Genomic DNA, 288,358 nt, shown 5'->3' with positions numbered 1-288,358 from the left:
GGTTAAGAGCAGTTGGATATCAGTTAAAAGGGGGTGAGTCAGAGGAGGAAAGAGGAATTGACCCACTCCAGCCCTTAAGAGCTCCCTGCAGGAGATTGGGGGGGTGTCCGTTTGAATAACACCATTGGCATTTATTTATTTATTTATTTATTTATTTATTTATTTATTTATTTGCTTGCTTGCTTGCTTGCTTGCTTGCTTGCTTGCTTGCTTGCTTGCTAGCTACCTTTCTACCTTGCAGGAATTCAGGGCAGCTTTTAATATAAATTTTAAAAAATCAGAAAATGAGTAAAATAAAGTTTAAAAACAGTTTAATTTCAGTAAACATAAAAAGAAGGTTAATTAAAACTAGTCCTAAAAGAAAGTCTTCAGCTGCTTCTTGAAAATTGGCAGTGAGGGGGCCAGACATTCCTCCCTGGTGATGCTGTTTCATAATCCTGTACCCACCAGATAAACTTCTTTAGCTGATGAGACAGTCAGGAGGGCCTCTCCCTGTGATCTTAATTCCTGGGCAGGAACATATGGGAGAAATTGGTCCTTCAGATACCCTGGTCCCAAGCCACGAAGGGCTTTAAAGGCTAAAATCAACACTCTGAATTATGCTTGGGAGCAGATCGGTAACCAGTGTGATTGCTATAATATCAGGGTCACATGGTTCCAATAGCTGGCCTCAACTAGCAGTCTAGCAGCAGCATTCTGGACTAGAGATGGGCATGAACTGGGGGAAAAACCGAACCATGCGGTTTGTGGTTCATCAAATTTCACGAACCACGAACTTTCACAAACCTGCCCCTGGTTCGTGAACTGGTTTGTTAGGTTCGTGAAAACGTCACATCCAGGCCAGAAAATCATCACTTCCAGGTCAGCAGAAGGTCTCTTCCGGGTCAGCAGAAGTTCACTTCTGGGTCAGCAGAAGGTCTGCAGGAAGTCCATCCCCTGTTGCCTAGGAAACGGATTGATTGGCACCAGGCTGTCTGCAGTGATGAACCAAAAAACGAACCAAATGAACCAGCCTAAACGTTCGTGGTGGTTCATCAGAAATGGGATCTAACAACCCATGGTTCACGAACCACGAACAGGCCTGGTTTGTGCTTAATTTTGGTTCGTATTTCGGTTTGTGCCCATCTCTATTCTGGACTAGCTGCAGCTTCAGAAAGCTCTTCCAGCATTTCTCCACATATCATCTTTCTTTTCTTTTGGAGGAGGTAGTTTGTATCATTAGCAAGCTTGTCCCTGAGGGATCATGTAAAAATGAATGAGAAACTTGTTTAATACATGGTGCTGGAGCAGATGGTCTATAGGTGCCTTACTTCCCTCCATATTCTGGTACCTAGGAAGAAACTGCTACTGAAAAGAGAGCATTTCTTATTTCCCTTCCACTCATTGAAAAGAAAATAGGTGGCTTATTGCAGGATTCAACTTGAGATTATGATTTTTAATAACTTTTCATAATCATACAGAAATGGAAAGGCTTGGTTTCTATCTGGATTCCCTGTTCCCTTTCCCATCTTTCAGTATTTCTAAAACTTGTAAGACTTGCTGTATATTCAGGTATCGACCTATTTTAGTGCAGAGAGAATTGGAGGCAATCTTAGCAATATACATTAGTGCTAAGTTAATGTACCTTTCTCCAACCTGAGACAAAAAAAACAAAAAATAAAGCCAACAACCTGGCTTGTTAAACTTTAATACCAAACTGCGCAATTAAACTCTAAGCATCCACCATCTGCTCTGCTATGTGAGAATGAAACAAGAGCAGCCCACCTTTGATAGTCCCTTTTTTAATGGAACTGCTTTTCACATTATTTCTTTGTTTTGTTGCCAACAAGAGAAGTGCAGCAAGGCAGGTCCCTGAAAGGCCGGGCATCTTGTCAGAGCTGGCAAAACATTGTACCTGGTACACTGACCTGAGGCTTCAGAGAATAGCCATTATACTTCAGTCACGTGAGGAAGCCATGCTGTTTAGCTAGGTTTTTCTTCCACATCCTGTTCTTTCCCTAAGGCTACTGAGGAGAGACCAGGCCTGAAAAATAGAAAAGGAGGGGCCATGAAACCAAAAGAAGTGGACACTTTCTCACACACAGCCTCTCAGGCCCGGTGGGCAGGGGAGGCAGCGATGAGCCGCCTCCCTTCAGGGAGGGAGGGGACATTCACACACACACACACACACACACACATAGAGTAGAAGGGGGGAGTTTTTAACCCGGCAATGAGCCGCCTCCCCTCAGGGAGGGAACATTCCCAGGGCCGGATCTACGGTTGCCAGCGCCCAGGGCAACCGTAGTCAGGCTTTTGCACGCGCACGCTCCTGGGTCGCCCCCCCCCATGTAGCAAGCTGGCTGTCCCGGTGCACTGCAGAGCTGGTGGCAGCGCGAGTGGCTCGGTGGCTGCCCGCACCGTTCATCTGCCCCGCAAGACAAGGGGCGGCCAGCTTGCCCGCGTGCCCCTTGTCCTGGGGAAAGACGAACAGCACAGGCGGCCTCCCAGCCTCCCGCGCTGCCTTTTGCCTTTCCCCAGGACAAGGGGCGGCTGGCTTGCCCGCGCACCCCTTGTCCTGGGGAAAGACGAACGGCGCGGGCGACCTCCCAGCCTCCCGCGCTGCCTTTTGCCTTTCCTTTGTGCCCATGGCTTCAGAACACCCCCTTCCCCCTCCCTCCCCTGGGTTGCTGCTCCGTGGTTGGAAGGAAGCCTGCTAATCAAGGAAAGCTGGGCTTCCATTCGTGTTTCGAGGGTGACAGAAGGAGGGCAAACACATCTCATTCCCCTGGCTCCGTTGCTCTGGGAATAAATTACTGGCACCAGAGTGTCTGCAATTCCGAACAGAAACCGATATATCCGATCAAGTCCCGAACAAGCAAACCCCCGACTGCTGGATTGGTTGCCGTGGACGGAACCGATTAGCTGAGTCACGATGGCGCAAACACCAAAATGGGGGGGGGGGGGTTTGAAATCGTAATTCAGATCATGCCCATGTCTACTAGTGACCATGTCTTTCACTATCCAACAACTGATTACCACAGGGATGGCTTACTGCATTTGTGCAGTACCAGGGAAATAGTGATCTAACAACGCAGCACCTCCCTTCCCCTGCTGACTGTTAGCATGTTTGAAAGGCGGGAGTCTAAGTGGCAGGGAGATCAACTGCCAGCATTTAAAATAGAAAAGGGGTTATTGAAAAAGAAAAGTCCACACACGTATTCGACACAGCAACAGACTGAGCAAGGAATACAAATAAAAAGAGCAAGCACTCTGTCCCTCAGCTTTACACATATACTAGCTGTTTTTGTTCTAAGGGAAGCTCTTTAAACTTAAAAATGACTACATTCTAAAAGATTCCCATTACCTTTAGCTGGGCTGATGACCCATCATTTGCTGTATGTGGCAATAACAGCCATCAAGATGGAGCCCAGGTGTGAGAGAGCCTTCTACTCAATGAAATCAGCCAAAATGGACCTTGCAAAATGGATCTCATTCCCTCCATGCCATTGGAATTTATCTCTGTCTGCCATCACCCTGAGGGCCAGACCTTCTCAGGAGGTGTCACATCACCCTGACCTGGATAGCCTAGGTGAACCTGATCTCATCAGATCTCAGAAGCTAAACAGAGTCGTTATTGGTTGGTAATTGGATGGGGGACCTCCAACAAAGACCAGGGCTGCAGAGGCAGGCAATGCCAACACATCTCTGTTAGCCTCTTGCCATGAAAACTCCACCAGGTCGCCATAAGTCAGCTATGACTTGAGGGCACTCTCTACAACCACAGGTGTTACATTCCTGCCGAGGAGTGAGATGGCCCTTTGATTGATCTCCGTTGGCTAAAAGCAGTTGCATAACACTGGAGAGCAACTGGAGAGTGATGGACTAGGATCTGGGCAACTCAGGTTCAATTCCCCATCCTGCCATGGAAGCTCACTGGGTGACCTTGGGCCAGACACATTCTTTCAGCTTAACCTACTCCACAGGGTTTGTTGTGAGGGGGAAAATGGAGGAGAGGAGAAAGATGTAAGCCATTTTGGGTCCCCATTGTAGATAAAAGTGGGATATAAATAAAGTAAAATAAAAATAAACCAAGCCCAAAGTAGTGGGTGCTTGTGAGAGCCATCAACAGAATGGGGGTGCTTGAGAACAATTAACTCCTGTTTCCTGTCTTTGTTCCAACAGAGGAACTTCTTAAAATGAAAATGAGGGTGTTGTAGTCCCAAAATTCTTAATAATGTGATATAGCTCAAAGTGGAGAGCATTTCTCCGCACTAATAGAGCAGCTGAGCTTAGCTTCTTCGTGAGATTTTATTAGTTTACTGAGGAGATCTGTATTGTACAAGACATTCCTGATGAGGAAAGTATGAATGCTTATTGTCTTGCACTGTCCTGATCATTTTGGGGGTGATCCCCTGGAATCATTTTGATTCCCCTAGATGATTCTCCTGGATGATTCCCCTGGAATTGGGGTGGTCCCCTGGAATCATAAAATATGCCATTGATCAAGGGGTACAGCCATTTCTCAAGTAGATCTGACTGTTTCATCATGAAATGGCATTTTATAGACTTTGATTCAAACCATGATTCTCAGGTGTCCTTCAAGATGAGGTCTCCTTGTACCTCTCGCTGTATTGTCTGTAGTCATGGGGTCTGGAGGGTGTCAACTTTGTGGTTTGGGGGAGGGCAATTGAGGTAACACTGGTTGAGGGGGGGATATAACGCTACATATTAACATGATTCTGTATGGAAAAGGGTATTCAAAAGTCCAGAGGCCACCTTTCCCTTGTGGCCACCCTTTGAGTTTAAGTAAGGTACAAAGTCATAATGCAAAAGCCGTTCATATTTAATGCATTGTAATTGTAAGAGTGCTTCCATTGTGCTATTTACAAGCACAGCAAATCAGGGAAAAAAACATAAATCTTGCCATAATGTGTAGCAATATAAAATACATTTGCTGTTAACATACAAATGGTGGTTTTATCATGTTTATATTTTTCATCACAAAATGGGGATTTTTTAAAAAAACAAGGAATTGGGAAAGCAACCCTCATTTACCTTGTTTAGATTTTCAGGTGTTAACAAATATGTACCATGGCTTGTAGCAATTGCAAGCTGCTCTTGCTGCGCTATTCCTACTTTCTCAGTCTCTCGACTTCAGCAATGGCTGACAGGCAAACAGCATATGTTTCATTGAATGTATTCTGTAGGTTTCCAATTGTATTTTAAAGAACTCCAATGGTTCCTCAGAAAGCTATTAGTGGTTCTTCAATGAGAAGATTCTGAACTGGACTTACAAGGTAGCTTACTTTCAATTTCCCCTATAATATACAACCATAGGGGTATGTCTAAAGTTCCAGTGCCTACACCGGAAGAGCAGCAACCCAACTTGTTTGCCATCTCAAGCAGGTTCTCTAGAGCAGCAACATAGAAATTTTCTAAACAAATAAATTTGTGAGGAGTGAGAGCAGAATGTGCACAAACCCAAGGGATCACCAACCTCATTATCCTAGTGATAAACTATTATGAGGTTGAGAGGCCTCAGGATTAGAATTTGGAGCCTATGTGCCCTCCAGAGCCTCACTCATCTGCCTTCAGAATGAGAAAAATGGAAAGAGTTACAACACCCTTGCTCCTCCCCTCCCTCTCAACCTAAGATTGCCAGGTCCCTGGAGTCCCCTGGCGAGAGACTGGGAGCCTGCAGAGGCTTCAGCATCTTTCTTCCCGGTGTGCACAATGACATCACTTCTGGGAAGTGACATCATCACGCAGGTCAAAAAGCGGCCCAGGAGTGCTCCCACGCTCACCAAAGGGCTGGATCACCCACCTGCAGGCCCAAATCGGCCCAAAATGGGCCCATTGCAGGGCATGGGAGCACAGCGGGGCGCGGGGTGTGCCATGCCACCCGGGGTGTGCTGCGCACCGGAGGGAGCCCCAGGGCATGTCCAGATAAGTGGGGGTGGGGGAGGAGGTGGGAGCAGGGGATCCCCCGCCCCGGGCAGTGGAATGGCAAGCCTATCTCAGCCTGTCTCCTCTCCTCAGAAGCCCAGACCACTCTCCTTACTAGCTTGTCACTGGGCCTTTTATAAGGAAGGCCCCAAGGCATGCCTGCCCAGCTGAGCTTCCCATCCTCTTCCTGGGGAAAGCCAACCACTGCAAGGGGCTCAAAATGGATGAGACAGCTTTGCTAGCCCACTCCCACCCATTCCCTGTTTTGGCTAGAGGCCTCCATCAGTCACCTGGTATAAGTGCTGGCCACATCTCTTCCAAGGGCCCCAGACAGCCCACCAGATGGGTCTCTGTTCCCAACCCCTAGGATTGTCAGTAAGTGCAATGGAACTGGCTGCAACCTCAGACAACAATGCTTTGCCATTATATCTGAACCAGGTCACAGTAAGATGTAAAAGATGTGGCTGGTGCTCTGTGAGAATGGATTTTGAGTTTACCCACAATCCACTGTGATGCACAAAGTTTCCATAGCTGAACCTTAGGTATTCTGCAGTCAACCAATCAGTGAGAAGAGTGTTTGTTGAATGTAGAAAATATGAAAATAATTTATTTAGAGCATTGTTTTTCAAGATGATACTTTTATTGGTCTGATTCCTGTTCATGATAGCAAGATAGGGTGAAAGTGGGGCTCTTTACTTCCTTAGAAGAAAAGCGGTTATGCTATCTAATTCGTATGGATGAATGAGTTCGTTGTCTTCTGTTAGAGAGACAAGGCAAAGCAGCAATTCACATCAGGGACTATTAATTATGTCTCTACACGGCGTAGCACAATAGGAACCCTGCATGATTTCCATTTATTCATAACACAGTGAAGTAACTGTTAAATAATGTTATTATAACAATCATGGAAACTATCCCATTAGGATTATGTCTCCGGTGATATCTTAAATAGCTGTATTCCCCGAACATCATTGCCAGATTTCACCAATATCTTGAAAATGTCAGGTGTCAAAGGATACCGTGCTTAGAAGTTGCACAAGAAGGTTCCGGGTTTATTTTTATACTCAGTGGCTGGTCTCCAGAGCATCTTGCATAAACTTGAGCTCTGTTTGCACAGTGGAGCTTCTGATGCTCTTTTCCAATCCCTGTTGTATCACCTAAAAGACAGGGTATCTTTGTACATGGCCTTCTTTGACACATCTGATTCCCAGCACAGCCACAGCAAATGCCAGGAGATTTGGAGGGGGGGGGCTGAGGACAGAATTTAGATAGGCTGTGATATCATTTCTGAGTGATGCATGTCTGGATGATGCTTGAGACTGCCTCCCAATCTCTATGGTCTTACCACAGAGACTAGGGGAAATTCCTAGAGCATCACTATGTGGAAGCATTTTTTTCTCCTGTTCCTCTGGGGCAGGAAATTGGGTATAGGGGTGGAAATTCCACAAGATGAGGCCTAATGACATAGCAAAAGGAGATCAATCAAGATGGGTAGGCATGCTAGTCTGTCTGTAGCAGTAGAAAAGAACAAGATTCCAGTAGCACCTATAAGACTAACAGAATTTGTGTTAGGGTACACACTTTCGTGAAGAAGTTCCAAAGAAGTGAGCTGTGGCTCATGAAAGCTCATAGCAAAAGGAGCTATGCCTGGAACAGAAAATCAGCGAAAACAATTTTATATGAAGAGAATGGCGTGCGTTTATCCATGGGATCTTTGAATCTACGGGACATCTTCCAGATATCTCAGAAATCAAAATGCCAGTATGTGATTTTTAAATAATGTCCAAGTCTACCTGGACAGAAGGTTTGCAGAAGCAGCATGTGAATAGAGACAGCCATTTTTCAAAATGGAGAAGGGGACAATGTTGTAAGCCATATGAGTCCTCATTGGGTAAATAAAGTAAATGAATAATGACAACTGACCACCATGTACACTGCATCATAATCTATTAAGCAGTTATTCCTGAAACTTCTCCCCAAAAATCTTTTCCAATTTATTTGCACATAGCCATTCCATTAACTTAAAAATTATTTGGAGTCATAAATCTTATATCCGTAATTAAAAAGTAGGTATGCTTTTCTAATATGGGCACCTCAGCAAAAAGTATACCATCCGGTGACATCTTAGTCACTGAACAACTAAAAACAGTTCACTCACTTCATATTTAAATACACAGACAAATGAATATTATTGTACAAGATTTCCCCCACCCCCCACCCACACACTATTTAATTAAACTAATTTAGTGCATGAGGTGAGATTGTGCTTTTTCCTTCAGAAAATAATGAACACATCTTTCTTTGGTGACAGCTCCTCTGTAGGGAATGTATCACAGCATACTGCTAGGGTTATTCATTAATACATGATGCCCTGTTCGGGAAATCTCTGTCTACAAAATACACAATTGAAAGACTTCCTCAGCAATCAGAAGTGACACCGAAAGGGGATTTTTAAAATGATGACCTGTGAATGTTGTGGTCTTGTGCTTGTTCTGGGTGCCAAAGTTGTAGCAAGCAGGACTGTATAAACATGTTCAAAGAATGGAAGAAAGGTGAGGATATTTTAATGCTCATTTCTCAACATGCACCTGATTCATAAGAATCACTGGAAGTCAACATACTTGTTACATTGTGTTGGACGCTACTAGTTTTTTCTGCTGGTAAAAGAGGGAGGGGGAGCCCTTTTTACCACTGAGAGCCAAACCAGACGAGATGCCTGACGCGTGGAGGACACGAGTTGGTTTCTCGCAAGGTTCCGCCACCAGCTCCCCTTGCTCCTCTAAAAGCACTCAGCAGCAAGAGGAAGCTGAATGTGCTGGTGGCAGTAAGAGGGACAAGGAGCTGGTCGCTGCTACCAGCTCCCTCTCACCGTCTCCCTCTCACCGCCGCCAGCTCCCCTTGCTCCCCTAAAAGCACTCCACTGCCAGAGGGAACTGAGTGTGCTGGTGGTGGCAAGAGGGACAAGGAGACGGTCACCGCTGCCAGCTCCCTCTCACCACCTCCCTCTCACCACCATCAGCGAGCTCAGCTCCCTCTGGCTGCTGAGTGCTTTTAGGGGAGCAAGGGGAGCTGGCAGTGGCAAGAGGGAGGCAGAGGTTCTTTCTCACTATTTCTCACTACGCTTCCCGTGGACTCTTGTGGGAAACTAACTCGTGTTCTCCACATGTCAGGCGTCTCGTCTGTTTTGGCTCTGAGTGGTTTAGGATGCCCGTGATTCTCAGCACAAACGGAACAAAATCCATGAGATGGAGGCTACAGTGAGAAGGGGAATTTAGCAAGATCAAGTGGAAAAGCTGGCAGGCTCCAAATAATTAGTGACAGGAGAAGGGTTTGTACTGGTTTTATGTTCTAGCTTGTTTTTAATGGCTTTACTTTCTAATTAATAGTTGTGTTCTAATGGTTTGGTTTTTAAAATTTATTTACTCCATTTATACTTGACCTGAAACAGCTTACATCATTCTCCTCTAAGGTTGCAATTTACTCACTGGGGATTGGGGAGCTCCCATTCCTGACCACCACTGCCCACCCTCATCCGGTGGGCAGCAAGGAGACTATGCGGGGGCTGGAGCAATGTGGCATCACGTCTTTATTTCTGGCTGTATAACTGGAAATGAGATCACTGTGTCATGGACTGCTCTAGGATTCCCTGAAACATTATGGTTGCCATAGTGTTTCAGGGAAAACATAGAGCATCCCCTGGCATGGTAACATCACTTTCACTTATGCAGCCAGAAATGACATTATGATGTTGCTGGATGCCGTTCCAGTAAGTCTCTACTTTCCATTTTTCTCTCCTCCTAGGGTTACCAGGTCCTTTTACTCTCCCAGCAGAAAGGGAGGGACCAAGTGCTCACCTTCTCTTTACTCCTTGTGTGCTCCTCACACTTCGGGGAAGTGAAATCCTTGCACAGGCCAAAATTGGCTCACTGCAAAGCATGGGAGCGCTCTCGGGGCGGCACAATGACATCACTCCCAGGAATGATGACATCACACCACCACAGGAGAGCGCCCAGGAGGCCCACTCCCCTACCTTCCCCCCCTTCTGGCCAGGTGAGTGATGGGGGGGGCAGAGGGTGGGAGCAGGGGATCCCCTGTCCCCACTGGGGAACCAGTGATCCCTATTGCCTCCATTTTATCCTCACAACAACCCTGTGAGGTAGATTAGACTGAGATCATGTATCCCAAAGACAGCAGCAAGCTTTCATGGCAGAGTGGGGCTTCAAACCTGTGTCTCCCAGATGCTAGTCCAGCACTTTAACTACCACACCACACTTATTCAGCTGCTCCTGAAGTATATCGGAACCATGGTTTTCATGGTGTAACAGTAACATATGAATTCAGGGATGAACTGGGAAGTGAAAAATGGCACCAGATCAAACCTAGCGGAGTGGTTCCTGCACTGCTACAAACCAGCAGTGCAGCACCAGCTAGGTTTGCCAATCACCAAGTGGGGCTTTGAGTTCTCCTTGAATTTCAATCGACCTCCAGAATTCAGAGAGCAGTTCATCAGGCGGAAATGGCAGCTCCAGAGAGCAAACTGTATGGCATCACGTCCCTGCAGAGCTCCTTCCCCTCAACAAATTTTCAGTCACCCCCCTACCCCCAAATCCCTGGAATTTCCCAATCCAGTGCTGACCGCCCTAGCACCAGCAAAGAGCACTGGCTCACTCCTTGCTTCCTCCTTAAAATTAGGGACAGTCCAGGATGAGGCGGTTGGTAAATTAACACTGATTCAGCAATGTTGCAGGGCCTGAGCTGAGTGGCCCCTGGGGTTGTTGGCCACTATCTCTAACTGCTCCTCTCCACCAGTTGCCCACCAGGAAATTCCCTGTAAGTAGAAAGTCCAGCCCCCCCTGCCCTCGTATAAACTGGGGCCCTAAAGAAACAGATACTACAATGGTACCCATTTTATTGTACCTCTCCTTGGTAAATCACCACCCCCGTTTTCTTTCCTTTGTGTTGCCTTTAAAAAACTTTGTGACGCTTGACTTCAGTGTGACACCAGCTGAGGCCAAAGCACTGCCCTGGGGGTGTCCTTCTAGTTCAAACTGAGCTGTTACCAGCTCAAAGCAGCTGTGTCATCTAGAAGCATCCTCCCTGATGGGATGTACTCTTGATTGGCGTGCACATGTATGTAAAAGCACCCATTTGAAGATCAAGACACTCTCTAAAGCACAGCTTGCTGTTTCATATGCTGCAGCAGCAGGTCAACCTCATCATGAGCTGCTGATTATGTATTATTGTCCAATTACATTTTCCCAGCATATCTATCACAAAAAATAAACACCCTCTTGGATTTTAAATCAGAGAAGGACATGTTATTCCAGAAAGCAAATTAATGCAGCATAAATGAGCAGCCATTATGGGATGGGACCTCTGGAAGTGAGCTTCATGAAGAGTCTTTTTGATTTCAAGTCAAATGCAGGGTATGTCTTGCACATATTTAATAAGGGTGTGCATTCAAAAGTCAGCTAATCAGCATCTGGACCAATTCCCTTCTTCTCTTATATAACTAATCCACTTGCTAAAAATAATGACATGCAGTCATCTCCAGTGGGGAAGCCATGTTAGTCTGTTGCAGCAGAAACAGAAAGGAGACTTGGGGCATCTTAACCTGTTTGCTAACATTCTGAGGTTGAAAAGTTGCACTTTTATGGCATTTCCCTTTTAGGACAATGTCATCTGCACATTAGTAAATAATGTCCCCAAAGTAAAGCCACTTATTGCTTGCAGAGGCTTTCTCCTCTTAAAAAGACACCTGTGATATAAAACATTCCAAGAAAAATCAGCTGGTTTGGGAAGGGTGGATTGGAGTAGTTTTTTACCCCACGGTATTCAATTAGGATATGGTTTGGGCCATTTTTACCCCAGACAAAGTAATGTATTGGGGATACTGAGGTTAAAAAAATACCCTCGAGTTTTTCTAGAAAATACTGATTCAGTGAAGCTCTGTTTACTGTTGTAGAAAAATACAGCCCCTTCTTTGTTTCACAGGAAGATAAGCTGATAATAGTCCAGAGAACTGGACTAAAATGCAAACAAGATGTTGGGAGGATCTAATCCCCCCCCCCAATAAAATTTACCTCGGTGGTTGTTGGGGGTTTTCCGGGCTGTATTGCCGTGGTCTTGGCATTGTAGTTCCTGACGTTTCGCCAGCAGCTGTGGCTGGCATCTTCAGAGGTGTAGCACCAAAAGACAGAGATCTCTCAGTGTCACTGAGAGATCTCTGTCTTTTGGTGCTACACCTCTGAAGATGCCAGCCACAGCTGCTGGCGAAACGTCAGGAACTACAATGCCAAGACCACGGCAATACAGCCCGGAAAACCCCCAACAACCATCGTTCTCCGGCCGTAAAAGCCTTCGACAAAATTTACCTCATCTGGAAAGCTTTGGGAGTTTTTAACAAGATGTGGGAATTGTAAAACACACTGCTATAGGTCACCTAAACTGTATTATTTTGGTGAAACACTTTTTCCCCTCAAGATATACCGGACTATAGTTCAGAGTACTGAGCACAACCTGAATGCAAGTTGTGTAAGGTTTTTTACACTACTACCACAAGAGAGGAAAGGGGTTAACAGAAAATAGGTTAGGAAAAAACACCTGAGTGCTTTTTCTGCAGTTAATGCAGTCCTCTTGAGCTAAGAGAAATTTAAAACGAGCCCTCCAAGTGATTTGAGTTGTGCACACCTGACCAAACCGCGAGCTGAGGGGAAAAATCCCGCTCTATGATCATAGCTTACATTTTCTATGCTAATGCTAACTGTCCTCAAGAATATAAGAGATAAAGCTAGCTCCATTCCAAGCAAAGGGCAGGAAAAGAAGCAGAACATATTGCTGAATAGAATTATTTCTGGTTTTGAAAGCCTGTAAAATAAATCCCACCTAGCTGCCCTCGCTGAAAAGAAAGACAGACACTAGGGGTTCTAAAGAAAGTCTTATTTTGCATAACATTTAGTGGGGAGGGGAATAGAACTTCTTTCAAATCCTGAAGCTCTTGGCACCTTCTAGCAAACACTGCTAAAAGACCTTTTAAAAAAGCCATTTAACCAGAGATTAGCACTGCAATCCCCCATAGCCTGATGGTCACTGTGGCCTCTTGGTGAACTCAAACTGCTTCTTTACAGAAGCTCTGGAGAAATGTGCAGTGAAGAAAACAAAAAATGCTGAAAAGGGATTTTTTGTTTTCATAAGAAAGGGAGAATTTAGAAGATGGTTTAGCGCTGATCAATAGATGCTACGAACTTCAAAGAAAGGAAGAAGACCATTGTAGGAACTTTAAGGCTGATATAAATGAACAAATGCCAATGGCTGTAAGGGAATAGCTATAGGAATCCCCCCCCCCAGTTTTATTTTCTTATTTGTAGATTCTTTCAGAGAAGCAAAGTGTGGAAGCTTTGTTATCATTCTAGTACATTTTTATCTTTCCCTTCTACCAAAGCAGCATACATGGCCCCAGGGCTTTTTTTCAGCTGGAACGCAGTGGAACGGAGTTCCGGAACCTCTTGAAAATGGTCACATGGCTGGTGGCCCCGCCCCCTGATCTCCAGACCGAGGGGAGTTGAGATTGCCCTCCGTGCCGCTCCAGCGGCTCACCATGGACCAGTCACTCTATCGCAGCTTAACCTGCCTCACAGGGTTAAGAACATAAGAAGAGCCCTGCTGGATCAGACCAGTGGTCCATTTAGCTCAATGTCAGTTTCACACAGCAGCCAACCAGTTGCCCTGCAGGGCCACCAAGCAGGTTGTAGAGGCCGAGATCTTATCCTGATGTTGATTCCTAGCATTGGTATTCAGAGACTTGCTGCTGTTGTGAGAATAAAAATGGAGAAGGGGGAAACACACACATGCTGCCTTGAGATCCTTGCAGAAACGGTAAGAGAAAGATAAAATAAATAATGCAGGAAAGCAAGGGGAATAAAATTCTTGTCAGTCCTTAATAGAACTGAATACAATTGACAAAGGTACATATGTATAAGGTACAAAGAGTACATATGTATAAGATGGTAAAGTAAGATTTAGAGTGCGGAATGTAAACAGAAAAATGTCTATGTTCACTCCCTGATTCTGTAATTAGGACTCGTATTTACTGGAATTAATGCTAATGTGTTTATTACCAAAGGGTTTTTAAAAAAGCTATAAGCAGGAAGAGATTGCAGTTCAGAGGTTAAAACATTTGTATATGGGAGTCTTTCCACAATAGTATGATTAAAAGTATACAAATGGACGATCAGTTAATAAAAAGTTAATGTTTGGAGGGGAAGCCATTTGACTCCTGGTGGAGTCTGGGAGAAGAAACCAGTAGATGTTATAAGACAGCTGCTGGAGTGAGAGCTCTAGGCCTAAGTTGTATAACATGCAAATAAACATGTCAAGTTATGTCATAAGAGGCTGGCTTCAATTCTTTGGGGGACCTGGATTATGATGACACAAAATTGTCCTCTGTCATCCTTCACACCCAAGTCTGGAGTCTGCACAGCCCACTGACTTCCACCCCCTGCCCTGCCACCAACACCACAATCGCTAGAACAGAACACTTTGACATCCCTTTTAATGCTGAAAGGCAGGATTTTATTTTTTTGCACATTGCAGAAAACAGTGATTATTTCTAATTATCACATTGCTTGAATGAATAATAATCAGTTTGCATTAGTGCTAAGAACAGACATCATTTTAAAACATTTGGCACATTTAAAATTATTAAAAGGTAAATGTAGACAAGACTTGTAATTGTTAACAAGTAAGCTTGGGTTCATAAAGAGCCATATTTGGAGGTGTGGCCAGTGATAGGGGATTTAAGAACTTGCATGACTAGATGAAGGGTTCTAAGCTTTTGGCTGCATGGCAGATAGGAAAAGGTGAGTGAGAAGAAGCAGGAAGCAAGTCCGAGAATTTTATTATCTTTATATATACTTATATATACTCTGGCATTGTGTTGTGAAAATTGAACATCATTTTTAAATCTCAGGTGGAGAGAAGACGTCAAGTGTTTCTCCTTCTGAAAAGTAAACAACATCCAAGGCCCTGAGCACCATCTAAGATTGCCAGGCCTGCTCCCGCAACCCCCAGGAGAGTTTTGGGGCATGGTTGCATCCAGTACTGGAAGAGATGTCATTTCTAATCAATGCTCTAGGCACATACACACACCACAATCTCTATGGTAAAAAATAGACATTTAGAGGGATTCCTAGGTTGGTGTTCAAACACAATGCCATTTCCAGGGTCCAATGGCATTCTTTGCCCACTTTTCTCCCACCATGATCATCAGTGGTAGCAGGCAGTCAAGCATGGTGGTGGGCAAATACCTGCTGGGGGTAGGCAGTTGGCAAGCCTACCACCATCATCGGCCTCAACAATGCTTCCACCAAGCGCCTGAGAAACAGGGCCATGCTCACAGAGACAGAGGCGAACAAGGGACCAGCAAGTCCGGAAATGTGATTGGAATGTGCTGCTTGCTCAGGAGGCTTCAGTGACGAAGAGGCAGGTGTCCCATTGCTCTGGGGAAACTGGAGGCATTGTCCAGTATCAAGTCAGTTGCCGGGGAAATAAGCCAGCAGGAAACCAATTTTTCATTAAGCAGTTTAGCTATTTATGAGCAGCTCAAACCTGTCTGGTAGGTTAATTACCATCTACTCAAGTGGTTCAGTACAGTGTGCATGCACTCTGACACAACACAATGTTCCCCCAATCCCAAGATCGGTTGTCATTGCACACTCCTCCACAGCCAATCATTTAAATAAAGAGGAAGCAAACTAGTTGGTAAATCAGTGTTTATAAGTAAACACACTGAAATTTTTTTTAAGTCTTACTATTTGGTGTTCATCTAAGCCCATACCTCAACATTATTTTATGCATGCACATTTTCATACTGCCTTATGAGAATCACATGCCCCCCTCTTATCATTTAATTACCATCAATTTCATATACTCTGCATCTGGAAAAGCAGCCTCGAGTCAAAAGGAAATGACATTCCACAACCACTGCACATCTGCAAAGCTGTTGAACAGCAGCATGAGTTGGATGGTGGTGAGGCAAAGCGTTCCGAGGCTCAGCTCACAACTGACAGCAGCTGTCAAAAACATTACGTTTGCCTGCCAAAACCATGTTTGCTCCAAAGTTCAAAGCACTTCTAGATATAGGAAAGCAGGACACCTATGATATCGCCCCAGCAAAGTCTGGGGGCTAATTTAGACTGTCGTTGTTGGACATTGCTCTATCTTTTCACCACTGTAGCAATCATCAACAACTGAGTTGGCTTGTCTGCACAGGAAAATCCAGCTACAAATGATTACTATATATAACGCAACAACAGTGTGATAGCTAATGATGTGTAGATGTAGTCTGAAAGGCTTTGAAAGTGTGTTCAAGCCTCTCTTGAAGAAACTGCTGGAAATTAAAGGTGCTGCATTTTATTATAGAGATGAATGGTCTTAGTAACATTTTGAGACTCAGTGAGGCAGTTGAGGAAAGACAGCTCTGAAGCAGCATTGTGCTGGGGAGCTTCAGGGAGTGTCATGAAAGCTGCATTACGGACTGGTTTCAGGACTCAGACCAGAGGATATGGGGGACACCATTCTTATGGTGGCATGATGTCACTTCCAAGGAAAAACCGTAAGTGACATGCCACTCTAGGATCATAAGGTGCTCTATGGTACCATCAAATTTCCTGTAGTTCCTTGAGTGGCATGATGGCACTTCTAGGTTTTCCCCAGGAGTTGTGTCATGCCATTGTGCTGATGGAGTTTTTGCAGTGGGAAGTAGAGGTTGCCGCTGGCAAGAGATCTGCCATAGCAAGAGATCTGGCAACCCTACCTCCTCTTCAGAGTCTTTGGATTCTCCTCCAGCAAGGAGGACTGGTCTGTGACATATTCAGACACTAAGTATAATTTTTAATCTTGTCTTATTTGGGCAATGTTGTGGGATTTCTGAGTCAACAAATAGAATATAATTTCTTTTCTCTTATCAATCTTCCTTTGCCTTGAGTTATGCCATTGAAGAAGAGGACATTCTTATTACACAGATACAGAATTATGGCCAATGAGAGGGAAATAGTTATAATGCAGTGGGCAAGGGGGTTATGGCAGATATGTGCCAGGTGGTACCATTATCTATATGTTAAGAAATCACTGTATTTACATACAAAAGGTGCCTCATGGCCAGACACTCCACTGAAAGCCTCTGATTTGATTGACATCTTGTTTCTAAAATATGACCAACAAAACACCAGCCTCATCACCACCAGAATTTGCCTGGTGCGTCTTTGATTTCTTTAAGCAATGAGGACAGATCAAAAGGGGTTAATTTTTCTATAAAATTCACAGCAGAAATTAACATGACATTCCCCCTCCCTTCAAGCGACACACATAAACAGAAATGGGGGCGATGAAGAACAAAGAGAGTGAAAGAGGCCTTCAGTTCAGTCTGACAATATCGGCCAGAAATTCAACCTTGTTTTGAGCTAATTTGGATTTTAAATGATACAGTTCAGAGGAGCAAGCATGCTTCTGGAGGAGCCCGGGTCATTCCCCCTCATCTCAAAAGTCAGATACATATTTATATATCCAGTCCTACCGATGAAAAAGCCTCTGATGGTTTTCCCATGGGAGGGGACAGAACGGCTGTGATTCCCAGCTCAGAGTCCCAAGGGTGAGTTTACAAAACACTTTCTGACAGGAAAAAGGCTCCAAACTCTGACTTTTCCTCTGCCAGTCTCCCCTCCACACGGTCAAATTTATATTTAGCCATGATTTGAAGTACTTTAAGATAGACAGGGCAGAGGTGATGAAAGAGCGGAGTGGCTTGATAAAGGAGATGCAAGGATGAGGTAAGGCCTGGCTTCTTACAGTGACATCCTAAGCAGAGTTATGTCCTTTTAAGTTCATTGAAGTCATTGAGCAAGTTAGAAGGGTGTCACTGTGTTTGGATGGGCACTAATAGTCTGCCATAACTGCAAACAACAGAGGAGTATTAATTTCGGGTCTTCCCACTAGGGAAGAATGAAAAATGTGTCCTGGCTCCAACAATTGTCTTGCAACTTGGAGGGATGGGCACGAAACAACACCCATTTGTGCTTGGAATGTGAAAAAAGGGTCAGGTTCAGGATGTTTTATTACTACCTCATTTAAATGTGTATTCTGAGTTTCAAATTATTCCACTTGATTTGAAGACACGGTTAAAGGGCAAAAGTTTTGCTTCTGCCCCCCAAAAGAGACAGGCAGCCCTACGAAAAGAGAGCAGAGCTTTCTTTTGGGATCACTAAACTAGGCAATGTATCATTAAAGACAACACAGATATGTTGCTGATTGTACCCAGTACATTGGAAGACGGACAGAAAAGCTTTGGTATATTATCTGCGCTTTGTTCACTGTCCAACAGAGGGGGAGGTTTTTCCAGAACAAACACTGGAAACTAGACATGGGCACGAACAGCATTACGAACAGAAAAAAACCACGAACAGCCCAATCTGCTGTTCGCGAACAAGCTGTTCATGAGGCCCCATCCTAAACGAACAGGTGGTCGTTGCAAGCCTCGTTCGTTGCCTTCGTCACCCGTTCATCTAGCCAGACAGTCTGGCACTTGCAATCAATCCCCTTGGCAACTGGAGGCAGGGACTGAACTCCTTCTGGCTTTCCTTCTGGCTTTAACCCTTCAACATACTTCCACCAGAGAGTCCCGTTTTTGCCACTGTGAAGAGAAAATGACAGCCAACAGGGAGACCCGTGGATCATGCCTTTCCTGGGGAGCAATCTCTCTGAAACTTGGGGAGTCTTCAGAGGACAGTGATGACTATGTCCCCTGCAAATTTGGTGGGTATTGGACATTGGGAAGGTCCGTTTGTAACCCTTCAAACTAGCTGCCAGCAGACACTGCTGTTTTTGCCAAGATAGGGCCCTTTAAACTATCAGCTGGCAGGCGGCAGAGAGGAATCCCCCCGCTGCCAGCTGATAGTTTAAAGGGATCTTTAAAGGGCCAGGTAAGTGGGTTTGAGGGGAGTGGGGCGGGGTTTGGGGTGGGGTGGTTCTGGCCCCCACAAACAACGAACATGTCCAGGAACAGTTCATGTTCGTCCATGTTCGTTGTTCATTGTTCGTGGATGGCAACGAACGATGAACAAGGTGTTCAGGGGTTTTTCCCCGTTTGTGCCCATGTCTAGTTGAAACTATACAGCAAGGCACAAGAACAGACAGTCAAACCAGAAGATTTCTGACCACTGTCTGAATGTCAGAAATAATTCCTTTTGGATTTGGGGCATGCGCTGTATTTACAAATGTGCATTGTTTGGGTCAAATGTTCCTAAGTAAATTTCTGGTTATGTACCTCTAATGTTCATGCATAGTTTTCAATGGTGCTTAAGCTGCAAGCCCATGTGGCAATATTTGAACTAGCTCTCAGAATACCTTGCAGTTTACATTAAGCTTTTCCATCTCCCCCTGCCACATACACAGCATAGGAATGCTCGGATTTATCCAGTTTGGGGCCTTTATAGTCTGGAAGTGCTCCCTGCTCTGCCCTCCAGTCTTCCTTAATTTCCAATAGTAATTTTGAAATTGGAGTATGTGCACTTAGCTACAGCAGTTCCTTCAGTCTAGCTGCATGTTTCTCTTCTTCATGAGACTAATATGTCATGCACTGATAAATCACTGGCAAAAAAAAATCAGTCTAGTTTCGATCATCAGTATGGTTGCATCAAAAAAAAATTTTTTGCACGTTGCTTTATACATACGCCCATCTATATTAGTAAAATATCACACCCAAAGAACTTTTTAAAATTATACAATTCCATAAAGTTGATCTCTATTACTACATTTTATCCATGCACACATACACATCAGTAGTGGAGAAGGCAGAATGGAAGGAACTGACAGCTGTGGAAAACTGCGCATACCTACTATTCTGTACAAAATTTGGCAACAGACAATCCCATGTGCAATTCCAAATTAATAGATTCCACTTCAAAAACAAGACAAATTCATGTGTAATGCAAAACCACAGAGAAAGTTTAATAAGGAAGATTTTGGAAGTGTCCATACTGAGAAAGTAGAATACAGCACAAGGTTTTTTTTGTTTTTTTGTTTGAAAAAGGCCTAATAGGTGAAGAAACAAGCTGCAGGGCTCTACATTTCTGCAATCAGTCACTGGCTGGTTTGGAATTTGGCTGCAAAGTGGTCAGGAAGGGAAGAGTTCCCATGTGTTCCCCACATAAATGTCCAGTTGCACCAAATACAAATTATTCAGCTGCAAGTCTGACAGAACAGCCTCTGAAGCCCAATTCTCAATCTCCTGCTGCTTGGGGGGGAAATAACTCCATATGCCAGTGTGAAATTGTTTCATGCTACAGCCACGAGGCACAACAGTGTTGTTTGCCAAATAACATCAGGCCCTGGAGCAATTAGGAGAGTGCCCAAATTGAAGGGGCCAAGAGGAAAGGAAAGGAATGCTGCAGAGGTCTTAATTATTGCCATGCATCACATTGTTGTAGGTGTGCCCCTACCCATGTTGCTTTACAGGGGCTACTTTCTGAGGAACACTGACCTTTCCGCATGCCTCCTCCTGCTATTGCTGACAAACTAAATACTCAAGAACAATTCTAATGCAGAAGTCCTTGAATTTGCTTCAGTAATTCAACTCAGAACTGTTTTCAGGTATGCAGAGTATAGAGCAGCCCAAGCGACGGTGGTCGTTTCAGCTCAATATTAATGTCAGTAAACTGGGGGCAAGCATCTAGAAATGTGCCTCCTATGGCCCAGCAAGTTTGCATGCTCCCTCACTTGGACATGCTCTGTGTTGGGAGCAGGCTGCTTTGTTTCGGATGACTGTTCAGGGTAGGATCAAGCCCTTATCAAAGGAGAGGTGAATAGGAGAAGAATGACAATGAGAGTCAAAATGAGCAAGTGACCCTCAATGAGTAGCAAAAGCAGACCCAGGCAATGGTTTTTCCTTTGGAGAATCTTTTTATACACTTTTATTCTGCTCCCCTCAGTTAAAGTTGTGAGCAGCTTCTCTTAGCTGTATTTTCATCACATTGGTCTTCAAGCCCTATTTGGTTCTTAGGCCCACTTTTCTTTGACTAGTGATGTGGGAAGAAAGGCAGCAGATATAGTCTGATCTCATCTGATTTCAGAAACTAAGCGGCTTCAGTGCTTGGGGGGGGGAGGCAAGGAAGGCTTTGCAGAGGAAGGCAAAGGCAAACCACCTTTGCTTCTCACTTGCCTTAAAAGCCCCTGTATGCTAGTTGCTACTTAGGGCCAAGCTAGAAGTGATGAGTTACATTTGAATGGCAAGTGAACAGACTCACATGTATTCCTCCCTCTTCACTTGCACTCACATAGTGGATCGAATGGAGTGCAAGTGGAGCGCAACTGAACGGGGAGGAATATATGTGAGTCTGTTCACTTGCCTTTCAAGTGTAATTCGTCACTTCTAGCTTGGCCCTTAGAAACATAAAGCTGGAAGGGTCTCAAGGGTCATTGAGTTCAACCCACTACACAATGACAGCATATACATACATACATACATACATACATACATACATACATACATACATACATACATACATACATACATACATACATACATACATACATACATACATACATACATACATACATACATGCCACAAATTTTGTGGCAAATATTGCTACAGTCAAACTTGCCATATTTGTCTGTGATGATCAGACAGGAGCTGATCACAGGGTCTGTTCAGTTCAGCAGCAAATGACTCAAATATTTGCCAGTTTCACTTTGAGTTTTTGCAAAACTGTGTCTGTGCAAAAATGGTGCCAATTCAGACAGAGTGGCAGTCATTAACATTGCTGGGAGTTGCTTAAAAACATTGGTTGTAAAAAAAAGTTGGTTTTTGACTGATTTATATGATTTACCAATCTATTTAAACAACTGCATACCAAGCAGAGCACAGCAAAGACAGGAGGAAGCAGAACTCTATTGGGCTGTATGAAATCCTAGTACTATCCCATTAGGAAGGAATACATTGAAGCAACCTGCTGAATAGGCATAAACAGGCAGGTAAACCAACAACCCATTGAAAAATTGGCTGCCTGATTGCAGCTGGCAAAGGTGATATGAGCTGGACTATAGTGGGTGGTCAAACAGCCCTGGTCCCAGGTCACCCTGTGACTTGATTAGCCCATCAACCAAGTGCCATGGCAAACTTCTCGAACTGCAGTCACATAAAGCCTGCTGCATCTGGCAAGCCATTTGTATGAAGTGGCTTCTTGAGCATTTGAGGAACTTTTACAGCCCTTTAAACAAAAAATAGCATGATAAAAACACAAGATGCTGCTTTTGGGAAATGGCCCCATGCTTGCACTTCTGGGGGCTTATCTCATTTTATGGCTGGATGTGAATTGGTACCGTTTGAATATGTTCCTCCTCGGTGTCCGAGTAAATTAACACATCATCAAGGTACACCACCACCCCTTTGTACAGAAATTCGTGTAGAACTTCGTTTATCATGGACATGAATACAGACGGGGCTCCCGTCAAACCAAAAGGCATAACTAAGTATTCATATTGTCCGAGGGGCGTATTGAAAGCGGTTTTCCACTCATCCCCTGCCTTGATACGAACGTGGAAGTAAGCATCTTTTAGATCTAATTTCGTAAAGATCTTACCTTGGGCCACGACGTTGAGAAGGTCTCGGATGAGCGGTATAGGATAGGCGTTGTTGGTGGACACTGCATTCAAGCCTCGGAAATCTGTGCACAGTCGAAGTCCCCCATCCTTCTTTTTCACGAAGAGGACTGGAGCGGCGTGGGGGCTAGCGGCTGGGCGGATGAACCCTCGCTGGAGGTTGGTGTCAATGAATTTCCGGAGCTCTTCGCGTTCATGGAGACTCATGGGATAAAGTCGTCCTTTGGGCAGTGAGGCTCTGGGTAAAATTTCTACCGCACAGTCCGTTCGTCGGTGCGGGGGTAGAGTATCTGCTTCCTCTTCAGAGAAAGCATTTAGAAAAGGCCAGTACGGTTCGGGTATTTGGTTGACTTCTTCTTGGGTGAGAAGGGCCTTTTCTGTATGAGTTGGATCTTCGCCCCAGTTTTGATTCCAACGGTGATGTTTGCAGTTGGTATGACTGAAGGTAATACATCCTTGTTCCCAGTCTATGTAGGGATTGTGATCACATAGCCATTTGCTGCCTAGAATTAACGGGTACTTGGCAGTAGAGCTGATGACAAAGGACCTCTTTTCCCAATGTTGTCCCATGCCTGTGATCACTGGGATGGTTTCAGTTGTTACAGGATTCATGTTGGTACCATCCATTTGCTCAAAGATTACTGGATTTTGTAGATCCCGAGTTGGTAGGACTAGTCCATTGACTAGAGCAGGGGCGATGATGTCTCTTGAGCAGCCCGAGTCAATAAGAGCTTGCACCCGAATGTGCATCTTCCTCTCTGGATTGATTGGAGTCACTGGCATGAATAAGATGGACCCAGGCGGCCGGTTCCGTGCAGGGACGGGCTTAGGGCGGATCTGTCGTTTGGGTCCTTTCACGACAGATCCATTTCGTTTCCCGACTGGGGACTTTCTGGATTGGCTTCTGCGGTTGGGGAAGCGGGATCGTATTCCATGACTTCTTCCGCTTCCAGCCCTCTCTCCGAGGCTGGCCTTTGGGAAGCGCCGCGGCCTCTATTTGCTCGTGGTGCTGGAGTCGGGCGTTGGAGCGTTGGAAACGGAGCAAGGGTTGGACGCCGTAATTGGAGCGGAGGTCTTTGCACAGGCCGGTAAGGGCATTGTGCTGCAAAGTGACCAGCCTGTCCGCATTGCAAACACAGCCCTTGTTGCCATCTAGCATCTCTCGCTCCACGGGTGGCGTAGCTAGCTCCCCGTGTTCCCCTCTGTAAGGTCAATGGTCTTCTTTGTCCCGTTTGTTGTTGTTGTTCAACCAAACGGACTTCCAAAATGCGATTCTCTACTTCGCAAACAAGTTGGATCCACCCTAACAACGTGGGGGGATTGTCTTGCATGAGGGCTCTGTCCAAAAGTCTCGGGTTAAGGCCTTGTTTGAACAGAATAATCTTGGTGGACTCCTCACACCTAGGGCACTTGGCTGCTAATTGCCGGAATTTTGTGACATAGTCTCTGGCTGACATGCTGCCTTGTTTGATGGCTTGCAATTCTGTTCGGGCCCTGGTTTCTTCTAAGGGGTCTTCATATTGCGCTCGGATAGCATCCACTAACCCCTGGAGAGTATCGAGTTCTGGGGCCCCGACATTGTATAGTCCTACATACCAATCTGCTGCTTTGCCCTGTAAACGAGATCCAAGATGTTCGATTTGACTGGCCTCACTGCCGAAAAGGTGCCCCCATCGGTTGAAAAACTGTACCACTTGTACTAAGAAAAATCCCAATTTGGAGGGATCCCCATCGAAGGTGGCTTCCAGCTTCACCCAGCCCATCGGGAGTTCTTGTCTCGGAGCAGGCGCTGGGTAAAAGTCCATCGGCAGTCTTAGTTGCGCCTGAGGCACAGGAGGAGGTAACTGGAGTCTCGGTCGGGGCAACGGTGCCGGCTGTACTGGCGGCGGTTGAACCGGCGGTGCCGGCTGGGGTTGGGCTGGCTGTGCGGGCGGAGGTTGGACCGGCGGTGCTGGCGGAGGTTGCCGTGGTTGCGCTGTCGGGGTTGGTCTTGGTTGGGCCGGAGGCTGCAGTGGCGGGCGAGTAGTAGGCGGCAGTCTCGGTCTGGCTGGTAACACGGGAGGCGTTGGCGGTAGCTGTCGAGGTGGAGGAGGTTGGTGTGGTTGATTGGAGATCGGCCGCTGAGGAGGGGGTTGGAGGTGTCGTAGTGGTGCAGGCCGTCCCGGTTGGTTCGGGGGTGGTAAAACGGGCTGGTCCTGGGGCTGCTGCAACGGTATGAGCTGCGGTCGAGGTGAGAGGGGCCGCAGCGGCGAGGGTTGAACAGGTGGAAGGCCGCGCGGGCTTGCCCCTCCGGGCGTTGTTAATCTGGGAAGCAGCGGCTGGCCTCTTGGCGCTGTTAGACCGTCCCCCGTAGGTTGCCCGACGGGGACAGTGTCTCGCGGTTGGCGAGGGGCTCCCTCCTCGGATGGAGCCGCGTGTGCTCCCGCTTGGTCCGGCCGGACCGTTATAGGAGAAGTAAGAGGGGGTATCACCGGTGTATCACTTGGCTTTTCTTCCCCTTCCGTAGGCCTCTCAACGGGAGTCTCGTCTGGCGGCGCATCCCCTCCCTGGTTAGGAGGTTCGGTGGGGGTCTCCCCGGGTGGCTCAACCGGGTTATCCCTTCTCGGTGGAATTTCCTGCTGTGCGGGAAGTTCCTTGGGTTGCTCTCCCGATTCGCCAGGATAGGTGCCCCCTTCGCCGGTAGGTGACGGCCGCTGCTGGACATCCTCCACCGGATAGGAGATGACACTTTGGAGGGTAGCTATCTGTATCGCCATCTCTTCAGGGGACAGTCTTTCCCCTGCTCCCATTGCCGAAATTAAATGGATGGCATGAGCCAAACTTTCTTCCATATCCATCAGTTTAGCTTCTAACTGTTGCATTCGACTTGGCCCCGGTTGCTCGCTTATGGAACCTTCATTCGTTGCACTCACCGGGGAAAAGGGGCCCCAAGGAGGAGGGTCCCCTTGGACGACTCTCGATCTCGCGGCTAGAATTCCCTTGGCCATACCCGTCACGGCCGAGATGCTGGTATCCACCGCATAGGTGCGACCTTGTATCTGCTCCCAACTTTGTTCAGGGACCTCCGTTGGCTCTTTCCACGGAGCAAGTTCGGAGTAATCCCAACTCAGGGCGCCGCGGCGAGACGTGTCCCCCTCCGTCTGCTCGAACGTCCTGTTCCAATATCGCCATGGTTGGCTGCTGTCTAGCTCCGGGACGGTTCCTAGGCTTCGGCGCCCTTCCATCGAAACTCGTGGATGGAGTCCACCTGCCCGACGCTCTCTGGTTTCTCGGGGTCTAGCTCCCCACTCCGACGGGGTGGGTACCGAAATCAAGGGGAGAGCGGTCGCTTTCGGCCTTGCCCCGAGGTCGGCTTCGGTCTCGTCCCGAGTACTGAGTTCGATGAGAGGCGGGGTGGAAGTGGAGGCTCCGGTTCCGTTCCCGGCTGCTCCCAGCTCCTAGGAGTCTTGGGCTTGCACGGGTTGCACAGGTTGATTGTCGGGAGACGCATACGGATCAAACAAAGGATCCCTGTCCGGGACAACCTTGGATTCCGCTGGGCCCGACTCAGACAAGATTGGTAACAAAATGTCAGACTGTGGCTAAATAAGGCACTCACTACAGGGTTCCCTTTAGAAGCAAACACAAGTCCATTGTTTGGAAAAGGAAACTTTACTGCAGAAAAGGTCCATTATAGTCCACTGTCCTGAATAGGAGAATCAGGATGGTACATGATCATTGTTACCAATGAAGAGCAAGCATAAGATACAGAGTAACAATACCCATCTGGATCAGCCTCCCCCCACAGTTCTCAAAACAACATCTCTCAGTCCTGGGAAGCTGCTCTCCTTCAAGGCCAATGCTTGGTGGAACGGTGTTAGACAAAACAGTCTCCTCCGGTGGGAATGCTGCCTGGGAACTGGTGCACCTGGGAAGAAAACACTCAAACACTAGAAGCATTAGAAAATGGAGTCAGTACAGTTTAGATATACACTGGACCTGACAAATGGGATTGCAAGATGAGGTGGATCGAGGAGGGGTTACTGCTCCTACCACATACCATTGCTCAAAATCAAGCCCAAGCCCAGTGGGCCCAGGAGCACCTTTGCCTTCTCCCTTCTAGGGCAGCTGCTGCTCCTACTAGTAGCCAATCATCAATGAACATATGAATGACTAGAAGCAGCAACCTGCCACTTTCTGGAGGGGGAAAGAGAGCAGCATGCTCTTCTGTTGGGCGAAGGCATCAGCTGGTGCTGTGCCCATTGAGGAATGTTCATTCCTCCAGAAGCACCAGTCCTGCTTTGACTGCTACATAGTGAAAGAACGCCGGCAGAAGCAACAGCTGCGGAGCCATGGTGGGTGACGGGGTAGCAGTGGGCCGTCCCATAGTTCCTGGGACCCAAGAGCTGCTGGATGATGCTGAGCCCTGATTGGAAAATTACAGGCTGAAGAAGTCATAAGCAAGTCTATGTACAAGCAGCTGCAGCTCCCAAGCAACACTCCCTGAAACGGCAGCTCAGACCTTGCCCCACCCCCTGGCTGTCTCAGATCCATTTCAAACAGCCAAAAACCATTCTTTCAGCCTTTGCCATGAAGGCAGTTGTAGCTTCAGGTAATTCCCACAGCTGAACTTAGAGAAAGGCGTGTGTAATGGGGTAATAATGGTCGCTAAGGAACGTTTATTATTCATCAAATTTGCAAAACTCCAGAGAGATCTTTTCGCATAACAGAACAGAAAGTCTGCAGCCATACAATACTACATCAAAACATAGTAGGCAGTCAGCAAATTGTTGCTTTCACTGTAGAAAAATCTTACAAAGCATTAGGATCTTGAAGATTAGTATATTCTACCAAAATCTCCAATTCTGTTGGGAGTTTCATTCTTATTCTTATAGAAACAATTCATCCAGCTTTACCTTTAGCTCAATCAAGACATTAGGCTTGCAGGCAATGAAAAGGCTTTGCATGTCTTTTTATAACTCAGCCTACCCGCCCCTTCAATCAGATATCTCTTTATTTCCACTTTGATTCACTATGATAAGAATTAATCTACAGCTGCAGTGATGGAAAAATAAGTTAACTAAGTTCTGCAAAAAGATCATGCTTAAGATGCGAGTGTTGTGCCTTTCAGGTATAAAGCATGAGACTGTTAAGTACTGACCCTGAGGTGACTTTCTGTATTAACACTATCCTCTTTAAGGAAAATCTATGTTTTACTTCACAACTTGCCCGATTGTGTGTGAATGCACTTTTCTGGGGCTGAATCCACACTTACTGGCATAGCGCTAAACAGTCGGAATGACAGCATCTTCCTGGGGCATTTTATGACATCATCGTGCCATGAGAGTGGCATCATATCGTGATGATGCCATAAAAAGCACCAGGAAGATGCTATCATTCTGACTGTTTAGTGCTATGCCGGTAAGTGTGGATTCAGCCCAGGTCACTCTGATCTGGTCCAGAGTTTAAAAGACATCTGTAAATATACAGCATTAACATTATAATTACAGGCAGACTGATCTGGTTTCACACACCCCCAAAAAAGATGGATTTATACTTTACATTCTTAAGTCTGCCAAATCTTCTGTTGTTCCTAATTCTAGATCCCTGAGATTCATTGATAAACATTCAAAAATCTGTCATGTTCTATTAAGTTCCAGCATTACCTGAGGCTTTCCTGATGTTCTGGGCCATGCTGGGCATTTGCAGAAGCCCCTTGTGTCAGTTTGGTGGTGGTATATCAATGTGTCATAGCTGTACAAGGGATTTCTCTTTATCTCTAGCATAATTAGAAGCCTCTGGATCTTCAAGGAAACCCACCAGAATCTAGTAAGTCTGAAGGGATGCAGTAATGCATACTGCCAAACATCCATGAATGGGTTGACAAAGAGTCGAATCAATCATTGAAAAATCAACCCTCTGTTCACAACTAGCAAACAGAACATGAGCCTAAACAGCAAAGGTTCAGGCATCAGTACTGAGTGGTCTCTGTGTTTTTCTTAATTAGAATTTTATATCATCACATTTTACCCTATATGCCCTGCATTTCATGGCTCCTTGACCCTGCTTTTTATTGCATAGTGAGGATTTACTCATTCACCTGAAGAGGTGGGCTCCAGCCCACAAAACCTTATACTAAAATGAAAAATTGTTCATTTTAAGGTGCCACAAGACTCCTGGTTATTTTTTTTCTGCAAAAGACTAACACACTTGACCCTCTGGAATTATTTTCATGAAAGGCATTGGCTGGGCTAAATTTTCCAGATATATGTACACTGGACATTAAAGACACTAAAGACACACACTCCTCTTTGATGGCCATATATTCGTGCCTGTACTTAAGACTAACATGGTAGATACATTCCGGAACTTTCAATACCCAGATCAAATAGGTAACATCTTTCCAGGCACTCTAGTTCATAAGCATATTGTTGTTAGACAGAGAAGTCAAGCAACGTGACTCTTTCTGGGAGCAACTTCTCACCTCTGAATACAAGCCTACATATCATTGTTTCCAAGAGATCCAAAGACTGATGCAAAGAAGCCTATGCTGAGCTATTGTCCATCTATTAACCCCTTTCTCTAAATGTAACAAAGCTGCAAGTGAACTAACCATTTAATAAAATAAATGAAAACCATGTAAAATTCAAAATCTGTTAAAAGCACATTCAGCCAAACAAGATTTATTTGTCACAAGGAGAACACAGACATATGTTGAACATTATTTCAAAGCCATCTGATCTGGGAAGAGTGGATATAAACAGGAAAAAAATGTTGAGAGGACCACTTGAACACTAATACTTTGTAATTTTTTCACCCTATTTTTAAAGTTAACCATTTGTATTGGACAGAGAATGTAGTATTTGGGACTGAAAAGTTAAGAAGTAGATGTGACGGACTTTCATAAGGATGAAACTGAAGATGATCTTGGGAGATGACCACCTTAGCTAATGTTCACATCAATAGTGAGAGCAGAGACCAATGCAGCTGCAACCCTCTGTGTCATATCAGGTGATTCTATTCTTCTCCAGTTTGTAAGCTTGCCCACTCAGGTTTGCTCTCTTCCAACAGGAAAGCTGAACACCAGCACAGGCAACTATCCCTGTACTGCAGGCTAAAAAGACAGGGGGGGGGTCTATTCATAAATGCCTTTGTTGAACTAGGTAACAGAGGAGAGCAGAACACTTTCCACAAGGTTTCCCTCTTGTCTCCGCATCTCTATGATCTCTAAAGAGGCACCGCCTAAATTCAATCATGAGTCTCTTGCTAGCTTCATAAAGCTACAGTGATGAAGGAAGCCAAGATGGATGGCCTGCCTGGAGTGGGAGGTGGGAAAGAAATGATGAGTAGGAGCAATGATTTTCTGGGTGATTGATTTAGCTAATTAGCATGAGTGCTTAAGTGGACTACAGAACAAAAGGAGGAATAGGAGTATTTTTTTAGTTGAAATATATGCAGGGCTACAGAAGAAGTTTAATGCCATTTCACATTGTACATGAAGCAATGAAGATCCTTGGCTAAGTATAATGCATATTACCCCAAGTCTAATACTGTTAAATTGGCTGCTGATTTGTTTCTGCATTCAATTTAAAGTAATTACCTTAACTTAAAGGCTAGTATTAGCCTTTCAAGTTATGCATCTTACATATCTGAGGGACCGTTTTTGCCTATAGGGCAGCCCGAATCATCATCCCATTATCCCACCACCTAGGATAGCCTGGCCGTGGGCATTTCTGAAACTGCCTTTCCAAAGAAGTGAGAAAAGCACCCATTCACCCAAAGGTCAAGGACAGTCTATAAATCTGAGTTATTTATACTGCAATCCTAAACAGTGTTACACCAGTCTACGCCCATTGATTTCAATGGGCGTAGACTGGAGTAACTCTTCTTAGGATTACCCCATTAATTGTGTTTTCAATTGTCTTTGATTGAGAGTCAGGCCGAATCCACACTTCCTTTTTGTTTCCACACCTTTTTCGCAACCGCAGCGCTGTTCAAGCAGATACTCACACGCTTTCCCATTCCGCGTGTTCCCCGCCATCACCGCGCCACAATTGCGCCTCCTTTCTGTACCACGTGATAATGGCAGAAATCTGTTTTTGCCCAGCCCTTTTTTTAAAAAAATGGGCTTTCATAGCACATTTGCACAATAAAGAATGGTCGGTATACCAGAAAACCTACTTTGTGAGCAACAGGGTTTCCGGAGAATGTTTTAATGTGACAAATTATTTTCAAATTTGCCTGCCATAACAACCAACCAATTATTAGAAAGAGGTCTCTGAGGAGCAAAAAATGGGCCAATCAAAGTTGAGGGGGAGGGGACCTTGCCATTTCTTAAAAGTCGGAATATCGGTATAGCGCAAAATCAACTTTTTTAAAAAACAAAAAAAGGGAAGTGACGTGCGCCGTCAATGCTGATGACAGAAGAGGGAACCACCCACTATAACTCTTTACTCAGTGGCATGTGGAGAACTGATTGTGCCACGAAGACGCACTGGGAGGGTGAATGTGATGATGCACAGCATGGTAGCAGAATGAACCCAACTACCATGACTGCGCAAGATAAGCGGATGGTGAGTGCGTGTGGATTTGGCCTCAGTTAATGGGTAAGGCTGCTTTTCATATCTCTTGTATTTGTTGTTTTAATCTAAGTGGTTTTAATTACATAAGCCACTTTGAACCCCACAGTGCAGGAGAGAAACAAGATATAAATATTTTAAATAAATATAATAAACGTTGCCATTTGGACATTAAAGATCCAGAGGTGGTCATCAGGAGTGATTATTCAATTTATTTTTTTGAAAGAACACTCATGATGACAAAGCGGAACTTCTGAAGATGGGGTTCCTTTGAATCACCTTGCTCATTGTTTTTGTTATCTTCATTTGTTCTTGTCTTTGTATCTGGAAAAGTCCTTAATTATTTATTTTAAAGAGAAGAATCTACGTGGCATCATCTACCAGTGGAGACTTGGAATGGGGACGAACAGATGCTGAGTTTAAACTAGAGGGCTATCTACTTCCTGTGCCAATAATTCCCTCCTAGGCAAGGACTTTAAAATAGCTGTAAAATCCTTAGAGTCCTAGATTTTGCAATATATTGAAGCTGGTTCCCTTCAATATATAGGACAGGTTGCTTTTGCTTTACCACCAAATCAGTAACATTCTTCACTTTGATGGTGAATAAATAGGCACTTGACTTAATATGACAGCAGTTCTCCTGTGAATGTCTTACTAGCCTTCTCCACATCTGCTGGAAGCCTCCGGGGTCTGACGTTCTCACCGAAAAATACTCAGCTGGCTATTTTTCATCTTGGCATATTACTACTCCGAGTCCAGTCCACCAGTCTCTAGCTTGTAAAGCGATATGTGTTTGTAACTAGGCATTTGTGTAGGTCAACACTAGCTTTTTTAGGTTCTAGGAAAATGCTGCTCACACAATAAAACAGTTAATAAACATCTTGCCCTCTGTCTCTGGGTTTACCACCTATTTGGCTTTGATGGCACGGCTTCTGCAGGCACTGCTTTAAAGCCTGGCAGTAGCACATCTGCAATACTTTAAACACACACACACACACACACACACTGTGTACAAGTTAATTTCATAAAGAATGTCTGAACAAGGAACTTTCTAATCCACTGTGTAACAAAAAGGCAAAGGGGAGACCAACTGTTACTGAATCCGAAAAAACATTTTCCCAAAGCCCTGAAACCGTTGTGGTGCAGAGAGCCTTTTTTTTTTTTTTGCAAGTTGTCTTGTAAGACAGTTACTTTTGCCCCATTAATAATAATTCAACTTAGGTAGAATTTTGAATGACCTGCAGAAAGTATGAGGAGCTAACAACCCTGGAACTATCAGGCCAGCTGGATCACACAACTTGTGATAGCGCAGGGGCATCTGTTGACTTTCAGTATCGGCAGACCTTCCTCTTTGGTGCTACAACAGACCTTCTTTGTGGCAAGACTCTAATCTGGAGAACCGGGTTTGATTCCCCACTCCTCCACTTGCAGCCAGCTGGGTGACCTTGCGTCAGTCACAGCTCTTCCAGAGCTCTCTCAGCCCACCCACCTCACAGGGTGATTGTTGTTGTGGAGATAATAACACACTTTGTAAACCACTCTGAGTGGGTGTTAAGTTGTCCTGAAGGGTGGTGTCCCGATGCAGACTCACACTGGCAGCAGGCAAGGGATAACTCCCAAGTTGTCCGAGCAGGGCAGCACCCAGTTCCAAGGTTCAGGCACCAATTGGGCACACTCACGGCTTCAAGTCCAAAGGGGGCTTCCAAAAACACATCCACAGGAACAGGCCAAGGTCAGGGACAAGAGAATCAGTTCAAAACACAGCAGCAAGGTCAGTAGTAAGCGGACTCGTTGCTTCCATGCAGCCACTCCCCTCTTCGGCTGCTTTTAAGCCTCACAGTGCTCAGCTGCTTGTGCTATAGCATGCACCTGCCGGCTGTCTGTCCTGCTCCTATGAGCACTCATCATCACTAATGATGCTGGGCCGGTGCTGTGCTGCTAGCCTGGCACTGCGCTTTCTGGCTTGGAGGGCTCTTCTAGCCCTCCTCTGGCAGCGCTCCCAAGGCTCTGGTGAGGAAGGGGGAGAGCTGGCCTGCCCCTGGCTTTCTGTTGCCAGCCCAGGGCTGGGAAGCTGAGGAACCGATGTGCTGGGACCTGGCTGTGGATCAGTATCTGAGCCTTCAGGGCCTGCCTCCTCCTGCAGTGCCTCTGCTGCTGGCTGTGGATCTGGGTCAGGTTTGCCAGCTGCCTCTTCCTCAGAAGAGTCCTCTGAGTCTCTCTGCTCCACTGGGCCAGGTTGGTCCATGACAGGTGGTATATAAATTGAATGTTATTATTATTCATTATTTGTTCTTCTAGGTGGAAATGGCTGTGAACTAGCTACTATGGACTCCCAAAAGTTCCTATGATTAAGCAGGCTGTTCTTTTTGTTGTCTTTCACCATTATTCGAAAGAAGCAAGAATGAAGCCAGAATAGATGATCACATCCCTACATTCCCTTTATTTTAAAGGATTGTACATGCTGGCATGTGTCTCTTTCCCCTGTCATCTTTTCTCCATAGTGACTTTGCACACCAATGGCTTTATTGCCTCTTACGCAATTTTGGATGAAAAGCTAGATCCTTGTCCTTTTATTTGCAGAGAGTCACATATGTGGGGAAACAACCCATTGGCAATCTCATTATTTAAGGTACTGGTCTTCAACCCATGGGCCAGGACACCCAGGGAGGTCACAGAACTGATTTGTGACCCTTCTATAGCTACATTTTATTTCAATATAGAAGGACCTGTTGCCCCTGTCTCTTTGCAGGAAGTCTGAATAGGATGGCAATGAGGGAGGGAGAAGATTCAGAGACTTGGGCTGAATCCACACTTACCGGCACAGTGCTAAACAGGCGGAGTGAAGCTGCTCTCGTGGCATGATGACATCATAAAACATGCCAGAAAGATGCTCTCACACCACCTGTTTAGCGCTGTGCCAGTAGGTGTGGATTTGCCCTAGTTCCTCCTCTTCCTGTCACATGACCCTAATGGCATATGACTGTGAACTAACATGATTTCCTGTTATGTGCTTTCAATTCAGTGAGTCCCTTGAACAAAGGTAGGTCCCAGATCTGATACAAGGTGCCAGAAATAACTTTCATGCTCAGCTGTTTACATAGTGAAACTGTCTTAGAATTAGGGTTGCCAGGTCCTGGTTAGGAAATTCCTGGAAATTTGGGGAGTGAAGCCTGGAGAAGGCAGATTTTGGGAAGGGGCTGGACTTCACATGGCTATAATGCCATAGAGTCCAATTCCAAGGCAGCCATTTTCTCCATGGGAACTGATTTCTGTCACCTGGAGATCAGTTGTAATTCTGGGAGATCTCCAGCCACCACCTGGAGGCTGGCAACCCTACTTAGAATCAACATAGAAAAAATGCTAGGAGATTTGTGATCTGAATGAGGGCTAAGCATGACTGCAAACATTGGGTAGGCCCCATCACAGCTCTCTTTAGGTCATTGCGTAGCAACCCCTCCTTCTCCTCCCACCTCCCTGGTAAAAGAAAATATATTAACAGGTTTTTGTGATGATTTCTTGTCAAGTAAATTGAGTGAGTCTCAAGGCTTTAGTGTCCTGATTCCAGCTTTCCCATGCTGATGAACAGTTTTAAAAACTGTGTTAGCAATACAAATGGCAGACATTAGAGATAATTGCAGATACTGGATGGCTGGGAGACAAGATGCAAACCAGCAATCTGAAGAACACAGATAGTGAATTTGGAGAAGTGGCATTCATTTCTCATCCTGAAACCTTTTACAAATGATGCTTCCTTTTGTTTCTTCCCATTATATATGATGGTTGTAAAACTCTGCAGGCTGTATTGACTCTCCAGCCTTATGGCACGCATGCTACCCCAGCTGAGGATCACTTGTCACAGATCAAAATCATGGAGAAAATGACAATGTTTGTTTGTCTGCTCGTTTAAACCATTTTTATATTGCCTTTCCACCCAAACATTGTCCCCAAAGTGGCAAAGATGACAACATTAAAACAGCATTTAAAATACTATATAAAACAATTCAATAACATATATATAAATGTACTCAAATCCAGAAAAGCAGGGAAAGAAAGAGTGGAGGGATGCCTTTACCAGCTGCACCCTCTTGGGTTTTTTCTCCTTTCATGTTTGGGAACCTCTAAAGCTTGGCCATGGCCAGAGGTGTGATCCCTTGGGCGAGAATCAATGGGCTCTTTGCCCTTTGGCTCTTAGCCCATGAGCATCAGCCCAGGCTTTCCAAAGAGCCAGCATCCAAGTCCAGGACCACCCCAAGATGTAATCTGTTGTTATGCTGCCATTTATTGGCTTGAATATAATCTCGTTTTCTTTGGTTGTAAGTTACTTTGGGTCCTTTCTGGGAGAAAAGCAGGATAGAAATGTATAAAAGAGAAACAGAAGTCTTTCGACAGCAGCTTCCCATTGTGCCTGTTGAGAATTGTTGACCACAGATAGGAGCATAGGAAGGGTCCTGGGCAAAGGAAGGTATCTCTTCTCCTTGGACACCCCGCAGTGAGCATGGAAAACCATGCAAGCATCTTTATACATTGCTTGGATAAAAGAATAGAGGGGATTCTCGTTAAATTTGCAGATGATACTAAATTGGAAGGGGTTGCAAATAAGCAGAAGACAGTATCAAGATTCAAGGTGATCTTGGCAAGTTGGAAAACTAGGCTAAAACTAACATAATGAATCTTAACAGAGGTTATTGTAAATTCCTGCATTTAGATAGGAAAAATTAAAGGCATAATTATAGGATGGTGAAGACTTGTCCTGGCAGTAGTACATGGGGAAAGAATCTAGGAGTCTTAGTAGATCATACACTGAGCATGAGACAGCAGTGTGGTACGGTAGCTAAAACAGAGTAGGACCAGCATACCTAAGGGACCACCACTCCCCATATGTGCCCCAGAGAATGCTCTGATCAGCTGGAAAACATCTGCTGGTGGTCCCTGGCCCTAGGGAGGCGCGGTTGGCCTCAACCAGGGCCAGGGCCTTTTTGGTCCTGGCCCCAACCTGGTGGAACTCTGTCTGAGGACACCTGGGCCCGTCAGGATCTTCTATCATTTTGGCAGGCCTGTAAGACGGAGATGTTCCACCAGGTGTATGGGTGAGGCCAGCATGAGATCCTCTCCCTGAGCCTCCCACCAGCCTCCCACTAAGTGTGGGGTTATACAGTGTCCACCAGCCAGCTGCCCAACATATGGGTACAGCATGGGGCTACGTAGTGCCCATTTGTTTGCTGACTCATGTATGGGTTGCAGTACATTGTCTGCTTTCTTCCTCCTGTATGTTGATGGGCAGGAGTCTGGAATTGACCCCATCTTGGGACAGTTATTATCTGTTTGTTGATTTTATGATGAACTGTTGTTTTATGAATTGTTTTAATATTTGTATTATATTTTTATAACTCTTGTACCTCGCCCTGAGTCCGCTTGCGGGAAGGGCAGGTTAGAAATGTAATCAAGAAGAAGAAGAAGAAGAAGCCAAATGCAAGTTTAGGCTGTGTCAACAGAAGTATAGTGTCCAGGTCATGCAAAGTAATGGTATCACGATTCGGTTTCGTTTTCTCAGCCATGCCGGACGCTCCTCTCGGCTGGTCCGGGAGGAAACGACCGGGCACCCTGACCGGGCGGCTGACCTGCAAGGATTAGCCCCCAGGACTCCCAGGGAGGGAGCCAGGGTCCGGGACGCGGCAGGAAGAACTCCCCGAAATCAATGCGGGGGGGGGAATTGCCCGTTTGTCCCTATGGAGGCCGGCAGATGTGCGCGGCGCCCCGAGTGCCGCCGGGCAACAAGAAACGGCAAGTAAAAGAAACAGGCGGAAGCCTGTAAACAAGCGAATCCCTTCTGTTCTACAAGCATTTGTGAAGGAGAGGTTGATCTGAAGAAGACTCGCTCTTCCCCTTCGTTGAGTTCCAGAATTTTGTTGGCGCCCCCCCCCCCCAAATGGCAGCAAAGAAGCAAAGTCCCGCTCTCGGTAAGTCAATCTCAGCTACCTTGAAGGGGGAGTCGCTCGAAGAGTTGGTGCGCAGGGCGGTGGTGGAAGCCATAAAACCCTTTGTTGACAAGCTGAACGAAACTGATCAAAGGGTGGGCTTAATTGAAAGCGAGGTGAAAACCATTAAGGCAGCAGCGGGGGGGGCAGAAAAGTCTGCTCTGGAAAGTGCGTCACTTGTGAAGGCTACAAAAAAGGAGCTGAAGTTGGTGGAGAACCAGCTGATCGGGCTACAGGTGGAACGAACGCAGACAATTTTGCGTCTCCAAAACGTGAAAGAGGAGGAAAATGAGGATCTGTGGGATTTGGTCTCGGAACTACTGGCGACATCCGCGAGGACGACTAAAGAAGAGGTTAAAAGCGCCATTTTGGAGGTCCGTCGGGCTTCTTCAAAATATGCAACGAAGCGACAGTTGCCTCGTGAGATCATTATTGACTTTTCATCTAAAAAGATTCGGGACACCATCCTATATAACTCATACAATGCGGATTTGGACTTTATGGGTTTGAAAGTCAAGACTTTGAAGGACGTTCCATTTCTAGTCCGGAAACGGCGTTTTAAATATAAAAAGTTTGCAGCTCTTCTGAGGGACCATGGAATAAAGTACAAATGGTTATTCCCGGAAGGAATATGGTTCAGATATAAAGATCAGGCCTATAAGATATTATCAGAAAATCAACTAAAGGATTTTGAGAATAAAAACCCAGAACTCTGCTGCACCAAGAACGAAGAAAAGGAGGAGCCGGAGGGGGGGGAGGAGGAGGAGAGCATCGCAACAGCAGTTGCGCAGAGAGAATTGCGTCCGGGACCTAGAAGGGGGAGGAAAGTTTAATCAGATTTTGAAATGTTTATTCTCTGTATGATTAACCACTCCATCATTATTCTATGGAGCTATTTTTGTATTATGACAGTATGAAGGGAAACATTGAAGTGTAGTGTTTAGTGTTTGTAGTTCATTCCCCCCCCTTTTCTTTTTCCACCCCCCTTTGTCCCTTTCCTCTCCCCTTTCCTTGTGATAGTCTGTAGTGTTTTGTAGTTATGAAAAAAAAATAAAAAAAACCCAAAGTAATGGTATCACTTTGCTCTGCTCCAATTAAACCGCACTTAGAGTACTGTCTTCATTTTGGGCACCACAATTTAAGAAGGATGTTGACAAGCTGGAACATGACCAAAGGAGGGCAACAAAGATAGTGAGGGGTCTGGAGACCAAGTCCTACGAGGAATGGTTGAAGGAGCTAGGTATGTTCAGCCTGAATAGGAGACGACTGAGAGGTGCTATGATAGCCATCTTTGAGTATTTGAAGGGCTGTTACATAGAGGATGGAGTGGAGTTGCTTTCTGTTGCCTTAGAGGGTCAGACCTGAAGCAACTGGTTAAAATTAAAGCAAAAGAGTTTTCAGCTAAACATTAGGAAGAACTTCCAGGTGGTTAGAACAGTTCCTCAGTGGAACAGGCTTCCTCGGGAGGTGGTAAGCTCTCCTTCCTTGCAGGTATTTAAGAAGAGGCTAGATGGCCTCCTGATAGCTATGATGATTCTATGACTCAATGTACACAAATCGGGAGAGGGAGGACATGAATGCATGAGGTGGTGCAAGGCTCTTACATGCCCAGGGTAATGCCAATCGCCACTTTGTGATCAAGAAGCAATTTTCCTCCAGGCCATATTGGCTGAAGATCCTGGAGCTTTTTTGCCTTCCTCTGGCCATAGAGCAGGGGTTACTGGTGGTGGTGGTGGGGATAGCTGTGAATTTTCTGTATTGTGCAGGGGGTTGGACTAGATGACCCTTGTGGCACATTCCAGCTTTATGTTTTTATGTTTCTAAGCAGAATTGCATAGCCAATGATGGTCAGTGCGAGCCATGAGAATTCCTTCTCCCCATGGGGATCCAAATCTGCATACATCATTCTCCTCTCCTACATTTTGTCTTCACAATAACTCTGTTAGGTAGGCTAGGCTGAGAGTGTGTGACTGGTCGTAGCTCATCCAGAAAGTATGTAATTTGCTGCATGTAATTAGATCATCCCACATGATAATCTAGATGTGTGCTTTGCGCATTTTGGGGTAAGAAAACCGAAATATGAAACAGCTCTCGAACAAAATGTAATGATACTCCAGGGAGAGAGAAAGAAGTCTATTTTATGGAGGACAAATGGTCTGAAATAAGGTACTTTCCTTAACAATTGTGCACTTCTTAGCAAGCATGGGACTTGAGATGTGTGCTTGGAGACCAACTCACACTTCACTTTTTGAACTGTATAAATGATGAAAGGCAACACAGTACCATGTGCACTGATGTGGCCAGTTTCTCCTGCAATAAACAAAGAAGTCTCGGCCCAGCCCTATCTTGATAACTGCTGCTGTGTTAACTGAGGGGAAACATAAACATTTAAATGCATCTGTGCCATTCACTATCGATTCTGCGGCACATGATGCTCCTTCTGCCAAGACAGATAGATGAGCGCCAAGACAGATAGATGAGCGCATCATAAAAGGCAGAGTTTGGAAGTCAATTCCAGTATTGGTTACCTTTAGTTCAATGCATGCCAGAGTTTTACAGAGAGAGAGAACAGAAATGGTGGTATTAAACAGGTGGACTTGGAGGGTATTAACAAAAGCTTTGATCTTTGCCAATCACTTTGGGCACCATTTGGAAAATATGTTGTTAGATAATGAAAAAACTATCTAAGAAAAATATAAAACCTAGAGATGTCGTGCTGGATCAGACCAGCGTTCCATCCAATCCAGCATCCAGTTTCACACAATGGACAACCCTGGAGAGCCAACAAACGACATACAGGTCAAGGTCTTCCTCTGACATTTTCTCCTAGCACTGGTATTCAGAGACTTACTGCCGTTATGGACAAAAGCCACCCAAAATAGCATCCCCATGTCAAGTTCTTTCTCTGTTCGACAGAACACTTACTTGAGACCAGGGCAACATCTCACATTTGTGCGTTTTGTTGCCATTTTCATATTGTGAACACTTCATAAATCTAGTGTTCATACCCTAGGTATTTCAGTGTGTACTGAACATGGCAGATGGATACATCAGTCCATTGCCGATGTTATAAACACTTTCAAAGACCTTGCTTGTTGCAATTTTGATTGCGTTTAAGAAACGTATCTGTCAATTCATACGAGAGCCCCACTTATCAGAGGAGACCTTCCATGAGTGAATGAACACTTTGGATCCGACCCAGTGAGAGTACTGTCCCCAAACATACATCATCTCATCGTTCCTTTGTGATGGGTCACTGACAGAATGCAGCTATTAAGCAAAGGATCATTTATTCATAGGGTTTTTAAAAAAAAAATGAATTCATGTTCAAGCATTCCTGCTTTTACTAACCTCCAGTGATATGAAACAGAGAGGTCAAATGTATTTGATGACATCACTCAGCATGATAAATCTTCTTAACCATTACAGGGTAGCATCAAGGGGGGAGTCACCTCACAGGTGCAATTTTTCAGTGTCCTCTCCATGTTGTCCACAAGGCAGAGTCCTGCCTGTGTGGAAGAAGCCTGGTTGATCAAGAGGTCAGTTGCAACTGACCATCCTGTGTTGCTTAACCAAAACTGGTGTCAAGGGAGGAAAATACTACAGCCATGAAGCCCCATGACTTGGTTTAAAGACCTACATGGAGAGTTTGTATTAATTAATATACATTGTAAAGCCTGATATATCTTCATGAACTTCCTGTACAACTATTATCCAAGATGGAAATGATGATGGTGAGCCTGAAAGGCTGCATCCAGAATTTTCACATAAAGCTGTTCTGCACAACTCCTAAATTAAAAGGATGGCCTGTCTGTGGAAGCTTTATTAAAAGGACCTTCCTCTTTCTTTGCCACCAGTTGTCATTTGGGTATATTCCAAAGTTCTCCAGAAGAACACAGACCTGAGTGGAATGGACAGAGCTTGCAGCTTCCCCCATTTTTCTTGCAATTGTAAACCTGTCTTGTAAAAGCAAAATTAAAGGCCCAAGCGCCAGCTATGAAACTCTTCCTCGGTCGTGTTTTCAGCTGTGTGCAACTCACAATGTAGCCATTGGGGAAAGGGGGGTGGGGGAGGGAACTGCCAGCACTAAATTTCTTTATATAAATCTGTTGATGGTATTTTATCATTTCCTGACAGTCCTCTATAAAAACCACTCAACTACATTTACAAATTATAAAATTAGTTTTATGGGAGGGATCCAGCTAATGGCATAACTAAATCTGTAAGCAGAAAGATTAGATACTCCTTCCTTTCCACTGCTAGAAATTTATTAGGTAACCAGTTAGTGGAGCTGGGTGAGGAGTTAAGGAAACAAAGACGTCATTCCTGTTTAGAGCCTTTTGTTTGTGGAACAGAACTTCCCAAGGCTCAGTGATGCACCAGCCAGCAACTAGAGACTTCTTTGCAGTGATGAAGCATGATCAGATAGCTTAGGGATGTACTTACAGTTTATAGATTGTGAATATACTGCCTATCGGGGCTTTTTTTCTGGGAAAAGAGGTGGTGGAACTCAGTGGTGGAACTCAAGACCACACAATGACGTCACTTTGGGTCAGCTGGAATAAGGGGGGGGGAGTTTTTTAAAGTTTAAATTGCCCTCAGCGAAAATGGTCACATGGCGGGGGGGGCCACCCCCTGATCTCCAAACAGAGGGGAGTTTAGCGGCACGGAGAGCAATCTAAACTCCCCTCTGTTTGGAGATCAGGGGGTGGGGCCCCCCCGCCATGTGACCATTTTCAAGAGGTGCCAGAACTCCATTCCACCTCATTCCTGCTGAAAAAAAGCCCTGCTGCCTATAAATAAGTGGATATAGAACTAAAGAAGAGACTTAAATACAGAGAAAGTGAACTAAATATCTTAGGGAGAGAGAGGAGGTGGGAAAGCACATTCCTCAAAAGCACAGAGGCACCCCACAGGGGAGTGCTCACTATTCATTTATTTTATTAATTTATTTATTTCAGATTTCTATTCCGTCCTCCCTGCGAGCAGATTCCCCTCGAGCGGGCCCCTGAACAAGCTTTCCCCAGCCACTCTGCATTGTTTCCTATGGAGAAAACATTTCCAACTCTTTTAAACTCCACCCCCCTCCCATTGCTTAGGATTCTCTGGTTCAACATAACTCCCTTGCCAGCTTATTGTCAAACCAGAGGATCGCAATGTTGAATCAGAGATTCCCAATGTTGAACCAGAGAATCTCTCCCAAGAATCGTTTTAGTGAAGCGAGGGGGGAAGCTTATGGTGTCACTGAGTTTAAAAGGCAGCCACCACCAGCAGCTTGAAAAGGGGAGGGACAGAATGGATGGGAATCCACTCTGCTGCTACCTCCTCCCCAGCCCTGCCAGCGTTATGCTGTTCTCCTGCAGCAGCATGGAATGTGGCTCCATGCCCACTGCTAATCTCTTGCAATTACTGTTTTCTTGCCACTACTGTTGTGGCTGCCTGCAGCAGCTGTCTACATCTGGATAATCCCATCCCATCAGTCCAAGTGCCCCAATCCAATCTGGCATTCACACGTGATCTATTTTAACCAGATTAAGCCAGATTGGCATAAATCCAGTTTTTAAGATGGTTACTGAACCCGGATCAAACACCCCTAGCCAGGAATTGAACCTGGGACCTTCTCTATGCAAAGCAGATGCTCTACCACTTACTCATGGCTCCTTCCAATTTAAAAAAACCTGATATAAAAAGTATCAGTGAGGTGAGATCTGCCACTCAGAAATAGAAATCTGCTGTGATCTTTACTCCATGCAGGCATCAACTTTCTTGGGGTCAGAAATGGGAGGGAGAGGAAAGTGAGAAAGTTCATCATTTTTTTAAAAAAAAGATCATTGCTTTTTTTCCAGCAAAGAAACCTTATACAAAGTTAACTAAGCTGTTCAGCTGTGATTGCAAGGAACCTTCTCGGCAGCCAGAAGCCATTCCAGCGCTCATTATCGCTCTGCAGATCACACAACAGCCTGTCCTGCCTCTTCGGCCTCTTCCGACCCTAATAGTGCCATCCTAAGCAGAGTTACACCCTTCTGAGCCCACTGAAGCCAGTGGGCTAAGAAGCATGCGACTCTGTGTAGGACAGCACTTTAAGAGTCAAAGCAGCATCCTCCATCTTCAGGCTGAACCACAAAAGAGTTTGTGCAAAAAATGTCTTGGTTTCAGAGATGCCATCCTCACAGCCAAAGCAAAGCAACCTGGGCAAAGGAATCTAGAAAAAAAACTACAGCAACAGCAGCAACAACATTCACATCAACACTGTTCTCAGGATATTTCAACCTGAAGCGGAAAATATTTCTGCAAAAATAAAATGTGTATATTTATTTCTCGATTCGTAAATATTTAGTCTTTTCCATTGCTGATCTTTAAAGATTATGCTAGGATTAGGGGGGGTGGGAAAAGCCCTGTGTCATGAATCAAGGCCTTAAGAGGCAGATAAGCAGCAGGCAGCTGGGCGGAGTGTGCATCTCCTGGTTTAATTAAAGTCTTAAAAGATACTCCAAAAAACAAAATCCATTCAAGCCATCAATGTGATAAAAAGACTTCAAGTTCCCATCTACTCACCTGCCTGCCTCATGAATCTCCTTGCTGGGGGGTAGGAGGAGGAAAGCAAAGATGTGGTCTTCTTTCATTTAATTCTTCAAACCAGCAATTTTCTTGCAAGCACTACAGTTTTACTGCTCCCTGGAAACACTAATGGGAGCTACGGCTGAGCAGCGTGAGCAGGAAATGCTTCAAAGCAATGCCAAGGCCAAGGTGCATCAAAGCCCAGAGAGGTAATTGAAGACATGCTGTTCATTGGAGGACAAGGCATGTGTTCTGATCTAAAGCTTCAGAGATGGTGGAGATTACTGGAGGCGATGGGCGGTCTGCCAGGTTCACTCCACGTTAACCAAGAACAGATACATACTTTATACGTCTAGCACAACTTTAAGCATAAGCTGGTGCTTCTACTACAGTAAATCCCTTCCTAAACATGTACTGGCTTGGATGTCTGGTAAGCATCAGCAAACCTATAGCTCTAAAAAAATAATAATGGTGGTTCTTTGAAATCATACTCAGAATGGTTTTTTTTCCAAATTATGGCATAATGCATGCAAAAAAAGATATAGATCCTTTGTTTCTTGCAATCCCAGCAGAAAACAAATATAATAAAGTGGGTTAAGGCTGCAATCCTAGACATACATACTTACCTAGACAGACAGAAACTTCAAGTCAACAACTAGGGGTGTGCACACAACAAAAATATATGGGAAATCCAGATCCAGGTTTTAGAGAGCTTTAAAAAATCTAGGATTCCTGAAATCTGGGAAAGATTCTCAGATCTGTTTAAGACAGATCAGTGAATCCTGGATTTATTTGGCCATCATTCCCTATGGGAAAAACAACTGGGGGGGGGGCATTTTTCAAGAAAACTCCACCAAATTTGCCAGAAATCTACCCCTGACTGCCCTCTAAAGATCCCCCTCCCAAGGTCCAATTCTATGGGCCCTTGAACAAGGTACCCCTAGCCACTCTCAGTTGTTTCCTATGGAAGAAACATTTCCAAGCAGGCTCTCAGGCAGAAACACACAGGGGCAAGACTGCCGGTGGCCAAAAGCACACTACAAAATGCAACCTCAGCCAAGAGAAAGCCCAACAGAACTAAACTGAAGTCCTCCCCCAAACCCAAGTGCCTCTTGGACAAGCTGCACAGCCACTCTCTATTGTTTCCTATGGGGGGACATTTCCAAGGCAGAAATACACAAGGACAAGACTGCCAGTGGCCAAAGGCTCACTCCCAAGTGCAAGAGGAAGTCCAATAGAACCAAACTGAAGCAAGGGAATGGATGGACCCCCCCCCCAGTCCACTCCAGAACCAAAGTGAATCAAAGGGACCAATATCAAACCAGAGATTCATGTCAGAACAAAGAATTCCACACAAACCAAACTGAAGCAAAGGACACTGCAAATTAGCCCAACTGAAGCAGTGTCACTCACAGAAGCCAGGCAGACAAGGAGCGCTTCTGCACAGATTGGCCACTCACTCACCCCACCTCCCTCCCCCTCCCTCCTGCCTCTTCCTCACTCCCCCGTCCCCCTTCCTCTCTTGGAAAAAAAGCAAGAGAAGCCCAGGAAGGAACCAGCCAGAGGCTGGAGCCTTATTTTGCCAGATGAACCCAGATAAATCCAGGGGGTTGGATTCAGGTTCCCAGATCAAATCCCAGATTCTTTTATTTGATTCGGGAAAGCTGGATCTTTCCCCCCAAAACTCAGATCTTGATTGCACACCTCTACCTAACTGGTCCAGAATGCAGCAGCCTGACTGTAGTCAAGGGCTAGCCATTGGGAACTTATGTTGCCTGTTTGGAAACAACTATGTTGGTTGCCAGTCTGTTCCCAAGGGGCTGGTTATGACCTTCAAAGCCCTTCATGGCTTGAGAGCCACATAGCTGAAGGACTGTCTCATTCTGTAAATCCCTGCATGCCAGCTGAGGTCATCAGACAGCCGTCTGCTATTGATCCCATCCCTTAGGTTGGGGTGTTTGGCATCAACCAGCGCTCCGGCCTTTTCCATTATGGCTTTGATCTGTGGAATGGGCTCCCAGAAGAGGGGAGGGGAGCTCCCACCTTGAGATCTTTAGGAGACACTGCAAGCTGCGTCTCTTTGTCAGGGCTTTGAGGGGAGTTAAATGGCAAGCGTCTCTTAATGAGGGAGGGGAAGGGATTTGTAAATGTTTTTAATCTATTGTTGTAAGCTGCCTTGAACTACAAGGAAATGGGAAGGAAGGAAGGAAGGAAGGAAGGAAGGAAGGAAGGAAGGAAGGAAGGAAGGAAGGAAGGAAGGAAGGAAGGAAGGAAGGAAGGAAGGAAAAGAAAGAAAGAAAGAAAGAAAGAAAGAAAGAAAGAAAGAAAGAAAGAAAGAAAGAAAGAAAGAAAGAAAGAAAGAAAGAAAGAAAGAAAGAAAGAAAGAGAAAGTTACTTCTTTCTTGGCTAGCCTATACCATATAGTGCACATACAAAAGTAAATCAATCTTATTGGCTAATCCAGAATCTTTATAAGCTTCCCCAGTGGACAGATGGCAAGATAATGATATAAAGGCATATCCTGGGTTCTTTCTCTTTGTCACACTCTACTTTGACCAAGTAATGCAATCTACAGTGAATCCATTCAGGACAGATTAAGTGGGCCAGGCAGTTGGATGCTGGTTTGGTTCTCACTTATTGAGTTCTATCAGACAAAGTAACAGACTCTAACCTGAGAGCAGACCAAGGGGCATTGAGAGATGCCTACCCTTTCCCCAGTACTAACGGTCATTTCACTAGCTATATATAGAGCTTTCTTTTTTTTTCCCTAAGTAAGCTTATCTGAATCATTATTACTTCATTTGGATTAATGTGGTTCTAAAGTTCCCCGTGGACCACAGGCCAATCCTGTAAGTAACTGCTTGGCAGCTTATGTAAAGGAATTCATATGACCTATTTTTTAAATGTGTTCAGTGATTATTTTGATGTAAAATTCAGTTGAAAAAATCACAAAATACCTGTGACAAATTAATTCATAAATCACTGAGTAAATTATTCAGCATGAATCGTTTACTCACTTTTAATTCCATTTGTTTATTTTCGTTAAGCTTTGAGGAGACAGGCCTTACTCCTGTTGTTCATTGCTGTACAGCCCAATCGTATACATGGACTTGCTCAAAAGTAAGTCTCAGTGTCCTTAATGCATCCTTAAATGTCCTTTTCACAACCAAGGTAACACCGTGATTTCATTCATAACCACTTCCTCCAGCTGCACAAACATAAAAGTACTAATTTAGGCCAAGAGGAGTGTTATCAAGCATGTTTTGAAAGTAAATTTTTCTCTTTCAAATGCTCAACTGGGCCCTTAACATCTGCTGTGGGGAGAGAAGGGCTTGTCTAGATCAGGACCACAGAACTGGGAAAGGAGAAGCAAACTTTTTCTCTCCTCTATGCCATTTCCCTAAACAGAAATCCCTTCCCCACTGGCTGCTTTAAGCTCCTGCAGGGGAAAAATTTCAAGTTTCTTCTCTGTCAGGGTTCTTCTAAGAGCATTTTTGATTAGAGAACTGGTAGGGTGGAGGAATATGCCCTCACACGTACCTTTCTCAGCATTGTGAGTCTTCTCCAGATTGCTCTCAGGTAGACTTGCCAGCCTCCAGGGGGGCCTAGAGGTCTCATGGGAACAGATCTCCAGATTACCGACATCAGTGGCCCTGGAGGTAACGGCAGCTTCAGAAGGCAGATTCTATGGAATCACACACCCACTGAACTCTGTCCCTCTCCCAAACTCTGCCCTCCCTGGGCGATACCCTCAAATCTCCAGAAACTTCCCAAGCAGGAGCTGGCAACCCTCAGCCCATGGCTTTTTAAGGGCCACATTACACCTTTGAAGTTCCAGTCACAAAATTCCAGTGCAGCTTGGCCCCGTATCAAGCCACCTATTTTTAACCAAGTAAACATTCCAATCACATTTGGGCAGGTAGGGTCTCCCCACCACCACCACCAACACACAGAGATGATCTCCCAATAGGAAAGGACAAAGCATACACAATCTTATAAAAACAATCAGGAATATTATAATTTATATAATATAATTGTCAGTTTACCACAGGATTTTTGTGTGTCTCACTTTTGTGTAGAAAAATGAATCAAACTCCCTAGGAAGTCATTATGATATAGAGAGTTCTGATAGTTTGTGGCAAGATGTCAAAACCCATTGCTAGCTCCCAGCAGCACGCTGAGCAGCGAAAAGGGTTCTATTCACTCTATGCAGACCGGTCGCAATGTTTGAAGAGACTATACTTCAGTACATACATAGTTAATACATCCATCACCACCACCGGCTTTTTTCATCATCAGTTTTGTAAACTGATAGCAGGTATCTCTTGCACTATGTGAATATGGCAGGCACTGAAGACAAGGTCCGGGTTGGTTTGATACTTGCTGCCACCTAGAGTCAAATTTTGGAATGGAAAGTAGAAACAGTCTGGCTTTAATCAGCTAAGCAAATCAGAGAATGTTATCAGGATAAGAACTTGGTAGCAACTAAATCACTCAAGCTCTGTTTAGGTGTTCATTCAGGTAGAAATGAAATCCTGGAGAAAGGATCAGGATCTGACCAATTGCCTCCTCTATACTGCCATGTGTTCAACTATCACTTTTGCACAGAATCAAGGAGTTCTACAGCCAAACCTCTGTAGGTTTCTACATGCCCTATCAGTACCATGGATTTCTGCAGGGTACAGGTCATCCACGTGGGAGCAGAGGCACTTTTGAGACTTCGTGAAAATGAAACCCTTGGATAAATGAAAGTTGGGGACAGGGCCAGAGGCACAACCCTGATCTTCCTCCATGTATTCATTTCCAGACAAATGGATGCCTGATGAAAGGGTTATTAGTTGGGTCCATATTTACAGTCCCCACAATTATTACCAGGATAGTTGAAGCTAGCAGACATGGATTTTCCCTGCATTCCTGTTCCCCTGGTACTCCCTTTTGACCCCCAGAAAGGTATCTGGAGTCACAAAACCTGTGTGGACAGGAATCCGTGCCACATCTGTTTCAATACCTGAAATGGCCTTTGAAAGCTGCTGTTTGCTCCATCAGAAACTTATATGTAGCCATCAGTACATATAAGGTTCTTCAACAGAGCACATAGTGGTTCCTCAGGGCTGTTTCACATCTGAGAAATGCCACTGGGAGGGGTAAAGGCGTGAGTCCATTCTCCCCACAGACCATAATCCCAGTCTGAATTGGGCTTCCATGCACTTGAGAACCAAACTTGCCCAGAACAGGTTCAGGGGAGGATCCCTAGTGATTTTGCCCCATCCAGGGATGAAACTCAGAGACCTGGGCTGTTTCCAGACGGCTTACCTGCACCTGGGACATCGCACCACATTTCAGATCATGCCGGGGAAAACGCAAAATATTGCGTTTTCTCGCACGAGTTTTGTGCGACGTTGCACAAAACTCGCGCGAGAAAACGCGATATTTCACGTTTTCCCCGGCATGATCCGAAACGTGGCACGATGTCCCGGGTGCAGGTAAGCCGTCTGGAAATGGCCCTGGATAGAATCTGAGGAGTTAATTGCAAAATTTGCCCACTTACCTTGAAAGTATAGTTTCTAAAACTCCAGCTGAAAGGGGGGGATATCCTTATTCCGTTTTTCTCCCGACAGCTAGCCCCAAAGTAAAAACAAAACATTTTTCTCCCTTCTTGATTGGTAACCCAACAGGTATTTTGCCTTTCAAGTTTTTTCCCTAAATATTAAAACTTTAATAAAATATCCATGGGAGAGGGGGAGGGAGCTGCAAAACAAATATGCCCGTTTCTCCATCAACTTTTGGAGGGATTTGGGCAAGACTGTCTGCAGCATTCCCGTTCTGACATTGCTTTTCAAAATGCCGTCTTGTTTTGTTAAGCTTGCTTTAAACAGAGCTCTGCATGTAATCCTCGTGTGGTGAGGTGCATCGAACATTACAATGGCTTAGAGAGCAGCAACATGTGGACCGCTGAGAAAAATGCCACCATTAATCCCTGTCTTCTCTATGTAAATCTCCCCCTTCACCTTTCTGGCTAGGGTGCACTATTCCATGTACATGCATACAAACAAAGGATTAGGGTGTTCTTTCCCAAAGGGTAAGATTATGGCAAAAGGAGTACTTCATGCCTTCAGTTCTGCATGGAGAACATGCCACATTAGAGATCATGTAAATTGGCATCTCTCTGGGCCAAAGCACTTGCTTTCAAATGTAAACTGTAGTGTAAAGCACTTACCATGCCGCTAGTCCTCGACTTACTTTGCATTCTAGAGACTTCTTTTAAGCGGAGGTTTCATTGCTTGTTAGATCCCATTGAATACGGGGGAGGGAGGGAATCCCACAAAAAATAATTCAATGAAATGTCATTATTTGTCAAAGAACATGCTGGATGAATAGGGTTTGATCAGGTTTGCACGCAGCTTGAATGCTGCAAACATCTTTTTCCTCTCCTCAGATAAATTATATGATAAATCTGAGCATCACTCGTCCAATAATGTATTCACTGAATACTCTTTGACCTGCTCTGTTCTGCATCGGAATGAGACAGCAAGGCTTCCAAAACTCCCTAAGAATAATTCAGTGAACCAGCTCAGGCATTTCCCTCTTGACCCAGTTTTTTAAACCAATTATACATTGTGAAGCAGCAGCGGAACTCCTGCAGCTAGGCAGGCAGGCAGGCTACAGTGACTACAGCGCTCGAGCTGCATTAATACGGATGAGTCCACCCCCTCCCCCCCATGCCCCATGGATCAGATGGCAAAGAGCAAAGGGAAGAACGCATCACATTTTCCTTTCTTGTCCACACACACACACCACTGGATCTGCTTTTGTAACTTCTACTATCTTGACACTTGGAACTGAGCGACATGTTTGACAAAGTCAGTTCCTGGACTGAACTGGTCACTTTGGACGGCATGTGTCTGACTGCCCTCCAGCATAAACTCCCTGCATGTAGAAATTAGTAAATGAAAGATAAAGATTGTATTCTTCTCCTTTCCCTGATTTCCTGGCTTCCTACATGCAAGGATGTTTTCAAAGCCTGGGTTAAGATGCAGTTGCTCTCTCCCCTTGCAGTTGAAAGTGGTCAAGTCCCAGAAGGTCTCTCTGCTTAATGCTGTTGCTGAAAGTGTACGTCCTCCTTAAGTTCTATTGGACTAGTTGTCTCTGAAAGGTCTTGAAAGTGTTTGGGGGGTGGGTGGGAAACGCACTTCTAGTATACACAAACAGGAAAAGGCAGTCCCACTTCATCTAAAACCGTTGGTATTGCAGAAAATAATTAGGGAAGGCCGTGGAGCCTTTTTATCATACTTTTAAAAATATTGTTCCAAAGGTGTAGTTGTGTTAGTCTGCACCTTAAAGGCTAACAGAATTCATTTCAGCATAAGCATTCATGACTGAGAGCTCATTTCATCAAACACATGAAGTATATATCCTGTATATACTTAAAGTTCCAAGCAACAGAAAGGCAGAAATGGGAAGATACTGCAAACAGGCCAGCTTGGAAGAATGACAAATCACAGAGAAATGATTCCATACGCAGAGATTCAGCTATACATACCCATGCCGCAACCACTGCATGCAAACTTTTTCACGGTTGATTTAGAGACAAACTACTTGTTACATTTTTTGACAACTTGGATTCCTGGACCCAACTCACTGTCACCACAGCCACACAGCCACTGTGAGGAAATGCATTTTTTTTAAGTCCCCAGGAGGCGGACTGGGCTCAGTCAGGATGACGACGCACCCCGGTGTGTCTTTCCCCTATGTGACTGTGCTGGTTCAAGGTTCCCTGGACCAAACTTGTCAAAACACATAATATGTATTTTAGCCCTAATGGCCACACTGCCTCAACTCCTATCCACTAATTTTTCACCTGTACTTGAGATTTACTGGTGACATTTATATCATCAGGACACATGGAAAGAAAACTCTGAAAAGATTCCTGTGCAGCTTTAACAACGGACACCCTATCATCAAGCTGAGCATGGACCAATCCATAATATGGGCAAGCAGACCATGAGCTGACCTGGTGGATCCTCAGGCATCCCTACTAGTCAGAGTTAGCCTGAACTACAGGACAAACCAGGTACAATCCATGCCATAGAATCCCATGGCTTTGATGTCAAAATGGAAGCTGCAAAACCAGCAAGCCAAAGATTGCTGGGCCGCCAGGATTCAGACATCACACTGAAACTCAGTTTAATCGAGCCATGGTTTATGGTGACACCTGAATGCTGAAAACCATAGTTTTTAACAAGGCGACAAATGGACTGCATTTCAAACAGTCGTCGCAGTCAGGAAGGGTCGAGAAGAGACTTAACAAAGCAGCAGTACAGATTAATAAGGATTTAGAGAAATGTCACCATGTGGGGGAGAGAAAGTACTTTAAGGTCTCACATATCTCCACCCCCAAAGCTTGGCTATGGTTTATTAAGATTCAATGAGCCAGAGGTTTATTAAGCAACATGTTCAATCTCTGAATCTACAAGCATCATCAAATTTCATTGGAACAAAATATCACCAACGGATGCCAAGGGCACATTATTGTACCTAGCAACATCTTTAGGTTCCAAATTAACCTTTTCACAGCTGCCAGGCACTCTGCAGTGCCTGGTTTTAGCAAATTACATTCCCGGTTTTATCTCCTGTGAGTCACAGCATGCAAGGAGCCTGGAAGACAGTTGTTTTTTTCCACAACTGCTTCTACACAACAATTGTTCACAAGTTTCTGGCTGCTGAGAGACCGTTTTGAACTGCTGCAGGCTACAGGCAAGGACAGAGTGAAATGGGATGGGCAATCAACTCATTCTCATAGATTGTTGCCTTTTGACTGACAAGCTGACATATCCAGCTGACAGCATCCTCACTGTCTGTTGGGCACCACCAGTGGCCTCCAGGTAGGCAAACTTCAGTGAAGCCACCCTACCTGCCAGACTCCTTCCACGGCATCTTAAGCTTATATGATGAGTTCAGGGAAGATACTTTTGGATTTACAAAATTTTAACCTTCCTTCTCAGTGGCTATTTTTTGAAATTACATTAAGGAAGGTGGAAATCCTTTTAACTAATTTAACAAACTGCCTTTCATTGGTGAACTAACAAAACGTATTTGCAGATGGTCAGAATCTCAATATACTTTTTTTGAGTTACCGGAAACATAAAATGATGTACACTTTAATAAACAAAAGCTCATTGTTAAAAGAAAAGGTCACCATTTTTCTCTCTACCAATTAATCCATTCAGCAGTTCTAAGAGGGAAGCATTTAAGAGCTGAGCAGAAAATCATACGCACCTAGAGAACCAATGTGGCATAGAGGCTAAAGGAATGAGCCACCACTCAAGAAATCCTTGGTTCAAATCTTTCCTCTGCCATAAACTCCCTTGATGGCTTCAGGCAAGATGCTGTCTCTGTCTAAGCTTCAGCCCCCTATCTGCAGTATGGAGATAGCATACCATCTCTGGCCATTTCCACACACGTTGAATAATGCACTTTCAATGCACTTTAGCAATCCTTTGGAAGTGGATTTTTTGTTCCACACATGGGAAAGGAGTTCCAAATGTTCACTAAAGAGTATTGAAAGTGGATTATCCAACGTATGTGGAAGCAGCCTCTGTTTACTGAAACGTGCTATTATATTTACTCAAAGGGCAGGCGACCCTGAATGTAAGACAATTCCTTTAAAAATATTATTGGACAAAACTGTAACTTGTATGCAAATATAAGACAACCACCTCTTTTTTTATGGCATACCTGGGGTCGGGGGGAACTAGTCTTACATTTAAGTAAATACTATACCTTCTCATGTTGTTGAAAGGGGTGTTATCTCATTCATTCATGTGATCCTGTGCACATTTACCCAGAAATACATCCCATTGTTTTCAAATGTGTCTTGCTCCCAAGTAAGCATGCACAAACTTGCAGGCATACTTGATTAATTGTATGTGCTTTATTTGTTTGGTATATTTTTAACTATTCTCTTCTAAAGAGCTCAAGGCAGCGTACATCATTCTCCCTTCCTCCATTTGATCCTCACAACAGTCCTGTGAGGTTGGTTATGCTGTGAGAGAGATTAGTGACTGGCCCATGGTCACCAGGAGAACTTTATGGCACTGTGGGAATATGAAGTTCTAACCACTACACCACTCTGGAATTCACTAAATTAATCAATTAAATCTGCATATAAGCATATTTGGGGGCGTTGTTGATATGCTCATAGCTCCTAGTAAGCACCGCCTTGAAAGAGGCATTGCCTCTTGTCTGTGAGAGAAGGGGAAAGGCCTCTTTTGAGCCACTCACCTTTTTTTCCTCATTTGCATTTAAACTAATTCAAACATAGGAAGAGAAATTTGCTGGCCATTGAACCTGGGGCACTTTTTAACTGATCAAAAGGATTTTTTAAATCAACATTTAGTGGACTGGCTAAACATTGCAATCCTAGTAGCTGCTGCAGAAAATTTCAGAGCATTGCAGAAGGTTTTATGGCACTTCAGAGGCAGGGAAGTAAATTAAAGCTAGCTTGCCAAAGGGAAGCTGTATTCTACTGAAATATCAATAGATGTGTTCCAAAGCTTACACAGTCCCTTGTATAAACTGGACCATCCAAAGCATACCAACCTCCTAAGCCTTCCTCAACGCAATCACTCCTCATTATTTAATTGCATTTTCCCCCTATTAGGCAACTAATAATACATTCCCTTCCCCTCCTCCAAACTGTGTTCTGAGTTTCCCTTTTCTTCCCTCTCTTCCATAGATAGTGTCCTATTGTTGTTGTAGTTCGTTTAATTTCTTTTTATATCCTAATTGTAATGACTTTTGACCCTGTACAATCAGTACTACTATGACTATGACAGTTTCCCCTCTGTCAGCCACCTGGTGTACATATCGTGAAACATGAACATTTTTCACTCTTGCAGGAGCTGCAAAGCCATGTTTTTGGCACTTTTTAAAAATCAGTCTTCTGATAAAGAGCCTGTCCTTGAAACGCACTGGAGTCATTGTCCTATGAGTATGTTAAATGTTGCACCTATGATTTCCTCTCCTTTCTGAGGAGTGGTTCACGCAACCATTTTATCTTTGGGGTGATTTAACACCATAGTTTGCTTTTCTTCAGCCCTGGGCAGTGAGACCATTTCAGCACTTGAGGAATTCCTGACTCATCAACTTACTTTGTGATTCAGCCTTCAGACCCTCTGATAGTGAAGCCCAGCCCAAACAGTGATCTTGACCTAGGCCTAGGCTACTTCAGAGCCCAGAATTCCTCAGACAGAGGATGAGAGGGAAAGTCCCCCCAAGACTGCTCTAAAGTGGACAAGAATTTACTAGACTGCAAATCTGGGAAGCAGCAACTTAGCTTTTTTTAGGTAGAAGTTTGGATCGGCCAACCTCTCAAGAGTCTCCTGGAACCTCCACTTGAAAAGGCACAGGGTGTTCACTGATGCCATAGTGTTAGGGTTACCGGGTCCCCTTACGCCCTGGGCAGGAGGTTGGAGGCCCAGCATTTACCTTATGGCTTCCCATGCCGTGCATGCACACTTCTGTCCTGCACGATGACATCACTTCCAGGAAGCAACATCATCACACAGGTCATGTGCCACCCTGGGACTGCTCCCACACTCCCCAGGGGGTCGAATCAGGCCCAAATTGGTCTAAATCTGGCCGCTGCAGAGCACAGGAGTGCTCCCAAATCTGGCCGCTGTGGCACACAGGAGTGCACCACGCCACCCAGGAGAGTGCTGTGCCACCTGAGAGCACGTCCAGGAGATGCGTTTCCCCTGCTGGCCAGGTAAGTGTAGGCGGGGAGTGGAGGCTGGGAGCAGGGGATTCATCACCCTTGGCGGGGGACTGTGATCCCTACATAGTGTGTGCTAAAAGAGCACAACACCACTCCCTAACATCCCCCCCCCCCCCATTTTATTTCTTTACCTATTTTAGTTTAAATATGTATAAGGCTCAACCACTTTCTTTGAATGAGAAGTCCAAAACAACCACCGGGTTCTGGATCTTGTCACATCAGGATCTCTCACCCAGGTAGTCCTGCCAAGCCTGACCCCATTACCTAGAACAGGAGGTAACATGATTTATTTTTATTTCAAAATCTACTGGCCCAGGGATAGAAAGGCAGTGATCTTCGTCATTTCATACTCATAGTCTCCAAGTCACAGAACTCCAATATTCAAATGCAAAACCCATATGTTCCCCTAAGGCAAACATGTAACAATTTATTCTAGAAACACAGAACTCTCCTTTGAGATTCTTCAATGTAAATCAATCTGAATTTCAGTGACCTGAAGCCAAACACAGGTTAACTGTGACTGTATCAACAATAGGTCACCTTCACTCAGGCAAATCAAATACAGCAAGCTGATATTCAAGGCAGATCCATAATCAATAGTCACCGTTTTCTCACCTTATAGTAATGAGTTCAGACTTTCCTTTCCTCTCAAGCCTTTTAAGTGTTTGGCTCCTGTTCCTTTGATCTTCCTTTTTTTCAAAGAATAAATTGTACAGCTCTTTGCTTTTGGCTCTTTTTTAAGTACTGGTTTTTATTAATGCATTTGTGTTATTGTTATTGATTCTACGATTGCTTTATGATTTTTAATCTTCTGTGCCACCTTGGGCATGTTTGTGGAAAGGAGGTTAATAAATCTTAAAATGAGTATAATAACAAAAGAATTCTAAACTGTGTAGTGGGGGTGGCTGGCTCTCTGGGCCGAATTGGAACAATCATCATTTGAAGCTCGAGCTTGGCTGAAGGCTTTTTTCCCTTAAAGTCAAAATGTTACACTCTGACATCCAAGAGGGATACCTTGGTTTGATCAGAGAGGACTCTTATGTTTCCCATTGAGAGCCCAATCTCAGAACAGCACTGCTCTCCCAGTTTGGTGTAGTGGTTAAGAGCATGGGACTCTAATCTGGAGAACCGGGTTTGATTTCCCACTCCTCCACTTGAAGCCAGCTGGGTGACCTTGGGCTAGTCACAGCTTCTAGGAGCTCTCTCAGCCCCACCCACCTCACAGTGTGTTTTGTTGTGGAGATAATAATAACATACTTTCTAAACTGCTCTGAATGGGTGTTAAGTCATCCTGAAGGGCGGTATATAAATCAAATATTATTATTATTATAAACTTATAGAGCAAGGACTTCAGTTTCTTAACCTTCCTTAGGACTCCCCTCAGTCAGTCACCAGACAGGAAGCTATGAGCATGATTAAGAAACATTTATTTAAATATGATTACAACAGCACGATTTGTAAAGCACGATGTGATTGCTCTTCTCAGTTGGTATTTTTCCATTCAGCCAGCTTCCTATTGCTCATATTTGACTGTTCCTCGATACAGGCATGTCTTTATGTTAGTGTGCCTAAATGCCATACCATCTAGAATTTTGCGAGGTACTGTAGGGTGCCATGCTCTGATAGAATATGTGATTGTGGTGTAGGTAGTATGGTAGTATGAATACAGTCTTTTAATTCTTCCACTGCTCCAAAAAATAGATCATATGGAGGCATTACCTCTTTTCTTAGCAGATAATAGTAGACTCATCACTCTTTCAGTTGTGAAAGAGTTTTTTGTGATTGATTTTCGCAGCCAGTTAAATGTGGTCTAGCTTTTTAAATTTTAGTAGCCTGCTTAAAATGGATAAGTTAAGCAACAGTATGTGGTAGAGAGAGAGAGAACAAAAGTTACTTGTAAATAGAAGCCTGCCATGGATCATACTGTTTAAACAAAGTATTTATATGTTATCCTTTTTCCAAGACCAACGACATGGTGTTAAGAGACCTACAGAAAGGTAAGGGCATGCCAGTTATGATGTCCCTGTATGCTCAGCATAGCAGCACACAAGCCCTGAACATCAGATAGATAGACAAATGGGCAGGCAGGCAGATGTTTTTCAGAGAACAACCTTCGTTCTTCTGCCAAAGGAGTTTCCAAAATTTTCTTTTATCCTGTATAAACATGACATTTGAGGACCACATTGCAATGTGTGTCAAACCTCCCTCATCATCCCTTAATAATGGATAGCCCTAGGGCTTTTTTTCTGGGAAAAGAGGTGGTGGAACTCGGTGAGTTGCCCTCGGAGAAAATAGTCACATGGCTTGTGGCCCCGCCCCCTGATCTCCAGACAGAGGGGAGCTGAGATTGCCCTCCGCGCATGGTGCAGAGGGCAATTTCAACTCCCCTCTGTCTGGAGATCAGGGGGCGGGGCCACCAGCCATGTGACCATTTTCAAGAGGTTCCGGAACTCCGTTCCCCCGCGTTCCTGCTGAAAAAAAAGCCCTGGATAGCCCACTGACAGGCACCCTAAGGATACCATCTGTACAAAACTTCATTGCACCTCTGTAGACCAAGCATCACTAAAATACGCAGGCCATCATTCCATATACACACCCATAATAATATCGTGTTGCTAGCAATAATATAAACAGACCCCCAACACAGTGGGCTCTACAGTTCAGGTGAGGTGACTTCACACATCCTGCGCACATTTCCCTTCCACTGTTCTCTGGAATCAGTGAAGAATTTTAATCTGTGAGGGCCGTCATGCTCTGGCACAGCTCCCACAGTGTCTTCCTCCTTTTCCGACAAACAAATCATTCTGTGACTGAAATCAACACTTGAACATGCTTTCGAGAACAAATTGCCTCGCAGACAGTAATCAATTCTATGTCTCCATGTTATTACAGCTATAACTGAACCCTAAAAATTAACCTGTCTTTTGGGAATGCCCTTCAGACAGAAGTAAGCAAATCTTGTATGAGGAAATGATTCACCCTTGTTGTCTTCAAAGCAGGGATGCAAACAGGGCTTCCAGGTCCTCCACTATGGCAGGAGATCCTCTGCCCCCCCAGCCCCCCAGCCACTCACCCCTCCCACTGCTTACCTGGTGAGTGGAGGGGGGACAGGGTAAAACAGTGGAGGCAGCTCTTAGGCACATACATGAAGCACCTGCCCACCTCCATTGCCAGATAATGACGTCACTTCTGGTATGATGTGGAAGCAACAGGCCATGCTGAGGGCCAATTCTAAAAAAAAAAGGCCCCAAACACTATGTTTCTCTAAAAATGGCCCCCATCAATTTCACATCACACTGGAAATAATGTCATTCAGTGGCATGCGAGCGCGCAGGGTGAGTGCCCATTGCCCTACCATCTCCCAGGACCCGACAAACTAGATGCAGATATCTTGGGCCTTCCAAAAAGGCTTTCTGCCTTGTAAATGGTTCAATATGCACCTAATCATGGAAATCAGTATCTGGGGGTAAACAGTTCCAGTTTGGGAATATAATTGTTCCAAAGTTCAGTGACAAAACACAAGCTTATGCATTGAAGCCTCTAGGCTCAATCTCTGGCATTTCCAATTGAAAAGATCTAGGGAAGTGCAGTTGGAAAGTAATTCAAGCCAAACACATCATGTACATTAACTTTCAAAGAGCGACTAACCTGAATTAAATTTCCTTCTACTTTCGGATAAATGCGAGGTCTGGTCGTTGTTCCAGTAGCACCACCCCAATGTCTGCAGCTACACTCTGCTTTCAGTTTCCCTTTCTCCATGCTGTCTTCGAGTATCTTTTCCCCCAGGACAGCAACGGGAGAAAGAGTGACTGAGAGGCACCCCATCCAACTACAAGACTCAGCCAGTGTTTGTACTACACAGCATCATCTCTGTCTGGAATCTGTGTGCATCACTTTACTTAAGCGTATAGATCCAGAGGAGTTAGCCGTGTTAGCCTGTAGTAGCAAAAATAGAAAAGAGTCCAGTAGCAATTTTAAGACTAACCAACTTTACTGTAGCATAAGCTTTCGAGAATCACAGTTCTCTTCTTCAGATGCATAAGCAGACATGCTCCTTGCCTGAGATATACCACCCAGAGGAATTAGCCTGATGATAGGAATGAGCAAATGCCTTCCTTGCATCTGAGAACACTCTTGCAGAAGCCAGGATGAGGACAGAGGCAGAGATATTTGGGTATAAGTCTAATCCTCTCCTCCTCCAAAGAAGACCAGCAGATGCCTCCTGACACCTTCAATGAAAACGAGACAAGGTTTCTCTTGTATCCTTTGTAAGGTTGAAGGGCTGCAGCGATGCTTCGAAGGACAGCCAAGGACCCAGAAGCTTATCTTGCCATTTTTCATTCTCACAGGAGCACACACACACAGTGAAGAATCCACCTACTTTTTACAAAATGAATGCTGAAACTTCCACTGTCCCAAAATTAAATACCAACACATCGGCCAAGATGACAGAAGGATCGGGTCTCTCTGTGAGGATAACTCTACTGGTCTTTCTTTACCACCAAAAACCAGCCCTTTGAGGGACCTGATTATACAGGAGTCCACCTGTTCATGTGTAAATGAGGATAAGAACGGGTGTTTTCTTTTCATAGAAACAAAAGATGTAGGAGAAGGTGTGTAAAGCCAACACCCTCCCATAACTTATGGTGCAGTGATCCACTGTTTGAAGTGTTGAATTTTCTCCACGTAAACCCACCACCAGCTTTTCCTTCAATGGATACTTGGAAGTAATTTAAGTTAAGCATAGGCTAGAAGATGAATAGGTAGAGGGACCGCAGCTCAGTGGTACATGCAGGATGACCCAGATTCAGTCCCCAGAATCTTCAGTTTAAAAGATAAGATAGTTTGTCATGAGAAAAATCTCTACCTAAGACCCTGGAGAGCAGCTACCAGGCAGAGTAGACAATACTGACACTGATAGACCAATGATCTGTTTCAGTATAAGACAGCTTCATGTGTTCACATGAGTAGCGCACAAACAGCTCCCTCCATAGTTGCCTGAGATTGGTGTAAGCAGCCTTCTCGGTCTGAAAAAAAAAATGCAACATCTACCTGTGAAGATGTTGGTGTGCCAACAAACAGAAGAGATTAGAGTTGTCACTCTCTCCCATCAAACACATGAAGCTGCCTCAGACCATTGGTCTATCAAGGACAGTATTATCTATTCTGATTGACAGCTCTTCAGAGCCTCAGGCAGAAGTGGGTCACTTCACACACTCCCCAAACCTCTTGACAGGAAATGCCAGGGATTGGACCTGGTACCTTCTGTATGAAAAGTACCTGCTCTACCGCTCAGCCATGGTTCCTCCCCACTTTTGTTCTGTGGAAATAGAAATTTAAGATGAGGGGATGGAAACTGTAAGCAGAGTGAACCCCTAAATGTTATGGCACTACCAGAAAAGGCCAGATCTGTGCTAAACTGTTTGGACTTGAGAACAAGAGGAAATTTCATTTGGATGGTTTCAGGTGGGTAGCTATGTTGACTTCTATTAGAAGGCAAGATTCGGGTCCAGTAGTTCTCAGAAGAAATGATCCTTGTATACATTGGTAGAGATCCTACTAGTATACATTGGTGAAGATCCTGCTAGTTATCCACTCTCGCTATTTCTTATTGTATGTTAATTCCCCCAACTCTCAAGGAGACCCCCCCATTTAGGGTAACAGCAGCTATTTCATTTTTTAGCAAGGCTTATGGTTTCCTGGACCCATGTGATTCTTTAGTCGCACAATGAGCCATTGAGGGCTGGAGACAGGTTACTCCACCCCTAGCAGACCCCCACAGGCCTATCACCCATCCTCTCCCAGCTCATAGGGCAACTTCCAGCACCTGCTGATTGAGTCACTACTGCTCAAGGCCACCTTCACCCTGGCCTTCTTCAGGGCCTTCAGGGTGGGGGAGCTAGTGGCCGGCTTTTCAGGCATGCTCAGGGACATTTCACTCCAGAACACCAAGGCGCACATTTTCCCCTGCCATTTCAAGAGTGACCAGGGAAGCGGGGGGCTTGTATCTCCCTGAGGGCAGCTGGGTCCTCTCCATAGCCTGTCCCCACATTGTCGGCATACCTGGTGGCCCACCCACAGGGCAAGGGACCCTTCTTGGTGCATGAGGATGGTTCTCCCCTCACACACTTTCAATTTGTCAATACACTGTGGCTGCCCCTGGGAGCCGTAGGCTTGCCTGCTGGAGAATTCAGGGCCCATTCCTTCTGGATCGGGGGCCCCACAGTGGCTCTGAGTTTGGCCTGCTTCCTGCATGCATCCAGTCTGTGGGCAGGTGGTGGTCCAGCACATACAAGGCCTACATTCAGCTCAGGCTTGCTTTTAACCCCCTCTCTTTTTAGTTCCTCCAGGATGGATTACTGGACACAACATTGTTCACTGGGCAGCACCCTTTGCAGAGGGTTCCGGGTGGGACCTGGACCTAGGACTTCAAGACATGGTCTTCATGAAGTGGATCAGCACAAGGGGGATGCTGTGGGATCCCATACGAGTGGGGACCTCCAGATGCCTTAGTGATGCAGCTTGGGGAGAACAACTTGTGCAAGTGATCTTGACTGGACCTGTCACAGGTGTTTCAGGTAGACCTGGGGACTCTGTGGGGAGATTGTTCCACCCCTCATGGCACAGGGCCTTTTCACACAAGAAGATTAACTTGGCAAGACGGAAGGTAGCTAAGATTGTGGGATGCTTTGTGGAAGCAGCAGAGGGCCTGGTTATTCACCATCCCCACATCTCCTTTCAGCTGGAGTATGGGGTATACCTCTCCATCTGGGAACAGGATATCTGGCTTAGAGATGGGCACGAATCAAATTATGACCCCAAAAAACGCACAAACCAGGCCGGTTCATGGTTCACGAACCAGTGGTTCATAGAAGCTCGTTTCCATGAACTTCCACGAACTGGTCTACTGGTTTGTTTGGGTCGTATTAAAGGGGCAGTTTAAATAGCCATTTCCCCAGGGACATGGCCATATAAACTTTTCCTGCCGCTTGCAAGCAGCAGGTCCCTTTAAACTATCAGCTGGCAGGTGGCAGGGGGGAATCCCCCCTTGCCACCTGCCAGCTGATACATTAAAGGGACCTGCAACTTGCAAGAGGCAGGGCCCTTTAAACTGCCCAAACCCCAGTCCCCAGCCCCCAGCCCCACCCCCACACTTACCTTGCCCCGCAGGCCCACAGCGTCCGCCGCCTCCTCCCGTGAGGGGCAGGAAGACTGTTTTTGGCTTCTCCACCACTATACAGGCCCGCAGGGCAGTGGAGGAGGCCAAAAACAGCCTTTCTGCCCCTCAAACGGCTGCTGCAGCCATTCGAGGGGCAGGGAGGCCGTTTCCGGCCTCTTCCTCTGCCCTGTGGGCCCATACAGTGGCGGAGAAAGTCAAAAATGGCCTTCCTGCCCCTTGCGGGAGGAGGGGTGGACACCACGGGCCCACAGGGGAAGGTAAGTGTGGGGCTGGGGCTGGGGGTTGGGGTGGGGGCTTGGGGTTGGGCAGTTTAAAGGGCACTGCTGCTTGCAAGTGGCAGGTCCCTTTAAACTATCAGCTGGCAAGCGGTGAGGGGGGGGATCCTTGGGGAAATGGCCATTTAAACTGCCCCTTTAATATGACCCAAACGAACCAGTAGACCAGTTCCCCTTAAACTATCAGCTGGTAGGCTGCGAGGGGGGGATCCCCCTCTGCTGCCTGCCAGCTGATATTTTAAAGGGACCTGCCATGTGCAGGGCAGGAAATGGCCCTTTAAACTGTCAAATGCCCATTTCCCTGCCACTGCTAAGCGGCCAGAAAGGTTCATTTAAACCCCATGAACCATGAACTGGTTCATAAACTTGCCCCAGTTCATGCTAGTTTGTAGTTCGTGGTTCGTGGAAACCCATGAACCACGAACCTCATGGTTCATTTTTTTTGTGGTTCGTGCCCATCTCTAATCTGGCTACAGGGTGTCTGGGATGGGCTGAGGGGTTCGTTGCAGCTATAGGAGCTTTGGCAGAAACCATTTTGGGACTCTTGTGGAGGTTTTGGCATTGGGTGCAGATCCGTTGGGGCTAAACAGGGTCTGTGTGCACTGTTTCCCCATAGCTGGGCATCCTCATAAGGAATCTTGGGGCAAGGCATGGCAGGGACAAGCCTAGCACAAGGGCTGTCAGGGCATGCCTGCTCCTAGGTGATCAGGGAACCACACAGAGGCTTACACTCACGTACAATCAAATTTACTGTCATCCCACAGTTTCCCCCTTCAGCAGGTGGGCTGAAGGGGCGAGGGGGGGAGTCATTGGATGGCAGGCAGATCAGCTGATGCTGTGATCCGTGCCCTATGTTGTGCCAATGTTCCTAACACTGTAACTAATACAGTTGTGGCCTTTTGACTCCAGCTGATGCCTCTGTCTGTTTGTCACCTTGCCCCCCACCCTTGAGCTGGCTCCACAATCACCAGCCATATAAGGTGATTTAAGCCTCCAGTTGTTAAGCAGCACAAACGTCTAAAGAGAAACTTGTTTTGCATATCCCAAGAGCATGCTTGAGACATCTTGTACAATTGTTACACGTACAGCAAGGAGAAGGAGGATTACCAAACATCATAATGTGGTCTTCAGGGAAATTCTTGCAGATACACTTTGTAGCTAAGTTAAAACTTTAAGTCTGGGAGATGGAAGAAATTACAACACAGAGTCTCAACATTTGTTTGAAGAACTTTAGGTCTTAAGCCAAATGTAGTTGTCCCACCTACAGCATGATTAAGATATTTTCCTACTGTTGACATGCACGTGTGAAAAATAAAAAAGCAAAAAACCCAGAAGAGCACTTCAAACTGGGTTTGTGAAGCAATTGATATCCATGCAGGATCCTCCTGTACTTTATAATGCGTATGTAAATTTGGTGTTAGTTAATGAGCTTTTGGTAATAGATACAAAAAGCAAAACAAAGATCATCCATCCTTATCCTAGGAATGCATTCATCTTCATATTGGGTTATATACTGTAGAAACACACGATGGTACCTCAAAATCTCATGTCCATGTCTACATAGGACTTCAACGTTTCCTGCTGGCTGTGCATCCATAAATACAACAGCATTTCCACTCAATCCAGTTTTTGCACAACAAATGTGTATTTGCTTTCCATTTGAGGCATCACTTCCCTCAAGATAATACTTTTATTTGGAGGCTATTGCATTTTCTGACTTTTCAAATGTTCAATAGTATGTCCTTGAGGAAAAGGTGATACTCCCCCTTGAGAGCAATTGCTATTGTGGTTGCTGTATGGAATGGGATTATGTGTCAGGAGAAGCTATGCCTTTTTAAATTGTTAATTTAATATCTGTTCTGTGCTCCACTGTTGAATGGGTCAGTGTGAGACCAAAGAGTTAGTTGAATTTTTTTTTAAGTAGCTAACAAAGACTTCTCTCTCCTCCCCACACTCCATAGTTCTTCTTAATCCATTCACAAAGTTTATTTCAAATCAAAATCAGTTCCAGAAAGTCAACAGTAGTAGTAAAGATAAAAGGAATAAGAAAATAACGGTAAAATAAAATAAGGGAGGCACATGCAGTGCGAGAAGCACAGAACAGCGAGCACAAATTGTAGAGGGATGGAGAGATGATGTCTTCCTCCGATAGGAGGATAAAATGATTGGGATTCAGTCAGCTGCTTGCGTATCTCACATGCCCAAAGGCAAAATTTAGCAACTTTAATAGTTATCTCCCAGGAAGAATCTGAAAGGAGGGAGACATGAAGTTGTTCAGATCTTCCTGGTATGGTTGACAAGATTGGAGCTGTATACTGGAAACGAACGTCGTTATGGAATAAGCAGTGCAGCAGAATATGGTCAATAGACTCTACTTTCCTTGTATGGCATGGGCAGAGCCATTGAGGGAGTGGGGATAGTTCTTAATTTGTATATGGAATATCCTAATTTTATGTTTTCCACTTTTTAAATGTCACTTGTAATGTCAAAAGACAATTGTGAGGCACTTGAGAACCGGCATCACAAAGTTGCTAAGAGCAAGTGCTGTGGTCTACGAAGTCCCCAGTTCAAATGTGACCTCTGTCATGAGTTCAGTGCCATGAATCATAAGTAGACATGGGCACGAACAGAAAAAAAACCTGAACATGGTGTTCGTGCCATCCATGAACAACGAACACTGACTAACATGATCCTGTCATAAACATGTTCGTTGTTTGTTGTTCGTGGGGGTCAGCAGGCTGTCCTCCAGCCATCAAGATCCCTACTACACCACTCCCAGAAACCCTACCTGAGCAGGCAGCAGGAAATGTACCAATAATAAATAATAGCTTGGCCCCAGAGCCTGGCAGCAGCCCTGGAACCTGAAGGGGTAGATCCCTATCCCACCACACACAAAGAAAATTCAAGCTCCAATGCACTCACCCTTTCTCTCTAACAGCAGCTGTCTCTCCCTGAAAGCCAGAGCTGGGAGCCCCCCTCCCCCCTGGTCTTTTCCTCTTGTAACAAATTTGGAGCTCCAGTCCACACTTGGAAGGAAGACCTGCCTATCAAGCTAAATTGGGCTTAGATTGGGGTTTCCAGGGAAACAGCTTGAGTTCAGACAGAGTTCAGACAATCCCTGCCTGAGTTGCCATGGGAATTGATTGCAGGTGCCAGACTGTCTGGCTTGATGAACAGCAACGAACGAGGCTTGCAACGACCACCTGTTGGTTTAGAATGGGGCCTCACAAACAGCTTGTTCGCGAACAGCAGATTGGGCTGTTCGTGGGTTTTTTTAGTTTGTATTGCTGTTTGTGCCCATCTCTAATCGTAAGTGACATATTTCCTCAGCCTAACTACCTACAGGGTTATATGAATACACTTCTCTTTGTTCCTTGGAGTAGGAGTGAGATAAAAATGTTCTGAATAGATTATTCTGAAATAATCCATCCTCCATTGACTTAAAGGTCAAGATGATGTTTTATTATTAGGATTGCCGACTTTGGGATGGGAAATTGTGGATATTTGGATGTGGACCCTGGGGAGGGTGGGGTTTGGGGAGAGAATGGACTTCAGCAAGGTTTAATGCCATAAAGTCCACCCTGCAAAGCAATAATTTTCTCCAGGGGAACTGATCTCTGCAGTCTGGAGGTCAGTTATAATTCCAGAAGATCACCAGGCCCCACATAAAATTTTGCAACCCTAGTTTAAGTATCCTGGAAAACATAAATATTCTAAAATATGTCCTCAATCTCAGCAGGTATACTGTGTGAAAAGGAATGGCTGTGTATGGCATAATGAATTTTTTACATACGCACTAAAGACTATATCCATTTCTTATTCAATGCTTTAACTTCCAGAGACTTTGAGAAGGTAGCTCAACATCTCCCCCTCCCCCCAAATATGGACCAAAATTGGGATTGTTTTTGGTAAGCAAGGATCAAGTATATGCTACAGTAAAAACTTTTGTTAGTTTGATGAAGCTTTACCCATTTTCAAAAAGTCCTGGGAATCTTAATTTGATGAGAGTGCTGAGAATTCTCTATTAGAGATCCTAATTGCCCTCACAAAACTGCAGTTCCCTGATAACAGGAACTTTTCAAATCTATAATAATGGATATACTCTTAATCTCATTAATTTTATTTGAATTCTGTTTCCTGAATATATAAACTTTCATTGTTTTTGAACAAATGGGCTATTTTTTCTACAGGAGGTCTTTTTTTTTCTTTCTGCCTTACCACAAGTATTCCTTTCGGCATCCGGAAGATGTTTGCTTAAGGTAGATTTTCATTACATAAGCAGGTACAGCTTTGCTGGGAACTAATGAAGTTGATTTAAAGGGTCTACGGAATAATCAGTCCCCTATGTTATTTAAGATTATCGACACTTTGGAGGCCAGGCATAAAAAGCAGTTCATTTTCATTTCAGCTCGTAATTGAAAATCAGTTGCTTCACGCCATTCCTTTAGTAATTCTTCTCTTTCCCTCTCCATATCCCCCTGCCTCCCATTCACATTCAGCTGCTAAGTCTCTACTCATGCTCAACAATGCAAAGTACTCCATAGAGACATAGAGACTTATGGTTTATGGATTTAATGCCATTTTACAAATATTCTTAAAGTTTGGCAGAACTGATAAGAGACCAGAGGGAAAATCTAAAATAATCACATTACATTATCTCTGTTTCATATTAACTATGTACCACCTTGCTTTGGAAGTTCATCTTCATACTTACGTTTTTGCTCCCCTCCACATTTTTGGTATGTTTAAGTTTCTCCTTCTCTTTCACCTCTTCTTCTTTTTTGCAGTAGCAAGTAGAAATGGATGAAAGACCCAGGAAGGTGCTTGTTAAAAAAGCAATTGCTCCTCCTGGGAAAACACCACTCTTTAGATTTTATTCTTCTTTCAGCCTGGATTCTATTATGTGGTTCTTTTTCTCCCAAGTTTTAAAAGATGGTGGCTCCCACCCAGCAAGTGTTTGAAAGCAATAGCACACATGTCTCAAGGGCTATCAGAGTTTGTGTTTTTCCTCCACCAAAGAGGGAAGGCATTGATCGAGCAAGACATCTTTTTACACCTGAGAAAGTGTGGGACTGCTGAGAAAATGTGATGTCCTTGCAACAGTCAAATGCTACCTTCAGGAAGACAGTCTACCTTAGACCACAGAAAATAGGAGGGGAAAGCAGCATATTTGTTGTGCTATGAATGAGATATCTGAACAAGCATCAGCAGGCAAAGTAATAGTATTAACATTTATCCTCCAAAAGCCCTCTAAAGCCATCCAGCCTTATTCTCGTTTAGAAAAGATAGAAGTGAGGGAGTAGTCAACTTTTTTTAGCAGACTTTCATAACTTTGGAACTAAACAGTAAGAGTAACAGGAGTTCTCAAATTTGTTGAGTCTATGGACATGTTTGGATTTTAAAAACAGGCAATGGGCACCACCATAAAATGGCTGCCGTCTCTGGGGCACAGCTGGCTCCTCAATTAACCCAATCTGGGAAGAAATTCCCAGCCCCAATCTCCTTCCATCAAGAAATTGAGGAGTGGAAGGAAAAAAGGTCCTCCATAGTGATGCTCTATAAACTTTCCCTAGTTTCTAGGATCTTTACCAGAGAGACTGGGAGAATTGCTAGAGCATCACTCAGATGTGACATCACATCCTATCGAAACTCCATCCTTCCCAAGCACCCCCCCCCCATGCCACCATCTCCTGGCATTTGCCTAGGTACTGTTTGGAAGCATATGCACAGTTTACCACAAAGCAGCTGCCTTGGGACCAATCACAAAATGTTGAAAAGTTCCAGGCTGTGTCATCTTATGATAGAGTAGCTGATACTGAATGTGTGATCTCTGCAGACATAAAAGTAACTCGGAAGCCCCTTCTGTTCAAATGATATGAAAGGAAGACAAGATTGGCTGTTTGGCTTGGGGAACAGATGCTTTGGAAAGGAAAGAATTGGGCACCAGGAAATACACCGATGGGGATTATGGAATAGACTCAAAGGGTTGCTGTCAGAGATCAGCTATTTCCAGTTTGGGAGCTATCTTGTGGAGTTTCTCAGAGAGAAATCTTATCTCCCATGTTATTCAACTCTAGAGAAAGCCTTTTGAAGAACTCATTCACAGCTATGGAGTTGGATGTCACCAATATGCAGATGACACCCAACTCTATATCTCACTATCCAGGTCCCCACAATATGCAGTGGAAAACTTGGATCGCTGCCTGACAGCTGTGATGAAATGGCTGAAAACAAATTGAAACTGAACCCAGACAAGATGGAAGTGATGCTTGCTGGGAAGGCAGAGATCATGAAGGACATTGTACTCCCCACTTTCGATGGAGTTCATCTGACCCTTGCAGACTCAGTTAAAAGCCTAGGGGTTATACTGGATCCAGTGCGACTACTAGAAAAACAAGTTAAGGCAGCCACAAAAAATACCTTTTAATAACAACAACAACATTTGACTTATATACTGCCCTTCAGGACAACTTAATGCCCACTCAGAGTGGTTTAGAAAGTATGTTATTATTATCCCCACAACAAAACACCCTGTGAGGTAGGTGGGGCTGAGAGAGCTCCAGAGAGCCGTGACTAGCCCAAGGTCACCCAGCTGGCTTCAAGTGGAGGAGTGGGGAATCAAACCTGGCTCTCTAGATTAAAGTCCCGCACTCCTAACCACTACACCAAAGTGGCTCTCACTCTAGCCTGGAAGATGGCTTCTTAGCTCGACATGGCCAACCTGACCATCTGGATCCATGCTATGGCAAAGACAAGACTTGACTATTGTAGTGCACTATACATAGGTATCTCATCCAAATTAACTAAGAGACTCCAATTGGTGCAAAACGCTGCCGCACGACTGTTATCAGGCTCAAGAAGGAGCATGAACATCACCCCCATTCTGCAGTCACTCCATTGGCTAACTATCAGGTATTGTTTATCACATACAAAGCTCTTCATGGCCTTGGTCCGGCATACCTACAGGACCACCTCCCTCCCTATGTTCTTCCATGGCAGCTTCACTCATCTGTACAGGCGAAATCAACAGCAGCCCATACATGGGCTTTCTCTGTGATGGCCCCTACCCTGTGGAACAGCCTGCCTGAGGAGGTCAGGAGAGCCCCACTCTCCTAGCTTTCCACAAATGATGCAAAACTGAATTATTCAAAAAGGCTTTTGTATTGTAGGGAGGGGGTCTCAGATGCTTTGCAAATGAGTTAAGGACCATAGACTTCACCACTATTTTGTCTTACATACTATCTGTTGTTTTAAATATGTGCTCCTATGAGCTACTTGTGCTTCATGTTGTCTAATGTCACCTCTAGAATTGCTTATGTTCTGTCTTAGCATTTCTTCAACTCTGTATTGGATTCTATGTCTTTGTAAACTAATGCTATATCTCTGTTTATTTACCCTATGGCATTGTTTATAGAAACGTCCTTGAAATTGACAGTACTAATCTTACATTTTGTAATCCGCCTTGAGTCTCAGCGAGAAAGGCAGACTATAAATGGCATAAATGAATAAATAAGTAAAAATTATAGTGCCCACAGTCAAAACAATGGGGATCGCTGCCATGTGATGTGTGCAGGTAGTTCTGTAACATTCCCAGCTAGCACTGTCTGTTATCACCTGTGCTGATGATGATGACCCTAGAATTTCCCTGTTATAGTATGAACTTGCTGGGATCAACAGGGAGATCTGCATTCTCGGCCACTGTTTCTACAGTGAATTGCACAGACTGGATGGTAGTAAATCACCATAACTCAGTTCCATTAATGAACATATGAAGTTGGTTAATTCCACTTCTGATCATTGGTCTATTGAGGCCAGTATGGTCTCTGGAATCTCAGAACTCAACATCTTACTTTTTTTTTTTAACGTTTGGGAGGTCTTTGATTCATAAGAACTCAACATCTTACCTAACATCCTTAGCCACAGCAGAACATTACAATGAAAGAGTATTTTACTCAATTTATCAATCTGCATCTTCCATAGCTACTCCCTTCCCAACTAGCTATTAGCTCTCTGCAAAGGAAATGCTCTTCTGACTATAACTTGACAAACGTAATCATTCCTAAATTATTTTTACACACTGCAGGTTACCAATAAAAATGTTAATATAACATTATTTTTCACCTTAATGTAACTTCAAATTAAAAGGATGAAGAGGCCAACACATACTCTAATATGTCTTGAAGTCTTTCCAAATGTAATTCTTTCCCACACTAAATGCCAGCAGCATTTTAACAAGCCCGCTCCCCACCCCCTACCCTCCAGCTTCAATCCAATTTAATTTCTAGGAACAAAATAGTGTTTCCTTCAAATTCTAAAAAAAAAAAATCCCATTGAGGTTACACTGGGGAACAGCTCTGGAGAAGTGATAATGGACCCCTGCTATTTTGCAGGCACAACTTTAAAATTTGAAAATAATCAAGGTGACATTAATTTGCAAAGAATCTTTCTGGCTTCAAAATCAACCAGTGGGGGGAAATGCAAGCAATATAGTCCATTCTGTCCTAATAATTTTTTAAAAACCTTCCTCTTTTCATAGAATTTTGTTACACAAAATGATTTACAATAATCCTGCACACCTTAAGACTCACCAAATTGAATTCATCATTGTATGACAACTCTAATAAGTCTCCTTTCCAGCTTTTGTGGCCTCCTATCGGCAGAAAAAGTTAAAGTAGGTTTTTAAGGCTTTGGTGAGCCACCCTCCATGTCTGGGGTGAACTGTGATAAGCAGGGTTGATTTTCTGGGGAAAGAGGTGGTGGAAATCTCAAGAGGGAAATCAGGAAGAAACACACAGGATTCTTTGAAATAATATTATTTTCATGCACTATTGCTGAGTATTTTCAAGAGGTGCCGGAACTCTGTTCCACCGCGTTCCCACTGAAAAAAAGCCCTGGTGATAAGCGAGTCAGAACTTGTGCAGAACTACCTTAAGATATTGCTCATCTTGAACATCACACAGTTGACTTGGCTTTGCTGGTAAAAATGGGCTTCCCGGTGGTAGCAGCGATGGTGGAGAGGGAGAAAGGTGCCCGAGGCTTAATGGGTGACAGCCATCCAGGTTCAGGGGGTGGGGTGGAGGAAACTCACAGAACCTCGCATGAAAAAGCCATCTGTGCTCATTTTTTTAATATTTCAATTTATATATATTTTAATTTATATACCGCCCATCCTCAGGGGCTCTGGGCGGTGAACAAGTTAAAATCAATAAAAACAAAAAAACAACAATACTAAAATCAACATACAAAACAATAATGAAATAAATTAACCAAATGCAATGGTGGGGAGAACCCCCCCACCCCAAAGGTGGGAGGCCGACATGGCACTGCCCCCTTCAGCCACCGAACGCCTGGCGGAACAGCTCTGTCTTTCAGGCCCAGTGGAATGATAATATGTCCTGCTGGGCCCGGGTCTCCATTGACAGAGCGTTCCACCAGGCTGGGGACTGAAAAGGTCCTGGCCCTAGTTGAAGTGAGGCAGGCTTCCTTAGGGCTGGAGACCACTAGTAAACATTTATCCGCTGATCGAAGCAGTCTCCAGGGAACATACAGGGAGAGGCGGTCCTGAAGATATGCTGGTCCCAACCCACTCAGGGCTTTATAGGTAAGAACCAATACCTTGAACCATTAAGGGACCCTTGAAAATATCCATTCTGGTCAAATATTGGCCTTGTCTGGTGTGTATCTAAAGCACACCCCGACTCACATTTCCTTTGATTTATAATAGCATAGAGTTAAAAAGCCCAGTAGAACACCTTGTGTCAACCACAAGTATAACTTTCAACATAGCACTTCACCAACAGGTGTAAAATCCATCACTGTCAGCCATTCCTATGCATCAATTCCCCTCTTCAGACTGTTGAGATGATATTTGCCCATTTACAGCGACTTCTTTTTACAAGCACCATGTGATGTGTATTTTTATGTGGAAAATCTATTTAGGCCTGTGACGGATGAGGAAAGATAAACTCAGGTGATCTACATTTTCCTGCAGGATTTCCTACTTCATCATAAAAAGGAGGTTATAGTTTTCCAGAATATTAGTTATAAAACTGAGCCTTGTTAAAATTACAATCAGAGAATGTAATAACTGAATTATTTTAGGTCTATATTATAGTGCGTTACTCTTCTTGGGTTACTAGGAAGGGCTGCTGTATGGTAGACTATACCTTTGACTCCCTGGACCACTGCTGTGTTGGAAATCACATGGTTCCTTCCTTAAATAATGTATTCCCCTATAGTTTTAGCTCTAGACTTTTTCAAAGTCAGTTTCTTTAAAATTTAATCAGTAGCTTTATCATTGCCTGCAGGCAAAAGGTGCCAGAGCAAAAGTGCCTTCACAGCAAGGAAATCAGACATCTCATGGAACGGCACTTTCCCTTGTTTATACATTTTCATTTAATTCTCATACAAAAAATTAAGTTTTTCAAAAGAGAGAGAGAGAGAGAGAGAGAGAGAGAGAGATGGTGGATATCTGAAACTACATCCAGATTACCTCATTTTAGCTATGGCATAATACCTTGTGGGGTGGACTCCAATGGTTATTTGAAAGAACCCAGCTGATCTGCCTGCCATGCCAAGGCACACCTTATGCCCACGGAAGTCCTGAAAGCGTTCTACGTGGGATAAGGCAGCCTTAAAGACCAAGGCTTGTATAAAATTATAGTTGGTGCTCCTTCGTGTAAGAATTCATGTATTTTAAGCATGACCCTATTTCATCTATGAAATGAAATGTTGGAGGACATGATGTACACATAGGCTTCCAACTGGGTTTCATTCCCCTCTCCTGATCTGGCTTCATTATTTTTAGGGAGTCTATTTGGTTTATCTAGCAGGAGATTTCTGTATTTTAAACTACTATGACAGCCAAGAGAGAAGCAAATATTAGGTTATTTAGGTCCTATAAACCTAAATTGGTTTTCAACTGGTTTAACAGTAAGGAGGTATTGACTCCTTATCTAATTTTGTTCGGTTCACATAAAAATTATCTGTTGAAATGTGGTGGTGGGGGGTCTCTACAGTTCCCTTTTCTCATATATCCAGTACTCTATGCAGTGATATGGTATGTAGGTATAGTTTCATCTTAAACCAGGCACAAATTCCTCTTGTGAGACCTGAGCAATTGACTAGATATGCCAACATTACTCAATGAAGCTGTTTTCCAGTTACCTACTACTCTCCAACCTTCTCATGTTTTAATTTAGATTGTGAGTTGGCAAAGGAAACCTGTCTTACATGCAGTGCCTAATATATCTAAGCATTTTATACGATACTAAAAAGAAACGGGTAATGATAGAGAACTATGGGGGCACTAACATGGTGCCTATGACTAGAGCTCCTTCAGCAGCACAGAAAATTCAAAGGGCAATGGGAACAGGTGAGGGGATAGAGAAAGTGAGGGAGCAGCTTGGGGATATAATTGATGTGGCCCACCTCTGACCTGTTAAGGAAGCAGTTATTTAAATCATTGCCACATGGTTTCCAATGTTTATCACTCATCAAGAGCCTCTGAGCATGTATGGTATAGATCAGAAGTCTCCAATCCTTTTCAGCCTATGGACACCTTTAGAATTCTTGTATAAGGTGGTAGGTGCCGCCACAAAATGGCTGCTACATGAGGAGATGCCAACTACAAAATGCAAGGGACTGATGTTATATATAACTCTTATCATAACAATACAATGTTTCAGGCAGAAGCTTTGTTGAACAGAATGCCTTTTTAAAAGAACATACTGTTTTACAATATTTTCTTGCATACACACAGTTTACCCTCAGTCATGCAGTGAAGAGCCTTGTGCTGTGGCGGCAGCTGCTGCTGAAAGAAATGTTTAAAAAAAAATATTCTGCACAGCCAGTCAGAAGCCCTGCTGCACAAAATTCTCCTGGCCCTACCCACTTTCTAAAAACACTTGGTGGGCACTAGGAAAGCAGTTGGTGAGTTCCATGAGGCTCATGGACACCACATTGGGGATCCCTAGTATAAATCAAATATCCTGCATATTTATTAAGAAAGATATAACAACAACAACAATAACATTCGATTTATATACTGCCCTTCAGGACAACTTAATGCACGGAGAGTGGTTTACAAAGTGTGCTATTATTATCCTCGTGACAAACACCCTGTGAGGTGGGTGGGGCTGAGAGAGCTCCAAGAAGCTGTGACTGACCCAAGGTCACCCAGCTGGCTTCAAGCGGAGGAGTGGGGAATCAAACCCGGTTCTCCAGATTAGAGTCCTGGCACTCTTAACCACTACACCAAACTAGTAAAGGTATAAAATAAGCATATTGATAAATCAATATTCATGGGGGAAGCTCAACCAACATGTATGTGGACACCAGAGACTTAATGGTTCACCACTAGAGATGGGCACGAACCACATTACGAACCTCAAAAACCCACGAAAATGGCAATCGCGCGATTGTGACCTGGCGGATCGTGATCGGCCACAGCCAACGAACCAGCAGTCGGGAGAGGCCTGGTTCATTGCATTCGGGTGCAGTTCGGGAAGGCAGACAATCAGGTGCCAGCAATCTATTCTCCTAGCAACGGAGCCAGGGGAATGCCTTAGCTCTGTCTGCCCTCCTTCTGTCACCCTGGAAATCCAAATGGAAGCCCAGCTTTCCTTGATCAGCAGGGCTTCCTTCCAACCATGGAGCTGCAAAGCAGTTACCAGTTGGGAGAAGACACCCAGGGGAGGGAGGGGGAAGGGGGTGTTCTGTAGCCATGGGCACTCCAATCTCATCCCTGCAAACCCTGATAGGCAGCTCTGATGGCCAAACACAGACCTCCTGTGTTGCTGAATAGGACCCATGCTTATAAATAGCTGTAGTCTCCCAGGCTGGGTTTCACTTTCTGCGAGCAGTGGAGTAGGACAGAGCTCTTGCTTGCCACTTTGGCCTCCACGAACCACGATCCGGTTCGGTTCAGCAACGGGAGATGTTCGTTGCGTTTTGGGAATTCGGGATCGTGGTCTGCACCAAACCATGATCTGCTGGTTCATTAATTTTTTTTGGTTTGTGCCCATGTCTATTCACCACCACAGAAAGAAGTTTTTGTTTCCATTTTATTCTACCCTGCTGTTTGCTGGAAGGATCAATGTCATTCAAAAAGCTTCCCCTTCATTTCCCATTTCCCCAGTCCCAAAGGGTCCTTGCAAGCTGTGTGACCTTCCATGTCAGGAATTAGAAATGTGTCAGTCATTGCTCTTAGCCCAGAGAGGGAAAATAAACATACTATGCGCTAGTCTACTTCTCACCCATTCTGGTGGTGAGCACATCTGATTTCCTTGGTGGCCATAGGGGGTGCCCTGCTGTAGTGTGACACTCATCACAAAGGAGAATCTCTGTCTCCTTTACACTGTAGCCTCTTCCACTTCAGATATGCATTCAAATAGACCTCAAAACCTAGAGGCACAATGAAAACTAGGAAACATCACACACTTTTCAGAAATGTGACACAAATTGACTTGTGGGCAAAATTAACACAACTGGAAGTATTCACTCACTCTTGTCAGCGTAATGAAATGTGATATGTGTGGTTGAACACTACAGTATGGACAAGTTGGACCGTGATGCCGCAGCCATACCCTTTAGACAAGTGACTTCCTTTCAAAATTTAAAATAACCTTTGAATACAGAATGCCCCAGAAAATATAAGAGTATAACTATCTATGTAAGTGAATATATTTTCTATTTTTAATTTATCCACTGCCTTCCCATAAAACAAAACATGCTCAAGGCAGCTTGCAGTCTACAATTTAATAACATCTCAGTTTAAAACAAATTAAAGCAAAATTTATGACAGCGGAACAATCTTCATCAAATTGGGACCGTAATGAACGTTCTCGTGTTTTGATTATTATTTTTTTTAGGAGCAGGAAGGAAGGGGGGAAAGGGGTAAGTTATTGTTTGATAATAACAGTTTTTCAGTTCTATCTGCTACTGTTTTCCCTGCCTGCTACTCCATTGGTGCCATTTTTATCTTCCAGTTATGCCATCTTATCTTCCTTAATTAATATCATGGATGATCCCAGCCAATTGGAGATCAAATAATAAATATAGTGGACGTAATTGTGTTGTGTAGGCAAGCTGAGTAGATTTGGCAGTCTGTTGAAATCTTAGAGGGTAAATGACGCTGATTCTGCATGAGGGCAATGCCCCCTGGAACAGGCATACCAGTGTTCCCAACTAATCGGAGATTACATTTTACATGAGATAATATCAGGATGCTACACAGCAAATCAGGTTTTCTGACATGCTGACATCACTGAGACCGTGGCATCTGACAGCAATGCTGATTCTGTGAACCTAGGCCAATCATGAGAGGGAGGGCAGGAAGGGTTACATCAGTGCTTAGTTCTCATGGCACCTTCTTACATGCCCAGAGTAATGCCGCCAATCACTACTTTGGGCTCAGGAATCAACTTTCCCCAGGCCAGTTTGGCTAGGGATCCTGATGGCGTTTTTCCATCTTCTGGGCATGGAGCAGGGGTCACTGAGGGTGTGTCTAGGGGGATAGTTGTGAATTTCCTGCATTGTGCAGGGGGTTGGACTAGATGACCCTGGAGGTTCCTTCCAAACCTATGATTCTGTGATTTTTCTAGTAAAAAATAATGTTGTTTTGAGAGCTATGAATATGCAACAACCTCATAACAGAAGGACTGCCTTGTGGAAAGATCTCAGCATGCTTACATGGAACCTTTTACAGACAACTCTCTACTCTTATGACTGTGCTGCACATGCCACATCTAGAATTCTGTCTCAAGCCTGAAGAGGTACAAAGGGTGGCCTTGTGGAGTCTTTTCAGGTGTGAACTCTGTTGCATTATCCATTTTAGTTGGGTGGTCCAAAGAGCGATTTCTTCTTTGCTGAAGCTCTGTTCTTCTTGCTTACCTCCCTGTAACATATGAACACACACACCCTGACACACCCCCATACATTCCCTCACTCTCCCGACAGGTCCAAAGCTCTGCAAAGGGTGAGGAAGGGAGGCTCATGCATTGTCACTTCTCTGACTCCCTGTGCCTAGAAGCCAGAGGAACCCCTAATCTCTAGATAAACCCATGCAGAGCTGCCAGACACCCCTTCCCGGGTTCCAAGGTTGGAAAACTCACAAGTAATTAACTCTTTAAGAAAATAAATTATTTATAAGCATTTAACGAATAGTTCATTGAAAATCAATCCAGTACAGATCTCAGCAGTTCTGAAGCTTTAGAAAATAAGAAAGCTATCTTAGGTAGATGTTGCAGTGAATACCTGGAACTGAGCTGGAACTTTAGCTCCCACATACAGGTGGTTGAGTAGTAGCCGGGCCCTGAAACATGCAGTTGCGAAGCACTTCAGCCAAAGCACGTAAGTGTAACAGAAGGCAAGCCACCTAATCACCAAGGCACTGAAGCACACAGAAGCTAGGACCTTGGACCAGTTATAGGTTTCTGACCGGTGTTGACCAATAGGAAGGCTGGCTTCTGGTAACTTTCCAGATCTGTCTCCTTAGTGCTCATTCTTCCATCACTGAAATCAGTACGTGCCACTCTCCGGCTGAATGGCCTTGAATTGTTAATTGGAAGAGAACATCTCTGTCCAGGTACAATGAGCTATCAGCACTGAGTTCTTAATTTGTCTTGTTAATCCATGATGTAAAGCAGTTATTAACACTCATCTAGGTCTGATTCAGACATGACACCAAAGCATGGTTCAGACGTCAAGCATGGTTTGCCAAAACCCAGAAAGTACTTGGCTCCCCCAGGCACATTCACAGGCTCATTCATGTCTGAAGCAACACACACAGACCCCAAATCAGTGAGAATGATTATTTTATATCACAATGTGGAAATAACACAAGGGAGCATGAAAGGCTTTAACAATAAGATCACACATCTTTTAAAATAAGAAGGTTTGAAGATATCTGAGATCTACTGAAAGATTTGGACAATCTGTGTTCATGGAGGCTCGGGAAGCACAATTAAAGTAAAATGTTGATGCCTCAGTCAGTTCAGTTCAGTTTATTCAAGTTTAACAGCCCTTAGGCCATACATTGGCCGTTTTCACACTGCTTGCTGGCCACGGAACATCGCACCAAGCTTCTGGAACGACAGCATCTTCCTGGTGCAGTTCTTGCGCGAAATCATGCCAGGAAGACACTGTCATTCTGGGAGCTTGGCACGATGTTCCGTGGCCGGTACACAGCGTGAAAACAGCCATAACAAACAAAACTTAAGAATTAAAGATAACAGTAAAACAAAAGTTTGCCATGTCCACAATGCAGCTTTTGCAAAGGCTACTCAGAAGCAATCTTAATCTTAAAGAGTCAGACTCAGGAATGGTGGAGTACTTTAGTAGCCATGTTTAAAGAAATCTATCTCTGGCTATTGCATGTTTTGGACAGTGGAAAAAAGTACGAGACAAAGGGCAGTTACAGAAGCACTGGTCTGAAGGTGTCTTGAGTAGACATGGGCACGAATGGGGGAAACAAACATGGTGTTCGTTGTTCGTTGCCATCCACAATGAACAACGAACATTGACAAACATGACCTGTTCACGAACATGTTTGTTGTTTGTGGGGGCCAGCAGGCTCTCCTTCAGCCATCAAGATCCCTACCACACCACTCCCAGAAACCCTACCTGAGCAGGCAGCAGGAAATGTACCAATAATAAATAATAGCTTGGCCCCAGAGCCTGGCAGCAGCCCTGGAACCTGAAGGGGTAGGTCCCTAACACACCACTCCCAGAAACCTTACCTGAGCAGGCAGTAGGAAAGGTACCAATAATAAATAATAGCTTGGCCCAAAGCCTGGCAGCAGCCCTGGAACTTGAAGAGGTAGATCCCTATCCCACCACACACAAAGAAAATTCAAGCTCCAATGCACTCTCCCTGTCTCTCTCTCAAAATGCTAACAACAAATGTCTCTCCCTCTCCACTGTCTGCAAAACCACAGCTGGGAGCCCCTGTTCCCTCCTGCTGTTTGCTTTCTTGTAACAAATTTGGAGCTCCACACTTGAAAGGAAGACCTGCCTATCAAACTAAATTGGGCTGAGATTGGGGTTTCCAGGGCAACAGCAGGAGTTCAGACAGAGTTCAGGCAGTCCCTGCCTCCGGTTGCCAAAGGAATTGATTGCAGGTGCCAGATTGTCTGGCTTGATGAACAGCAACCAACAAGGCTTGCAACGACCACCTGTTAATTTAGAGTTCATTTAGAATGGGGCCTCATGAACAGCTTATTCACGAACAGCTGATTGGGCTGTTCATGGTTTTTTTTAGTTCCTATTGCTGTTCGTGCCCATCTTTGATGCAAGAAACAATGGAGAAAAATTACCATCATCTCTGCCTTTCTATGGGAGAATTCTGGCAGGTGTGATTTTCCTTCCAGTATAGAACTAAGATGGGAGATGATATCTAGTGTTATTCTTGCTTGAATTTGGCAAGCCCAGCCATGATGAAGACAGGAGAGGCTCCCTCTTGTTCCTAAGCTTATGGCAATTAATTTTTCATTCACCCACTCCCAAATGGTTGGGAGAGAAAAGTAAGGAAAGCAGGGGCAGGAGACAGTTGTAGGCGATGAGGAATGTGGGGGGTAGGGAAGCTGGAGAGATGAAATAATCCTACTATTTCCACCCATTGTTAATTAGTAGCAGTCCCTGTGCAGGATTCAGCCAGGTGAAAATGTAATGTTCTCAGTTAATAGAAGTGAAGAAAGAACATTCACAAGAATCTTAATTGCCTAATTAAAAGCAACCTGAGCTGGAGGTACAGAATGAACAAAACTGGTAAAATATCTTCATCCTAAATTTCTGGCTTTTTGCTTCTCAGACTGGTTATTAAGGTAACTGTGGGTAGCTGCCTAGAGAAAGAAGAGGCATTATGGCTATCATATAGGCATTCCGTTCCCAGTGCATGCTGTGCAGCGCCTGAACTGCAGGAAATACAGGCCATAGGCACAGATTTTTTAAAAGAGCTGAAAGAAAGTGGCAGGATACAGGCATTGTTGGGAGGGCCAATGTCAAGCATCGGTATGGAGGTCCTTTGCCGAGGTCCTCATCTTGGGAGAGGGCCCATCCCTGGCTAGAGATGCTTGGCATGTCTGCTCCTACCAGGAGCGAGAGATTGCCCCAGAGGCTCCTGGGAGAGGCAACTGGAGGGAGTAATGTGTCATCAAGTTGCAGCCAATTTATAGTGACCTCTGTTGGGATTTTCAAGGTAAAAGACTAACAGAGATAGTTTGCCATTGCCTGCCCCTACATAACAACCCTGATCTTCCTTGATGGTCTCCCATCCAAGAACTAACCAGCGCTGACCCTATGTAGCTTCCAAGATCTGATGAGATCAGGCTAGTCTGGGCTATCAAGGTCAGGGTCAAAACCTGTTTACCAGATACAATAGTAGGGGGACTCTGCATTGTGGACAGCAACACTTTTTTTGTACCATACTCACCATTCTGGAAAAAAACCGCTATGTTTCTTACTATCACGGATCCAGTGAACTGGCCATGGACTCCTGTGGCTGCATAAGAGACCAGGCAAGGGAATCTAGTGGGCCCAGGTGTGACAGATGGCAAGCATTAGTGGCCCATCAGGAGTTGGAGTAGGACTGGTTCACACAAGCAACTCACTGTGGGTCAGTTTCTAGAAAACCCAGCTCATGCCAACATCGGGCCATTTCCATTTGCAACAAGCCTGGTGGGTGCTGATGTCCAGATTCAGTACAGATTCAACTATTGGAATTCCGCAGCAAACCTGGCAGGCCAGACAGAAGCATTCTTTGCAATTTTTAATGGATATTCCTGAGAACCAAAAGGGGAAATTGAGTCAGGATCAACTGGAATGGAGGAGTCCATTGTTTTTAGAGGACTATTTTATGGGCATCATTTTAGGCTGCTAGAAGTTTTCTGCTGTTTTTAATGGCCATGTTTTTAATTGCTTCTTAATTTTAACCATTTTATGCCATTTTATTGTTTTTATGGTTTTTTACTTTTTGAGCCACTTTGAGTAGGTTCTCTGGAAAGGTAATATATAAAAGATATAAGTATGTAATTAATTTTTTCAAGGACTAAAGGACTTGACCTTTGTAGGAACTGCCTGCAGGGAGGGCCAATTATTCCCACTCCCCTGTCTAGGCTTGCCATTCCAGGCTCTGCATCATGCTGGCGTCTCCCTCTCCCCCAACACCTGGTTACCTCAGAGCCGAGCCACACAATACGAATTACACAAGACCGAGCGAGTGTCAGGAGTCCTGTCTTACACCAAATGCCAGTGTCCAGCATTCTCTCGACGAGCACGTTCTGGTCCAGGCACGGATTCTTAATGTCATGCTCCAGTGTGGCCACGACAGCGCGTGTTCACAATCACAAACAGTAAGTCAACAATGCAGAGTGTCCTTTTTTCCTGGATCTTCTGCTTCCTATCTGCAGCTCACTCCACCGTGCTCTCAGAACTGCGGGTAGATGGCACTCACGTCTATGAGCAGAGTGCAGATGCATGATGAGATATCCTTCCTGCATCTTGGAGGAACGCAGAGAAAACCCGTGCCACCGTGAACACGAGTTTGATGGAGGTCCTGCATTCGTGGTGCGTGTAGTTGAAAACAACTTTGGAACACGTGTAAGTGCATTTTCATGTCATTCACGTGTGGTTCGGCTCTCAGGGTACGCTTCTTACACTTGCACACCTAACAGTGCATTCCTAAGCAGAGTTACTCCAGTCTGAGCCTATTGATTTCAGTGGGCTTAGATTGAAGTAACTCTGCTTAGGATTGCATTGTTAGCTTGTTCAGCAATTTGCCAACATACCTCCTTAGATCTGTTTCAAAATAGTGTTTTCAAGCAGTGAAAATTTATGTGGTATAGAGAACAGCTACTAGCATTTAAGAATGAAAAAGCACTTTAAAAAAAAGAAAACTGTCCACACCTAGACTTTCAAGCACTGCACTAGCTTTAGCAAGAGATTCCAAAAGAAGTGTGTAAACATGCAGCTTCTCTGCCTCTTGCTGTAGACATGCCCTAGTCAGATCTCATTCTAAGGCAGCCTTTTTAACTTACAAGGTTACAAACTTACTGAGAAGTTCCCATATATTGCACTCCAGGTTCAGGCCTCCACCCCCCACATGGCTAATGTCCACCTCCTGAAAGGAGATCAGGTGTGTTCCTTCAGCCTCCAGAGGAAATCAATAAAAGAGAGTTTCTTTTCTGTGTAAGGATATTCTATCATCTTCCTTTGCCTGCCCACTGGGCAGGTCAGAGAGACTTTTCGCGAAGCAACAGGAAGAATCCTCTCTGGCATTTTAGACCTCCATATCTCTGCTCCTCCCCCTCCCCGCCTTCCTTTAAAAAGAGGAAGGAAACTCTTTTTAAATTTTTTGAAGATTTTGAAATAGTTCAAATTTCCAAAATAAAACTAATTTCTCCACAGTTAGTATTGCTGCTTTTACCCCTGAAGCTTCCTCCTATCCCACTGTAACAGTCTCCTAAGGACAATGTCCCTCAGTATGTTTATTGTTCCCGCATTTGATTCCACAACTGGGAATGCCAAATTGTTCTGCTTTCCATACTACCTACCTCAGTCCTCCTTTACCTGAACCACTTCACACTCATACTTGTGAGACATTCTTGGTTAGATAAAATATAACAGAAGCTGCATTGATTCTTCTTCACTCCTCCTCCACACATGCTTCTGAGTTCTTTCAGGGCTATAGAGTTTCCTTCCCTTTCTCTTTAGGATACTTCAGCTTTTTTTCCTACCCTGAGCACACCTTTGGTTAAATTCTTTCCCATATTATGAGAAGGGGTTTTTTTTTACACATTTCTGTTTAAAAGTTATTCTGGAATCTGCTCTAAAATCAAATGTATCTTGAATGCTTTATTCAGTGAAAGTTACAGAGTTATAGTTCAGTCTGTGAAAATACAGAGGATGACAGAAAACAGCGTTGTGGGACAAGAAAGAGAACTGGAGTTTGTTCTGGCAGGAACTTCTGCAGATCTTTCTCTGGCTCTAGACAGAGGTGAGAGTGAGAAAGAACCTATTTAGCTCTCATAAATTTCCCATTAAAAGAAAACTGATAATTGTAGCTGTGCAAAGAACAAGAGAGTCTCAGTCAGATAACTGTCAATACCTTCACGAAACATCAACATGGTGTTCGTCTGTCTGTAACAGCAGAAAAGAGCAAGAGTCCAGTAGCACCTATAAGACTAACAAAATTTGTGGTAGGGTATGAGCTTTCATGAGTCACACAGATCACTTCAGTTGAGCTGTGACTCACAAAAGATCATACATACCCTACCACAAATTTTGTTTGTCTTATAGGCGCTACTGGACTCTTTCACGAAAAATGGCCTTCGGCAGGTGACACCTTGCACATAGGCAAAATCAACAGCTGCATATACGCGCGCATTCTCTGTGGTGGCCCCCACTTTATGGAATGGCCTACCTAAAGAGGTTAGGAAAGCTCCCACTCTCCTGGCTTTCCCCAAATGATGCAAAACTGAATTATTCAAGAGAGCTTTTTACTCAGATAGGAGGGCTGTGCTGTAAGGAAGTGTTCTCAAAGAGATCCGTCAGTAAAAGGTTAGGGAGGGACTATAGACTTTACTAATATTGCTGAAATTATGATCATACTGGCTAGATCCTATGTTGTTTACTACGTCATTCTTAGAATTGATTATGCTCTGTTTCAGCATTTCTTCAACTCTGTATTGGATTTCTGTTGGTTTAAAATCTTTGCAAATTTGCAGATATATAACCTATTACATGTGTATTGTAATGTCTTTGAAATTGACTGTACTGACCCACACTGTGTAATATGCCTTGAGTCTCAGTGAGAAAGGCAGACTGTAAATAACATAAATAAATAAATTCTTTGGGAGAATCCATAATAATTAAAACAGCTGAACAGCCCAATGAATGCCCTGGGAGTACTCAAGGCCATAGAGTTGTTAAAGCTAAATCGGTTGATCAGTATCTGGATCAAAGCACAATGTAGGTAAATTTGACCATTTTAAGGATGAACTTATAAACGCATATAGGAAGGAAGAACTTATAAATATTTTTTTAAAGTTGAAAATGAAGTTTTCACAATTTACAAATTGATTTCTCATGTCTGTAATTATCTATATTGGTTAGAATATACATTCTGGCTCAAAATGGTTCTCTTTTGTTCTTTGTCTCACATTTAAAAAAAACATTCACACACACACATTCTAATACCACAAAGAGGCTCAGGTCCTTTTAATGTGTGTGTGTGTGAAAAGGCACCCTCTGTGATACAAAAGCAGCCAGAGTTTAGTTCAAGCCACAGTGTTGCAATGGTGAACCCGCTTGTGCATTTCAAGAAGGAGTTGTGTGAGAATGACACTCAGAACAAGAACCCAGCTCAGAAGAACCCAACGACACATGGACATTTTTACATGGTGTAATTTTTCTCTAAAATGTTGTCGGTGTGCACACGGACACTGTAGCATCTAGTTTGGCACTCAGAAGAGCAAAAAATCTGCAAGCAGAGATCAGCTCCACATTTCAGTTAAAAATGCCTCTATAAGCAATGAAGTCTTAATTTCAGGCACCTTTGCCTGCTACATTTAGGAAGGCATGTAAAACTATTCCAGGACACTAACAATGAAGGGTGAGCTGTTTTGGTAGATTTGTCTGTGTTTTTAACTGTGCATATTAAATTTTTATTTGTGCATTTTAATTGTGCATGTTTTAAAGTTGTTGATGGGACTCATAATGCTTTCGTGTCCTTGCAGCTTTTGCTGCTTTGTTAGCCTCCTTGAGTCTGAAGAGATAAGGATGGGTATTTGCTCAGTTTTTAAATGTTTAAACCTTTTGCCTTTCGACCTTTTTCCAGCTTCTCCTTACTTTACCTTTAACTTACACCTCAGGAGGGCCCAGATCAAAACCAACACTCCTCATATTACCACAAACAGAGAACTGAAGGTGTTCTCTACTTTACCCAGGCTTTTACCCCAATGACACCTTCCCGTGTGTGTGTGAGAGAGAGAGAGAGAGAGAGAAAGAGAGAGAGAGAGATCTCCATATATTGCTGCCTCTCTTGATTCCTCAAAAGGTTTTTGCCGCCACCAAAGGCTTTCACCTTACACCTCCAGTCCTCAGTTTAACTGCTAATATAGATAGTAGTTTGACAGAATGGTCAGCACATGAGGGTAGTTGTGAGGGGGGGGGGTAAAAGGATCTTTCGTGCTTAAATAAAAGTAGAATTTATTTTGTAAGTTTCGTCATAGGTTTTATTGTGGTCAAAGACCAGATTCAAGATTATTAGACAAATATTATCTAAAATATAGTGTACAAGTTAAAAGAAACTTCATTTAAAAATATACAAATATCAGGGTATCTAGTACAGATTACATCATAAGATTAAGTAGAGTATTAAGAGTATAAAATAGCATCCTAGATAGCCATTTAAAAGTTTGAATCTGGAAACCACCACATGTTTTATTCTTTTTTTTTTTTTTTAAATTTTTTATTGGGTTAGAACATTAATATTTTTACATTACATTACATTCAATTTTCCCCTAATTTTTCGTTTCTAACCCCCTCCCTTTCCCCCCCTTTTGTTGACTTCCAACAGCTTTCCCACCCTCTGTCCCTTTTCCCTTACTTCTATTAATTTCCTCTGTCTAAAACAAATATATATTCTCCATTATATTAAGCAGTACATCTTTAACTCTTTTACTTATTATACATCCAAACTATACTTCTTTAGATAAACAATTTATCCCATTTTCCAGTTTTGAATATTTCTATATATCATAAACCATAAAAGTTTCCCACATTTAAATCAAACAATTTGATTTGTTCTCTATATATTAATCATTTCTTCTTTTTATAGTATTTCTATATAACTCATCACATAGTCAGTCGTTTTAACTCTTCTATACATTCAGTTTGGTGCATATAAGTCTTATCAAGTAAAAAAAAAATATTGTTAATTACTCAATCCTCATGTTTAAACCGTTAATTATTCTCTATCAATATTCTATCAATTAACCTTTACATATCTATATATATATCTCAATCAATTAATTAATCTAACTGCTTATAAATTCACATTTCTCTTCCTCCCCCGGTAAAGTCACCCCTCTCTTTTATACTTTTATTATACTTCAGTAGTTCTCAAACTGCCACAGTTTTCCTCCCACCTCCCACTTCTTCTCCAGATATTGTTTCAGCTTCTCCCAGTCTGTGTTAAACTGCCCTGAGTCCAGATCTCTCAGTTTTCTTGTCATCTTGTCCATTTCAGCCATATACAGCAATTTGTAGATCCAATCTTCAATAGTTGGCACTTCTTGTACTTTCCATTTCTGCGCATACAAAAGTCTAGCTGCTGCAGTCATATAAAATATCAACGTCCTATGATGGGCTGGAATTCCCTCCATTCCCAAGTTTAGCAGCAGGAGTTCTGGGTTCTTATTTATTTGAAACTGTAAAATTTCACTCATTTCTCTTATTATTTCCCCCCAGAACTGCCTAGCTACCTCACACGACCACCACATATGATAGAGGGAGCCCTCATGCTTCCTACATTTCCAGCATTTATTAGAAGTGTTCAAATTCCCTAGCGCAATCTTCTTTGGTGTCATGTACCAACGATAGATCATTTTGAAAATATTCTCTTTAATATTAATACATGTCGTTGTCTTCATGGTAGTTTTCCACAAGTATTCCCATGCCTCCATTGTTATTTCTTTATTAAAATTTATAGCCCATTTCACCATCTGTGTTTTAACTATCTCATCCTCAGTGTACCATTTCAACAGTACTTGGTATACCTTGGATATTCTTTTCTTGTCTTCTTTAAGAAGGGTCTGCTCTAGTTCCGAGTTCTCTGTTCGTATGCCCCCTTTTGCAGAGTCCGAATTATATAAGTCTCTAATCTGTCTGTACTGGAACCAATCATAGTTAGGTGATAGTTCCTCTTGCGTCTTTATTCTAAGTTTAGATACTTCAGTTTTAGTTATTTCTTTGTATGTTAAACATTGTTGTTCATTATCAACAGCTCTCGGATCTATCACCTCGTATGGAACCACCCACAAGGGGGTTCCTTCTTGTAGGTAAATTCTGTACTTCTTCCAGATTGTATATAAACTTCTCCTTACAAAATGATGCAGGAACATCGAGTTGACCTTTACTTTGTCATGCCATAGGTATGCGTGCCATCCAAAAAAATTTTTATATCCCTCTAGGGCTAATAGTTTCTTATTCTTTAATGTCATCCACTCTTTTAGCCAAACTAGGCAGATTGCATCATGGTAAAGTCTCAGATTGGGCAGTTGCATTCCACCTCTTTCCTTTGCATCTTGTAGAACTTTTACTTTCACTCGAGGCTTCTTGCCTGCCCAAACAAAATCTGATATTTTCCTCTGCCATTTTTCAAATTGTTTAGAGTCTCTGATGATTGGTATTGTCTGTAGCAAAAACATTACTCTTGGTAACACATTCATCTTAACTGCTGCAATCCTGCCCAACCATGACAAATTCAGTCTATTCCATTTGATCAAGTCTCTCTCTATCTGAGTCCATAATTTTTCATAATTATTCTTGAACAAATCTATATTTTTTGCAGTCAGCTCAACTCCCAAATATTTCACCTTACTAGTTACTTCACAGTCCGTTGTTTCCATTAACAATTGTTGTTTCTGCTTAGTCATGTTTTTGCATAATATCTTTGACTTCTTTTTGTTAATGAAGAAACCTGCCAAGTCACCAAACTCCTTGATCTTATCTATCACTTTTGGCATGTTCTCCAATGGATCTTCTACAATTAACATTATGTCATCTGCAAATGCTCTAACCTTGTATGAATAGTCCTTTATTTTTATTCCTCGTATTTCCTCATCTTGTCGTATTTGTATCATCAGAATCTCCAATACTAAAATGAACAACAATGGAGATAACGGGCAACCTTGTCTTGTTCCTTTACTAATCATCAATTTCTTGGTCAGTTCATCATTCACTACAATTGCTGCAGTCTGGTCTCTATAAATTTCTTTAATTGCTCTGATGAATCTTTCTCCCAATTGTAGCTTTTCCATAGTGGCAAACAAAAAATCCCAGTTTAAATTGTCAAACGCTTTTTCAGCGTCTACAAAGAAGAAACCAACCTCTTTATCACAACGCTTGTCATAGTATTCAATAGCATTGATCACTGTCCTTAAATTGTCTCTTATTTGTCTGTCCGGCAAAAAGCCTGCTTGTTCTTCCTCTATGACTTCCGAGAGCCACCCCTTCAGTCTCTCCGCCAATATCTTCGCAAAAATTTTATAATCATTGTTAAGTAATGATATAGGCCTGTAATTTTTCACGTTAGTCAGATCTTGGCCCTCTTTTGGGATCAATGATATATTCGCTTCTCTCCAAGTGTCTGGAATTCTTTGATCCCTAAAAACTCCGTTCATCACCTCTTTTAGGAATGGTGCCAGTTCGTTGGCCATTGTCTTGTAAAATTTAGCCGTAAGTCCATCTGGCCCTGGCGCCTTTCCTAGATTTGCGGATTGTATTGCCTTACTTATTTCCTCATCAGTTACTTCACTGTTCAACTTATTTCTCCAAGCTTCCGAGATCTCTGGAAGTTTGGTTTTCTCCAAATATGATGCTATTGATTCTTTGGTTACTTCTTTTTTATTATACAGCTTAGCATAGAATTTATAAAAGGCTCTACTAATGGTAGTTTGCTCCAGATACGTTTTATTTTCTTCACAGATTTTATTTATTATTTTCTTTTCCCTTTTCTTCTTCAATTGCCATGCCAAATATTTCCCAGGTTTATTAGCACCCTCAAAAGCTTTTTGATTCAGTCTTTTAAGGTTCCACTCCAATTCTTTATTACTCATTGCTGTTAACTGTTCTTGAAGAATTTTGATTTCCTGATATATTTTCTTTTTCCCTGGTCTCTTTTTTAACTGTGCTTCTTTGGCCTTTATTTTCTCCTCAATCTCTTGTCTTTTCTCCTCTTTCTTTTTCCTTGCTCTGCCATTTAAGTCCATTAGTATGCCCCTTACAACCGCCTTGTACGCGTCCCAAACTTTACTGGTTGGTACTTCTTTATTCACGTTGTATTGTATAAAAAACTTTGTCTCTCTTCTCAATATTTCCATATTCTCACTTTCCTGTAACAAGTCCTCATTTATTCTCCAGGCTTTCCTTTTTCTCCTTTTTCCAAATTTCCACATAATTGGATTGTGATCTGAGCCTACCATCGGCATTATTTCTACCTCCTTAGTCCATAACGCTAAGTCCTTTGAGGCCCAGATCATATCAATTCTTGATAATGTAAGATGCCTTGCAGAATAAAAAGTAAACTGTTTGGTTTTAGGATATTCTCTCCTCCATACGTCTTCGAGAGTCTCTTGTTGAATCAACTCAAAAAAAAGCTTTGGCAATAATCCTCTTTTCTTTTGTGCTGTTGTAGTCTTTTTGTCTAGTTCCAAATCTGTCACTCCATTGAAATCTCCAGCAAGAATTATCTGGTCATATACAAGATCGTCTAAATGCTTCCTTAAATCCTCAAAGAAGCTTTCCTTTGCACCGTTAGGTGCATAAAGTCCGACTACCAACACTCTCTTTAAATTCCAATTACATTCCACTGCTACAAATCTAGCTTCCACATCTCTCATAACAAATTTTGGCTGCAGCTCCTCTTTTATGTACAACACCACTCCTCTTTTTTTCTTGTTAGAGGCCGCTACAAATTCTTTGCCCAATTTTCCAGATTTTAAATATTTTACATCCTGTTTTCTAATATGGGTCTCCTGCAAACAAACAATATCACATTTTTGTTTTAGTAGCCAATGAAAAATATTTTTCCTCTTATTCGGTGAGTTTAGTCCATTTACATTCCAAGATAATACTTTACACTCCATATTCATGGTTTTGTTGGTAAGTCTTTTTCATTGTCCTTGATAAATCTCTCCATCTCCCGCTCAGATCTGATGCGTTTTTTTGCCCCTCCAAACTCAAAGGACACTCCTTCCGGTAACTCCCATCTATATCTGATATTCATGTCCTTCAAAGTCTGAATTAGCACTCTATATTTTTTCCTGTCCAGTAACACTGATCTGGGCAGTTCCTTCATTATGATAATCGTCTTGCCATCAATCTCCAATGGATCTTGAAATTGTTTTGTCACAATCCTCTCTTTCATGTTTCTAGTTGTAAACTGCACAATCACATCCCTTGGTAGTTTCCTCTGGGTTGCAATTCTCGAGTTCACACGGTACGCCACATCTAGGATAGCCACAATTTCCTCCTCCACCTTCCCCAGGTAATCAGCCAACACCTCAGTCATCTGTTCTTGCGCTGACTTCCCTTCCATTTCTGGCAGACCACGAAAACGAAGCTGCTTCTCCATGTGTTTAGTTTCTGCAACTGACTTCCTCCCCTTCACCAGTCTCATCTCTGTTTGTTGCGTGTCTATTAAATTCTCCATCGCGTCTTCTACTGTTTTAACTCTCTGCTGCGTTCCTTGTAATTCACTACTAATCGTTTCCACGCCTTTTTTCACTTCTGACAGCTCCGACTTTACTGTCTGTGTAACTTCTTTGACCTCTTTAATAAGCTCCAATTTCGTGTCCTTAAGTTCTTTCATCATGTCTATAAGTTTTTTGTCCAAATTTTCTATTGCCGATTGCCACTCTTTTTTCGACATCGTGGGGCTTGCTTTAGCTCGCTCCCACGAATCTGCTCTCTTCCTTAGCTCCGTGGCGTATATTTAAACGTTTTTCTTTTTTTTCAAATGTCCCAATCTTTGCCAAAATTAATTTTTTTGTATCCAAAATGTCGGGCGTCTTTTCTCTATGGTTTCTCTATGTTATTGTAATCCAAGATGGCCTACTTCCTCTTCCGCTGAAGCCGCGACCCTTCCCCTTTCAAAAATGGCGATTCCCTACTTCCTGTCCGTCGGCAAGGGCCGCTTCCCTCCAGCCACTCTATTGTTGTTACGCACTTCCTGTCTCCCGTCTTCCCACAGCAGGTCTCGCGATGGTGTCTTTTTCCCACAGCTCCAAAACCACAGGTATTCAAAACAATAGTCCGATTTTTGCAATAACTTCTTTAAATTTAGTCTCTTTTAAAATACAACTCCTGCCGAGTCTTCACCTCCTTTTCACTAGTCTGTTGCAGTTTAAAAATCTACTTTCTTTCCTCTCTGTTTTTATCAATCTGTCCCGTTTCAAGAGATAGCGATCTTTACCTTCTCTTCAACTTTCTCGGGTTGTAATCGCTGTTTCGATCTTAAATTCTCCTCTCGACTTCCCTCCCCGATCGAAGCTTGGGTATGTAGGTCTTATGCCAGCCGAATTGGCCCCAAAACTGCCGCAGAGATTATAGCCGACCCGTCGCAAGGTGGGACCTCAAGGATCGGGGGGGAGACTCCTTGAGTAGAGCCCCCCCTCGTCCGAGATCTAGCTCACCCTAGGGTCTTGAGCGTTCTTTGCCTGCTCCCCGCCTGAGAGCAGTCGGCCGCGGGTTATTTTCACCCCTTCCACATGTTTTATTCTTGATGGTTGCTGCTGAGTTTTGATAAGCATATTGGTTTCAGAAACGTTCTTAAGCTTGGTGGTTTCAAAACTATTTCTCTTCTTACAGGTATATTCACAGACTCAAACACACAGTGTAATTTTCCACACAGATCTTCACTACCCGACTAAACTCTCTTCTCATCCATACAGACATCACTCAGGCCTTTCCACATAGCTTCCACCTGACTGATATAACTTCTCTTTCTCAGATATACCCAGGCTTCCATTCAGTTTGCCTGATTTAGCTAGAATCCTTTCTCTGAGATATCTGAAGACTGAGTTAACCAGAATCTCCCAGCTAGTTAACTTTTTTTCAGAAACAGAGACACAGACTCTCCCGGGTTCCACATAGTTTGCCTGTTTGGACCAGACTGAATACTTTCTCTCAGCATACTGACTAAAAACTGTGTTTTTTCTTCCCTCTCAGGTACAGCTACTGTCCAAACAGAGCAGACTCGATTCACCCATCTAGTCCCCCTCCTTCTTTCCTCAGTGGCCTGCATTTAAACCTACAGTAAAAACAATAACAACTAGAAACCCTACATTAATAAACAGAAATACAATCCAAACTTAATTACTTGCAAAATATTCAAGTATCAGTATTTTAAATAACAACAACAACAACATTCGATTTATATACCGCCCTTCAGGATGACTTAACACCCACTCAGAGTGGTTTAGAAAGTATGTTATTATTATCCCCACAACAACAATCACCCTGTGAGGTGGATGGGGCTGAGAGAGCTCCAGAGAGCTGTGACTGAGCCAAGGTCACCCAGCTGGCTTCAAGCAGAGGAGTGGGGAATCAAACCCAGCTCTCCAGATTAGATTCCTGGCACTCTTAACCACTACACAAAACTGTCTCTCAGCATTTAGCCAGATCCCACTTATCAGATGAACCAATGGCATAATCTTTACCCTCTTCTCTATGCAAAGCCCTCCATGAATGTAGCTCTATAAATACAGAACAGATTCCTATAAGCATCTGCCTGAAACGTCTCTTCTGGCCCTCAGCTAGGCTAGTTTGCCACTTTGCCAGGGGTCCTGCAAAATACCATTGTCAATAACACATGGTCCACCTGTACATCACCTCCAGTTTATCTAGGTTTGCCAACCTCCAATTGGTGCCTGGAGATCTCATGGAATTACAACTAATTTCCACATGACAGAAATCAGTTCCCCTGGAGAAAATGGTTGCTTTGAAGGGTGGATTTCATGACATTATACCCCACTGAGGTCTCTCTCCTCCCCAAACCCTACCGTCCCCCAGGCTCCACCCCCACATGTCCAGGAATTTCTCAACCTGGAGTTGGCAACCCTAACCAGCAGACCTGTGTCTCTCTCCAGGCCTCCAGTGTGCTACAGAGCCACAGCCAGAAATGTTATGATGAGGGGCCATGGGATACAGGCATTGTAAAACAATGTGAAATTGCAAAACTACAAACATGCAAAAAGCTATTCAATTTGTTAATTTTAATTAAATCAGGTTTTAAAGTTGAGGTGCCCAAGTAGGCCTAAATTCTAGGGTGACCACTCACAAATATGGCTTTCAAAATAAAGAAGAGAGATCTGGTCAATGTAATATTTCCTGTCTGAGCAACTTTTGGATTTCACAAACATAAAACCACAGCCTCACTATTGCCAGTATCTCTAAACAGTCGAAGGAATGACACAATAATTTAAAAAATGAAAATGAGTACTTCTGAAAAACCTGGACTCAGTTTTTTAATTATGTGGGGGACACCTATTTATTTAATACAAAGAACAGGAAAAATAAATGTATTTGAAAGGTCTGGTTCAAAAGTAGACAAGCAAACAAGGATTATAGTTCCTAAACTGCTTTCTACTGAATTATACACATTCACAGCTAAGGAAATATTTTATTTAAAGTATAGATTTTTACCTCAGGCATGTCTCTTTAAAAAGAATTTCACTTACACCATTGCAGAAAAATGTCTTCTGAAATCCCTTAGATTTACTATTTAATCAGAAAGAAATAACAGCAGGAGAGGTCTGTGGAAAATTAAACATATACAAACATTAAGAAAGACAGTAAGTGATGTATACTGCCCAATGAAACTTTATAGTTTGTGACCGATAGCTGTATCTGCATGTGTGATTTACAAGTTTGCATTAGGAGCCTGGATCTCTATCTAAACACTATAAATAACTTGTACTGGTAACTCTAAGGAACATTTTTCAGCTGGGTTCTTCTGAGACATTAGGCAAATATTTTGTATCAAAAACTACTGGGAGGAGTTCTCACAGAAAATAAAGATGGCTTCACAATATTCCAATCCATTCAGGAGGGCTCCTTTATAATGGAATAGAATTGTAATCTACTACAATGATTATTTTAGGTGTGGTTTTGCTTTTATTGCATTGTCCTCTGCCTTTGCAATTCCACTTGATACATTGCTTATGAGCAGGGCTTTTTTCTGGGGAAAGAGGTGGTGGAACTCAGTGGTGGAACTCAGGACTGCACAATGACTTCACTTTGGGTCAGCTGGAACAAGGGGGGAGTTTTTTAAAGTTTAAATCGCCCTTAGCAAAAATGGTTACATGGCCGGGGGGCCCGCCCCCTGATCTCCAGACAGAGGGGAGTTTAGATTGCCCTCCATACTGCAGCGCGGAGGGCAATCTAAACTCCCCTCTTTCTGGAGATCAGGGGGCGGGGCCACCAGCCATGTGACCATTTTCCAGAGGTGCCGGAACTCCATTCCACCACGTTCCCGCTGAAAAAAAGCCCTGCTTATGATAATACCTTGTCTTAAATAGATTGTTCCAATTATCTTTTAATTCTGTACTATCATAGCCTTTGCTTGGCATACAGAAGGTTCCAGGTTCAACCCCAGCATCTCCAGTTAAAAGAACTAGGTAATAGGTGATATGAAAGGCCCTGAAGTCTGAGTAGACAATACTAACCTTGACGGACCAATGGCTTGATTCAGCATGCCCATGTATGCTGTATGAATACATTGTTTTTATTCTGTAATTCTCCTTGAGTTTCAAAGGGAAAAACGTAAAATAAAATATTCTGCTGAATGTAAAAACATTTCTGTGTTCAGGAACAGAAAGGGCAGCCTTGGTTGAATTTTTTTTTCTTATGGTGGAGAACTAACCACCTCCCTAGGGAAGAAATACTAGCTATGTCAATTTCTTGGCTTGTAACAAGGAGCATATTTTTATTTAGCTATTTATGTTATTTATAGTCCACATTTCTCACTGGGACTCAAACTGAATTGCATAGACTACGTCAACAGAAGCAACAGGATGGGACAGCCAATAAACAATGCAATATGGTATGTATTGTAGAAATCTGGAAACAACCAGAAATCTGAAAATAAAACTGAAGTGAAACATAGGCAGGGCATTTTTTTCAGCTGGAATGCGGTGGAACAGAGTTCTGGAACCTCTTGAAAATGGTCACATGGCTGGTGGCTCCGCCCCCTGATGTCCAGACAGAGGGGAGTTTAGATTGCCCTCCGCGCCACATGGAGGGCAATCCAAACTCCCCTCTGTCTGGAGATCAGGGGGCGGGGCCACCAGCCATGTGACCATTTTCTCCGAGGGCAACTCACTGAGTTCCACCACCTCTTTTCCCAGAAAAAAGCCCTGAACATAGGTATTAACATGACACATTAAACAGTGCAGAAAAGTACAGAGTAGTATCTTACTTACAACAGGCAGTGTGAGCTAGATTCAGTAATATAGGTCACAGTCCTAAAACTTTACCCAAGTAGCTTTCTAGACCATTCTATACCGTACAACCCTATTGGTGGTGGAAAGTGCTGTGAAGTCATATCTCACTTATGGTGACTCTTTTCATAGCAAGAGATTAATAGAAGTAGTTTGCTGTTGCCTGCCTCTGCAACCTTGTTCTTCATTGGAGGTCTCCCATCCAATTACTAACTAAGGCCAACCCCACAGATCTGATGTAATTGAACTTGCCTGGGCTATCCAGCTCAAGTTGCAACCCTATTACCTATCTAAACAATCTTGTATTAAAAATGGTTACCGTAGAAGCGAAAAATCAAACTTCAAAATACATGTTTGCTCTATATGGCCAGGTTATCATCTCAGAAAGATGCTCAGGAACCCTAACCTTGGATTCATGATGTTCTTTTAGTGTACTTGATTTCCACTGGCAACGTGGCTACAAAGTATATTTTCCTCTCAAACTGAAGTTATTTCTCTATGAAGCTGCCACTGGTCCATCTAACCCAGAATAGTCTGGTGTGACAATGTGGGGTAGGTGATAGTGTTTCACTGCACCATGAAGTTCACTGAATGACCTTGGGCCAATCACTGTTTAACATACTTCAAAGGGTCACTGTCAAGAGAAAATAGGATAATCCTCCCATATATGCTGTTCTGAAGTCTTTGGATAATGGTGCCATACAAATGGAATTAATAATAAGCCCTTGAGCAAAAGCCATATTCGTTTTATTTTTTTGTTTGTTTGAACCATTTGTATGCCATCTTTCCACCCAAAACAGGTTCTCCAAGGCAGTGAACATTCAAACACTAACAATTTAAACAACATTTAAAACAATTTAAATTTAAAACAACATTTAAAATAATATTGAAACAATTCAATAAATATGGCCACGCAAACACACAAAACAAAGAACAGGGAGGAGGGCCAATAACACTTATTGGCAGTATGCCAGATAGAACACTGGTGAAGCATGGGAGCACTCCGGGAGCCCTGCACAATGACATCACTTCCCAGAAGTGATGTCATCACACCACCCCAGAAGCGCACATGCAAAGAACGCACAAAGACAACAAGAAAGGTGAGTTCTGGGTCCCCCCTCCCTCCAGGAGTGTAAGGGGATCTGGCAACCCTAGGTGGGAAACAGCAATAGGGGGGTGGGATACAAATCTCCATAGGGAGGGGGTTCCAAAGTCTTCAGTCCTCCTACTGGAATTGTTTTTAACAAGAGATAACATAGACTGAACCTGAGATTTCCTGAATGCAAAGCAACTGCTCTGCCTCTGAGCACTCCTGGAGGGAGGTGGAACCCAGAACTCACCTTTCTTGTCTTTATGCATTCTTTGCATGTGCACTTCTGGGGTGATGTGATGACATCACTTCTGGGAAGTGATGTCATTGTGCAGGGCTCCCAGAGTGCTCCCAGTCTCTTCTGGTCTGTTCCATATACTGTATGCAGTTCTATAGGACCAAAATGCTTAACCAGGGTGCTACCTTTTCTTCCAGCCAGATTCCTCTGCTTTTCTTAACTGCCAGGGCAGAATTCAGCAGATGCATTTCTACTTGTAATGAGGTGGTTAATGACACAATAGCCCCACCAAAGCAATAGGTGAGAGCCCTAATAGCTAACCATAAAAATAATCAAACCTGAGAACTAAATACTGTTGCCCTTGGAACCCTCGAGTTTAATCAAAGAGACAGCAAGCAATATCACGTTAGCTACAACAACAAAAGATCGTCTTCGTCCTTCTGTGCAGCCCCACATTGGGACTGCGCAGGCGCAGGCCAGCCGCGGAAAAGATTTTTCTAGCTTCCAGAGATGTGAAGGGGACGTTCGGATCCACCGCGCATGCGCGCCGGTGTTCCCGCCAATTTTGAATGCATATATATCCGAACGTCCCCGGCATTCCCTCAGTTCCTTTTTCGCCGCCGTACGAAAAGGTTCTATTGTCTAGCATTTATCCTCTCAGCGTCTCTTCGGAGTTTTGGATTGTGATCTTCTGGTCGGTATTTTTTCCCCTTGTCGGTGGGAGATACCGTTCATTATGTCCCAAACTTCTTTGTTTAAGAAGTGTCTTAAGTGCGGCACTAAAATGACGCACTCGGATGGCCATGAGCTCTGCCTCATCTGCCTGGGCGAGGGGCATGTTGTCGAGCGCTGCTCCATCTGTATGTCCTTCACCCCGAAGGCAAGGAGTGATCGGAAGGCCAGGCTCCGTGCCTTTTTGTGGGATGCTAACCTTCTCCCCCCCAAGCCATCCGGCTCTTCGGGAGATAGACCCCGCTCCGCCGCTCCGTCGCCGGCGCCGTCTCGTAAGTCGCCAGAGCAGCTCCCCACGGAACCGACGGGGCAACCCGTTCCGGAGGCCCGACCTGACTCCGGTTCCGGGGATCGTCCTTCCGACCGGAAGGCCAAGAAGCGTTCCGCTTCCAAGCCGAAGTCCTCCTCCAAGCCCTCGGCCGCAGAGGCTGCTTCGGAACCCCAGCCCAAGAAGGCCAAGGCGAAATCGAGGGCCAAGGGCCGTGCTTTATCCCCGGCTCCGACTGTGCGCCCTGGTACTCCATCTGGACCGGTCCTGATCCCTGACGATGTGGTGAGTCTCCACACCCCGTCTCCTCCCTGCACGCCTCCTCCGTCGGTTCCCGAGGAATTCGTGTCGTTCCCATCTTTCACGGAACCGTTCCAGTCATTCGAACGCTCCCTGCCTTCCGCCCCGGCGCCTTCGGAGGCCTCCGTTCCATTACCGTCTACCTCGTCGGTTCCGATGCCTCTTCGCTGGCCCGCCCCGGTGCCTGCTCCTCTGCCCCCTTGCCAGCCTGTCGCGGGGATTGGGAACATGACCTCCTGGCAGGATTTTGTGGCGTGGTTCCAGCAGTCGCTGCCCTTCCTGCAGCACCCTTCGGTTCCGGTGGTTTCCGTTCCAGCTCAGCCAGTCGGGCTCCCGGCATCCGCTCCTCCACCTCCTGGCTTGCCTCTGCGACCGTCGGTTCCGGCGACTTGTCCGTCGGCCCCGAGCGCTCACCGGTCCTCGGTTCCGACACAAACCTCGCCGGAGTTTTCAGATTCCGAGGATGAGGAAGGTCTGGCGTCCCCGTCGGAGTGTTCTTCAGATGCGGCCTCTGATCCTTCCCCGGATGACACCGTGGGTGGGCCCCGTTCATCGTCTCCGAATGACGACTACAGGCTGTTCTCCGAGCAGATGGTGCGGATGGCTGCCACGCTGGAGATAGACGTCTCCTCCACGACCTCCAAGCCCAAGAGTAAGCTACTGGAGGCTCTGTATTCCGGGTCCCCCGCGTCGGTGGCGTTTCCCCCTGTGGAGGATTTTGTTGACAGCGCTCTCGCGCTCTGGCAAACACCGGCGTCCGTGTCCGCAACGGCAAAGAAGGTAGAGAGGTACTACCGTTTAAAGCAGGATGATTGCCCGTACCTCTTCAGTCATCCGAAACCCTCCTCAATCGTGGCTGAGGAGGGTCAGGCTCGGTTCCGTTCCGGTTCCTCGTCGGCGCCGGCGGACCGAGAAGGCAGGAAGCTGGATGGCATGGGCAGGAAACTCTACTCGTCCGCGTCTTTGGGGTTCCGTATTGCCAACTTCCAGGCCATTATGGGGTCCTACAATCTGTTCCTCTGGAAACGGCTGTCCTCTTACCTTTCCGATCTCCCCGAGGATCGCCGCCACTTGGTGAAGGCCCTTCAAGCAGAGGCCATACGGCTGTCAAAACAGCAGATGACAGCGGGCAAGGATACTGCCGACTCTGCGGCGCGCTCGATGGCGACTTCGGTGGTCCTGCGTCGACACGCCTGGCTCCGGTCCACTGCCCTGCCGCCTGAAAAGAAGGCGAAAGTGGAGGATTTCCCCTTCGAGGGGCCCCAGCTCTTCTCGGAGAAGACGGATGAATCCCTCTCCCTGATGAAAAAGAATCAGCAGACGGCCAAGTCCCTCGGAGTCGCCCCCTCGGTTCAGTCATCGGGTCCGAGGTATCGTTATGGTCGGTTCCGATCCTACCAGGCCCCTTACCAACCTTACCAGCAGCGTCAAGGGCGCTTCTTCTCGGGCCAGTCCTACGGTCACCGATCCTATTCAGCCCAGCAGCGTCATTCTTCCCGGCGCTCCGGCCGGTCCAAGGGCAGGCAACAGCCTTCTTCACCCAAGCCTTCGACCTCGGTGCAGAAGCCCTCGGTCTTCTGACTAAGCCTGAACGCTCCCCTGTTGGCCTCCAAGGACGCCTCCTCTGCTGCCCAGTTTCTGGACAGGCTTCGGCCTTTTTTGCCCTGTTGGCAACGTGTTACTTCTGACACTTGGGTCCTGTCCATTGTGGCCCATGGTTACAAGTTAATGTTTACAGATGCACCTCCTCTCTCTCTCCCTCCCCGTTGTTCTCCATGTTGTGATGTTATGTTGCACAATAATGTTATAGAGTTGGTTAACAAAGGTGCTGTCCGGGTGGTCAATGTCACTGCTTCCCCGTGGGGATTTTACTCGAGGTACTTCCTTGTGGATAAGAAGGATGGAGGTTCCCGGCCCATTTTGGACCTTAGGGGCCTCAACAGCTATTTAAAGGTTGAGAAGTTTCGGATGCTGACCCTGGCACGGGTCATGGAGCTCCTAGAGGTGGGCGTCTGGTTAGCTATCCTAGACTTGAAAGACGCCTACTTCCACATCTCCATCTTTGAGGGCCACAGGAAGTATCTGCGGTTTGCCTATGGGGATTCTGTATATGAATATACGGTGTTGCCTTTTGGGCTGGCCTCTGCGCCCAGGGTCTTTACGAAATGCATGGCCACTGTGGTGGCATACCTACGGTCCAGGGGGTGCTTTATCTACCCGTACCTGGATGATTGGCTCCTAGTGGGACCCTCAGCTGACTCTCTCCAGGACCATATTGCCCTCACTTTGTCTGTACTGGCTGAGTTGGGCTTGGTGGTTAATAGGGATAAGTCCATCCTTACTCCGGGCACAGCCATTAGGTTTATTGGGGTTCATCTAGACTCACCACGGGGCAGAGCCTACCTGCCTCCAGATCGCCTGACCAGGCTTTCTTCCTTAGCCCGTCATTTCCTGCATAACCGTTACCAAACTGCCCTTTTGATCCAAACGTTATTGCGCCTTATGGCCTCCTCCACTGGGGTGGTTTTCTTTGCACGCCTGCATATGAGGCCTCTGCAAAACTGGTTCGTCCGGAGGTACAACCCCCTCACTATGGGCCAGCATCAGAAGTTCTCCATTCCCAGGGTGGTGCTGCGCTCTCTGGCCTGGTGGACTGTCCCTGGAAACCTGTCTGAGGGTTGTCCTTTTGGCCCCTTCCTAGCTGAGGTCACAGTTTATACCGATGCCTCCAACTTGGGATGGGGGGGGCGCTGTGGACAGCTTTCGGCACAGGGCATCTGGTCCCCATCTGAGGCATCCATGCATATCAACCTTCTTGAGCTTCGGGCGATCCGTTACTCCCTCGCTTCTTTTGCAGATGCCGTTCGGAACAGGAAGATTCAGGTCCTGTCGGACAATACCACGGCCTGCTAGTATCTCAACAAGCAGGGGGGAACGGTCTCGCTCAAGCTCTGCAAGGAGGCAACGACTCTATGGAATTGGGCCGTGGCCAACAACGTCCTTCCCAGGGCCGTGCACATTGCTGGGGAGCTCAACACCTCGGCAGATGCGCTGAGCAGGGTGTTTCTGCCTCAGCACGAGTGGTCCCTAAACAGGGTCTACCTCGACCAGGTTTTCCGCACATGGGGCACGCCTTTGGTCGACCTCTTCGCCACTGCCCGCAACAAACAGGCCCCGCTGTTCTGCTCCCGGGCCGGCATTGGCCGCCACTCCCTAGGGGATGCCTTCCAAATACCTTGGTCCCCAGGGCTCTTTTATGCCTTCCCGCCCTTTCCGCTCCTGTACAAGGTTCTTTCCAGGGTCAGGGCCTACCGAACCCGCTGTATCCTCGTTGCCCCTCGGTGGCCTCGCCAGGATTGGTTCCCCCTTTTGCTCTCCCTGTCCCAGGGGCGATGCCTCCCCCTGCCTCACGCCCCGGACCTCTTAACCAGGGACGGGGTGTGGCATCACGATGTGGCTGTACTGAATCTGGCTGCCTGGCTTCTGGGCAACCGGGAATGAACCTCTCTTCTGGGGTGCTTGGGGTGATCTTGAATGCCCGGAAACCGTCCACCAGGTTGTCCTACCAGAGGAAGTGGTCACGTTTTTCCCGGTGGTTGGCCCCAAAGGGGGTTTCTCCCTTTAGTTGCCCGCTCCCTGTCATCCTGGACTACCTCCTGGATCTCTGCTCCCAGGGCCTTGCGTTTTCCAGTGTTAAGGTCCACATGGCTGCAATCTCTGCCTTCCATGAGCAGATTGATGGGAAGACCGTTTTTACTCACTGGCTTTCCAAGCAGTTTCTGAAGGGCCTGTTCAAGACCTTCCCTCCTAGGGCCCATCCCATTCCACAATGGAGTCTCTCCCTGGTTCTCTCCCAACTGATGCTCCAGCCCTTTGAGCCTCTATCTTCCTGCCCCCTGCCTTTGCTCACCCAGAAGGTGGCTTTCCTGGTGGCAATCACGTCCTCTAGGCGTGTGGGGGAGCTGTCTGCCCTGCGGTGTGACCCTCCCTTTCTGCAGTTTTTCCCTGGTACTGTCATGCTCCACACTAGCATGGAGTTTCTGCCTAAGGTAGTCTCAAGGTTTCACCTACAGCAAAAGGTGTTCCTCCCTTCCTTTTTTCCAACGCCCTCATCCCCAGGGGAACGAGCACTACACACATTGGATGTAAAGCGTGCTTTATTGTTTTATTTGCACCGCACCAAATGTTTCAGGAAGTCTCCTGTCCTGTTTGTGTGTTACTCTGGCCCTCGCAAGGGCTCACCTGCCTCTGCCCAGTCCATCTCTCGCTGGATTGTGTCTACGATTAAACTTTGCTATCAGCATGCTGGAGTCCAGTGTCCCTTGTTGGTTACTGCTCATTCCACTCGAGCGCAAGCTGCTTCTGCTGCCTTCCTGCGAGGGGTGCCGCTCCAGGACGTCTGCCAAGCTGCGACATGGTCCTCTGCAGACACTTTCATCCGGCATTACTCTGTGGACGTGCATGCACGACGTGACTCGGCTGTTGGCACAGCTGTCCTGCAGTCCTTGTTCAAGTAGACACTCACACCCGCCCCCATTGGTGAGATACTAGTTACTCTCCCAATGTGGGGCTGCACAGAAGGACGAAGACGATAAACAGGGTTTCTCACCTGTAACTGTTGATCGTCGAGTCTCTTCTGTGCAGACACACATTCCCTCCCGCCTGCCCCGCTGTGAGTGTTTCGTTAACTTAGTTTCTCCGGCGGCTCAGGTGAACTGAGGGAATGCCGGGGACGTTCGGATATATATGCATTCAAAATTGGCGGGAACACCGGCGCGCATGCGCGGTGGATCCGAACGTCCCCTTCACATCTCTGGAAGCTAGAAAAATCTTTTCCACGGCTGGCCTGCGCCTGCGCAGTCCCAATGTGTGTCTGCACAGAAGAGACTCGACGATCAACAGTTACAGGTGAGAAACCCTGTTTTTCTTCATCAAGGATTTGCTAGTTCGTTTTCCTTTCAATTGTACATAACTAGAAAACTCAAGGGTGCTTTCTGAATGTGTTGTGGGTTGAAGTGCCACCTTATCCTTGAAAATGCATGAGGAGACACAGTTCTCTACCATTATAGCACAGTACACACATTTGAGTCTCTTTATCCAAACTGGTTCTAGGGACATAGCAGAAGACACAGCCTAGTGCATGGTTGAAAAGAGAGCTCTGTTGTCAGTGAACTGTGAGAACTGGGATGGAGGGGACGGGTGCTATTTCTATCATTCTCATGATGAGAACATATTTCACAGCAACTGCAACATTTCCACAGAATGCTTGCGGCTCCAGCTCTGCAGACTGCGCATGACTCCTGAGGTCTACAGGTTATTTCCCAAGCGGGTTCTGCTGAGCAAGTGGGGAAGTCAATTTTTAGTCTGGGAGAATAGTAATTCAGATATCAATGAATATTGATCTTCTTTCTTGACCTAGGAAGACATTCTCAGATTACTTACAAAATGAGGGAAACTATACATTATTTATCCACCTCTTAAAAGGTTTGTGCTCCATTTTCATCCTGAAGTGACACAAACCAATCTGGCTGGAGGGAGGGAGGGAGGTGATGAGAAAAAAAGACAGGATTATTCTCTTCCATCATACCTACCTATTTAGGACACTTGCTTTTATGTATTATCTTCCTCTTAAACTAGCCCCACTTACCCCCCTTCTCTTCCTTTGCCCTTTGTCTCCTTTTCTCATATTGGAAGCCCAACATTTTAAAAAAATCTTTCTATCATATGTATGTAACTCAAATGCATGGAGAGAGAGGGAAGATAAGGCACTGGTCACCACCAATGTCTCAGTAATATCTTTAGTGTAGTCTGGAAATATGCCAGTAATTCAGAATTCATTTTAAACGCTACATAAAAAGTGACCCCAAAGTTTGCCCATCAGCAGCAGAAGAAAAAAGGGAGGAGCCAATTGGAGGAAAAGCCCAATGGCCATCCATCAGTCCCTCTCTGGATTCAGAAGGAAAGCATTAATGAAGATGGATGAACCCATCCACATAGTTGGCCTCTGAGTACTAATGAAAATTATTTAATGGTCAAGCGCGATCACTGGGAGAGTCGATTAATTAGCAAAGGAAGCAAGGAGAGGAACTCTGATGGCACCTCTGCTACTAATAATAGAGACCCAATCAAGCCAGGTAAGCTTGTGTGTGAAGATGATGAGAGAAAAACATAGCTGTGCAGCTCACCTTCAACACCACCCACAAAGGCAGCAGATGCCCTCCACAGCAGCAGTAACTATGCAGAAAAGGACCCGCAAATACTTACGAAAGGTCCCTTTAGATGATAACAATAAAGGCAAGTCATATAACAATCGCTGGTGATTTTACGGGTAACAGTGTACAACTTAGGCACTTCTGTTGCAGCTCATACAAATGTAATTGTACTTCCAAAGTAACCCTCTGTACTATTAAGAAGGTCAATTCTTAAAGTGCTTCATACTGAACAAACCATTTCATATAGCATACATATCAATGAACCGACAAAGTGCTAGTGCTAAAGTGCTGATCCCAAATGTGAGAACATATTGCACAAACAATTCCTAAAGTGCACATGCATACACAGCACCCTTCAACCGTAGGTGTCCTCAAGCCAGTTTTTTGTCATAATTATCATCAGTATTCAAAGTTCATAAGCACTATATCCCAATAGTAACAGAGAGTCCATAAATAATTTTTGACTCGAAGATTCTCTTGGAGTGGCTGTGATTAATTCTGTATCCTCTAACGGGTCGTCTAGATCCTTAATATCCCGTTTCAAATAATTCTTTTTCAAAGAGTCACGGACAAAAAATCCTCCAGGTCTTTCAAGCTTACAGAAGTGGTTATTTCCTTATTCAGTATCTATATTCCCCCCTTCTCTGCGCCTGTCTGTCTCCTTCCATGTTCACTCTCTCCTTCCCTTAATCTACATGCTTTCTTTTATTTGGGGTATACTTTTCACTCAACCATACATAGGGAGGGCAACGTCAAGTTCTTCTCATAACTGCAAGTGTCTTTGGGTCTGGTTACAATTGTGTATTTTTGCTGCTTATACAGTGAACTGTTTTATTGTTTGCCTTGCACTTTTAAAATAGCTTGTTTTCTACCTCTTTACCTATTCCTAGTAGCCAAGGAAATCAACCCTTTGAATTTAAAATGGCCTTTGGTTTTCCACGATATTGCTTCTGAAAACTTTTGTGTAAACATAAACAGAAAGATCCCATGCTGGGGTTAAGCATGCATTTGTGAAAATGTACCCCCTTATTCCTTGATAACACCAGTATCTCCAGTTAAAAGTATACTTTAATAGGTGATGTGAACAACCTCAACCTGAGAAGTAAAGAGATACCGACAGTTAGAGCAAGCAAGCAATACTGTCTCTGATAGCCCAGTGATCTGACTCAGTGTAAAGGAGCTCCAGATGTTTATTTGCCCAAGCCCTCTGGGAAGAAGCCAGAAAGCAGGGTGGGTTACAAGTAAAAAAATGGTCTCAGAGAGAGGACAGTGGTTTCTTCAGGCTACTTTCACAGATCTCTTGAACTGAACCCTCAGCTTCACATCCTCTGTGGCGCATACCTCTTTGCCAAAGACAGACAAAGTTCTCCATCACCTCTTTTCATGTATAGTGCCAGGGCTTTTTTTCAGCCAACACAATAGAAGGGCATTCTGGCACCTTTTAAAAATACCCACATGACTGGTGGGCATTTGGGCCCGAAACAGCCTGAATTGGTGGAGGAGGGTTCCCCCACATGACAGCAGCCCATTCCAGGCTGATTTGAGCCTGATCCGGGCTGTCTTGGGCCTGTTTTGGCCCAATTTAAGCCCAAAATGGCCAGGATTTGGCTGCTGCCAGATGGGGGAGGGTTCTCCCACACAACAGCAGCCTGTTCTAGGCCTATTTGGACCTAATCGAAGTCATTTTGGGCCCATTTAGCCATTTTGGGCCCATTTCAGCCCAATTTGGGCTCAAAATGGCCAGGATGGGGAGCCACTGCTGGGGAAGTGGTTCCCTCGCATAGCAGTGGCCCATTCCAGGCCGATTCAGGCCTGATCCTGGTCATTTTGGCCAATTTGGACCCAATTTGGGCCCGAAACTGCCAGGATCTCTACCTGCAGAAGCCTCAAAGCCATTAGAGATGGAGGGAGTTGCTATTGTAACTTCTCTTTGTATGGGTTCTATAGGGCTGAGGAAGCAAACTTTCACACACATTTAAGTTAAGAAAAATCAACCTTTTAAAACCTTCTAACAATTAATACAATACAACTATTCTTTTTCTTTAACTAAACTCATAAGTGCAACCATACAGAAACTTTAAACCAACCATGTCTTTGAAAAGGTCAACTTGTCTGATTCCACTGAGTGATAAGAGTCTTTTTTCACTATTCTTGCAGTTCAAAGCAACTGTAGCCCAGGCTTCTGTCCTCTTCTTGGGGAATTACAGCCCTGCAAAAATAATACAATCCCAGTAACACCAACCAAACACAATACACAAACACTACTTTTAGTCATATTGTCTACATACAACATTTCTGATTACCTTATTCAAGGTGATCATATTAATTATTATTAAGCTCCTCAGCTGCCTGGCTCTAGCTGCTGACTCCACCCTACTGGGCTAAACCAATTACTTCATAGGACTTACACTATCTTATCTTGTCAAGGTTAGCAAATACTCAACCTCAGCCATAAAGCTGAAGGCTCAACTCTGGTGGGACAGTCTTAAAGGGCAGCCAGTCTGGATGTTGCCTGGAAGAGGCAGGTACTCTCCCGTCTCCGAGTCACCTTGTTTGGGCTATTGCCTCCCAGGCTAACAGCCTTGCTAGCTTGCAGAGTAATAAGTATCCACCCTACTGCTGTTTTTAAGAAGTTACAGCCTTTTTGTAGAATCTGCTAGACCAAAGCCAGTTTATATCAATGAGCACACCTAATTCAGCATAGAATTGCATCTGTCCGTTCCAGTCCTTTGCAAAGTTAGGTACTCTAAGCCCTTGGAAATCAACAGGCTTAAGCACACCAAACTCTGCATAGAGTGGCTGTTAATGCAATGCCTCTTGTTAACAGAATGTAAACTCAGATTTTCCCCCTGGTCTCACAAAGCCCAAAAAAAGTATCAAAGCACATTTTACACATGATTGATAGACACAGATAAAACAAAGACCCCTTTATCTTTCCACCTCCTTCACCTGCATGAATCCCTGCACAATTTGCAGCCTCAGGGTCCTCCTTGTGAAATAAGGGTAAAGTCTGGATTTTCTGTTCTACCATCACACATAAGATACCTGGTCCCCCCCCCCCGCCCTGCAGCTGGAGAACTATGCTAAACTTCAGCAGGAAAAAGCTGGTCTTTCATTCTATTTTCATTCAGTCAGTTGAAAACAGGGTTAACATACCTGTAACTTATGTTCATCGAGTTCTTCTGTGCTGACACACATGGGACTGCGCAGGCGCAGGCCAGCCGCCGGAGAATTTTCTAGAGCTTCTATGGCTCCGAAGGGGCCGTTTGTCGCGCGCCTCAGCGACCGTTTTCCCGCCCAAACGGTCACGTGATCCTCCAGCGACCAACGGCCCCTTCCCTCAGTTCTCCCTTGCCGCCGCTTGACCAACACACTTCAGCCGTAACACCTTAAAAACACCAATATCCGTTACAGCCATCACAGTATTGTGCATTGGAGTTCACAGCGGGGTAGGAGGGAGGGTTGTGTGTCAGCACAGAAGAACTCGATGAACATAAGTTACAGGTATGTTAACCCTGTTTTCATCTTCGTTCTTCTGTGCCTCCACACATGGGAGTGTACCAAGCTTCACACAATAAGGAAGGCGGGGGTGAAGTCCAACACAATTTTATTAAGCAAACAAGATCAACAATAAATAGACATGCATATATACATCTATGTAAAAATACTGTGTAAGGACACATAAATACTCAATATTTACATATATACACACCCCCAAGGTACATATATACACACTTCCACTCAAGGGTACCCAACAGGTACGTCAAGGAAGTCAAACCAAAAACTCCCTCAGGAAAAGAGGGAGTGTAAGACAGCCTTGGCCACAGATACATCCTGCTCCGCATTGACATCAACGGCGTAATGCCTGACAAAGGTGTCTGCAGAGGACCATGTGGCTGCTTTACAAATGTTAACCAGGGGCACCCCCCTGAGGAGTGCCGAAGAGGATGCTTGGGACCGCGTGGAGTGGGCTCTGACATGAAGCGGGCAAGCCACCCCTGCTAGGGAATAGGCCTCGCTAATGGCCGACACAATCCACCTAGACAGGGTCTGTGAGGAAGCCCTGTTACCCTTGTCCTTGGCCCCAAAACATACAAACAGGTGAGGACTGGAGCGGAATCCCTTTGTCCTATCCAGGTAATAGGCTAGGGCCCTCTTCAAGTCTAGGGAATGAAGGGCCTTTTCCCCCTTAGAGGAAGGTTGAGGAAAGAAAGCAGGCAGTGAGATATCCTGCGAGAGGTGGAAGGCGGACACCACCTTGGGCAGGAACCCAAGGCAGGGACGCAGGACCACCTTATTGGGATGAAACACAAGAAAGGGAGGGTCAGACCGCAGTGCAGACAGCTCACTGACCCTTCTGGCCGATGTGATGGCCACCAAGAATGCCACCTTGTAGGATAGCATATCCAAGGGGCATGTAGCCATCGGTTCAAATGGAGGCAACATGAGACGTGAGAGCACCAAGGACAGCGACCACTGAGGCACTGGCGCTGACACAGGTGGGTAAAGATTGTACATGCCCTTAAGGAACTGGCGGGATTGTGGGTGAGAAAACACCGTAGCACCCTCAACTCGGGTGTGAGCAGCTGATATCGCTGCCAGGTGGACCTTGAGGGAGGAAGCCTTCAAGCCCAGACCACGCAAGTGGCACAAATACTCGAACACCACCCCCAAGGGACTGTTGTCAGGTACCACTCCTCTGGCAAGTGCCCAGAGCTCAAACCTGCGCCACTTGGCCGCATAAGCGCGCCTAGTGGATGGCCGACGAGCATTCAGGAGGACCCTCTGTACCTCGTCAGTAAAGCCTATCGGGGAGGAACGATCCGCCAAGCCGTTAGATGCAGCTTCCTTGGATCGTGGTGGACCAGGCTCCCGTTTAGGAGAAGGTCTTGCCGAGGGGGCAGACTCACATACGTCCGTTGGAACATCCGCAGGAGCTTCGGGAACCAAACCTGCCGTGGCCAGAAGGGGGCCACTAGAATGCAGTCCGTCCCGTCCTCCTCTATCTTGCACAAGACCCTGGGAATCAAGGGGAATGGAGGAAACATGTAGTGCAAGCCCTGCGTCCACGTAAACTGGAAGGCATCCCCAATAGAGAGGGGGTCGCTCCCTGCCCTGGAACAGAACGTGTGGGCCTTGGTGGTCGCCGCAGTGGCGAACACATCTATCACTGGATGACCCCACATCTGGAAGATCGGCCCAACGCACTCTACGTTCAGTTCCCACTCGTGTTCCAGTAAAGGGACCCTGCTGAGGGCATCTGCCCGGGCATTGTCCGACCCAGCCACGTGTATAGCACGGAGCGACACGCCGTTCTTGATAGCCCACTGCCAAGTGAGTGTGGCTTCCCGGCACAGGGCCATGGACACTGTGCCCCCCTGCTGATTCACGTAGTACATGGCAGTCGTGTTGTCCGTCTGTACCAAGACCTGACGATTTCTCAGCAGTGCTGTAAGAGACACAAGTGCGAAACGAATGGCCCTTAGTTCAAGCACATTGATATGGAGGGTCTTTTCCCTGTCAGACCAGACATCTTGCAGCGACACATCACCACAGTAAGCCCCCCATCCCAACAGAGAGGCATCAGTGGTAACCGTGATGTCATGGTGTTGATACCCGAAAGGGGTCCCTCTAAACAAGTTGTCATCAGACAGCCACCAGTCCAAGGAGGAGAGGATGACCCTCGGGATAGAGAATTTGAGGGACGGAGGGTGCAGTAGAGCATCATACCTCCGCACAAACCAGTTCTGTAGAGGGCGCATACGCAGCCTAGCGAAAGGCACCACAGAGGTGGCCGCTGCCATATGCCCTAGTAAGCACTGGATAGTGCGCACAGACTGGAACCGGTTCCTTTTAAACATGGACACTAGACCCCTTAGGGACCGAGCCCTCTCCAAGGGGAGCAGGGCCTTACCCTCCACAGAGTCTAACAGTGCACCAATGTAGGACACCTTGCAGTTGGGCACCAGCTTGGATTTCTCCAAGTTCACCAGGAGCCCCAGGCGTTGGCAAGTGCTAAGTACCAAGCCAATGTCCTGCACCAGCCTAGACTCTGATTCAGCCACGATGAGCCAGTCATCGAGGTACGGAAAGATGGTACAGCCTTCTTCCCGTAGGAAGGAAACCACAGGGGCCACACATTTAGTGAACACTCGTGGGGCAGTGGACAGGCCAAAGGGGAGCACCCTATACCGGAAAACCCGTTGCCGGTAAACAAAGCTCAGGTACTTCCTGTGCTCCTTCCGTATGCCCACGTGAAAGTATGCGTCTTTTAAGTCAAGAACCGCAAACCAATCCCCCTGTTTCAGCAAGGCGATCACAGCCGCCAACGTTACCATTTTGAATTTGGTCACCTTGAGGAAGGCATTAAGGCCCCTCAGATCTAAGATGGGACGTAAGCCCCCATCCTTCTTAGGGACCAGGAAGAACCTAGAGAAGAATCCCTTCACAGAGTCCTCATAGGGCAATTCTTCCACAGCACCCTTGGCCAAGAGCGACACGATCTCCGCATCCAGCTCGGCCATAGTGTTATTGACAGCTGTCAGGGGTGAACTGCATCTAGGCAGCTCAACGAACTCCAGCCCGTATCCCAGTTCAACAATAGTTAAGACCCATGAGTCAGATGTTATTGACTCCCACTCAGAGAGGAGTGGACTAAGTCTGTCCGAAAAGTTCGGGGATACGGCTGGCGTGACCCGTCAGTACTGCCTCCCGGTGCCCTGCTGATCCTTCTGCTGGGCCGGTTGTTGTGCTGGACGAGGCTTGAAGGGCCGACGCCTCCTCTGCTGTTGTGCGGGAGGGTAAGGCCGCTGTTGGTAGGCAGGATACTGCTGGTAGCCTGGCCGCTGTTGATGGTATCTGCCCTGGTAATGGTAAGGGCCAGATCGGGGAGCGTACCGTGACCTGGAGGAGGGCTTGTCCGCTGGAGCCAGACCCAAAGACCGCGCCGTCTGCCGGTCCTCTTTCTTTTTCTTCAGGGTCTCGTCGGTCGCTTTGGAAAAGAGCGAATCCCCCTCAAATGGCATGCTCTCCACTCTGGAACGCACCTCTTGGGACAGGGCCGTAGACCGCAACCAGGAGTGGCGCCTGAGGACCACCGCCGAAGCCATCCCTCTAGCAGCAGTGTCAGCAGCGTGGCTTCCAGCGTTCATCTGCTGCTTAGACAGCCTCACAGCCTCTGTCTGCAGCAGGGACACCACAGCCTTCTGCTCAGGAGGGAGGTCTCGTGTATAGGATGCCAACTTCTCCCAGAGGTACAGCTGGTACCCTGCCATGATGGTCTGATAGTTGGCAATCCTCAGACCTAGGGAAGAAACAATGTATTGGCGCCTGCCCATGGCATCCAGTTTCTTGCCCTCCTTATCGGCAGGTACCGAGGAGTGACCCGATCGCCTGGGGTTGAACTCCTCCGTGACCAAGGAGGAAGGTGGAGGGTGTTTCACCAGCGCCGGCCAGGTACCCTGCTTGATCTTGTAGAGCTGCTCAATCCTCTTGGATGTTGGAGGTTGATCGCAGGGCACCTGCCACACCTTCTCCACGATTTCCTCAAGACCCTCGAGCATGGGGAAGCCAACATATGCCGGGTTGTCTCCGTAAATGCGTTTGAGGAGCTTGTCCTTGGTCTGGGGAACTGCCGAGGAGATGTCCATCTCGAGAGCCTTGGCCATCCTTGCCATCTGGTCGGCGTAGATGCGGAGGTCCTCGAATGGCGAGTCCGCAGATGGTACAAGCTCTTCAGCTGGCGATGGTTCGGACCAGGACTCCGACTGGTAGCCGCCAAAGCTCTCCACATCCTCCTCATCGGAACCGAGCTGGGATTCCGGAACCTGGTGCGGAGGGGGAGCCCACGTCGACCTCGATGTCGAAGGCCTCGGTTCCGACACGGAGAAACCTGCAGGTGCCCCTTCCCACTGGCAATGGTATGGCGAGGGGAGGTAGGAGGCCTGTCGATGTCGGGACGCAGTGGACCGGACCGATCGGACACTGTCCCCAGACCGACGTCGCTCACGACCGGCAGCTGGTGGAGACGGACGGGCAGGCGACGGACGGCTCCGACGAGGAGACGGGCTCGGTTCCAGCCTCGGCGACCGAAGAGCAGGCGATGTTCGGATCCGACGGCGCGGGCTCGGCTCCGGTCCCGAAGAGAATTCTGCGGGCACCGTCTCGAAGGCCATCGGATCCGGCACCGGCACGGAGATGTCCTCTGGCTCCGGGGAATCCAGATGAGGGGAAGGCGTGTGAGGAAGCACGATGACCTCTTCCTGGGGAGCGGGATGCGGCGACCGGTGATGTTTGGTCTTCTTCTTCTTCTTCGCCGGTTCCGAAGAAGACCTCGGAACCGACGCGCTCCTCGCCTTCGAAGGGGACCTCGGCCTCGATCTCTTAGGTTTTACCGGAATCGACCCGGTCGTCGGTTCCGATCGGGGACTCGGTAGACGGATCCTCGGTTCCGATGTCGGTCTCGGATCCGACCTGGTGGAAGATGCGCTACGGGGCGGCCGCACCGGTCCCTGCGCTGGAGAGGCCGCTCTCGACGCCGAGGCACTCGGGGGACGCGGTTTCGACCCCGACCTCGCGGAGGCCACTGAGCCAGCTCTGGAATGCCGTTCGGCAGAGGGGCTAGGGCCGGCCTTGGAGGAGGGCAACGGGGCGCCTCCGGACATGACCTTCTGCCACAGGGAGGAGTTAAGACGGGCCTTGCGCTCCTGTCGGGCCTTGCTGGTGAAGCCCTGGCAAATCTTACAGGCCGTTACATTATGGGTCTCCCCCAAACAGAACAGGCACAGTTCATGGCCATCGGTCTTGGCCATTTTAGTGTGGCATTGGAGGCAATGCTTGAAGAGAGCCTTTGAGGCCATCTTCAGGGGCACGCAAAAGGAAGGTCAAAAAACAGTCCGAGTCAAATTACCGAGTCCACAACAAAGTCCAAACGAGATCCGAAGAATAGTCGAGGTCACGAAGTCCGAAGTCAAAAGCCAAGCAATCAGTCAGAATAAAGCACGAAGCACAAAAGCACAGAGCAACGAAGCTCACGTTCTCTCCAAGCGGCGGCAAGAAGAGAACTGAGGGAAGGGGCCGTTGGTCGCTGGAGGATCACGTGACCGTTTGGGCGGGAAAACGGTCGCTGAGGCGCGCGACAAACGGCCCCTTCGGAGCCATAGAAGCTCTAGAAAATTCTCCGGCGGCTGGCCTGCGCCTGCGCAGTCCCATGTGTGGAGGCACAGAAGAACGAAGTTGAACTTTTGTTAACTGCAGAATAAGTTTTGTGAAAATACCGGAAAGTTTTTAAATCTTCTTGGGAAATGTAAGCCCCTTTCAGAGCATACAAGGGCCAATATATCATCTCAATCTTAAAATATTTAAAAATAGGTTTTTAATAAGTTATGCATCATCTGCGCTTTAGAATACGTCAGTTCAGCAGAGCAGTAAACCTTTCAGAAAGAACCCATATGAATTTCAGATTTTATTTTGTATTTACTCGATTACTCCAGGGATAGCTCTCTCCAGTGCTGTTCTAGGATCTTTTCATATACCACAAAAGCAAATGGTTAAAGAAACCTGTAGACTATATGACTGGTGTTCATATACCTCATGTTGTTGCTGGCTAGAATACCCTTATTTATTTCTGGATTCTTTTTCTTTCCAGCTAGCAAAATTATACAGGCCGTCCTTTACCCTAGAGTTTACTGAGATTATAGTTTGACATCATTGGGGCATATAGCCACACCACATTTATAGTTTTGACAGTCATTTCCTCTTTCCTAGGAATTCTGTGTAGTTCTGTGATGGGGCTAAAGTAATCTAATAAGACAGTCTGAAGACTGAGTCCCTTCATTAAATTCTTAGCAGGAATTCTTAGCACTATATTCCTGTGATTCTTAGCAGGAAGACATGACATCTGAATTTGCTGAAATGATATTAAATATACAGTGCAGATCCTTCAGTGATATAAAATCTCTTCCCTGCTTAAATCACGGTTTTATTGACAATGATGAGTAACTGGATAATTAAATAATTGGACAATTGTTCTGTTATTGTTGAACTCTCAGAATTGTTCTAAATTATATTACAAACGCCTTGTGCATGCACATTCACATACTGCTTTCCTGCTGTTCCTTACCCCCCGCCAGTCTGCTCAAAGCACCAGTCAGAAAAAATAATAATTTACAAAAGAGGTGCCTTCTTCGGTTGTTTCAATCCTGATGCAATGGGGGGAAAACAGAGGATGGCTTAACCTCTCTTGTATTTCAGCCTCCCCATTTCCCCTGCCTGACTCCTAAAGCCAAACATGTTCTAAACTGTCTCATAAATACTTTCCACATTCTCCTATTGCCATATGGGAACTGTAGTTCAATTTACTATATTCTTAATATGTAACAACATAATTAATGCCCCAGGCTGTGTAGGCCCAAAAAGCAACACAAATACATTAAAAAGGTAATTGCTGTTAAATGATGCATGTCCAGCCCATGACAGACCTGGGAGTTTACATAATCCCAGCAACCCATTAAAGCAGGTACCAAGAGTAACTACTTGCCCAGGTGCCATACTGAATGCTACCAACTGCTGCACAGATGTAAAATCATGACAAACCTTGCTTCTTTTGAATTGTAAAAAAAAATCATCAATCTTTACATATGTGGTGAGAGAAAACAGCTATTGCAAGCAGGGCATATTTGATTTTCCAAGATATCTTTTATGGCAATCACAATATCATTGTGCATGATGCAGGAGGGGGGCGGGAACAGGAAGCGATTTCAGAAGATAGGCTGTATCCTTGACTGGGCAAAATGTATATACAGCAGTGGACTTCTACATACCTGTCTTTCCAACCTTAAGACTCCCATTCAGGATCTGGGGCTGTGTGCATGCAGCTCCGGTCAGGTAAGAAACCATGACACCCATCACCTGCTGGAAGCCTAAATTCAACCCTCCTTGCCTCTCAAACAAGTATTTGGTGGCATCCAATCCATTCCACAGCTCATGATCATAGCAGCTATATCATTTCTGGGAATAGGGATCCAGCCCTTCAGTAACAAGTACAAAATAAGTAAGATCAACCACTTTCACTCCAAACTTAGTGGAATATACATTTCTCCCTTCAGCCTTTCACATTTCACTCAGATTTTGAATAAAAGGGTACATCTTGGTTATTTGTTCAGCATGGTGAGATGGTTGCCTTTCTGACTAGAGTTCCCTTTGTACAATTTACCTTCTTTTCTTCTGCTCCACGGGTATCTGTCCAAGGTTCTATGAAAACCCTGCAACATCCTAGCAGCTAATGTCTTTATACTTTACAAAAAACAATAGCTTGAAAAATAATAATTTGACAACAAATAAAAACGGTAACAGCCCATAAGCCGTGCACAAATCATTCTGGTATAATGTCAGACTATGGAATCCCAGTTATCTAGAGTTCGTCTCCCCCCTTCTGCAAGAAGCACAAGGTCTCTTGGTTTCAAAAGATTTATTGGAAGATTATGCTCAGGATACAGGGGTCCATGATCCAAGGACTTGAGGCCCTTGGCTGAACCAAAGCTTTGTTGAGAATGACACATAAAATGAAAGTAACAACACTTCAAACACCCCTTCCCAGCCTCCCCCCTTAGTCCTGTCTAGAAGGCCTAGGAAGGCGAGGACATCAAGGTCGGCCGGGCTGATAAGAATTCTTCGTTCCCATGGATATAGGCGGCCTGGCCAGCATCTGGGCCTGGAGGGAGAGAACTAAATAACTACAGATTATAACAGGAGAACATGGCGTAGCTGTGGCTTGAGAACTGACATTCTGACATATAATTTATACTTTCTTTCCTTTCAACATTTATTTCTGAAAACGTTTCCCCCCATATTTTTATCTCTTTCAGCTATTAATAATCTGCACAAAATGGAGCTGCTTTCTGCACAACGTTTTGTTCTGCTCTGCACATACGCTCGGGAACTCAGGGCAACCTTTTCTGCATGCTCCATTTACAGCCCCTATTTTCAGGTATCTATCCTGGGAAATGTACTGATCTGTCCTCCTTTTGTCTTTTGTAGAGATGTTGGTGGTGTTTCGCAAACATGGCCATGGGTATAAAGGTGCATGCATCAGAGTGTACTTACACACACACACACATTCCATAGCTGCCTATCCAGATAGCAAATGTGGTTGTTTCATCAATTCTACAATAAGCAAAAATGACACTGAATTTTGGGTTAGAGTACTAGCTTCAATGACTTGCAATGCTCACTTTCAGAATAAGATTATCACAACCACTACACAGCAGCCACATTGCTCTTTGGCTTAGCAGGTACAGGCAAACCAAAGAAGAATTCTTTCCTTTGTTCCCTTCTCTCCTCTCCAGCATACTCGCTGTTGTTGCTACAGAGGCATGCAGTGCTGATAGATGCAGGGCTTTTTTTCAGCTGGAACGCGGTGGAATGGTGTTCCGGAACCTCTTGAAAATGGTCACATGGCTGGTGGCTCCGTCCCCTGATCTCCAGACAGAGGGGAGTTGAGATTGCCCTCTGTACTGCCCAACGGCACGGAGGGCAATCTAAACTCCCCTCTGTCTGGAGATCAGGGGGCGGGGCCACAAGCCATGTGACCATTTTCTCCGAGGGCAACCCACTGAGTTCCACCACCTCCTTTCCCAGAGAAAAAGCCCTGGATAGATGGTAGACCTGATAGCCATCTGGGGAGGAAATTCTCTCTGCCTCCCTCCTTCCTTCTCCTCTCCACCAATCTGCACTTGGGATGTGCAGCATCTGTGGCACCTGGTGCATAATGGGAAATGTAGTTTCAGCGATGCCTGTCATCTGAGATCAGGAACTAACAATGTAATCCTGTGGTGAGTTACTTCAGAGTAAGTCTGCCCAGGGGTTTTCCATACTTTTTAAAATTGTTATTGGTTCTGACCCCTTGCTGCTTCAGTTTATCCACTGATTTCCCCTTCCTTTTTTTTTTCTTTAGTTTTTTCTTTGGTGTTTTGGGGGGCAGGGGTATCCAGATTTGGGGGGAGGGGGATTAGACCACTTTTATCCCAATATTTTTCTGGAAGCCATTTTTGAGTCAATTTTTTCCTCATGAGTAATGTCTCTTTTGGTTTTGTTTGTCCCACCCACTGCCACCCACCTCCAACCAATCTTTTGATGATCGGCCATTTGTCGTCATCAAATGACTCTTCCCCCCACCTTCCTTTCCCCCCGCCCCCGGTTTTGTTTTTGATTCTTTTCTTTAAGATCATCTATTTCATATCAATGTATTGTATTATTATAATAATAGGTGCAGCTGGCTCTCTAAACTCCAAGCTTACCTTTTTTAAAAAAAGTAAGTCTCTAGCCCCTTCCATTGAGGAGATATGCTTTTTTCCTTATATTTCCACCAGAGAAGAGGCTAGAGACTTATTTTTTAAATGAAAGCTGGGAATTCAGACAAGCTGCTGCACCTATTACTACAATAGTAGATTGATGTGAAATAGACATTTTTTTAAAAATGCAAAAGCCAAGGTAGCCCAAGGGAGTGGGTTTGGTTATTTCTGACACCAGAAAAAGCAGTGGGGCTTGAAAAGCACATCACCACTGCTGCTCTGGCCTTTATCCCAGCAGAAGTCAGTTTGCCCCTCCAGTGCTGGTCTCTGCCTCCTGGCTCAGGCCCGGTTGAGGCTCTCTGGTTTGGACCATAGGGGTGGAGGGAGTTAGATATGGCTGGCGGAGCTGCTCCCCTTTTAGGCTTCCCCATACAAAGACAGGCAGTGTGTTCATTTTCTTTTTGGAAAAATGCACCTCTATGTCAATATAGCAATTTAAGCATGCACAAAATATAAAGAAGGGCGCTGTGATGTCACTGACAGTGCCCCAATGATGACAGCACCCTCGCCTGAAAATCCTGATGATATAAGGCACCTGAGGAAGAAAATTAATCAGCTCCACAGCTGTAAAAATGCAAAGGTGGGGAGATGTGTGGAAGAACTGCACCCAAACCGATTTAAATGTTTGTGGATTGGCTGATAAGAAAATCGGCAGTCAAGTAGGCAGAAAAGTCCCAGGATAGTGGTGTAAAGAGGCTGGGCAGCATGCAATGGGCCAGACGGGCTATTGACCTCTTGTGGTAATCTTAAGTGTGTGAGAATACAGACGTTGCAACTATATTTGTCCTTTTTTGCATCTGTAAAATGTTGAAAAGCATGCTGTCCAGGGTCAGTTTCCATTAGAAGAGAGATCAGGGTAAAAGTAACTTAAATTTCTTGCTGATACTGTCTCTCTTGTGAAAGAGAGATAATCGAACAACAGAATTGACAGTGCCTAGGAAAATACACAGCCAAAGGTGGCAGAATGCTGCCTACTGAGTCACACAACTGGCCCATGAAGGTCAATATTGTCTACTCTAACCAGCATCAGCTCTCCAGAGTCTCAGACAGAGGTCTTCCACATCACCTGCTACATTTTTAAAACTGGAGATGCTGGGAATTGAACCTGGGACCTTCTGCATGCAAAACTAAAACTACCACTAAGTCATGGTCTTACCCACCTACCCCAACATTCATTTAAGATCTTTCGTTTCTATGCCATTACATTCAGCCCTGGCAGTTGTGCTCGATTTTCAGAGCTATGCACATGCACAAAAATGCACAAAGCTGAGAGCAATGTTCCAGAATATGCACCTAACAGAGTCCTGATGTTTCGTTGTGTGTGTTTCTAAGTAGCTGTTCTGTTTGTTAGGTCAAACTTGCATTTGGAACCTTATTGGGCAGAGGGGAATGGCTGAACTCACAGTCCTCTGATGGTAGGACTTTGCATGCAATATGTAGTTAGACCTTCAGTTTGTGCATACCTCCAGCAATGCCAAATGTCACATGTGACCCAGAGATAGGAGCTGCGTAAGAACAGAAGAAGAGCATGGCTACATAAGATCTAAGGCTCACGTAACTCTGCGTTCTGTTTCTTAACGTGGCCAAACAGAAAGTCCTATAATGGAATGCCACATCTTCTATTGTTCCATGTTTTTAGTGCTCCTGGCACAGCAAAGGAGCCCAAATGCTGGTAGAAATAACTCCAGCCACACTTCCTCATGCCTTTTTATTCTCCCCAGCCAGATGAGATGTTTAATGGGAGATCAGATGCAAGGGTAAAGAACTCCATTGATTTGTTATGAGTTTTCTACTTCATTGGTGGGTGACCATAATTTATGTGAACAGACACTGGCATTATTTATTTAAATGGTACAGTCATACTTACCACTTATATGGTACTCAAACCCTTCACTTACATTATCTCCACAATACTTGGAGTAACCCTGTCTATATAATCTGTACTAGCTCTAGAGCACAGCTGGCAACAGGAGGGAGCTGAGCCACAGAGACTTCCTGCCGTCTCCTTGGATCCAATTACATATGATGGGCCCTGAACTGGATAGCCCAGTTGAGCCTGATCTCGTCAGATCTCAGAAGCTAAGCAAGGTCGGCCCTGGTTAGTAATTGGATGGGAGACCTCCAACGAAGATCAGGGTTGCAAAGGCAGGCAATGGCAAACCACCTCTGTTAGTATCTTGCCATGAAAACCCCACTGGGGGTCGCCATAAGTCAGCTATGACTTGAGGGCACTCTCTACCACCACACATATGATGGACATTATGTATCTCCGTCAGTCTTCTTAAGCTGAACAGCAGCCAAGGAGGTTTATTTCTTTATTTAAAACTTTCAACAATGCTTTTCTCTACATCAGGGACTCAAAGCAGCTTACAAAGAAAATGGATATAATTTAGATAAACAAAAACAACAAAAATACACAACATCTAAATACAGTGACAGCCATGCAGGAGCTGGATTCTAATCAAGATGATGTGTGGAAGGGAAAGATTACCGTTTTTACCCTCACACAGCTTCACAAATCAAAATCAGCCCCCCCCCCTCCATACACACACAGAGTTAGCACTTTAAAGGGGGGAAAAGTATCCATTATCCTGCCTTTTTATTTAAAAGGCTCTAACAATGCAGGATGGGCTGGTCCAGATTTGTAAAACCATGCCGGGGTTAGAGGGTTAAACCCACTCTCCTTTACCTGCATTGGTCACAATCCCATGGATTCAAACCTAGCTAAGAGGGCAATATTGAGAGTACTGTTTTCAGCAGAATGTCCACAGCACAATCCACTGCTACAGCCAGACAGCTCATCCCATCTCCACTGTTGGAATTATATGATACAACAGCCAAAATATATTGTTGTCTGGCTAGTCACACAGCAGGCAGGTTAAATCTTTGAGATGTTGTCTGCTGAGCAAATGAGAGAATCACACAACCTATTTTTACAGACTGGGCAGAGACTAAACGGCTCTGAATGGATTCCTTCATATTCTTCTCTACTTTGCCAAGTGTAATTTTGGCTTGCCCTCAACTTCGAAGTGCTACCTGGGAAAATACATCCTTAGAGGCAAAAAAAAATGTCTCCCAAATACATTTTGTGAATAACAGGACAGACCTGTTCAAAAGTTTTTACTTACTAGAATTTGCTTTAGAATTTTCAAAAGGCAATTTTGATACGAATTTGAAACAAAATCCTCTACTTCTGCATCTCACTTTAGGTCAGAGCAAAAAGTACATGAATAAGATTTACAAGGCAGTTATCAGAGAAAGTGATTAGAATCCCTTCAATTGCTGAAGTTTATTGTCTCTACAAGTGCTGATGGGAGCTTTAAATATATTATGTTACCCGCCCCGTAGAGCACATTTTAACACATTGACAGAAGGTCTGGACTGTAAAAAAGGAGGGTAGGTATCATCAAACGATAAATTTTCTAAGTGTAATTTTCCTTTAGATCCCTAACTCAGTTTATAATTGTGGTTGTAACTATCCCAAGAGCTGTTCTCTTTAAAAACCAAACAAAATAATTGAGGCTTTTCTTAGGAATCCACTAGTATGGATTCTCCAGTAGCTATACCCTGACACCTAGTGGCCAAAGGCGATTTTTGCAAGAGGAAAACAGAACACCAGGCCCACACAAGGTAACCACCTACACTATTCACAGACAAGCACATGCTTGAATGCTTACTTCCCCTCCCCTTGCAGGTTCACATACTCAGCAGAGACAGGATGATTAATGAGCCTTTGATAGGTGTTACGTCATGGGGAGATGTGAATTTGGTAATCTTTTGGTATTATACTGTTGTAAGCCTGTACTGGAAAAAGGGTTTGGGGCCTAGGACCTAGGCCTGAGTAATAGACTGCAGATACATAGACCAGACTAACAGATAAATGAGCTGTACCTAGGGTTGTTTAATTTGCATGTTTAGCAAAGGCCCATGGGGCATGTATATAAAAAAGAGGTCACCATGATTAAGAGGAGTGGTGTTATACAGGGCTAGGCTAGCTGGAAATACTAAAGGTAAGAAGAGCTGCTGCTGCTGCTTGGAAGGCAAAGCTTGTTTCCAAGCTTTGGAGCTAAGATCATCACAGAGCTGAAACTACTGTCTGGAAGAGCTGAACTCTTCTCCTTAGAAGAAGTGCAGTAGCTGGGAAGAGCTGAAGAAGCAAGAGCAGGAATTGCTGGCAGCTGAACTCATTGACTGCTTGAGACCAGCACCCGAGCACGGAGCTGCCCCACTTCATCTTGCTAGGAGAAAAGGGGAACTGCTCCTAGGGCAACAAGCAAGCCCCGGGATTCAGACAGCATCTTCACAAGAAGAGTACTGCTGTGGCAAGGCCTGCTAGATATTTGGGACGCTGTTCCAGGCAAAGCCTCTGGCCAAATCTACAGAACTGTCTGCACACTTTACCAGGGGGTTGTGAGTAGGACTGTACTCTGGGGTCAATGGTCACTGATCCAGTATTAATAATTTTGGGAATGTTTTCATAGTTGTGTTTAAATAAATTGCATTTATATTTGAATTGGTAAACATATCGAACCTGGTCCTTGGGACTCTGGTGGTTACACTGTACTAGGGCTACCAGTCTCCCAGTGGGGAAGGAAGATCTCCCACTCTCAGCCTCTGCCCCCTGCCCCCACTTCATTAAAAATGCCTAACTGGAGGCCAGCATCCAGCAGTGCCCCCAAACTAAGAACCTGCTCCTTCAAGAGGAGTGCTACCTCTTGTAGGACAGATTGATCCCTCAAACCTCAAGAGGATTCATCACTGTACCTTGGCCTTTTATAGATTAAGGTTTGGTTTATTGGCATATGAGACATATTGGTGGCACCTCACTCTGACTCTTCAAACGATCTCTTCCAGGGAGACAAGCATGTGTAGGGTTGCCAGCTCCAAGTTGGGAAATTCCTAGAGATCTGGGGAGTGAAACCTGGAGAAAGTGGGGTTTGGGGAGGGAAAGGACCTTGGCATAGCATAATTCCATAGAGTCCACTCCCCAAAGCAGCCATTTTCTCCAGGTGAACTGATCTCTGGCCTGGAGACCAGTTGTCATTCCAGGAGATCTCCAGCCACTACCTGGAGGCTGGCAACCCTATGAGGGGCAAGCATAATGTCTTCAGAAAGGAGAAGCTGCTTCCAAAGGGTTGAACAAAGATTTATTGTAACTTCAAGATTAATAGGACAAACTAACAACTGCAGCTGCAGAGAGAATAAGCAAAAACCCCAGAACAGAAATAAGGCCTAAGAGAGAGGCTGAGAGTCGAACCACACGATACGAATTACACGTGAATGACATGAAAACGCACTTACACGTGTTCCAACATTGTTTCCAACTACACGTGCCAGGAATGCAGGACCTCCATCGAACCTGTGTTCGCGGTGGCACGGGTTTTCTCCGCGTTCCTCTAAGACGTGGGAAGGATATCCCATCATGCATCTGCACTCTGCATATAGATGTGAGCCCCTTCTACCTGCAGTTCTGAGAGCACGGTGGAGTGAGCTGCAGATAGGAAGCAGAAGATCCAGGAAAAAAGGACACTCTGCATTGTCGACTTACTGGTTGTGACCGTGAACATGCGCCATCGCAGCCACACTGGGGAATAACATTAAGAATCCGTTCCTGGACCAGGACACATGCTCATCGAGAGAATGCTGGACACGGGCATTTGGGGTAGGACAGGACTCCTGACACTCGCTCAGTCTTGTGTAATTCGTTTTGTGTGGTTCGGCTCTCAGACTGAAACTGAACTCCACCCCACCACCTACGGTGAGCCAAGACGGCCAATGCACTACAACGAGATAGATCCATATGGACTGTCCAATAAATGCAGTGGGGCCAAGCTGCAGGCTCACAGCACCCCCTTCTGGAATTGGTCAGCCAAACAAGAGCAGAACCACCAAAGCACAGGGCCACCAACCCAGGCAGCCACTCTAGAAGGATACCATGCTTGATGGTATGAAAAGCTGCTGACAGATCCAGGAGAATCAACTGGACACTCTGCCCCTTTCCCTCTCCTGGTAAGATCATCAGTCAGGATGACTAAGGCCATTTACAACCCAAACCAGGTCTAAAATGAGACCATCCTGTGAAGCAGAAACCCATCTTCTTCTCTGAGATGGAAAAGCACAGCGGAAGGTTGTGAATATCCCTGTTAGGCTACAAAGTTCTTTTTGTTCATCCCCTGTGTTCTGGTTTGTTGCGCTGATACTTTGGAAAATGTGAGCTCTTCCAGGTTGGGTTCTTTCCATCACCACCCTTTTCTGATGAACAGAGGAACCCTGGACTCCTTTTGCTGCTTTGATTTCTAATAGCTTTGTGAATTATTCTCAATAAATAATATAGCTTTTAGTTTCATATTAAGCAACTATGTTCAAATAGGTTAATTACCTCTCTCTTTCTCCAACCTTATTGCTGACAGTCACAGATCATACAGGCCTGTAACGAAGTTACATTTATTTAGGGTTTGAGGACTGCTTCATCTCATCACATTTGCCACCACATGTACTATGTTTTGTGTGTACATGTAAAAATATGGGCCTGGGTTCTACACTTTGCTTGGGCTTACTCAGCACTGCCCTCCCTTGTAGAGTGTGTTCTTCTAGCTTTTGGATTATGGAAGACCAGAGTCTTGCTTGAGCAGAATCATCTAATATCAGAGGAGAGAGCTCTGCAACAGAGGACAGTGCTGCGGAAGTGGAAGGGAGCGTAGGATCCATGCTGTAACATGAACACAAGAAATGTCTTTTGGAAAAAACATGTTTGCACACATACAAGCACTTTGACGTAGGCTGGCTGTGTGTCTCAAAGTACTCTTTCATGCAGGAAGAGATATTCAAGTTGCAAGATATTCAACCCACTTATCAGGTAATCTGAAGAATGTGTGCTTCAATACAGTGGCTAAATTGGATTTTCTGTCGCTGTCTTTTGTAATCTTGTGAATGGTTTTCTTCTATCAGTCCATCACCCTTTGATATTTGTGGTTTTTAACATGCCTGGTCCAAGGGGGAGCCAAGGTGGATTAAGGACAGGGCCAGAGCTTGGACAGTTTGGGTGGCGGGCCGTATGGCAGCGATGCTGAACTCAAGGCTCTAAACACTGATGGGACAGGTAAAATGCTTGATGCTGGGTAACCAGAATGCTTACCACGGCATCTTTGTTTACATTTATTTATTGGATTATCTTGCTCTTCATTCAAAAGTTAACTCCCCAAACAACCCACTGAAATCAAAATCTAATACAAATGATAATGAAAGTTCAATAGAAGCTATCCCTCAGGGAGTGGGTGAGTGGGATTCCGGCACAATGGATGTGCCGTCTGGCTGCTCCCTCCCTTCCTTCTGAAAGCCTTCTACAACACCCTGAGACTGTTCTCTTCCCTTTTGCTAAACATGCTCCACTTCCCTGAATGATGAGAAGTTCTGGCGATTGCACTTATCCAGCAGAGGCAGTGATGCAGGGACTCTGGGCAAAAGTCTAGGATGGGGCTCCAGAATCACTAACACCCCTCCCACCACCACCACCACCCCCAGCCAGGGACAAGCAAGGGACAGGGCCGGGTCTACGGGGGGCAGGTGGGTTGCTTGCCCCAGACGCTGCCAAACAGAGAGCGCCAGAGCGGCTGCTGGCCAGGAGTGTGCACTCCCAGCCCTCTGGCAGCAGCAGCGGCTTGGGCTGAGAGGCCGCCTGTGCCATGCACCTGCAGCGCTGACAGGGTGGCCAGCTTGCCGTGTGCTCCCAGCCCTCCAGCAGCAGTGCAGGCAGCAGCACAGGAGGGCCGGGAGGCCAGTCACGCCGGGCACTGGCCACACTGACGAGATGGCCGGCTTGCCACACGTTCCCAGCCCTCCAGCAGCAGTGCAGGCGACAAACTCCCGGGGGGCACCCTGCTTAATAACGTCATGGAAGTGATGTCAACACGCACTCCCGGGGGCATGCATGCACTTCACGCACACACGCAGGGGCAGGGGCGCCACCAGACTTGGGAAGCCCCAGGTGCTGGCAGCTCAAGATACAGCTCTGGCAAGGGGAAGCCCTCACCCAATATGAGACAGGTGGCAGCCATCACCAGAAGCTGGCTGCCTGAGCCCCAGACAAGTGACTGCCACCAAGCCAGTGGCCTGAGCCCCAGATGGAGTGAGCGTGAGTGGCTGTTGCTGCAAACAGGCAGCCTGAACCTTGAAAAGGGTGAACACGAGTGGCAACGGTGGGCTCCTGCTCTTTTTCTTCTTTTCTCTGCTTCAACAGGAGTGGGGCCCCTCTTGCACTGGGCCCAGGGCAGTTGCCCCTGCTGCCAATCGATTTGAAAAAGAAAGTCCTGGGAAGTTAAATCCCCTCTTCCTTCACACAAGGTCCCAGTGCAAATTGGATTTGCCTTTTAAAAACATTGGGAAGGAGGGAAGACCTGATAACAGTTTTTGCAGCATAACATTTGACTTTGAGTCCCACTACATTCCTTAGGTACCCTGATCTGGATAGCTCAGGTGAGCCTAATCTCATCAGATCTCAGAAGCTAAGCAGGGTCAGCCTTGGTCAGTAATTGGATGGGAGGCCTCCATTGAAGACCAGGGCTGCACAGGCAGGCAATGGCAAACCACTTCTGTTAGTCCCTTGCCATGAAAACCCCACCAGGGGTCACCATAAGTCAACTCTGACTTGAGGGTACTCTCCACCACCACCACCACATTCAATAGGCGTTACTCACAGGTAACTCTGCACAAGTTTGCAGCTTTAAGCTTTGTCTTGCTTTCCACCTCTGCTTAAGTTATTAAAATTCACATCTACTTTCCACAGTGATTTATTTCCTTTCTTAAAAAAAAAAACAATTTCAGCCGAGCGTAAAAAATTATGACTATTCTCTGTTACTGTTACAACAGACTATATGTTCCCAAACGCATTTTCAATGTCAAACTCTTCAAAGTTTAGAAATGTGAACTTTGACAATTATTAACACTATGGGAATATGCTAGGAGAAGAACTCTTGTTTTCTGTTATCCGGTCATGCACACTGTTTAGTTTAGGAGATCAAATTAATCTAAGAGATTTGTGGCAACATTAGGTGACAGGAACCAGGACAAATATACTCGAGCCATTAAGAACAGATGTGCCACCAACTTTGGCAGCATTCAAAATCTGTGCTGATTTTGAGGATTTGTTTTAGTTGCTGGTGTTTTGGCGGGTGGGTGGAAACAGCAGTCATCTCTGTGCTTAACAAGGAAGTATTTATTTACAAAAAATATTTAAGCAGATCTAAGGCAAAGACTAATGTAATCAGCAATTAAAACACTCTTATTTCTGCTTGTCTTTCGGGGCTAGTTCCTCCTGTGTCCTTTAGATGACTGAAATAGCAGCAGCTAGGACCTGAAAGCAGTTTGTATCCTGTTGAACCATAGTGCAGCAAAACTGCTGTAAAACTGCCTTAAAGCATACTACTGAAAAATGTATGGAGCTGTGCCTGAAATAGAACCCTGTCTTAATAGCAGTCAGAAGGATTCTGCAAGTTTTGTAATCGCCTAGGCATGCTCAGTGACATCTGGCTTGTTAAGAAGGTTAACACTGTCATGTTATTTCATAACATACTGGCAGGCCTAGTGGGGTTTGAAAACATCATCAAGGCCAGATAAGACCTCACTGCAAATGCAGGGATTGAACTAGATTTGCAGACTCCAGTTTGGGCAGGTAGGGATTTGTTTAACCTGGGGATCTACCCACACCTTTTGGAGCAGAAACCAACAGCTCCATACATCACTAATTCTAAGCAGTTTCAGTACCGGATTCTTACAAATCTGGTAAAGCAAAGTTGTGCCATTACCACTATGGCAACAGTAAAGGGGGAAAATCACCTAGAGACATATAGTTGGGAAGACTAGAAGGATAGGAAAAAACCCCAAAGTTGCACTTAGCTGTAACTGTTGTTCTTTAAATGGTCTTCTGTGCAGGCACACATGGGATCTGCACATGCACTGGACAATTGTAGATGTTCTAAAGCTCCTAGAGGTGCGAGGTGCTCACCCGAACTTTTCATGCACTTTTTTCCCCCGGTGCCACTATATAAGGGTGGGTGAGCGGCTCCCTCCCTCAATTCTCTAGGTTGCTGATGCAGAGGGAAGCTAAGAAGAAGAAGAGCTCATGGCGGGGAAGGAAAGAGGGATGCGTGCCTGCACAGAAGACCACTTGATGAATGACCGTTACAGGTTAGTGCAACCTTATTTTCATTGTTGTGGCTTCTATGCAGTCCTACATGAGAGATTAGCAAGCTGACTTAGGCCCTTTTCACACTGCTTACCTGCTGCTGCAACGTTGCGAAATATCATGCAAAAAACGCGGAACATAGTGTCTTCTCGCGAGAGTTTTGCGCGATGTCGTGCAAAACTCTCGTGCGAAGACGCTATCTTCCGCGGTTTTGCGCGATATTTCGCAACATTGCAGCAGCAGGTAAGCAGTGTGAAAAGGGCCTTTCCCAGGAGGAAGATAAAATATAGAGGAGTATCACAGTAAATCTACAAGGTAAAGGGAAACCCCACCGCAATAAGACTGATGTCCAATAACAATGTAACGTACTTTATAAGTGCTTATTGAAAGTGCTAGGTACAAAATTCACAAGTATACATAAATAAACATGTCATTGTATCCATTTTCAATATAACAATGGGCAAATCCACATTACTCATTCTAAGTCTCATGTTCCCCGCATTCCCCACGCAATCCTGAGTGCCAGTCACATTACCTCATTAAACAGACGCATTTCATTTGCGTTTCTCCTGAATATGTGGTCACAGGTTTTCAACGGGAGTTTCACGGTGGCCGTGAACGTGCCAATGCGGAATTTATGCATTTTTTTAAAAAACCACCCCCCTTCCTGTCTCTCCGGCCGTTCCGAGAGTTCCTATTGGCTGATTCAACTTGCAAGTGCTCCATAGTCTGCAAAAGACTGTTTTTGACTTCATAGCATTGGATTTATTGATTATGCTGTTTCTGAATCAAATCTGGTAGTTTGAAAAATCATTTTGGGGTGAATCCATCAGAACGGACTCGCGAAACTTCCTTTTTAACTGTTTTTTTTTTAATTTTATATTACTGTAATATCGAAATTACGAAATATCGAAATAATGACACTCCAAGGAAGTGAAACTTCAGTAAAATTCAGGCACTGAACTGTCCTGCATAGGAAATGCCCACAAAAGCTTCCCACATGCTTCCAAATTTCCAAAAAAGAAACGGGAGAGAGCCATCAGTGCTGTCAGTGGGGGAAAGAGAGGCATCATTATCTTCAATGATGTTTCTTTATAAGGCAAGATCGAAATAACGGAAAAGTGCGCTCAAAAAAATTTTTTAAAATGGGTGGGGAAAAAAGGTCCCGCCCAAAAAAGCGGTTTTCGAGCGGCCGTGTGACCGGAGGGACGCATGAGAAAGACGGATTGGAAGCAGGAATGTGAACAAAGAGGAAAAAATCACGGATTGGAGGCAAATGGAAGATATCCGATAAACATGCAGGTAATGGGTGAATGTGGATTTGGCCAATAACACAGTACAAAACTACTCAGTTTCCTGGTTAAATGTATTCCAGTTCCACAGCCTCAACCCGATGATTACTCATTACAGTCCATAGATCATTGTAATGTGTTCCTGTTCCTGTTACTTGTTCCTGTTACTTGTTCCTTATCAGATGGTCTCAACAGTTTGTTGGAACAACTCAGAAAGACCCCTTCAAGGGCCAGTCAATAGAACCAATCAAGTTGTGAAAGCCATGCAGCTCAACAAAGTGCCGGCTTGAACTTTGTTTCGTCCTCTTCCTCAAGAGATGCAGTCAGCTTCACTCATTCCATAAAGTCTGTTCATTCTTTCATTCTCATCCAGGAAGCAATGCATTAAGACCAATCTGGTTGTGAATTTTGTACTGAGCACTTTCAGTAAGCACTTATAAAGTACGTTACATTGTTATTGGATGTCAGTCTTAGAGTGATTCCGCACACGTTGGATAATGCACTTGCAATCCTCTTTATAGGTCATTTGGAACGGATATTTTGTGTGTGGAACAAAAAATCCACCTCAAATGATTGATAAAGTGCATTGAAACTGCATTATCCAACGTGTGCGGAATCAGCCTTATTGCGGTAGGGTTTCCCTTTACCCAGGCGGAAGACCTGAAGCTCTGCAGTTAAAAAGGCTCTTCAGGACTGCTTTGCCTACAGCTGCATCCCGTCTGGAGTCAACATCAGTAGCATAATGCTTAATGGATGTCGACAGCATTGACTGTGTGGCTGCTTTCCATAAATCAGCCAGCAGAATACTTAGTTTGAAGGCTGAAGAAGTGGACTGTTTCCTTGTGGAGTGTGCCCATATGTGGAGTGGGCAAGGTTCTTCATAGCAAGTCTTAATGAGCCACACTATCCATTTGGAAATAGTCTGAGCAGTAAGTTTCTGATCAATTTTCTTCCCCTTAAATGAGGCAAAAAGGCTAGGGTTCTTTTGGAAGGCAGCTGTCCTGTCTAAATAAAAACGCAATGCCAAAACACAACCACGGGTACAGAGATGCTAACAACAGGGACACAAGTCCCTCGTGGGTAAACAATAAATACCAACAATATCATATATATAAAGCTATCTATATTATTCAAGAGCAAGGTGCTCGTAAGCGAATATTGTACTCTTTGTACCCTTAAATATCCTAAATATAAATATATAAAATAGTCAATAAATAGCAATTATATCAAAATTGATAATACAAATATTAAATATGGTGGGCAGCTCATCAAACTCAGTATGTATATATTATTAATGCATTTCTTGCTTCTACAATCTCACTCTCAGATATACACGCAATCTTCCACTCTGAAGTGACAGTGATACTCTGTTTGGACAGTTATCCAAGGCAATGCGGATGTTCTTACAGTCAAGGTTCCATAAATATACACAAGGGCTCCGTCCTGAGTATCAGTGTAAGTTCAACAGTAAATATATAGATTTGTTAAATGTCTCGTGTGCCCTCCTCTCTCTTCATTTTTAAATCCCAGTTATACACATCTGGTGTGTGTGTGGAGGGGTGTCTAGATTAACACCTGACGCAGGGAGGTTAGAAGCAATCATCTCTTGGACATTGGGCCAGACACCTAGTTTATTAGTTGGCCTTGAGTCATTAAGACAGCCTCGGACATTAAGGGCCTTCTTGGCCTTGCACCTCCCTTGCATTAATCATCTCTCCTTTTGAAGAGAATTAAGGTGCCAGGTAGAACTAAGCAGTTTTCCCCATGTAAGTCTTAGAAATCTCTTGGCTAGAAGAACCTCAGCTCAAACTGAACTGATGCGGTGTTGTGCAACCATGGCCAAAGGAGTCTACCCACTGTTGTCTAAGGTTGCCAATAGCTGAAAAGGTGTTGCAGTGAGCATAACTGTCTCTCTGTTATTTTATTCTTGCATGAATGATCTGTTATGCTATTCTTGTATGTATGATTTGTTACTTTGTTCATTGAATTTATGCTCTTACTCTCTTCTGTATTTCACTTGCTTCTGTTTAATAAATTTGTTTTCCTTTCCTGTGTGTTCATTACTGTCAAACCATAAAAGAACCTTTTGCCCCTTGGCAAGGCATATGCTTTTAAGCTTTTATCCATTATTGTATTATAGATGTGTGTTGTGTGACCACCCCCTCCCCCCCACTGAGCCTGCTTGTACAGATGGTGGGCTATAAGTCCAATAAATGAAACTAATTTTTTTTCAATGCCTCTTCTGTTGAAGAGCTGCTGTAGCATAATGGTTAAGTTGCTGACCTCCAAGCCAATGCTCTGCTGGTTTGACTCCCACTACTGCCATGAACTTTGCAGGGGCCCTTGGGTAAGCTGTTCCTCTCCGCCCCAGCTCCCCAGCTGTGTTGTGGAGATAATAGTACTGACCGTTAACCGCTCTGAGTGTGGCACTAATCTGTCCAGAAGAATGGTATATAAGCACATGGTTGTTGTTATTGTTGATGTTGTTGTTGTTAGATGAAAACAAGTCAGAACCTTCAAAAGGAAGGTTTTCTACCCTTATCCTATGGTGAGGGGCTAGTGTTGTGGTTCTGAGCCATGCGTGTTTACAAATAACTATGGCAGAGGCTATAGCTCTGGATGAGCCATCTCCAATATGTCTAACCATGTTAATTTGTTGCTTAGAGAGTTTTAGAGTATTTCCTTGGAGGATTTTAGCAAGCCACTGTTTGTCATCAAGAATAAGGTTTAAGTAGGGACCTATATTTTCCCACAAGACAAGTTGGTAATGGGCCATAATTACTTCATTATAATTACCTATACAAAAGGCTATGCCTCTGTGGCATTAGCCTTTTCTGCCCAATATGTCCAATTTTCTTCCTTCTTTGTCGGTGGAAGCTGAATGACCTAAGCTTTTCTGCAGGTCTTTCACCTGGAGGGACTCCATCATAATAAGAGTTGGCCAGATGAAGAGTGAAAAGGAAATCTGTTTTGTCTTATACATATTGTCCAACTTCAACATCGCTGGAGTTGAAGCTGGTCTAGCCCAGACATCTTTGGCCACATTAAGCATGACCTGCATAATGGGAAATGCTGCCAGATCCATAGCTTCCGAATGAAGAACTTTGAATCCTGGATCCAAACACGTCAGAGCAGAATAATTCGCTTTGATTTCTAAGTATCTCGCCATCTGAACCAACTGTTTGCTGTATAAGCAGAGATCTTCACTTAGCAAAACAGCAGTATCTTCTATGAGAAATTCTAGAGGTGATGGTTCCAACACAAAATAGGAACTGATTTCTGAATCATCATCCAAGGAAGGATTCAGTGGAGGGTATGGAGCCACACTTTCCTCCAGAACTGAAGGCCCTAACTTGCATTCTGAAAGGATTCGATGAGCGGAGAAGAGCCGTCTTTCTTCAGCAGTAGCAAAAGAAGAACGGAGGGAGGGAGCCACTCACCCATCCTTTTTATAGCTGCACCAGGGAAAAAAGCATATGAAAAGATCAGGTGAGGGCCACACACCTCTAAGACCTTTAGAACTTCCTCAGCTGTCCTGCACATGTGCAGATCCCATGTGTGACTGCACAGAAGCCACGGCAATAAACTATTTCTTTGGGAAGGGAGGCCATCCAAAGGGAGGGAGGGCATATATAACTCCGGAGATGAGGGAGAGGGCAGCGCTTGAGATGCGCACAAGGCATGATGGACCAAGCTTTCACCTAGGAATTCTATCTTATCTATGAGTCAATGGAGAGAAGTTCCGACCTGGAGGTCTAAGGTAATGATGGACTCTAGCTTACTGCAACTTCAAATAAAGCCAACCTGTCTTAAATCAAACATCATATAGGAAGTATGTAGAGAAGGGATAGAGGAGTGCATGTTTTGACTGTTACTTTGTTCCCTTTCTAAGCCCAAAAGCTTGAACAGAACACGTGTATTTTTCTTTAATCATTTATTAGACTTTCTTGTATTTTCAACTCTCTAAATCTGATCTCTGGAAACTCACCAAACCTATTTGATCTAGCTCTCTGACATGTGGTAACGAGAAGGTACAGCAGAAAACTAGCCATCCGTGAAGCACAATAGCAAAATTGTGATAGATCACCCCCAGACTTGCTTGTAGAAGCATAGCTGGAGGTGTGGCAACTAGACAGGATCTCTAAATGACTATAAATACAGCTAGGGAGCATTAGATGTATCACTCTGTCTGGCAAGAGATACTTCTAAGCAGGGCTTTTTTTCTGGGAAAAGAGGTGGTGGAACTCAGTGGGTTGCCCTCGGAGAAAATGGTCACATGGCTGGTGGCCCCGCCCCCTGATCTCCAGACAGAGGGGAGTTGAGATTGCCCTCCGCACCGCATGGCAGCGCGGAGGACAATCTCAACTCCCCTCTGTCTGGAGATCAGGGGGCGGGGCCACCAGCCATGTGACCATTTTCAAGAGGTTCCGGAACTCCATTCCACCACGTTCCTGCTGAAAAAAAGCCCTGCTTCTAAGTGTCGTTGGTGGCAGTTAATGGTTACCCAGTATATAGCTGGCATCTTCAGAGAGTGAGGGGAAGGAACAGGTCTTGGGGTAGCCGCAGCATCCTTCCAACTTCCTGGGGGTCAAATCAGAAGGGACAAGGCAGGGCTTGCAAGTCTGTTCCTTCGCATCATAAACTAGGGTTTCCAGGTGCATGCCAGGGGCGGGGCAAGCTCCCAGTGGTTTTCCCAGTTGCACACTGATTACTGGCAATCAGCAGGAGGTGGAAAGCTGCCCAGGGATCACCTGCCACTGGCAGGGAACCTGAGCAAGCATGCAGTGGGGGGGCATGCTCCGAGCAGGATGTGATATCACTTCCTGAAGTGATGTCATCACCTTGGGAGTGTTCCTGCACTTTGTGGGGGACGATTTCACACAGGCTGATAGACTTCTGTGGCCAGAAGTGACAACATCACGTCAGGGCCCAAGAGCATGTACACACAGAGTACCAGGTTCCCCCCTCCCACTAGGAACCTGCAAGTACCTGGCAACCCTATCATAAATTAACTAATTTTCAGAAGATTCGTTTGAGCAAGGTCAAACTTACATCTTGTTTATGGCTTGGATCTACTGGAGGACTTCCAAATATAGAGGGGAGTGGGGTTTTTTTTGCTAATTCCCCCCTCCTACTGTAACCCTTATACACATACCCCACTTGTAAAGTCCATGGGAGTCCCCCTATTCCCTGGAAGCAGCTTTTTCGAACACTTCTTGGGATGTAGCAGAAAGGGGGAGGAGGAAAAAATTTATTTTGAAAATGGAAAGCTTGGGAAACATCCCTTGAAATGTCCCTACGTTGTCCCTTGAAAACTATGACTGTGTTCAGACTGCACATTTTTTGCTTATTTCCTCCATTAAATGATAGCAAGGGACTGGTAGATAGCAAGGACTTGTTGGCTTATAGTAACTCTCTGCTGCTCCAGGTTCCTTGTACTCACTTAACAGGATAACATGGGAGATAATTGACCAAATATGCCTCAGCCAGTTCTCTCATGTAAATCCTACAGTGCTGGACTCTCAACAGCCAACCCAGCCAACAGAGCTGGAAACATGTCTCCTGTTCTTCTTCCACAGATGCTCTTTCCTTAACCTCATCATTCATTGGCGGTGTAGGCCAAGATTCTAGGAATCCATCTTGCCTGTCTCCAATCAACAACTCATGAAGACTTCAACTGAAATGAAACATGGATTAGCTTTCCATTGCGCCACAAAACAGAGGAAATTGGTAAGGTTTCTGCCACACAGCAGAATTTGCCACATTCATGAAGAACTATAGGACTCTGGACAATAAGCATTTAAGTAGCACTTTGTAGTATTCAAAACATTTTGTGTACATTACTATAAAGAAGTCTTTCAACAACCCCATAATCTAGGCCTGTGTTTTTATTCCCATATTACAAAAGGAAACCTGAGAGGTGGTGATTTGCCAAGGGCTACCTACTGAGGGCTTACTAGATGTGATGGGATCCTTATCACGGGGCACTGTCACCATTTTAATGCAGTTTTAAAATGCCATGAGCTTCCAACCACCACCTCAGCAGCTGTTTCAGCATTGGAAAAGGAGTGCGGGGGGGGGGCAAGACTGCCTCAGCTCATTATGCTGTGGGCCCTCACAGCATTTGTAAATCACTTAAAAATAGTAGCAGCCCTGTGGCAGACACAAGGATGCCATCACACCCAGTTTGGCCCTGAGTTCATGGCCAAGGGGAAAATTTGAATGGGGAACTTCCTTGTTCACAGTTTAGTACAGGAGTCCCCAAAGTGGTGCCTGCTGATACCTTTCCTGGTGCCCACTAAATGTTTTTAGAAAGTGGGTAGCACCAGATCAAGCTTTTGCCAAGCATATCTTCTGATCCACCGCTGGAGTATTGATTGGCTATGCAGATTTTTTAAAACACTGCTTTGGCAGAAACTGCTTCCCCAGCACAAGAACCATCGCTGTGTTACTGAAGGTAAGCCATAGCAGCCATCTTGTGGCTGGCTCCGTCTCCTGCAGCAGCCATTTTGTAGCTGTGCCCACTACACTGTGTCAGAATTCCAAATGTGCCCACAGTCTCCCTTGGTGTAATGTATTAGCTGCTGTATGGATCATAGTTTTCTGTATCATGTAGTATTACAAAAACAGACTGAGAATTGTTTGTGAATGTGTATGAGCTCTTCAGTCCATTGTAATTATATTTTCTTTTGTGAGACTATGATTCTACCTTTGTTTCCTCTTTAGTTCAAACTTCTGCTTGGTTTCAGAGGTCTTTAATCCTAATCCTATTACATTGCTTATTAGATTCCCCAACCTCTTGATTTCATTGATTTACATTGTGTAATCTGCTTTGAATGAACGAATGAATGAACAAATGAACAAACGAACGAACGAACGATAGTTCTGGGAGATTACAACATTCATGTTAAGTCCACCTTGTCTCACTAGCTCAGTTGTCACGGTCAGACTGCTACCTGCTGAAGGCATGAGTGTGTCTGTCACTTCCTCTTAGCAGTGATCCATCCTTGGAGACTTATGGACCTCTTTAATGAAGAGTTGTAGGGCCAAGCTACAAGTGACGAATGACACTTGAACGGCAAGTGGATTGAGCGGAGAGCAAGTGGAGGGCAAGTGAACAGGGAGGAATACACTTGCCGTTCAAGTACCATTCATCACTTGTAGTTTGGCCCGTAGATAGGCAGTTAAATCTCTGTTGTTTCTGTGGGGATTTTTAGGATGAGTATATTGGTCTTTCTTAGTATGCATACACAGGATCTGCCACTACATTGGATTGATGGATTTTAATTGGATATGCTTTTATGAGGTGTGGTTAGCTTCCTTGAGCTCTTACAGTGCGCTTCTAAGCAGAGTTACTCCAGTCTAAGCCCACTGAAAACAGTGGACTTAAACTGGAGTAACTCTGCTTAGGGTTGCACCGTTGGGAAGAAAAGCAGGATACATATGTTTAAAAACAAAATCTAAACAAAATTCTACCCCAATCCATTTTATTCATTCTTCTCAAGTGACTCCTAAGTCCTCATTGACTTTGGGAAAGCAGCATGGCCAGAAAGAGACTTGCATGGGGATAATTAACAGATTAATAATTCATCGTTGTTTATCTGGCTCCATAGTTGTTGTAAAGGCTGCCCCAAATCCATTAATCCAAAACACTAAACCAATGTCTTAACTAACAGCAGCGACATTTTAAATACTAACAGCAGAACTGGATGAACCTACCGCAGGCTGAACTGTACTTCCTCTGTTCAAGCCTGGCGCAATAGAGACTGCTCTGGCAGACAAGTGGACAGAAGCCTGAACCTTTGCCACCCAAGCTGTAACTCAATCCTTCTGCCTTGGAAATGCCTCTGCTTAGCTCCATTGATTCAGTGTACTAATGTGGAATCACACCAATGTGCATACATGCACTCTTCTTTAAAAACGGCAAAGCCACTCTTGTTATGTTTCTTGTAATTAAGCAGTCTCCCAATAAGCTCTATAAACGAATCTATCCTTTTGTGACCTGCCCCCTTTCACACTAAGGGGGATCAAAGGATTAAGTCAAATAACAGCCTCTACCAAAAGTGCAGTACTGCAGCCCAAGCTCTGCTCACGACCTGAGTTTGATCCGGACGGAAGCCGGCTTCAGGTAGCTGGCTCAAGGTTGACTCAGCCTGCCATCCTTCTGAGGTCGGTAAAATGAGTACCCAGTTTCCTGGGGTTAAAGTGTAGATGACTGGGGAAGGCAATGGCAAACCACCCCATAAAAAAGTCTGCCAAGAAAATGTCGTGATGTGATGTCCCCCCATGGGTCAGTAATGACTTGGTGCTTGCACAAGGGACTACCTTTACCTTTACCTTACCAATAAACAGGATCTATAACTTGGAGTGTCTTTGAAACGTTTGCATGACTTTGTACAAAGCCGAGGTGTGACATAAAGATGATTTTATTTCATTTACTTCATTGCTACTCTGACATTCTCCCTAATGGGGACCAAAGCAGCTTACAGCATTCTCCTCTCCTCCGTTGTATCCTCGCAACAACCTATGGATTAGGTTAGTTTAAGATTGTGTGACAGGCCCTAGATCACCCAGCAAGCTTCTATGGCAGAATGGGGTAGGCCCAAACCCTACCCATCCTCCACAGGCCTGTTTCTATTAACTGGAAAAATGCAATAAGCCGTGGAAAGCTAACTATAAATACACTGCATGTCCCAAATTATAAAACAATTGTATAGCGAAATTCTTTATATTAAAATTCATTAATAAAATGCATAATTGACAAATCTGAAAGTGTGCCAAAACTGCCAATGATGCACTTTATTAGTGAATTTTGATATAAAGAATTTTGCTATACAATTGTTTTATAATTTGGGGCGTGCAATAGTTCGCTTTTCACGGCTTAGTGCTTCTGTCCATGATACTGTTTCTATTAACAGCAAAGAAGAGAAACGGCCCCCTCGACGCCGCCTCTGTTTACGCAGCACCGGCTAAACGCTCCAGGCAGAAGCGCTTCGTGGGCCGCTCTCCAGCGGCGGCCGCGCCCTCTTCCGCTGACGCAGAATCGCTCGGGGGAATAAAGCGAGGGGGGTGGCGAGCCGCGGCCGCCTGTTGCTCGCGAACCAGGTGGGGCCGACGGGTCTGTCCCTCACCGCAAAGATGGTAAGTGAGGCGACGCGTAGTCACTACTACAAGGTGTTAGAAAGAGCTGAGTGCTGCAGCTGCAGGAAACTGCCCGGCTGGAAGGGAGGCCGTGGGGCTGGTAGCAGCGAGAAGGAGCCTGTTAATAAATAACCCGTTAGGCACATCGGTTGCGGGGCGAGGCTGTGCTCGGTGCAGCTGCCGTCTTCTCTCACCATCGCCGTCTCGCGAGCCGCGGCGCTCTCCAGCCCAACGCCGAGTCTCACCTTCCGCCAATCAGACCACTCCGGTGACGTCGTAGGAACGGGTGCGTCGCTTCTGCTATAGGCTGAGCTCGTCGTCTGCCTTTTCCGAGTCCCGGGCTTGGAAAAGCTGGATCTGTTGAGGCGGCCCGCGAAACACTCGCCCGAGATGCTGGAAGCGAACAACTAAAGTGATGGAGTTGGATGTAGAGGGAGGGTTGGAGGGTGTGTGTGTGTGATATTTTAAGCTGTGTTTGAGTAACAAAGCATGAGAATTGCCGACTCAGGACACTTTTTTTCACTGCCTGCCTGAGTTGGTTTCGGTGCCTCGGTCTGTGGTTTCATGGAGTTAAAAGGCAATTTGTTGATGTGACCGTCGACTGTTCCAGTCAGCTGTAATAGGACGCGTGTATCTTTTGAAGAACATAGAAAGCATGTGAGAAGTATTAACTTGCCTTTGTCGGGAGGAATCCTGCGCACACATCAGATCCGACGAAAAACAGTAACAAGGAGCAGGGATAGTGGAAACTAGGAACCGTTACTTTATCTGGGTTGTACTAAAACGAATGACAGGATTGCCCATTGAAAATAATGGGAGAGGCTTGAATGCCCATTGGAAATAATGGGAACCTGGAATGCCCATTGACTTGCATGGGCTCCATTGAAACACATTAGAGCAAAAAAAAAAAAAAAGGGCAAAGAAAACGTGGAATGGATTTTGAAGGAAAGTGTCTGGGCCCAGACAGACTGTTCTGGGACTGGATTGACAGGCCCCTGAGTGCAGTGATGGCCCCTGGGTGTGACAGAAGCGGTCAGGGACTGGAATGACAGGCCCCTGACTGGAATGACAGCCCCTGGGTGTGACAAATGGGCTCTAAGACTGGAATGACAGGCCCCTGACTGAAATCATGGCCCTTGGGTATATCAGAAGGGCTCTGGGACTGGAATGATAGGCCCCTGACGGGAATGACAACTCTTAGGTGTGACAAAAGGGGTCTGGGACTGGAATGACAGGCCCTTCGGTGTGACAGAAGGGCTCTGGAAATGGAATGACAGCCCCCTGACTGGAATGACGGCTCCAGGGTGTGATAGAAGGTCTCAGGGACTAGAATGATGGCCCCTAGGTGTGACAGAAGGGCTCTGGGATTGGAATGACAGGCCCCTGACTGGAATGACGGCCCCTGGTGTGCCAGACTCTGTCTTGGATCCTTACTAATGCTATGTCTTTAAACATGTATATGTTAGCCTTGCACACAAGGGAACCGTCTACTTCTGTGTAAAAAGGATCTCATCCACCGTTTAATTAAACAGTCCATTTTGCTTCAACTCAAAAGGACTCCCAGATTTTATTTTTTTATTCTGATTGGTCAAAGGGAGAAGGACAACATTGAAGCTTTTTGTGCATAACAATGGTATTGTCAGGGAACCATTAGTAGAAAAAAAACTCCAGGAACTCATTAGCATACCTCATTAACATATGCTACACCCCTTGATCGGGTCAAAATGGCCAGGATTCGGCTGCTGCCAGATGGGGAAGTGTTCCCCCACCTGGCAGTAACCCGATCAGGGCTGTTTTGCCCACAATCCAGGCCAAAACAGGGCCAAAATGGGCATTTGGGGCACGTTTTGGCCTGGATCAGGCCCAAAATGGCCCAGATTGGGTTGGTGCCGGGAGGGGAGGGGTCCCTCACCAGGCACTGAACCAATCTTGGCAGGGGACTTCCACAGGGGAAGCTCAGTCAGGGACTGCCAGCACCACAGGGGAAGCCCAGCCAGGGTCTTCCACCCCCCCCCCAGGTTCACCCACGTGTAAAGAACGCCGCAGACAAAGGCTGAGGCTGGAGCTGCAGGACAGACGGTGCAGTGCTCGCCTCCTGAACCGAGGGCAGCTACTGGAGAGTGATGATGAGTAGCAGTAGGATGGAGCCCCAGCAGCTGGCTGTAATCCATGCCTGGCTATAAAAACTGAGCTGAGGGAACTGCCAGGTGTGGGAGCAACGTGCCGACTACCTGTAACTGCTCTGTGTTTTGTGGACCTTGCTCGTGCCTGCTTCTGGACCTGACGCTATTAGTAATCAACCTCGGACTGTACCTGACCTAGCTCTTGGACTCTGGACTCACTCCTGGCGTTAGCTCATGCTCTGACCACTGCTTTGACTTGGCTCTTGATCCTGAAACTCCCCTGGACTTGGTGTTGAGGTTTGGACTTGAACCACCCTGCTTGGGCTGGCCCAGCCCATGACATTGAGTCTCAGTGAGACTGGAATGACAGGCAAGAGACCATTATTCCACCCAGGGAGCATGTCATTCCAGTCCCAGAACAATTCTGCAATATTTAGAGACTCTCTGTCCTTTCAAGAATGAATTATTTAGGTCACAGAAAGCTTCCGCTACACCCAGAAACTTTCCTTGCACTCACAGGCCTGTCATTCCAGCCCCAGAGCACTTCTGCCTCACCCAGGGGCTGTCCTTCCAGTCAGGAGCCTGTCATTCCAGTCCCCGAGCCATCTGCCACACCTAGGGGTTGTCATTCCAGTCAGGGGCCTGTCATTCCAGTCCCAGACCCCTTCTGTCACACCCAGGGGCCGTGATTCCAGTCAGGAGCCTGTCATTCCAGTCTGAGACCCCTTCTGTCACACCCAGGGGCCATCATTCCAGTCCCAGAGCACTTCTGTCTCACCCAGGGGCCGTTCTTCCAGTCAGGGGCCTGTCATTCCAGTCCCCGAGCCATCTGTCACACCTAGGGGTTGTCATTCCAGTCAGGGGCCTGTCATTCCAGTCTGAGACCCCTTCTGTCACACCTAGGGGCCATCATTCCAGTCCCAGAGCACTTCTGTCTCACCCAGGGGGCGTCATTCCAGTCAGGGGCCTGTCATTCCAGTCCCCGAGCCCTTCTGGCACACCCAGGGGCTGTCATTTCAGTCAGGGGCCTGTCATTCCAGTCTGAGACCCCTTCTGTCACACCCAGGGGCTGTCATTCCAGTCCCTGACCGCTTCTGTCACACCCAGGGGCCGTCACTGCACTCAGGGGCCTGTCAATCCAGTCCCAGAACAGGCTATCTGGGCCCAGACACTTTCCTTCAAAATCCATTCCATGTTTTCTTTGCCCCCTTTTTTTGCTCTAATGTGTTTCAATGAAGCCCATGCAAGTCAGTGGGCATTCCAAGTTCCCATTATTTCCAACGGGCATTCAAGCCTCTCCCATTATTTTCAATGGGCAATCCTGTCATTCGTTTTAGTACATCCCACTTTATCTATCCTGCTTGAGAAGGGGTGGAACCGAATTTGGGGTAAAAATTGGAATGTAGGAAAACTATACCTGGTAAGGGGTAGCGTTTTGTTCAACTAGAAGAAATGTAAAACTTGGGGCTCTAAAATCTCTTTTAAGTAATGCATAGGCTGGTGCCATGAAAAGGTGTTACCCCTAATAACAGGCAGTACTCATTCCTCCCAGTAGGAAAGAGGTATGAGAGTCTGTATACTCCTTGTTTCATCATCACTAGTTTATCTTTTTTGTCACCATGAAGGCCAATAGATGCACTACAATGCTGTTGTATTGTCAGGTGCTAGGAGGGAGCCCAGATAATTGGGAGGCACTCTTATGCGTTACCTGGAGTGTGCACACTTTTGAGCTGACAAAAGGTTAAATAATTAAGATCCAAGAGAAGCCCCTTCCCACATTTCCTGAATTCTCAGGTGCTGCTACCCTTTTAGCCGTGCGGGGGTGGGGGGTGGGGAAACAGGGGCATAAACTGGTGGCAATAGGTTCACATTGAGTCTGGCCACCTTCCCTCCCTTTCATCCTGTTGCTAGGCTACTTTGAACAAGTTTATCAGGTGATCTCTCTGAAAGGGCAATGGCTGGAGGCTTATTGTGCTGAACAGCAACAGCCCTGTGAACCTTTGTCTTCACTGAAGAGCTCGACTTTGGCTGCCGCAGCAATGAAAGGTCTGGGCAACCATGGGAGGGGGGGGGTGGAATTTCTGAGCCTCCTGGGCAAATAGCATGGATTGTAAATGATCAACCCGTGCCCCACACAAGATCCCTCGAGTGCTCCTCCTGAACCAGTGAGCAAGGGGCAGCACTTAACAGATTTGCTTTCTTTTTGATGAGAGAACACTAGATTTTAGGGTGGACTTGTAACATCTGCAGTCATCCCTGTTGGCGCTTCTTAGACTTCAGGTTAAACCTGTTGTTTCAGAAGTCTTTGGGGACTGGTTGATTAATACATCATTGTGTATTGGACTTCTTGGACTTAATTGCAGAGGATGCTGACATATTTGTGGCTGACATTTTTATTAATTGCCTGTGGCTATAAAGAGTTTGGAAGGGGCAATGTGGAGTTAGGAGTTACTTAGAATCATAGAATTGGAAGGGGCCATACAGACCATCTAGTTCAACCCCCTGCCCAGTGCAGGATCAGCACTGGGCAGGGCAGCACTGGGCACTTAGTTACAAACACCTCCATAAGCCTTTCTATTCAGAACACCATATATTTGTAGACAATTGATTTGTTCTTGTTCTCTGCCTCCTTCCAAATTAAAAGTAGACACAGATGATATTAAAGGTTGTGCAACAATTTCCCTTCAAAGAAAGTTTTTTAAAGTTCTCAAAAATGTGGCATGGAAAATGCTGGGAATGCCTGTGGCATTCCAAGTTGTTGACAATCCCTCCCAGCAGGAGGGATTTAACCATTAACCAAGCAATAAACTGGCTAAGAAGAAAGTGGTTTTTTCCATTCATGGAAGCAGATGCCTGCTAGCTGAAGGCTTCAAGTACATTAATCTGATTTTTGACTAATCAGAATAAACTCTTTGTTTAGGAATCGATAGCAAGAACTGTGTGGGCCCAGTTCCACTATACCTATAAGTGAGAAGGAATATCAAGTTGTATTACTCAGAGTCCCTCAAGTGATCCATCTAGTCAAATGTTGTCAGATCTTTCCCATCAGCTGTTCCGATTTTTGTGGCAAGAGGCTGAACCTAGAACCTTCTGCCGCAAAGCATGTGCTTCCCTACTGTGCTATCGCCCCTCCCCCCATCAGCCATCAGGCCTGATTTTCAACCATAATATTTAATTAAGCAGCAAATGTGATTTTGATGAAACCATGTTCTGGGCTCATTCTGCAGTGTGCATTTTGTGTTGTACAAATTGAGCTGAACTCTTGAGTCTCCTCAATCACAGCCGTTCCTTCCTTCTTTCCTAGGCAGGAAAAGCTCACAGACTAAGCGGTGAAGAGAGAGAACAGTTGCTGCCAAATCTCAGAGCTGTGGGATGGAATGAGGTGGAAGGCAGAGATGCCATTTATAAAGAGTTCCATTTCAAGGACTTCAATCGGGTACACACATTCTTATTCCCTGGTTTTGGCTCTAGGGAGACTTTTAGGCAGTTGGTTACTAGTGCAAGTGTTGAGGCTTGACAAGGGGTACATTTTACCAACTGCATGGGAAGAAGGGAAAAGACTTGCCATGGAACATCTGCAGGAAGATGACCAAAGGAAACCACTTCAGCACAGGACCTAAACTGTGACCCTAACAGAGTGCCTGGGAGTGCAGTTGCGGCACAGCATTACTTCCTTTGGGGGTATATGCTTAGTATGTTTTGCAACATGACAAAAGAAATTGGGGTGCTTGCATGCTGTAGCCTGAGCTTGGAAATAGATCCACCTTACCATTAACCCACACAGAAGCAGAATATAGTATCATGGGTACAATCTAGATTCTACTGAAACCAGTGGCAAATCATTGATACCTGTATTCCATGCCTTTCACTACTTAAAGTAGACCTTTGGCATTTATTTCTATTCCATACTCAAGTCATTACAGGCTCTTCTATGTTATGGTACATATTAATGTCCCAAGTTTGTAATACTTCACAGCTTGTGCAAAGCATGTTTGGAACCTGTTATGTCACATTGGTGGAGTACGTTCAAATATATCAAGCACACACTACAGGCAACAGTGGCTTGAGTGGCCCTGGGCTGCCTCCACCTGGACGGAGAACAGATGTATGTCAGGTTCAGTTCAGTGTTCAGACACTCATGAGTGAGAGCTTACAAGGATCTTCCTAATGTATCTTGTACCTTATTGGCAGGCTTTTGGATTTATGACCAGAGTAGCTCTTCAGGCAGAGAAACTGGACCATCACCCTGAATGGTTTAATGTTTACAACAAGGTAAGGGAGAAAAACCTGGTTGCAGCTCATTGGAAGGAGTAAGACAGTTATGCTCACCTCCATTCCAGCAGTTCCAAATGCATTCAATATTCTTGCCACTTCCAAGCCTCAGAAAGCAGCAGTGCTTTGCCTGGTAGAAGGAGACACGCTACGTCTTCCTGTGCCACCTGTTACTCATACCTTCCCCACCACCCACCAGTTGTTATCTATCATCACCTGGGAAACACAAGTTTAGAGTCGCATGGAAGTAAAACTAGCTGGGAGGGAGAGGCAATGCAGCTCCTTTTCCAAGGTAAAGACTGCAAGTGCTTTGTAAAGGAGCAGGAGGCTGCTGGGTGTTCAGCACCCTGGCTGCAGCACAATATGGTTTGCCCCTGCTCAAAGAAGAATGAGAATTGCCTCCCTTGGCACCAATGCTTCCGTGTCACCTGGAACTCTCCTAGAGCCAAACTGAGCCAGTCTCCTAGTGCTTTTAAAGCCTAGTTACCTGCTTGTGCAGATGTGCTTTGGGGTGTTAGCAGTGCCTTAATTCTGAAGCTCTGCTGCAAACCTGCTTGATTTCAATTAGTACTGAAGTGTAAAATGTATTCTAACTGGCCACTTTCTGTATTTTAGGTCCACATAACCCTAAGCACCCATGAGTGTGCAGGCATATCTGAACGGGATATCAACCTGGCCAGTTATATAGAGCAAGTGGCAGGTTCTCTGTCTTGAAACTGCAAGTACACAAGCCTGAATTGAGGAACCCGCAACTACCCCCTTTGTCCCTGGATCATTTGGCAAGCAGTGAATTGTCTGAGCAAAAGATAGTGCTCAAAATGTTAACCCCAGTACCAGTATTGCTGCTTCTTCCTCAGTCACAACAGAACTCATTCTTGACTGTACCCACCACAGTTGCCTTGGTAAGGGAATCCATGTTGAATGGTTTTACCAAGCTCTTACATTCTTTTTACCTTTGAAAACATCTTGTATCAAGTTGCTATATACAATATTGTCAATCTATAGATGTTGTTCCAACAGGATTGCAGCAGCCCTGTCAAGTACAGCTGTGTTAGTTACCTACGTAAAGCTACATTGTATATGATAAAAATGTTTTCAATAAATATCTCACTAACCTGGCTTTCAGTGTTCACTTTTTTCACTACTGGACTACTGGCTCAATACAAACTACCAGCTCCCCTATCACTGCCACAGAGATTTTTGTGTAGTAACTCTTCACTTGTAACAATACTTTTGACAGTGTTTCTTCCCCCAACCCCAGCTTGCTTTTTAGGTGTGGATTTAGTTAAATCTTATTGAATAATTTTTCCATGCAAGACTAAGTACTTAAAAGATTGGCCTAATGGGTAGCAGAAATATAACCATCTTTAAAACTAAAAAGTGCATATGTTACATAAAAGTAAACAAGATTATGTATCCAAAATACACTACACAAGTACTACAGGGAAAACTTTGGTCTTAAAGCTTTCTTTAAATAATATCGCAACAGAGTTGTGACTCTTTGATTTGACTAGTAAGCACAATTGAGAATTTTAGTAAAAATACTTGTACAATTTGTTGACCCCACTTACTTTTGGATCAGTTATACAGAAGACGACGTTTCCCTTTTACAAACAATGTTGTAAGGGGGAAGGGGAGAAAATACAGAAATTTACATACACGCTCCTTTTGAAAGTTTGTTTTCATTCAATAGCCTTTACATTGCTTTCCCTTCACCATGTTCAAGACAAATGTTATAACTAAACATTTCCAGTATTTAGACTAGTGCAGGTCAATATTCCATCTTTCCTGAATCCATCAAGCTCAAAGCATTTGCAGGAACGTGCAATCATACTTCCTTTAATTGTGGATATCCCTTACTACACTTAGATCAAGTAATAAGTGAAATCTAGTGGTATTCAGAGACAGGTTATGATCTGGCTTGAAACTACACTCCACTCTCACTTCAATACTTGGGGGGGGGGAAACCAAAGTCTTATCTTGTTTCTAGGAAAGCAGCTGCAAACTGAACCCCAACCCCCACCCCTCCCCACACACATGGACTTAGGGTTTACTAAGACCTTTCCTCATAGCAAGCCCATAAAAAGGTCTGGCTCAGACAACGATGAATGGAGTGTATTGTACCTGAGGCTATTCTGCCACTGAAGATATTTTCAGTGTAGTACCATCAATAATTTTATCATCAGTCAACAGCTGATCTTTGGCATCCCAGAAGGAATCCTATCAGCATTAAGGCAACCTGTGAGTTCCCTTTTGAAAACACGACTAACAGCGAGGACAAAAAAAACAACATAGTAGAGACATTACTACATAAAGATGTTGATTTTGCACTAAAAGGGGCAAGCAGAAAGTTAACCGTGGTGACGTGTCTACAACAGCTCCCAGCTACAGAGCCAGAGTAGCTCTAGTATTTGGGTGATTCCAGATATGATGCTGGCACCAAGGAACCACAATTAGCTTTCCAAGTATGCTGCCTGCAGCATATGAAGTTAGTACCCCTTCAAATTGTAATGCTAGAGAATGAATAACCATTTTACTCTCAACCCTCTCCAAGGACAGGCTCTGCTCAACAAGATTGGAGGTGATACTATAAAAAACTTCCGAGAAAGCAGTGAGACTATAGGCTGGACACTGGAAATAAAACCAGTGAGAGTGGGGAAAGGTAGCCCTGATTCTTCAATCAAGTGTTTGAACAGGTTTCTACACTCTGATCTGAAAAACTATTCCAACTTCTCTGTGAGTTTTCAATGGTTGAGCATTCAACATTAAAACAAATAAACAAGAGACAGAATGAACTACAGGATCAATTCAAAGAAACAGTGATAAGGAATAAACAGATTTCAAACAAACACCTGAATTATGAGGGACTACAGAACAAACTTGCTGTGAATATGGCTATTTCAGGTCTATGTCAGTGCACTAACCTGAAAAAAATACAAAATTAGTATTAAATTTCTGTTAGTTGTGAGAATTCATAACGAAGAACCAACGTAAAAGAAAAACCCTTGTGTGACGTCTGTGCCACTTTAAGACAGAGGGAGATGACTGAGCTGCCATCTGCCCTGCAGGAAGAACAACTACTAAAGGACATTCTCTTTCCTCAGAAATCTTTACAATTCCATCCACTAGTTGCTAGAAGGCACAAACTTATTACAGAATTAGTGGTGTCCTGGAGACCCATTCAGGGGTGTGTCAGTAGAAAGATGGGAGTCGGTGTTGTACAAGGCATCCAAGTAAACATGAGAAATCTCTGCTACCAGGTTTCTGTCTGGGATAGCTTGTGCCATACCATAGATAGCGCCCTATAAAAATCAAACAAGAATATTAGATTCTTGTCCTAAACCACCATGTTCCACCCTAAATTCAATCCACCACTACAACCCCTTAAAATGGCCTTACCACACCAGTGGTCTTGGCTTTAGGATCCTTCATGATCTCAGAGACGGCCTCTTGGATGTCTTTCACGAATCGTTCTGCCACCCCAGGTTTTGTATGCAATAATGTTAGGGAAATATGGATACTAGGGGAGAGATGCGATGAAAGAAAATGTTAGGTTTTTTATAATGAGAAAAGCAATTTTTTGTTTGTGTGTACAGCTTTCTTTAGAAAATCCTTGGGATACCTGAAAAAAAATCGGTTGTGGGAGGCGGGGGGTTCCACTGTCCAATATATCAGGAATGCATATGGAATTCTCAGATTGCTTGATAGCCACACAAATTCTGGATGCTGGAGTATGCAGGTATAACAGAAGTGCTAGTTCCTTGGACTTCCTATTCCCTACCCTGTTAAGCAATACCTAAAGAGATGAAGTGCTACAGAAAATACATCGTAATGTTTCCACACACTGCTGTTTAAATACATAAGGCATGTGAGTGACTTGTTGACTTGTTTAAAAGAGTGGAACAGTTTGTGCATCATAGTATCATTGTGGCAACTTTGTGTCTCTACGTTTCAATTCCGTGATTTCAGACACTAGTTCCAACAGCAAGGGCTAATAATCTGAAAAAGGAGATTCTGTAAGGAATTCTGTTTTATATGCTGCATCTTATAGATGCAATTAAGAATGTCGGCAGAAACCCCAATTAGGTCCCTCCTTTACAGTGGTCATCAGAAAGAATTCTGGGGTGCAGCTTAAGTTCTGGCACAGAGTCTCAAAGCCGAGAATTACACACTTTGCAGAAGTGGTCCAGGTAATTAGAGATGATGCCCTCTAGAAACAGTGCACTTTTGGGATCTGGGAAGGTTTCCTGGCACACACACAGAACTGGGCAGACAATCTCCCCTATGCTCTAGAGGTCCTGCACTATCAAAGTTCATGAACTGGATCCAACAGTAGCTGGGGCTGGAAAACACTACCTGATCTTCCATCCCTGCCTCTGTGCCTTGTTCTAACAATGGCAAAGGGAGAGATGACAAATTTCTCACTTCCAGACCATTGTGTATTTCTTCAGAACAGAATACCAAATTAATTAGAAGCTTTCAGCATAATTTAAAAACAAACTGGGTAAAAAGGGAATATCAGCGTGCACCAACAGTAGCCTTAAAATATTTCATCACTGTAATATAAAAGTTGATATCTGAATCTTAAATTGCTTTAAATCTCTAGAATTTACATTCAAGCATTTATTCTCCCACGTAAGTACACATTTTAGCATATTTTCCATCACATCTGGGTATTATCCCTGGCTTTCCTGAAAATGAGAAAAAAAGAAGTACAGCTAAAATCTAGACAAGGAATCGCCTTTATTCTGGAGGAAGGCCACTATTCTCCCAAAAGTTGTCCCAGCTCTGCTTTTCACTACACCATCCACTAACTTCATAGGTGGGTGACACTAGCACTGCCTAAGGCAGGGCTCCTAACATGGGGCCCACCAAGTGTTTTTTAAGAAATGGGCAGGGCCAGGCAGGTCTTATGCCCAGCCAGGCTTCTGATTATCTGTGCAGATTTTTAAAAAATGCTGCTTCAGCAGCAGTTGCTACCACAGCACAAGAATCTTCACTGTGACTGAAAGTAAGCTGTGGCAGCCACTGTGTGGCTGGCTGTGCTTCTTGCAGCAGCCGTTGTCTGGCAGCCCTTTGGCAGTAGTGCCCCACCGCTGTTTCAGACTTCCAAAGTTGCCAGCAAGGCTCAAAAAAGTTGGAGACCCTTGATCTAAGGTATTAATAGTTGAGTAAAGTGTCTATGTGCCTGGGCAGCATGAGGTCAGAGAGGGGAAGGGGGATCTGAGAGACAAACGTGCTTCTCAAAAAAGTCCCCGCAAAAAGTTAAGATTCACGGAAGTTCTTTGCCTTTCCATAAGGCTCATGGGACAACAATACAGTAAGATTTAAATTAAACCTACTGCCTATTTTCCAAGCACCATTGAGGTAATATAAATAATACCTAAAGAGAGATATAAATCAAAGCCGGGGTTGGTCGAATCATTTTTCTCCATTTTTCTTTTGGAACAGAATGTTACTCTTCTTTGTAGACTAAGCAGTGGACAAGCTTTGAAATCCTCAATTTGGTTACAACTGTATAGGCCTGGTTTAGAACGGATAAAGCAGTTTGGAGAAACTGGATTCAGCCCACAAGACACCAGTTGTTCATTTCTGCTGCACAGCACACCTTCTGAATATGGACCCCCTCCCTCTCTGATATTTTGTAAAATAAGAAGTTGTAACATAGGTATGTGTCATGGTACAGTAATACTTATGTTGACACAGGGAAGGCATTCCCTGACAATTGCTTCTTGTCCCCACCTCCCTGATGGTCATCATGAACCACACTTAGGATCACAGTAAACTCACCTTGAAGGATACTGCAGAATACTTAAATTCCATCCTTTAGATGATAATATATTTGATAACCGATATATGTCAAATGTGTCAGACCCAATAGCGATCACAGATACCTCAGGTTTTCCAAGGATGAAGATGTGGTCAGTTTTCCGCAACCTTAATAAAAGTGTTAAAAGTGTAATTCTTATAATGATTTTATACTGCTAAAAGGGAGAGAGAAAGCACACACAAGCTCTCTTCCTATTTCATACACACACAGTTAATTCTTGTAACGATATTCTTTAGGAGCCCACACAGACCATGGTTGCATTATAGTTTATTCATATGACTAGGTTCTCATTCCCTCCCCCAATCCTCCACAGCAGTGCAGAAATGAGAGTAGAGGGTGTCCATAGGTATATGCCAGCCCTAGCAGTAATCTCTGCAGTTCCGCATCCTTGCCTACATAAAAAGGCAATTAATGTTGGCTCTTCAGAGCACTGTGACAAAGACTTGTTAGCAGTCAGACTTGCCGCCATAATATTAGTAGATTTAGGATTATGCCATAAGTCCCTTCTTTGAATGTGCTTCAAGCACTAACGCTACTGCCCAAACAGGCAGAAACATGGAAGCCAGATCCCGGCTGGGAGATACAATGCGCAAACATGGGGAATGACAGGCGTGGCCAGCTCACCCCTTCCCATGCCCCCGAGGTGCGCTAAGGATTCTGATACAATAGGGCCTTCCCAGAGTTCCTGAATTAATCAATGCAACACACCCTATCAATCTCCCCTTTACCACTTTCCTATTCTTAGATAATTCAGGGAGCTTACACGTCCACCTCGTGGGTTGTCAATCATAACTGGTAACTTTAATTCTGCCTGGGAAGACCTTCCACCTTGATGCGCAGGTCGCTCAATGTTCTTCCTCTCTCCTGGACAACTGGATGGTAAATATCACCCAATCCTTCAAACTCTCCTTCTAATTAGCTCTGAATGTGTGTATTGTGTGTGTGTTATGTGCTGTTGATCATTGTTTTTTTCGATAAAAATCCCGTTTTTGATTGAAACATCTGTCTGATCATTGAAAAGAGTTCTCTAGCTGGGTCAATCCTTGTATACATTGGTGGAGATCCCTCAGTTACCCCCTCTTGCTGCCTTCTCCTTGCTGCTAATTCCCTCAATTCACATGGAGACCTTCCCTTTAGGTAACAGATTAATGGTGGAGCCACACAGGCAGCACCCTGTTCCTCCTAAGACTCATGAGTTGTGACATGTGTCGTAGGAGTGCAGATGTAAGGAGAAACTCTCAGGAACATGTGTGTGTGTGCAAACCTTGTGTGTTTGGCGAAGAGCTACCATCTGGGTTGGGAACCTTTCCCTTTGTTTTGGGTCTATTGTGGGTTCGTTGGAAGTTAGGACAAGCTTCCCCCTGGCCGCCCTTTTTCAGAATTAGTTGCTAGCCACTATTTTATGCCTGGTAGCAGGAGGGGTCCTCCTGCACCATTGCTTTAAAGTTCTCAAGATTTGTGCCCTTTGGAAGAACAGCCCTGTGTGTCTGCCATGGCGACAGGCTTGTTAGGGTTAAGCAATCTGCCCAATCGAGGACCTAGGTACCCCCTTCCTTCCAAAAAATTTGGCTTATTTGTACTTGATCAGTTGGCTCATTTTTGGTTCCTAAAACCTCTTCCCCCTGCCGCTCAGCAATCCCCAGCCAAACACCAGTTTTAAGTTCTGCTGAGTTCTTCCTCTCCCTTGACCACCCTACTGGATAGTAGGACCAAGGTTCTTTTAAATAGGATCACGGCAAATCCTCCCCGTTCCTGAATCCCAGTCCTTTGGTTAGGTTCATAGCTGGGAGGGAAAACCAGCTGTAGCGCACAAATCATTAAGGGCTCCTAGAGCTGAACAACCATGTAATGAAAAGTAGGAACTCCTTGGCCAGGAGGAAAAATCCTCTCCTGCCTAGCCCTTCTTTTTTTGGAAAGACACCACGATGTTCAAACAGAGCCCTAGTTTGGATAAAATTGAGAAATGTATAGTTAAAAAGGTTCAGAACCCCTGGGAGCTGGGTTCCTTCAGATGCCCCAATCCCTTGCAGACACTGTGGGACATCTCCCAGGCTCATGGTGTTAATAAGAAGATAAAGGCTCTAAAAAGGATGTTTGTGCAGCATGGGGACTTTGGATTGCCCTCTCAGATAGTGTAAGCATGGTTAAGGAAGCACAGGCAAAAATCGAGCTTCAGGCTCAGGAATTAAGTAAATTGCAGGCTAAGAAATTTGATTTGTTGGGGGATAAAAATATGTTAGCCTCATCTGCTGAAAAGTCCAGGCACAAGTTAGAAGACTTAGCCTGCACTCAGGCTTCAGAACAGAGAGTTGCCGCATTAGAGCAACAGCTCTCTCTTAGGCTCAGCCCAAGCAAAAACCCAGCGTGCCGTAGTCAGCCTTGAAGCGTGCCAAAAGGGGATTCGCTCCCTAATGAAGCAACTGGGTTTCCAACCACCCTAATTGCCTCCATTCACCCTGATACTCTCCCAGATCTCCCCTGCTCCATTACTTATGAACCCCTGTTGGAGGACGCAGTTCCCCAGGCTCTCTACAACCCTAACCGGGAGAAAGAAAGTGTTCCCCTTCACTCCCTCAAACTCTCCCTCTAGTTAGCTCTGAATGAGTGTTGTGTGCTGTTGACCTCCTTGCTGCTAATTCCCCCAACTCGCAAGGAGACCTTCCCTTTGAATAACAGACTAGTGGAACAAAATGCCTCGCTATTTACCAAACGAAGAGCCAATACACCAGAAGTGGTAAACAAAAAAAAGATTTAGCATACTAAACAAAATAAGGCTTTAGCATACTAATTCAAAGTTAACAATACCAATCAGGGGTTTGGGTAAATCAATCTAGCAACACTCCTAAAAGAGTAGTGAGTTTCCCAAGGCAGAAAACAGGGCACAAATAATGAATGGGATGGCAAAGAGAAGGAGAATTTTAAATTCTGCCATTTGGAAAACTTATTTGCCTATGTAGTTTATAGAACCTCTGGATATGAACGGGTGTTATATTATCCTTCTTGTCACATATAGCATCATGTCAAGCTACAATAGTTTATGAAAACTATTAAAAAAACCAGGAGAATGACAAAGAGCCGAAGTGGGAAGGAAAAGACCACTTCTCTCACCTTCCCAGGGGGGGGAGGGGGTTACTCCTCTAAGATCCAATGCCTTTATGGATAATATGTATGTAGATTAGACCCCAATAACATTTTTATGATATCTACAACATCTGGATCTCAAGAGTACAACAGCTACAAAACAGCATGAAAGAGCTGCAAGACTGACCTGTCTTTATATGGAGGAGGGGGATTAAGGGGAGAAAGATCTCAAAGCCTTCTACATACTCTGACTCAATGAACCGTGTAGTTGAAATTATCTTCCTGGTGGCTTCCACATAGCCATCTTCTCCCATGTACATCATAGTTGCCCAGCAAGCTGCAATGATGCCACCAGGCCTGGAGCCAGCCACAGTAGGGGAGGCGTAGATTCCTCCTTGCCAGTCAGGATCCACAAAAAATTGGTAGCTCCGGTATTTTTGGTCACTGTACATTATCACTGAGGAGCCCTTTGGAGCATAACCATACTGTGAAGAGGACAGAGGAGCAAATTGCAAAATAAAAAGTTTGTATAAATTTCCAAACAAATGCTTTAGTTTGCCAGACAGTCCATTATAAAATATTGGTTTGTATACAGCCAACTGCTCTTAGAAGGCATACACAGCATTTCTACATTCCTCTCTGCTCTTGTATAACCTGAGAAAATTGACTTCATTCAGATTAAATTATGTTACCCCCTTACCCATCCTCACTGTAGCCCCACAACTTAAGTGGCTGTTCCTCCGCTGGGTTCTGTAACCCCAGGAATCAAGGGGCAGAAGAGACAACAGGAGCAGAAAGGAATGTGGGTAAACTCTGTGCACCTTCCATGGACGCTACACTGAATATAAGCCAATAAAAATTCTCTTTCCTAATACAGTACATACATCAATGGGCTTAAAAGACTGAGCTTCAGATATGTTCCTAGCGCCTAACATTCTAGATTCTGAAGATAAATGTATTTGGTGTTTGATTCATTTTTCTGTATTTTTTCTACTTTTAGTTGCATTGAAATTTTAGTGTAGCCAGCCAGTATGCCCACCTTGCATCATAATCCTAAGAATGCAGTTCTAACTGATTTTAATGAAATGTTGTTTTCAAGAATGCATTATTAGGGTTGAAAGAAATAATACATGTCTGCATAATAGTCAATGGCATCTTATATACTAATAGCCAAGTGGCCCTGACTTGAGGATACTTCGATCCAGAGAATGGAGCTATGAATGGACAAGACAGATTTTTCTGGAAAATGCCCCCGTTACAGAAAAACCTGAAATCTAAAAATAAAGAAAAAATAAATTGGAGGGGGAGTTAAAAACCCCAAACTGATAAAGCGAGAACCTGTAGCTTTAACCAAATGCCCTCAGTGGCTGCTGCTAGGCAACTATAACAGTTCAGCCAGTATTCCAGGCTTGGTTTCTATCAGGAAAAGGCAGGGGGAGGCCCTTTTCAGGGCTGTTTTGGCTTTTGAGGGAGGACGCATTAGGGCTGGAGCCAGAGGCAACCACCAGATGACTTTATACTAAGCAACTTGCATGACTCACCCATGTCTAGCTGCTTGCTACTGTTCAATAGCAGCCCCCCTTCCCAAAGCCAATGCAGTGTAGTGGTGAGAGTTTCAGAGCAGAATGTGGGAGACCCGGGTTCTAATCATCACTGCTGTGGAAGCTCACTGGATGACTTTGATCCAGTCACACACACTCAGCCTAACGTACGCCTCTTAGGGTTGTTGTGAGGATAATATGGAGGCAAAGGGAAAGATGTAAGCTGCTCTGGGTCCTCATTGTGGAGAAAGGCAATATATAACAAGTAAATTAAGAAATCTAGGCAAAGATGGATTTGAAAGAGAGAAGAACATAGGGAAAGGTGAGCTTATAGAGGCTGTCAGAAGGAGGGAAAGAAGAAATAGAGTGGGGAAGGGGATATGGGAAAGTGAAGTACCCTCAGCAAGTTCTTGCAGGTTCCCCACCATACAACTGGGCCTAGCATCTAGGCCATAGGGGAGAGGAGGAAAGGTGAACAGAGAGGAGTAGAAAAAGGTGGGTGTGAAGGAAGCAGGAAAAGGAAAAAGGCCATAATGGAGGAAGGGAAAATGAAATGCCCACTGCAAGTTCTTGCAGGCCCCCACTTATAAGAACTGTAGATTGTAAGAGATTGTGCTCTCTCTTCTCATACTGTACATAGTTAGCATTAGGAAGTCCAATGCTGTTTCCAGAAAAGAACAAATACATCTGATCCAGTTTAGAAAGTGCAATCAAATCAAGTTTATTTTCACTCACTTTGTGGGTATCTGCAGAAATGCTGGTGACACCATTCACTAGGAAGTCAAACCGACGTTGAAGAGGGAAACCTGCCTTCTCCATAAAGGGAATGAGAAAACCTCCTAGACAGGAATCCACGTGGAAGGGAATCTTGTATTTCACTGCAAGCTATATGAATGTTTTTTTTAAAAAAACTGGTTTTAGTATCTTAAGCCAACCAAAGCAATAATAATTAACTTGAGTCTGAGCCTCAAAGTATCAATAAACTCATGCACTTGAAAAAGTCTAAATATTCTTCCCTACATAGATCTGAAAATGCTCCATCTTAAGCTATGGAACACACGATTTTGATGGAGTCTCCAGAAACCTTCTACTTGAAATTGCTGAGTTATTTTCTTCTCTAACCCTAGTGAAGCCAGCCAGCAGCAGGTCTATTTCTGTTCATCATAATCTACAAGGTATCCCTCCTTGTGTGGGACATATCGTGCTTGTTTTCATTTTTACCCAAAGCAGCCCTGTCTTCTTTAATGTACAAAAATCCCAAGTGCTCTTATCTCAAATGCACAATTTTGATATTCATGCCACCTGCCAAAGTATAGCAACAACAACATTTAATTTATATACTGCCCTTCAGGACAACTTAACATCCTCTCAGAGCAGTTTACAAAGTATGATATTATTATCCTCACAACAATCACCCTGTGAGGAAGGTGGGGCTGAGAGACCTCCTAGAAGCTGTGACTGACCCAAGGTCACCCAGCTGGCTTCAAGCAGAGGAGTGGGGAATCAAACCTGGTTCTCCAGATTATAGTCTTAACCACTCTTAACCACTATACCAAACTGGCTCTCAGTTTGAGAACAGACTATGTATGAGGGAACACACTATTCAGTTTATGAGTTCATAAGTCCAAATATTCACTGAAACTTCTTACAGAATGTCTTCCACCAACACCTTATTTATTAATTATTTTATTTATTTAGAAAAAAATCATGCTGCCTTTCCAGGAACCTGCCTGAGGCAGGTTACAAAATAAAAATAAGAAAACCAAACCATTAAAAGATATTAATTAAAATGCAGTGGGAGTGGGAGGAACCTGATCCAGTATGAAAACTCAGGCCATAGAACAGCCTCTGACACTTGCACATAACAGTTTCCAGACAAACTGTGTTAAAAGTTCAATCCCTGAATGAAAAGCCTCCATGGTCTAACAATGATCCAGCACATTCTCTCTCTAGGAAAGAGCCCACAGGAACATCAGTTCAGTGCTTCCAATGCTGCACCACAACTGAGTGGCATAATTCTGTGTGCACGTTTGTGAAAAATTGAGTCATTGCACAAATGAAAAGCTGCTGCATTCATGCCTATGAAACACTGATACTACATCACTCACAACTAGATAGTGTTCAGCTATTTCAGAATAGCAGTAGCCACAGCAGCAGTTTTTGCAGCTACTCTGCATGCTCTCCCTTTGTACTGCTGAACACTGGATCTGAGCATTCAGCTGGGCTTTGCTTTTTCATCTACAAAAGGGAGTGGGTGGGAATCTGGTTTGTTTAATGACGTTCCCGCCTACAATCAGCAACAGTAATCCCATCCGAACCAAATCTCCTGGGCCACAAGAAGTGCTTTTATGTTTCCCTTTCACTGGCAAACTACAGCAATTGTGTGTGAAAACTGCTGATCGCTGCTCTTACCTCTGCCACCTCCTCAATTGGGTCTATTATCCCATGAGGGAAATCGGGGGCTGAGCAGACTAGCATTGCTGTATTCCTGGAAATCGCTCTCTTCATTGCCTGAAAAACAAAATTGAGAGGAAATGATTAGCTGTTCAACCTACTCCAAATATCAATCTTCAGAACTTCAAGAAATTAAAAAGCATATCACAACTCAAAAGAAAATTTTTATTTTCATCTAGAGTTTTCCTCAGTCCAAAAAATGCTGTTTAATATTTTATCCCAAGCCCAACTATTAGTAGAGCAATTCTGTGCATAAATAATAGATGTCTGGAAATACTAGAGTGATACCTTCAGATCCACTTGCATATTCTGGGCCAATGGAATGAGCACTATCTTCATCCCAAAATAATCAGCGGCTTTGTTAAAAGCTGCATGGACACTCAGTGGAGCCAATCTGAAAAAAATGGAAGCAAGACATCTCAGCAAATGTCTGCAGATGCTTACAATTCATGCTTACCTTACTGTCCTACTTTCCTGGACAAAAAAAGAAAAGGAGAAGCAGCAGCCAGAAAAATGGACATGTGGATACATCTTCTGGTAATGAACAGTTTTAAAAGTCATCTGACCCTCTGTGAGATTTTTGGGTTTTTGTATATGTAAGCAAAAAAACCCTTGCCATCCCCCCTCCACACACACAGTGTGTGCAAGCCCCTTCTGAAATTCAGATGAATTTCAAAAATTGTTGCATGAAGGCGCTGCTGTTTGCCAACCAATCAAAATCTCTTAAAAATCCTGTATGACATGCATAAATCTTTGAGTGTATATCTAAAACAGCTTTCTGAATTTGCTACTCTGTGTGTAATATGTTGTTTGGAAGTTGTAGAGAACTACAGGGTGCAGCAACAGAGTAAACATTATGCAACCAAAAGATCCCAAGTTCAATCTTGGGCACCTCCAGTTAAACAGATATCAGGAAAGACCTTTCGCTGCATGAACTGTCACCATTGGACTAGACAATGATGACCTCGATGGTCTTACATATGTATGGTTTTATTCACTGAGCAACATCACCTCAAGATTACCACTGACACGAGACATCTTACACGGGTACGCTCAAGTGCAGGGAGATGCAAACGTTAGCTGGGAAGCATAGTTTTAAAAGACAGCTCCAACAGAGCTAGCTCCTCAGAGGGTTTGTTGATTTCATCTTTGCCTCTTAGAAGGCCCACTGGGCAGGTGAAGATGAAATTAACTAACCCTCTGAGGACTGATCTCCACCAGCTCTGTCTTTTTAAATTTACCTCATGCTTCTCTACTAACAGTGTGTCTCCCTACACTTGAGCATCCCTGTGTAAGATGTCTCGTGTAGAGAGACTCTCAGATAGATGAGTGTTAAACAGAGCTAGTAAAAAACAACATGTGATTTATGAGATGCCCAGTAGATGGCAGTGGCTGAAGCATCAATCAAGGTACCTGCTTCTAGAGCTACTACTTTTCATGCCTGCTTTGTATGTTAAAATACTAGAAGGGCCAGCATTCTTAAAATATTCAGCACTCACTGTCTCCCTTGTGAATAGCTTGCCAAAGAAAAGTATATTGCTTCATTGCAGAATGTACTGCCTACTGAAAAACAGGAGCCTCATCAGAGGTGAGCACCATCTGTTCTGATTTTTGTTAAATTATGCTTGTCCAAACAGTAATGGTCTTTGTACCCATACAAGAAATGCTACCTATCTAGTTAAATTAAGAACAAGAACCACTGTTAGTCCCTAGCTTGCCTGCATTTATTTGAACAAAGGTGTACTGCACGGAAGAGTCCAGAACATTAGCTTAGGACAAAGGGTATTCTGAAGGTTCAAGGGCAGCAGAAAGCAGGAAACAAAAATATGGGCAAAAAAAAATCTACAAAGGCTTGTTTGTAAATCTCGAGAATAAATTATTCAGGCAGCCATGAAAATGAGCCAAAGGAAGTTTCTGAGCAGCAGGTCACTGGAATGGGGTTTACACAGAAAGTGAAAAATGGTTAGATGAAGGACGTCATCAGTCAACTTTAATGCTGTACACCTTTGAAATCTACATAATAAATCACATTTTTTGGAAACTATAAAATGACCAAACTTTTGAGGCACACCCAAGATCAGTGCAACCTACCACTGAGCCTTTTTCAGCCCCTAGAAAGATCATTCTCAGGGTTACAAGCTGGGCAGGGCTGTATTGAGGAAGGACAAGGGTATGAAATCGCTCCTCATTCCTCTTTCACAGCACACCTCTGTTGGGAAAAGGGGTCGAATTCATTCCCTTGTCCCTCATCAACCCACTGACCCATATGGCTGTTCTTTCTCATGGATCCCCACAACCCTAGGAATTATCTTTCCAGGGGGTTGGGATGGAGGAAAGCAGGAAAACTGTGTGCCTGTTTTGTATAGATGGTTGGACTTGTGCCAGCACAATTCAGACCTTTAAAAGACAGTGCTGGATCCAGAGAACTACACACTAATTCCCAGAGGTGCTTTGAACTTTTGATCTTCAAAATAGTGGCCAGCTACCTACTCACTCCACATGACTAATAATTATTAATGAATAATAATTATATGAATAATAATTACTAATAATACTCATTCCATATGCAGTGAGTGTGTCTTCCATTCAAAGGCAAAAATCCCTCAGCAGATGCAAGCACAGGAGGATATGTAAGCAGCTCTTTGAATTCCAATCATGATAATTATTATTGAAACCATTATAAATCTAAGGCTTCTAAATGGCTTTTGAACCCATTTCCTTCAGTGCACATCTTTGCTCAGCAGTAGAAAACATAACGAAGCAGCAACTGAACTGAAGAGATAACTGATGAAGATAACTTGCCCCAAACCAGGAAAAAAGTAAACACTACTTTTTTAAAAAAGAGAGAGAGAAATGCATACATTTCTGGGTACTTGATTCCTTTTTCATAAGCCAGATTCCTGTAGGCTTTACAGGCCATCAGGATACTCTCAGTTCCACCAGAGGTCATCTGTTAAGAAGGAATTTGACACACACATATAAATTTGAAAGTATTACACAGTATTACATTGTGAATGGTGTTTCAGCCCCTAGTTCTAGAAGGAGCCTCAGTTTTAAGAGAGCAAAGGAATCTTATAGGCCAGCCATGTTAGAAGGCTCAAAGGACTTATTTGCATACACAAAGCTATATTAAAGGAGATTCTCTGGAAGGTTTGTGCCAAGGTAATCTTATTACAAATCTAAGCAGATGATTTTTGCGTCCTATGGCAGGAATCCCATCATACATTGCTACAGCAACCAACCGATAATGCATTTTTATTTAGAAAGTATCTAAATAATAAATGTAAAATTACTGATGCAAATCAAAATTTAAATTGAACCTTGTTTTGGAAATTTAAACAGCGGTCAGCTATTTAAATCAATTTCCCCTGTTACAAAACCTCTTTCATTTTCTAGTGTCAAAGCCTTTTTCATAGATGCCTTCCAATTTTTGCAAAAATTTCGAATAAAGAAAAAATGTAAACAGAAATCATTACAAGACCTTTTTCTAACTGGGCAAGATCTAACTAGCTTGTGCTTCAGGAATTTGTCATTACAAGGAAACACTCTAAAACATTACATTAAGAAAAGAGAGAAAAGTCTATTTAGTCAGACTGGAAACAAAGTGAAGCAACTTCTTTCTGGCATGATGCTGGAGGGGAGCACGGCTTCTGTTATTCAAAACATTCCAACTCTCTACAGCAGAAACAAGGTGAAAAGCAGAAAATGTCAGAATTTTGTAACAATTTGAGAACTCTGCTTTTTAAAAAAATTAACAGTTGAAAAAGTCCATGAGAATCTAAACAAACATCTGACCGTTTAAGGTATTCCCTTGAGCTCTCCATTCTTCTTCACTGTGTAAATACTGAGTAAAATCTGGGCACAATTGCAAATCATGAAAACTTCAGAACTAGCACACATGATATCCTACCACCTTCTGAAACTTTCGTGCTCAACTTGAACGCACAGTGTAACTGCTTGCAATAGTATGAATCACTGTCACAGGACATTGCATCACATCTTTATATATGATTCAGCAACAGCTGACAGCCTTTTCAGACATTCATCTCCACTTCCTTCAGCTAACAAGAGGAAGAGTTCAGCAGACAATAAGCAAAACTGCACAGACAGCATTTGTTTTGGAATGTTGATCTTATGTCATCCATTAAGAAAAATAAGAAGTTAGAACAAGCTAGTTCTCGATAACGTACAAAGTAAAACTTGCTTTAGCATTAAGATTTTTCATATGCAGCTGCTATGTGCCTGGATCTCTCTGAACTATTACATATCTTTAGCATTAGTTACAAAATAAAACAAAAAGACCTTTCAAAGGGAACATGCACACTACCATGTATTCCTGCCAGCGTGACTACACAGAAACCCTTTAACTTATTCCATCACAAAACAGCACCTTCGTTTAAAAAAAAAACACTAAGTTGTTTAAGGCTTAAATGTATTTATTTACTTACTTACTTATATGGAAAAATATATATGCCACCTCTCCAGAGACCTGCTGGAGGCAGCTTTCAGTTTAACAATAAAACAAAACCATTAAACCACAACCATTAAAAAGGAATGTTTAGCCTGGGACCTAAAAGAAAGTAAGGTAGGTGCCAGGTGAGCCTCAGGGGGGAGGGCATTCCAAAAGCCCTGACTCTGGTCACCACCTGCCTCACCTCTGCAAAGAGGGGCATAGAGAGCATGGCTTCAGAAAAGGGTCTTAACTGGTGGACAACACTATTAACAGTGTTCTTCACAACACAAGACATCCTACATAACCTTATCTCATTTCCCAATGGCAAGTCACATCTGCCAAAGTTACCCAATACAGCAACTCAAGATTCTTATAAAAGCTTTTGCTGCCAAATGCTGCTTAATGCTGTAAACCATGGATCTATCATCCTCCCCTCCCCACACCCCAAACAACCCCTAAACAACCCCTAATTCCTTGTTAAGAGACAAGGGATGTCTATTTTGAAGTTGCTTACTTAACTATACGTGGTTTTGTTAAAAAAATCAAAGCATTTCTGCAACTGGTTGATATAACTTTTGTTGAAACTGGTTGAAAACTGGTTAAAAAGATAAAATTCCCCATGGGAGATAGTCATTAGCATGTGATGTAAACATTTTATAAAGCAAAGTCGTGTGGCTTGAAACATTTCTGAAGCAACAAAGAACTAATTTACTGAGGTTGTGGATGCCCAGTTGCTCCAGGAAAGTCAAAAAGGAGAGGTATATGCTTTTACGTTTTTGTACATTAGGCATGAGTACTGCCTCATAGCCAAGCACTGTGAGAATGGCCTTGAAGCCCATCAAAGCTCAGAAATGAAAAATAGACCAAGTCATTCAGAATGAAACAAGGTAGCTGAGTCTCCACATACCAGCTGCTTAGAATTATATGAAAGAACAGAAGTAAGACACTGAGAATTTCAAAAATGCACATTTTAGTTACAAGAAAAAAAACATTAAGAACAAAAGCAGGACAAAGATAACACAATAAAGAGGAAGGGATGACTATGTAATCCACCTATTTATGTAATAGGGCAAAAAGACCTAGGCAGCTGTTGCATGTGATCCAACAGAATGATTCAACATAGCAAAGTCACCAAATAAAGGCTGTCTAGTTAGTCTACATATACTCTAACCTACAGATCAAACGTATTTAGACTGTTCTGCAAGCCATGTTTCAGCAAGACTGTGCAAAAGAGAAACTGTAGTTCTGAAGATCCAGCATGGTGCAGCGCTTAAGAGAATGAGCTATTCCATCCCCAGGCAAACTTTGAACATTTGCTGGGGAGGGGATGCTATATTAGTGTTATTAATAAAAATGTGTGGCTAGTCAAACAATTATCTGGACTTAGCAGAAAGAAATCTTATCCCATGCTTCATCTTCAGCCTGCATGCCACAATAGCTATTCAAAGCAAAGTATTAACCTCCAACCTTACCACAAAGTCCTTTTAACAGTTAACCTCTTTTCAAAATTTCTTCCAGATTACAAGAGAGAAGGCAAACTTGCAAGATTATCTTCAGAAAATTAGAAACATTGGAATCATCTTGCAGCTGTCTCTTCCCTCAGCACGTTCCATGATAACCTGCAACACACACAGTGGAATCCTATGCAGAGTTACTCCAGTCTAAGCCCAATGAAAGCAAGACGTTTAGACTGGCATAATTGTGCATAGGATAGCACCGTCGGTGGCCTTCTTTATGCTACTGCTTGAGAGGTTGCTGGCCTTTCAGCAGCCAAGTCCTACTCAGGTCCCCAAGTTTCTGGCTCAAAGTCTTCAACAGTGACTGCAAACTGATGGCTACCAGAAACTGTCCTGCTGTGTTGTTGGCCCTCTTGCCCCTCAGCTCAGCTGGAAAGTAATGGAGAACAGAGGCATTTACTGGTTCCTGGGTCCTCAAGGAGGCGCCTCCCGTTTTTGAGAGGTTGTGGGGCATTGTGTGTTACTTTTCCAGGTGGAGAACTGGCAGCTGTATCTCAGGTGCAGAAGACTGCTTGAAATTGTTCAAGCAACAGAACAAAAGTTGATCTATGAGCTCCCTTATTTATCTTTTCCCCCTTCTTGGTAACAGCACAGAACGCCAGTGCTAGCAACTTAACTTTTGGCATATCAGAAATCTTTCTATAAACTGGTTAAAAATCCCAGCATATTTATCCTATGCTATCTCCAGGGAGAAAAGACTAAGAAAGCAATTCTGTCACAAATTTTTGTTACTGGACATCCACTACCCTTGATGCTCTATTTAGCTAGAAACTACACGAATAAATTGAACGGGTATTTGAAAGTAGCTTCACTCAACATGCAGCACGACCACTGCCTTTATGAAATCTAACTAGTTCAGCAGCTCTCAAACTGGGATAGCAAATAATGTACTCCTGCATACCCACAGCTAGTCAGTGGGTAAACTGGAGGCCTTCTATATCACCAGCAGTAATAAATGGGTTCACCATTTGTTTATTTATTTATAAGATTTGCATATTGCCCTTCTATCAGCAAAGCATTAACTGGCAACAAACACAAAGACAATAGCTCAGAAAGCTGCTGTAGCACAGTGGTTAAGTGGTTCGGCTGCCAGTCAGCACTCTACTGGTTCGATTACATCCCACTACTGCCATGAGCTCAGTAGGTGGCCTTGGGTAAGCCACTCCTCTCAGCCCCAGCTCCCCAACTGCATTGTGGGGAGAATAGTAACACTAACTTGTTCACCACTCTAGGTAAGGTACTAATCTGTCTAGAAGAGTTGTATGTAAGTGCTGCTATCATCATCATCATCATCATGATTAAGAGACCATCTTACTTACTGCTCCACAAGAATTGGGTCCACCATGGAAGAGGTTGCAAGTCATTCTTATTACTTCTGCTTCCATTTTTCTCACACCTGGGAATATATCTGGATGTAGAGGGTTACTCCATGCAAATTCCTCATAAACCTTTAGGAAGCAAAACCAGCACATTAGATAGATTGTGAGCACATGTGAGATGTAAATAAAATCACACACCAACCCACCCTCAAAAGAACAGTGAGTACAGCCTGAACTATCCACACACATTCTGTTACAGAAGGAAGTTGCTGATCTCTCCCTCCACCAAGGAACACTGAATTTACTGAAGTCTAATGAAGACATCCCAGAGTTCTTTTCCACTGAGTGCTAAAATCCTGACTATACCAAACAAACAGTGAATACTATTGCTATAGTGTATCATTTTCTAAAAAGAATCCTGTTATTTGAAGGGGGAGGGGCTGCACTCAGATGTCATATCAAACTGTTATTAAGCCTGGGCTTGTGCTTCTCTCTCTCTCTCTCTCTCTCTCTCTCTCTCACACACACACACACACACACACACACACACACACACACAAGATTCTAAGCCTGGATTAAACCTTGGTTTAGATTCTTGATTTCTGGGAGGAAATCTAATTCCAGTTAAGCGTACAACTACATTTATACATCACATGTAGATGCAGTTAGTTTAAAACGAGGGTTCCTTCATCACATTGCGCATGAGAATGAGAGGGGGAGGGGACACACAAGAGGCCAGCAAGAAGCCAGATTCGTGCGAATTCAGGCTTGAAGAATGAACAGACATCTAGAACGGACCTTTGGACACTTACCGTGAAGGGTCCTTCTCCTCTGAGGAAAGGAGGACATCTTGGGTGATTCCCACCATCCAATCAGGGAGGCAGGAACTAACTTTCTTCCTCTTCCTGTCTAGCCTGTGGGACCACCCTCTCTTCAGTTCAGGTGACTCCACAAAGCAGTAACATTGAATTTATCAATCAGCAACTGTTAATACTGAGAGAAAAAACACCTGTTGCATTAACATGTACTGTAAATAAAGCATAACCCGGAGGAGGTATAAGAATGAGGCAGCAGGGTAGAGAAGGACGGAGACCCGGGGAGGGCAAGATGTCCTCCTTTCCTCAGAGGAGAAGGACCCTTCACGGTAAGTGTCCAAAGGTCCGTTCTCCCTCTGAGGCGGAGGACATCTTGGGTGCTCCCAAAGCAGTTTCCAGTTTCTGGGTGGGATGTGGTCTTCGTCCATGATCATGCACTGCAGTACTTTTCCACTATAGTCGGTGTCCGCTGAATCATATAGATTCGATTTGTAGCATCTTAATAAGGTCAAGACTGACAAACTTGCAGCCTTCTTCTACAAAAGTGTTCCTGTGTAACGCTGCACTGGTAGTAGCATTGCTCAAAGAGTGAGCTGGTATTCCACAAGGAACCTCTGCGAAAAGAGTTTTTAGGAGTTTCGATAGTGTATGTTTTGCTATTGGCACCTACTGCTGCTGAAGACATTTTCTTCCCTAAACTGAGATGAGATATATTTAAGAACAGTAAGACTGACTTTCTAATTTGCACTATTCGGAGCAGAGGCCTTAATCCTCCTTCTGACATCTAGGTTGTGTCAGAGCCTCTCCCTCGTCTATTTAGGGTACAGGTATAAATATGGTAGCCTTATTTCTTGCAAACTATGCAGTTTGGAATACGGTTTTGGAAGACAGCACGAGGCATCACCTTACCATTGGGAAAGATACAGAGTTCAGGTCTGACTAAATCTTCTGGCAGACGCGAACATAATAAGGAAAATAGTCTTCATTCTCAGCCTTCTCAGGGGAACATCCTTGACTGGTTCAAATGGATGCTTGGTCAGGGCTGTGTAAAATGTCTACTGAGTGAGGGCTTCCCAATAAGAGTTGTAAATTCTGAGCATAAACTGTTTTCTGAATGCTAGGAGAATGTTGGCCACCTCTCAGAAATATCCCCATCTTAGGAAGGTGTTCCTTTCTATTTCCACACGGTTAAGCAGAGTAAGTCTAAATGAGGGAGCCAAATTGGTCCCTGCTGTAACTTGACCAAAGAGGTCAGTAGGGTAAAAGGTGGAAATATCACCATCTGTTGGAGGGTGGAAAGGCATGGTCTGTTACTAGTAAGGGTAGTAATACATAGAGGAGGCCTAATGGCCACTGCAATGTCAGGGCAGCTGCTTGTGAGTAGAACAAATCTTGTCATGTACCCCGGTAGTTGATGGCTGTGTTGGGGCGCACACAGGTTCATGAGGTGTTGTGAAGTGCAATGTTATGAGATGTTTCTTAAGGGACTATTCCCGTTGTCCCCTCAGCCAGTCTGCCCGGGCATTGGATATGCCTTTGATGTGTACAGTTCTGATTGAAGCTAGATGACCATCCTCCCAGGTAAGTATCCTTGCTGCCACCTGTGTCACTTCAAGGTCTTGAATCCCCCCTGCTTGTTTATATATATTTTGTCTGCAACCTCGTCCATACAGAGCTCTGAACTGGAGCAGGGCCAGACAAATTGCTCCCCTTCCTACGTCATTGATAGGGAGACATGCCTAACCTGATTCTTACACCTGTAAATATTTGTTGTTCTCGAGGGATCATGAATCTTTTGCTTTGTATTGGGTTGGTGACCTTAGCTCAGACGGGTTTTGATCTGAAGTGGTATCTGAATGGGAAGATCTGTCTTCTCCATGATCTGTTGTTAATGAGATCTAAGAAAGGTCTGAAGTGGTCTTGCCTATAGACGACCCCAAAGGTATTGCATTGTAGGTAGCAACTAGCAAACCCATCAGTTTCAGTAGTGTTGTGAGAAGTGATTATGCACTCTGATGACAGTCTCAGTCAGCAGTTTGGTCTTCCTGACCTTTTCTTTGGTGAGGGATAGAAAAAACCCTTTTGGTGACTGTGATCTAACCCAGGTGTTCAAGCTTGTAGGGACTGAATGGTGAATTGAGTGTTGTGGTGAGATTTTCTCTTGAACCGATCAGGAGATCATCTGGGTACAAGTGAAACATGAATACCCCCTGTCTCTGAAACATATGATGAGGTTGATCATGAATTTTGTAAATACTCTCGGTGTGACGGACAGGCCAAAACAGGATGGCTCAGAACTGCCAATTTTTATTTTTAATTTTTTTTTAAACATAAAATCTTAGATAATTTTGATGGGCCGTCAGAATTGGTACATGGAGGTATGTCTCTGTGAGATCTGTAGATGTCATGTGTTCTTCTGATTGATTAGTCACTGCGACTGAGCCCAGAGTCTCCGCTCAGAAGTGATATAATTTGATAAACTTGTTCAAAAAACTTGAGGTCTAATAACACCCTCCAGTCCCTATTCTTTTTAGGGACTGAGAAGAAGATTGAGTAGACCCCTTTCTGGAGGGCAGCTTTCAAATTGTATGGAATAGCCTTGTGAGACTATGTGTAAGGCCTGCCTGCTTGTCAACCTAAGCTTGATGGTAAAGAGTAGTTGGCCTCTCACGGGACAGCTAGCAAGTTCTGTCTTAGAGATCTGGGTATTAAGGTTGATCTCTTTCCCCGTGTGGAGAACTGTCTGTTTGATCTTGGGAAAAGGTAAGCATTATCCCCACAATACAGCTGGAGAGCTGGGACTGAGAGGACTGGTTTATCCAAGACCATATGGAAAGTTCATGGCAGCAGTGAGAAGTAAACCTGCAGAGGACTGCATCACTGTTCAGTTATTTAACTGCTATACTACAAGTGTGGTCTTAAAAAGACCCCCCTTATTAAAGGGTTGCCTAGATTAACCTCAGGATGGCCATTTGGAATCTTGTCTGGACCTTAGTAGTGCGTGTTATGAATAAAAGGCTGAGGTCCAATGGATCTCCTCTCAGATTGTTTGAATGTTTTTGGCAACACATTCTTCTGTCCTAGGTCTCAATCTAGATCTTTCCCAGGGCACCCCCAAATAGCTTGTCTCTCTGAAAGAGGTAAGCCAGGATGATATTTTTAGAGTGTGAATCTGCTGGCCATGCTCTTACTCAAGTGTGCCAGCTTGTCACTGCTGTCAAGACCATAATCCTAGAAGAAAAAGGTAAATGTATCCAGGATGATGTCTGCCTTGAAGGTATTGACCCTTACATTTCTGTTTGCCCCTTCAATGGGGGCAGCTATTGTTGTACAGGAGGAGTTGGATCAGTTTCCAGATCCATACTTCTGACACTCTTGAGGCAATAGAGACAATAGCTGTAGCCTTAATAGCCATGGTCATGGCCTCGTGAGCTCTTGTTAGCATGGCCTCTCTCTTCTTGTCTAAGTGGTCTCTGACTGATCCTTACCCATCTTCTGACCAGAGCCCAGATGACTGAAGAGTAGCCACTGGAGGTTCCATCGCAGGTACCTGCAACAACTCATAGCAAAGAAAGGTAGTAAGTACAGTTTTTTGGGGGGACCAAGTTTGAGGATTATTAATTGGCTTATGGTGTAGAACACTCAGCCTTGAACCTTCTCCACAAATATTCTGGAAATGGGAGGACCTTTTCTGAGGAACCTTCACGAGGAAGTGACTCGTTTCCCTGGGCTGGATTTGGTATTCCCAGTCTAAGGGTCCTACTCCCCCAAGGCTAATTTTTACAGCTCTAAGGCTGAGAATGTCTTAGGTGTAAATTCTGGTAGACCTCAGATTCTGACAGCTGGACTGACTGCTCTGGTAGGGATATTTCTTTCTTTGCCACATCTGAAGGAATTCATCCTTCTCCCTGTCATTACAAACTCTATCTGAGGGCGATCCCCCTGCTCCGTGGGGATCCCTGACTGATAAACGTTGCAAACTGCCTTATTCTGACTCAGACCATCGGTCAGTGTTATCTCCTCAGACTGGCAGCAGGTCACCAGGGTCTCAGAAAGAGGTTTTTCTCCTCATCTACCTAAACTCTTAAACTGGAGTTAATTGGGAACAAACCTGGATCTTTTGCATACAAAGCAGAAGCTCTTCCACAGAGCTACAGCCTTACTCATGGAGGGAGGAGGTAGACACCACACCACTATTTCCTCTCTCCTGGTTAGTCTTAAGAGTTAAAAGGTTCAAAGACACCGGCAAAATTGCGCCCTTTATACATTACCCATCTGACAGGGAAAGGCAGGGCTAGATCCTGTTGTAAAAGCAGGGCTAAATCCAAAGGGGAAAGGCCTGCTGTAAAATCTCCAGCCAGGAGATTGGCATGGGCACATTCACATGGAGCCAGGGCTGAGGAGATTCCTGGAATCTTTATAGGGCCAAGGTGCTTCTGACTGGTAAAGTAACAGGATTTCCTCCCTCACAGTCAGTCTAATTGCTGACAGGAATTCTGGAGATATAACACGCTCAGGGGAACACTTACGTGGCCCTCCTGGGCTTGTCGGCTGGAGCTCTGGGTGTCTGGATTATGTTTCAGCCATGTTCTCCTGCCAGGAGATTGGCAAGTGTGTTGCATTGTTTCCCGCCAAAATTGAGCTCCACCAGGTGGCGCTGTTCTCAGCTGGCTGGCTGAGGCGCGCTGTTTGAACAAGCTCCCTCTGTGGAAGAGGGGGCTGTTGAGAGGCCTGCGTCTCTTCCAAGGCCATTTCCTTGCCGGGGAACACATACAGCCTCAGAGGCATGTTGGTGCCGGCTGGGCCTGTTCCCGCCATCGGTAGGACGGCACTCCATGGGAACAGCCCGTATTCTCCTTGCCAGGGAACCCATACAGCCTCAGAGGCATGCTGGTGCTGGCTGGGCCTGTTCCCGCCACCGGAAGGATGGCTCTCCGTGGGAACAGCCCAAATTCTTCTCCATGAAGCTTTCCTCAGAGTCCGATGACTCTCTAGAGACCATCTCGTCCTCTTCTTTTCATTCTTTGGCAAGAGGAGTAAAAGAAGAGGAAATGGGAGGAGAGTAAGGTAATGAAGTAAGTAAGGAGTAAGGTAAAGAATGATTTGAGGAAGAAGAAAGATAAATAAGAGATAAAGAGAAAAAAAGGCAGCAGAGCTAGTCTGCTGCAGAACTGCTCTCCCTGGAGGCAGGAACAGAACTGAAGAGAGGGTGGTCCCACAGGCTAGACAGGAAGAGGAAGAAAGTTAGTTCCTGCCTCCCTGATTGGATGGTGGGAATCACCCAAGATGTCCTCCGCCTCAGAGGGAGAAAGGGGGGGGGGCTGTTCTCTGGTCATGTTCTAATGAACTGAGAGGAGAAGAAGCAGATACCCGTTTTTGAAAGATAAATATATATATATATGCTTCTTTCTTTGCTGAATTCCCCTTTCAAAGAAAACAGAAAACATTTAGATACATTAATGATTTGCTGAATTGAAGCCAGTGCACATGGTAACTAAAAAAAACGCATCTTACAAAGATGGCTTTCACATAACGGGGTACAAACTGCATTGAAATGAGTTGTTTTCACTGACTCACAGTGCACGTTCAGAGGATGGGCAGTACGGAAGTTAACATGGCATACGCACTCAGCTGACACTGGTGTGATGTTTTAGTACGCAGAACTACTTTCTGCTCCACAGTCCACGCCTATTTTCAGGTTTTGTTCTCCACTTGCCAACTTAGAACTTTACAAAAGAAGTATAAGAGGAGCCGATATACAGATTACATGCAAAACCCAAATTTTGTGTCTGTGCGTGCGTGTTTAATAGAAATAAAAACAGAAGAGTCACATCATGAGAGGGCTATTCAGAATGGCAAGATAGCAGATTTGTTGTGAACACATTTAACCTGTTCCTGCTTACTGCTTCCCTGTTCCAAATTACCATTCCAAATTCTGACCATACATTTTACCTTAGGCAGGAGGAACTTCCTCCCACCTAAGGAGTCTTCCTCCAGCTTAAGCAGCTCTTCCATTGGAGAAAGACTCATTAGTCATTAGACTAAAGGAAGACTTCAAACTTTGCTTACTCCAGTGGCAGGTTTTTTCCTGAGGGGATTCCATGTACATGTTTACAAATGTACACATGTACAAATGTAAACATGGCTTGGAATCCTGGTTGGGGAGAGAGGTAGGTTGTCAAGACAGTGTGGAATAGAAGATTAAGCACCCCCTTGCATATTCTAAATTGTACCCTCCTGAAGCAGATTGTAAAAAAAAAAACTGTCAGGACTTCATACATATGTTTGTTTGCAATATATAGTTATATCCTGAATCTTGAGCCAATCATATTTTATGCCTTTATCATTTGGATCCTTCTTTAATGGTTACTAAAAACATCCTCCATTTCCTTTTCCAGATCCTGCAGTAGTCTATGACCAAGCCCAAGGTATATTAACTTCCTAGACCACACAAGGCACTTCTCTGAACTATCCCATGTATTCAGGGTCAAACTCTTAACGAGTGTAAAACTATGCAAAAAAATCCCTTCCATCTAAGCTGTGTTATTTCACATATTTCACATATAATCCTAAATAAAGGGGATTTGATTGTTCTGGGAAGGGGGAAGCACAACAAGATTGTTGGGCTTCACTAAAAAGGTACTGAAGACCAAATTTAGGTGAATGTGAGAAAAAGGAAACACTGGACATTCCAGCTACCTTGCATCGTAACGATTCCAGCATATCGATAGCTACTTATGTGGATGTAGCAGGTAACATAAGAAGACGCTAACCATTCAGTAGAGCCACTTTATTCAGAGAAGAGAAATGTACACAAATAAGGTTTATGCTTTAGCATCAGCTGTCATTACAAACCCAGATACTAGCACTGTATAATTCCAATTCTGGCCTGTAAGCAAAAATCTTTAATATGTTTTCACTTTTTTATATATTGAAGTGGAACAACATACCTAATTTAAAACAAAAACTATGATTTAATCTAGATTCTGTTTCAACTTCAACCTCACAAAAATCAAGTGATTTAAACAAGGGTAGGAAGTTTAAGAGCATATGCACTCTTAGATCTCTCAAGAATACAGCAGCATGTTTCGCTGACTTCAGAGACTTGCCAGAGAACATGGAAAGAAATGTATGTATAAAGGGATTTATGCATATCTTGGAAGTTAAATTTAGCTTTGGAAAAACCATGCACGAACACAGAAGTGGTGCAGACAGGTATTGCAAATGTGGGTGGGATGGGAACGAAAATAGAATAACCCATATATATGAAAAGACATCCCGGCTGCTTGTGATGAAAGAAAGAAAAAAAAGTATATGGAGATGAGGGAAGGCTGGTGAAGAAGACACACCCTAAAGAAACAATAGCCACATGCCAGCTCACCAGCTTCTCAATATAAGGACTTTTCTCCATAGTTCTTAAGAGGATTTTATTGAAGGGCAGTTATGTCATATTTTAGAGACAGGACAGGGAAAATCCCAGGCACCTAGAAATAAGAAATATTTTACCAGCTTTGCTAGATCGCTAGGAAGAACATCCATCCTTCCTTACACAAACCAACAGTTTGTGATTCATCGCACTTGGTCAAGCATGCTCATATTGCTATACCGTCTCCAAGCATGCATTTGAGAACCAGAACTGAGGCTGCTCCATGCTGAAACATATTGTCTGTGTAATGGGAAACCCTAGGGCAGAGCTTTAAAGAACATAGATAGGCTTCCCATGTTGAATTCAGACACTCTAGGAAGTGAAAAGATGCACATCCGAGTCTTGGAATTGGGGCAGAGACATCTCCCATCAATTTCAATTAAGAGGGGCAACACAGAAATCAGGAAAAATGGAGTGGTATGGGAACACAAACACGCACTCCCAGCCTCACATTTTCTTGCTTGGTTTGCAATATGTATATGCTTAGAAGAAATAAAAAATCGCATGAAAAGACTAACAGCTAATCGACTGAATAAAAGGTGAAAAAGAGGTATGAGGCAGGACTATGTTCATACAGTAATTCTACAGGAGCACAGAAAAAGGGGGAAATTATATTGATGTTCAGTTTCCTGAGACTCTCAAGAGTCCCTATGCAAAGATGTGTAGCCCCTAAGGCTACAAAGAGACTTTGGAAGGTAGGTAATGCCTGCTGGAGCCTCAGAAACGGAAGGAATTATTGAATAAGATTTCCAGTGGCTGGAGACAAAATGTTAATGCATAGTGACCGAATTGTTCCCCATCTTTGCCTCAGTCATGATCAGCAGAACTAAAATAAATCTGACAAAAGAGTAAACATTGCAAAATAGGCTAAATAAAAGAATAGCATACGAATTGGCTCAACTTGCATGATTCTACTGTTCTAGCATGCTGTACACACAATTGTGACTTGCAGATATCACAAGGTTAAAGAAGATCCTGAAGAACAATCTTATGTATGTATCCGTGTATGTATAAATTTGGGTGTTATACAAACATTTCCTACATAACTATACAGCATGTTCCACATGCACCTGAACAGCTCCCCTCTATCAATTATTAATACAAAGTAAACAGACTTTGCCCATACTAACCTACAACGACCAATGGCTACTCTTTCTGGTGACATCTTTAACTTCTAAGAGTGTCATTCCAATGCAGCACATATGCAGGCCACTGTACCTTCGGAGTTGTTTTACTTCTAGTCTACTAAAGGGGAATCAGACAGCAGCATATCACAGGGCAACCAGGCAGGAACGCAGGGCTAACTGTGTGGTATAGCCAAACCTCTGGATTCTGCAGCTCCTATCCAGGTGAGCTATTAACCATCCATTGTAGGTGTCACAGGTTAGCCACCTGTGAACTACAACTTTCCCCATGCAATTAAGCTATTTCTCCAGCCTCCTCTCAATTAACACTCCTTATTTCTCCAGAGATTCCTCATACAATGATGAACATGTCCATCTGAGAGGAGCCTTCCAGTCTGAAACTAGTACTGGAGTCTAATTAGTTCAGACACCCTGGAAAATGGAAAGCAGCAGCATCAGGAAGCATGCAAAGAACTCCGAAAGAACCCTCCTTCGCAAATACACACTTGCCAGATTGTAGATGCCCCACAAATTTTTACTTGATGAAGGGGGGAAAGAAAAAACCAGACATACACACTAACACTTGCCACTGCAGATAATGCCCAAAAATGCATTGGACTTTGATCTGATTTGATTTATTAGACATTGTTGCATAACCTTGCCACTAAGACACTGGTCTGTTCAAGGGCTAGGGTTAGCATTATATTAAGCAGGAAATGTATTAGTCTAGCAGGGACTGGTACATATCTGAAAAGATTTGCACCAGAAGAAGTAATGTCTATTGAATTGTCTTTTAAATTAAATGCAGAACAGAAAAATGGGTGGAAGACTTTCTTCTTTAAAGTAATTTTTATTTCAAAAAAAAATTTTCAATAGAATATCAAATCACATTTTTATCATTTTGAAACCCACCCTCAACACAAATGATAAACCAGAATTACAATATTGCCATTTCAAAATTTAAAGATTGTTGATGGAACGATTACTTAATTAACATTCATTCTTAACTATTTACTCATTTCCATTATCCTGTTTAATGTAAAATTGACTTGCAATTGTACAAATCTAATGTTATATTTTATTCCTTTCTGCAAAATTCAAAAAAGAACCTCCAGCTGTCAGAAAAATACACTTTTTTAATATGAACCTCTCTTAATTGAAAAAGTTCTGACAACTTTCATGGTTCTGTGGTACCACAGACTTTTTGAACCCAAAATCTGATTGTGAGAGTTTACTAGTTTTCCAATTTTTTGTTAGTAGCAATTTTGCAGCTGTGAACATGTCAAGAACCATCCTTATACAGACTTTTGGACGAGATGCATTAACTAGTCTCAAGAATGCCACCTTAGGATCTAAAGGCACAGTAATCCCTGTAATGTGATAATTTTTTATAAAAATACCAGACCAAAACGTTTTCACCAGAGGACATTGCCAAAACAAATGTGTAAGCTCTGCCTACCTTTCTCCACGTTTCTAATACGCATATTGATTTGTGTGATACAACTTACATAATTTACGCAAAATTAAATACCAATTACAGATGACATTCTTTACATATAGAAAGATATTCTTTGTATGGGTTTCCTCATCCTAAGTAGTCACTGTAGTGTTCAGGCCTACTGGGCGGGGGGGGGGCATCATTTGGACCCTTTTAACCTGTCACAAATTTAGCTTGAATATTTGAATAATTGAATACTGGATCCTAAGTGGGCAACACAGCACAGCTGAGCCTCTTACAGAAACCAAAGACTGGCACAGCAGGTTTCCTGAAATGCAGGGCCAAAATGAATTAGCATGGCTTCTCAAAACAGTATTATTAAGTATGATACAATCAGTGCCTCACACTACCAGCGTCAACTGCAATAAAGCCCCAGCAGGACACAGCCAGTAAATTCATTCCTTTCTGATATACTATGTGCCTTGTCAACATATGTTTTTATCTCTTCCTGAATATCTATACAGCAACGTGTTGCCCAGTATCTCTTGTGGTAATCTACTCCACAGCTATTTCAACCAATGCATGCATTTCTCTAAATTTTTGTCTTCTGATGAATGAAGTGGGGGATTTTTAATAACTATCTTTTAGGTCAAAACTCATCTCACCTGAACTATTTCTTTTTTAAAAAACCCAAACACATTCTATAACATTATATACACACTGCATTACCTTCACTAGTAGTTTAGTGAGTTTTTCTTCCCCGCTGTAAACTGTTCCTGAAACCGTGCCATCTTCCCAGCGTACTTTTCCTAGAAACATGAAGATAAAAACTGGCTGATATTCAGGTTTATTGTTCACATTCTTTTGCTTTGCAGTGGGTAAACACTTTCAAAATGCAACACAAATGCACCTTAACCAAAACAGCCAATAGCTTCAGCTCTCTCGAACGAAAACTATATGCAAAAAAATTAAAATAAAGTACAAGTAATCAGGTTTTACACCCATGCATCCTGCAAGCAAATGCAAAAACTATTCCTTTTACATAATGTTGGAATGAGGTGCAAAATGCATAAACCAACTTAAGATTTCCGCATACCAATGTAATTCATTGCATTCCTCTAATATTATGAGACCACAGCCAGCTTTCTTTGTTTACCACAGCCATTATCTTGTCCTCTTTGGAACCAAAGAGAAACTATTTGGAAAGAAGGGTGTCAGTAATGGACAGAAAAATTCTGTCAGTTATACCAGCACTTTTCACACATGAACTCATGAAACCATCAAACAAGTTTATGATACCAGAATACTCTCAGACATACCCATTGAGCTGTAATCTTTCAACTTCTCTAACACTTCTGGCTGGCTCAGGCCTTTGGCAGGCAGCATTTTGATATAGGGCTTTCCATCTTGCAGAAAAGACAAATTAGACTTCACGTCATCCAAAGCCTTGTTAAAATAATTCTTTATCTACAAGAAAAGAAAAGTACAAAACCTACAAGATGAATTCTTTCCATCCTGGAGATGGTTTCAATTGCAGAGTCCTTGTAACAGCTTACGCTTGAATGTTAGTACTGGCCTACTACTGGAGGTCCACATTTTATATAATCCTTTAATATCTTCATGGTGGTTGAAAGTTGATCTTCAGAGAGAAGCCACTTAACCGATCTTCTCTCTTGCACTCTAATATGCTCTTCAAAATGCAGATCTGCAATACTGTGATACAGATTAGAGATTAGCACGAACCAAAAAAATGGCGGTTCATCGAGGTTCATGGTTCATCGTGTTCCACGAACCATGAACTTCACGAACTTGCCTTGGTTTGCAAACCAGTTCATTTGGTTAGTTCAGTTCATTTCCGGGGGCTGTTAAACAGCCCCAGGGACAAACAGAGATGCCAAACTCACCAGGAATCTTCAGTAGCCTCTCCTCCTACCACCGTTCAACTACGATGTAGAGTCGATGTCGGATGTCCGAGTTACAGACCTCCAAATCTGAGAGCAACTGGAAAAACCTATCGATCCTGCCTTTCTCAGGGTCCAAGATCCCTGAAACTTGGGGAGTGTTTAGGGGATAGTTATGGGTAGGTCCCCTGCAAATTTGGTCAATTTTGGACTCCTCCATAAGCACCCTTTCTGAGTTGGCAGAGCTGCTAGCAGACATGGTGTTGGAGACACCTAGACTTATTGTTCTGGGAGACATCAACATCCATGCTGAGTGTTCAAAGTCAGACCCAGCTCAGGAATTTATAGCTTCCCTGGCAACCCTGGTCCTCTCACAAATTGTGACAGGCCCTACAAATGAAAGAGGCCACACCTTAGATTTAACATTTTGCACTGAGCCTTTAAGAGAAAACCTTGTTTCAACATTGGAGGTTCAGCCTGAATCATGGTCAGACCATCATCTGCTGAAGGCAAAAGTTAATATAGCCCGCAAAACTCCCCGCAAAATTGGGGGTCCAGTTAAAATGATTCGCCCACAAAGGCTCATGGACCTTTCTAGATTCCAAAATGCCTTGGGGGATTTTAGAATCCCAGACACATGCCCCATGGTAGCTGCTGTAGGAATGTAGAATGCAATGCTCCTTGAAGCTATTGACACCATTGCTCCCTATTGACCGCTCCGGCCCTTGGGATGGACACCAGCCCCGTGGTTTACCACGGAGCTGGCTGACATAAAGAGAGTTGGAAGACGTCTAGAAAGGCACTGGCAAAAAACTCACATGGTAGCAGATAGAACATGCTACAGAACCCACCAGAAGACCTATAAGCAGAAATAAAAGCGGCAAAGAAACGTTATTTTTCGGCAACTATTGCTTCGTCTAGTTCACGACCATCCCAATTGTTTAAGATATCCAGACACCTCCTAACCCCAAATTCTGAACTTTTACAGTCCCAAGAACAGACAATTAGCTGCAAGACCTTTGCTAAGTTTTTTGCTGATAAAATAGCACGAATATGCTCTGATCTAGATGCTAGCTGCAATGCAAACGAGATAAACAAAATGCTTAATACACCATCCAGCTTACATTTGGACTGCTTTGAACCAACTACAATGAGAGATCTTAACAGGATCTTGATGTCTATGAAAGCTACTACTTGTGTTCTCAATCCTTACCCATCCTGGCTATTAACATCAAGTAAGGACCACATAAGTGAACGACTGAGGTCTATTGTAAATCAATCACTAACTCAGGGCTGCTTTCCCCAGCAGCTCAAACAGGTTGTTATCTGTCCGCTACTTAAAAAACCATCCATAGACAAAAATGATGTGGCCAATTATCGCCCAGTCTCTAATCTGCCCTTTCTGGGCAAAGTGATTGAGAGAGCAGCAGCTGACCAACTCCATACCTTCTTGGATAACTCTAGCGCTCTGGACCCTTTCCAGTCAGGTTTCAGATCAGGGCATGGGACAGAGACAGCACTAGTAGCATTAGTGGATGATCTCCATCTGAATATATACAAAGGCCATGCCTCCTTATTGGATCTATCTGCAGCCTTTGATACAGTAGACCATGCCATCCTGTTGAGGCATTTAGAAATAGAAGTGGGCATCAAAGGATGTGCCCTGGACTGGTTTAAATCGTTTCTCTTGGAGCAGACTCAAAGGGTTGCCGTTGGAGATCAGCTATTTCCAGAATGGGAACCATCTTATGGGGTTCCGCTGGGTGCAATCTTATCTCCTGTGTAATTCAACCTCTACGTAAAGCCTTTAGGAGAACTCATTCACAGCTATGGAGTTGGATGTCATCAATATGCAGATGACACCCAACTCTATATCTCGCTATCCTGGTCCTCACAGGATGCAGCAGAAATCTTAGATCGCTGCCTAACAGCTGTGGTGAAATGGTTGAAAAACAACAAATTGAAACTGAACCCAAACAAGACTGAAGTGATACTTGTTGGAAAGGCAGAGATCTTGAAGGACATTGTACTCCCCATTTTCGATGGAGTTTGTCTGACCTTGCAGACTCAGTTAAGAGCCTAGGGGTTATACTGGATCTAGCGTTATTACTAGAAAAACAAGTTAAGGCAGCGGCAAAAAATGTTTTCTACAGCCTCACTCTAGCCTGGAAGATGGCTTATCTTGACATGGCTGACCTGGCCACTTGGATCCATGCTATGGTAACATCAAGGCTTGAATATCATAATGCTCTATACATAGGTTACATCTAAGTTAACTAGGAGGCTCCAATTAGTGCAAAATGCTGCAGCTCGACTGTTATCAGGAGTGTGCAGGAGCATGAACATCACTCCCATCCTACAGTCGCTACATTGGCTACCCATCAGTTACTGTGCTCAGTTCAAGGGTATTAGTTATTACATACAAAATTCTCCACAGCTTTCGTCCCACATACCTGTGGGACCGCCTCTCTTTCTATGTTCTTTCACGTCAACTTCGCTTATCTGAACAGGGTCTCCTGCAGATACCAGGCTGCACACAGGTGAAGTCAGCAGCAACTGGTACATGAGCTTTCTCTGTGGTGGCCCTTATCCTGTGGAATGATCTGACTGAGGAAGTCAGAAGAGCCCCCACTCTTCTGGCTTTTCATAAACAATGCAAAACCGAACTATTCAAAAAGGCTTTTTACTCAAATGAGAGGGCTGTATTGTAGGGATGGGGGTCTCAGATGATTCGCTAATGAGTTAGGGACCATAGACTTCATCACTATAATGCCTTACATATTATCTGCTGCTTTAAATATGTACTCCTATGTACCACCAGTGCTCCATGTTGTCTAATATTAGTCCTAGACTTGATTATGTTCTGCTTCAGTATTTTTTCTCCTCTGTATTGGGTTCTTGCTAATACTATGTTTACGGAAATGTCCTTGATACTGTATTGAAATGTACTTGATACTGATTGTACTAATGTCATACCGTGTAATCCGCCTTGAATCTCAGTGAGAAAGGCAGACTATAAATGAAATAAATAAAATAAATAATTTTAGAGCCCCCTCCCAAGAAGGTGCCCCCCACCCCAGTCGTTCCTGTTGCGGGGGGAAATCTGACAGCAAGGGGGGGAAAATAGATCCTTCCTTTCCTCGGAGCCCAAGCTCCCTAAAACTTGGGGGGGGGGGCGCTTTAGGAGACCGTTTAGGTCCCCTGCAAATTTGGTCTATTTTGGACTTCAAGGAGGGCATTTTAGAGTCCCCCAAAGAAGGTCCCCCCTGCCACCCCAGTCATTCCTATTGCAAAGAAAAATCTGATAGCAAAGGGGAAAACACATAGATCCTGCCTTTCCCAGGTCCAAACTCCCTGAAACTTGGGGGGGGGGTCTTTAGGAGACAGTTAGGGGTAGGTCCCCTGCATGTTTGGTCAGTTTTGGACTTCAGGGAGGTCATTTTAGAGCCCCTCAAGGAAGGTGCCCCCCGGCAACCCTAGTTGTTCCTATTGCGAGGAAAAATCTGACAAGGGGGAAAAAACAGATCCTGCCTTTCCCAGGGTCCAAGCTCCCTGAAACATCTGACAGCAAGGGGGGGCTCTAAAATGCCCTCCCCCAAGGTTGCAATAGGAACAACTGAGGTGGCCGGGGACGCCTTCCTTGGGGGCTCTAAAATGCCCTCCCCAAAGTCCAAAATTGACCAAATTTGCAGAGCCCCTACCCCTTACTGTTCCCTAAAGACCCTCCAAGTTTCAGGGAGCTTGGACCCTGGGAAAGGCAGGATCTATGTGTATTTCCTGTTGCTGTTCCTATTGTGAGGAAAAATATGCATAAGTCCCTCCCCCCATTTCGTAGGGAATAGATGGATTGGTGCCAGGCTGTCTGCAGTCATGAACTGAAAAAACAAACCAACGAACTGCCTTGCAGTTCATAACTGTTCGCGGGGAAAGTGCTCCCACCAACCACCAGTTCGCAAACCACAAACCGGCTTGATCCATGACAAACTTTGGTTCATATTTTGGTTCGTGCTCATCTCTAACACAGACCCAAGGACTAATACTAAGTTCTCTTCACTGTCACATACCAAACTTCCACAGTAATACGGTATTAAACTTGATGCAGTATCTCCCCAGCCCTAATCCTCAGTGGCCATGAAATGTACTGGGGTGACCTCAAGCAAGTATTTAGCTCTTACAAATGGTCACCAACACATGGCTCAGGAGCCAAACAAGGCACAGTACAGAACCAAATTTGACTTTTTGAGGATACGGGCAGGGGTACTCACCTCCCTCCATGAGCTAGAAAGCAGAGGACACAGTGGGGGCAGATGCTGGGAAAGGCTGGGAAAAGGCTGGGAAAGGGAAAAGGCTGGGAAAAGGCTGGGAAAGGGAAGCTTAAAGGAGAGATGAGGAGAGGGGTTGCTGGTGCCCAAGGATGGGCTAGATGGCAATCAAAATTGCAATCCTGAACAGAGGTATACTCTTCTAAGTCTACTGAAGTGAACGGGCGTAGAAGGGTGAAACTATGCTTACGATGAAACTGTAGGACACTTTCAGCCTCCATTCTTCAGACATTCCTTTAGACAATGTATGATGAAACTCTTGTAACATTTCTCTTCCATATGCTCAAAATATGTTGCCTAAGAATCTTATTATGAATGAAGATATGAGAAACTGCTCTTAAGTAGATACTGTAATGGAAGTAGAGGTTGCTATCTATTATCTCTCTCATGCCCCTTTGAAAGATTTCCTATAAACTTCCCTAGAGGCCAAGAGTAGCTGGAGACACCTTGTTTTTACCTCTTCCTTTCTCATCTTCTGCAAGAGTATGGAATATTCGCAGTTACTGTTTACCAGCCAAACTGCCTACCAAAGGGTGCATGTCTAACTAAAAGGTTATTATTATTTAGGAAAGTTTGCGAAGACCACTGCCGAGGAAGGGAAAATAACTGGCTACTGATTTTATTTTTTTAACTAAATTTTATGTTAACACACAAGGCACTAGCAGTTACATATATGTCTGTATGCAGTTTTATTCATTTTGCTGTTTTGAACATTAAAGAAACTGGTAAGAACAATAATAAGAAATTAACTAAGCTGATATGTCAATACTCACCACAGTGCCAATAATTGGCAATTTTCGTAACACTCTGAAGAACCGTTTTTTAGCTCGTGACTTTAAACCTAGAAACCAAGTATAAAGAAAGTCATGCAACCCCATTGCTTCCAAAGAAAAGCATATATCCTACCCAATAAGCAGAATTTGAAGGCTTCCTCAAACGTAAGTAGCCTTCCTCCAATGTACACGACTCTCTCCAACGGAAGAGCCATTTAAGTTGGAGGAAGGCTTCCGTAGGCTGGAGAAACTTCCTCCAGCCTCAGGTAAGATACAAGCATTTGACAGAGTGATGAGGAAGTCAAGAAGACGCTTTCAGTCTACCTATGTATTTTACATATTCCATGTTTCCTTAAATGATACAGAAAACAGCTGAGAGTTCTCTCTCACAAGGACCTCTTAGGCATTCCGATGCACAATTAGCAATCTATGTAATCTTTAGTTTTTAGTAAGGGCAAACACACACACCGTTGCATTCTAAAAGGAAGATAAACCTTTATAAGAAGAAAAACCCTAGAAAACTAGTCATCCAAGCTCCTAAAAATCTGGTGTTGAGTCCTGTGCACAGCTCTCTCCGATTCTCAAAATAACTAGAAGGTACAGCTCAAGGAACTGCCAGCCACGCTCTAAAGGCTCAGTGTAAACAGGAGAAATAACTACCCATGTCACTCAACCCTTTTCTGTGACGTCCACTTTCTGCATTTCTGGTATTATACTGAAGTTCTAGACTGTCAAGATGCATCCTTAACCTCTATTGCCAAATAAACTGCTACAACTTCATCCACATTCCAGCCCCTTCTCAACCATAAAGCCCCACTAAATGCTCTCTAATACAGTGGGAGGAAAATATGAATGTGTATGCTAGCACAGGTATGCCCAGACACATCCCAGTGTTCATGCAATCTGTTTGGCATAGCTCAAACAATTAAAGGAATGCATTAAAGCCTTTCAAATTATATCCTGCCAGTGTAGATAGATCATAGCAATGGGAAAATAAATCCAGTTTAAAGGTTAATTTACAGTCTGAGAGACTGGAAACAGCTCAGAAAGCATTTGGAAATGTGCAATATAGGAAAAGGATATATTAAGACCAAAAAAACCCAGGTAACTAACAGAAACAGAACTTAACTAAGAATCAATATCCTAAGACTGATGGTTTCAAAGCATTAACTTTAAAGTACAAAGTCCCTTCTAACTCACCAGTCATACATGCACTCTTACACCTACCTAGAATGGTCATGTCCTATTGCACTGGGTATGTTCAGTATTAAAAGCCATGCTAGAAATAACCTTGAACTGCAAGGAGCACAACTAAGGTGTGTGTTCAGTTGCATTCAATTACATATTTTGCATGTTATCATTAATAATATCAAACACACTCCCATTATTCTACATCGTGCAACAAGAACTTGAGCCAGCTGTTACGAAACAATATATAGTCCTAAAAATGAAGTAAAGTGAAATAAGCATTTCTTTGCTATCACGAAGGCCAGCTACTTTTGAAATGAAAAGCATGGCTACACTAAACTGCAGTATGAACTGTACTGCCAATCGCTACTCCAGCATTCTCAAAACGATACAACTGAAGTCTGGCACCAGACTTGACACACCACAGTTTATACCCAGAAAAACTTATTAAAGTGCATGACGCACTCAAAAAGAATTGCATAGTTTCCCCTTTTCTCTCATTAGACAGAAAGCACTTACTCTCTGGTTGGAAGATAAATGTATGAAGCCATACCACCAGCAGGGTAGCAGCAACCGTCGATGCTATGAGTTGCCATGGTTCAATCCCAGCACACTTTCCATTTACAGCACTTCTTGCTTTGTTTAAATACTGCAGGAGGATTTCCTTGTACAAAATAACTGCATCCTAGAATAGAGAACAAACAGTCACATAGAGAGTCACATCAAGTCATAACAGAACACGTTGCTTTCAAGTTAGGTATATTCAGCCTCTCCATGTAGTTGTTGCAAAGATTTTTCACAGTGGTAAATAAATTCCCCTTCATCTTCTATAAAGAAAAGCATAGGATTTTAACTTCCTAGAAAAAAACCTATACTCGAGTCAGCAGCTCTTTAAGCAGCACTGCTAAGGGAATAGCTGGAAATATGAACAGCACATTCAAATTCTCAACAAGGGATAACACTGCTTCCTGCAAAGTATGGCATGCAAACTGTGAGATGCCTTTGGATTATGCATTCCCCAAACAAGGGGGATGGACTGAAACTAGACAGGAAGTAGTTCTTAATGGAAACATCCTGAGAGAACAAGTACACCATCATAAGAAGCCGAGGGAGGGCAGCTTTATTTTTGGTTTGTTCAATCAAAGGAAAGATTTCTTTATTTAAAGAGTTTGAACTGACTTGAAGGTGGAGGTGAGGGGGGGAATTGAAATCTACTGCATACGAGACACTGAATTGATTAGCCTGTTCATACTAGGTTGCAATTGATTCATATTAATAATAATTAATATGATTATAAGATAAATCTCAGTGTTTAATATATTGATTTTTACTTGAGGATATAAAAGTGTTTTTGGGACAGTAGGGAGGGGGGGGGAGTTGGAGTAGACATACAATAAGGCTTTGTAAATACTTATTAGATTTTAAACGTTTCTGCTTGATTTATTCTAAACTTGATTATTTACTAGTAATTGTAACTTGATTATCAGACGTGTTTAATACATTAATTCATTTTGTGAATAAATTAAATTAATTTTAAGGCAAAAGGGAGGAAGGGGGGGAAGTTACAGCTTATAATATACATAATATCGAATTAGTTTACCAGATGACATTGGTGTGCTATAGATTCATATTGATATAACCTGATTGAGAGTAATAGTTGTTGGGGATTGGCTTTGTATCTACATAGAAGGGAAGAATAGGAAGAAGGAAAAACTTGCTAAATTTACTTGAGACATCTGTAAATAAGTTCACATTGAGGGATCTCTAGGGCTCAATTGTATTAGTCACTTTACTTCAATTCATTGATTATATCTGAAGCTAGGTAATTCCACCCACACTATAAATTAAGAGGATACAAGCTTTAATTAGGTATACCTTTCCAAAGGGTGTTGCAGGATACATTTAAAAATAATCCCTGGTGTGGTGGCCTAGCAACAAAAACAGTTGTGCTTAACTTCTTGAAATACTAATATATACATATTATACAGTGGTATCATGTTTTGTAGTAACTAAGGTACCCCAAATAGAGTAAAAATGTGTTCTAAACTCAAAGCTGTTTCACTGAATGTTAGAGGACTGGGAAATCCAGTAAAACGAAAGAGAGTCCTATCACATCTAACCAAAATCAATTCTCAAATTGTCTTTTTGCAGGAAACTCACTTTCGAATTAATAATTCTAGTATGCTGAAGGCAAATTGGATCCAATCCCAGTACCATGCTGAGGGTAATTCTAAATCAAGGGGCATCGCTATTTTGATTTCGAGAGCACTTCCATTCCAACATAAGAAAACAGTAAAAAACCCAAATGGCCAAAAATAATAAGGCAACGGGTCCTGATGGATACCCCGTGGAATTCTACAAAAAATATATAAACATTCTGAGCTCACACCTATCCAAAACATGTAACTTAGTGCTAGAAACTGGTAAGATGCCCCCTACATGGAAAATGGCCGATGTTGTGGTCATTCCAAAGCAAGGGAAAGATCTTTTAAAAGCAGCATCATATCGCCCTATCTCACTGCTAAATCATGGTTACAAGCTATTTACATCTATCCTGGCCAAGCGTTTAAACTCATTTATATCCAGATATATACATCAGAACCAAACAGGCTTCATTCCTAGGAGGGAAATCACAGACAACATATATAGAACGTTGCAACTGATAGATTTCTGTAAGCAAGAGAAACTAGAAGCTATTTTTTTATCCCTGGACACTGAGAAGGCGTTCGATTCGGTGGAACTTAATTATCTACTAGCCACTTTAAAACACATGGGTTTTGGAGATCGATTTTTAATGACAATACAATCTATATATTCCAATCCAGGAGTGAATATTAAATTAAATGGACTGCATTCGGAAAGAATTAACATTAATCGTGGTACAAGGCAGGGATGTCCCCTTGCCCCAGTCCTGTTTGCTTTAGCATTGGAGCCGTTTGCCATTGCCATACGAGAAAATTCACAAATACAAGGAATTAATACAAGCAATATAACCTCGAAAATTAGTCTATTTGCAGCTGACATGTTGATTTATTTAACAAACCCATTATCCTCTCTAGTTCATCTAGACCCTTTACTTAAGGAATTTGGTTCCATATCAGGCCTCATCGTTAACCAATCTAAATCGCAATTTCTTGTATGTAATGTAACTAAGGACAAAATAAACCAAATCAATCAAATATATGTTTCAATGGGCCTCCAAACAAATGACCTACCTTGGAATTAACATATCTCCTCACCTTGATGACTTGATAAAACTAAATCATGACAAATTAATACATCAAATAAAACTAGATATAGCGCAATGGAACAAATTAAAGCTGTCCTGGATGGACCGATTTCACTTAGTAAAAGCGTTCCTTATGCCAAAAATTCTCTTTGTGCTCAGAGCAATCCCAGTTAATATACCTAAATTTCAAATCTCCCAATGGCAAATTGTTCTTAATACTTTTCTATGGCAAGGCAAACACCCCAGGATTGCCTTCTCTACGCTCAGGTTAAAGACTTCAGAGGGGCGTTTTAATTACCCAGATTTGATACTGTACCAACCAGCAATAAGACTGGTCAACCTATTACAACTACACTTCTCAGAGAACCCTCTGGATTGGATTTTGATAGCGCAAGCCCCATTGAATCACTCCACGTTAAATGATGTGGTTTGGGAATCTGATGCCCATCGCCTAAAGTACATTAGAAACAACAGAATACTAATGTCTATCTTGAAAATTTGGGACCAGTATAGACATAAAATCAGCCCTACATTTTCTAGATTTGCCTCTTTCCTAGCACAGCATTGGTTTCTTCCAGGAATGGAAATATCATTTGGATCAGCCCTAAGAAAAGTGAAAATGACCAGGTTACAGGACATTGCCTCGCGAACGGGTTTATTAGAAAAAGCAGAATTAGATAAAAAATTAGGACAAAAGTTACACTGGTTTAGATACCTGCAACTGAAAAACATGGCGGAAAAAATAAACCTAAAAGCTATAATGAACAGACCACTTACGGAGTTCGAATTGATATTGAATAGTTCTGTATTTGCTAAAAAGGGCAGTATAGCTAGACTATATAGAATTTTACTAAATACTTTTAAAGAAAAAAAGCTGAATTGCGTTGCCAAATGGGCTAAGGACTTCAATGTAGATCCAGCGAGTTCCTCATGGGAAAGGATATGGTCTTCCTCTATATTTAAAACGAATACAGTTGTAATGAAGATTCAGACATATAAAATCATACACAGGTGGTATCTGACCCCTAAAAAGTTATCACTGATCTCCTCATCAGCATCCCCCTTGTGTTGGAAAGATTGTGGACAAGTGGGCTCATTCGCCCATTGCTGGTGGGAATGCCCTCACATTGCCACATTTTGGAGAGAAGTGCTTGCCGAAATAAAAAAAATGACAGGATATGACATCACCTTAGACCCCCAAAATAATTCTTCTGGATGTTTGGGAAGAACTCACCATACCTAAAATCCGAAGGGAGCTTATTGCTTCATTTTTTGTAGCTGCAAAGAGTGTCATAGCGACATTGTGGAAAGCACATAAGAGGCCGACAATTGAGGATTGGTTTGAAAAGGTTTGGAACAACGTTATTTTGGAAAAAATAACTGATGACTTGTACAGAGCTGAACACTTTCCTGCTGAAACAAACTTCTCTGATAAACGGTTTCCCTTTTTTGTATATATAGAAATGAATGACCTTCAACCAAGGTCTAAAATTATACAATCAGTAACTAATTCTGGTTATTTCACATTATAATCATCCTTTTAGATTATATTGATATGTTCAACAAATACTAAAAGTTTTGTGATGTTTAATATATACGCCTATAGTCCGAACTATTGTTATTGTACATTATTAACTTTACACTGTCTGTTATTTCCTTGAAAAGTTGTATTGATACCTTGTTTATTAATAAAAAAATATTTTTTTTAAAAAAAAAGAAGCCAAGGGTTGCCTGATGTCAGAAGCCATTTCTTGGGTGAGTAAATCTTCACTCCTTGGTGACAGGTTTGAGTCTCTACATCAGTGCACACCACCATAAAGATGTGCTAGAGTTAAACAAGCCAATGCAGTGGGATCTCCATTAGACCTTCCCACTGTTTTTAAAAGCTAAAATGCAGCTGTGTTCAGCCCACCTTAGATCACAACCTGAGGGGAGGGGGAGTTAACCCTTCCATTCCCACATGATTTCGCTTATCAAAACTTTCCACCACATCTCTGCTATTAATGGTGAAAGGGGAAAAAGACATGCACCCTGGATCAGCCATCTTTTTTTCCTTTCAAGGGAACAGCAGCAAGGGAAGAGCAATTTCAACAGGCAAAACTATGGTGGAGTAGAAGGATAAAATCCCCTCTCCCTTCCTTATGTGTTCCTACTTCGGGGTGTGCACCCGAAAAAGATTCGGGTTTCCTGCTTTGAGTTTACCTGAAGTGGGAAAAGGCTTGAGAAAAATACGAAGCAGGTGAAATGCCCCTTTCTATCCCCGACAAGCAGTTGATCCAAGCCAGCGGAGAGAAATGTCCCTTTCCGTGCTGCTTCGCAGAAGTATGGAAAGGGGCAGTTAAACCCCACGAACCATGAACTGGTTCGTGAACTGAAGCAAGTTCATGGTTCGTGATATAGGATGAACAACGAACCGCATGGTTCATTTTTTTCCTGGTTCGTGCCTACCTCTAGACTGGAGTAACTCTGCTTAGGATTTCAATGTTTAAGTGCCAGCCTAAGCAGATCTACTCATATTCCCATTCAGGCCTATTCAGTGGGCTAACTCCCAGGAAAAAAGATTTGGAGCATACTGAAGTGAGGGGGGAAGGGGGAGGGGAGGCCCACCCCTACCTTTAAACTCCCACCCCCACCCTTTAACCCCATCCTCCAACCTCACTTACCTGGTCAGGTGGAAAGCTGGAGGCAACGCCACGCTGGCCAGCTGGCTGGCGGAGAAGGCCTTCCCTGCCGCCGCTGCACAGCCACAGCTGGTGCAACTGACCAGCAGAGAGGGTCTTCCCTGCTGCTGTCATCGCACAGCCACAGCTGGTGTGGCTGGCCGGCAGAGAGGGCCTTCCCTGCTATGGTTGCCGTGCAGGCGCAGCCAGCATGGCCAGCTGGCCAGCAGAGAGGGCCACCGACACCACCGGAGGCCTGTGGGGAGGTGGGAGGGCCGCCTCCTCCAGCACAGCCAAGTAAGTGGGGGTGGGGGATAAGGGTGGGGAATGGGTAAGTTTAAAGGGCTGTGCCACTTGCGAAAGGGCCCTTTAAACTTAACTCCTGAAGCCTCAAAGCTTCCCGAAACATTACGAATGCTTCAGGAAGCTTTGATTCGGTATTTCTGAATTGGGGACAGCATGCTGGCCCCAATTCAGAAATACCGAAGCTTTCTGAATCAGGCCCGATTCGGGTATTTTACCCGAATCGGATACCCGAAGTGCACACCCCTAATTTCAAATCAGGGTAACAACTGCAATTTATCTTTCAAAATGCTGAAAGGATGCAATTATACATCTCTCACTGCGAAGTCCTAAGAACATTTTTTTCCTGGGAGTAAGCTCAGTGAATAGGCCTGAGTGGGAATATGAGTAGATCTACCTAGGTTGTCAAACAGTGAAATCCTACGCAGAGTTACTCCAGTCTAGAGGTGGGCACGAACCGGGGGGGAAATGAACCATGCAGTTCATTATTCGTCCCGTTTCATGAACCACGAACTTGTCTCAGTTCACGAACCGGTTCATGGTTCATGGGGTTTAAATGCCCCTTTCCATACTGCTGCGAAGCCTGCCGCTGGCTTGGATCAGTTCACGAACTGGTTCATGGGGTTTAAATGCCCCTTTCCGTACTGCTGTGAAGCCTGCCACTGGCTTGGATCAGCTGCTTGTTGGGGAAATCCCCGATAAGCAGCTGATCGGAGGTTGAAATGCCCCTTTCCCTGCCACTTCACAGCGGCACAGAAAGGAGCATTTCACTCAGGCAGGAATGGATCAGCTGCTTGTTGGGGAGATCCCTGAACTGCTGCTAGCTTCCTTGCCACTTTGTGTTTAAACCCCGAATCAGCTGCTTGTCAAGGATCTCCCGGACAAGCCGCTGATCCAAGCCCATCTCCAGCTGCCCAGGAAACTGATTTATCGGTGCCAGGCTGTCTGCAGTGACAAATGGAAAACGAACCAAACAAACCAGCCTAAAATTCATTCAGGTTCATCAGAAATGGGTTCTGATGAACTGCTGGTTCCCGAACCACGAACCAGCCCAGTTCGTGATGAACTTTAGCTCGTATTTCAATTCGTGCCCATCTCTACTCCAGTCTAAGCCCACTGATTTCAATGGGCTTAGACTGGAGTAATTCTGCTTAGGATTTCATTGTAAGTTTCTTAGCCAGTGTAACCTTAGCCACTGCTTTCTTCAACTTTTTAGATTTCCTTAGGAGAAACTGACTATGTATATACCATCCAAACAGCAATTGTCACCTCTTACTGAAGCTGCTGCCAAGGATCCCATAATTTTTTATTAATGATGTCAGTAAAACTCCGCTACTCGGCACATAATACAAATTTGCTTAGCTCCTCAAGGTCACCAACAGCCCATGTAGTGCACTCATCTCCCAGAGGAGTTCTAAATTAGATCACCGTGTTTCTGAACTTGCACACAATGTGGTATTATCTTAAATTTATTTTTAGTCATAGGCACTGGCTACAGCTTCGAAAGTAAGCAAATGCCACCCAAACTTGATTTTAGGGATCTCTGGTACTGTGGGCAAGAGACATTCCAGAGACACAGGAAAACAGAAGTTATGTAATCCCTGAACTTGTCTGATTAAGCTCAGGAAAGCTTATTGCTCCCACAGGCAATGAGTTACAAAAAGGATTTATGGTTTTCTCTACTATATTTTCCCTTCTGGCACTTGTTTCCTTGATATCATAGCTCAAACACCACCTGCAGAAAATGCACCTCAAAATGTGTCATAGCAGTCTGAAGTCCTAGACCTGTGGCTTTATAAAAGCCGCTTAAACACAAATGTTCCATATTGGCTAACATTGACTATTGTAACTAAAATGAAAAGTTTTGCTGTAGTAATTGTGCTAAGCGAAGCATTTTCCTAGTTTCATTTTCAGTTCTTCCAGAAAGTTAATTAAAAAAAAACCCTCCTCCTATTTCCTCTGTAACTGTTAACCAATTTCCATTAAAGAAACAAGCTTCAGAAAATGTCAACAGCACAGCTGTGCTACAACATTCCACTGCCAACCAAGCCTGTTCTGCCTAACTCCAATTTAAACTGTACGACAGAAACACACATTTGCACTGCTCCACATTGCTCCTCAGACCTGTTCTTCAGCTTTCAACCTACTCGAGGTCAGTCAAAGAAAGGTGCCTGCCAAGGTGTGGTATTTGGCTTTCACTGAGACTTCCACAGCAATAGCATGAGCAATATCACCCATATTATCGAAACTCTCCACCTGAACTCTATTTTATCTTTTATTGTGTATTGTTGTTTTAATGTATTGTACCACTGTATAATGTATCCCACCCTGAGCTTGCTTGTGGGGAGGGTGGACAAGAAATCTAATAAATTAAATTAATTTACACCTTCACAAATGGAGAAGACTAGAAGTGAGAAGGTGACTAGTATGCTGAACATTTTAAAGACCAACCTGTTTCTAAGCATTTGCATTTCATAGGTCACTGCCTGAGCCCCCAGTAAAGCTATTGCCTTACAAGCGCCCATACCTCTATTTGTTGGAACAGACCCAGAAGAAAATAAAATTAATCACAAGAATTGCAACCAGCTATGTTTTTATTCTTTTTAGAATTGCATTTTATTGTAAGAAAGCCACCTCAGGCAGTTAATTCAGAAAGATGGTATATAAATCTCTTGAATAAAATAAGCTGGGTGAGTATTAGCCACAACAAACATGTAAAACAACTCATTTCTAGAAGTCAAACATGATCAGGTATCTTTCAACCAGTCTCTTCCATATGAGGGAACAACAGGGCTACTATTCCTGTTACATCCTAACATTCTGGAAGATGTAAACAGAACACACACTCATACACGCCAGATTCTTGGATGCAAGTGCTGAAATAATATTTCACAATAATTCGATATTCAGCAACATTTCAGAGTCTGCCCTGAAATTTCAAACCTTTTCAAATTTTGCTTTTGAAACTGACCTTTGAAGAATGCTTAAAAATTAATAAATGAAATGTTGCATTTGTATGGGGCTTCTGGGTCAGAGAATCAAGAGCAGTTGCATCTGAAAGTGTTTTATGTTCCTTTGCTAATGTGCATATATTGTGATTATTTTTATGAATTCTTAATATGTTTTGTTGCTTAATGTTGAAAAGTTATAAAAAATTTAAATCTAAACTTTGGTTGGTGGATGCAGACAACAGTTGTTACTCAAAACTTACTTTCATGTTCTCCCTCCCCCATTTTGATACAAATAGTTTTCCAGAAGCTACATATATGGCCTGAGTAACTTATATAGCGTACTTTTTGGAGAAATACAGATGCCCCTGTGTTTTTGGCAGCTATAGATAAGACCCACGCACTTTTTTTTTAAGAGGTCTCCTTTCAAAGGGAAGCTGACAGGCATGCCTCATTGCTAGACAATGAATCTCTGTCTTACACATCTGTGCATTTGTGCAACAGAGGGTCACATTTCAGTTTTACCGAAGATCAAAGTTCGGCATGTATTACTCCATCTGCTATTTGTCAGTATATCAATATAGAACAAATGATTAAATTCTGCCAGGCCAGTGCCTTCTACCAGACTACAAGAGATAACAATCCCCTTACCTTGTAATCTCCCTGAAAGGCCCCATATATTTTATTGCTGCCTTACTGCAGCATTGTGCAATAAAACTGCTGAGCACATGCAGGAACAAAGAAGACACCAATCTACCAATCCCTGAAAGCCCTCCAAATCCACCTCTCCATACATTCCATTCTGCCTGCTGCAGACTTCATGTTAGCAGCACTAAGCAGCATTATTTGCCAGGTATCCAAAATCATTAATTATTTGATTTTTTTTTTTGCCAAGCACGTTCACATTCAGAAGTAATGAACCTCTGAATACTAGTGCTAGGAGGCAACATCAGGAGAAGGCCTTGGCCTCTATGTCTTCTTGTTGGCCCTCCAGAGTAACTTGTTGGTAATTGTGTGAGTCAAGATGCTAGACTAGATGCTAGACTCTTCCTATATTCTTATGTTCAGAGAACTAACTGGTTATGAATGGGTTCAGGACATGTGGATTCAAGTTCCAGCTCTACCACATAACCATTTCACAGTCTTCGACAAGTGATCTCTCAGCTTGTTCTGTAAAACAGCTGGATTTCCTAACAATAAGGAATAAGGTCAGCAACCTTTTATAATTAAAGAGGCAAACTACATCAAAATACAGAGCCAATGTAAGAAGGCGTATTTGCATAACAAAATATACAACTTTGCATTACTTATAATTGACTTGTTGATTAATAATCCTTAAAGTTTCTGCTGCCTGGACACTGCTGCTTGTGAGTCCTGGCACGTATCAGTTCTCACAATCAGGACTAAATATACACAGGTTTGCCCTGCACAGTTGTTTAGTGCACTGACAAAAATCTGCCTTTACTTACTGGTTATTCTAGCATCCCACCTACTCCTCCAGTATACCCTAAAATGTGCTTATCTTTTTAAAAGAACTATGGTTGGTTCCACAGTGAGCCACATTTGGCTCTAGAGCCATAAGCTGCAGATTCCTGCTCTAGGTAGTGACAGCAGATATCATGTACTATTTATTGTATCTCTGAACAAGAAGGCGGTTTAAGACTACAAATGACTTACGTTCTCCATTCTTCACTTATTTCCTTTATAGTTTGTGGATCAAATCCTTATTACCTCTTTCTTTTTATTTTATTTTTATTAAAGCAAAAAGAAAACAGGAAAAATGGGAAGAAGGGGGAGAATCAAGACAAATATAAAACGGTGCACTACAAGAGTTGTTAAAATACAGAGTGCAAAAATCATGACCTTTGTCAATATTAGAGTAGTAATTAATATAATAGTTGAACCTAATCAGTATATATTTTACCATCTGTACTACACATACAGCATTCAAACCTATTCCTGTTTGTTATTTAATAATAAAAGACTCATTATTTCATTGTTGCTCCAACTTATCCTCTGATTACCTTTCTTTTCACTGTGACTGGCAAGTTTATCCAATGAACTATTTTAAAACGATGTTTAGTTTTATTAATTTTTTATAATTCTTTATAACGTTATTTTAAACACCTTAAAAACTGATTGGAGAACAAGGACTTTGAACCTGGGTGACTGACCCCGTAATTAGCCAAGAAGTGCATAGCCCTGTCCTAAAGAGGAAGCAGGGTAGCTCTCTTCCAGCCAATCTAGACTGGCTGACACAAGGTCTAGCAAATCAGCTCTGTATAAATATGACTTCTGCAGAAATTCAGAACAAATTCCCCTGAGTCTGTTTTAGTGGAGGAAATTACACATCTCTAAATGGTGTTGAATAATGTTTTCACAGTAGGCTCACTTAAGAAGCTCTATAAGTTTGTATGCAGCCAAATAACATTTATATGCAGATTCTGAAGTGCAAAGTTCTTAATGAGAATAACTGCTAGCAAAAGCAACTGAGATACGTCTCTTATGCAAAAAAGCCAATGAAGACAGTTCAGTGCTGTATAAGTGCAACATTCCCTTCAGAGCTGAAATGCTGGGCATGCTTAATTTAGAGCCCATCACAGTTAACACTGATGCAGACAAAGCACAGAGACATGTTTAAAGATGGATGGGGAAGACAGGAGGAAAATCACACAATAGACAGGATAGACTCGGAGCATGCCATCCTGTGGACATCCCATTCCTAATCTCTTCATCATGGTTAACAGTCCCAATCTGACAACTTGATGGTGGCAGATTCTTGACTTGCTCTGAAAGATGTTAAGAGCTTCACATAACTGTCCCTGTGACCGTACCAATACTACAATATTTTGATTAGGTGTCTTGCATAGCAGGCCAAATGGCAAAGACTTTGTTAACTGACGGTTCCAATGAGAGCACGTAACAGCACACAGGTCTTCAGCAGGTACATATATATTCCCCTGATTTTCTTTTTTAAATGTGCACACACATTATGCCATAGATAAAGCAGCCTCGCAGACAGTCCCAAAACCAGTTCATCAGACACACCAATTGCTCAAACGACCGCTTGAACTTTGGGTCTGACATACTTCTTGTGTGGAAGAGTTATTTGCCCCCATCAAAATGGCTACTTAAGGCTGTTCTAAAGGTTAAACTGAAGGAGTCATCAACAGTCAAAAATACTGCTTTACTGACCTGTTACCTGCATGCCATGTTGCCTAATTCCTGTAATAAACACAGAAACGTTAACCACCTACCCAGGCCATTGACTAAACAAAAAAGGCACCTTTCCAAAGTCACTCATAATTTCAGTCAAGTTATTTTCATCAAGATTTATCTTTTAGCACTACATCTACCAACACCCCCCACCCCCACACACTAACTTTCTTTTACCATGTTTTTATTTTTTTGATGCTGTTGGCTATGTTCAATGTTTTAGAAAGTAATAAAGATTATTACTTTGGGTCCTCCTCCCAAAATTATAGCTGGACAGACATTTTTAGCAAAAACCATCCAAACAAAATGTTGTTTCTAGAAAGCCTTAAAATCTCAAGCAGGGAAGATACTAAGTTCACTATTTCAAAGATGCAAGATTATTGTTCATCAAGAGCCAGTGCGGTGTAATGGTCAGAATGCTGGACTACAATCTAGGAAACCCAGGGATGAATCTCCACTCTGCTGCACAAGCTCACTGGGTGACCTTGTCCAATCACACTCTCTCAGCCTAACCTACCTCACAGTGTTGTTGTGAGAATAAAATAGAACAGAGTAGAATTATGTAAGCTGCTTTGGGTCCCTGTTGGGAAGCAAGGCGGTGTATAAATGAATAAATAAAAAATAAACAAGACCCCAAGTAAATTTTAAAAACGTGATTGTATTTTCAACCATATTATATAAAACAGTTAAATCAAAAAATTAAAATCAAACCAGTAGCAATTAAAACCAAGCTAACAGCAACTTCTTACCACCACAATTTTTCAGCAATCACTTCAGACAGTGACAATAAATCATCATAACCACAAAACAAAAATTGATTGAAACATCCAAGATTTCACTTGGTGCTTAAACCCCAAGAATGAAACAGACAAACATAAAGAGACAGCAAGTTTCACAGATATGGCAGCTGCACTGAGAAAACCATCTGCCTTGCTTCAAGATGTGGGAAGGCACAAGCACAATTTCTTAACATAATGAAATACTTCAGAACTTAAGATCTCCCTCATGAACCAAGGTACAGTAACCCAATATTTTTCTTAGGGCAGTTAACTTTGAACTCATATTAACAAGAGCACAAACAGGAGAGCAACAAGATACGAGTTACCAAATCAGGGCGGACTGGATTCACATGCCCTACTTAAACCAACTTGTCAATATGTGATACTCTCCTTGCCATCCATGTATGTATCCTTGAAACGTTTCACTGTAGTTATTGCCAATATCACACATACAGGGGCCAAGTCAATGCCATGTAATTGGCGAGAACTGCACTTTAACTCCTTCACAGGTATACAAAGAACTTACCACATAAAGTAGTAGTAACCTTCAACAGGGACAGATTAATCCAAGTACCCACAGTATGAGTACTTACAATGGGCCAGGGTGTTCACATCACAACACTGTTGAATATTTTACCCTGAAACAATTGAGGAGGGAAGAACCCTTTAAAGGACATTTTTATCAATCATATCCAGAACCTTGTTTGGACCACGCAAGTGCAGGAGTCCAATTTCCCTTTCCTTTCTATAAAGAATCCAGCAGCACCTTTAAGACTAACCAACTTTACTGTAGCACAAGCTTTCGAGAACCACAGTTCTCTTCATCAGATGCATGAAAGACATGAAGAAACTGGTCAGATGCTATTGGACTCTTTTCTGTTTTGCTAATACAGACTAACGTGGCTAACTCCTCTGGATCTTTCTATAAAGGTATCCCAAGATTTTATGGAAATGAGCAGGAAACACTGGTTTCTGCATACCATCAGTCCAGGCAAGGTTCTGCGCATGTCAATGAGCACCAAAACAATGGACTGTGAAGAATGCCCATGAAACTCCAGGGAGAATGATCAGAGCACCAAACCAAAGACATTCTTAAGACCTGCGTTCCCCTCCCCCTTCCTATAATTAAGGGATACAGAAGAGTGGTCATGCCATTTTCTAGCTCCAGATTTCTAGAACTGATGCTGTCACTTGGCTTGTACTGAAAAAAAAGGTCCTTTCTCCTAGCTTGTTCTTGTTCCTGCTAGATTTAATGAAAGAAGGCGAAGGGTTGAGGGTCAAGGGACATGCTATGTGATAAGCTGAACCAAGAGCATGAACTGAATCAAGTGAAACTTGCCCCACATCTTGTAGCCGAGTTGGTTGGACCTGCGCTTATGCTGCACCTGGTTTAACTCTATATGGATTATTCTGATAGCTCATTTCATTATATGCTCCGCCATGATGATACTTGGTTGGTGCTTTCTAAACAATGAAAAATCATTTAATGAGTAAAGAACTACCTTCTTCAGAGAAAATATTAAGCACCATTATTAGTATTAGGCACAACAGCAAGACACAACCAAACTAACATGACTAGAGCAGAACAAATAGTTTCTGCAACTGTGATGCTCTGTGTTCCATCACAAGGTACCAAAATGTAGCTAATCCTACAATATTATTTATTTACTTATTCCATTTATACCCTGCCGCCTTTCTCCCCAGTGGGGATCCAAAGAGGTTTACATACGTCTTTCTTCCATTTTATCCTCTTAACAACTCTGGTATTTTATGCATGGTCGCTTTACAGCATTTCAGAATCTATTCTGCGTCCCATGCTCTCCTGACCTCTGCACCTGCAAGGGAGTCATGGAAAGCAGAAACGGGTTTTGTCTGTGTTTTCCCCGGTTTTTTCCCCCCGCACACATTCTGCAATTTTTTTTTGAAGCTGCTGCCCACCCACTGCTAGCATGCATTCTGTCTGCGCAGAATCAATACTCCCATTCTGCTTCTCTCCCCCCCCCCCGCCCCACTTCCTTTCACAGGAGCTGATTGGTCTATCCAAGGGTAACCACACCCACCCTCCTCAGCTCCCAAAACCTTTTTCCACCATTTTTTTGTTTAACGAAAGCACAGTACGCTACAACGTTAATCACCAGATTAATATGCTTAAGCAGACCCAACTCAGACAAGCTTGTTGCATTAATGACTACAATCTTCTAGCTTTTTTTTTCTGACGTTTAAGTTGAAATGCTGCAGTGTGATAGCCCTGTGGCTTTGAAAATGATTGTACTGAGATATGCTTGATAATCTGATTGTAAATTGTGTAGTTATATAAAGATAACAGACTTACTAATATTGAAACACTGATAAAGGTTAATATCACTATAGGTATGTTAAATATAAGTAAAGGTAATGAAAATTTGGAATAGAAGCAAATTAGAATTTTTAATAGCATTTTATCCTCAGGCTCTTAAAGGTTATAATAATCTGTAATATTAAGAAATAAGCAGTGTTATTACTAATAATTGTTAGGTTTGAATTCTAAGCGTGTTGGTTAGGCTGGAAAAATATTTAATCTCTTTCAAAACAAGACACCGAATCAAAGCTGCTTCTGATGGTGCAGAATGCAGGAGAGCCGTGCCAAGTCCATGTCAATCAGAGTGAACACTCGGAAAGGCCGGTTTAAAGTGACCATGCACAAAACATGTTAGTGAGGTAGGCTGATCAGAGTGTATATGACTGGCCAAAGGTCACCCAGTGAGCTTCCATGGCAGAGTGGGGATTTGAACTTGGTTCTCCCAGGTCCTAGTCTGACACTTTTAACCACTACACCACACTGGTTACTGTGATCTATTTTATTCAAGAAGCAAGTACCAAAACTAGGAATGAGATCCTAATGCAAATTAAATACAACTTCCAGAAAAAGCTATTTAGTCCATAAACGTAACTGGTTTTTTTATTTGTGGAAGTATTAACACTGCAGTTTTCATCACTATCTATTGCAATGCCTCACATTTCTTCACTAAGCAAGTTATAATCCCAGTCAAACATTTCTCTGAAATTCAACCCGTTAATTTAAATGGTAGTCCAAATGAGGCAAAGTGGCTGTTATGGAAAACAAGAAGGTACAACTAAAAACAGAAGCCATGCTTCCTTCCCCCTTCATAAGGCTAGCAGAACTTACCACACTACCTTGTATCATTATGCAAGGGAGGAGAATTGTGGGGAAATGATTGTCGGCTGTTTAAGATCTAGGCTGAGTTTGTGTTTCCTTCTTGTTGAAAATACTTAAGTCCTGGTATGACCAGAAGCTTTTTCAACAAGGGAGGGGAACTGAGGGAAGATAACTGGCCAGCTAATGACCAGTCCTTCATAGGTTAAATGGAAGCCCTCAAATTGTGATCTCTTATATGATTTAAAAACTCTCCTTGCTCCCCTACATGTACTCTGCGCTCTGCAAGAAGGGAGCACAGCGGTGGCAGCCATAAGAAGCCGACTGTACCAGTGGTGGCCAGAGGGAGCCAAGCAGACTATGTTCCAGCCCTCCATCTGTTATGCCAATATAGATTAAAATCATATGCCAATAATCAATACTGAACAATACTAGGCCTAGCTTCTATACTCTCTAGATGAACTTTTAAACTTTACATGAACTTTCAGTGTATTTTTCTATGTGTAAGGTAATTCAGCAGGTGTGCTTTTATCCTTTGACAATTAATTAAAATAGTGGACTCTACCGAGATTGATGTTCCTCTATCAGAGATTCAACCAATGATGATCGCCCAACTTAACTTTTCTTGACACTTGTCAGAGATTTATAGTTTTCTTTTGCAGTTCTGACTATGACATAATTTTTTAACTAATTGGAAGGCTGTACTATGAAATTATGAATATTCAGTGAAGTGTCAAACCAATCAATATTTGTTTGTGCTATCATGTGAATAGACCCTAAATATTTGCATATGATTAGGTATATAATTGCAAACACAGAAAGAATAAGCAGGGTACTGATGGAAGAGATCTCTTGGGAGAATTTAGGTGAGAAACTATTTCTACCTATGTATTTCATAGAAACTTTGAGCAATGTTAAACTTAGGATTTATTGAGAAATGTTAGTGAACTTATTTCTTATTGCCTTTCTATGTTCTGTTGTTATAGGATTCATATTAATAGCCATTTATATTTTGATTACTTGCTTCATTAAAAAACTAGGGTGTACTTTCAATAAAGTGAAATAAACTCTAGATTGGTGTCTGTGTGTTTGATGGGGAGTTGCAAAGCAATATTGAACCCTATATAAATAAATGTACTGATAAACAGCTGGTTCAAAGAACTTATCTGTTTGACAGGTCTAAAGACTAACTGCTTTCGGCTTCCCCGGAGAGAGATCCATCTTTCTCCTGGCAAGTTGAAACTTGGTTTTAGACACGGGCAACTGTCTCATTACACATCCTAGGGAGGCAGCAGTGCATGTGCAGCGTTTGCTTGGTCCCTGTGTGGGAGCTGGTGACTGGGGCTGCTGCAAGCACTCCTGGCTGGGATGGGAGAAGGAGGAAGTGCTGAACACCACTGCCAGGAGGGGGAGGAAGTGCTGGACACCAATGGCAAAGCGGGCATGCGGGGGGCTGGCTGCTGGGCTGACCTCCTCAACATGGTCCTCGAGTGGTGGGAAGGATTCTCTCTGTCTTCTCCCTGGCAGAGAATCGCTTCGAGGGGCCATTCTTTCTCACTATACTTCCAGCGGAAACTTGTGGGAAGCTGACATGTGAAGAACACGTGTCGGGTGTCTCATGTAGTTTCCCTCTGAGCTAGCTCTACCACTGGCCAATAAATCCCAACCCAGTACAGGATGTTTAGTGTAACTTTTTCCTGTTTATTTAAATTGTATTTTGCTCATTTCAGTTGTATCAGTACTTTTGGTAAGATGCTTTGGCTCCCCACTGTGGAAAAAGGTAAAGAAATATCCTAATAAATAAATCTCAGTGTTTTCCTACTTCATAGTGCTGGCAGTCTAGTTCTGCCATCATACACGTAATACCATGGGAATCAGGTACTGTATCAGCCTTTCCTATTTACAGTCTTTCTTACTCAGTTAAATGAGAGTCACTATGTTCAGTTGGAAAGTATTTGGGAGTTACAAGAAAGATATACTGGGCAGGTTTACAACAAACCAAGCTGGATCTTTTATATCTTGCTACCTGATCTCCATTACAAGAAATGGAACTGGAACACAATGTGATTGTATTACATCTTGAGGAGTGAAAGAACATTATCCCATTGCATTACTCTGGGTAATCCACCTCAACACCCACTACGTAATGCATGCTTGACTCCACCGATTTCCAAGATCTGCACTGCAGCACAGAGACATAGGCAACAGGCCCCTAGGCTTCATTTGTACATATGGAAGTTGCAGTACTTTGCAGTACTTTGGCAAAAGGGAGCTGGATCACTGCATGCCCACTGTAAAAAAAAAAATGAAACTTGCTGCTTTTCTTCAGCATCCCAAGTTTCATTTTTTTTTTACGTAGCATGCAGTGCTATGTTCCCCTTCCTTGTCCCAAACATAATAATCAATAATTAGAATGTATTTGGAGTTTCAATCCTAATAGCCTGAAGTCTTTCAAAGATAAAGCTTTCCACATTTAACCAGTCCAATTTGATCCCATTCTGAATAGGAATGAAAACATTGTCAAAATTTTGATGCCATGAGGGAAAAAAACATTTCCCCAGTGATTTCTGGAAACCAAGAAATTTGAAGGAAAATTGAAATGTATGCAGTTATCAAACCTGAGTGGACAACTATGTTCAACATATCACACATAATTCTTTGGGTGTGCTAAAACTAGTTTAAGAGTTTTCAGTGCCTTCATTTTGTTACTAAATTTAAACTATATAAAGTGAAGAACTTGCTATATTGCCTAAGTCTTTACAAGTATCATTCCAATACAAAATTTCCACATAAAGCTTTGAATATTTAAACTACATGATCCCCCCGATCGAGCATTTCAGCTCAAATTTTTGTTGCTATAGGAACATAAAACTAACACAGAATACTTTTAACATTTGGAAATATCGAAGCTACACTTTCCAAGCACTTCGTAACACTTCAGAAAGCTTTGGATAGAGCGGCAGCAGCCGCAGCACTTTTCTTTCCATTTGCAAACGGCAAGAAAAGTGCTGCTTTCAAGCTTCCTGCCAACTTTTTTCACCCGGTGGGAGGGAGGAGGAGGGGGTTGTTCACTACAACCCCCTCCTCCCCCCTCTCATCAGGTAAAAAACCCCAAATCTTTATGGAGCACATCAAAGCGGTTTAAATACCTGAATCCCGAAGCGGCTTCAGGATTGTTTTCCCCCCGAATCTTTTTCAGGTGCATATCCCTAGTGACCATTTCACAAATACAACTGTAAAGAGTTATGCATTCTGCTACTGAAGGGAAGAGACTGCTCAACAAGGATACCAGAGATAAAGAACTGGCTGGTTAATTCAAGAGGCATTTGGCCCGACCACCATCCACTGCTTCTTGACCCTGCTTACAACCTTAGGTCAGTTAACAATGCTGACCTGGCAGTACAAACCATAGCTGGCAGGATTTCCCAGGCCGGGACTAGGCTTTGGACTAAGCAAGCCAACACTCCCTTATCTGTTTTTCTTCCTGACAAAAGCTCATAGTCTCTCTGTATCATTTTCCCTTATCCACTTCCTCCTTGGCTCCTCCCCCCCTTCAACTCTGTGTCTTCATCCCTACCTGTTCCATCACTTCAGAGATTTCCCCCCTGTCCCATAATACTAGAACTCAGGGGCATTCGATGAAGTTGTTGAGAAATAGGTTCCAGGCAGTCAAAAGGAAATATATGTTTATTCAGTGAGTAATTAAACTGTGGAATTCATGGCCACTGGATGTGATGATGGCCACTGGATGTGATCATCATCATCATCAATTGGATTTATTAACTACTCTCCCTCAAAGCGGATTACAGCATAAATAAAAAAATTACCATAAAAGAGCATTAAAATCATAAAATACAATATCACTATACATTCAGGCAGCAACCCCCACCCCAACTAAACGCATTCCATGAGGTGGGAATTGGCAGAAAATTCATTGGAAAAGCAAGGTGAGGGGTTTTTTCGATACCCTCCAACAGGAGACCAGCCAAGAAGCCTGCCCATACCTCAGCCTCAGCCATATGCCCGGCAGAACATCTCTATTTTGCAGGCCCGGCTGATAGTAATAACAATAATAACAACAACATTAGATTTATATACTGCCCTTCAGGACAACTTAACTCCCACTCCAGAGTGGTTCACAAAGTGTTTTATTATCCTCACAACAATCACTCTGTGAGGTGAGTGGGGCTGAGAAAGCTCTGAAAGAGCTGTTACTGACCAAAGGTCACCCAGCTGGCTTCAAGCAGAGGCACGGGGAATCAGACCCAGCTCTCTCGATTAGAGTCTTAGCCACTACACCAAACTGGCTCCTGCTGGGCCCTTGCTTCAGTGGACAGAGTTCCACCAGGTTGGGAAAAGGCCCTGGTCGAGGCCAGGTGAGCATCCTTGGGACCAGGGACCACCAGCAGCTGCTTATCGACTGAAAAGAGTGCCCTCCAGGGAACATATGGTAAGAGATGGTCCCGTAGATATGCTGGTCCCAGTCCGCTAAGGGCTTTATAGGTTAAGACCAAAACCTTGAACCTAATCCAGAACTCCATGCAGCTGGTGCAGAACTGGTGTTATATGGGTCCATGAGCACAGACAGCTTTAAAAAGGGGTTAGCCAGATTCATAGAGGATGGGTTAATCATTGGTACTTACTAGCACCAGGGATTAAAGGGAACCTCCACTCACAGAAGCAGCAAACCTTTTAATACCAGAGCTAGAAGGCAGCATCAGGGGAAGGCCTGGCCTCATTCCCTGTATGAAATCAGATGCCGGACTAGATGGTCTGATCCAGCATGGCTCTTAATTAACTTCTTACTTCAACTCCTCCCTCCTGGTCCTACTTCCTTTAGCCACCCTGTCCCTTGACTAATCTCGCTAGCACTCCTCTCTCTTCCCCTTCCCCCACAGACTATACTTCTTTCTCATCTAAAAAGCTGTGAAGTTTCTTCAGAGCCCCCTGTCTTTTAGCTCCTTCTTGCCCCAGTTCCATTCCTCTTTTCATTTTCCTCAAGCTGCCTTTTTGACATAGACTTACTTTAGGTTTTGCTTTTTCAGTTGATTGTCTTTTTGGAACACCTTCCTTTAACCACTTTTCTTTTGGGCATTCTGCCCAACTTTTCTACATCACAGGATGCTTTCCCAGTCCACAATTTAACTATATACAAGGTTTTGATCCCGACCAAAATGACAATACAGCATAGATGATCCTATATAAACCTACATCTTCATCTACTTTCACAGCACCCCAGCCCTCATTAGTATCAAACGCACTTCCAACAGTTCCCTGTACTGGGGAGGGGGGGAATGCATGCTGTAGAAATGAGGTTAGTAGACATCATAAATGACTGCACTGGAACAGCTGGTCACAGATCCAACCAGAATGATAGTGATCTTTGACTTGCTTATGAGTGGGGCTCAAGAACTGGTGAGAGGTTTAGAACGGCCCCTTGGTTACTCACCGTGAAGGGTCCTTCTCCTCTGAGGACAGGAGGACATCTTGGGTGATTCCCACCGTCCAATCGGGGAGGCAGGAAGTTATTAATCTTGCTTCCTCTTCCTCTAGTAGGTGGGGCCACCCTCAGATCTCCAGTTCGGGTGACTCCCCTCAGCAGTATCAGTACCTCTCTTATGTAAAAGGTATAATAAACTAGGGAAATAGAACTCAAAGCAGGAAATTAGCATGCAACGTGTAAACATACATAGAGAACAGCATACGTAGGTAGACAAAACACACCTCTCGCAACAGGTAAGGCGGGGGTGTGGAAGCAATACTACATGAGTAGAAAAGGATTAGAAAGAACATGGCTGGCAGCGTGGGACGAAGAGCAATGGGAGGGCAAGATGTCCTCCTGTCCTCAGAGGAGAAGGACCCTTCACGGTGAGTAACCAAGGGGCCGTTCTCCCTCTGAGGCGGAGGACATCTTGGGTGCTCCCAAAGCAGTACTTTAGGCATCGGGTGGGAATGCCTCTTCGTCTGGTAGCACATGTTGAAGCACTCTCCGCCCAAACGCTGCGTCAGCCGAAGCGCTTGAGTGTAAGCGATAGTGTCGGATGAAGGAAGATAGAGAGGACCATGCGGCGGCCTTGCAGATTTCTTCCACCGATGCGTGCTTTCTCAGGGCTGCATTGGTAGCCGCACTCCTCGTGGAATGTGCCGTGATGCCCTGTGGTGCGATGAGACCGAGGGCCTTGTAGGATTCCTTTATGCATGACTTGATGCTGTAGGCAATCGCTGCGGGAGACATGCGCTGTCCCTTCCTGGGACGGGAGACATTGATGAACAGCGAGTCCGTTTGCCTGAAGTCCTCTGTTCGGACCAGATACGCTTTGAGTACTCTTCGGACGTCTAAGGTATGCCATTCCTGTTCCTTTGGGTGACGAGGGTTAGGAGCGAAGGATGGCAGACTGATCTCCTGGGATCGGTGGAAGATGGAATACGCTTTAGGAAGGAAAGTCGGATCCGTGCGCAGTACTACTTTATCTCTGTGGAAGATGCACAGATCGGGGCGAACAGATAGAGCACCCAGCTCCGATATTCTGCGAGCAGATGTAATTGCCACTAGAAATATCGCTTTGAGTTTCAGCCATCTGATAGGGATGTCTCGGAGGGGTTCAAAAGGAGGCTTGGTCAGTGCCGAGAGGACCACGTTAAGCCTCCATGTGGGAAAACGGTGAACCACTGGGGGTTTCAGCAGTGTGGCTCCTCTGAGAAATCTCCGAATTAATGGGAGAGAGGATAGAGGAGCGCCCTTCTCGTCCATCCATATAGAACCGATGGCCGCGACCTGTCTCCTCAGCGTTGCTGCGCTCAAGCCGCTGTCGAGGCCATCTTGGAGGAATCCTAGCACAGAGTGCAATGATAACTCCGCTCCTTGCTTATTCTTGCGCCGACACCATCTGTGGAAAGCCTTCCACGTGTAGTTGTAGATTCGTGAGGTGGATTTCTTTCTAGAAGCCATCAGTGTGTCAACTACCTGATGTGGGAGGCCCAGGCCTAGGAAGCAGCTCCGTTCAGCTTCCATCCGGTTAGGGCCCACCACTCTGGATGAGGGTGCCATATCGGGCCCTGCTGTAACAGGTCTGGTACTACTGGCAGGTGCAAGGGTGGATCGGTCGATAGCTGTTGAAGGGCTGAGAACCACGGTCTCCTTGGCCACCAGGGTGCCACCACTATGACTGTGGCACCCAAGTCCGTGATTCTCCGAAGCAGTCGGGGGAGCAGCGGCAGAGGAGGGAAGGCGTACAGGAGGGCATCCGGCCAGGGGGCTGTGAGGGCGTCTATATCTTCCGCCGAGGGGTGGAAGTACCTGGAGAAGAACCTCTGGACTTGTCTGTTCAGCGACGTCGCGAAGAGATCCATGTCTGGATAGCCGAAATGCTCCACTAAGATCCCGAAGACTTCCTTCTTGAGGGACCACTCCCCTGGATGTAGATCTTCCCTGCTCAACCAGTCGGCATGAACGTTCTGCACGCCCCTGATGTGCTCCGCTTGAAGGGATGCCAGGTTGCGTTCCGCCCACTTCATGATCCTGATTGCCTCCTTCTGGAGGCGCGACGATCTGGTTCCCCCTTGTTTGTTCAGGTACGTTTTGGTCGCTACGTTGTCTGTTCGTATCAGGATGTGGGACTGAGCAATCTTGTCCCTGAAGTGTACTAAGGCCAGGTAGACTGCGCGCATTTCCAGGACGTTGATCGGAAGGTCCTTTTCCGGTGTCGACCAAACCCCTTGGGCGGGTATGCCGTCCAAGGATGCCCCCCCATCCCTTGAGGCTGGCATCTGTGAATATTTGAGTGCGCTGATGTGACAGGAAGCTCTTGCCCTGACTGAGGTTGTGGTCTCTGGTCCACCATCTCAGGCTGTTTCTGACCTCTAAGGGAACAGGAACCTTGAAGTTCTCCTTCCGGCCGATCTGCCACTGGAAGGGACGCAGGAATATCTGGAGCGGCTTGGTATGGAACTTTCCCCAGTATATGGCTTCTGAGTTGGACACTAGGAGTCCCATCAGCTTGGATAGCTCCATCAGTGGGGATGCATGTTGGGTGATCACCCGCTGTGCCAGCTGTTTGGTCTTGGACCTCTTGGTTTCTGGGAGAAAGAAGCTGCCCTTGATGGTGTCTATGGTCATGCCTAGGTGCTCCAGCCGTTGGGATGGGAGCAGGGAGCACTTTTCGCGGTTTATTAGGAACCCGTGGCTCTCGAGAAAGCGTAGGGTGTACTCCGTGTCCCTGATTGCATCCTGTCTGGAGGCGGATCTCAGCAGGATATCGTCGAGGTATGGATGCACGTGAATGCCTCTCTCTCGCAGCTTGACTATCGGAACCACCAGGAGCTTCGTGAAGACCCGGGGTGCCGTAGCCAGACCGAAAGGGAGTGCCCGGAATTGGAAGTGCTCCTTCTGGATGTAGAACCTGAGAAACTTTCTGTGTGATGTGGAGATTGGAACGTGAAGATATGCCTCTGTCAAATCTATAGACGTCAGGAACTCTCCCTTGCGAAGGGCTTCGGCAATCGACCTGAGAGTCTCCATCCTGAAATGACGCAGTTGAATATGACTGTTGACATATTTGAGATCGAGAATGGCCCGCCAGTCTCCGTTTCGCTTGGGCACGGTGAAGAATACCGAATAGACGCCGCGACCCCTCTCGAGTGGTGGCACCGGCTCGATGGCCCTTATCTGTAAGAGATGACGCACAGCCTGTAGGGTTATGGCCCTCTTGTGTGGGTCCCTCTTCGTGGGAGAAGGAACGAAACGCTCTGGTGGAAAGGAGGCGAATTCTATGGAGTAACCATAGGAGACGATTTCTAAGGCCCAAGCGTCTGCCTCTGATTCCATCCAGGCCTGACGAAATAGGAGGAGCCTGCCCCCTACTGAGGATCTTTGACAGTCAGGGCTTCTGCCCTTTGTCCTCTGACTCATGCCTGTTCCCACGAGAGCCTTGGGGACGATTGAAACGTGGAGTGAAGTTGGAACGTCTGGCCTGATTCCTGGGTGGGTTCCATGGTCGCTTGTAGTCTTGTCTGCTTCTCGGCAGAGTGTGATGAGAGCGAAAAGGCTGGTTGAAATATGTCTTCCTTGGGGCATATTTTAGGGACTTGGGAAGTGCTTTCTTTTTATCTCTGGTCTCCACCAGGATCTTGTCAAGCTGGTCTCCGAACAGCTTGGTTCCCTGAAAGGGGTAAGATGCGACTATCAGCTTAGCCTGGACGTCGGCCTGCCATGCTCTCAGCCATAACAGGCGTCTGGCCACTGTAGATGATGCTATGGCCCTGGAAGAGAGAGAAAGGCTGTCTAGAGTTGCGTCAGCCACGAAGGTGCACGCCTTGAGGACTCTGTCGGCCCCGTCCAGCAAACGTTTGTCGTTGACAGGTAGAAGTTGGATCAGCCTTCTGATCCACACCACTGAAGCTCTGGATACCATTGAGGCAATGGCTGAGGCCTTAATGGCCATTGCTGTAGCTTCATGGGCCCTCTTCAGGACGGCTTCTCCTTTCTTGTCGAGGCCGTCTCGGATGGTGCCTTGGCCGTCCTCGGATAGGAGACCCTGGGATTGTAGAGCCGCCACCGGAGCGTCAATAATGGGGACCTGTAAGAACTCGTCCACAAAGTTAGGTAGCACATATAATTTCTTTATGAGGCTAGGCATTTGCTTTGAGGCTGCTGGTGTAGCCCACTCTGCCCGGAGCTGACGCTCAAAATAATCTGGGAAAGGGAAGACCTCGGATTTGGCATCTGATCTAGGAAAAAATTCCTTATTTCCCTTAGGTCTGGACTTACGGTCGGTAGCCTTGGAGGCCCCTTCCTCCTCCTCTTCCCCCTCTGTTGCCCCCTTTAGGTCGAGGGCAGAAAGAGTTTTAGCTAGTAGGTAACTATAGTCCTCAAACAGGAAAAGCCTGTTAGACTGTTGGGGAAGGTTGGTGTCAAACTCACGTTCTTCCTCCGACAGGAACGCTCCTTCTTCCGATACCTCACTTGCAGGGCCATCCTCATCCAGCCATGGAGAGGTGCTGGTGGAGGTCTGACAGAAAGATTGCTTTCTGGCCGCCTTGGTGGGCCAGGAAGCTCTCTGAGGTGTAGGGTCTTGGCAAGTGGGATGCAACGGGGTGGCTGCTGGGGAAGAAGGGCCCGAGGCCTGCCCCTGGCTGAGCGACCATAGTTCTTCTCTAAGGGTTGCCCTGATGGCTGCCAGGATCTGGGGGGAAATAGACTCTGAATCCTCACTTACTTGCTCTCCTGCAGTGGCTCCGGAGCAGTTCTGTAGGCTGGAATCGTTATTTTGCTCAACTTCTCCCGCCGGGAGGTTGGCAAGCACGGAGCCGCTTTTTGGCGGGAAATCGCGTCTGGCCGCTTTTCCCGCCGAAACTGAGCCGCGTCTTTTGCTGCCGCCTCCGGTTGACCTGGCTCTTCTTGCAGCCCCCTCTGACGTCTTGCTCGGCAGACGGGGGCGCTTCCTTGAAGGCTGGCCTCCCTGTCTGGAAGTGCCTTCTTCCGGGGACCGATCGAGCCTCCGCGGCGCGTCTGGTCCTGCTGAGCCTTCTCCCGCCGTCGGCAGAATGGCTCCTAGGTTGCTGTTGTCCACTTTGTCCATAAAGGACTCTTCAGAGTCTGACGACTCCCTTGTGGACATTCTTTTCTTCTGAGGAGACCAGGACTCCTCTTGAAGGGACAGTGAGAGGGTTAAAAGGTTAGAGGAGGATAGGGTAGAAGGGAAGACTTAAAGAGAAAAGGTATAGCAAAAGACAAGAGACTAAGTAAAGGCAATAGATAAACAGGGTAGCTAAGCTAGCCTAGATACTACTGCTCTCCCCTGAGGCAGGAAAAGAACTGGAGATCTGAGGGTGGCCCCACCTACTAGAGGAAGAGGAAGCAAGATTAATAACTTCCTGCCTCCCCGATTGGACGGTGGGAATCACCCAAGATGTCCTCCGCCTCAGAGGGAGAACTTGTTGCATCAATTGGTAACAGTGACCACAGTGCTATTAAGTTCAGCATTCATGTCAACGAAAAATTGCCCCTAAAGTCCAAAACAGTAACATTCAATTTCCAAAGAGGGAACTTTATAAAAATGAGAGGAACAGTTAAAAGGAAGTTGAAAGGGAAACACAAGAAAGTCAAATCCCTAGAAGACGCTTGGAAGCTATTTAATACCACACTATTTGAAGGCCGGCCTAACCTAGATATCCCAGGTGAGCCTGATCTCATCAGACCTCAGAAGCGAAGCAGTCGGCCTTGGTTAGTAATTGGATGAGATACCTCCAATGAAGAATAGGGTTGCAGAGGCAGGCAATGGCAAACCACCTCTGTTAGTCTCTTGTCTTGAAAACTCCACCAGGGGTCACCATAAAGTTAACTATGACTTGAGGGCACTCTCCACTCCAATTGAAGCCTGGATTGAATGCATTCCCCAGGTTAGGAAAGATACTGCCAAGCCTAAAAGGATGCCAGCATGGTTAATGACCCAAGGGCTATGAAAAGCAAGAAGACTGGTCTGTCCCAGTGAAGTAAATGGAAGGCAGCACTGGGTATAGAAAATGAAGTGTGAGTTAATATTTATGCAAGCAAAAACAGAATTTGAGGAGGATATTGCTAAAAGTTTCAAACAAACAATAAGCATTTCTTTAAATATTTCCAGAACAGGAAACTGGCCCCTTGGATGACCAAGGAATAAAAGGATTGCTGAAGGAAGATGTGGAGATGGCAGAGAAGTGATTTTTTTTTTTTTTGCATCTGTGCTCACTGTGAAAAGTATGGGTTATGTACTCAGGTCATAACAACTATTTCCAGAAATTAAGTGAGAAGAACTGAGTCAAACTGAGGTGATGACAAATGAAGTTCTAAGCCTACTGGGGAAATTAAAAACCAAAAAGTGTCTATGTCCTGATAGCATACATCTGAGGGTTCTTAAAGAAGTCAAATGTGAAACTGCTGGTCTACTAATTTGTTCCAGGCAAATTAGAAGAAGTTGTTATTAAAGAAAGAATTATTAGGCACACAGAGGAACAAAGCTTGCTGAGGAAAAATCAGCTTGGCTTCTTCAAAGGGAAGCCCTCCCCAGAAAAAATATCCTATACATAGAAAACTACAGTGTCAGAGAAAATGTGCTAGAACACTCCTCCCTGAGCCTGATATGTTAACTTTATATTAAGAATTTTTTCTTCATGGAGGAAGAACCCTTTCCCATATGTACTCTGAAGTGGTACAGCCCAGACACAGGCTTAATATTTAGTGGCTAAGTAGACAGGTTTCATACATAGCCATAGTCTTGCTTCATGTCAGCATACCCTGAACAACCTTACTGTATTATTGACTTACTGAGGAAACATCTTCCAGTCATACCAGCCAGACTAGTCGAGTCTGGGGTTAAAAAGCTATAATTAGAAATGAAAAGAAAAACAACATGGCATATAGACAGAAAAACCAAAGCCCAAATAGTTGGTGTGTGTGCCACTCAGCCTAAAATGCATGCCTGAATAGATTAGGAAATTATACAAATTAACAGCAAATTACAGAATTTGAAAGAAGACATCCTGAAAGTTGATAACCCATATAAAAGATCTGCTGTACATATTTATCTGCTGTACATATATGAACCGGGATCTGCCTTGTTGTTTGGTACATATATATCAGCATATTCTAAGAATGAAAAGAACTGCAAATGAAATCTCAGACATTTATGTTTCAATTGTCTGTGTAGTGCGGGGAACTCCCTCAAAATACAGCTTACAATGCAATCCTAAAAAGAGTTACTCCAGTCTAAGCCCATTGATTTCAATTTGCTTAGGACTGTGCTATTAGAAACAAGTCCTATTTATATCACTGGAAAATGCATAGCATGTCCACTTTAAAAAACATCTTGTGAGCTAGTTACCGCCTGCAGTGTTCATTATCTAATTACTGAACACACTGTAATTGTGGCTGATCCAGTTAGTAAACCAGAATATGAAAGTAGGCTTCTGTATATATAGATGATACACATCTAGTATCATAACAATATTTGGGATGGATACATCATTTGATGCACATGTGTACTTCATAGCCACTAGTAGTTGTACATAAATTAATAGAACAGAACTCATGCCTATATGCTTAAAACTTAGGGCTCATTTACATTGCTAGCTTATCCTGAACATTGGGATATATCACTTAAAGAAAAAACAATCTGAAACTGTTTCAAAAAAGGTTAATTATGATGACAATGGGCTTATACTAGGAGAAGGTAACTGAAAGAAGTGGCACACCAGTCCATTTTTCTCAACACAGAGGGCAAGTTCTCCACCCAAAAGTGAGCCCCCGAAAGTTGCACTACTGGAGCCAGTTACATGGGACAAGATAATAGACGTGCCCCGTCCACCAAATGGATCTGAGGTAAGCCTCACAGGTACTGGCATCACCACTGGGGCTTGGCTTGCACCCAAGCATCACCTTTGTCTTCCCCTCTTTGTGTTTCTCAGCATAGCAGCACCTTCACAGGTAGACTTAGTCCAAAAAAGCCTGCTCATACCTAGTTTCTACAATGGATGAGCAAAGTTGAGGAACAGTCAAGTGTCAGCATACAACTACAATTTTTTTATTTTTCCAGTATCTCACCTCCCCTCTACCACTCTTTCCTGTGCAGTAAAAAGTCAGCCTGCATTTAGATAGTGGGACCAGGTACACAACAAAGCAAAGAAATGCTCATTTCATACACATGCCCCTACTCAGGCCATATCTGAAACAACTCTGATGACTGTTCCACATTTGGCAGGTTTCCAATACGGATATTGTCACCATCATATGTGACAAATTAACATATCTGTGGTGCTAGAAAACAGGTGGAGCAAAGCCATGACTGGGAGCACAAATACTCAGGAACTTAGGACCATTCCCCACAGTAAGTCTGCCCAATGTTTATTCTCCATACTATTATTCATTCACAGTTGATCACCTGAATAAACATGTGAACAAACAGTACACAGGTGCACTCTTCGGCAGTTTCTGCAATCCTGACACAACTTTCCCAAGCAGCTCCAATCCCAGGAATTATTACTTCATTATCAGTTTGGTTTCTCCTTGTCAACTGTTCCAAAGTTCACATAATTAGAGAGAGCAACAATATGTTTCACTATGTTATTATGCAGCATCACACAGGCAGTGAATTCTGCAACAACATTCTAGAACAGCTAAAACTACATAAACTGCTGAAGAACATACTTATGTGATGCTACACAGACAGACATTTCTCTGTGCAATTAAGGACCTGAGAACAGTATGTGAGAAGAAAAACAAACAAAAATGAAGCTGACCTTAGTTTCTCAAAGACAGACAGAAAAAACGCCCAATCAATTTCTGCAACGTAATCACTGGCAGAGCTTTTAAAATGCAATCTATTGTGGGCTAAGCCAAGATTCTCCCCAGAAGCTCTCTTAAAGAGATATATTAAAAGATTAAGCTTGAAAGGATGTTTTGAGCAGGACAGTTCCCACCCCATTTCTTTCCTCTTGCTTCCTTGTTGAGTAAAATCATGGGTGAGGAGGAGGTCATCTCATTTCAGTCACAGTCTCTGGCTTTTGCCTACAATACACAGAATGCCCTATCGAGACATTCACCGTTTCCTCTGTCTAGTTACTTTCTCTTTTTTATCGTTGGGCAAGAAAAGGGGGTTCACAGAAGGAAAAGAGAAGTTATACAGAGAACCAGAGCAGCAAAACACAAAGGGCCAGGGAGGAAGAAAAAAGAGGAGGGGAAAGACTCAAACTTAAACGCATCTGGGAAGACGGGAGAGGAATAAAATCCAGTGAGAAGACGACATTAGATAGTGCAAGGCAGCCCCTCCTTAAGGAGACAATCAACCTCCGAAAGAGAGACACAAAAACTGAGGCAAGAGGGACAGGAGCCTGAGGCAGTTGCACCCCGGAGCCTTCCTTCAACCACCCACCAGTAAACAGAAACGTTGGATACACCTAGCAGAGTCCTCGTTGACTGGATCTGCAGAGCGACTATCCCCCCCATTTGCCCCATCATCCCCCCAAGCTGTTCTGCTTTGTTGTAATGCTTTTCCCTCCTTCGGGGTGCTGTTTACAAAAAGGAGGGAAAGATCAGAGACACCCGGCTGTATTTCCCTCAGCGCTGGATTACTGTGCCCACACCACAGGGCAGCCCAAGATGGCTTGCAGGAGAGCAAAAGCTGAGTGAATTTACAAGGGGGGGGAGAGGAAAATAGACAAGGAGAACCACTTGGGGAAGGGGTGGCGCTGAATCCTCGCCCCGCCGCTTCCCCTCCTTCGCCGGTCCCCTAAATCATCTCCAAGCGGGGCTGCTAAGGGCACTCACCATGACTCTTCGCAGCGTCGCGCAGCTCCAACCAGCGCTGGCTCAGTGAGAGACGGGGCTCTTTCCCTCCTCAGTGAGTCGGCGGCCGCCTGAGTCGTCTGTGCAGCAAGCTGGCTCTGGCGGCGGGAGGAGAGGAAGCAGGGGGCGGCCCCCTAGAGAGCCAGCTCGCTCGGTCTCGCGTGTGAGTGGCCAGGAGGAGGCCGGGCGGGAGCCTCACCGCCCACTCCCGGGCTCTGGCCCTGCTGAGATTGGAACAAAACACCTCCCTGCCGAAGCCGGCCCGGAAACAGGCCCAGGCGCCCTTCTCTCGAGTGCCTCAGAAGAGCTCCTCTCGGCCCGGCCTGGCAGCCGCTGCGCCCTCTGCCGCAGCCGCGGTCCCCTGTCCGTTGTCAGTTGGTCAGCCTTTTCGCCCAGTGATGGGGAAAGCGCCCTTTGAGTTTTTGCCCCTCGCTGCCCTCTTGGCGGCATAACAAAAGACAGTGCTACGTGTGTTAGCATACGCACACTCACACATATTTTAATGTGTAGTTGGGCCTTCAGCGAGATCTTATTCCGCCGCTGCGGACTAGCCGGATCCTACACAATTTCTCCTCTTTCCTTTTTTTTTCCTTTTCAAGTATTCTAAGTAGGGTTGCCAGTCTCCAGGTGGGGGCTGGAGATCTCCCGGAATTCCAACGGATCTCCAGGCCACAGAGAGCAGTTTCCCCAAAGACATTATAGCCTTCTGAGTCCCTCCCCTAATTCTAATTCTAAAGTAGATTTGGGTTCCAAGCCTTGTATGAATTCAGGATAAATCAATGTACAGCATACATCCAAAAGTCCTTTTCTGTTATGGGAAACAACTTGAGAAGCACGTACAAAGTTAAGCTATCAGCAATGCTACAGACTGTTTGCATGGGAAGGTGTAATCTTTTCTCCAGTTAGCTTAAACCAAAAGGTTTCAGCAGGGTGCAGAACCAAAAAAAGACGAACAATGAGGATATACCTGTCTTACAAACTTAGATTGGTCTTACACTAGTTTAATTGTCATAGAGAACCATCATCTTCGTCACATCTATTTTACCTTTATGCAGCAATCCTGAGAATACTGGCTAGCAAGCACATGCTACTGAATTCATTGAAACTTACTTCCAAATAATTGTGTATAGGAGCTGCTCAGTCTAGTAAACAAAAGCATGGCATTCTAACTGTGATATTAATAATGATATCCAATGGTAAAATGATGCCTCCCCTTGTCCGGCATGACAGCAGCAAAACCAGGCACCCACTCACAAAGTAGGGGTCTCTACTACAGTTTACAGTGAAAGGACTTTGTGAATTAACTAAAAGAAAAAAATGAGTACTAATCACAGAGGCACAGAATGTCAAGAGCAGTTAACAGCCATGTACTCAAGGGAAATGGGAAAGAAAATTAGCCAGGTCAAGCCCCTGAGAGTGGGGATTTCCAAATCTCCCCCCCCCCCCAGTTATTTGATTATTTACATCCACACCTTCACCTATGCCGGAAACTAATCTGGAGGAAAACAATTCTGAAATTAATTTCCCTAGCCAGACTTCAAAAAGGAAGCCATGTTTGCCTGACGTGGCAAAATATTAAGCAGTCCTATGGCATCTTAAAATCTAACTGATTTATGGTGACATAAGCTTTTATGGACTAGACCCTATTTCTTCAACTGGCAAACGTGTATACATGTATGTAAATGTATATATTATGTGGGTAGATGAACAGATGAATGAACCCCTGATGGTAATAGTGTAAAATCCCTGAATTCTATTGCCTGAAGGCCTAACTATAAAGTATAACTATATAAGTATAATTTTCTCACACACGGGCCTGATTCGGTTTGGGATTGCAGGGAGAGAAGGCTTAACCCCGCCCTGCCCTGCCATGCTAGTCTCCTGGCCTGAAATGGCCCTGGGAAGCTATTATTTGAGACCTTTGGGGAACTTGAATGGTTCTCATTGGCTATATGTAAGTTTCCCCAGTAGGGCAAATAGTTCCTCCCAGGGCCATGTCAGTTCAGGGAAAGAGGACATGAACACAATGTAACACAGTTTGGTGGCCTTGAGTGGATATGGTACCTGGGTTTTCTTACATGTTCTCGTTCTCTAAGCTTGTGTCTCTGTTAGGTTGTCCATTGTGAGTAGCTGCTTTAGCTTGACCTTTAAAAAGTTTGCTTCTGAAAGTCTCAAAAGGAAACCACAACCTGACTTGTTTCATCAGAAGAAGCGGGGGGGGGGGGGGGGACAGTCCTGAATATATGAAGGGAAAACAGAGTGGGTGGGGGTGAGAGATGGGAAGTGTTTGGCTGTTGTCAAGAAAAAGTGTTCCCTAGCAACTTTGACACAGTCTGGAACAAAGTAGGCAGACTTTGGTTATGCACAGAGGAGAGCTTATTTTGTAGCTGTTCTCCAGCCTGTAAAGCAAAAAAAGGGACTCCCATGATTCTGGCAGCACATTGATTGGTGAGTAAGTCCTTTATAAATATTAAATAAGAAGCACATCTGGCATTTGTCATTTTGGTTTTTTTCCCCCTCCAGATACTACAACTGCAGGCCAAATTGTTCTATGCAGATCCCTTTAAAATTACAGCTTTCTAAGACCTAGCAACTGGGAAGAGAGACAGATATTGCACCTGTTACATAAGGTGTATATAAATATATACCAATGTACTGCAATAGCAGATTATGTTGATAGGTGAAATTGAGAAATAGGAGCCTCTATGTATTTCTTTGTGTTTCATCCTATACATGTAAATTAACTGGTCAGTAAACCAGCTCTTAATTATAAGACTGATTGCCAAACATTATTAATAGTTATAATACTACCACTTCGTGCTCCTTAGGTGGAGAGAGTAAGATAAATTGTTCTAGTTCTGCCAGATCAAAGTAGCTTTTTATTCTATTGTCCACTTTTGAAACTGATGCTTTTGACTAGTTATACATTCTCACATCCCTAGGTGCAGAACATTTTTTATTATGTTGCTTTTTCAAAATCCTCCCTGCCCCCCGTTTTGTACAAGAAATGACAGAGGTTTGGAAAAGAAGCAGAAGCAGGGGGGTCATTTAGTTTCCTTTCACCACACACTGTATAGGGATTTCACAGCAACTATGTCCTGGCCTTGGGTCTAGTTTGACTTTTACATACCGTTTAAATTATCAAAGCACAAAACAACAGTATTTGGTTTTTAAAAGGTTTTCTTTATTAATTTGGAATAGTTCTATCCCACCTCTCCAAGCATGTAACTAAAATAAACCAATAAATATTAATATAAAATAATTGATAAAATTTCAGCAAGAAAATTCTTAGCAGTAAAACAATAATCGGTAAAATTAGCAACTAAAAACTTCAGACACAGGTTAGGCCACAGAGGCAGGGTTAATTCCAGAAGTGTGTTTTTAAAAAAACAGCCAAACAATATAGATGCCAGGAGAGCTTCAGCAGGGAGAGCTGCCACAAAGCAAGCCATGTCCCTGGTCACCACCACTTGCCTCACTTCTGTGGGCAATAGCACTGTTTAGCAGAGCTTGTGATGAAGATCCCAGTTGGCAGGAGGGCACTGCAACAGAAGGCAGTTCTTCATGTACGCTTGGTCCCAAGCTCTTCAAATTAGCCTAACCGCATGTTATGTTTTTCTCCAGGTTGTCCATGGGTCCACACACAATCAGCTGTGTGTTAAGAATACAGGGAACTCTGTTCTCAGGTGTGCAGGACCTAATGCAAATTAGGACCACAATGCACAGGAATAGAGTAGGAGCAGCGGCAGCAAAATGGGGGGCAAAAAGAATCAGCACCCCACAATTCTCTAGGAATTTCCCACATCTTTATAGGCCATTTTTACATGGATTATCTGTTCTGCGTTCAATGCTTCGGGGGGAGCAGGGTTTTTTTTTTCCTGCTTCCCCACATCATTGAGGTGCATTTGGGCACCTCCTGGGGTTTCCCAGCTTTCTCAAATCTTTCTCTAACCTGGTTTGCTCCAAAGTTTTGAGAAAGGGCACAGTAAAGCCTGGATGTCTCCTGTGTGGGTGGGAAAATTCAGAATTCTTGTCCACACGACACACATTTTTCCTAACCCTTTCTCCACAGCAGCCATTTCCTCCCCATGCCTCCAAGGAGCTGTTTTTTTTTAAAGCATTAGAACATTAAAAACATTAATGTTTTTAGAATATTAAAAAGGCATTAGAGAATTATAAGTGATATGTTATACAACTCTGTGTGTGTGTGTGTGTGTGTGTGTGCGTGCATGCGTGCGTGTAAATAAATATATTCCCCACTTCTGCTTCTTGAGGATGTTTATGCTTTTGTTGTTCTGTCTGCTGTCTGGAGATGTAATGGATTCTTATCTGTGTCTTACTAAGGCTTTTCACTATCTCATACTAAAGATTTATCTTTACTCTTGGAAAACTTTCAGCAGTTAGTTAAGATCTGCAAAACAGAACTTGCTCTTTGAACAAGTTAGCTTATCAGTACAAAGATTTATAAGATTCTTCTTGCAAAGCTTTTTTCCATCAAGACACACAGAATCCTTCTAGAGTTTATTTATTTTTATTGAAATACACTCTAGTCTTTTTAAAGAAGCCCCTATCCTGTGGAATGACCTGCCTGAGGAAGTCAGAAGAGCCCCCACTCTCCTGGCTTTCCATATACGATGCAAAACTGAACTATTCAAAAAGGCTTTTTACTCAAATGAGAGGGCTGTATCGTAGGGATGGGGGTCTCAGATGATTCACTAATGAGTTAGGGACCATAGACTTCATCACTATATTGCCTTACATATTATCTGCTGCTTTAAATATGTACTCCTATGTACCACCAGTGCTCCATGTTGTCTAATATTAGTCCTAGAATTGATTATGTTCTGCTTCAGTATTTTTTCTCCTCTGTATTAGGTTCTTGCTAATGCTATGTCTTAAAACTTGTATTTGTTTACCTTATGGTATGGTATTGTATTGAAATGTACATACATGATACTGATTGTATTAACCTCTTACTGTGTAATCCCCCTTGAGTCTCAGTGAGAAAGGCAGACTATAAATGATGTAAATAAATACATGTAAATCCTACAAAGATGGAACACAGAAAAGCAATAAGGATTAGATTTACTAACATTTCCTAATTAACTCTGAGTTAATTGCATTAAAATTTTAATGCATGGCATTATATCTCATTGTATGGATTATATCTCATTGTATAGAATTGGATGTGATGAATATGCAGGTGACAACCAGCTCTATGTCTCTCTAGCCAAATCTCCTGGAGTTTCAGTAGAGGTTTTGAGTCATTGCCTAACAGCTACGGTCAAATGACTGAAAGCAAACAAACTGAAACTGAATCCATACAAGATGTAAATGATGCTGCCTGGGAAGGTGGAGATATTGAAGGACACTGTGCTCTCCACATTTGATGAGGTTCTGCTGACCCTTGCAAACATTCAGTAATTACAAAAAGCAAAACCAGAAATTATAGTTGTTCCACTTTTGTTGCTGAACTAAAGTAATCAGGGAAGAATGGTTGACTTGTTAGTTTATGTGGTTTTCTTTTTGAATTAGCTATGCTGTAGCACAGTGGTTAAGTGGTTCGGCTGCAAATCAGCACACTGCTGGTTCGAATCCCACTACTGCCATGAGCTCAGTAGGTGGCCTTGAGTAAGCCTCTCGGCCCCAGCTCTCCAGCTACATTGTGGAGATAACAATAACACTGATTTTATTTGCCACTGAGTAGACCACTAATCTGTCCAGAAGAGTGAGATATTAGTGCAGTTGTTGTTGTTGTTGTTGTTGTTACATTCACCTCAAATCATAACAGAGTTTAGGATATGTCATTTCTTTGCAGGCGACATGGAGTATTTTCCTATATCTGTGCAACTATATGTCAGACAGGAATGCAATAGTGATGGCTATATGAAGAAATCCAGTCCTCATCAGCAACAAATGGAGTGAGTATTCGAGTCTTCCCACTTCTCATATTAAGTATGAATGGCTCTAGGCAGCTGATTGAGGTGTAGAGCTTCCCCCTTGTTGGGTTAAAAGTGCTCATTTTTATTGCTGAGAGTATCTTGGGATTATAAATGGGATGTCTCCTTGGTGCTCCTCAATACTTTGGGCATCATCCAGGCAAAGATAAAGTTCCTTTAATTTCCCAAGGTAAGCAAGTGCTGAAACAGCTGCCATTGCAATCAGTGACATTTTAAAACACTGTAATTGAAAAACACAATGCAGACTGGATCATGACATATAAGTCAAAAAGCATCAGAGATCAAGCCCACTTGGAAGCCTTTTGCCTGGCAGAGGAACCTCTTAACTTAGAAATGGATGTGGGGAATTAATGTTAAGAGGACATTCTTCATACAGTCAAACATATTTGCTTTTCCACTTGGCTTAGAAAAACATACTTGAAATGGAAGAGTTGGTTTCCAAAGTTTAACACCAGATTCCAAAATGAATTTCAAGTCTGATACTGGCTGCACCATTCTTCTGTGTGTAGGCAGGTATTCTTTCACAAGCCAAAATTAATTTTGCTTTATACTTCCTTGGGTGGTAAATGATACTTAGGTCTTGTATTATGACCACAAAAATATGTATTCATAAGTGCACACCTTACCCTAATGTAGGATTTTTTGAGGATATGCATTTTTTTTAGGATAAGCATGCTTGGACATGATATCATGGAAAAAGAAGAGGAAGCTGTTCTAAATTCCAAGGTTCAGTTTTATTAACTAAAAAGGGATAAATAAGTAAAATGCAATGTAAGCAATAAAACGGTTCACTATATAAGCAGGAAAAATACTCATTCAGAACCAGCCCAACAAGACACTTGCTGTTATGAAAGGTACTTATCAGTGCCCTCCATATGTATGTTTGCATGAAAAGTGTCCTCCAAATATAGGGAAGCAGGAAGACTAAATGTGGGAGAGGAAACAAAGGGGAGGCACTAGAAGAGAGGTAAAAAAAGGTAAAGGTAGTCCCCTGTGCAAGCACCGAGCCGGCTACCTGAACCCGGCTTCCGCAGGGATCGAACTCAGGTTGTGAGCAGAGCTTGGGCTGCAGTACTGCAGCTTACCACTCTGCACCACAAGGAGAGAGGGAAAGATTTAAAAGTGTGGTTGAGGAGACCACCATGGTTGGAAGCAAGAGAAACCTCAGAGTAGAAATGAACAACAGGAACATTTGGAAAGTAGGAAAGAAAGACAAAACATAGCTAGAGTTGGGACTCTGTGTCAAAGGAGGAAATCTGCAGGGAAACAGAGCCCCAACTAAAGACTGAGCGGGACAGAGCAGGAGAGAGCATAAAAGACTGTTGGAAATCAGCCAGGAAGGAAGGGGGAGATGTGGGATGAGCCAGGAGCACATTTTTCTGATAAAAAGGCAGAGGGAGAAGACAAGGGGACTAGAGGAAGGCCATAACTTGCCTGATCTTGAAGCATGAGCATTGTCTCAATGCTCAGATGCAGAAGCCTTGTGATATATTAAACTGACCTCATTTAGGCTTCTGAAAACACTCCCTTTTATCTCCAAAATTCATGACTTTTTGTCCATGTGATTTGAGAGAAGGGACTGGAATGACTTCACTGAAAGTCATCCTGGGGTCAGTGGCCATCAGATACAGGGGACAGATCATTTAATCCAGGACAGGAGTTTGATTGTGGATTTTTTTTCTGACTATGTTTACGTATTTAATAATATTGAATTAAATATTTGTATGCAGCTTTTCTTCCGCAAGTGACCTAAAGTGTCTCAAAATAGCAATATATAACCAATAAGCAAAACAACAAGCTAAGTCTTGAGCTAGTCCAGGATTCAGTAGCTGGCTCATCCAAAAATACCACCTGCAAAAGCTAAAAGTTAAGAGCCCTTTGGCTCTTGCCCTGCTGCATGCACCCAAGGGCATGTGCCTCTGGCCACATCGAAACAGATATGGAACAGAAAAGGCAAAGCAAATGCTCAGCAAGATGTTCTTCCCAGTCACTCTTTCCCCCCTGTTGTGGCCACAAAGGAATGGGTTTGATGGCCCACAGATACTGGTCACCCTGACTCTTTGCTTTAGGGTAATCTCAGAGCCAAGCTACAAGTGACGCCTGACACAGGTTGGACACTTGTCAGCTTCCCTCAAGTTTTGATGGGAAATGTAGGCGTCCTGGTTTTACAGCTTGGCTCTCCATTACAGCTGCAAGACCAGGATGCCTACATTTCCCATCAAAACTTGAGGGAAGCTGACAAGTGTCCAACCTGTGTTAGGCGTCACTTGTAGCTTGGCTCTCAGTGACTCACAAGACATGCTAGCTGGCAGAGAAGTTTCAGAACTTTGTTATGGGGAGTCATCATCAGGTCATTTATATTTCCATAACGGTCACTTAAAGTTCCCTTAACCTTGCCAAGATGGCATCTGAGCTATGCCACACCAGTGTTTTCTATGACATAGGACTGTAGTTTTGAGTTAATAGTACATCCTTCTAAAATGTGAGTGTGGGGGGGGGGAGATGCTATCAAGGGTTAGAAGATATCCTTATGCAACTGTATTACCATTTCATGCTTTCTGGAACTACAGCATTGAAAACAAGTCCCAACACTGATCTTTGGCTCCAGCAACAGCTTGCTGGCTCTGTTCATCTCTGTGAAAACTAAAACAATTAAAAACCCTACTGCCCTAATTTAACTTCTTAATTTCCAGGCAGCACACATTGTGTACATATCAGCTGAGGGAGTAACATCATCAAAGTGCAAGTTATGTTGAACTATCTGTTCCAGATGATATGCACAAAAGTAATCTTTCTGATTTTCCATTTTGAAACATTACCTGTGGGAACAAGCGATGCAGAAATACAATGCTTCAACAGTTCCTCACAACGGCGCCTCTCTTTTATTTATGCTTATGATGCAAAGTTTCTTCAGATGACTGGCCAACAAATATGTCCTTCAGTGAAGGAGGTTTGTGAAGTTTGAGAATATGATCTCACTAAGTGGTATGGTGAAGACATTTCCAAACTGCAAGAAGAGAAGAAGTTCTTAAAATGCTCAGTTTGTGGATTCTTCAGCACATTCTTTTGGAGCTTGTAGGTCTCAGGTTCCACACTCATGTGACTAAGGCTTCCTTATATAGTCAGAGTAAGTCTATATAGGATAGAGCTGTACTACACGCCTATCTAGAACCACTCACACCATTCTCTTTCTCAAGATATTCCATTTCACAGCAGCCTTGCAGGTAAGTACAAACTTCACAATTAAACAGAGGGAAGAACACCCCCCACAAAAAGAGCATTTTTCTTGGTTTGCTTAGAGAACAGACTCTATCAAGCTAGTTTGATTCCTTGGGATATAAACAACTACTAAAAATACCCTTGAGTCAATGAGCTCTCTCCAGATACATTGATTCAAGAGGAAAGGAGTTAAACATGCATGTGTCTTTTTTTGGAATCACTGGGGTTTACAATCACTTAAAATCTTCCAGATCAGCTCCACTGCATTCTTATGGAAACCATCATTCATTTGGAATGATAAACCTGGAAAGTGGGACTATATTACATAAACTGTAAAAAGGGAACTAAATTATATGGTTTTCCTGGAAGATCTCTCAGAATCTAAGATTCATCTTTATAACCACCATTTCTACTCTTCCCCCCCTTACCCCCCACATCCAAGAACTGAGGAATCAACTAAGGAAGAAATGGAGAAGCTGAAGGGTCCTGTTATTACCACCTCCAAAGGCAAGAACATAACTTTAGCAGGGAAGCTGAAACACCTGGCCCTAAATATTCCTCTCCGGTTTAGTGTTCAGGCCCTGAAGCTGCATTCAAAGAATTCTGCTCGCTTTGGCAGTCTCAGCCATCACTCCTTCTTCTCACGACACAACCCACACCCACACCGAGTGACTCACATCCAAGGTAAGCACTTAGGACCAAGGAAAAACATAAAAGTACTTTTCTTAGTCAACAAAAGGGGAAGAGCCACATTCAGGCATGAAATCACATAATCAATGAATTTGTACATTACAGTTGTTAACAGGTTATAGTAATATACTTGTAGGCCATTTTGATTTTATTTCAAAGAAGGCTGGGGAAAAAATCCATTCAGGCACTGAAGATAAACATATGAAACCCGATTAAGGATTTGAAATCTAAACCCAGTTTTGTATGTTTTCATATGCTAGTGTTTCTGAGGATAAATGTTAGTCGCCAACAAATGTATTATGTGTGTGCTTTTCATCTCTCAAATGAAGTGTGGAACCTGCATGGGGGAGGGATTGGGTTGATTAAGTTCTTCACCTGCTCGTTCTTCACTGCCAGTCTCCTCCTCCCATTGTTGCTTTGCAGAGGAGAAGCAATGATGGCGGTTCTAGGATAAAGGGGTGTGTAGATGCTTTGTCAGAATGGACCAAAGATGTATCAGAATCCAACCAGAATCCTAGAATACAAGAAGTCTTGGCGATCATGTGCAGAGATTCCTGACATCATTATGCCACAGAAACAGCCCCATCTAACAGTATAATTAAAGGAACAGAAATTGAGCTTTCATTGTAAGATGGAGTCTAGAAGGGAATGAAAAGGGTTCGGCAGGCACCAGGGCATCAAATCTTAGTGGGAAAAGTAGGCGGCTCCACCCAACTCTCAGTAAAGATCTTCTATGCTGTGTTGTACCATGGATCTCTCATTCCTTTGCAGGTCTGAATGGTGCTCCTGTTTGCATAGTTAATGATGAAGGGTCTGAGCAGACTATGCTTCCACCTCATCCTATGATAAAAAGCCAGTTTCCTACTTCAGTTTTGGGAGGACCTGGAGTCCAAATGCCCATTGGAGATCCACAGCCTATCCCAGTCCCCAGGCTATCAATAGGTCAGTATTTACATGTATTATTCAGCTAGATTCACACATAACAATATTTGGTGCTGAGCAGCACTTTCAGCAGCAAACAAGGTGTTGGAAAATCCATCTGTAATTTTTATTTTTTTAAAAAAAAAATTTTATTGGTGAGTATACTTTTCAAATTCAATACATACATTCCCTCAATATCTAATTAACCCTATCCCCCACCCTTTTCCTCCCCCCTCTCTATCGACTTCCAACAGCTTTCCAACCCTTAACCCCTCTTATTACTTAATAAATCCCTTACTCTAAGCACGTTCTAATTTTCCCCCCCAGGTATTCTATCATATATATCAAATATCCTATCAATATAATATACTTCTATCAATTATGCTGTCAAATATTCTATCAGTATAATATACATCTATCAGTTATACTATCAATATAGTATAGATCTTATACCCCTCAATATAGCATACCAGTATAATATAGTATAATATATAACAGAAGTCTTAATTTAAACATATTCTATTTCTTTTAAACCTATATTCTATCAAATATACTATCGTCATTATAATATGTATTAAAACCCCTACTGTGTGCCCTGCCACCAATGTGGCACGGCATACAACACCGTACTACACATTCATTATATAATATACAATCTGATCCACTAACATTATAGTATATATAGTATACCCCATCAGTATATTTACTTAACTATTTCCTTATTCATATACTCTAAAAAAGATATTACTTATCCTAACCTCCCTATCTTATTCTTTACAAAATCAGTTCTAATTTTCACCCCTTTTCTACTATATTATAATCCAAGCTTAGATTAAAATAGATATAAATTGGTATAATGGTAAAGTCACTTCTCTCTTCTGTTTAAAATGTCTTATTTTAAAAATTCTCAAACTGCCACAGTTCTCCTTTCACATCCCATTTTTTTTCCAAAAATTGTTTCAATTTCGCCCAGTCCGCCAAATACTGTCCCGGATCTAGGTCTTTGAGTTTTCTTGTCATTTTATCCATCTCTGCCATGTACAACAATTTATAAATCCAGTCCTCTACAGTAGGTACTTCTTGCATTTTCCATTTCTGCGCATACAGTAATCTTGCTGCAGCTGTCATATAAAATAACAATGTTCTATTTTGCACTGGAACATTCTCCATTCCCAAGTTTAGTAGCAGGAGTTCTGGGTTCTTATTTATTTGGGTTTGTAACACCTCATTAATTACTTCTATTATATCTCCCTAGTACTTCTTCGCTACTTCACAAGTCCACCACATGTGGTATAATGATCCTTCGTGCTTTTTACATTTCCAGCACTTATCTGACATATTAGCGTTCCCCAGCGCAATTTTCTTCGGTGTTAGGTACCATCTGTATATCATCTTGTATACATTTTCTCTAATGTTCGTACACGTTGTAATCTTAATTGTATTCTTCCACAAGTGCTCCCATGCCTCCATTGCTATTTCTTTATGAAAATTTATTGCCCACTTCACCATCTGTACTTTCACTACTTCATCTTCAGTATACCATTTTAGAAGTATCTTGTAGATCTTTGAAATTTGTTTCTTATCTTCTTGTAGCATTACTTCTTCCAACCCATCTGTAATTTCTCAATGGAAAAGAAGGGGAGGGGGGCATTGCAGGGCAGGAGGAGCTATTTTCCCCTCTTGTATCTGGCAATAGTTATACCTGTTTTCCAAGAGCCATTGTCCATACAGAGGTGGCAGCTACAACCAGCCATAGTGCTGACTTGCTTAGGTTAGCTGACACTGATGCAGGGTGGAGGACTCTGGCTGCTCACTTGAACCAACTATTTCATTTTGCACAGTCCCAGACTGTGTCAAAGCAGGCCTTCTGTGACTTCTGCCACAGGTCTTATACTACCACACAGGGCATGTGTCAGCAGAGCTAGACTCTTCTGAGAGCCACTTCAGTGCCTGCAATCTGTCCTGATCAACAAGGACTGTCAATGTAATTAAACCACAGACTGCACCATTAAATATCATCAAGATGAATTTGCCTCCTGAGAATGCTCATGATTAGCAGAATTCCAATTAAAGCAGAGAGAGGAAACAAATTCTGAGGACTGTGTCCCAAGATTACAACATTATACTTTGGCTCTGAACTATTTTGGAGTCTGCCATCAAATCATTATCAAAGGCTCAACAACTACTGAAACAGTTTCCTTCCTCAGCAGCCACAGGAAGCTCCGTGGTTCCCTTCCCTGTGCATTAAAAACCAGCAAAACAGGGTGAAAGCTAGGGTAAAATATGCTGGGAGTTTTTCCATGCAACCCAGATTAGCCACTGATTATACATTCAGCAAGGAACATGACCCAATCCTAGCTTTTATTTTACTGATGAGAATATCAGGGATTGAATGAGGGACCACATGCAGACAAACCAGTGTCCTGCCAGTGAGTGGTGGTACTTCTCCTTGTGACTCCTCCCTCCCTTTCGGTGCCTTTATCCTTCTCTCTGCCCAAGGCTCTTTGTCTGATGCATGGAGAGATGAACTGAGAGAACTCACTGCAAGAGCGAGAGCTGCTTCCTTCACAGAGAAAAAGGAGACAGTAAGTATTTGTTTTTATTTGTTTGGGAAGCTCACCTCTCACCTATCATTTTGACACTCTAACCACTATACAACGTTGCCCCACAAGCATATATTTGAAAAATCCATGTCTGTTTTAATAATGCATGAAAATGATCTCGATCATGTACAGACATAGGCACAATCTAGTAAAGTTTTACACATTTTACATTGTATTGAAGCCAATAGGGCTTAAGCAATCAAAACTTTGCACTAGGTGGTCACTATAAGCTAGACTAAAGGTTTTGCAAATGCAAGCACTCTAGTATCTTACTGATTCAGTACCAGAGGCAAGGGCATCAGAGCATGGCAAAAGACAGTGTACCCTCATTAACCTTCTTGTTGTTGACAGATATGCACTCAACATCTTGTTGCCAATGTAGACTAGCCTCACAACAAAATTTATTTATTTTATTTCAAATTTTTATTCTGCCCTCCCCACGAGTGGGCTCAGGGTGGATAACAACATATTAAAATACAATAAAAATTCATTTACATTAAAACAACAGTGTATTAATACACATTTAAAACGGGATGGTGGACAGTCTTCACAGGGAGGGTTAAGATTTTATACACCCCTTTTTTCAGGCTGGCGGAGGCCCAGCCTCAGCCATATGCCTGGCAGAACAACTCTGTCTTGCAGGCCCGGCGAAAGGATAGTAGGTCCTGCCGGGCCCTGATTTCAGCAGACAGAGCATTCCACCAGGTCTAGTCGAGGCTAGGCGGGCCTCCTTGGGGCCAGGGACCACCAACAGCTGTTTGTCCCCTGATCGGAGTGTCTTCTGGGGAATATATGGGGAGAATCAGCTCTAATCACAGATGGCTGGTTTCAAAACCACACTAGAGAGACAAATAGCAATTTTTACAAACAAACCTGGAATAATGGAACAACTTCACTAGGGCTCTGTTTCCCTGTGGCATTCCCCCTTTTTTAAGAGAGCTGTGTTCTTTTCAAACTCACTGAATGCTACGCTTTGCTCTCATTTATAAACAACACATTCAGCAATGCTGTGCTGAACTTCCACTGTCTCCTCCCTACCCACCTACCCTACCATCTGATGGTCACCAGTAGATGGCCCACAAACTTCAGCTATAAATAAAAAAGGATTGTTTCTATTGTAACACCAAGTTTCTAGGTGAAGGGAAGTACATTTCCCAGGTAGTCCCTACAGAAACTACATTCACATAGAAAGATAAACTGATGCCTGAGGAACAGCTGTCTTGTTTGTTGGGGGGGGGGTAGGATCTTGGATATATCTTCAAGTCAGATATTCTAGCCATAGAGCACCATCTAAGCATTTTGCCTTGCCTTATTTGTGGGACTCTTAACTTTACCACATCTGGTTGCATTTGAAGACACAGAAGCCGGAGAGAAAGACACAGTACTCCGAAGAAACAGGACGACTCATTCCACCTTCCTTTCGAGCCGCAACTCGCCATTCATCCCGCCAAGTGCTCCAGAACAACACCAAGAATAAAGACAAAGATCCTCTCTTCTCTTTCCAGTACCTAGAACTAATTGTGAGTAAAGTGAAGAGAAATGGAGCAACTGCTGCTTTGTATCCTGACTCCTTATCCCACATGATAACCGATCATTATTTAGATAAAGCTGTATTTCAAGGCCAAGGGGGAGAAATATGAAAAATTGAGCTTTTCCTCAGAATTATCAATTACATTAGAAATAGAAAACTAATAATTATATCAGGTTGTACCTAGGAAGTACAAGGGCCCTGATGATTAAACAACAGAAAGGCAATACTGTGTTTGAAACAAGGGTATAATTGCCTCTCACTCACTCTCTCTCTCTCACACACACACACACTAAATAGTTATTTCCTGTCTCTCTTTTGCTTTGGGGAATGAATGATTAGAGTAGTGAAGTGCCAGGAGGAAGAATTGGAGTTGATGTCAGTGACTTTGCAACACACTTTCAGAAACACATGAGAATTATCTGCACTACCAGAATCATGGAGATATGATTCCAAAGGACTCTTTTTACTACTTTCCCCAACTTGTGAAGACTAAATATTGCCATACAGTCTGGAAAAGTCATATGGTGCAGCACTATTTATGACTCACTACAAGTGGAGAATTGCACGTTAGATCATTTCCTCACATTAAATCACTCAGTCTCCTATAAAGGGATATGGCAAGCCTTTTGACTAAAACAGAGGGAATAGAGTAAGTCATGCCTAAGGGCCAAGCTACACGTGACGAATGACACTTGAACGGCAAGTGAACAGACTCACATGTATTCCTCCCTGTTCACTCGCGCTCCACTTGATCACTATGTGATTGAGTGGCGCACAAGTGGAGCGCAAGTGAACAGGGAGGAATACACATGAGTCTGTTCACTTGCCATTCAAGTGTCATTCGTCACGTGTAGCTTGGCCCTAGCTTGGCCCTCATTCCTTCTCCTTTCAGGCTTCTCACTCACCACTTAGGGAAAAATAACCTCCAAGTTTCTTCTTGTTTCAGCTCCATCCATCACCATTTATCTACTCTTTCCCCACTACACCTGTTTCTTGCCTCCTTTCTCTTGTTCACTGGTAGGCGTTTACTCAAAGTAATATGTTTAAGAATAAACTTGGTGCACATGAACAGGCCTGCTCATAAGGATGAATGGAGCATAGGAGCTGCCTACCTCTTCCCTCTGTATTTTATTTATTTTTATTTTACTTTATTGAAGCCCAAGGTGGCTGATGTATGTCTCCTCCATTTTTCCTCACAACAACAATCTGTGAGGTAGGTTAGGCTGAGAGTGTGCAGTTGCCCAAGGTCACCTGGCAAGTTTCCATGGCAGAGCGAGGATTTGAACGCCGGTCTCCCAGATCCTAATGTGTCACTCCAGCCACTACACTACACTGGCTGCTACTTCCTAAGGCTCCCCCTCCCCACTCAACCTCCCTTTGTCATCTCGGGGAGATTTGGTGAAGTTGGGGTTGCCTCCTGAACACCCCCCCAGCCATAAATAACCCCCCCCCCGTAATAAAAAGTGATGCCCAACAAAACCACACTCGTATCTTCTGATCATATGCTTTAGCTAGGTGTGAACTGACTGCCATGAACAGAAGTCAAGCATATGTTCAGGGACAACAGGATTTACTCCCCAAACCCACTTTCTGCATCTAGAATGAACCAAATTCATAAGCGTTATCTGAACACCTCAACAAACACAGCTCTCTGTTCAAGATAGGCCACCTAAAGTTCAGTAAATTTCTTAGTTTGTTGCTTGCTTGGGTCAGAAAGAGATGAGTGGACGCGTTATCCAACACCACACAAGCCAGATGGCTACTGGGCTGGATTTGGCTTGGTAGGTCTCAAGCTGTATCTGATCTGACCTCATAAAGGGAATTTATTTGCACACCTTCTGGCTACTTCCTTGCAGATGTTTCTAATGCACAAGCAGAGAAAGGCAATGTTAAAGGCAATGCTGACTGTATGGCTTATTCCTCTAAAGACGGTATGTGAAATGATTAACAAGGACAAAGTACACCACAGTATAGAAAGCATCTAGATAAGTCATGTATGTATCTAACCTCTTAAGCCTCTGTTTGCTCTGTCTGAATGTCGCTCTGACCTTGTCATGCTAATATTTTCCTAATGTCTTCTTCTGTCAACAGATTTTAGAACTCCTGTGTCAGATCCTGCAGACAGACTCCTTGACAGCTGTCCAGCAATGGCTGCTGACCACTGGTCAAAAAGGTGAAGGGAGTGTGGAGCCTGCAAAGGGCCCAAGGCCACAGCTGCCACTTTCCCCTCTCAGACTCGGAAACCTTTGTCGTCCATAACCTGCTCCCAACAACCTTGTCCTATTTCACTCTTTCAGTAATCCTAGCTCAGTGATTGCTGTCTAGGGATGTAACGGGGACTCTCAGAATACATTGCATGAAATGATAAAAGGGGAGAAATGCCTCCTCTAATGTAGATGCTTAAACACTTTCCCACACATCACACAATCCCCGGCCTGGGCTTGTATCCAAGAGCTCATGTGGCAGGGACCTGCAGCCAATCCCTACTTCTCTGGTTAGTGTTCCCATGTGATGCATATGTGTTTCAACACGTGTCTCATTTTAGATGTACATCAGAGACCTTGCTGTGTATATTGTTTCTTGCAAACTGATGGCAATGGAAATGATAAATTGTTGGGTAATTCAAATGCATGTGAAAACGCAGGCAAAAGAAAGAAAAGGTTAGGATGAAGCATTATGCATTCAAGCGGAGCAGGTTAGCTTTTTGATCAGTAAAACTCTTGATTTCCTTTCACTACAGAGAAGAATCTTGTCACGGGATTGTTGCAGATTGCAACTGCAAACCTACATCTTGAGGCCCAGGACTTGCCCTCAGGCATGGAAGGGAGATTTCCATCACAGTTTTCCCAAAGTGGCCCAGGCTTTGTCTTTAGGCAACACAGAAGAAATCATCTAACCAGGTGTCATTTTTAATACTTTTTCATGTCTGCTGAAAAGCATTTCTTTTACAGACATAGGGGAAACAACACTGACCTGAGAAGAAACCATATTTGCTTATACACGTTGATTCTGCATAGAAAGACCACCAGAGCACCACAGGACTGGTCACTAGACCCTAGAAAGGGGATTCTGATACTGTTTCAGTAGCATGCTATTAGTCTAATCCATTGTGGAAAATGGCAATCATAATGGAAGTTTGAACCAGATATACTGGGGATTTGGGTTGATTGACAGAATTGTTTGGGTACCAGAGGTTCAGTATTTACCTTGTATGTAAAATACAAAATAACCAGTGAGAACGGTGTACCTGAACACTAGGGCCATAGCCCCTTGCCTTGGACAGAGAGAGGGTTCAGTTGGGTGCTTCTGCGGGAATTAAAATATTAATAGTTTAAGCACTTGGCAAGCTATGTGAACGATGGAAGTAAGCAGATGGTAGTAGGAACAGGCAATAAAGTGACATATTAACATTGCCAGGTTTTTTGCATAGCTGTTAGGTTGCTTAACATCAGAAGGTGTGTACTGTTTAATCGGGTTTGTTGGATTACAGGTTGCCTGTAACAAAGCAAAAGCAAGAACCTACCCCAGAGGAAGAAAGGCCAGGTAAAAATACTATTGAAAATATGGTGCCTTTTGTTACTTGAGGTTTGTTATTTTATTTTGGTTTTAATTGGAAATGTTTTTTTTTAACAATTATTGTAAGTTGTCTTGGACCACATGGAAAGGTGGGATACAAATGTTTAAATAAATATTGTAGTAGCGAGTGAGTAGAAATAATTTGAAAGGCATCATTTAACTAACCCTATAAAAAATGCAATTTTTACATTTGTTTCAAAGGGGGATATTGTGAGAAACTAGTTAAGGATGAGCATGAGCTGAGGGCAGGGCCAAATTATAGTACCTTGATGTCAAAATGCGCTGTGACCACAGGTGCAATTATTTTAATACCTTCTATGAGAGAATGAGACTCTTTATTCTTGCTTGATTCTTGCTTGTATGGAAGTTTCACTGAAATGTGAGCATTACCATCTGTATGTATGACTAGCACTGGTGCGTGATACTACAAGTGGCACAGGTGGTGATGACTTGTAGTACTCATGAAAAGGAACAGCAGGGTCCATTGGTCTGGCTGCCTCTTCCATGCTGTGCTGGTGCCTGCACTTACAGTGGCTAGAGAAAAACCATCCCAAGGTGGGTTGGTGGGCAGTATGCATACCGGGGGGGCGGGGGGGGCTACAGTGGTACCATTCCATACCTTAGTCTTTATTTTGGCACATGCCCATAGTATTGGCCACCACCGTTTTTGATGTAGGGTCCAAAAACTTATGAGCTGTATACAAGGCACCTTGCTATGATATTGCACCATCTTCTGAGATCTCACTAGGTATTGCCTCACAAACATTTTGAAGCCAAGAAACTAGAAGCCTGAAACACAGATGGTTTACATGAAAGCTGACATTCACAGGTTCCTGTATTTTTATGCTTACACAGGGAATTGACAGAGTGCTGAATATACAAATCCCTGGTCATATTTCCTAACTCACCAAACTGGAGATTAATTTTATTTCACTTTATTACTAGTCACGTTAAAGTCAAAGGGACTTACCATTACCAAATAAATAGCAGGAACTTGTCCTGGATATCTAAAGAATGTGTCATAATCTGAGGGCTACACGAAGCCAAACCTTTAAATGATCCACATCCATAAAAGAGTCATGCTTGCTGGCACGTCCTCAAAAATTTCAGGCTTATCAAAATGATCTTTGACTTGAACACATTTCTGTTTGCTTTTTTAAAATCTTGGCATTATGCCCCGTCAGAATCAATGAACACTATCTTTCTAGGTAAGGATTTGAAATTTTATTAAAAGTCACATAGCTCCTCAAAATGTGGTCACCTTAGATATCCTAGCCAATTAGAAGACATCCATCATTTATAGTCCTTGCTATACACCTTATGCATCTCATATATTTTTAAACTAGAAATGAGATTTTCTTTAGATAGCATTCTGATACACTCAATTTGTTATGAAAGAATTTGTGAATTCAACACAAGCTGTGGTGCAGGCCATAGGTTAACTTCTTGTATTTGCCAGTATAATAGAGGTAGAACACGTGTGCTCTAGAAACATAAACCACATGTGGGATGGAGGGAAAACCTTATTACAAACCTATAAGAGCCAGTGTGCTGTAGTGGTTAGAGTATCGGACTAGGATATGGGAGACCCGGGTTCAAATCCCCACTCTGCCTTGGAAACATGCTGAGTGACCTTGGGCCAGTGACACACGCTCAGCCTAACCTACCTCACAGGGTTGTTGTGAAAATAAAATGGTATGGCAGAGAATGATATAGCAGCTTTGGGCTCCCATTGGGGAGAACGGTGGAATATAATTGAAATAAATAAAATAAATTAGAAACCTAATAGCAGTAAGGAGATTACAGGGAACTGAAGAACTTTGGTATCTTCTGGCAAGGAAATGTTTTCAATAAATAAATCTCGATGGGACAGGTTTCTCACACTCACAATATATTCTTAAGGTTACTAAATTCATATGAAGAAAAGCAGCTGGCAAACTTATTAAAACTCTGCTGCAGGTTGTTTTTCTTAATGGATTAACCCGACTGTTTTCCAGCATCTGAGTCTAAATGGAGGCTTTTTATTAGGCCCACATTGTAGTTAGGCAGGGTGAGACTACCCACATCAAATGGCAGATTTGGGCATATTGCATGTGGGAGGGCATTTTTTAAAATTATTAGCTTATTGCTCTGTGTTTACCACCGTTTGTTGTGTCATTTTGATCTTCTGCCTCTGACATCAAACTGTATTATTACAAAATGTATTATTAATTTCATGTTTTTATTTATGTATTATTTTCCCCAATTTTCAGCCAAAATTTAGCTCTTAAAGTGGCTCACAAGAATCAAAACCCAATACAAACAGCACACTTTAATTGAGTGCAAAATGTCCTTTGAGGAGATCCAGGCACAAGCAAGTCTTCTCTGGAAAGCTATAACCCAGTTAAATGCTAATGAATATAACAAAATGATTACCTGCATGCAGACTACACTAGTTAGCCAGAACTTTGGGAGCCTAACTTATGCATTACTGGGGTTAAGGGCAGCAATTGGAGGATCTCTCTGGCTGTCTAAAAAGTGGTTCCAATCTCTGGCTCTGATATATGTAATGAATTAACCAAACCATCCTCATTTTGAAAATGCTTTCTTTATTCAGTGCATATCGGCACAGCAGAAGTTCTCCAGTTCCATTTATCCCTGGATGAGAAGCAAAACCAACCAGACTGACCCAAGTAAAAAGAAATTTCATTACTGATGATATCATGCTTACTGCTCTGTTTCTCTCCTGCTGTTCTCCCAATGAAAAAATAGTACTGTATACTACATGAAAGCTCCTACACTAAGAACTAATATCACATCTTGTAGAGACAATGTAAAATTCAAAATTCATTTCAACATATTGTTTATTGGGCCTCTGTGCAGCTGTGAAATTGCTGAAATGATCAATTCCACTACTATGTTCTCCAGCTCGGCGATTGCTTTAGCGAGATCCAAAATGAGGGACAAAGACAAGGTATTATATATTAAATATAGTAGAAGCAACTTTGTAGAATGGCTCAGGCTTTGAAAGCATTTGACTTTAACAAAAATACAAATAGAGTGCTGAAGATATAGTTTTATAGGTGGGAGCTTAGTGTTCATTAAACACATTGTAGTTCCATTATCTCATCTTTCTGCTATATGACATATTAATAGACCTGTATGAGAGAGATATATGAGCTTGAATACATGTTTGGAATCTGGAGGAAAGACTTCTAGGCATAGGTCCAAGATTGGACTGTAGGCTGAATCACAGTAGACAATCTGCCCGTAGATAATGGTCTTTTATGCATGGTCACTTTACAGTGTTTCAGAATTTATTCTGTGTCCCATGTTCTCCCAGGTTATGCACCTGTAAGGGAGTCATGGGAAGCAGAAACAGGTTTTGTCCGTCTTTTCCCCTTTTTCCCCCGTGCACATTCCGTGAATTTTTTTAAGCTGCTGCCCATCCGCTAATAGCGCACGTTATGTCCGCGAAGAATCAAATACTCCCATTCTGCTTCTCTCCCCACTTCCTTTCACAGGAGCTGATTGGTCTATCCGAGGGTAACCACACCCACCTCCTCAGCTCCCAAAACCTTCTTTCTGCTATTTTTTTGTTTAACAAAAGCACAGTAACGCTGCATCATTAATCACCAGATTAATATGCTTAAGCAGACCCAACTCAATTGAGCTTGTTGTGTTAGTGATGACACTCTTCTAGCTTTTTTCCCCCTCTTCAGTGTAGAGGTTGAAACGCTGCAGCATTACATTACTGGGGCAAAAAGGTTTCCACGGAGCTACCTGAGTGTACATCAGCCACGCTGCCCACTGACTCGGTGCTGTTTGCAGGCAAGCCGACAGGCAAATTATGCAAAATAGGTGGCTGTACCTGTAATAAACTGGGAGGGAAAAAGGGGGGCAAAACCCTACAGGATACAAAAAATGATTCTTTATATAATATTTTCAAAATTCCAAAAGTGCAATGTGCTCATAACACTTCATACAGTGTCTTCAAAGTTTCAAAAATGCAACGTGCTCATAACACTCCATACATGATTCAATACATATTACATAAACAATCTTACAGGGTAGGATGAATTAAAGATGATACCATTTAGATAACCAGTTCATGAAATATTTTCCGGGAGAGAATAGCCTACATAGGCTTGAGTGTTTGTTTGAAGTCAGTTTATCCTTCTATGTTGTCATAACTTAAAGTAGAAATATCTTAGTTGTTGTTTCATTCCAGCATGGTGCAGATGTAATTGCCAGTGAGGAAACAATCGCTGGGGGGTGCTTCCTCCTGGGATAGCACACCCTAGAACGCTCTCCCCTGGAACGCTCTCAATCTCAGGAGCTTCTGCGTGTAAAGGACACTGCCGCCCACACCGGGATGAATGAATGTATGGCTGGTGCTTACTTTTACTTGGTGGTTATAAACAGAAGCTCCTGAAGAAGCAGGCGCGAAATCTGTTCGCAGCCGGCCTCAGATTGAGAGATTGAGAGCGTTCCAGGGGAGAGCGTTCTAGGGTGTGCTATCCCAGGAGGAAACACCCCCCAGCGATTGTTTCCTCACTGGCAATTACATCTGCACCATGCTGGAATGAAACAACAACTAAGATATTTCTACTTTAAGTTATGACAACATAGAAGGATAAACTGACTTCAAACAAAGACTCAAGCCTATGTAGGCTATTCTCTCCCGGAAAATATTTCATGAACTGGTTATCTAAATGGTATCATCTTTAATTCATCCTACCCTGTAAGATTGTTTATGTAATATGTATTGAATCATGTATGGAGTGTTATGAGCACGTTGCATTTTTGAGACAGGCAAATTATGGGCAAAAGGCGGGGTGGGTGGGTGGGTGAGGAGACTGGCCCCAGCCAGCCAGCACAGCACCAAAGCGTGTTATCGCTGGCAGCCTGCAAGGGCGGTGTGTGTGTGCCAAGCCTACAACCACCTCTGCTGCCAAGCCTAAAGCCTCCACTGCCCAAAAGTCCCCTACCAATCCTTGCCAAAGCAATTTTGGCAGGTGCAGGATTGTCAAATTAACAAATGTCAACACTTGGAAAAGGAGGGGAATGATGGATAGCAGATGTAGTAAGATTGCAATGTTACTACGCAGGCGCGAAATTTTTAAAAAATGATGTGTATTGCTATTCCCCTCTAAAGCCCGAAGCAACACTGACACTTTCTCTTTCAACTATAATGAAAACAAGACACCAAATCGAAGCTGCCTCTGATGGTGCAGAACGCAGGAGAGCCATACCGAGTCCATGTCGATCGGAGTGAATGCTCAGAATGGCCAGTTTAAAGTGACCATGCATAAAACAGCAATAGTTAGCTGAACAGAGGAGACGTTCTGCTGCTGTGTATATTAACAGGTAAAGCTGGGCTCACGGTGAGCGAAACTGGGGAGAACTGGACAGCTGAAATCTTATGAGTAGAAGGCAACCACCTTTCAACCAGAACATCCAGGACCAAGAGGCTGATCTAGCTCAAAAAGTTTATTTAATGTCTCCAGGCAGTTTGAACATTAGTGTTGGACTTTTTGCAAGTGTCCTACACTCAGTCATGAAAGAGTTAAATTGTTATTCTGTTTGTTTAGTCAGATAGCTAGTTAGCATAGGACCACTTAGGCTTTGAGATAACTTCCTGCCAGAGAAAGTGGGAGTCTTTAGTCTTAATGAGGGAATCTAGGATTGTCTATTGGATGAGCCAGTTTATTGGGGGGCAGTTAGCTAGCAACATATACTAAGGTTTTATTGCTCTTTGTTCAGTCGTCTGCTGCCACTACACTACTACTACTTCACTAGACCATGCAATCTAAGCTTTCTTTCTCTAGTACCTAGTTGTGACTATCAAGATGTAGTCAGAAACTGTTTGTTGTTTCTCCTACCAAATGTACCCTTTTTACCCTATTATGTAGTAAAGTATTTTTATAGAGCTAGAATCACAGAAGTCTGTCTACTTATTTCCATTGCGCTATTATCAAACTCTGCAACTCTGCAAACTTATATCTAATTGCTGTGCAACCGCCAACAATTAGGCTGAAGGCCAGTCAAACAGCTTGGAAAGGGACAGCTATCCCATGTTTAGCAGTTTAAAATGGAGAGAGAAATGGCAATTTCCTTGACCTCTGTAATCTTTCACTTTGAATCTTAACAGAACTATATTGTATGCTCCTATGTGACAGCCAGAGGCACCAGACTGGCTTGCTTTAATTGACTTTATTACCTTGTGTAACATCTTACTTTTATTTCAAACATTATTTAACATAAACAGGGCCAGATCTAGGTTTGCCGGCACCCAGGGCAACCCAAGTCTGGCCTCTTGCATGTGTGCACAGTGCACGCTCCTGGTGCTGCGTGACTTCTGTGACATCATCACATGGGGCGGAGCGTGCCGCCCATGCGGCAAGCCAGGTGCCCCAGCACGCCGCAGAGTTGGTGGAGGCAGAGTGGAGGGCTGGGAAGCAGCCCGCACCATTCGCCTGCCCCGCAAGACGGGGCAGCTGGCCACCCCCTGTCCTGCAGGGAAGGTGAAAGGAGCGGGCGGCCTCCCAGCCCCCCACGCTGCCTTTGGCCTGCCCCACAGGACAGGGGGCACGCGGCAAGCCGGCCGCCCCGTCCTGTAGGGCAGGCGAAAGGCAGCTGGGGGGGGAGCTGGGAGGCTGCCCACGCTGCCGCCCTCACGCTCCCGGCGACTGGCAGCTGCGCCCAGTGCCCCCTTCTTGGCGGCGCTGGGGACAGACTACCCCCCTGCCCCCCTCGATCCGGCCCTGAACATGAACTATAAAGTGCTTCCTATTGGTCTCAGCTTGCAAGGGAACTGTGTTTCTCATTTGGGACTATTCTGAATGGACCTTGGGATGGTTTCTGTACTTCTATAGAAGAACAAAGAATGAATGACATTGATTGCATTCAGATTACTGGAGAATATGCTGTGACACCACCTGAGCAATAAAGTTAAACTAATTGCCTGCTTGCATCCGTTACCCAAAGCATGAAAGATCAGCAGGACTTAGTGCCATGGTCTGAAGAATCTGCTTTCCACCCTTAATCTTTTTAAATTTTGTAACATCCAGTCTGATGGAGAGTTCTGGTGAGCTCAAAAGTGTACAATGTATTGTGTCAATTTGGTTGGTGCTAATAAAAGGCATTGTGTTCTTGTTTCTAAAAATTACTAGCCAAATCAAAGCAATTCATATCACACCAGATGATAGTAGCTACTGGAACACCGACAGAAAACGGAGCAGCGTGCTTCTTCAGGATGTCTAAAGTATGTGAGAACAAGCTGTAAAGTTTTATATTTCCATTTCGCCACATGATGATAATTATGATAACTCAAGTTCATTACAAAACATCCTCAGCTGCCTGAATTGTGAGAGGAAAAAAACCCAACCAAACAGCCAAATACCATGTTGCCCCTCTATTTTCTTCTCAGAGTCCATGATGTGTTCTAAATCCTAGACTCAGGGCTTTTTTTCAGCGGGAACGCGGTAGAACGGAGTTCCGGCACCTCTTGGAAATGGTCACATGGCCGGTGGCCCTGCCCCCTAAACTTCGTGGAAGGCAATCTAAACTCCCCTCTGTCTGGATATCAGGGGGCGGGGCCACCAGCCATGTGACCATTTTCACCAAGGGCGATTTAAACTTTTAAAGACTCCCCCCTTGTTCCAGGTGACCCAAAGTGACATCATTGTGCGATCCTGGGAGCGTGTGCACACTTTGCGCGCGTGCATGTAGTATCAGGCATCACCAGGAGTTGCCCCCTGTGCTGGCAACCCACTGAGTTCCACCACCTCTTTTCCCAGAAAAAAGCCCTGGCTAGACCCCTTTAGTTGGTGACATGGTGCCATTCCAGTTCAATTCCTTCCAATTCTACAAGGGTAATGTGTGAGAAGCTCTGAACTGTGTAGGAAGAAATCATGCTGCAACTCCTGCACAGCTAAGGGCAAAGACCCATGCAGCGGAAATAAGAGAACACCAAAGTCAAAATGAAAACTTTAAACTATTTCAGTACAGTATCCTCCCAGACAACAGAGAATTGTTTAAATGCTGTTAAATACAGCCATGAGATGTCCAAACACTTGTCTGAAACCAGTTACTTTCTTCACAATTTGCAAGGCTGGGGAATGTTGACATTGACTTGTAAATGATTAAATAGGTGGAAGAAATGGCTAAAATGCGGAAGGCATTTGATTTTTAAAAAATATTGTGAAATGCTTTGAACATTTTAATGGAAGCTGGGTCAAAATATTTCAAAATAAATACATAGATGAATAACTACATGTTTGTGTCACAAGGTTTGTTTTAAATGTAGGAAATGTTGTCTGGGAGGATACAGAATTAACAGTCTACAGTCACTGAATTAGAGATGAAGAGCTCTTTAATCTGCAGGCCATCAACAACAGTAATGAAGACCCCTGGAATGAAGTATAAGCTTGCTGAAGGATTGCAGTGGGGCCCTGACAGCAGTCAATTCAATGTAAGTTTGTGTGTCAAGAACTTCTTGCCCTTGAGCACCCTGTCTGAGTAGAAACATAAAGACATCCTTTAAAAAGATGGGTGTCGAATTTATATAAACCCCACCTTTCACCCCAGCAGGAACTTGAAGTGGCTATAACATTTTATACCTTTCCATACCATCTATACAACAACCCTGCAAAGCAAGCCAGGCTGAGAGAATGCAACAGACCCAAGGTCATAGGCAATCCTTTTGGGTAGAATGGCATTTGAATCTGGATTTCTCAGATCCTAGCTCAATGCTCTAACCACTATACAAAACTGGCTCTTGTTAGAAATGGGGTCATACAGGAATGATCCCCCAGAGACATGATGAACACCGTTGCAATAAGAATACTCTCCTAGCAGTGGCAATTGTAATGCTGTGGAGTCTGTTTCATGTTTTATGTTAGATTAGGGATTCTAGAATTTGGAGTAGTTCCAGTCCAGGTTGTACTCATGTCTGTGAAAACTGGCTGAAGAACTGCTAGGAAAGGCCTGAGCTAGGCCCCGTGTTCTTTTCTTTGTTTCTGTGTGCACCCTCTGCTGAATCTTACAGCAATGAGCTTGAGAACCCTGGGAAGAGCCAGCCCCATTCCCTGGTAGGAAAAGGGAGTGTGGACGGACATGGAACCAACATAAGAAAACTGCCTTCAAAAAGCATTGGGCTTAAAGGTGCAGGTTTATCATCTCTGTTAAAAGGGAAGCAGCTAAAGAGCTCCAGTCATTACACTGAAGGTTCCAGGCTGCTACATCACTGTGTTAGCTGTATTAACTCCTGCCTGCAGGGACTGTACCTCAGCAGGGCCGGATCTAGGTTTGCCGGTGCCCAGGGCAACCCAAGTCTGGCCTCCTTCCCCTGTGCGCGCATGCTCCCGGTGCTGCATGATGACGTCACTTCCGTGATCCAGTGAATCCAATGGATTCCCCGTCAATCCAGCCCTGCACCTTGGAACCAAGGATAGCCTGGGAGAAGGAACGATTCCTTGAGTCAGGCAGGCACATTTCCAAAGGCCTTGGGGAAAAGCCTCTCAGCCTCAGGTCCCAGGCATCTGTTAAATTATACCTCTAGGTGTCTCTCCAACAAAGCCAAGAAGGGGAGTGGACTTAATCCAGGCAGGCACGCAGGCAATGCTTCTGGGAAAGAGTCTTGGAACCGAGGGCTCTGTCAAGCCACATTTCCAGGCTTCTCTCCTAGGAACTGAGGGGGCAGGCACCTTTAATCAGGCTGGCATGCAGCTGAAGCCTTGAAGGAAGAGCCATTGTGAGAAGGCTCTGATGGGTCACACTGCTGGGCTTACCCCTTGGTACTCAAGGGTGCCGGGGGGGGGGGAATCAGGCTGGCACAAAGCCGCAGCCTTGGAGAAGGAGCCATTATGAGGCAGCTCTGACAGGCCACACCTCTGGACTTAGCTATTGGTACTCAAGGGTGCCAGGGAGGGAGCAGATTCCTTAAATCGGGCTGGCATTTTGAAGAAGCCTCTCTTGATCCATAACAACGAAGGGAAAGATAGAAACTTCTTTAAATGTAGTTGTATTCTTCACTAGAATGTCTATTGATGGTTAGAAGCTTTGAAAACAAATAATTCTCCTCATCTTCAAAGATGAGGTGTGGGAAAAGCAGAGAACAGCAGTGGAAATCCTCTCTCCGCAGCCGCAAAAAGAGAACTGAGGGAATAGTGCCCTTCCTCCTGCACATGTGATGTTTTTGACGGGAAAAGGGCAAAAGGGCGCTCCTAGTCTTCTAGAAAGCTCTGGAGATCTTTTCTGTGCCTGGCCCGCTTGTGCACAGTCCCCAATGTGGGACTGCAAAGAAGCCACGGAGATGAACCAAAGCTCCCCCATCATCTCAAACGCCATGCTCCTCAATGGAGTCAGTTTACACATTCAGCCCCCAGCCATCAGTGGTGGGAAATCAAGCCTGTTCCTGATCTTGTGAGTTAGCACAAGGTCCAGTGAACTCTGAACGTGGAAAATTGCTAATCATATGCAGATACCACAGCCTTCTATAAGGCTCTAAATAAATGACTAAACAAGCTCTCTAACTCATCTAATTTTTTTAAGCTGGAAGCCTGAAGCTGCATCACAAGGATGCTAATTCCCTACACACACACACACCTCTCTCTCTCTCTCTCTCTCTCTCTCTCTCTCTCTCTCTCTCTCTGTCATCAAGTCAGTTCTGACTTATGGCAGCCCTATGAATTAATAACCTCCAAAACATCTTGCAAATTGAAGGCCATGGCTTAGCGATCAATAAAAAAGCAAGTTTCCTCCTCCTGTGTTAGGAAAGTACCTAGTTTATATGCTGTTACATACTGACCTGTGAGATTCCCCCAATTAATCAGATCAAAGGAACCCTCTAACCTGGCTTCCTGGCTCTTAATTCTCTACCGGCGTGCAAAAGCACCAGCTGCCCAACCATACTACCTTTTTGTTCTGAATTACTCCCTTTCAAGTGGTTTCCTTAATGCAGGCAGGCTAGGAAAACCTTGCATGCAAACTATGACCAAGACCAGTGAATTCGTCTGGCTGAAACTGGGCACAACATTCACAAAGCCTCGTTTCTTCCTTCCTTGCAGACGGCCCCTTGAAGTAACTTGATCCGGGTGGCTGCAACACTGAGAGGCCTCTGAAACTGGGGAAAGGGGAGAGACGCCTCCTCTCCTTTGCTTTGGCTGTTTCCCCTGCCTCCCCCGCCCCGCCCCGCCCCCCCGGGGGGGGCGCAGTGGCTGCACTTTCTCAACAGACGTGGCCGATGTGAATGGAGTACAAAGGGTTATTTTACAAGAGAGGGAGCGAGAGCGCTGCTCTTTGCAATGAATATGCACAAGCAAATTCCAACGGTTGGCTTGCTCCACTTCAGAATGCTGCAAAATTGTTCAAAGCTTTTTCTCACACATTCCAATTTTTGAGTATCTTGCATTGCTACTGGTTAATCATTTGCTTTCCCTGTGATGTGTGTTTTAGGGACAGGGGGCAGATCAGGTCTGGCCACATGGCCTTATGAACTGAGTCTGTTTCAGCCTCTCTGTCTTACTGTTTTTTTCCCTGCACCCCTGAACAGGCTGGATTCTCTGTCCAGCCTTTTGGTTCGGGCACACAATCCACATCATGAACTCTCAAGCAGCATCAAGGTGCTTTTGGTTACTCCTCTTTCTCTTTCCCAGCACCGCAACAGGTAAGAGTCACCGTATTTACATGGGCGGGCGGATGAAATGAGAAAGTACCCAACTGGTGTGTGTGTGTTTTAAATTGTCTACAAAGTAATTAAATTAGTCCGGAGCTCATTGCAATTCCAGATTGGAAAAGCAGTGTTTACAACAGAGCAAAGTTCTGACAAGGCTGACTTTTCCAGTCCCTTTTACATCCAGTTTATTGGCATGGCAGGGAACAGGAAGTGAATCTCCAGGGTTCATGGACAGCTCTTGTTGAATCTCTTTCAGATTCTGGGACTCAAAAATATTTTCTCTAAGTTTTCCCAGTGTGGTGGAGGCACCTGTTGGCTCCAGTGATCCTGAAAAATACAAAATTAAATGGTGCTGAAAAGGGCTATCACAGAGCCCCCACATAGGAGGGGATACACTTTTTTGTGGTGTAGACTGGGCTGCAAGCTTACTGTCATGGATATACCTAGGACTACAGGAGAACAGTTGCTGGATATGACCAAGAATGTCATAGAATTGCCTTGGCACACAGAAACAGAGCTAGCCTGGCCCCATAACTAGACCTGCTATGAAGGGAGTCTAGAGGCCTAGAACAGAACAACCTTGGTCAGGAAGAGCATGAAACAATAGAGTAATACAGTTGTATGGCCTCATGTAGATGAGAAGAGCCATCTGCCTCATATCAACATATACAATGTATTAAGGCTCAGGTGTACAGAGTGTCTGAGAATGGCAGGATTTCTAATTTCAAAGAAGCTGGCGACATTTCTCAAAGATGAATGAATTGGTTGAAGGCCAAAAGTTATTCATATGTATGAGAAACTTGTAATCACTAATTTTACATCGCCTTTAGTACAATAAGAGGTAGCAAGGAGGACGTAACTATTTTTATATATTTTAAGGAGATGTTTTAAATATGGATAACTGGTGTTTGAAGTTATAGGACACTAGTTATCCAAAAATATGTGCTACTTTAGACTGGGCCAGACAGCTATTGTTAGGAAAAGGTCTCGAAACCCTATAAATATGACAAGCTGAATTGATTGGGAGCTTCCTCTTAGAAGGGGCTCCGTGCCTGTGACCTTGATATCTTTGGGTAAGATACATTTTTGAACTCATGTAATTGCTCTCCTTGAAGTTGTTATAATGGAAGATATGGTTTTCTTTTGATTGAGTTGATATTAAGAATGCTGATTATGAAGTTCACTTGCAGTGCAAACCTAGGCACATTTACTCAGAAACAGGCCCCACTGTATTCAATGATGCTTACTCCCAGGTAAGCATGCCTAGGATTGCACTGTACGTGACCTTGGGCCTTGGACTAACCTATCTCAAAGGGTCATTGTGACCATCAAACAAGGAGGGGAGAATCCCTGGGTTCAGCATTTGCAACAAACCCCCTCTCCCCCCCCCACACACACACACACAGCTTGCTCACATGGAACTCACACTGTTACCAAAAAGTGTTTAAGGTCATTCAGTGTAAGGCTTTTTTTACAGAAAACCTGGAAGCGCCATCTTTTCAGCCTGGAATCCTGTATCAATACCGATACTCAATGGATGCCCAGTTCAATTATCTCTCAAGATTATCATGGCAAAGAAGCAGGCTCCACGCTGAAGCTACAGTTCATGTCCAACGCTTATGGAGAAACCCCAATGATGCTGGGGAGCACCTTCTCCAAGTCGAGGTCAGTGACGTCTGCATCCCAGACTGGTCTTAAGCCTTGGGAAAGACATTGAATATTCTAGTATATTGAACACTGGGAAGTCCTTTAACTGCATTCAGACAAACTTTATGGGTTGGTTTCAAAGAACTGTGAGCAGAGAGAAAATAGTCAGTCGCACTGTTCTGCAAATGCTTGTATCTATGAATTCATTATTTTTTTTAAAAAAAAGTTTCCTGAATTTCCTTTGTGGATCAAGGCAGCTTACAATTCTGAATTAAAACCATTAATTTTACAATATAACCCCACTGACCCAAGACAATACTGCAGTTCAAACTCCATTAAAAAAACTCAGAAATAAAATAGCCTTAGTAAAATTTTCTAAGGATAGGAACTACCTGAAAGAGCCTCTTCCACAAAGTGGGCAGGCACCACTGTTGAAAGGGAACAGGCTCTGGCAGATGTTAAGCAAACAATCTTATGTGGGGGGAGAAGAGGGAAGCAGGTAACAGCTAGAAGACCATAAATGGTGCACAGGAGGTATGGGGAGAGATGGTACTTCAGATACATAGGCTCTAGGCCATGAGGGGCTTTAAAGGTCATAGCCAGCCCCTTGAATTGAACTTGAAAACTACCTGGCAGCCAACATCACTGTTTTAAACCAAGCCAGATATATTCCTTTTGGCTAGCTCCTGACAATAATCAGGCTGCCACATTCTGAACCAGCTACATTTTCCAGGTTGCCTCCAGAGAGTTTTGTGAAATTATGAAAGTATGGATTAGAATAGCCAAATTGGCAGAGTCTCAGAAAGGGGAGAGTTGGTAAACCAGATGAAGCTGATACAATGCACTCTTAGCCACCATGTCAGCCTGCTTTTCAAACAGCACAGCTGGGCCCATGAGCATTGCATCCCCAAGCTCTGAACTTGCTTTGCAAACGCCAGGTCTACTCCATCAAAAATGAACAAGTCCAGTCCCTCCAAAGCATCAGCCTCCTTGACCAGCATCACCCCTATTTTTTTTTCTGGATTCAGATTCAGCTCGTTTTGCCTTAGACACTTGACTGCAGCTTCAAAGCACTGGCATAAACTGAAGCGGGCCAATGAACTATAGAGCTGGCCATCCAACCTAAAAGGTCTGGATGATCTCATTCAGCAACCTTATATAAATATGGAAGAGCATAAGTGACAAGATGGAGCCTTGGGAATCAGTTTTCTATATACATAAATCTCATGTTTTATTCAATGCATACGCAACTGCACATGTGATTTAAAGCCCACAGCTATCCAGGTACTGGTCCCTGGGTTCATTTCTAAAAGTGAATATGCACTGGCTCTTTTTTACAAACACACATGCATGCGGGAGGGGAGGGTTGCCAACCCTCCTCTGGAATGACAGCTGATCTCCAGACTACAGCAATCAGTTCCCCCAGAGGAAATGGTAGGTTTGGAGGGTGGACTTTCTGACATCAGATCCCTGCTGAGCTTCCTCCCCTCCCTTTCTCAAACTCCACTGTCCCCAGGCACCACCCCCAAATCTCCAGGAATTTCCCAAGCGGTGAACAGGGCTAGATTTTATCAGCATTGAATTTCCACAGGAATTCACACAGTGCTATAATAGATAGGTAACAGTAGTTTTTACACTTCTGCAAGCAGTTTCACAAGTTATTATTTAACTTTTTAAGCAAGCAGAAGTACCTTTTTAATTTAGTTTCACTTTCCTTGCAACACTTCCTTTAGTACAGGAGGACCCAATTGTGCCCGCTGACACTTCTTCTGGTGCTCGCCAAGTGTTTCTAGAAAGGCGGTAGGGCCAGGTGGGGCTTTTGTACAGCATGGCTTCTGATTGGCCACTGTAATATTGATTGGCTGTATAGATTTTTAAAAACGGCTTCCACAGCACAAGGATCTTCACTGTGTGACTGAAGGTAAACTGTAGCAGCCATTGGCTGGCTCTGTCTCCTGCAGCAGCCGTTTTGTGGCCACAATATTGTTGCTGCGCCCAGCATACTGTGTCAGAACTCCAAATGTGCCAATAGGCTCCAAAAGGGTGGGGATTCCTGCTCTTGCACGGGAGTAAAATTGTCCTTCTGTAATAAGGAGTAAAAATGTCCTCCTCCTTTGGATGGTGTCAGGAGAAAGCTCCTTGAAACATAAGAAAGCACTACCATTAGCAGAACAGATCCTTGGAATCCAATTCTGTATTTCCTCCAATTATCCCTAGACTTCTGTAGTCGGATCAGCAGTAAAAGAAAACTTACACTGTTTTCAGGGGATTAACTTGCCAAGTGAACTGCCAAAGCCTGTTTTGTTTGCGCCTAGTTCTGCACTGATCCACTATCGTGCTGAGGATCTATATACTGCAAGTTCATGCCTCCAATATCGCTGCATCTCTGGTCAGAAGACCTGTTTTCCAGTGGAAGTAATTAAACAGCATAGAGTTTGAACAGTGCGTGTGGTTCAGATCAGTCCACCCAATACTTAAGTTTGCCCTTAAGCAGCCTCCTACTGCTATATTTACTTGGATTTTATTAATAACAAGAACATCCTAGATAATTAGACTTTCTTTTCATTATTTTAATTAACATTCCTGAGAAATACCAAACAAATGACATTTTCATCTAGTTTCTTTTATGGAACCACTGGATCTATTCATAGATTATCCATAATTAAACAAAGCGTAAGGCAAGGTGAAGGGTACCAGTTTTCTATGTACTATAAAAACCCATACTATGAGGACCAAAACTGTGTGTGGGAATAAACAGGGAGATCTCCAAGCTCAGGCTAAGCATGCCTATTGTACAAATTTCCAAGAGCAGAGAAAAACCAGGTTGTAGAGAAAGCTGATGAGGAAGTAGATGATGAGTTTACCTCAGGCACTGAAGACCAGCCCTGGGTTTATATGAGCAACTTACTTGTGTTCCTTGGAAATACCTTAAGTTTATAAATACTTAGCACTGCTCCTTTCATCTGATGATGAGAAGGTCTCCAATCCAACCTCCAAGAGCTTAGGGTTGCCATCCTCCAAGTGGGACCTGAAGATCTTCTGGAATTATAACTGATCTCAAGCCAACAGAGATCAGTTGCCCAAGAGAAAATGTCTGTTTTAGAGAATGTACTCTATGGCATTCTATCCCACTGAGGTCCCTCCCTTCCCAACCCCTGACCTCCCCAGGCTGTACCCCCCCCCAAATCTCCAGGAATTTCCCAACTTGGATCTGGCAACCCTTATAGGTTGGGCAATGAAACAAAAATGGACACAACATCATCTATCAGAATCCATGCAATGTTGCACTAAACCCTCCTAGTTTTGCTCTGTCCATTTGTGGTTCTCAGATACATAACCTACAAGTCCGTCATAATCCAGAACATGAGAAGAACCAGACTACTAACAGTGACCCCTCCACAGAGTCTTCAATCACTGCTGAATTACGGCAGCCAATTTTTCTCCACTGGAATAACGGAAAGGTATGTTAATATTTCTTTGTCCAGGTGTACTAAGGGCACCGTTGATATGTTCATTTTCACTGTAGCTTCTGGTTCATGGAAGCTTGCCAGCATTCTTCAAGATAAAGATGAGTTCTGGTTATGCTTACTCACTGGAATAGTAATTTTTGATGTGCTTTGCCGTGCTTACCACAGTAAGAAGAAACTGTTCAGAATCTGTAAACAGTGTTTTCCCACCACCTCATGGGAGTATGTACAGTATCAGTGGCCACTCCTTGTCAGGGAATTAATACTGCACCCACCACCTCCACAATCTAACCACTGAAAGCTCAGGAGGAAGAGACAGAAGTGACTGTAATTTTTATTTCTGTATAATAGTTTAGTCACCCAATTATGCTTTGACATAGTTCTCAATTAAAAATAGGATAAGGCTAGTAATCAGTCCTATGGTTAGAACGGTTGCTTTTCCTCTGGCATACATTATATGATTAAATGCTCAGAAACATCCCAGCCCTCACCCTATATGTACAGGGTAGAACATTCAGTAATATAAAGCCATTTTTAAAAAAAAGACTAGCTCTTCAGATGTGCCAAAAGGAAATCATTGGCTCCACAGTCTGGAGCATTCTACATGTAGAAGGCCCACAATTGTTTTACACTTGCTCTACTGTTACCATGTATCTCTAACACTCAAAAATAATAACAGACATCTTCCTAGTTCTTACAGTTGCACAAAACTGTCCTGTATTTTCTTCCACTTCATACTACTGAACTTTGGGATCATGCTCTTCTGAAAAGCTAACAAAGAGGGGAAAGGATGCATAAGGATTACTTACTGGTACATCGAGGCTTTGTGTCATGTCCTACATTCTTGCAACCCTTTCCTCAGCTCCATTTGGATTATCTCCCCTAAAACTTGACTTTCACCTTGCAGGTAGAACGTATTTATGAAAAAGCAAGAAGCCCCCAAACTTTGGGGCTGAAGCGAGGCCTCGCCAGCCTTCTCCAGTTTCAGACACATTTAGGAAAAGTGATTGAGGTAAATTGTGATGAAGTTTTATGTCCTTGGATAGCTATAATTGCAGCACTGGCATGGTGTTTTTCTTTCAAAATGTATGTATCACAGAATCGAGCCAAAATTTGAGAGTAATATCAAGGGAGGATTTTGTCGGTCCCTATGTCTCTTACTGATCTGGGCCCATCAAGTTCCACTTCATTTTTATCAAAGAGAAAGCTCTTTCATACATCATAAGACCAACACAGAATATTGAACATTTCACATGGGAATAGTTAACTGGGAAAATATTGGAAATGTGGATTTTTAAAATATTCAGCCCACTAGAATCCTATATGTAATATTATAATCCTATATGTAACAGGATACAAGAACAGGGAGGAAGAGTAACTCAGACTTCAGTTAATTAGGCAAGTGGATTTTTTTTAAGTATTCAGTGCCAGAATTCTATTTGTAATAATAATCTGGATGTATGGTGATACATACTAGAACTCTAATCCTAGGTGCAGTCAAAGTAGCTGCAACTGCACATATCATCAAACACCCATTGATTTTTGTGGACATTTACATACTTTTAAACCTGCCTGTATCCTGGAACCTAACTGGAAGTCAACAAAAATAGACCCTCCATGCCCTTACTGTAGCTAAAAGACTGATATTACAACACTGGAGAGACAAATGCCCGCTTCCCATACTTCAATGGATGGAGGACCTTACAACTTTATTGTAACATATAGCATATAGACGACAAATACAGATAGACTTATTTTTAGACATTTAGAAACCTTTTATGGATGCTTATGTGTAGATTTCTCACTATGGTTATTATATATTTCTGTTGTGTATGAGGATTCTAAAAACTTTGTTTTATTTTCAAATAAAATAAAAAATAACTGCACATGCAGAATTGTTTTTTTTTAAAGAAAACTAGAGCAAGAAAGAGTATGTGAGTGTGTGCACGCTAAGTCCAGAACTCAACTCTTGCTGTACTGTTTGTTTTATTTAGGACGACATTTCTGGGAGTTGTCAAGTAACCTACACCATCTCGAACAATTCTGTTCTGAAGACAAAAGACCTTAATAGCTGCATAAGACCAAAATTTGGATTCAGTTCTGTGAACAAAGCAAGTCCATTTATTTGTTAATTGTGTTTCGTCTCATTCTTCATCTGTCTCTTACCATTTTGAAAATACTTCAGAATTACCTCAAATATCAGTAGACAGCCACAACAACTCTGTGAAATAGGTTAGGCTGAGAGTGTGTGACTGACCCAAAGTCAGCCTAACCTATCTCACAGAGTTGTGTGGATAGGGTTGCCAGGTCCCCCAGAGCCCAAACTGGAGGTCAGGAGGGACATGCAACTTGAGAGTACCACTCACTTCACGTGCACTGTGCGCTTGTGCTCCAGAGAACTTCCTTGTCGTGCTGGGAATGACGTCATTCCTGGTATGACAAGGAAGTGCTTTGGAGCGCATTGGAGCATGCTGCAGAGCTCCTGGTCCCATTCCCTGTGCCTTTCCCCCCAACACACACACCTACCAGGTGGGAGGGGCAGAGGCTGGGAGAGTGGGATCCCCCCCCCCGGGGGACTGGTAACCCTATGTGTGGATAAAATGGAGGAGAGGAGAACAATGCAATCCACTCTGAGACCCTCACTGGGGGGAAGGGCAAGGTATAAGTGAAATAAATAAATATCTTTCAAAAGCGGCCAACAGCAAAATGATAGTGGAGAAAACAAAAAATGTCCTTTCCTTCCACAGATTTTTGGGGTCCTGTGGCAACCAACCAGTAAAAGTATCTACTCGATGGAAGGAAGTCTCCTCAAATCTGCATTGGCTGAAGAAAATCATGTGATCTCTCTAAGCCTAAAATCTTCCATTGGAGTCAATATCACATCCAGGTTAGTCCTGCACTGGTTTCTTCAACAGGTCTGCCAGTGTGAAATGGTGAATAACGAACCTTGATCGGAGAGCCAGTTTGGTGTAGTGGTTAAGAGTGTGGGACTCTAATCTGGAGAACCGGGTTTGATTCCCCACTCCTCCACTTGAAGCCAGCTGGGTGACCTTGGGTCAGCCACAGCTTCTAGGAGCTCTCTCAGCCCCACTCACCTCACAGGGTGTTTTGTTGTGGGGATAATAATAACCTACTTTGTAAACTGCTCTGAGTGGGTGTTAAGTTGTCCTGAAGGGCGGTATGTTGTTGTTGTTGTTAATTAGAAAGGAGAGTCCTGTGCAATCTTGATGCCCTTGCTGCCAAGGGCAAGGCTTGAGGCAAAATGTACAAGACCAAAGCAAACACAGCAGTGTAACAATAAATTGGTAAAATCTTCACTTCTGAGTGCTCCTTGCCATTCCTCAATACACAGAAATTTATACCAGTTCATGTAACTTTTCAATAGGACAAATTGTGGTTACACAGGGAAATTTTAATTTAGGAAGATAGTATGGGGGAAGGTGTAACCTGCCCCCTGGTGCCATGGCCTTAGGGATGCCAGTCCCCCACCAGGGGGTGGGGGATCCCCCACTCCCACCCTCCACCCCCGCTTACCTGGCCAGTGGGGGAAGGAATGCACCTTCTGGGGCGTACCCCCAGGCAGAGTGGCACATTTCCGGGCAGTGCAACGCAACGCATTCCTGAGCACCGCAGCAGCCCAAATTAGGCCCGATTTGGCTGGATTTGGGCCTGATTCGGCCCAAATTGGGCCCAAATCAGCCGCTGGGACTGCTCCAGCACACCACAACAGCCAGGTTTGGGCCAATTTGGACCCAAATCAGGCCAGATTTGGCTTTCTGGGGAGCACAGAAGCACTCCCAGGGTGGCCCATGACCTGCGCAATGAAGTCACTTCCCAGAAGTGACATCATTGCACATGCTGGGAATGCACACATGTGCGCGCACGCACAGAGGACAGTGTAAAATAAGTGTCCGGCCTCCGATCTCCTGCCAGGGAGGTCACAAGATCTGGCAACCCTACATGGCCTAAATTAGGGCCCCTCATACCTTGTGAGTTTAGGAAAATGCTGGAAGCTCCATACACTAACTCCCAACATATTGTCTGGTTAGAACCTCTCAGTTGAAAACGTCCAAAGGCTTCAACTCCTTTCATACTGCTTTCCTTTGATTTTAGCATACAGAAACACAATAGGATGAATCATACAATGAAATGTAGACAAAGGCTATATTATCAATAGCTTATTTTCTTTCCTCAGGCAATATCTTGAGCTTGTGACTCAAGTGTCTGGATCAAAAGAATTACCTGGGAAGAGTCTTCAGGACGCGCTGGCTGCCATATTGGAAAAACCTCGGCCCTCTGAGATAGCAAGTGAGCCTTTCAAGAGGATCTGCACACAGTGCCCAAGAGTGAGTAGTAGCAAAACATTTACCTAAGATATGTTAACTAAAGTAAACTTCAGAATAAAGGTTTCCAGACTAGAAACTATCTAAAGATATTTCAGTGCCAGGAGCTCATACTTTGGTTCCTTTCACGTTGCTCATAGCTGTGACTCTAGGTCCTGCTTCCTCATTATGAAATGGGGGAGCTGCAGCTGTATTCCCATGTGTATATTTCAAATTAATTTCAGATTATTTTTGCCCTCAAAACAAGTATCAGAGCAAATAAACAAACCTAAATAAAATGAATAAATTCAAAGCTGATCAGTCTTACAAAACCTTTAACTTCCTCAGATTCAGGGACAGTTCATACAATCAGCAGAGTCAAGTGATAGAGGGTCTTTTTTTCTGGACTGAACCATTTCAGACTTGCTGGTTGGAAGGATCAAATATTTCACTGTTTCTTCCATGAAGACAAAATCTTGTACACAGAAAGCTAGTATATTAAGGAGAAAATTTCATCCAACCTTCTTCCTATTTTGTTCTTTTTTTTTTCTCATAAAATTTGTTTGGTTGGGAAGCTTTCAGAATTCAACAAACAATTGCCACCTCAATGCAGTTTGAAGTAGTACGATCCCAGTAAAGTTTTGTGATTTGATTTTGCTCATTTTATATCCTTTCCTTCTAAGTACGGTCTGTAGGGCGTAGTGAACATATTCTTGAGAAAAGTGTTAGGGAAAGGAAAATATACAAGAAATATTGTGGAAAGAAGTAAACACTTGAGGGGAAGAAAAAGGAAGCAAAAGGAAGGGTAGAATTGCATTTGGATAGTTTCTGCCACATGGAAAACTTGAGGAGGGAATATATATATATATGTAATATATATATATATATTATATATATATGTATATATATATAAAAAAACATGTTTCATTTAAGTAGGGTTGAAAGATTGCTTTCATATGGTCTTAAGCAGAGCTTTTTCTGTGCTGCTACTCACCAGCACCTTTTGGGGGATTCTAAAGTCCTGATCCTGCCATGCCAGCTTGTTCCACTGGGAGCGGAACTACAAGTGACAAAAGGCACAGGTTGGACACTTGTCAGCTTCCCTCAAGTTTTGATGGGAAATGTAGGCATCCTAGTCTTGCAGCTTGGCTCTCTGACTGCTGTCGAATGGACTTTTCAACTGTCACTTGTCCAACGTTCTGCCAAGCTGCCTACATTTCCCATCAAAACTTGAGGGAAGCTGACAAGTGTCCAACCTGTGCCTTTTGTCACTTATAGTTCCGCTCTAAGTCAAAGAAAGAGAGAGTGGCCCCTCAAAAACAGTGTAATGGGGATCTGTAAAGAGAGGTGGGAACTGGTAGAAATCAGTGGAACCTTATATATGAGCACTGGCACCTTTTATTTACAAAAAAACCCACTGGTTGTAAAACTTCTGAATAATAATGACAGGATTTACCTCATGGAGCTGCCTCTGTGAGCCAAGCTAGACATTACAGCTTCTGTGAGTCTACTGTGGGGGTTCGTAGACACTTGTGGCATGGCAGGAGCCCAGTTTGACTCAGGACTGCAGCACAGGAGGAAAGGATTCTGCAGCCTCCCCCTACACCATTTGTTGACCTGAAACGGTGCAGAAAGCATTTTTTTACTGCATTAGAGGGGTTTGGGGAACCCCTCTAACTGGACAAATTTTATCTCAGAAAAACAGCACTGAGGAGGGGGGCAAGAGTCCCTTCTCCATCCCATGCCACAGTTACAAGGTGAATCAGACAAGTGTTGCACCTTTAAAAGGAGTTTCCACAGAGAACTCCAAGCCCCAGTGTGTCTGCGAGCCACTGTAGTGGATCTGTGGTTGCTGTAATGTCTAGTTTTGCTCTCAATCTCAAATGCCTGTGAACTTGATGCAAGTTTGCATTTTGGAATGCTAAAATTTTCTTATGACTTGTTTATTTTTTAGTTGAGGAACTATTTGAAATCACTTGATAAAAAGAAAGTTAAAATGGATGTCGCTAAGGCATCAACCACTTGGAAGTTTCACAGAGTTGTCCAAATGTTGCGTGATGCAAAGAAGAGAGACATTATTATACTGCTGAAGAAAGCACCAGAGAATATGGTGTAAGTAATAAACTGAATAGAAGTAAGAAATCCACATCTAACTCCATGGTGTGCCTCCAATCTGGGTAGTAACTCTCACAAATATCTGTAAGTGATCTGCTGACAAAGTGGGATGATATCTCTAAAAGCCTGAAGGAATGAGAATCAGGATAGACTGAAAACTAACAGAATATACCGAAGAAAGTAATAAAAGCAGCTATGTTGGGCAATCAGCAAATGCAAGCTGTTAAAATAATATAAAGCAGACAGCAATAATACCCTGCATTGTAAAGACTCCTGTAACAAGCTAAATGTTTCAAACAACCACACACACTGTGCAAAGTATGCCACTCAAAACAAGGGGAGGCAAAAAGTCAACCAAGTAGTGTAAGAGAGTAAAAGTGGAGCAAAACCGGTAGCTACCTATTTGTGTATGATTAGCAAAGTTCTAGTTCCTAAGGCAAAGTGTTACATCTACCTGGGCATCCAGAGGGTAATCCAAAGGATCAGCGTTGCTAGGATCAAATCTCACCGAGGGCCTAAAGAAGGTAGAGACACACAATAAGTGTCAATAAGCAAGTCTTTATAGCCGCACCCAGGTATGAAAGGAGCAGAAGTCTACTAGAACTGATTCCAGAAGAGTATGGCACCTCAGGCAATGTAGCAAGGCAGAGAATAAACAGAATGCCATTTGTGGACTGGTTCTGGCTCTAGTTATAGGGTTTCTGAGTCCAAACTAAAAGATTGGAAAGAGGGTTGGGACTGTTAATATACATTACATGAGTGGCTGCAGAAGAGGGAAGGTTGGGGTCCTGAGAATGTTTCCAAAACAGTTAAGAGAAGGAAGTTAACCAGGAAGGGCAGTGGTGTATTTGGAAGAAGTCTTAATTATCTCACTGAACAGCGGTTTCAGCAGATAGTTCAAAGGATCCAAATTATATTACTGGGACAACCTGACCTATTTGTAGGAAATGCTAATGTGGGTATCTTTCCTTCTTTGGTAGAATATAAATATGGCAGGATCATTTCGGGACTAAAAACATAGTGCTAATTACAAAAAGATTTTTATTCATGGTCTAATATCCAGGCACATAGTGTTTCCTGAGTAAGTGTGATGAGATGATGCACGGTCCTATTCCTTCTGCTAGGTCTCAGAGTGGAACTACAAGTGACAAAAGGCACAGATTGGACACTTGTCAGCTTCCCTCAAGTTTTGATGGGAAATGTAGGCATCCTAGTCTTGCAGCGTGGCTCTCTGTCTGCTGTCCAATGGACTTTTCAACTGTCATTTGTCCAACATTCCGCCAAGCTGCCTACATTTCCCATCAAAACTTGAGGGAAGCTGACAAGTGTCCAATCTGTGCCTTTTGTCACTTGTGGTTCCGCTCTCTGTCTCTTGTTGTGAATAGCCAGGAACATGTTCCTTTGGTTTCTGGACTAGTGGAAAGAAGCGAGTCCCACATATTGACCCAGAAGGAGAAAAAGACAAAACGGAGGCTTGATAGCAACATCTTCAGATACCAGTTTGTGTTGTGTATATAATCTGAGCATTCTCAGATTACATACTTAGACTAAATGATTTAAAATACAGTTTACATAAAGATATTTCCAAGTGATTTGCAGTGCCATTTTAAGAACACTTTTCTGGGAGTAAAACCTGTTGATTAAAATCAAAGTAGACATATTTAGGATTGCTCTAACATCTTTAATCAATTAAATAAGGCATGCTCAATTAAGCTTTTTATTTAACTAATTTTAATATGTAAGTACATACAAATGAGCAGGATGCACCATCACTTAAAATGTAACTCCTTCTCTTCCTCTTCTATGATGGTGTCCAGTATAACATGCTCATCATCTAAAAATAATAACAATAATAATATCATTCGATTTATATACCACCCTTCAGGACAACTTAATGCTACACTAAGAGTGGTTTACAAAATGTGTTATTATCCTCACAACAATCACCCTGTGAGGTGGGTGGGGCTGAGAGAGCTCTGGACTGACTCAAAGTCACCCAGCTGGCTTCAAGTGGAGGAGTGAGGAATCAAATCTGGTTCTCCAAATTAGAGTCCTGCTGCTCTTAACCACTACACCAAGGAACATGCTATTTTCTTTGGAACAATTGTTTTATGCATATTTAAATGTATGCAGATTTACTATTTAAACTCTTGCAATTGACTGAGATTTCTTTAACAGGACAATAGTTCAGTAACAAGGGGAAATCACGTCCTAATCTTAACATCTTCTAGTCACTATAGCAGCAGGGCCGGATCTAGCTCTCCCGGTGCCTGGGGCAACGCTTGCCGAACCTCACGCGTGTGCACAGCGTGCGCGCGCTCCTGATGTGGCGTGATGACGTCATTTTGATGACGTCATCACGCCACGCGCCGGAGGCAGCACGGGGGGCTGGAAAGCCGCCTGCGCCATTCGCTTCAGAAGCGAATAGCGCGGTCGGCTTTGCAGCCGCCCCCCCACTGTCTTTCGCCTGCCCCGTGGGACAGGGGGCGACCAGCTTGCCGTGCGCCCTCTGTCCTGCGGAGCAAGCAAAAGGCAGTGTGGGGGGCTGCGAGGCTGCCCGCGCCATGCGCCTGCTCCGCGGGACAGGTGGCGGCCGGCTGCCCCCTCTCCTGCGGGGCAAGCGAGTGGCATGGGCGGCCACGCTGCTCTTTGCCTGCCCTGCGGGACAGGGGGTGCACGGCAAGCCGGCCGCCCCCTGTCCCGCAGGGCAAGCAAAAGGCAGCGCGGGAGCCTGTGAGGCTGCCCACGCCATGCTCCTGCCCTGCAGGACAGGGGGTGGCCGGCTGCCCCCTCTCCTGTGGGGCAAGCGAGTGGCGTGGGCGACCGCGCTGCCCTTTGCCTGCCCTACAGGACAGGGGGTGCACGGCAAGCCGGCCGTCCCCTGTCCCGCGGGGCAAGCAAAAGGCAGCGCGGGAGCCTGTGAGGCTGCCCGCGCCATGCACCTGCCCCGCGGGACAGGGGGTGGCCAGCTGCCCCCTCTCCTGCAGGGCAAGTGAATGGCGTGGGCGGCCGCGCTGCCCTTTTCCTGCCCTGCAGGACGGGGTGTGCGGCAAGCTGGCCGCCCCCTGTCCCGCGGGGCAAGCAAAAGGCAGTACGGCTGCCCATGCTGCCGCCTGCGTGCTCTGGGAGCTGCTTCCGGCGCCCCCTCCCTGGCGGCGTCGGGGGCAGACTACCTCCCTGTCCCCCCCCCAGATCTGGCCCTGTATAGCAGCAAAGAAACCTTGTATGCAAATTACCATGGCAATAACCTCTATCCTTTCTCATGTGCTGATAGATACTTGTGTGATACACCAGGCCAGACCTGCTAAATGCAGCCCCCGCAAACACACAAGCCACATCTGATGGCCCAGAAATGGCTTGTTACAATTTCTGGTACTATTGTCAAGGACTGCAGAACTAGGGATGGGGAAAGTAACATCAAGTACCTAGCAGGCCACAATCTACCAGTGTTAGGATTCTTTCAGCTTGGTGGGTTCACAGATTGTGCAGATCTGATATGTATTATACCCTTCAGCTGATATCACAGTCACTTGCCAGATTTATACCAATGTATGAGTTTTGTATTTGCAGTTGACTTGAAATTCCCATGTGCTCCACAATGTTCTTTCCATCGGATCCTCTCTTCCTCTCTCCTTTTAGTTCTTTCTATGTAGAGGCTGCAGTGGCTGCTCAGTCAACAACATCCTTGATGGCACTATCTGAATTTCTAGATTTTGGGAACAAGAAGCAGACACCCTTGGTGGAGAAGTTCCTCTATGCAGCAGCTTTATCCCCTCAGCCTTCCAAAGAGCTTTTCAGTTTGGTGCTAGTAAGTAGAAATTTCTGCTTGCGTCTTCCCCTCTTGTTGTTTTTCCTTTATATTTGCACTTTTGTTTTTTTATGAATGAGTACCAGTGAGTATAGTGTGTACGGTGTAGGTTGGCAGAGTTCCTGAAGGGAAACCCATGTTCACTTTCCCATCTCGCTAAGGGATCTTAGCTTATTCACTAGCTGTCAATATAACACAACTCGCATACTGATCCCAGCTGTTCAGCTAACAGTGCAATAATATGCAGCATTAGTGGAGTCTCTGTTCATTGGTTTAAATGGGCTTAGGTTGGAGTCAGTCTGCATAGGATTGCACTAGAGATGTGCAACTTTTTAAAATCTGTGTTTTTTGGATTCGGGTATCCAGCATATCATATATAGTCAGTATTTTCAGTATTCAGGTACAAACATCCAGGTATAGTATTCAGATTAGGGTTTTATTCAGAATTCTGAATATATTTGGCTTCATTATTCCCTATGAGGGAATCATTCCGGTGAGTTGGATGGATAGGGTTTCCAGACTGAAGAAAAAATACTGGGCCCCGGAGTTCCTAGTTCATGAGCTCCTGGGCCTGGCACAATGATGTCACTTATGGAGTGACGTCATCACTGGCTACTCCCCCAGTGCTAAGGAGGTCAGGCAGGTGAACAGGCCCACCGCTTTCCAGGCACAGTGGAGGAGAATGGGCCAGCTGGATGGAGTGGTCCTCCGGCTCTGAGGAAGGTGAGTGGGTATGCTGCTTCCCTGGGCAGGCTGGAAGCAGGAGGGGGGGAATGAGGCAGAGGCAGTGCGGGAGGCTGGGTGGGTTGGCTGGCCTCGACTCAGAGACTGGGCTGCTTGGAAACAGGGGGAAGGGGGAGGAGGGGGAGCCAGCTCAGGAAGGTCTGCTGGAGCTGCCACCAGCTTGTGGATGCCAGCAGCCAGCCACCCTTCTTCCCCCTTGCTCAAAAATACTGGACATTTATATGTCCAATATTTTAACTGCATTCCCCTGGACAGTCCCAGAAAAAAACAGGCTGTTTGGGGGCAGGGGACTGCACTCCCGGAAACCCAATGAAGGGACCATTTTTCAAGCAAACTTCACCAAAATTGCAGAGAACCTAGTCCTATCTGTCAGCTAAAGACCTCCTCAAGTTTCAAGTCAATACGGTCAACGAGTCCAGTTCTACAGGCCCCTGAAAAGATGCCCCCAGACACTCTCCATTATTTCCTTGGGGAGGAAAAAAACATCATCGAATGCTTTGTCCAGGGCAAAGATAGAAGCCGAGAAAAGAGCCTTAGCCAGACACGCAAGAACCACCACACTGGCCAAGCCTGCCCATGCAAACAGAACCAACATCAAACTAGAGTATCAAGGCAGCCAGCCAGAGCTGCCTATGCCATATGGCAAACAAGCAGCACTGACACAGACACACAGTAAAGGTGCCTCCCTCCCCACTCCTTCTATAGTCTGGGATACCTGCAAAGGGGGTGGGAGTGGGGGTGGGGAAGCTAGCGGCTGCAACTTTTAAAATGAGATTCCTGGATATTCTAGAATATATCCAGATAATTCAGGAATATCTGAATATACCCAAATAACACAGATATATCTGGATATACACAAATAACACTGAGTAGGTATTTTTTGGCTATATTTTTAAACCAGATGCACCGAATTGCACATCCCCAGAGTGCACTGCAAGTCACACCATACTGTGGTGAATTCTAAGCAGTCGTCACAGTCAAAAACGAGTTGCTCTCAGACAAAATGGCCTGTACTCTTATCGCTCCCACTGAGGAAAGTTTTTGAAGCCTTCCTCCAACATAAATAGTTCTTCTTCCAACAGAAGAGTCCCTTAATGGAGGAAGGCTCTTTAGAATGGAGGAATTCCCTCCAGCTTCGAGAAGCATGCATGCCAAAATGTATTTACAAAAATATTATCCCACCTTTTTACAAGAAAAACAAGACTCACATGGTTTTAAACACACTAGTATGGCTGGTGGCCATTGGTGTTACTTGGCCGATCAATTGTATCGCACAATTTCCTCCCCTTCTTCCTTCTTTTCTCTCCCAACCCTGTCGCGGCTATTGCCATGTCTTTATTACCATTCATTCATTCATTCATTCATTCATTCATTCATTCATTCATTCATTCATTCATTCATTCATTCATTCATTTATTTATTTATTTATTTTCTTCCATTTATAGTCCGCCCTCCCCACACAAGTGGGCTCACAACAGACTTAAAATACACCACACAACTAATCACATCACCATTAAAAGCATAAATAATACATATCATTCAATTTAAAATATATACGACAACTATATATATACAAGAGTAAAAACAGAGAACATGGCAGCACGTGAGCATTTTACAGCAACTATGTGAAGGACAAGAGGTAACATTGGGCAGGAGGCATAAATTTTTTTTTAAAAAAATACCAAAGGGGGGGGGCACCACCTAGCATCAACCATATGCCTGGCGGAACAGCTCCGTCTTGCAGGCCCGGCGAAGTGCCAACGAGTCCTGCTGGGCCCTGGTCTCACAAGACAGAGCATTCCAACAGGCTGGAGCCAGGGCTGAAAAAGCCCTGCCCCTGGTCGACGCCAGGCGGGCCTCCCTAGGGCCAGGGATCTTTAACAGATGTTTATCGCTTGAGCGAAGGGTCCTCTGGGACTTATATGGGGAGAGGCAGTCCCACAGATACGACGGTCCCAGTCCACTTAGGGCTTTGCAGGTTAATACCAGAACCTTGAACCTGATTCGGTACTCCACCGGCAACCAATGCAGCTGGCGCAACACTGGTGTTATGTGTTCCCATATTGGCGTTCTGATGATAACCTGCGCCGCCGCATTCTGCACCAATCTAAGAGGAGCATGAGAACACAGAAGGTGTACAGCAAAGCAGGCTGAAGTTGTATTGGTGCCTGAAAGTTGGAAATGGTCACTTCGTATATAAGCAACACAATAGTATGTAAATCTATCCATATATCTAACCACTTTCAGGCTAGCAAAGCTCTATGGGATTAGTAAGTACTGGTTTTATGAGTAAGAGAAGGCAGACTTTTTCCACATGTGGTGGATATGTAAATAGGCAACAGATTATTGGAAATTGGTAGAAATTATATCAATCAGATTGGAGAGACAGACTCCTTATAAACCAGAGATCTTACTGTTAAATTGTGTAGCTGATATGCCTGAAAGTCTTCAAGCATGATTACCACAGCCAGGTTGGTTTTTACTAGGAACTGGAAACAAAAAAAAAAATAGGTCCAAATGTTATGATTGGCTGTTTAAAGTAAAAGAGACCTTCATACCAGTGAAAGTAACCACCTACCAACAAATTAGAGGTACTTCTAGATGAGACTCATGGTTGAGAGTTGAGCAGAGAATGGAACTTGCAGCAAAATGTGAGATCCAGAGTTTTTAATTTCATGAGGTTTTTACTGTTATGGGCAGACATGTTGGCTTAGTTCTACTACTAACAACAACAACAACAACAATATTCAGTTTATATACTGCCCTTCAGGACAACTTAATGCCACACTCAGAGCGGTTTATAAAGAGTGTTATTATTATTATCCTCACGACTACAATTATCCTGTTAGGCAGGTGGGGCTGAGAGACCTCTGAGAGGCTGTGACTGACCCAAGGTCACCCAGCTGGCTTCAAACGAAGGAGTGGGGAATCAAACCCGGCTCTCCAGACTAGAGTCCTGCTGCTCTTAACCACTCCACTAAACTGGCTTTCCAAACTGTATGCTCATTTTATTATGTATATCCTTTATCTGAATCGAATAATTTTTTGAAAAGAATATCACGTGAATCTCTCTTTCTTCTCTTTCTATGATCACTTTCCTTTCTTTTTCAGGATAAGATAAATGAGAAGCGACTAGACCCAGACATTTGGGAAACTGGACACATTGTCATTGGCACATTGGTTGGCAAGCTGTGCCAAATGAAACTGTGTGGGCTGCAGGTACGGGCAAGCCCAACCATTAGTTTCACGGGCTGTCACTCTCAGCACTACTGGTTTGGGTTTGGGCTGGTGCTGGTGCTGTTTTATTGCTGTCCTCTTGTGTATTTGCTCCTTTTCTCCTCTCCACTAAAACAGGAAGTAGGAATTGGAATGGAGACTATCCAGCAAAGTCTCAAACACACCAGGGACAACGCGGAGAGGGTGATTTATCTGTTAGCCCTGAAAAATGCTCTGCTCCCAGAAACCATTCCCACCCTCCTGCATTATGCGCAGGAGGGCTCTGCCGCAGTCTCAGCTGCAGCAGTCTCTGCACTACAGAGGTACCCCACACAGCACATGACCAGCCAGGTATGGAATAGCCTTGCTACAAAGTTTTTTCCTGAGAGTTTAAAATTTAACAAAATGTTGAAGTGCTTGGTACTAGAAAATGCAGGGGTGGTTCAGTCAGGGCTTTTTTTTCAGCGGGAACACAGTGGAATGGAGTTCTGGAACCTCTTGAAAATGGTCATGTGGCCGGTGGCCCCACCCCCTGATCTCCAGACAGAGGGGAGTTTAGATTGCCCTCCACGCAGCAACACGGAGGACAATCTAAACTCCCTTCTGTCTGGAGATCATGGGGCGGGGCCACCGGCCACATGACCATTTTCACCAAAGGCAATTTAAACTTTAAAAAACTCCCCCTTTGTTCCAGCTGACCCAAAGTGATGTCATTGTGCAGTCCTGAGTTCCACCACTGAGTTCCACCACCTTTTTCCCAAAAAAAAGCCATGGGTTCAGTTCTTTCTTTGGCCAGTTCCTGACAGAAAACACTTCTGCCAACACACACTATTTTCTTTCTCTCTCGAACTGTTCTAGAAGGTTCTACCTGCTGCTTCTCTTCCTCCATCTCCCCCTGCCTGCTTGACCTGGTTACAGGCCAATATTGTCCCCCCCCCCCAAGTTAAGAAGAGTGAGGACTGAACTATGTGCTCAAGGAAAAGCATGTGGTGTGGTTTTCCTGGGAGTGCACCACGCTGGAATATAAACGATGAAGCCAGGGATCAAAATACAAATGTTCTGTTAATTACTTTAATCTCTTGATCTCCATGAAACTTTCCCGAATCTTCCCAGAGCTGAAACTTGACTCGAGCTTTTTGTAAATGGGAGGGTAAAATACAGAATTATACAACACCTGTAATGACATATGGCCAGTGATTCTGAAGATAGATATGTTACACATTTGCTGTGAGTAGTGGAAAGGAACTGAATTTTTGCACCTGCATTCTGGCACTAGGTTAAAAAGGCAATGAATAGGATTTTCCATCAGATTCAGAATCTCTATCCAAAAACATCAAGACTGACTGCTGCAGAAATCCTATTAGACAATGAGCCCTCACCAATGGACTTCATCAATATCCTGTTGGCCACCAGAGAACTAGAACCAGAAATGTCAAGATTATTGCAGTCAAAAATCCAGGGCATTCTACGTTCCCACCAACATCCAACCAGGTAATTTATGCCCTCTAGCACAAATGCACTTCTGAAAACAAGGTGAGGTTTTCTTATCAACATCAGGTCACAGGATACAGAACATAAACCCAGAATACAACACATACATATTCAATGTGTGTGATTAACTCTTAATGAAATATGGGATAGTCTAAACTTTAGACTTATCCTAAAAACAATGATGTGAAAGTAAGTTCCATTTCAAAGAGCTGGTGAAATTTCCAACATGACACTTCCGCCCAATTAAAAGCATAAAAGGAGAGGCACACTGGAAGGCCTGGATCAAATCCTTGCCTGGACCAAATATCCTGCTCCCATGAGGGAGAAATGGCTACACATGTTCCTTTGAAACATGTGTTGTATAGGTACTCTATTGCAAACTCCTACATGCTATGGGGCCAAAAAAGGAGGAGGGAACAACACACTGAATCTGAACATTCATGTGCAGAGAGTTCTTATTGGAATTACTATTTGTTTAGAAATTTCTATGCTACTTCTTCAGAGAACCTGCTCAAAATCCACACATCACATGTTACATTTTAGTACTGTTGCAATTGTTTCCCTGTATTTGATATTTCTGGAGATTGTTGTGTGAGCAGAAAAAGTGGAATACAAGCCTTTAAGCAAATCAAAATAACGAATGTGGAAGAGGGGGGTCACCCATCTATTCCTATGCCATGGAAAAAGAAGATCTTTGGACTGCACCTGGACCAGATTGAAGATGTTTCTCTTTGCTGAAAGTGTTTTTCAAGGGAGTTACCTGAAGGAGTGCAAAAATCTAAGCACTCACCTACTGCTGCCACCTAAACAAATTAGTTCTAGCAAGCAGGTCTCTGTCCTTCTAGGTGTCTCGCTTTATGTGGAAATATCTTCTCCTTTGATGTTCTTCATCCCAAATTGCAGCCTGCAGACACTCAATGGATGAAAAGCTCCCAAGTCAGAGGATGCAATTTCTAGTTTGGCTTCAACCTACCTCAATCACAGTTTTAAAAAACTGAATGGCTGTACAATAGAACACATCAGCAGGAACTGGATCTCCCCCTCACTGGTTTCTGTGTCTCCTTTTCAAACTGGGAAGAACCATTGCATTCCCTGCTTACCTGTATTTATCATTTCCTCAAATGCAAAAGCACAGCTTGATTTAATGAGAGGAGCTGATCTGTGCAGATACTCTGTCCATATTTTCCCATTTTCCCATTCTGCCTTATCGCTTTCTCCTAAATGTTTTCCAGGAAGGTGATCAAAACTGTTCTGAAGGATCCACAGATAAATAATTACTACTTCCTTTCATCCAAGACTGGCAACTCCAACTCCTTCTCCGGACCACTAGCAGGTGATTGACCACACAGATCTGTTTAACCTTCCCTCAGAAAAGGGGAAAGAATTATGTGGTGATCTTAGATGGCTGTAGACCGAGTGGGAAACACCGCTTCTGGGAGACGTACAGTCAAACTAGACAAGACGCTAGACACGAAAATGGCACGTGTCAGTTTCTGCAAGTTTTGATGGAAAATGTAATGAGGTGTCTTGTCTGACTGCCGCCCACCCTGAGCTTGCTTTGCCCACCCTGCACCTGCCGCCTTCCACCTTCCTTCAAGCAGACGGGCAAGACCTTTGGGGCCTTGCCTTGCCTGCATCTCAGAGCTCCTGATCCACGGAGCAGCATGTGGACTGGCTCCCTGGCTCCCTTCCATGCACTCAGCCTGCCAGCAACCCGGACACTGAACGAGCGAGTGAGACGGGTGGGTGGGAAAAAGGGGAGTCGCAGCTGTTCCCTCTGGGCTTCTTCTCCAGCAGCGGGGAGCGGCGTTCGGCTGTTGCTGTTAAGGAGGAGCCAGCCAGCATTGCCCACCCCCTCCACAGCTGGCGTCTGGCAGGCTGACCCACTGCCCCATTCTCCATCGCACCTGGACTCGCATGGTGTGCTGTCTTGCCTGCCCTGTGCCTGCTTCAGCCGGCCCTGGCACCCTCCCTGAAGGGTGCTCTCCCAGCTCAGGCTGGGAGGGGGGCATGTGGGGCTGCTGCACCTTTCTGGGCACGAGGTTTTGGAATGGTTCCGGGGGCCTTCTTCCACCAGGGCCAGCAGTGGCAGTCAGATGAGAAGCCTCACTACATTTCCCGTCAAAACTTGCAGGAAACTGACACGTGCCGTTTTCGTGTCTGGCAACTCGTCTAGTTTGACTGGTAGCCTAGTAAGATGAAACAGGGAGTAGATGGGAGGAGTTTTGGCCTGGTCCTAGGGTGAGTGATGCAGCAATTATTATGTTTGTTTAAGAAATTCAGTAAACCTAACTTGGACTTTTAATTGTACTCAGTTGCTTGATACAGCAAATTCATGGTCTTTTATGTATAGAAAACCTCATTTAGCAATGGAGTAGATACATATGAAGTACAGATTTCCACAATATTTGCTGGCTATACAAGCACACGCTATCCCAACATATTGAGGGATACCAATTAAGGAAAACACTGGGTCAGGCCACATGTAACATTTCTCAGAACAGAAGCACTCCTGTTTCTAGGCATCTTGCTGGTTCTTCAGACACTGAGTGACAATTATTGTAAACCATTAAAACATACCTCTACATGAGCAACAGAGTGAGTGCCACTGGATCAGTCATGTCATTGGATATTGCAGTCATTCAGCACCTGGATTTTCCTTTCTGAAAAAGAAAATCCAAGTAATGAATAATCACAATAGTATAATATCCAATAACTTGTAAATCCAGTCTAGGTAAGCAAGCCAAAGCCACAAATATCCTTGCCTCAGCATAAAAGGAATGAATGACCTGTGTGATATTTAGGGTTACCAGGTGTCCGGTTTTCACCTGGACAGTCCAGTATTTTGGGGGACTGTCCAGGGAAAATGTTTCCCCTATCCGGACACCTGGCACCTCCCCTTTCCCCGCTCCCTCCGGTTGTGCAATGCCACCACTGGCCCGGAGAAGCAGCCAGTCAGCCCAGGCACCTGGGCAGCCTCCTCCAGCTACACAGTGCAGCCCAGGAGAGCACCCAGCAGCCTGAGCACCTGGCCGGCCTCCTGCAGCCATGCAGCTCTGGCCAGGAGTGACCAACAGCCCAGGCACCTGGGTGCCCTCCTGCAGGTGCATGGTGCTACCCAGGAGTGCTGTCTGGAGGGGGGGGGGGGTCGGTGTGATGATGTCACTTCCTGCAGTGACATCATCACACCATCCTGCCAACATGAATCTGTATGAAAAAGTAAGTCCTTCCCCCCGCCTGGCATCTAGTATTTGCCGGACCCCATCTGGCAACTGTAGTGATATTATGAGATACAAAACATGTAACCAGAACAAATGCTTTTTTTCCACTTTGCATTTTTATCATGTAATTTCAAGTATACCCAACATGGGGGCTTTACACCTTGTTCAGAGTCCCCCCACCCACCGCCAACACACACACAAACACAGTTTTCAGAAGTGGTGCCATCACAGACGAAACGCTAAACAGAACTGTCACATAACATAAAAAAACAATGAGCTGAAACAGACGTGACGAGATACCTAGGTTCAACTCGTTTTCTCTTACCTCAAGGTTTGTCTGGAAGTGTAGGCGTCCTTGCAGCTTAAAGTTTAGCATTTACAGAGCAGCAGGGAGGGAAGTGCAGGGGTGGGGCACCTTTCCTCCTGCTCTCCCCATGCAGCCTAGCGTCGCTCTGCGGGGGCTGGGCGAGGGCATTGCTGCATCTTCCCCCTCGCTCGCCTGGCCCCCACCTGAAGCCGCGCAGCACAGAGCTGCATAAACTTCAAGCTGCAAGGACGCCTACACTTCCCGACAAACCTTGAGGTAAGAGAACACGAGTTAAACCTAGGTATCTCGTCACGTCTGTTTCAGCTCATTGCTTTTCCATGGAATTAGAAGTCCTCTGGAATCAATGCAACCCCACATGTGCCTCCCCACAGATACCTACCTCACATCTCATTTCCAGCCTAGTTGGTTCCAGTCAGATGGTTCTCATGTCAACCCCCCCTGCCTTTTCTCCTTTTTTAAATCAGCTGAAATAGGAGTTTACAAATCTCCTTGAAATTCGTTGCAGGTCTTCATACCAGGTTCTCTTTTTCTCTTTCAGTCACCGATGACATATTCTCTACTTATGACCAGGAGATGCTGTTCACAGAGAGTGGTCTCCTGAAGAAAGGCATCACCAATTTCAATATCCTAAGCCATGGCCATCGACTCCATGTTGCTCAGGTCTTACACTAGATGTCTTCCTCCCTTGCCCCTTGCCTACTGCTGCCAGCCTCTGGAGATCACCTAGAAATACATCAGATCTCTGTGTAAACTGTTTTGAATCCCCATTGGGGAGAAAAGCAGGGTATAAATATCTAAATAATAGAGTTACTGCTTAGGTTAGAGTAATTCTGCATTGAACTGCGTTGTAAAGTGTTTAAACTTTGTCCAAATAATTCCCTATCCTTTCTCAAAGCATAAGCCCACCAGTGCTTCTACTTTGGAAAAACAGAGAAAGGCCTTAAAGTAATGCTCCCTTATGGACCAATTTATACTTACAGTGTCCCTGATGCTCGAAAAGTGTTCCAAAAGGACCAAGCTGTAAGATTGTGAGTAGATAATTAGGTTTGGAGGCTCTTAGCAGTGTTTTCCCTGTTTACACACTGACTAGGCCCAATCTTACCTGCAGGCATAATGTAGTAAGTGGCCTGACCTGAAGGAGAGAGGGAAGATGTGGGCGGGGGGAGCGTTGCCTGGTTGTAGTGAGTGGAAACTTCTTCGCCCATGGCCTTTCCTTCTCCCAAACTGAAGTGCTGAGAATTTGGGAAAATATACTGCTTTAAAGAAAAATTATGTGTAAAAGAGAAAATATGCTGCTACTTCAGGAGAGGTGTTAGCCTTATGCATTACACTTTCTTTTTTTGATTTCTCCTAGGTGGTTACTGAAGCTGCGGGGTTTGAGGGTGTGCTGGGAGGTAGTCCTGATGAAGAAGAGCAAGAAATCATGGCTGGCATGTCATCTATTTTGCTTGGTGTCCAATTCCGACCGATTACTATCTTCCAAGGGTACGCAGACCTAATGTCCAAGATCCTGATGAGTGGCAGTGAGCCCACCAATGTAGTCAAAGGGAATATGCTATTTATGGATCATCAACAGGTACTAGCCCTTCATTTTCCATACCTCCCAATGATGTCAAGAATTGTCACAACTTCCTTTCCAATAATTTAGGTCCCTACTTGTGTTCAAAGCATTGTGAACAGGTCAGTGCAATCCCATGCAGAGTTACTCCAGTCTAAGCCCATTGAAATAAACAGAACCTGCAAAATTCCCATTGTTGACAATCTGAGATATTAATCAAAGGACATTAACAGTGAAATCCTAAGCAGAGTTACTCCAGTCTAAGCCTATTGATTTAGACTAGAGTAACTCTTCTTAGGATTTCACTGTAAGAACCAACTTTGTAAGCACAAACTTGATGACGGCACTGTGCATCAAGTTTAGCTTTCCAGTTAGCAATGTGTACTGGTAGCGTGAGTTTTGACATGACTCTTCATTCTTCTGGGAAACACTGGTCTGTGCACTCCCTTGGAGATTAGAGCGGCAACTACGAGAATGAAAGATTTTCCTGTACCGGTACTGCAGTTATGGAACTCATTTCTCTGGGGAGCTTCCTTGGTCCGGCAACAACCTGTTGTTTTCTTCTGCAAGGTTGTGAAGAATTTCCTGTGGGTGGGGGGATGCATCTGGCATGGCCAATTTTTTTAATGTAATACATTTACTAAACAGAGGCAGGCAATGGCAAACCACCTCTGTTAGTCTCTTGCCATGAAAACCCCATCAGGGGGTCACCATAAGTCAACTCTGACTTGAAGGCTCTCTCTACCACTGCCACATTTATTAAAAGTAAACAACATGACAAAAGAAAAAAAACCTAATCAACACAAGCAATATAGTTGCAAAAAGTCTGGCCAAATATCCTCATGTTTCTTGCATGCATCTCTCTGGAAAATGCTAGATGCTCTTTTATAGCTAAATTCAACATCCCTTCTTGCCAAATTTCTATATGTGACATAGAATTGGATTTCTACCATTGCAGAACTAATCTTTTGGCTATTGCTGTTGTCCCCAAGATCCATAATTGGTTCTTTCTAAGCAAATCACCAGATGAAAAAAAGCCCAGCCATAAATGCACTGCTAACATATCTAAAGGCACATCTGAAACAAAGTTTATCTGCTTTTTCAGTTCATGCCACAGTGCAATTATGGCCATTTACACATGTCTTACCTGCCACTGGAACATCGTGCAAAACACTCAGAAGACAGCATATTCTTGTGCAAAATCGTGCCAGGAAGACGCTGTCATCCGGGAGTTTTGCGCAAAATCGCGTCTTCCTGGCATGATTTCACACAAGAAGACATTGCCTTCCAGGTGTTTTGTGTGCTGTTCCGGCAGCAGGTAAGACATGTGAAAACGGCCTCTCTCTGGACAGGGACACATCATATGAAATGTTGCAGCATCAGCAGCAGTCCTGTGATATTAAGCCCAGCCTCACCAAGGTGATGTGGGTCCAATATACTCAGAGGGCTAATTTGTATCATATAAGCTGTAGATAGATCCAATGGTTGTTTAATATTGTACAAGATGTCTATCCACTACAAAAGGCCAATTTCAACATCTATATCTTTTCCCAAAGCCTTCTAAGCCTAGGGCTTAGTTCTGAACATATGAATGCATACAGCAATTTATGGGCTTGTGGTAGAGCTGCTATTGTACACAGAAACATGAAAACCTCAGGAGTTTCACTTCTTTGTTTTTATGTTGTACTATATATTTGACGATAGTTTTATTGCATTTAGTTGTTTTAGTGGTATTGATTTTATTTTACCAATCAGTTACCCACTTTGAATTTATGCTTTAGAAAAAGGCAGGTAAGAAATAAAATAAGAAACAACGACCTCCTATCTAACAACAGCCTACAAACAGCAACCACGCTGACTAGTCTCTCAGATGAATCTTACATTTCCAGCTTAGGAACAAGATGTGACTTCAAAATAACATGCATCAGCTTCAGATAAATACTTGGATAATTCAGTAATTTAATGCACACGGTTGTGTTGCACAGGCAATCCCACTTCAGTCTGGCTTGCAAACAGTAATTACTGTTCAGGGAGGACTTGGACTAGACATTTCAGCCAACATCAATGCAAATTTGTGGGATCAAGAGCTCAAAACAAGCATTAAAACAAGGTATGTGAATAATACCCTATTTCCCCCTCCTGAGCCTAAAAGAGATTTACTTGTACTTCAGCAAAAATTCCAAAACTCCAGGTCTTACACCAACTTGTGAATGTGACAACACAATCTTATGGTGGTTTACTTAGACAAGTTATTCAAGTGGCTTATTCTGGAGTATGATTAACAGCTTCAAGGTGGGGCATAGAGTTCTCCCAGAACTACAACTGATCTCCAGACCACAGTTTCCCTGGAAGAAATGGCAGGTTCAGAGAGCAGACTATATGGTATACCATAAAGTGTAAATGAAATGGAAGTTGTAGAGTTACTATAGAGGGTAGGTGCTCTAGGACTTCCATTTCTCCTATGAACTGCCATAGAGAGAGGGTTGCAGAGCAAGATGGATGGGACTTCTGTTGGCTCCTTCAAATTGAATTTTTCTCTTTATGTCTGAGAAAAATCTGAAGAGGATTTGGAGAGGGGTTTTAGGTGGAATGCAATATAACAATACCCACTACTTATACCTGCATAAATATATAGGACTACAGGATTAGTATGACAGTACTGTTGGCAGCTGGTGAGTGGCACCTGGTAGGAGACTGGGGTGGGGGAGGAACATGGAGGGTGCTACTGTGCCAGTGTCATGATGTCATTTCCAGGGCAAACCCCAAAGTGAATCCTAGGAGTGAGAAAATGGCAACTGTGGTAGCAATGAGAATAGGGGGAGGAGAGAAGAGGAAACAAGGGGGCTTTTTAACTGACCTCTGAAGTTATGGCTGTCTCATGCTCTTGCTTCTCTTTCTATTTGTTTAAACCCCCTCAGCTGCCCACATTCAGTAAAAGGGGAGACACAAGCTTTATTGAACTGATTGGTAGCATGCAAGCTTTGTGTTTCCCTAAGGGTTCTAGCTTGTGACTGTACATGAATAATATGGAACTTGGTGGTGAGGTAAATATAAACTTCCTTCACACAGCTGTTTTGACTTGGCAGACAAGATGCAGATGGAACTGAATACTCAGATATTTATTTACAGAAAATAAGATGGAACACAGTAAAGGTTTAGTGTGGAATAATCGGTATGAAAAGTACAACTGGCACTCAACTGCCCCCCCCCCCCAGGTTATACATTTCCCCCTGTGAGTTAACACATTGAACTGAGCCTTAATTAACCAAACACAAATGCAGAGGGAAGAATTGTTCCTTTTTTCTCCAGATAGGGTTCCTCAGCAGTTAAGATCCAATGTGACTATTATGATTGGGAGAGGGCCTTCTCACTTACAGTCTTAGGTTCCTTTAGTAGAGCCCCCCCACACACACACACACACAACTGAAACAGGCTTGGCCTTTCATCAGCTGTTGGGGGAGCCTCTTGAGCGTGTGCAGAGTTCTAGCAAGTGCCTGAGCAGAAGGCTCGTAGGTGAAGCATGACACAACTTGTCTAAACCAAAGAAAGATCTTTATTGTACTACAGAAGAGTAATGATATATAGAGCACATGAATATGTATGAAAGGAGCAGTTTACAAGGCTACAGCTAATAAGAGAAAGAAAAGAAGAAACCAAAAGTCTAAGATCTCTCTGTTCCTTTGGAGTTCCCAACTAGAGCCTGAGGCAGCCCCTGCCAGGATGGGGGTCCAGACTTTGGGAAGGTGAAGGCAAGTCCACCTTTAGGACCCTCCATTCTTTGTGCTTGCTGAACCACACACACAATAGGCTGTAGAGCATTTTGTATACTTTTCCCCAAGGAAAAGTTCCTTGGTGTACCCCTTTTCCCTCGTATAGAACCAGTCTCTCGCAAATGCCATGGCAAGCTAGGCCTCTTGACATGTCAGCCTTGTCTCTCATGCCCCTAGTTTCATGATAGTACCAAAGGACTAGAACAACATCCCACAGAGCAATATCCCTTGGTCCACCTCAGGATGTCAGTTAGAGCAAATACTGTTTATTGCCCTGTTCTTTCTGCTTGTCCAGGGCTAGATTTAAAAAGGTGAATTACAGGCCAGGTTAATATAAAAAGGCCCATGTCACCATTATGACATTAACTTTTTAAACCAGAGCTTACAGGCTTAACTCAGGTTCCAGGACACTCTTTTACCTCACAGAGATCCTGGTAATAGAACATGTACACAAGAAGCTAGAATTGACAGGCCCTTCACAGGGTGTTTATTTTATTTCCCTAAAAACAAGTTTCCTTCCCTAGCCTAACCCCAAATCCTAACTAAGAGCCAAAATTAAAAGCCTAACTAAGCTCATGCTGTTATCCACAGCCACCAAGAGCCCTATCTGAAGGGAAAAGTTTCTCTGTTCCCTCTCTTAAGCTGAGGTTGGCTCACCTCCCCCTCCTGCCCCCCATCCAGTGGAGTTCCAGGGGCTCTAACTTGTTGGAAGTCTCTGGGATTTGCATAAGGCACAAATCAACAAGATCAGTTCAGAGCCCTGGCAGGTAGACAGGACTTTGGGGCTGATTGCCACACAACCCTATATGATATATAGAACATGTAGGTTATGTAAGGTGGGAGAAAAGGCAAGGGAAAGTGATATGGGAGGAGAGAATTTGGACTTAAAATTTGAATGTTGTTGGGAGAAATTGACCTCACATAAAAGGATGGAGTTAGAAGAGCCAATATTTGGCCTGGACTTAACATCACATCCTCACTGAGCTCCTTGTCTCCAAACCCTGTCTTCTCCAAGCACCACCCTGCATATTCAGGCATTTCTCACGCTGGTGTTGGCAACCATACTCCCGGGTAAGTGTGCATAGGATTGCTCTGCAGCTCTCTTCTTAAAGGGTAACTAAGGTGCACTATATATCAGAAAATCTGAAATCTCTGAGGGAGGTTTCTTGGCAAAAATAAAAGAATGAAGATAGTGGCTCCTTCGGCAATCCTGTCCTCTTCAACAAGGTGCTAAACTTAATAAATGCCATGGAGGGAGTGCATAGAGCTACTTGGCAGAAAGATAGCTGTAAAAAAGATCTGTGAGAGCAAATAATCAGATGCAAAAGTTGTGAAAGACAGCTTTGTATAAGCAGCGTTGCTTGAACATCTGTTGATCTGGCTTGCTTTCGGCCTGCGCTCTGCAAGCAGGAAGCTGACCCTTCAAGGAGGAGTCGGGGTTGTTCACAAGCAGCTCACACCTGCTCCCAGGCTGCTTTCTGTTCATGCAAACAGTCACACACACAGTGGTATAATAGAAGAGCAGGAGGAAACTTTTCTCAGAGGCTGAACATGAAAGACAGTGTTAGATATCTGCATGTAGCACTCTATCAACATCTTCCTCTCTGTTTTTCCCTTTTATTGGCTGAACAAACTGAATAAGATTCTGTTGTCAGCTACCACCACCTCCAGTAGGGCAATGATTGATTGATAGAACAGCGGGGAGGACTCTGAGTAACTCCCCACTTCCTTGTAGCAATGGGCCCTTAGTGGAGCAGGAAGTGTAGATAGCCCTCAAAGCAGTGTGACAACTCACTCTGAAAGAACTATTTTCAAGCAGGCATAAATACAAGGGTTTCATTTAGCTAAAAGTGTTGCAAAAATCCATTGTAAAAATTACGCAGTGAAAAAGAAAACTCTTAGTTTATCAGCACTTTGGGGAGAGATTCTGGTGACGGGAATAGAGGAAATGGTAGATGAGAGATGATAGGGAAGTGAGGAAGCAAACACGATAGATTGAAGGAGGGGGAGGACCCTTAACACATCTTAGCCAACATCCCCACATTAGTCCCATGGCAGCCAAGTCCTCGCAGTCACAGGATACATCTCTAAAAATGGCACTGTGTCTTGGTGTGGACCGAAAGGAAAACCTGCACAGAAATTCTTTGTTTCTAGGTATTTGTATCTTGGGGCTCATCAACCACTTCTTCAATTGTTTAAATGAAGAACAAACAAAAATGATCTGCCATATGGAAATTAAAGCTGCAAACTTTTTCTTTTAAAAAAAGAATATTTAATGTTTGTCTATGTCTGGTTAACAGCTGCTGCTCAGTCTAGATCTGCAGTTTGTACATGGGTTTTTTCACACAGCGCCAAGGGAATTGTAGTCTTACACACACACACTCTCACACACGTGCACACATACATCTGATCTCATTGAATGACCAGGCCCAACCCAACTCTATTTGACTTACTATGCAGGTGCAAAAGCAACCACAAGGCAGAAGGAAGTGACCACAACTGATAAAACAGATACATTTACCTGCCAAACCATGAACCTTTCAGCATCCCTAGTTACAACCAAAGAGCCTTTGCACCTGTTCTGCAGATTTCAGCAGTTATAACATCAGTTGAAGTTGGATAGATCAAGCAGCCACAAGTAAATAGGCTAGTGCTATTAAAATCCTTCAGCAAAGAAAGAGAGGAAAATATATATATGGGAATCTCCACTTTTGTTTTCAGCGGGTTCTCTTTGATATCCAATGGGATGAATTAGGGGCAGAGACTGCAAAACGTTTAGCACCGCTAGCTAAGTTGAATTCCTGAATGAATGGCTGTTTGTCCTTGCTTCCGATGATGTTAATTTCATATTGACCATATAGTCTGCCATTTTGTCTTCGGCTTTGGCCAACTCAGCTTAATTTCCATCATCCTGTAAGGAAAGCTCAGACAGATCTAATGCAAAGAAAGCCATTAAAAAATTGCTGCCCTCTACCACCCAAGGATAGCCAGCTTCCTTGAAAAAGTATCGCATGTGTGTTTCCTCCAATTACAGGGCTGCAGTGACCATGGATTTCCAAGCTGAAGTGGATGCCCCATTCTTTCAAGCCACTGTCCAAAGCCAGTCAGAATTAGAAACAGCCTTAAATTTTGACACTTTTCTACAGCTTTCTGAGAATCTCATGTGTCTGCAGCTGACAGAGGAACACGGCTCATGCAGGTAACCTATAGCCAGGTCAGGAGAGAGACATGTAGATACGTAAACACATGATATGTGTTACAATTGGAAGAGGTCTGGGATTGGCTGCATCTGTTGAGTAGCAAACCCAAGCACATTGCCTCATGGTTGTGAACTTCCTTTTGGTTGGATACTCTTCCAACATATCATATTCTGCTGCTTTTAACAGAGGAATGTATCCCACATCTTGTACTACTTTATGGGCTGAATTCAACTGAGAGCTAAGCTACGAGAGAAAAATTACACAAGGAGGAGCACGTGAAGGGAGTCGCAATGTTAGTTGGGAATCTGAATTTTAAAAGAGATTGGAAGGCTTTATCAATTTCCCCTCTCTACAGAACCAGGGAAATCGCTGCTCAAAGGATTTGTTAATTTCCACTTTGCTTCCCAAAGGCTCTGTCAGTTTCACCTCCCCTTCTAAGAGGTGAAGAAAAAATAAACAAACCCTCTGAGCTGCAGATCTCCCTGGCTCTGTAGAGAGGGGAAATTGACAAAGCCTTCCGATCTCTTTTAAAACTCAGTTTCTCGGCTAACATTGCTTCACGTGCTCCTCCTCGTGTAATTGGTCTCTTGTAGCTTGGCTCTGAGTTATAAGAACATGAGTTTGATAAGAATGTTAAAACAAATGGTATGGGAAGGCTGGATATCCCCCTCACCTCAGTGCACCAAACTTTTATTGGTCACAACCAATAATGGTTTCAGTATCTACCATCTGAGTTAATGCAGGTTATCTTTGAAATGTCATCTGCAAAGGTTATGGGGAAGTTAATGGAAGCTTTGAGTAATATCAGACCACACAGCATTAAGCAGAGCCCTACACACAATGAACATTGACTTCTCTTTTACACTGTTATAGCAATAAATCCCTTCTGGGGAACTGTTCAGGCTGCATCTAGTGCCGAGATTCATTTCCCTCGCCAGACATAACACCACAGCTTTCTTGCTGTTGCTGATAAATTTTCATGGATGTTTCTTGACATAAATAGCCCCAGAGCAGGGTTCTCTTGCTTTAGGGCAGCAGAAGCAGATACCCTTGGCAAGATTCCCAGGGCTAATACAAGCATTGTTCCCAGCAAAAGGCCGTGGTACTTTCAGCCTCCTTAGAGATGTGAGAGGAATATCACCCACAGGTTTAGAATTCAGCAGTACGGAGAAAGAGGTATTGTGTAATGTCTTCACCCTCTTTCTTGGAAGTAAAATAGTCTTGCAATCTGACACTGTATAAATTGTTACTCTCGACTTCCCAGGACTCAAAATCAAACTCCTGTGGAGGACAGACTGCATATGGGAATTGCCAAAAGTTTCCCAAGATAAAATGTCTCTTAGCATAAATCAGTTTGCAGAGGAGGGAGGAAATCTGTGGTGGCATCTGACTTAACTAACAACAAAATAAGGCTGTGTTCACCATTTGAAACGGTTATTTCTCACTGAGCAAACATAAATATTCAAAAGTAACATACCTGGATCTTCTAGACTAGACGTTCCTGTGAGTGCCAGGATTTCTGCTCCCAGAGTCCAATTCCCCAGAATCCCAAAATGCCCTCTATCCTGTTCCTGGACATCTCCTCTCTCCCAGGAACAGGATTTCAGGGAGAATTTGGAGCTGCTGCGGGGAAGTAGGAAAATCATGCACTGACTGTGGGCAGAAATCCTTGTGTGTGAAAACTTTAGTCTGGGGCCATTCCATTCCTCCAAGAATGTTATCTGTGAATACAGTTTCCACAACATAATTTGCTTTAGTAATTCTCTGAAGGGCACCTGTCCGAAAATTCAGCTTCAACAAGTAGGGTGAGCCCATAGATGTAGATGCCTCTTTCCAATTAAGATTTTTATGTGTGTATCATAACAGTACTTAGCATCAGTGCTTATCTTGCTATAATATGCACTCCAGAAACAATCCTGTCACTGCTGAAAGTGACATCAAAATTGGTCTTAATACATGTTTGTTCTTTAATCCCCACAGAGAAATCTTCTCAGTCTTTGAATCTTCTGCAAACCAAAGCACAGCTATCCGCAAAGGGAGGTCAGCCGCCATCCCGGGGCGGACCCTTCCCTTCCACAGGGCCAATTCTGAAATGTGCAAACTCTTGCTTGCAAGGACAGAATAAAGGATGTGACATCATTCGCTGAGGCAGAACAATGGAGACACTGTCGATATGGCATCCGCTCAGACTCGCTGTTCCTCTTTTCCCTGCCACACCTAACCAAGGTCAAAGAGTCTTGACAGCAGTCCAAAGTCCAGCTTTCCTAAAGAACCCCAATTTTTAAAATTCTGATAATGATAAAATACCACTTCCTGGACTGAAACAGAACACCACAAAAAAAGGGTCTGAAATCCCTACAACCCATCTTTCCAGTTTCACTATATAGTGTTTCTGCCTATATTGAATCACGCAGGCCCAGACGATGGAAGATGCTCAGTGCAGCTTGTCCCTGATGAACCATGGAAATGACACACTAAAGCAGAAGACTAGCATTGGGCATGGTGTGTGTGTATGGTGTGGCTTTTTAAAAAAATCCTTTCCCCCCTTTTCGTTTTCCCTGCATAAACTCCTCCTCTGCAACCTTGCTTTTTGGCCAGAAGGGAGAAAAGGCAACTTGGAGGAAAAGATTTTTAGCAGGAAAATAGCATGAGGGGAATGCATGAAGATCACACACACTCTACCACAGCAGTGGAAAAAGTTCAGTGTGGCAACAAATGATGTGAAATTAAGATCTATTCATTATTTTGCCTTCCATCCCCCTCCTCCTCCCTCTCCATTTCCACAAAACAGACTTAGGCAAGTGCTTCTCAGCTGACGGTGGTAGCCATCCAGAGGCAGCCAACTGTTAGGACAGAGGAGCTGCCTCTCTCCACCTCAGACGGCAGCCCAGGTGTGGTAGACATAGTGGCCTCTGCTGCTGTAAGGCAGTGAGAGCGGGGGCGGGGGGGAGGGACACAATTCCTCTGTCCGCTTCCTGGCTGGCTGGCTGGCTGAAGTGCTCTCACTGCTGTGGAAGCAGGCTCTTGGTGGAGGCTAGGAAGCACTGATGTGGGTGAGGAAGAACAGAGAAGGAAGAGGACATAACAGTAACAAAGACAAATGTAATTATGAAGGCAAACTTGTAATCTTATTGTTAAAACAAAAACATTTTTTGATCAGTTGTAATTCTGGGAGATCTTCAGGCAAACCTAGTTCAATGGGACTTATTGTCCAGTAAGGGTGCGTTGGATTGCAGCCTGTGGACCAAACTACATGTTATGTGGGAGATCTGTGACTGACAGCCTCAGTCTTGTCTATCTTTCCTTTGGTAGTTGAAGTACAGGTTTGAGGCCTGCCAATTTGTCCTCAGCAACCCAGGAAGGGGGTCTTTCAAACTTTCTCCTGAGCTGTTTTCCTGACAAAATCATCCCAGTCCCCTCCTGTCAACAGGGGGAAAATACAGCTGTATGTGGCTGTGGAAATGTTCTGAGAAATCTTTTTCAGTACTTCAAGTGTTCTAGCTCCGAGTTCTGTCCCTGGATTTGAACTGGGGTTACCAGTCTCAAAGTGAAGGACCCAAAGTTCTCTCAACATTACAACCAATCTTCAAACAACAGAGAAAGGGTCCCCCAGAGGCAATGGCAGCTTTAGAGGGTGGACTCAAGCATCACATTTCTAATATGCTCACTCCCCAGGCAGCAGCCCCAAATCTCCAGGAATTTCCCAAGTCAGGGACTTTTTACTTGCTCCACTCAGAATCAGCCCAAAGTACATCAGTCAGGCTGGTTTAGCAGCTCAGGTTATTCAAGAGCACTTATTAAGGGAAGCTAGTCAAGAGATGAACTTGCCAAATGAGAGCAGAGCCCTTTTCTAATTATACTGAAACCTAGATGGGTTGCAAAAGACTAGGGCACTAATTGTTGCTTAGGATACATCAGTGTGGGTGCAACCAACCAACCCAGGTCTAGAAATCAGGTGATAAAATTTGAGACAGAGAGATCAACTCTGAAGTCAGAACTGACACTTTTGGTAGCAGCAAAATGTAAAAAGGGTCTAACTCAGGACTTGGTTACCCCGGGTATTTGCTACCCAGCACAGTGCAAACCTTTAACCTTTATCTTGTAACCATGTCATAGTCATGGGACTCCAGTCCCTTAGTGAGATTCATTTTAATTATTAAACATGGAGTTATTTTTAAAACAACAGTGATGCCTAGTGGCCATTGCTCCTGATTATCTTGCATAGCTGCGTCATTTCTTCAGTATGGGTGTGACCAACAAAACATTGTATGTTCTTTTGCTTCAGTGTAACTTCCCTCTGGTAGATTTTTTACAAAGTTAACTTACACCAGAGGCCCTCTATTTCCCACCAAACACATGCCCCAGTCCAGCTAGGAGCTTAACGTACAAAATCAGGTTCTGTGTGCATGAGGGACTGCATGCTCAAATGGGGCCATCTCTACATGCAACACCCTCCCCACCGTTTGACAGAGGCAAAGTTGTATGCGTAGAGTCCTATTTATAATTGCTGAAATTCTGCTAACTGGAAGTTTATGAGATGAGGGAAAGCCATTTGGTAATTCACTTACAAGTTCCCCCCACCCCAAAAAGCACTCCTAAGAACAAGTGACGGTTTTAAGTATGGATAGGAGACATCTATCACATGACAATCTTGCATGAACTTATCCAGAGAATTGCTGAAGAATTGACTCAAATAGAGAAGATACCAAACAAATATCGGGTTTGCTGTTTGTGTATTCACAACTCTCAAGAAAAGCATCACAAGAATGAGGGGTTAATATGAAAAGAGTTTTGGTGTATGCTTCTACAAAGCTCGACTTTTGAGTACCTGACATGCTTCCTGCTGGTTGTGTAAAAATCCGATTTAACATTCTGAGCTGAAGAACTCATGAGGAAAATGGCAGTCTGTTCATATCATAAGACAGTGTTACAGCAAGTTACAGTAAGCCAGGTCATGATCAGTTTGGGTGCCACACTCGTTTGAGTGAGTGAGTTCATCATAGTGGTATAGAAGGCTCTGGGTCCACGATAATGGGGGTTATTTATTGAACATGTTTGTGAACAGCAATTTCATATTGGTGATTAAAGTGGAATATTCTGTAGTGTGGCAAATAAAAAAAGAATCCCCCAGTAAACAAAGATATTCAAATACATTAAAGAAATGGAGACCACCAAATGTCTGGGCAAGAAAAGGTCAATCAGCTTCTGATTAGGGATTCCATTCCCCCAGTGGGGGCAGGGGATCCCCCGCTTTCACCCTCCACCCCCTGCCTCCACTTACCTGGCTGGCGGGGGAGGTCATCGTGCTGCCCTGAGAGCAGTCCTGTGCTTTGCCGCAGGCTGATTTGGGCCCAAAACGGGCCGAATTGGGCCCATTTGAGGTCCAAATAGGGCCAATTTTAGGCCCAAATCAGCCTGCAGAGAAGGGCAGGAGCACTCCTGCACCTGCATGTTGATGTCACCAGAAATGACATCATTGCGCTGCATGCACGTGAATACAGCAGTAATGAGAAGAAAGAGGTAAGAGCCACGTCTTCACCTTTCCCCCCACCAGGAGGGTAAGGGCACCCGGCAACCCAACTTCTGATGGAAAGCTATGCTACTGGCACCAGCACTCGATGAATTATTGCTGTTCCAGCTTTATTAGTGATGTGTTTGCTGAGATCTCTACACTGAGAGCTGAACTTAGTTAGAAGGGAAACAGCAATCCCAAAAGGAGCTTCTGGTGGTGATTTTTTTTCTTGGGGTAAACATAGTAATAATGACAACAGGCTTCGTAGTACAAAACTTGAGTCCAGTAGCACTTTACAGACAAAGTTTTCCTGGGTATGAGCTGATATCTGAGAAAATCTGTTGGTCTCTTAAGGTGCTACTGGTCTCACATTTTGTTCTGCTCTTACAGACCAACATGGTACCCCCATGAAACTATCAAGGTGATGGTTGATAGGTGAAAGGGTCCCATACAGAGATTGGGAAAACCCTGTGCCAGAGAGGAAGGATTGACAGAAAAATGCTTTGGCAGAGTGTAAAGGAGCTTCTTATAGCCACATTCATATTGCACAGGAAACTGATGAAGCCACAGTACTTCCAAAGCCTGAGGCTACCTGCAACCTATGAAGACACGAGCCCAGAGGACTGGCCCTGCCTAAATGAATCCCGTTTTCAGCCATTTGCTGCCTCTGCGCCTCTTCAATTGTACAGGGTCTCTCAATTGCCATCTGTAGCAGGTGAGAATAGGACTTCCATCACGGTAGTATTAGGGCCCTTATTTCAGCACTCACTCAACCAGATTGTGAGTCACTTACGGGCTATATTCTTCTACACTTTCAAAAATGGTACCAACCTCAATCATTTATGGCTGGAGGCTTTTCCTCAACAAAGGACAACTGAAAGTCAATGAAGTTAATAAATATTTTTAAAAGCACAAAATCTCATATACACAAAACTCCTATACATTGTAACATCAGACAAGGTAATAGCAGAAGCATGATTTTGTCTGATGGCTCTGCCCAGAAGAGAGGAACTTCGCCCAACATTCCAACCTCTGAAGAGCCATTCCCAGATCAGCGAGAAGCAAAAACTGATTCCACTGGCAAGGAGAAGCCTGGCTTGCAATATCTGTAGCAGGGAGCAAAGCATTCCAATGGGTTGGTTTTACAGAGTTTCAGGTCAATGGATCCACCCTTCCTTGCAACTGCAACTTGTTAAGTAAATGGCTAGCACTCCACCCCAGAAAGAAACCTATTTTCAAAAAGAACTCATGCACAGAGTATTTCCTTGCACTAAAACAAGGCAATTTGGCCACTGTTTTCTTGAAAGGGCAGCCTCAGTGTACCTAATACAACCCTTGATACTACCAGTGTCCTTGGACTTCTCATTATGGTAAATATCCCTTAGTGCTCAGCCTTGTTGTAGGCTTTGTTGTTTCTGGTCAAGTTTTAAAGGTGAAAAACAGCACTGTAGAATGCAGATGGAAAAGAATGGCTGAGATTCTGAGCTCAGAAATCCCATCCCTGCCAATATACAACTGGCCAAAATGATTCTTTAGTACGAGTTCCAGAGACTGTACATGTCTGTCCCTTTTAAATTGGCTTATGTATTGCTTTATATGTGTGGAGTAAGGATCAGAGTATTACTAGTTAGGGAGGAATCCCCCTTTCAAATGAAAAAAACCTGATTTATCGTCGACCTAATCTTCTAATGTGTCACAGGAACTGCTGAAGCAGCAAAGAAACATGCTATTTTTTTGTCTGTGAAGAACCTTCTAAAGCAACTGTAGCTTGTTTTCATCATGTGAAGCCAACACAGCAAACCTCATTTGCTTTCTATAGTGCAACTGTTCTCTCTTGCTCTTTCTCCACCCTTACTTGGGAGATATTGCAGAGATATGCATTTCCCCTTATATCTCCAAAAGGGAAGAACTAGAGACTTATTTTTTAAAAATGAAAACCGAGAATTCAGAGAACCTGTTACAGAAATTATTACTACAGTAGATAAACACAATGATATTCTAGTGCTGTTTTTTTTTAATTAAAAAGCTCCTGATGATTGGAGGGGGTGTGTGATGAAAAGACAGTGTCAGGGGAAATGCCTGCCAGGTGTGTAGGAAAATCCAGGCTTTACTGTGATCTTTCCCAAACTTTTGGAACAAAGTGGGCTTGAGGAAAGATTGGAGAAAATTCAAGGAAACCCTAGGAAGTACACAAATGTAACACAGTACCGTGAGGAAACAGGAAAAAAACTTACAGTATTAAACCTTGTATGGAAAAGGCCTCTATTACAACTAAGTTTTAAGAAATTGGCTCTTTTGGTTCTCTCGAATCTTTACAAAGTGATGTCCTGGAGTTACTGTGACCACCTACAATACAGATCAGAAAGTCACAGTTACCACCCCATTCCTGACAGTGAACGCACTTAAAATGATCAAAGGAGGGTCAAGTAAAATAAACTAACACTATTATAGAAATCACTCCATACCATTACATTTCACATAATAAATAAACCAAGGTAGTTCTGTATTCCCTTAAAGAGCTATCCCTATATTGCCCCCACTGGACAAGAACACCATTATTTCTTATTTGTCATCCTTTCATCTAGCTTCCAGCCACTGTTTAACAGCCAAGGTTAGCTCGCGTGCCGCTAGGTAGGGAAGCTCAAAGTCCTTTTCAGAGATTATAAGGTGGGGTGTGTGTGTGGAATGAATGTGCACAGGGAAGGAACCACAAAGGCAAGCTCTACTCCAGACCTATGCGGGTTCATTGGAGTGCATATTTAGAGTTGAAATCTGTACATGTTCTGGGTTCTTTCTACCTTTTTAATGTATATTTTATTTTACTTCATTTATGCCCTGCCTTTCTCTCCATTGGAGACCCAAAGTGGCTTACATCATTCTCCTCTCCTCATTTCCCCCCTCACAACAACCCTGTAAGATAGGGTAGGCTGAAAGTATGTGACTGGCCCAAGGTCACCCAGCAAGCTTCCACGGCAGAGCAGGGAACTGAACCTGGGTCTCCCAGATCCTAATCTAGCACTCGAGCCACTACACAATACTGGTTCACATGTGGAGACAATCATATGCACAAATATGTGGATGCATATAGGTTCTACACATGCATCCCAATTAATAAGGATAAAGACATGATTAAGATTACCAGCCTCAAGGTGGGGCCTGGAAGGCTCCAGGAATTACAACTGATCTCCAGATGACAGGGATCAGTTCCCCTGTAGAAAATGGCTGTGTTGTTCAGCATTATATTCTGCTGAAGTCCCTCCCCTCCCCAACTTTCTCCTTCCCTAGGCTCCACACCCAAATTTCCAGGAATTTCCCAACATGGAGTTGGCAACCCTAGGCATGATTATAACTTCCTTCTGTCCCCTTCTCCTTTCTTGGGTCTTTTTTCTCTAGCTGTAAAAAGAGCCCTGTCCTCCACACATATTGGCTGTCATAGGGGCTGGGAACTCAGGCCAACTTATTGAACCCAAAGGGACATTTGTGGGTGTATTCTTTGTCTTCATTTTTATATTATTCATTGGTGCATCAACTCTGGTATTATCTACATATCATGCAAATATATAAATGCAAAGGCACTGAAAATTTTATACACACATGTATGTATATCACCCCTATCCCAACTGCAAACCAGGGACTAAATTTGCCCATTGACAAAGCGAGTGGAAGATCACTTGGATTGCCCATGTTCCCAAAGTGC

General features: G+C 44.0%; 4 protein-coding genes across 5 annotated transcripts; 3 read left to right on the top strand and 1 right to left on the bottom strand.

Moving 5' to 3' along the window:
* The first annotated feature begins 138,818 nt into the window (after window positions 1–138,818).
* Window positions 138,819–146,435, top strand: PCBD1 (pterin-4 alpha-carbinolamine dehydratase 1). Its single transcript, XM_054982128.1, has 4 exons — window positions 138,819–138,921; window positions 144,349–144,480; window positions 145,236–145,316; window positions 145,932–146,435. Exons 1-4 carry the CDS (start codon window positions 138,919–138,921, stop codon window positions 146,028–146,030), a joined length of 315 nt encoding a protein of 104 aa, XP_054838103.1. The 5' UTR covers window positions 138,819–138,918; the 3' UTR covers window positions 146,031–146,435.
* Window positions 146,436–146,767: 332 nt separating this feature from the next.
* SGPL1 (sphingosine-1-phosphate lyase 1) lies at window positions 146,768–216,213 on the bottom strand. The gene is made up of 14 exons (XM_054982361.1): window positions 216,086–216,213; window positions 185,018–185,183; window positions 183,311–183,378; window positions 177,634–177,781; window positions 177,044–177,123; window positions 165,512–165,640; window positions 161,084–161,172; window positions 158,511–158,616; window positions 158,181–158,279; window positions 156,504–156,653; window positions 154,474–154,712; window positions 151,107–151,253; window positions 148,716–148,836; window positions 146,768–148,618 (listed from the first exon to the last, which is right to left on the bottom strand). The coding sequence occupies exons 1-14, from the start codon at window positions 216,086–216,088 to the stop codon at window positions 148,475–148,477; spliced, it is 1,689 nt and encodes a 562-aa protein (XP_054838336.1). The 5' UTR covers window positions 216,089–216,213; the 3' UTR covers window positions 146,768–148,474.
* Window positions 216,214–218,466: 2,253 nt separating this feature from the next.
* Window positions 218,467–240,572, top strand: TBATA (thymus, brain and testes associated). Of its 2 annotated transcripts, XM_054983508.1 has the most exons (11): window positions 218,467–218,551; window positions 221,922–222,024; window positions 225,725–225,966; window positions 226,744–226,914; window positions 229,393–229,478; window positions 230,852–231,016; window positions 233,119–233,200; window positions 233,768–233,927; window positions 234,518–234,570; window positions 237,200–237,275; window positions 239,788–240,572. In XM_054983508.1, the coding sequence occupies exons 2-10, from the start codon at window positions 221,927–221,929 to the stop codon at window positions 237,268–237,270; spliced, it is 1,128 nt and encodes a 375-aa protein (XP_054839483.1). In that variant the 5' UTR covers window positions 218,467–218,551; window positions 221,922–221,926; the 3' UTR covers window positions 237,271–237,275; window positions 239,788–240,572. The 2 variants fall into 2 exon arrangements, with proteins under 2 accessions (XP_054839483.1, XP_054839481.1); XM_054983506.1 differs by lacking the exon at window positions 239,788–240,572 and having other exon boundaries at window positions 237,200–238,584.
* A 5,506-nt stretch (window positions 240,573–246,078) lies between these two features.
* Window positions 246,079–281,288, top strand: LOC129332916 (microsomal triglyceride transfer protein-like). The gene is made up of 18 exons (XM_054984220.1): window positions 246,079–246,253; window positions 247,740–247,927; window positions 251,239–251,370; window positions 252,284–252,388; window positions 253,371–253,487; window positions 254,124–254,263; window positions 255,572–255,722; window positions 257,653–257,810; window positions 261,453–261,621; window positions 265,477–265,584; window positions 265,720–265,932; window positions 266,858–267,072; window positions 268,305–268,405; window positions 271,160–271,281; window positions 271,976–272,197; window positions 274,165–274,289; window positions 278,984–279,148; window positions 281,130–281,288. Exons 1-18 carry the CDS (start codon window positions 246,187–246,189, stop codon window positions 281,272–281,274), a joined length of 2,643 nt encoding a protein of 880 aa, XP_054840195.1. The 5' UTR covers window positions 246,079–246,186; the 3' UTR covers window positions 281,275–281,288.
* The last annotated feature ends 7,070 nt before the right edge of the window (window positions 281,289–288,358 follow it).

This window comes from Eublepharis macularius, chromosome 6, assembly GCF_028583425.1.
Source record: "Eublepharis macularius isolate TG4126 chromosome 6, MPM_Emac_v1.0, whole genome shotgun sequence".
NCBI classification, from domain to species: domain Eukaryota; kingdom Metazoa; phylum Chordata; class Lepidosauria; order Squamata; family Eublepharidae; genus Eublepharis; species Eublepharis macularius.
Note: the sequence above shows the minus strand (reverse complement) of the source record. Positions and strands in the feature narration are given on the sequence as shown.

Coding starts and splice junctions, on each gene's coding strand:
- LOC129332916 (XM_054984220.1), top strand. CDS start 246,187: ATGAACTCTCAAGCAGCATCAAGGTGCTTTTGGTTACTCCTCTTTCTC. Junction 255,723..257,652: donor TCTGCACACAGTGCCCAAGA/GTGAGTAGTAGC, acceptor TTTATTTTTTAG/TTGAGGAACTATTTGAAATC. Junction 267,073..268,304: donor TCCCACCAACATCCAACCAG/GTAATTTATGCC, acceptor AATGTTTTCCAG/GAAGGTGATCAAAACTGTTC.
- TBATA (XM_054983508.1), top strand. CDS start 221,927: ATGGAGTATTTTCCTATATCTGTGCAACTATATGTCAGACAGGAATGC. Junction 225,967..226,743: donor CCGAGTGACTCACATCCAAG/GTAAGCACTTAG, acceptor ATTCCTTTGCAG/GTCTGAATGGTGCTCCTGTT. Junction 233,928..234,517: donor AGAAGAAATCATCTAACCAG/GTGTCATTTTTA, acceptor GTTGGATTACAG/GTTGCCTGTAACAAAGCAAA.
- SGPL1 (XM_054982361.1), bottom strand. Junction 161,173..165,511: donor GACCCAATTCTTGTGGAGCA/GTAAGTAAGATG, acceptor CCTTCTTAACAG/ATGACCTCTGGTGGAACTGA. Junction 148,619..148,715: donor AAGCCAAGACCACTGGTGTG/GTAAGGCCATTT, acceptor TGATTTTTATAG/GGCGCTATCTATGGTATGGC.
- PCBD1 (XM_054982128.1), top strand. Junction 144,481..145,235: donor ATTTCAAGGACTTCAATCGG/GTACACACATTC, acceptor CCTTATTGGCAG/GCTTTTGGATTTATGACCAG. Junction 145,317..145,931: donor GGTTTAATGTTTACAACAAG/GTAAGGGAGAAA, acceptor TCTGTATTTTAG/GTCCACATAACCCTAAGCAC.